This window comes from Pipistrellus kuhlii, unplaced genomic scaffold (genome assembly GCF_014108245.1).
Source record: "Pipistrellus kuhlii isolate mPipKuh1 unplaced genomic scaffold, mPipKuh1.p scaffold_m20_p_3, whole genome shotgun sequence".
Lineage (NCBI taxonomy): Eukaryota > Metazoa > Chordata > Mammalia > Chiroptera > Vespertilionidae > Pipistrellus > Pipistrellus kuhlii.
The window spans coordinates 36,475,963-36,764,320 of NW_023425529.1; the positions used below are offsets into that span (position 1 = coordinate 36,475,963).

The 288,358-nt window shown below is 38.6% G+C and overlaps 4 protein-coding genes, 2 long non-coding RNA genes and 2 pseudogenes across 29 annotated transcripts in view; 3 read left to right on the forward strand and 5 right to left on the reverse strand.

Annotated features, from left to right (window-relative positions):
- Positions 1–36,305: 36,305 nt before the first annotated feature.
- Positions 36,306–36,872, forward strand: LOC123653072 (annotated as a pseudogene).
- Positions 36,873–41,776: 4,904 nt separating this feature from the next.
- GXYLT1 (glucoside xylosyltransferase 1) lies at positions 41,777–75,593 on the reverse strand. 4 transcript variants are annotated; one of them, XM_036459103.2, is made up of 8 exons: positions 75,244–75,590; positions 66,964–67,056; positions 57,691–57,862; positions 56,030–56,155; positions 53,734–53,985; positions 47,909–48,032; positions 47,434–47,606; positions 41,777–42,772 (listed from the first exon to the last, which is right to left on the reverse strand). In XM_036459103.2, the coding sequence occupies exons 1-8, from the start codon at positions 75,468–75,470 to the stop codon at positions 42,611–42,613; spliced, it is 1,329 nt and encodes a 442-aa protein (XP_036314996.1). In that variant the 5' UTR covers positions 75,471–75,590; the 3' UTR covers positions 41,777–42,610. The 4 variants fall into 4 exon arrangements, with proteins under 4 accessions (XP_036314996.1, XP_036314999.1, XP_036314998.1 ...); XM_036459106.2 differs by lacking the exon at positions 75,244–75,590 and adding an exon at positions 68,378–68,739; XM_036459105.2 differs by lacking the exon at positions 56,030–56,155 and having other exon boundaries at positions 75,244–75,593.
- Positions 75,594–78,697: 3,104 nt separating this feature from the next.
- Positions 78,698–80,611, reverse strand: LOC123653177. 2 transcript variants are annotated; one of them, XR_006742824.1, is made up of 2 exons: positions 80,094–80,611; positions 78,698–79,995 (listed from the first exon to the last, which is right to left on the reverse strand). It is a non-coding gene; the product is annotated as an uncharacterized LOC123653177 (long non-coding RNA). The 2 variants fall into 2 exon arrangements; XR_006742825.1 differs by having other exon boundaries at positions 80,089–80,611.
- A 4,259-nt stretch (positions 80,612–84,870) lies between these two features.
- On the reverse strand, positions 84,871–154,115 carry YAF2 (YY1 associated factor 2). 5 transcript variants are annotated; one of them, XM_036459109.2, is made up of 5 exons: positions 153,816–154,080; positions 153,275–153,400; positions 134,502–134,573; positions 87,450–87,602; positions 84,871–86,681 (listed from the first exon to the last, which is right to left on the reverse strand). In XM_036459109.2, exons 1-5 carry the CDS (start codon positions 153,839–153,841, stop codon positions 86,444–86,446), a joined length of 615 nt encoding a protein of 204 aa, XP_036315002.1. In that variant the 5' UTR covers positions 153,842–154,080; the 3' UTR covers positions 84,871–86,443. The 5 variants fall into 5 exon arrangements, 3 of the variants coding, with proteins under 3 accessions (XP_036315002.1, XP_036315004.1, XP_036315003.1); XM_036459111.2 differs by having other exon boundaries at positions 134,502–134,634; positions 153,816–153,957; XM_036459110.2 differs by lacking the exon at positions 134,502–134,573 and having other exon boundaries at positions 153,816–154,046.
- Positions 154,116–186,122: 32,007 nt separating this feature from the next.
- ZCRB1 (zinc finger CCHC-type and RNA binding motif containing 1) lies at positions 186,123–197,799 on the reverse strand. Of its 7 annotated transcripts, XM_045587926.1 has the most exons (9): positions 196,896–197,011; positions 196,496–196,671; positions 196,284–196,369; positions 194,191–194,219; positions 191,698–191,809; positions 190,811–190,918; positions 187,271–187,383; positions 187,095–187,170; positions 186,123–186,300 (listed from the first exon to the last, which is right to left on the reverse strand). In XM_045587926.1, exons 3-9 carry the CDS (start codon positions 196,365–196,367, stop codon positions 186,169–186,171), a joined length of 654 nt encoding a protein of 217 aa, XP_045443882.1. In that variant the 5' UTR covers positions 196,368–196,369; positions 196,496–196,671; positions 196,896–197,011; the 3' UTR covers positions 186,123–186,168. The 7 variants fall into 7 exon arrangements, with proteins under 7 accessions (XP_045443882.1, XP_036311012.1, XP_036311013.1 ...); XM_036455119.2 differs by lacking the exons at positions 196,496–196,671; positions 196,896–197,011 and adding an exon at positions 197,656–197,793; XM_036455120.2 differs by lacking the exons at positions 196,496–196,671; positions 196,896–197,011 and adding an exon at positions 197,059–197,077.
- Positions 192,204–194,180, reverse strand: LOC123653178. The gene is made up of 2 exons (XR_006742826.1): positions 192,804–194,180; positions 192,204–192,431 (listed from the first exon to the last, which is right to left on the reverse strand). It is a non-coding gene; the product is annotated as an uncharacterized LOC123653178 (long non-coding RNA).
- A 30-nt stretch (positions 197,800–197,829) lies between the features above and the next one.
- Positions 197,830–288,358, forward strand: part of PPHLN1 (periphilin 1) — a 99,221-nt gene continuing 8,692 nt past the window's right edge. Inside the window, exons 1-11 of one of the 10 annotated variants that reach the window (XM_045587923.1) lie at positions 197,830–197,963; positions 198,643–198,917; positions 205,828–205,919; positions 212,305–212,406; positions 216,850–217,014; positions 219,265–219,326; positions 236,995–237,206; positions 248,273–248,329; positions 250,798–250,877; positions 257,409–257,528; positions 258,790–258,930. In XM_045587923.1, the coding sequence (XP_045443879.1) occupies positions 198,878–198,917; positions 205,828–205,919; positions 212,305–212,406; positions 216,850–217,014; positions 219,265–219,326; positions 236,995–237,206; positions 248,273–248,329; positions 250,798–250,877; positions 257,409–257,528; positions 258,790–258,930 (1,071 nt within the window). In that variant the 5' untranslated portion in view covers positions 197,830–197,963; positions 198,643–198,877. The remainder of the gene's footprint in view (positions 197,964–198,642; positions 198,918–205,827; positions 205,920–212,304; positions 212,407–216,849; positions 217,015–219,264; positions 219,327–236,994; positions 237,207–248,272; positions 248,330–250,797; positions 250,878–257,408; positions 257,529–258,789; positions 258,931–288,358) is intronic. The other 9 variants (XM_036455111.2, XM_045587922.1, XM_036455114.2 and 6 more) reach the window with 9 other exon arrangements.
- LOC118728531 lies at positions 204,212–205,053 on the forward strand (annotated as a pseudogene).

Below are 288,358 nucleotides of genomic sequence, written 5' to 3' on the forward strand. Positions count from 1 at the left end.
TGAGATGCTGAACCAGTCAATCACCTCAGCGATTCAGCTTGACAGCCAGTCAATGCAGTGAGAAAATCAATTTGATCAGTTCATTGAACTGAACCGATGCCTGTGGACACATGCAAATCCAAGGCTCTCCGCAACCTCCCATCGCCAGGGCAGCAGCTGCTTCTCTGGCCACGTGGGTAAGGCTCTCACCTAGCCAAAATTGCCACACCGGGGAGCCCAGCTCTGCCAGGTGTTTGTAACTTCCCATGGCATCTGGCACCGAACTAAGAGACACTTGCTGGGCAACACCAAGTCTGTCTCCTGGCCAGCACCAGCCCAGGGCCCGGTGGAGCAGACTCGATGAGCTCCATGATGACCCTGCGCGTTCCTTTTAGAATTCAGGTCTTGGCATGGACCCTGCTGTCCGAGTGCTCTCCGACCGCTTCACAGCCTGGCCGTCAGAGCAGCGTCTCTCCAGCCTGTCTTCCAAGAGCGCATTTACCAAGTCCTCGTGGTGGAGCCAAGGACCTCCAGAGCCAGTCCTAAGATTCCAGAATTCCTATGGTGATTAAGTAGCTTGACTTCTTGAACCAGCTGAAATGGAAAATTCAGGTCTTAATAGCCTGTGCAATGAATGGCAGATCGCAGGGTTATTAAATATGGAATAACTGAATTAGCCGGGACCGGTTTGGCTCAATGGATAGGGCTTCGGCTTGGGGACTGAAGGGTCCCGGGTTCGATTCCGGTCAAGGGCATGTACCTTGGTTGCGGGCAGATCCCCAGTAGCGGGTGTGCAAGAGGCAGCTGATCAATGACTCTCTCTCATCGATGTTTCTAAATCTCTATCTCTCTCCCTTCCTCTCTGTACAAAATCAATAAAAAAATATATAAAAAATAAATATGGAATAACTGAATTAATTAATTAGTTAATTAATTAATTAAAAGCAATTACTCTCAAACTTTAATTGGCATTTTTTTAAATCACCTGAAATCTTGTTTAAAATATGGATTCTTGCATTCTATTCTCCCCCAATAAAATATTCTTTTTTTTAAATATATTTTATTGATTTTTCACAGAGAGGAAGAGAGAGGAAGAGAGAGTTAGAAATATCGATGAGAGAGAATCATCGATCAGCTGCCTCTTGCACACCCCCTACTGGGGATGTGCCCGCAACCAAGGTACATGCCCTCAACCGGAATCAAACCCAGGACCTTTCAGTCCACAGACCGACGCTCTACCATTGAGCCAAACCGGTCCCAGCAAAATATTCTTATTTTATAGGTTGTGGGTAGGATGCAGGCATCTCAGTTTTAACAAGTACCTTAAGTAACATGCTTCAGTTCAAAGTATCAATTGTCTCCCACACATCTGACTCATCCCTTACTTTAAAACACAAAACTATGGTCCTAGCCAGTTTGGCTCAGTGGATTGCATATTGGCCCATGGGCTTGATTTTGGTCGAGGGCATATTTCTTGGTTGCACGCTCAATTCCCAGGGGATGTATCTCTCTCACATCAGTGTTTCTCTCTATGTCTCTCCCATCCCTTCCACTCTCTTTAAAACTCAATTGAAAAATATCCTTGGGTGAGGATTACCAAAAAAAAGGGGGGGAGGGGGAACCACAAAACTACGTAAATGTTTGCTGCAAGAAAAATGTTGTAATTTGGCCCTTTTCTGCAGCTAGTGATACAGTGATACAGTAAATGATGCATCATTTACTGTATGTGAGCCTGGGAGAATGGTCAAGCATTTAAGTCATATTCCCAACTCTTCGTTTCAGAGGAAATAAGTTGGGGAAACATCCTTAGTAAAATGTATGAAAATATTTTCACGGGGAATGCCTGAAAATCTTAAGCAATATTTCTTCTCACGTGGCTTTTTTTGAGTTACCTTAGACTCAGTGAATTTCCAGGAACCCAGCAGCAGAAAACATACACACACACACACACACACACACACACACACACACACACACACAAAAAAAAAAAAAAAAAAAAAAAAAAAAAAAAAAAAACAAACAGGTCCTGAGCCTTAGTTTCCACCTTTAAGGAGACGCGAGAGGAGTCACGAAGAAGCCTGATGCTGTCAGGCTAAAGAAGGAAGTGCAGGAAAGCCAGCTTCTTGGGAGGCTGTGTAGAAGCTGAACAATACAGGGAGGGTGAGGACGTTAAACTGTCACGTCTCTGAAAGTTTCTAGCTGCTCTTTGCAAGGGAACATGCGCCCTGTTCTGTGCTCCTATTCTCACGTGGGTAAGCCTACATGACTTCACTTTATTTTTATTTATTTTAATATATTTTATTGATTTTTTTACAGAGAGGAAGAGAAGGATAGAGAGTTAGAAACATCGATGAGAGAGAATCATCGATTAGCTGCCTCCCGCACACCCCCTTCTGAGGATGTGCCTGCAACCAATGTACATGCCCCTGATCGGAATCGAACCTGGGACCTCTCAGTCCGCAGACTGATGCTCTGTGACTTCACTTTGTCCAGCAGTGTGAACTGAACAGCTCACTGTCCATAGGGGCAGTAAGCTCCTTGGCATGGGGCCTATGGTTGCCGGTGTCATGGTAAAGAGCTTGTTTTAGAGCCAGACCCCAAATCCAAATCCCGATCTACCACTTACTGACTGTGTGAGCCTGGCAACTTATCCCCGAAGCCTCAGCTTCCTCATCTGAAAAATGGACCCAATAATAACTTCCCCGGTGGAATGGGTGTGAGTGAGATGAGCTGTGAAAACGCTTAGCAAACTTGCACTGCAAGCATACCCGATAAATGTTAGTTTATATAAGTTCTGGTTCATTTTGGGTCCCCAGTACAGCCTGTGATAGATGGAATGGAAATGCCTCTGATACTCAGCCTACCACAGCCAGCCTCTCTCTCCAGCTGGGCCCCCGAGGGAGGCAAAGTCAAGGCCAGACAAATGCTCGCTGCTGATGACTCGAAGTACTCGCCATAAGCTCTATGTGAAACGCTAACCCTCCTGCCCTTGGGCCAAAAATTCCGAGACTTCCATGGCCCCGTCCTCTGGGTCTACCCTTTGATCTTAGATCCTGAGGGTTTCCAGTCCTTGGGAAAATATACAGAAAAGGGATGTCAATGAAGAGAGCTCCTAGACTCAGGCGTTCCCCAAACCACACCCAGAGGGAGAGTGACCCCCTGCCTTGGCTTGCCTGGGGCAGTCCTGGAGTGATTATTAACAAGACATCCCTGCCAGTCCAGGTGTGGTTATCCAGCCCCTGGCAATGCAGAGCCAGGGTCCCTCCAAGTCCCTTGCAGGTGTTGGAAGCAGATGGAGCCTGTTGGATGACAACAGCCTCAGGGACTAACAGGGAAGAGAAGCAATCAGGAGGAAGAAACCTACAAAGAGAGAAACTGCGAGCCTCCCTCCCTCCCCAAAGCCCTGCTCTGGGGCCTTGCAGCCCAGCTGTGTCCCTGGGAACCCCTTTGCTTGGACCTCCCTCAAAGCTTCTCTTCCCCAGGGGATGTCTATATAGTGCTCCAGGGAAATTTTAAACAGGCCTAAGCCCTAACCGGTTTGGCTCAGTGAATAGAGTGTTGACCTTTGGACTGAATGGTCCCAGGTTCCATTCCGGTCAAGGGCATGTACCTTGGTTGCAGACACATCTCTAGTAGGGGGTGTGCAGAAGGCAGCTGATCAATGTTTCTCTCTCATCGATGTTTCTAATTCTCTATTCCTCTCTGAAAAAAAAATCAATTATATATATATATATATATATATATATATATATATATATATATATTTTTTTTTTTTTTTTTTTTTTTTAATAAGCCTTTAAACCCTGCTCCTCACAGGGTCCCCAATCAGTACAAGAAGCTCAAAAGGTGAACTTTTACTTTAGAAAGAAACCCTTATATGGACTTAAAAGCTAACATGCTTTTGTTGGTCATAACATTCATTGGGTAAGCGACAAAAGATGGTCTAACAAGTGGTCTGTTAGCCAGCACAGGGTATTAAAGATACAAGTCCCCAAAAAAATCACTATCAACCATAATAACCGATTCCTGACAAGCAATTTACATTCACAGTGTGCTTCCAGACACAGCTCCATGAGATCGGCATTGTGACCCCCAGGATTACAAGTGAGGGGCAGGACCCTGGGGAAAGCTGACTGACTTGCCGAGATCTCAGAGCACAGAAGTGGCAGCGCTGGAGCCGGGAGCCCAGGCTTGTGGTTCTCGCCAATCCAGCCAGTCACATCACAGTCATACCAAACCTGAAGTCAGTTACACAGGAAAAAGAGAGAAGAGAAAGACACAGAGAGGGAAAAGTCCAGGAGGAACCATGGAAGTAGTGCGGGCACATCTCCGCCCCATCCTCTTCACAAACCGCACGCCACGGAAGGAGGAAGGACTGGAAACAGCGCCACGTGATTCACTCAGCTGGACTCTGTTCTCAGATGCTTTCACAGGAGGGCATCTCACGTTATTCTAAGATATAAAGGCTTATGTTTTCTCAACAATATATATACAGAGAAGAGTAAATTGTAGACTAAATAAATAGCCCTGGCCGGTTTGCTCAGTGGATAGAGCATCAGCCCTCAGACTGAAGAGTCCCAATTTGATTCCGGTCAGGGGCACTTACCTCTGTTGCAAGTTCTCTGGCCCTGGTCCAGACACATGCAAGAGGCAGCCAATCAAAGTGTCTCTCTCTCTCTTTCTCTCCCACACCCTTCCACTCTCTTTAAAAATCAATGGAGGAGAGAACCAAGATGGCCGCATAGGTAAATGCCTGTACTTGCTAACTCCCACAACAACATCAAAATTACAACTAAAATACAGAACAACTATCATCCAGAACCGTGGAAGTACTACAGCTAGAGAGGTAAAGAAGAAAGTGCATTAAAACTGGTAGGAGAGGTAGAGGCACGGAACAGGCTGGTACTACTTTTTTTTTTTTTTAATATATATTTTATTGCTTTTTTACAGAGAGGAAAGGAGCGGAATAGAGAGTTATAAACACTGATGAGGGAGAAACATCGATCAGCTGTCTCCTGTACACTCCCTACTGGGGATGTGCCAGCAACCAAGGTACATGCCCTTGACCGGAATCGAACCTGGGACCTTTCAGTCTGCAGGCCAATGCTCTATCCACTGAGGCAAACTGGTTAGGGCTGGTGCTGCTTTTTTAATTGGGAGGGAGATCACCTTTGCGGATTCCACCTGGAGGAGCAAGGAGTCCCAGCCCCACACCAGATGCCCCGCCCAGGGTCCCAGAGATTGGGAAAGAAGTCCCTAAGGGCAGTAAGAACTACGGGCTGTAAAAACAAGTGCAGATTGGGGCTGAGTGACACACAGGATGCTAGAGACCCGGCTGCTCCTCTTAAAAGGCCAGCATCACAGACTGAATTTACAAGCTCCCTCTTGCTCTGAGCTCTAGTGCCAGGCGAGGCTCTGGGAGACCCAGAGAGATTACAGGGAGAAACTGGACTGTCTGACATCAGGGCCGAAGCATGGAGGCAGCTTTCTTCCAGATGGAGGTGCTCCCAGTGCAGGGCTGACTGGCAGCCATTTCTGTTTGCTCCACCCTGGAGATTCCCTGAAGCCCCACCCTACCCAATTTACAACCTCGTCCAAGCTGTGCAACAGCTTTTGCCTATGAACAGCCTGGTTTTTCTCAGCCTAAAACCTGTCAAACAAGTTGTAGCTGGGTCAGGGAGCCCTAAAGCTATCAGTAAAAGGCTCAAGGCCAGCACCAGTATCCAACTGCCTTGCTTCACAGCTCGACCTCATCTGGGCACTTCCAAACCCATACAAAGAGGAGGAATCTGCAGATCTCTCTGTAGCTCCTGCTGGGTGGCCCCAGGCAGTGGCTGACTTTGCACCTCCTTGGAGATCCAAGAGCCATTGTACCCAGTGGTCAGTGTGAGACCATACCACATTATAACTCTTCACATCCATAAAGGACACACTCAAGGGGCAGACTCAGTGGGCACCAAAGCCCCACTGAAGCAAGTCCTGCCCCATAAGGGTGTCTCCTGCACAGCAATTCTCCCACTGTAATCACAGCTGGTCCCCACAGCCAATTGGCCTGGAGGTCAATTCCTCCCAGTGATACCAACAGCAATCAAGGCTTAACTACAACAACACTGTGCACATTGCCCACAAAGGGGTGCACCAAGAGTGTCCACCTCAGGTGTCTGGGGAGGCTGAACCACTGGGCCCTATAGGACCTCTACTACACAAGGCCACTCTATCAACTTAAGGAGACATAGCAGCTACCCAATACATAGAAACAAATACAGGGTAGCAGCCAAAATGCAGAGACAAAGAAACATGTCACAAATGAAAAAAATGAAAGAAAGCAAACAACTGGTATAGAGTTTAAAACCACAGTTATAAGGTTACTCAAGAATCTTCTAGAAACCTCCAAGGAACTTAGTGAGACTTTCAAGGATCTTAGTGAGAATGCAAAAAAAAAGTGTGGGGGGAAGGGGAACACTCAGAAATTAAGTATACACTGACTGAAATAAAGAATAATATACAGAGGTTCAACAGTAGACTAGAGGATCCCAAGAATCAAGTCAATGATGTGAGATATGAGGAAGCAAGAAACACCCAACCAGAAGAGCAAAAAGAAAACAGAATCCAAAAATATGAAGATAGTGTAAGGAGCCTCTGGGACAACTTCAAGCATACCAACATCCAAATTATGGGGGTGCCAGAAGAAGAGAGAGAGCAAGATATTGAAAACATATTTGAAGAAATAACGACAGAAAACTTCCCCTGGTGAAAGAAATAGACTTACAAGTCCAGGAAGTGCAGAGAACCCCAAACAAGAGGAATCCAAAGAGGACCACACCAAGACACATCATAATTAAAATGCCAAGAGCAAAAGACAAAGAGAATAATAAAAGCAGCAAGAGAAAAACAGTTACCTACAAGGGAGTACCATATGACTGTCAGCTGATTTCTCAACAGAAACTATGCAGGCCAGAAGGGTGTGGCAAGAAATATTCAAAATTATGAACAGCAAGAATCTACAACCAAGAATACTCTACCCAGCAAAGCTATCATTTAGAATTGGAGGTTGGATAAAGAGCTTCACGGACAATAAAAAAAAAGCTAAAGTTCATCACCACCAAACTAGCATTATATGAAATGCTGAAGGTATTCTTTAAGAAGAGGAAGAAGAAGAAAAGATAAAAATAAAAAAATTATGAACAACAAAGTGACAACAAATACATATCTATCAATAAGAATCTAAAACTGAAATGAATAAAAAAATTTGATGAACAGAATAAACTGGTGAATGGAATAGAATCAGAGGTATGGAGCAGACTGATGATTTGCAGAAGAAAGAGGTAGTAGGGGGTGCAGGAAGAGATTTGACAAAGATCTTATATGCGCGTATGCAATACCTATGGACACAGATGATACAGTGACAAGGGCCTGGGGTGGGGTGGGAACTAGTGGAGGGGAGCTATGGGTGGGGAGGGGGGGAAAGGACATCTGTAATAATCTCAACAATAAAAATTTTAAAAAACAATGGAAAAATATCCTCGGGTGAGGATAAATAAATAAAACATAATCTACAAAACAAGCTGATTTTTAAATAACTAAATAAATACATAAAGGTTTCTGTTTTTTATAATACAACCATTAAACACACATGAATGCAACTCGTTCATCAGCTGTTCAACCCAAAGGAACATACTATGTCAGAGGAAAACCCTAATGAGCAACAATGTCACAATGTCAGCTCCTACACACACATTCACACACACACACACACACACACACACACACACATGGCACCATCTTTAGCGCCATGGCTCCTCCACTGTCCAGCAGGCACAATGGAGAAAATGCTTTGACAGACCTCGCCTCACCCACTCCTGTCAACATCCCTGAGAAAGGGGGCAATAGGAGAGATGTGGTTGTCCCCATCCTGTAGGTGGGACAGGATAGTACATTGTGTTGTTTTCTCTGTGTCTATGCCATATGGGAACAGAAGTGGACTCATGAAGATCAGGCCCCTGAGGGGGTGGCTTTCAGGGCTGGGCAAGGTTCTTGGGCCCAACCTTGATCCAGAAACCACAGAGCTGCCGGCCTGCAAGGCACAAGGCTTGGACAGTGCAGCTGCCAGCTGGGACCTTGCTGGACTGAGGCTGGACTGTCCTTCCTGTGGAGCAGAGCACCACGGAAACTCCTGGGCTCTGTACAAGGGAGATGGGAGGAGCCCCAGTAATAACTATAAACAAATTTTTTGCTCACCCTGAGAACGTGTTTAGTTTCCTTTTTTTTTTTAAGAGCAATTTAAAGTTCACACCAGAATTACAGGGAAGGTATGGAGATTTCCCATATACTTCCTCCCCCTACAGATGAATACCCTCTCCCTACAGATGAACACCCTTCACCAGAGTGGTACATTTGTTATAGTTGATAAACTGATACTGATTACCCAAAGTCCATAGTCCACATTACAGCTCATTCTTGGTATTATACCTTTTACAGGTTTGGACAAATGTATAATGACCTATATTCACCATGATAGTATTATACAGAGTATTTTTACCACCTTAAAGGTCTTCGGTGCTCTGCCTATTCATCTATGCCTCCACCACCCCCACAACACCCAACCCTGGCAACCACTGATCTCTTTACTGCCTCCATAGTTTCATCTTTTCCACAACGTCATGTAGTTGAAATCATATACTATTCAGCCTTTTCAGATGGGCTCCGTTCACTTAGTAATGCACATTTAAGTTTTTTCCCCATCTTTTCATGGCTTGTACTCATTTCTTTCAGCACTGAGTAACATGGAATTATCTGGGTGTAACCACAGTGTACTTATCCATTCACCTCCTGAAGGACAACTTGTTTTGTGTTGACTTGCTTTAAATGAAGAAAGATGACATTTCTTGTGGATCTTATTTTGTGATTGTAAATGTCTTCTCACCATGTGAATGAGAAAGAAACTAGATGCCAAACATCCAGAAAAACATGTTTTTGAGGTAGAAGAGCAGCCCTCGTTTGTAATGAGACACTTGGTTTATTAGGCAACCTGTTGGCTAACCTATGGTTCTCTCCTTGTTTCCTACACAGACCTCCGCTGTTTAAAGGGACTTTGGGGAGTTCCTGTCCTTTACTGACTCACTTGATTGGTAACCTCAACACCAGTTACCATCCTCAGGAATTCTTGCCAAGACACACAGTAGAAGGGGTTCCTGAGGCCCACAGTTATTCATCAGCTTTCCGTGCCTGGAGGGCCGGGCCTTTCGTGAGGATGTAGAAAGTAGCTGGCCAAAACAGGTTTGGCTCAGTGGTAGAGCATCGGCTTGCGAACTGAAAGGTCCCAGGCTCGATTCTGGTCAAGGGCATGTACCTTGGTTGCAGGTACATCCCCAGTAGAAAGAAAGAAAGAAAGAAAGAAAGAAAGAAAGAAAGAAAGAAAGAAAGAAAGAAAGAAAGAAAGAAAGAAAGAAAGAAAGAAAGAAAGAAAGAAAGAAAGAAAGAAGGAGGGAGGGAGGGGAGGGAGGGAGGGAGGGAGGGAGGAGAGGGAGGAAGAGGAGGGAGGAGGGAGGGAGGGAGGGAGGAAGGAAGGAAGGAAGGAAGGAAGGAAGGAAGGAATGAAGGAGAAGGAGTATGGAGGGAGGAGGGAGGGAGGGAGGGAAGGAAGGAAGGAAGGAAGGAAGGAAGGAAGGAAGGAAGGAAGGAAGGAAGGAAGAAGGGAGGGAGGGAGGGAGGGAGGGAGGGAGGGAGGGAGGAGAGGAGGGAGGGGAGAGAAGGAAGGAAGGAAGAAAGGAAGGAAGGAAGGAAGGAAGGAGGAGGGAAGGAAGGAAGGAAGCTGGGTTTAATGGGTCCTTGTCCTAGAAGAGTCTGTGACTATAATCTCACTTGATAGAGTCATCTAGCTTCAGATGCCTCCTCCACGTCTTGTTCTGCTCCCTCTCTAAATGTTGGTGTTCCCTTGCTTTTTAGCGTTTCAAGATTTCTTTTTCAGTTTTTCTTGTTTTCCAGCTCAGAGATACAGTTATAGGTTTCTCTTACATTTATGTATGTCTTCAGAGCCCAAGGAAAACTTCCTTCCCATGGCATCCCAGTTTGCCATTCTCAAGGTAGTCTCTGTAAAAAGTTCATTCATTCATTCATTTGACATTGTTGAACCATTATGAATTGTCAGGCACTGGGATGAAACAAACACGAGTGAGCCAAAATGCCGGTTCCCCACAACCTTACAGTCTAGGAAGACAACAAACTGCAGCACCATGGGGCTCGCACCCGGCATAGGTGTGTGCCAAAGGGAACAGGAGCCAAGAGTCCGGAGCCCCTCACTCAGTGGGAAAGCCAGGAAGGCTTCGCATGTATGGCCAGCGGTGATGAATGTGACCAGCCAAGCCCCATCCATGATCAGCATGTCAGTCACACAAATCAACCTTGGCACTTGTGATCTGCACCTGTTTTAAAAGGCAATCGAGCATAAAGTAAAGTGGGCTGTTCAACTAACTCATGAGACCTGGCTCAGAGTTCTCACTCACCTCTGTGTGAGTGTGAGCATTTCTACGCATCTCGTTCTCACCACATGAATTAACCGTTTGGGTAAAAGTTCCAGTGGTTGGCAAACTCATTAGTCAACAGAGCCAAATATCAAGAGTACAACGATTGAAATTTCTTTTGAGAGCCACATTTTTTAGACTTAAACTTCTTCTAACGCCATTTCTTCAAAATAGACTCACCCAGGCCGTGGTATTTTGTGGAAGAGCCACACTCCAGGGGCCAAAGAGCCGCAGGTGGCTCTTGAGCCGCAGTTTGCCGACCACGGGGTTAAACAATATCTAGCTGAAGATTACATGGCTATTATACTGAACTGTCATCATTTCCGCACCAAAAGCATTTTGTTACATTGGTTAAGGAAATGCAGCTAACTGTATCTGTTTTGCCAATGTTGACAAATGCAAATTTAACTAAAGCAGCAGACCCCTGAAGAACACAGACAAACCAAAAACCTAGAGAGAGGTGAGGTGACTGGTGAGCCTTGGATGCGATGAGCTAAGGCATTGTTTCCCAAACTTCTCTCATGATGAGAATTACCTGATGGAGTTGTTAAAATACCGATTCCTGAATCCCAACTAAGAAGTACTAAACTAGAATTTTTGGGAACATATAGGTAAAATTGTATATTTAGTGCTCTGTCATGAGAGAAGCTTGGGAAACACTGAGCTAAGTGATGCCGAGACACAGCACAATGAAACTGCGGTTGTTCAGCTTGAGTGGCCAGAACGTCGTTCTGACTATTCCTGGTTCACCTGCTGAATCACAAACTTTTCAACCTTACATGTCGCATCTCTGCCTCGCAGTCCACTCCCAATCACCAGGGGACCCTTAATAATTACAAATTGGCCGTGAGGAAGAAGACACCTGTCCTTTGGTATTTGTTCGGCTGCTGAAAACAAGCAGGTCCCTCCTGGCAAGTGGCCCCTTCCTTCCTTTAGCATCATGGATAATGGTGAATCCAGCGCCCAGAGTCCCTGCCTAGGTCAAGGGTAACAAAAACTATGTCCCCATGGGTATGAAGTGAGGTAAATTGTGATGCTAAATGCATGGCTTCAGTCGCTCACCCAATTCTGAATCTATTGTTTACAACCTTGAGCTCAGCTCTGCCAAAGTTGGGTTCCCGTCCAAGCAGCCCAGGCAGACAAAAGGGGAAGCGCAGCGCCACCTGCTGTCCGTCCGCGGGAAACTGCGGAGAGATTCCTTCCAGGGGGACTGCGAGCATTTTGTATATCAATTTTCTCTACATGAAATGTAGTTGTCGTATGTTTCATTATCTTCTATTGTTTTGGGGTTTTTTTCGGATATTGTGCAGAAGGACCTCAAAAATGAAATTTTAAGTTTAAAACCTAGTTTAGAATATTTAAATGTGCTTTAAAGAACCACAGCATGCATATATATGTGTGTGTATATATATATATATATATATATATATATATAAATCATCTGACCTTTCTTTTGCATTCATTTTAAGTACCATAAAATTAGTGCCATACACACAGGGAACGATTGGTGATGGGAAATGTATTAAACAATGTTATTTTTAAAAAAAAATAAAGGCCAAAACTTGCATCGAGTTCACTGATCTTTACTTAAGTAAACTTGGTATATGACTATTTTAATAAAGCCTACTTTCAGAGCTGACAGTGGTACCCTGGAACTCCTTCAGCTATGAATAAACAAGTCCTTCCCCTGCCAGCATGGCTCAGTGGTTGAGTGTCAACCTATGAACCAGGAGGTCACAACTGGATTCTCAGTCAGGGCAAATGCTTGGGTTGTGCGCTCGATCCCCACTGGGAGGCAGGCAGGAGGTAGCTGATCAATGATTCTGTCTCCTCATTGATGTTTCTATCTCTCCCTTCCTCTCTGAAATCAATAGAAATACATTTTTTTTTAAAAGAAGCCCTGGTTAGGACTACATATTGGCTTTCCAGCTTGGATGTTTTGGGGCTTTGTTTTATGACCAGAAAAAAATAATATGTGGTGAGCAAGAAGTTAAGGATAGCCACAAATGTCTCCGAACCCTTACCTGCCACACAGCCATCCCTAAGACTCTGCATTGCTCCCATGGCAGCAACCTAGAGAGAAGCCCAGAGACAGCTTTCTCTGGACCCTTCTCCCAACATCTATTTTTATTAATTAAGCTTCTCTTCCTATAACTTGAGGTAGGAGTGACAGCAAGAGAGAAATGGTGCTTGTTTGTTTTTGTTTTTTATTACAAATACTAGCAGCCTGGTGTATGAAAAATCATGCACTGTAGGGGGTGTCCCTCAGCCTGACCTGCCCCCTCTCACAGTTTGGGAGCCCTCAGGGACAGGAGGCAATCCAGCCATCAGGGGAAGGCCATGCCCCATCACATCTCTGCCTCAGCCTGCCCCAGTTACCTGAGCCTTGGGCACCCCTGAGAGGCTGGGAAGCCACCATCCAAGGCTCGCCTATGCCTCCAGCCAGCCCTGGGCTTCTGGGGGACTAAGGGGACTGGGGGACTCTGGAGGCAGGCTTGCAGCAATGCTGGGCCTGCCTGAGTGTGGGCCGGGTTTTGCTACATACCTGCTGCCCTGGTGGTGGAAAGGGACCTGGGCACTGCCATCTTGTGGCTGTGGACACCGCTATCTTTGAGGGCATGGCAGTCAATTAGCATATTCTCTTCTTATTGGCTGTAGGCACTGCCATCTTTGAGGGCATGGCAATTAATTAGCATATCTCCCCTTATTGGCTGTGGGTGCCACCATCTTTTGGGACAGCATGAGGGTCAATTAGCATATTCTCTCTTTATTAGATAGGATTCCCAAAAATATTGAGCAAGACCAAGATGCTAGAAATAGAATTCAAGAAACAAATTATAGATTGAGCTATAAGAAACTGTTGCTACTTGACTATTTTTACCTAAAATAAAGCAATTCTGCATGCTACCTAGGAAATACTTAGGAAACTCAAGAAAAGGAATACCGTCATGGATATAACATCCTGTGGAAGTGCAGATTTTAACTGCACTTGTTTATGAATTGTTTATGACTATGTCCATGTGTATGTGGCCTGAGGTTGGACAAATGCTGCAGCTTGCTATGCGAGTTACAACGTATCACCACCACTTAGCAGAATGCGCACATTCAAACTCGTTTCCAATAGGGACAATCCAATTGGGCATTAAGACTTAGTTTCTCATCCTTGTTTAGTAATTAAGTCTCTGTCAAACTTTTCTATGTTATAATATAAATAAGAACTACATGTAAAATTAGCATCTTCATACATCCACTAAAGACATGCTCTGTTGCCAAAGCCTATTTTTAAGGCAGCTGCTTAAAAGTAAGAAAGCACCTCCTCAAAGAAATAACAAGAAGTGGAGCGCCGAGGCCAGCTCATGGGAGTCTGCATAATTCACCGTGCAGCTCCACTATGATGTCATTTTACAAACCTGAATTGCAAGCCCAGGAAGCAGAAGGACAAAAGGAAGAGTGAAAAAGATCAGAAAGTGGCATTGTGATACTTAGTGCTTGTGTCACAATTTATTGTTTTTAAGTACTGAAATATGTATCAATATTTCTGGATAATACTGTTCTTCTAATACTTGAAAGAATGTGAATTCTAGATCATTTATGAATTCAAAGGTCCATGACTCAGTGGTTCAATGTATACACAATACAAAATTATGGTGGTATAAATAACTTCTTTTTCCCTCGAGGCAAAGCAACACCCATAAAGGTTGCAATAAGCAACCAGATGTGCTATTGCAAAGTTCCCACAGAAAGGATGAGGCCTATAGCAATTCAAAGACTTATGAAAGCACCGGTACTGAAACTGACAAAGGTCCCTCCATCTCACTCTCCACATGATGAAACTAAGAAAGACAAAGGCAACTCCAACATGCTTGCTTCAAAACAAAATATTGCAGCTTCCCAGGATAAAAAGATTGTCACGCTGAAAGAGTTCACAAATTCTCAAAATGTACTCCTCAAAGAGATGGGGTTATTTGAAGATAAAGGAGTCAAAAGTAAAATTCTAGCTTATAGTTTGGCCCTTCACTTCTGGACCTATCTAGAATCAGAAATAACATTGTCAGCAGCTGGATATATTTGTACAAAAATATACTTGCAATTGGATGATGATGCCATTGACTTCATTTCGTTTAGGTTGCTGCTCCTTAAGAGAACTGCAAATGACGTCAGATATTTGACTTTACATTTGTGAGCAATTTTCTTCATTTCATAAAAAGGCCATTGTGATAAGAAATTATTTTATATATTTCATCTCTTAATGACTTATACTTTTATAATAAATGTTTATTTATCTTCAGAGATTTACGTTTTACTTGAGGCTTTCTAGGTTTATACTTTCTACTTTTGAAATGTGTGAAGTTTGTAGTCCCTCTCAAACTTTTTTTCAGGAATTCTGAAAGTTTGTTTTAAATAAATTATAGATAATATGTGTATTTTGGTGTTTATATCACTTAAAATGAAAATAAATAATGAGGTGCCAGAAATATCATTTTTTTCTGGTCTGTCATAATACCCAGCAATGCTCAAACAAAGATGGCATGTTGAGGAGGATGGAAGAAAGAACTAGCACTCAAGAGTGCTATATGTCAGGTTTAAACAGAACCTACCGAGGCCATAAATAGTGGATGGAACCCCCTCACCAATATGTAATTAAAAATTAAAACTAAGCCATAAGTCTAACAGAATCCTAATTTTCCCCAGGATGAATAATAAATGGTTTTTATTAAATATTTCATTTTCCCAGCCCCCTACCCCCAAAATGTAATGTGTTGGTTCCCTACACATAAGATGGTCCATCTATCTGAAGGAGCCCCGTCCTCTCCTGTTCTGATCCTGACTCTGCTCCTATCCCTCAGTGGCTTCACCTTTTTAAAAACAAAATTCAACCAAGTAAATGTGAAGATCTAATTGGCCTTATGAAGAGATTCCTGAATGAGGTAGCATCCCATCATGCAATTAGAAGGGTTTGTATAAAATAGAAGGTTTCGCCCTAGTCAGTTTGTCTCAGTGGACAGAGCATAGGCTTGTGGGCTAAAGGATCTCGGGTTTGATTCACGTTAAAGGCACCTCCGTACCTTGGTTGCAGGCTCCTCCTCAGCCTGGGGCCTTGGTCAGGGCCCATGTAGGAGGCAACCAATTGATGTTTCACATCGATGTTTCTCTCTGCCTTTCTCTCTGACTTCCACTCTTCCTAAAAATCAATGAGAAAATATCCTCAGGTGAGGATTAGAAAAAACAAAACTTTGTAATTTTTAATTTTATTTAATTTGAAAATGTAAGGTGTCTACAGGAAGAAGCGTGGGACAAAGGAGCGATTAGCAAAAGAGGAAAGGATTCTTTGTAGGCCAGGGCATTTCTCTTCAGGATAGAGGGGGCGAAGAAGGGTTTTACATGCAGATTGACCCTCCTTTGGGGCTGGGTGGGGGCGCATTTTGAGGGTCCACATGACAGATATCTCACTGGTGCTAGCCCAGGAAAGTCCACACTGGTAGACTAAGATAACATTTCTGATGAAGGTTATAACTGCAGTTGGGTCAGGTATTCGGTCTAGGTCTGGTATCATGGGCTTTAGCGCAGGCAACACCCTTTTGGGCCTATGTTTTTCTCTTTAACATTCATCAACACAGTAAAGACGATATCCATATGTAAAACTTTAGAAAATAAAATAAATAAATAACAAATTTTAGAGAAGACATCTAGGGTATGACTGAGCACACCTTCATATCTAAGACATACCCAACCTCCTTCCAAGTCTATAAGTCTCTGTCTATGACTGAAAAAGTAATCGGAAATGCAAAGAGATACTGTTAAGACTTTAATGTCATTATGGTGATGTGAGAAAGAGAAACCCACTTTTTGCATTTTGTTGGAACAACAGAGGGAAGATTTCATAGTCAGATGTGCTTTAATTTTTGCTAACGAAAATTACAATATTGATAAGAGGAACTTAAACTTTTCTGTGAGATCAAGGGGTTTAGTTCATGATCAAACTCGGGGCATATGGTATCAATGGAATAATGTCCACTGTGCCAGACACAAGGAAAATGAGTGCATTCTCCAGGGGAGAGAGACCGCCCCCTCTCCCAGAATTTATTGTGTGTGTAGCCTTCAGGTTTCCTTAATTAATGCTCTTCCTTGACCCGTTTCGGAATCTCTGGGAGCAACATGAAAGAGGAATGTACAAAAAGGCCTTCTGGGGCCTCACTACCTTCTTAATTAGTCCAAGAAGTTGTCTAAGATTTTTGAAATGACCCCAAAAATATCCAAGCAGGATATGTCACTCTGGATTTGGTCAGAAAACAGGGTCACTACCAGTATTAAGAAATAAGGAGTTTAGCATAGGAATTCCAAGTCTCCAGCTGAAAAAAGAAGGAAAACAGTCACTGATACCCTTACTCTAAGACATGGAGGAGCGGGGGTGGAGGAGCGGTCTCTCAGGGAAGCCCCAACACTTGGCACCTGCCATCACACCTGCCCAGGGGAGCTCTGGGGAGACCTGCAAAGCTGCTATGTGTGGCCGCCGGAACTTCCTGTGAAGCATGGCTTTTGCTTCCACTTCCACCCCCCAAATCTCAAAGTCTCTCTCTATTGTCCAATTCTAACTCAGAACCATCCCTTGAGTCACCTTTTACCTAGTTTCTCCTTCTCGGTCTCTTTTAATGGTTCTTCTTCATCTCTCGGAGATCAGTCCCCAGGACGTCCTTTCTTACGTCATCCAGTCTCATGACTCTCAACAGCATCTCTGTTCTGATGCTGGACCCAGACATATATCTCCAGCTCAGACCCTGCCCCAAGCTCTGGAATCGTGTCCTCAAGTGCCCTCTTGATTTCTCTGCCCAAATGTCTCATAGCACAAACCAAACCCTTGATTTCCCCTAAGAAAAAATGTCTCCTTCAGTCTTCCCCATTGCAATAAATAGCAAGTCTGTGTGGGGGTTTTTTTTAGTTGCTTAAATCAAGTCATCTTGATTTTTCTCTTTCATCCTAAATCTAATTCATTGCCAGATCCTAGCAGCTCTGTGTTTAAAATATTTTCATCTATAAGTACATGTACCATATCTTACTACCTTTCATTACCTCCAACTCTACTCTGTGTAAGCTTCCATCTGGATTTCTGAAATGGTTTCTCTGCCCAACACACCCCAAGTTTATTTCCAATACCATTAGGCAGAGGAGTCAGCTGAAACGTAAGTTAGATCACACCACTCCACTCTCAGGATTCAGAAAGCACAGCATTAAATTCCACTCCCCACCCAAACCACAAAAATGTGTTCCTTTCTTTAAAGCTACTGCAGGGCTAACTCTTAGTATAAGGGCCAACCAACACACTCGGGATCCTGACTTTGAAACCAAGGCAGTCCTTTCTCAATTCTCCAAGATGGAGCACATGTTGTTACAGAAACATAATTCATGATGTGAATTAGCTTTTGATAGTCATTCAGCCAGTTCCACCAACACAGAAAGCTCAAGGCCACTCAGACACGTTTCCCTCAACCGCTGAAATGAGAGTCCGTTCCAAGCCGTAAACAGTAATTGTCTCTGAAAGCCAAAGCCAAATGGGCCAGAAAGGAGGAGCAGTTTGTACATCCTGAGTTTGGACCCACCAGAGCCAATTACTCTAACAGGGGTGATCTTGGTGTCTTTATTTGAACGATTGAGATGGCCTGCTCACGGCAAGGTAAATGAATTGATGTGCTCTGACTGTGTAATTGAAGAAAAGCCTGTTGGATCACACATTCACCCACTGATTACTTTAGGATTCCTCTGAGAAGGTGCTTACATCATTTCCTTTGTATGGGTTTTTCAGGAGGGACATATGTCTCCTATCCAGTGTTCTCGAGACCACAAATGTCCCCCATTGATTTTCTCCGTCCACAGGGTGTTGATTTTCAGCCCATAGTGTGTAAGGTAAAAGGAAACAATAACTGTATATAGAAAATATTGATCTGCAACCATTGATTGAAGGCCCCATGTTGTCAAAAGATTAGTTACCTTTAAAAGAAGTCCTAAAGGTGACTTTCAACCACTTTTTATTGACTGACACAGACCAGACAGACCCTTCTATTCAAAGCCATAGACTCTTCTCCAGAAGCCATAATGAATAAACCATTTTATTCCCTTGCTTGTGATCTAAATAATACTGTCTACGTATTTTCCAAGTACATACAGACATATGGGTGTGCTGTTACCAAATGTCAGACAGATACATGGACAGATAGAGCTTCTCTTTTATAGTAATCAAAGGTACGAATGCTGGTCTGTACCATCTTTTCTTATCACAACAAAATAGCTTAGAGATAATTCCCTATGAGCACATTACTTTAAAAAGTCGCTTGATATTCTATGGTTGGGGATACTATAATTCATCTAAGCTACCTGTTAGCCATGATCATTTCATTAACTAGTGTTTTGTTACAATAGGCAGTGCTGCAACAACAAAAATCCTCTAAAATAGACAATGCACAATAGTCCCTGCATTAACCAGGATGCATCATGATTAATCACCGCTTTCCACCATCTCAGTCCACAAGTGGCTCCGTAGCTCTTAGCCAGAACCAGGATTCAGCTGCTCCCTCCCCACTGAAAAGAGGCTTTAGAATGTAGGTGAATAAAATGAAATATTTGATGAGTGTTATGACTATCTCTTCCACACTTCAATCACATAAATAGAAATAATTTCCTTACCACAGATGAATTCAGAGTTTGCCAATTATTTATGGAAAGCTTCTTAACTCTCAAGTGGTTATATTTCATTCAACAAATATTGATATCGTTCCTACTTCATGCTGAGTGCAGGAACATGGTAGGCATTCGATACATGTTTGCTAAATAAACAAAGGAATGAACCCTAATTATACTAGTAATGGCTGCCATTTCTCCCAGAGCAATCCAACAACTAGAAATGGGTAGAAAGAGCAAATCAAGAACAGACTTCTGTCTTCCCTCCTAGTCACTTGGCTTGAGCCCAAATTATTTAACTTCCGGTTTGAGTCCAAACCTTGACCAGCCGGAGAACCAGGAATCTTAGTGAGCTGTAAACTACAAGTAAATTATGATCATTGCCCAATTCAGAATTCATAGTTTCGAGCTCAGTCTACAAGCCTCGGATGGCACTTAAACATTTCAGCCTACAGCTCGCATTTGCATTTTGTGCACACATTATGCAGGGGTAAAAGAAGAGAATGCGAGGCAGCCTAATCCAATGGCTAATTAGCAGCACCTGCACCGAGGCACTCTTAGAATCTTGCTGGTAGGTTACCGGTTGCATTAAAGGATAAGTGATTATGCCTGTCAAATGATGACAGGACCCGCTTCGTTTTTTCAGTGCCTGTATAAATTAAATGCCGTATTTTTAAATATCCCACATTTTAAAATGACATTGCTAGTTTTGATTTCCAGTTAACAGGTTTCAAACATCAGTGACAGAATTATAATTCAATTCCTATAAAATTAGAAAGTTGTATTTACATGCATAAGCATATCCATTTAATCATCGGCATCAGAATACCTTCTCTACTTGGTCTGATGTTCACCATTTTATTCCTATGCCTAGCAGAACACCCAGGATGGGTAGATACTCAATATATATTTGCTGAAATAATTCAATTCCAGCCTCAATGTGGATGACTCCCAAATCTCTCTAGCTCCAGGCTGCTGCTCACTAAATATCTCTCAACATGTCACCATGCTAACGACAGCACACGCTCTACTACAATAAACATTTACATTATTTCCTAAATGTACAGTCATTCAAATCAAGGTTAAAAATGCAGTGTTCCTCGCCCACAAATGAGAAAAATCTTTCTTCCTCTAGTCCTGGGGGCAGTGTCGTGGTGGGAAATGGGCGTTAGACCAGCAGACCTGGCCTGGGAACACAGAGAGAGAGTCTTGTGGAAATCCAGGAATCCCCTAAAATTCACACAAAATTAGCGTGGTGCGGATTTTCTCTCTCCCTCTGGGAAGGAGCAGGAAGGCTGCAGGATGACGTGTGTGTGTGTGTGTGTGTGTGTGTGTGTGTGTGTGTGAATGTGTGTGTGTGTGTGTGTGTGTGTGAATGTGTGTGTGTGTGTGTGTGTAGCATTGATGGCAACCCCAGGTGCAGCAGAACCTCTTTGTGTATCAATGTGGTGACAGTGGTGGTGGTTCCAGATCCACATGAATGGTGTCCGTGTAGGATCGGTGGTAGGTCTATAAGACTTAGTGTGTCACCTGGCCTGCATGGCTCGGTGGTTGAGCATTGACCTATGAACCAGGAGGTCAGGGTTCAATTCCCAGTCAGGGAACATGTCCGGGTTTTGGGCTCGATCCCCAGTGTGAGTGTGCAATAAGAAGTCATTGATGATTCTCTCTCATCATTGATGTTTATATCTTTCTCCCTCTCCCTTTCTGAAATCAATAAAAATATATATATTTTTAAAAGTGTGCAGTCAGGGCAGGCCACATAATTTGTAGGGCCAGGTCAAAATGAAAATGTGGATCCCTCATTCAAAACTTATCTAGATGAAGGGTGTGTGTGGTGATTTATTAGGGAGACATGCAAGCTTCCAGATCCAACTACCGAAGAACAGGGTGGAGCATGTGAAAAGGACAATCAGATGTTAGCTGATTACAGGATCAATATGACTCAAATGAGGGAGGGGGGAACCCATATGGATCAATATGACTCAAATGAGGGAGGGGGGAACCCATCAATATGACTCAAATGAGGGAGGGGTAATTGGAGGGAAAAGGACATATGTGTAACACTGTAATCAATAAAGACATTTAAAAAAAAGAAGGTACCCACCCACCCCCCCCAAAAAAAAACAACTTACCTAGAATTTCAAAATACTGACAGTGGGCACTAAAGCAAGTGTGGGCCCTTCTGAGCCCGGGCCCCATGCATCTGCCCAGGTCCCAGGCCCTCGGAGCAGGCGCTGGGCAGTGGCACTGTGGTGACGATGGCGGCCGCTATGAGTCCACGTTTGTTATGTCAGCAGGTATCAGCACTGCTGCTGCAGGACCAGGTTTGTGGGGTTATGTGGTGGCGGCAGAGGTTTCAACAGCACTGAGTCCCAGAAACAGCAGTGCTCAAGTCCTCACAAGACACTTCCACAGGGTGGGCCTGGCTTTTTCCATGGCTGACTAATGTCATTCCTGGTCTCACAGCAGTCCCAGGGGCTCAATGGGCTACCAAGATCTTAAGAACATGAAGACTCCCCTCCTATTCCAAAGCCAGATTTGCTTCTGTAGCTTATAACAAAGCACTCCAGCTGATTTGTGGCTTATGTGCATTTGCTGGGAAGGGAGCTATGGCTTTTACCAGTCTCTCTCAGGGGCTCTCCGCCTTAGACACAAGCCTGATTGAGTCTCAATCCCAACTCTGTTCCGTGTCTCATGTCGTACTTTCTTCTGCTATAAAGCAGGATTAATATAATCTACTTGGCAGTATTGTCATAAGGAATAAGCAATAATTTCAATAAAAAGGAAAAGGAAGTGTCACGGAACAATACGTGCAATGACTCCCCTTGAGATAAAGTGCGGACTGTTCTAAGAATTATATTCCTGGCAGTGTTCATGGAGCAGAGTGTGTGAGGTGGAAGCAACGAGAGGTGAGAATGGAGGTGACATAAAGTGGTTGAGAGGGTCACTAGTGACACTATATTATGTGAGAACCCATAAAGATCCTGGTAAGCCAAATGATAGGCTACATTCAAGAGATTTAATAGGGAGACATGCAAGCTTCCAGATCCAACTACCGAAGAACAGGGTGGAGCATGTGAAAAGGTCAATCGGATGTTAGCTGATTACAGGATCAATATGACTCAAATGAGGGAGGGGGGAACCCATAACACAAGCTTCTTCAAAATTCAAGTCCTCCAAGGAAGACGTCAGAATCGGACTTCGGGGTTCAGTGCTTGCCATAAACATTGTGTCATTGTATTCACCCTTCAAACTTCCAAAGCGCTTTAGACATGGAAGAAGGATCAGAAGTGTCCTGGGAGGCCCCAGAGGACAGGCCGGGCCCGGGGAAGCGGGAGGAGAGCACACGTTCACTCAGGAGAAGAAAGAGCCTCCGTGTGTCAAAACTGACACAGACTCGCTCACACGTGTGGTGGGGAGTTATTGTGTCCAAACACGTGCAAGCAGAGGCTTGTCTGTCTGCTCATTTGGATGAATGTCTCCAAAGACGGTCATCCCGCTCTGACGAGGTGAGAAGATAGAAAATGATAAGCAATGCCTGCCTGCCGTCTAGGCACTCCCAACCATATCATGCCCTGCATTCAGAGGTATATGCAAATGAACAACCATATTCAAATTATACTTTCACTTGCAACCGTTCTATTTTTGAGAGATTATTTCCCCTAAATATTAGCTTTTACACCTCCTTGTGTATAAAAAGAAATCTATATCACCAAAGTATCTTGTATTCCATTGTGACCTACAACATAACATAAGCAAAGCCGCACTCTGATCGGGAAGATTAAAAAGCTGTTCTCCAGGCGGGCCGCCCTGAGAACCCCTCCAGTAATCCAGGCTCCGCGCTCTCTGGGAAACGGACTCGGATTTTGGCCCCAGCTGTATAATACAGAACCCTGTAGGCAACATTTTTAAATTTACCATTAAAAGTCTAAGAATGTTTTCCAGACCCTACAGAAAGCTGCTCTTTGAGACGAGGGGAGTCACTTTCTTCATAGCACAAAACTGGAAAAGGCCTGGTAGGTCAAAGTCTTTATACTCAGAGAACACGCCTATTAATTTATTTCCACTTCTGTCTGAGAATGAACCACGGCAGTGGTGACCTACAATTGCTTACAGACAGATTTATCCTGAAAAGATGCAAAATGGCCTTTCTACTCAGCATGCAGCATCTGCTCCTCCACTGGGAGACCTTCATTTTGGATGCGTATTTTCTGCAGGTCATGGATATTCTTAGCAACATTCACTTGACTTTGATCACCAATTTGACAATTTAGCCTCTATTGCAGACAGTAGTCTCCAGTTTAGAAATACAGTCTTAAGTAGAAAACTAGGAGATTAGTCAAAGCCAGGCAATTTTTATCTATTTTAGAATCTTTAGAGGCTGTTAAGAATAGAAAATAGTATGCCAACCTTCTCTTTTGTATCAGGGAACTAGAGAAGTAAGGGAGGGAAGAAATAAAGCACAACAATATTTAGTATTTCTCATGAACGGAGTGAGAACCAAAAATATAGTTTTCAAAACAAATGATATCTGCACTTCAGAAATTAGACAAAGTATCATCTATAGGGTTTAGAAGTTTTAGTCTGTCATGCTGACTCTATGAAATGTCTTTAATTCTATATAATATAAATCACCAAACTCTATTGAGATTAAATATAATTTGAAATTAATGATGCAAAGAATTATTTCGGTTATCATTTAATCAAACTACTTTCGTAATTCAGCTATTCCCCTTGGCTTCTTAAAAACTAATGAAATACTAGTAGCTTTCCAAATGATGGGGGGGGATGGACTTTTGGATCTGCTCTTTACCACATGACCATAACCTGGAACAAGTCACTTCACCTCCCTGGGCCCAAGTCCTCATCTGAAAATAGGCAAAATAACACCTGCAGCATAGATTACATTCATCTAGATGGCAAATACTTCTCAAGTGCTCACAAGGATCTAGTCCCCTAGATACTAGAAGTTCAATGAAAAACCAGGTAGGGTTCCTATCCTTATGAACTTACATTTTAGCAGAATAGGAAAATAAGACAGCACACAAATAATTACATGTCATGATGACCACATCTAATATTCTGACTCTGATCACCAGCTCTGCACCCAATTCCAACATGGGGGAGGGGGTTTCTCCACACCACCAAGCAATTCTCCAGTCCCAGCTGGGTGTCCGACAGCTCAGCTCCCTTCTGAAAGATCTACCCTGAGATGGCATCCGATCCCACAGGTTAAGGATTCAGTCCTGCAAGACCGCCCCTCCCTCTTCAGACACCAATCAAAACTCCAGGCTGTCATTTGTGCTGTCAGCAGCTATGGATTGGAGGTTACAATGACCCCCTTCATGGGTTCAATTGATTTGCTAGAGCGTCTCACAGAACTTAGAGAAATGTTTTACTTACTACATGATTGGTTAATTATAACAGATGTAACTCAGGAGCAGCCAGCTGGAAGAGATGAATGGGGCAAGGCTTGGGGAAAGGGCACAGACCTGCCATGTCCTGTCTAGGTGTGCCACTCTTTCCAAACCTCCACCCGTTCACCAACACAGACACTCTTTGAACCACATCCTTTTGGGTTTTTATGGAGACTTTATATCAAAGGCATAATTAATTAAATCTTTGAAGATCCCCAAGCGATTCAACCTTCAGCCTCTTTCTCCTCCCCAGATGTCAAGGGGGTGGGAATGGAAGTTCCAACCCTCTAACCCCTGATTGGTTCTCCTGGCAGCCAGCCTCATCCTTAGGCGGGGTCCAAATGTCACCTCATTAACATCACAAAAGACACTTTTTTGACACTCTCAACGCTTAGGAAATTCCAAGGGCTTTAGAAGCTCAAACAAGATATACATATACACATTTATTTATTAAATCTATATTTCTTACCAGGGGCCCAGTGCATGAATTCATGCACCTTGAAAGGAACTGTAGGCCTTGAGGCTGCAGTGGGCACAGGGGCAGGTCTCAGTCCATCCTCCATACCCCCGCCCAGACCCTCCTGCCCACTGCCCCACTCCCCTGTCTGCCAGCAGCCCTGCTCCAGCTGCTGCCACTCCCATACACTGATGGCACTAGCCCTGCTCGCACCTGCTGATGGCACCGAGTGTTTGGGACCAGTGCCAGGTGCCAGCAGGGGGCATGAGTGGCAGATCTGGTGCCAGCTGTGGGCGTGAGCTGGGTTGGTGCCAGCAGCAGGTGCAACTGCCAGGCAGGACTGCAGCGCTTGGAAGCAAAGAATTTTCAGGAACTACCAGAGGCTCTCCCCAATGACAGCGACCAGTGCCCTGCCTTGGTCTGGCATCCCTGCTCACCTACTCCACCATCTCACTACGGCCAACGCCCTCCCACCATGTTCCACGCTCTGCAACCTGCTGCCAATGCACCCTCCCTCATGTTCCACATGCACCCTCTGGTGGTCAGCGCATGTCATAGTGACAAGTTGTTTGGTTGTTCGGTTATTCAGTCTATTTGCATAATAGCCTTTTATTATATAGATTATAAACCACAATATCACACCACTATATAGGATACATACAGGGTAAATACAGAGACTAACAGGGTCCTATTTATAGAGGGTGATTAGTGTTACAGTAAAGATAACAACCAAGTAGGATCACAGATATAAAGCACTTGGCACATAAAAGACCTTCCATAAACAGTAGGTTTTATTATTACATTGCTTCAGAGAAAAGGCAGGGAGAAAACTCTGGGACACAAGTAGGTAGGATTTGAAATTTAAAGGAATAGTAGGCCAGATCATTATAAAAATTCTTTCATAAGATATCCAGAAAAACTGAGTGAAATATTAATAGCCAGCCTTTGTAATGCATAGCTGAATTCATTAAAAATTAAATCAATAAATAAAAGCCCAGCTGCCAAAACCGGTTTGGCTCAGTGGTAGAGCGTCGGTCTGCGGACTGAAGGGTCCCGGGTTCGATTCCGGTCAGGGGCATGTACATTGGCTGCAGGCACATCCTCGGGTAGGGGATGTGCAGGAGGTGGCTGGTCGATGTTTCTCTCTCATCGACATTTCTGGCTCTCTATCTCCCTCCCTTCCTCTCTGTAAAAAAATCAATAAAATATATTAAAATAATAATAATAAAATAGCCTAGCTGATGTTGGCTGAGCGGTGAACATCAACCCAGGAACCAAGAGGTCACTGGTTCAATTCCCAGTCAGGGCACATGCCTGAGTTACAGGCTGGATCACCAGTAGGGAGTGTCAAGAGGCAGCTGATTGATGATGTTTCTTTCTCATTCAATGTTCCTATTTCTCTATCCCTCTTCTTTCCTCTCTCAAAAAATCAATAAAACATGTATAAAAAAATAAATAAATATATGTATGTATGTATGTATGTATGTGTGTATGTAAAGGAAATTTCCAAGGGTCAAGACTAAAAAACAAGTGATAACCCATCATTTTAGACTGACACCAAAAAACAGTTGGCCTCAAAGTATTTCCACTTTCCAATATCTAAAGGCTTGGGTTTTAATGGTTGCCTGGGGACAGGAAATAAGGCTTTGAACTTGCAAAAGGTAGGGATTTGGAATTGAAGTTCCACATGAATTGCTCACCCTCAGAGAAAAGAAGTCTAGAAAAGGGCTGCCCACCAGCAAAGAGGGAACACACGAAGATCTGTCTGCCTTGGCACAGAGCCAGGGTGTTTGAAATAAAAATCTCCCCCCTTCCCCACTAGATTCATAAGAACAGGCCTACCCTTATGCACTTGGGATTCAAATTCAGTCTCTGACTTTGGAAACATCAAAACAATAAATTAACATATAAATTTCAGGCAAACGTGCTCTCATAATCCAAAATTACAAAACAAACCACCATGAGCAAAAAGTCAGCAGAAAGAAGAAATTAGGCTCTCAGTGACTTCAGCTATTGGAAATATCATTTAGAGAATAGAAAAATGAGAATAATTAAAATAAGAAAATGACCCATAAGTAAAATTTGAGAAGAGATTACACTGATGATGGGGTAGAACACATACACAAAAGTTAATTGGAAATAAAAATTAAACTAAAAAATTGGGGAGCAGGTGACTATAAAGATGTACAAAATTGTCTGGAGGATTCCTGAAACTGAGACAGATATTCCAAATTATAACAAAATAAAATTTATACATCAAAAATTTTAGAAAGTTTCAAGACTAAAAATAAACTGCTGGAATAATCTCTTCCTTGGTGAAAGGAATAACATATATGAAAATAATTCTCTACTTTATAAATCATATTGGATAGAAGTGGCATACATTTTTATGCTTAACTAGAGGCCTGGTGCATGACATTCATGAACTGTTGCTGGAGGCGGAGGGGGGGGTTGGAGAGGGGCATCCCTCAGCCCAGTCTGCACTCTTTCACAGGAGCCCTCGGGGTATATCCGATTGCCACAGAGGTGGGAGAGGCTCCCAGCACTGCCACTGCACTCGCCAGCTGTGAGCCCAGCTTCTGGCTGAGTGGCACTCCCCCTGTGGAAGCACACTGACCACCAGGGGGCAGCTCCTGCATTGAGTGTCTGCCCTCCTGTAGTCAGTACACATCATAGCAACCAGTCATTCTGCCGTTTGGTCGATTTGTATATTTAGCCTTTTATTATATAAGATAATTATTGGATGACAGAAAGCCCAGTGTATAGTACAGGCCAAACAAACACAATCAAGATTTTTAGAAAGAGCTTCTTTTCATCGGCATAGAAGCAGATAGAGCAGAAATTACGGGGATTTCTTAATGCCTGTTCCAGTATGACACTCCTGAGGCATATTTGTAACTTTCAGATTGCTCCTTCTGTGGCCAGATGAAAGACAGAGTAACAGGACACCAATTGCATGTTCCAGGTTCAATGAGGATGACCGCAGAATAATAAAATGAGGGATAAGTCATATGTTTTGGAATTGGCAGATGCTCTGACAATAATGCTGATGCATCCAGGGAGGCATCAAGGTCTTTCAGGATGATTTTTCCTTAGGTCAGCACTGCCTAATTACCAATAATTGAATTATGGGCACTGCTTGTGAGGCTCTCATCATTTGTCTTGTTGAAAATAACTCCAAAACCCACCCACACTTGCATTAACTCAGCAGGAGTTATTGAAAGAGAAGTAAAATGGCTCAGCGGGCTAATCAGAAGGGCTGGGCAAGTGTACCTGACAGTAATGTAATCCATTACATACCCAGCTCTGTTGTGTAATATGTTATTCATATGTCAGTTGATCCTTTTGCCTTGTTTTCTTCACAGTGGAGCTGGAAAACGTGTGCAGCTCAGACCTACATAGCATTCTGCTCATCTCAGAAACCCAGAGTGAACACCAGTGTCCCAGCTCAGCCGGTGTGTCGCAGAGGTTGAGGGTTGAGTGGTTGAGGAGGTCATGGATTGATTCCCGGTCAGGGACATGCCCAGGTTGCAGGCTCCATATCCAGTGTAGAGTGTGCAGGAGGTAGCTGACCAACAATTCTCTCTCATCATTTGATGTTTCTATCTCTCCCCCTCTCCCTTCCTCTCTGAAATCAATAAAAATATAGTTTAAAAAAGAAAAAGTATATGTTTACATGATAACATTGAGTAGGAGCCACCGTAGGAATGAATGGGACTCAGCCTGGTTGGCATCAATATGATGACCTTCTCTTCACGATATGCACGCAAAAGGACCCAAATTATTCCCTGAGACAATGAACACATGTCTGAAAATATTATTATTTTTAAATGAGACAGAATAGGGATAAATTTTCAGACTTTTGACCACCTTCACATTTCTTCATAGATTCTTTTCTCATCCTGGAAAAATGGATATATAAATCTTAATTCTGCAAAGGGAGAGACTGACATAACAGGCCTCAAAGTGATTTCCACTTTCCATTATCTAAAGGCTGGGGTTTTAATGGCTGCCTGGTTCAGTTGGTTGGGTATCATCCAGTTGCCAAGATGGTTGCCAGTTCGATTCTCAGTCAAAGGCACATGTCCCAGTTTCTAGCTATATCCCGAATTGGGGGTGTGCAAGAGGCAGCTGATCAATGTTGCACTCTCACATTGCTCTCTCTCTTTCTTTCTCTCTCTAAAAAGTCAATGAAAATTAAAAAGGAACTTACAATAAAAATTTTATACTTAATGTTTTCTAAAACTATCTATCTATATATAAAAGGCTAATATGCTAAGTGTCCCTCTCCCCTTCCAACCGGTTGCTATGACTTGCACTGACCACCAGGGGGCAGACGTTCAATGCAGGAGCTGCTGAGCTGCAGTGACTTGGCAGCGGCAGTTCTCAGGTGACACACCCCAAAACTAGAGAGGAGGGAGCCCGATTCCTTGTGAGGCCAGGCGATTCCACCTTTGGCTGTGGGTATGGTGTTGCTGGGCACTGCTGGCCCCAAATCTGGTTTACTGCACACTTGCATTTGCGTTCCGTAGCCTGTGTGACAGCAGCTTTGCAGAGTGCCCTCTTGCACTCCACAAACCCTAGGTAATAATATTGGAGAGCTGATTTCGGCCCAATCCCTGCAGGCCAGGCTGAGGGACCCCACCTGTCAGAGGGACCTGCTCACTCCACCAATGCCCTTCGAGCCACGGCACCACCCCAGGTGCAGCAGGAGGTTGGCTTCAGGGCATGCCCAGCCTGCCTCCCCCAGTCCCACCCCACCAGCCACCTTCTACTTAATTTCCTTTCCATGTGCACAAATCCGTGCACCAGGCCACTAGTTCCAAATAAAGATCAAAGATATTTGTGACTATATACAAATCTATTTGGTTAGTCTTGGGTGGGAAAGTGGTTACCAGGACTTTTTTGTGTGTGTTTTTGTTTTGTTTTGATTTTTTTTTTTTTAATAAATTTTTATTGATTTCAGAGTGGGAGAAAGATAGAAATGCCCAGAACCAATTCCAGCATGTAATAATTACAAGAGTTAAGTCATAAGGTTGGTGGGATTTGGGAGGCTCAACAAAGGTGAGCCACATAAGTAATTTACCTGTCGAAAATGGCTAAATGGCACTTCCCCCATTTTATTGCCTCCTGTTGGCCAAACACCTGAACAGCTGTAGGCTATTTCCAAAACTGACAATCTCTGTAAACTCTGTATTTCCACCTTGCCTTGGGAAAAATTGTGTTTAATAAAAGCACAGGGTCCTGAGACAAGAAGAGTCTTCTAGCTCCTTCAGTTGAAGCTCCTCTGACCCCCAATGCCTTTCAAAACTACCTTTGTCCATGGACTCTTTGATCATCTACATGCAGCCCCTTTCCCCAAAATGCTGAAACTTTTGTAAGGCTGGGAAAAGAACCCCAGCATAAAAACATCAATAATGAAAGAGAATCATCAATAGGCTGCCTCCTGCATGCCCCACAATAGGATCAAACCCTCAATGCAGGCATGTGTCCTTAACTGGAATTGAACCTGGAATCCTTCTGTCCTCAAGCTAGTGCTCTATCTACTGAGCCAAACCAGCTGGGCGCCAGGGCTTTTTTTGCTTTGCAGGAGAGGTTGTGTTCTTCTGTAGACAAATGGGCACATGTTTTCAATAATCTATATAAATTTCAGAAATTAATTTTACAGATGATATTTTGGTATAAGAACGTTGGTAAATGATCGGCAGACTTGACCATTCTTTAAAAATAAACATTTTGTTAAATTTTCTGTGTAGTGTAGCATATTAATAAAGAACTGTGGATGTCCCAGTGGGGGTTGTGCAAGAGGCAGCTGATCGCTGTCTCTCTCTCATCGATGTTTCTAACTCTCTAACTCTCTCTCTCCTCCTCTCTGTAAAAAATCAATAAAATATATATTTTTTTAAAAAATCTTACTACTTTAAAAAAAGAAAAAAGAAGAAGAACTGTGGATGTAGTGCTAGCAAAAAGAAAAGTGAGATTAAGTTGGCCTCCTGGAGTCTTGGGTAGTAAAACGTACATTACAGCACCCACCTCAAATTGCTCACTTCAAATAATTTGAAAAGATATTAATAGGGGAAAAAATACCTAGAGAAATTTCCTTTAGAAAGAAAATTAAGTGATTCATTCAGTAGTTAACTGTTTTCTCCAAAAAGACAATATAGTAATAGGAAAAGGGAGAATAACAGCAACAACAAAGGCAAAAGGATGCAAACTGTGCCTGTTGCTTTGAGGTTAAGCATAGGAGTACTAAGTCTGCTTCTCCACTTGTTAAGTCGCTTTGCCTCAGACAAATAACATACTGTCTTCCTTTTCCACCTGTTTAAAGTGGAGATGGTACTATCTAACTCCTAGAACTATCAATAGATTTCATGAGATGATAAATAAATATAAAGCAAAAACATCATACTTAAAGTTCCATATTAGGAAAGGCTTAGCTCCTTGAATAAACTCATGTGTGGGGTAGGGCAAGGAGCTTCCTAGCACATATTGCTTAAAACTGCCAGAATTTAGCTAAATTTTTCTCCTACATATAATTAAAAGTCACTGAATATGTACAGGAAGTAAAATGAGAAGCAACAGATAGAAAAGATAACTTAAACTCCTTACGTTAAAACAACAAATTGCTAAATTAAACATAGTGAATTGAACTAGCATGTACCTTTGCTTCCTCCACAACAACATAAAACAAGAGACATAAACCCACAAGGACAAAGGGCAAAGAAAACAGGAAAGGAGAATGAAAGCAGCAACAAACAAAAAAACTGAAAACAAATGAACTCTGAATCAAAGAATCCTGGACCAATATCAGGAATTGAGTACAAAATGCAAAGTTGGAGAACTTGTAGACCCCACAAGTTCAAATTAGCTGAAGCTGTGAGACCTCACCACCACCCCACCCACCACCACCTCCACCTTCAAGTCTTTGTTTCTTACGCAATGGTGGAAGCCTGGAGGTTAACTGGCTACAGAGTTTGAACAAAAAGGCTCTAAGACTCTGAATTTGGTTCATCAGGTTCTACTGATGGTGAGAGGCACATACCGTATTTTCCGGTGTATAGGACGACCCCCTAATTTTACAGTTAAAACATAGGTTTAGGCCTATATTCGCTGTATAAGACTACCCCCCACTTCCAAGGCAACACCAGTTCTTTTTTTAATTAAATTTTTAATAAATGACATTTTTCGAGCATATTGTAATATGCCATACATTGATACGATAAATGGAAGGTCTCTTCACAAATGGCAATGCCATGAACCTGACTGAGAAACAAGAAATCCAAAAGAGAACATTAACAATGATGGCATCATCTGGAAAGAAAATTACATGAAGAACTTGCAGAAAACGCTTGTTTGTGACTGACTGAGATGATAAGAGGTTTTTCTAGGCAGAGGAGCATTGTGAGCGGGATCGAGTTGGAAAATTGGTTTATGGGCATATCCAGACGTTTTTCGGGATATACTTGGCGTATAAGACGACCCCCAATTTTCGGTTGACTTTTTTTCGTTTCAAAAGTCGTCTTATACGCCGGAAAATACGGTAACCAAAAAAGCCAGGGAAGGATGAATTAAGTCAAAGGCAATAGTCCCCTTCCCCCACTTACCAGGTAAATCAGGCTCTCACTACATAAATGAGAGTTCCTTTCTGAGAAGCCCAATCAGGCCAAGAAAAAGGATCTATCTTGACTGAATCAGGAGTTCATAGGAAAGCAACACAGATTACCCTACAGTAAAGCCCACCAGCTGATAAATCCTAACCACCCACAGAGCTTCTCCTCAACTCCCAGGGCCTCATATTAAGAACGATAAAGATTTTCAAGGGACACCAGACATTAGGAAGTTTCCACTTGACATGAAAGACCAAAACAAAGACTAAAAAGAAACTTTGTGACTGAGATCATGCAAAAACCATTCGTTTTCTTGAGGTGATAAAACAGTGCATCTTTGAGGGGGAAAAAAACAAAAAACAAAAAAACAAGATGCTATTAGAAGGAGCATTCAGAGAGCAAACAACTGTTTTTCAGATACTAAAAATATGAAGACAAATGAAAAACAAAATAGAAGTGTGGAAGATGAGTTAAACATAAAAAATAGGAGGAAAAAGGACCAGATTTTTAGAGAACTAATCTAGGCCATACAATGGCTGAAAAATGGGTATTTCAAAAAGAAAGACAAAAGGCACAGAGAAAATACTCAACACAATTTTCTTCAAGAAATGAAGTACCAATGGTCCAAATCAAAATATGTGAGTCCCCAGCACACTGGACAGGAAAAGGCTCACAGGGAAGTGCATCACCATGAATTTCCAGGACTCCACCCCTTCCCCAGCAGGATGAAACAAAAAGAACCCCAGGAAGAAAAGAGATCAGTTTCAAGAAAGAAAATCAGGCCACACCCAAGAGCTCAAGAATGTGATGGTTAAGTACACAGTTACTCTGCCAAGGGGTCTCCGAGATTAAACATTTTTGCCCGGTGTACCTGCAAGGGTGCTTCTGGATGAGATTAGCACTTCCACTGGACTCCATAGACTGCCCTCCCCAAGGGCATCATCCAAGCCACTGAGATCCTGAATAGAACAAAAGGTGGAGGAAGGAGGAATTTGCCTTTTTATCCCTGCCTTACTGCTTGAGCTGGAATATCTCATCTTACCTTCTGCATATGGACTGGGATGTTTTTTTTGCCCCAAGCTTTATGGAAGTATGACTATATGTATTCTATGTGTACAACATGATGTTTTGATACATAAAGACAGTGTGAAATGGTTACCACAATTGAGCTAACATATCCATTATCTCACAGTTACCATTTCGTGTGTGTAGTACACTCTTAGCAAATTTCAAGTATACAGTATCTCTAACCATAGTCATCATGCTGGACATTAGACCTGTAGAATTTACTTTTTTAAATCTTTACTTTTGACTGGAGAGAGAAACATTGACTTGTTGTTCCGCTTATTTATGCATATATTGGTTGGTTCTTGTATATGCCCTGACTGGGTAAGGAATCTTCAACCTTGGTGTTTTGGAACACTGCTCTAACCAACCCATCCAGGGGGAATTTACTCTACTTATAACTAGAATTTTGAAATCTCTAACCAACATCTCCCCGTTTCCTCTAGCCTCTGGTAAAAACCATTCTATTCTATGCTTTTGTAAGTTAAACTTTTTAGATTCCACATATAAGTAAGATCATGTAGTATTTGTCTTTCAGTGATTTTTCCATCTTGTCACAAATGGCAGGATTTCCTTCTTTTTACAAGACTCAATAATATTCCATTTTATATATATCTACTAGAGGCCCGATGCATGAAATTCATGCAAGAATAGGCCTTCCTTCCCCCAGCTGCCGGTACTGGCTTCTCTCTGGCACCCAGGACCCGTGCTTCCCTCACAGCCCTGGCTTCATCAGGAAGGTCATCTGGACTAAATAGCATATTATGCTTTTTTTTATTATAGATTATATATATGGCAGCTCCTTTATCCATTCATCCATCCACAGACACTTATGCTGTTTCCGTGTCTTTGCTATTGTGAATAATGATGCAAAGAACATGGGAATGCCAGTATTGCTTTGAGATACTGATTTCATTTTAGATTGGGATTTACACCATCATTCTCACTGGTTCTCAGGCCTTTGGACTTGGAGTGACTTACAGCACCAGTTTCCTGGGTCTCCAGTTTGTGGCCAATTGATCGTGGGACTATTCAGCCTCCATAATTGCATAAACCAATTCCTTATTTTATATAGATATAAATATACCCCCCCAAGAGAAACCTAATACAAACAATATAGGAAATTTAAAAACAATAGACCAATGTTTTGCAAATTTGAAAAACAACTTGCTCAGAGTTCTATAAACAGCCAAATTATTCAATAGGGCAAACACAAACTAAAACATTTTCAGATGTGCAAAGTGTCTCAATGATTGCTTTCCCTTAATATGTATTCTTTTCTTCTTCAGCAGCAGTAGTTGACATGACAAATTTTATCTGGGCCCATATGAAGAACATGTGAAAATATCCCAACCTCCATTGCAGCTAGAGTCCATGGCTAGGTGTTGAGCCCAAGGAATGTAATCTGTGATACTCCCCAAAAATTGTATGAAAGCTGGAGATAGGCTCTTTTCCTCCTGTTTCTTCTTCCCTGCAATCTGAAAGTAGACATGCTAAATGGAAGCAGAAATACTCTTGTACCACTGGAAGAAGCCCTTTACTGGGAAATGACAAAGGAGCGAGCAAGAGAGAGATTGAGTCCCTGAGCACAGTGGAAACTCCAAATTAGACTTGACAACCATATTGATGCGATAGAGAAATGAGCTTCTATCATTAAGTCACCATTATTTTGGATTTCTGTCACTTGTAGTCAATTCTCATCCTAGGTAATCTTACCTAATACACAAGTTTATGAAGGTTTTATTTGCAGGTTACTAAATTCTATAAATATGGATATAAAACATGGTACTTATTTATTGGATTATTCAAATCCTCTGAATACATGATTGTTTTTGGTCTTGATGTACAAATTCAGAAAGAAGTTTATTAAAGATTGAGAAAACAATATCCTACTTCTGGGAGATTTTGCTACATGCAAACTATGTTTGATATATAAGAATTATGTCTTTTGGTAGATTATTGTACAAAATTGTTTAAATTATTACCATATTTTCCACGTATAAGACGCCCTTATGTATAAGATGCTCCCCAGTTTTCCATCCCAAAATTAAGAAATCACTATTTTAAACATTTTGCTGGTTTTCCTCTTAAGGCCTTCTTTTTAGCATCTTAAGGAGTTGTTCTTCCTCTTTTCCCCACTGTCTGATCATACACTCAGTGGAGGAGGTCCAAACTGCCTCTCTGAAGCTCTATTTCCATGCTCTTTTGCATAGCTGATTATATTCAGTTTGAATTTTGCAGAGTAAGACAATCACTTACCGGTATTTATCTTTTTATTTTTTACATCTTTATGGGCTCAGAACACTTAGGTTCCTGTTGCATGTGCGCACTTTCCACCTACAACTCCAATCATGCATCAACACATGTCAGTAACAATAAGGTTTGTGATTGGAGGACACCTGTTTGACAAGGTATGGGCAGCTACGCACTCATAAGGCTCCCTCCTCGGCTAAGTATAAAACGCCCCTTGGATTTTCAGTCTAACGGTTTTAGGGGGGAAAAATAGCATCTTATACATGGAAATACAGTACCACAGGCTCTGCTTCTCTGTCCTCTTGCCTACCCAGCACCTCCTCCCAGCGCAGATATGGCCTCAGGTGCCACCACTACTGCTATGAAGATTAGAATCATTGGTCAAACAGGCTTGATCCAGAAATCTTAGGATGAACCAAGAAATATGTGGATACTCATTTGGCAAGCCTTCTGATGCCTTAATTTTGGGGAAGACAGACATTGCTGATTGCGTCCTCCCTGCAAGGCATGGGAGGCAGCATACCATCATGCCTTCAGAAGTTAACTCTCAGGCGAGCATCCAGGCCCTGAAGGAGGGTTGTACTCCTGTCAGAGAGACCACAGCTCTCGGTTCCTTGAGGGCAGATTCAGCTGGGTGATGTTGTCATTACTGACCAGTTCATCAACAGGCCCACCCTGAGGCCTCAGACTTCCATGATGGGATTCACTCCTGTGCCAGAGGAGTGTGCCATATCCCAGTGGCTGAGACATTCTGCCTCCAAACCACAGAGGTCCTTATAGTTAGTAACTACTAAGAAGCTAGGATTCTGGTACCACTTAAAAGGGACAGTGCTTAATTGAAGGACTTTGTTTTAGTTCACCGACAGAAAGCTTCCTGTTTTGTACCAGGGGTGGGGGATGAGGTGGTGAGAGGGTGAAGAGGATAAAAAGTGGGGGGAGGGGTGGTATTAACATGACCACAGTTCCAGAGGTGGTTCTCAGTAAGGAGGCTGGACTTTGCTATGCAAGTGTTTGTGGCCATGGCAACAGACTGGGATTGCTGGAAGGAGCACAGGTAGTTTCAGTGGGCCAGGTTTTAAAGACCCTGAAAGAAAATGCCAATAAAGCCAAAAGTTTGCTCGTAGTTATCAAGCATCCTAACCCGAAACATCCCAGAGCTGCTTATGATTTCTAGAATAACTCAGACACATCATTTGGAAAAATGAAACATTTATTGAGATGTGTGTTTTTTTAGTAACAGCAACACAGTTTCTTAAGAAAAAGATGAGTTGAACTCACCCAAAACAAACCAAAGCAACTTTCCATTATTCTCAGGTAATAGTGGCATCTATAATCTTATATTCCCCTTTCAATAAATGTCAAGATACATAAAATACTTGGAGGAAGACATCCATATTATTCTAAAATCACAATGTTTTAGGGTAAAAAGCAGTTTAAGGGTAGTAATCTCTGCATATCACAGTACACCAGATGCCTTCTGCAGCTTTACAAACATTCTACCCAAATTATTAAAACATTTATGCAAAATGCTTGTAAAAAAAATGGAAACATCTGCAACAGTTCCCAGTGTCTGATTTCGGGAACAGGTGCAAACCATCTCCTTCATAGATCTTCTGTTATAGCACCCATCAAAAACCATTGGTCCAGCTCTCAAAAAACGAATACGAAGCATGTGTGTTCTGCTCAATTTTGAATAAATGATGTATTCTACAGCTATCCTACAAGACCTGAATTATTTTAGCACAACATTCCAATATTCCCTGAAGAGATTTTATACAAAAGTTAAAAATAGCTATTTTCCATCATAGTCAAAGTCAATTTACTTTTTACGCAACATACACGGTTACACTGTGTTCAATTTTTACACGCAGTTGCTATGGTGTTGTGTGTGTGTGAATATGCTCACGTATTCAGACTATGCATATACTAAGCATAATCAATGGCTCCAAATCAGTTAAGTTTCAGTTCAAAATGTCTGACCACAGATTCTCCAAATACCACTCACAGAATTAGTGGTGAGAGAATCTTTCATTTTTCTTCATATATTTTCAATGGCTCTCTGTTTTAAAACTGAGTCTACAGATAATTCTAAAGAAATAAATCCCATTAGACACTTGGAATTGTTGATAGATGAGGTGACAATACATATTTTCCATTTAAAAATAAGTGTGACATTGATTTATAATCAACTTTAAATTGCCTAGTCCAATATGCTATTTCATGTTCTCCTCATGGTTCTATTGCTAGAGAGTTGATTTAACATCATATTCCTTTTCAGTTTTATAAAAGAACATTCTTGTACCACCTTTTAGAGTTGTCTTAAGTTTATGTAACTTTATAACTTAGTTTTTAAAAAAATCTAGTTTCATGTTCAATGAATTAATAAACAACAAACATCAGAACAGTTCGGCCAGAATTTAATAGGCAAATAAGGGTTGCTTTGGCAGTGTATAAAAAGGTAACTGTTACATACAAATAATTCTTTAATCTACTTTTATCAAATATTAAAAGGCGGTTGTTTTAAGACACTTAAAATTACATTTAATAAATGGATAACTCACCCCACACCTGACATATTGCTCCCCTACTTTTCTTCTTAATTTACTCTAAGGAACCAAAAAAGCTATTTTAAAAAAACAGATCCACAGTCATTCTAAACACCTCAAAGAGGTCCTGACTACTACTAAAGACACTCAGCACCATCGTCTTACTTACTAGTACAATATAAACTACTGAAAAGTACTCTCTCTTAAGGTTTTTGCCTTTAATATATTTCTGCTCTCTCCTGTTCTCTTGAATCCATTCATACCGGCTCCACTGAAAATACGCAATTGAGGAATCAATAGATGTGACTGTTTAAGCTGCCACTCAAGGGAGGGCAATGATTCCCAAGCCTGGCTTCCTATCAACAACATCTTGGAAAAACGATGCAGTAAGTTCCTGGCCCCTTCACACCTAACGAAACCATCCCTCCACCCTAGCCTCTCCCAGGACTCTGTGTTGTGGTCTTGCATGATCCGACATTCAGAATGACTAAAGGAAAATGTTAAGGGAAGATGCTTGTCATTGTGTTTCCAAAGGCCCTACCTCAAAAACTGGGATCCAGAAAATAATAATGAAAATAATGTTCAATCATTAGCTCTAAATAAGTGAGTAGAGTGACTGGGAAATGAACTCCAGCATCAACAAATCTAACAAGGGAGCCGTGCTGCCTCCTCCATGAAGCCAGCACCTCCTGACCCTGAGGGCCCGCACTGCACAGGAGGAAGGCGAGCGGCAGGGGCACAGGGTGGGGGCTACAACTCCGCCTGTTTCCACACCACTTCTCTCCATCGCTCCATCTCGATTCTCCATCGCTCCATCCATACTCATTCCCTCTCTTCTTACTCTGCCTTTTGCCATTCTCACTCTCATTCCCATCCTTCCTCCCTTTTCTCACTTCCTCTCTTTTCCTTCTTTTTTGATCATTCACTTATATCATTCTTTTCTCTGCTTTCTCTTCTTAAAAACTCTTCCTTACCTAATATAAGCAAATTATTACTGGAGATACAATGATGTCAGAAACCATTCAGTTGAAGGGGATGACTGGGCAAAGCAGAACTTTCACAGGAACGCTGATTGATGTACATGACAGACGCCATGCAGAACGTTTTCAAACCCATTCTCTCTCGAGTCGCAAAACTTCCTAACTCATGACTGCTGGATCTCATGAGTTTGGAAGGGCGTATCGATTACTTGCAAACCCAAGGTCAGAAAGATTAAACAATAAACTTGGAATCCCTAAACCAGGAAGAGGACACAGACTTAGTTCACAGTATCATTTTCTTCCCATTACACCACTAACATCTAATTGGAGGCAGGATGAGAGAGCAACAGTAAGCAGTAATATTACTTCAGGCTCTAACGCATCCAAAGGCAACTGGGTTACCTAATACATTCTGAACTATTCTTCACGTGGGGATTACCGTATATGTTTTTTTTTAAATATATTTTTATTGATTTCAGATAGGGAGAGGGAAACATCGATGAGAGAGAATCACTGATCAGCTGCCTCACGCACGCCCCCTACTGGGGATCGAGCCCACAAACCAGGCAAGTTCCCCTGACTGGAATCGAACCTGGGACCCTTCAGTCTGCAGGCCAACACTATCCACTGAGCCAAACCAGCCAGGACTGTATTTTCTTAAAATGTAAATTACAATATATATTTCTAAAAGTCTTCCATATTCTTTTAAGATAACTAGTTCATACACATGAAGTGTGACTATATTTTAGTCAATTCACTTTGGTAATACTGTAGCCCAGAGATAGTTCTGAGGTCAGAATTATTCTAACATATAGACTCAAAAAATATACAATGTAATTTATATAAACTGCATAGGTATACTATTTTATAAAAAGAAATGTAATATTCTCTAAGTTGTTCTATAATTTAACCTCATTAATGCTGAGAGCTGCATTTCTTGAGAATCCTCAAGGAAAAAGTTACCTTACCTAAAGATAAACTCAGAAAACTCATTTTAATATTTTTATGGACTTCCTGTGATATTCTAAGTTTTAGGTAAAATAGTCCATAAGTAGAAAGTTTTCACCATAAACCAATTTATGGTAAAATGCCCAATCAGGCCAGATCTGGATAAAACAGATGAAGAATCTTCCAACTGATGGACAATGTGTAATGTGTGGCAGTGTAAATAAGCCACATGTGTGAGACCAGGGTATACAGCCCAGCTGGATTAAACGACCATACTCTACACGGTCCCAATCATATCAGAGCCCATGGGGCTGAGATTCTCTGTTCACTGAGGAAATTAAACCTAAGGAACTTACTTAGATACAAATTCATCTGCTGTCAATAACCCCAAGTACTTCGTCTAATATTTCAGAATCACGATTATAATCCACCAACTGTGCTAAGGATTATGATATCCTAATTTCAATTTTCAAGTTGGCAAAATGATTTCCAGTGGTTCCCAAACTAGCTGACATCAAAATCACCTGAGATGTTTATTAAAAATAGAATCATAATGTGACTCATTTCTGCACCCTGATTCTCACACTGGAGACAAGCAGGGGAATCTGCTTAAGGACTGGAGATGCATTTAATATGGAGAAAGTATAATGTCACTGTAGTTTCTGAACTGTTCATGGTGGTGAAATCACATGCTGTCTGGAATTTTCTTTAAGATACTTTAGAAAAAAAAGAAAAAAGGATAGATGATGCAAATATGGCAAGATATTGAGAAGTGCTTGATCTGGACAAATAGCACCACCATATTTTTCTCTCCGCTGTGTAATTTTTAAATTTCTTCATTTAAAAAAAAAAAGTCTGCAGACCTCAATCCTAGACACAGTGGGCCAGAAGCCCCAGAATCCATTCTCAACAAGCTCTCCCCAAGAGTCTAATGCAGCCAGACAGGCAATGGTCTTATTTGGGGACCATTAACAACAACCTTCTATATACCCTCCAAACTTAGAGGTCAAGGACACTGAGAAGTATTTTTTTTTTTTTTGTATTTTCAACATAAAAAAAAAATAACTGTCTTAAAGTGATGTTCAAAAAGGGAGGCTATTCACATTGACCCAAACTACTTTCCTGTAGTCAGAGGTAACAATTTTCTTAATCCCAATCATCCAAGATAGTTGTTTAAATTAAGGCTCTATATATTTGCTTCTTCAAAAATATCTTGCAAAGCTATTGAGGTAGAAGAAAAAAAGTTAAATGACCACCTTCTCCTGCTCTGTTGTAACTAAAATTACTGTTCACAGAAGTACAGAGCTTATGCATTTTGGTCCATCACATAGTTTACTATTTAGGTTTTCATTTTATTATCATTTCTTTTTCTGCTTCCAGAATGCCCAGTAAAGCTGAAATTCTTCATTTAAAATGACAAAAAAAAGTGTTTTTTCCAAAACATTTAACGATCTTAGATCTGAGTTTGGCAAGACAGATTAAAAATAAACACACGAAAATACTATATTTCACAAGCATACACAGACTAAAACACAATTATCACTGTTTTCCCTCTTTCTTATACAGTGCCATTTTAAACATGCAGTTTACTTGTAATCTAAAAATAATTTTAAATGTGATTGTCAAAAAAAAAAAAGATTTTAAAACAGAGATGAAATCTATGAAGGCACACATGGATTGTCAATGGTTATATCACATTTCTTTAGAAACAGAATCTTTTCTGCTCCTGTAAACGTTTTTCTCACACATTTAAAGTGAGGTTAGTGCTGGCAAAATTATTGCTATACTCACAGTTTGCAACCCACTGTGTATGAGGTACATTTTCTCCATTCATATACCCCGTCCCTTCCACTATTCTTTCTCACTTGAGCTTAAGAGTCAACCAAAGTCTAGAGGCTACAAACAATTTAGTATTTTCATCAATACTGGAATGACAGCAAATCACATTATAAAACGTCAGAGATGAAAAATGTCTTCTTATTGGAGTCCCAAGACTTTAATTTATTCTTCATTAAATGAATATATTGCTCATTTAACTTCCCCAGGAAAAAGAAATTATTCTGAAGATGAATAATTCTTTCCTGAACACTTCATCCAAGACTATTTCTTCACGTTTCCTCTATATTTTGTTTGTTTAATTCATTTGACTTAGTAGTCTCCAAGAGTCACCTTTCCTTGGGTGGTCGATCATAGCGGTCTTGGATGCTTTTGGTTAGCCGTTTGATAAATATTTTGTAAATTTTCCCGCAGTATGTATGCACTGTCTTTTGCAATTCCAGTTCTAAAGGTTTTAACAAGGAATGGATGTAGTCATCTTCAAAAGAACACTAGAGGAAGAAAATAAAAAGACAAATATAAATATGTAATTAATTTTAAATAACTTCTTCAATCAATTTAATATTGACAACCTCCCTTTAAAGTCTCATTAAAAACGCCCTGGCCAGTGTGGCTCAGTTGGTTGAGAAAGGTCGCCGGTTCCATACCTGATCGGGGCACATGCCCAGGTTGCCAGCTCAGTCTGCGGTTGGTGTGTGTACGGGAGACAACCATCGACGTTTCTCTCTCACATAAATGCTTCTCTCTCCCCCGCTCTTCCCTCACTCTCTAAATTCAATAAAAACATATTTTAAAACAAACTAAGTCTCACAAAAGCATTTTCTCAACCAATATTTTCAGTGAAATAAACAGAACTATGGTCTCACATTCTGGAGGAGAAGAAAGTGATGGTAATCGCTGGGGCACCAGGGAGAGCTTTCCACAGAACAATGGAGGCAGGGCAAGCGAAGGCAGAGTTCTCACATGTTCAGGGACAGAGACGACCCAGGGATTCTACTAATGTGAGATGACAGCCACAAGCTCGGGGAGAAACGGATAAAAGCCCCAAATCCCTCCGATGCAAACATAGCCTTAAGTCACTGCATTCTTCCATTCACGTAACAGTGAAGTGCCCATAGAGTAGTGCAGTACACAACTGGCATCTGGTGTTCCCACGTGTGCCTACCCTGACTGCAGCCTCTTCCCACACCGCAGGCTGTGCCTCGCTCATCTCCACCTTCCCTTTTCTGCCTGGTCCTCATCCTCACAGCTCAGTTCAAGTGTCAGCTCCTCTGAGAAACCTCTCCTGACAGTTAATCACTCCCTCCCTCGTCACTGGCACACCACTCAGTACACAGACTTTCAGGAAGGTTGTGCTCTGTATATAAGACTGCAGACTGAAAGGCAGCAAAAAGCGAGACTATGATGACCACAAGTAAATAATTCAAGGCATTTTCAAAGAGCAAGACATGTTTTTAAAATATGGCAAAATGGCAGTTCAATCCAGCAAATGCTGGGTACAACCATGGCTCTGGCTAAGAAGGTTGTGTAGGAGTAAGCACTCAACTCTCTTGCTGAGATAGTTATGCAAATATAAGCAGAGTGTGAGAAGTAAATCAAACTTAACACAGAAATACCAAGAAATATAATAATTCAGGATGATATACATTAAGCAGAAAATACCTTACAGAGCAATAAAATACTTTGTTCCCATTTTGAATTGCAATTTTTAACCTTAATATTTTTATTCACTCAAGAACTAATATTTAAGAAATATATATGGATTGTAAAAATTGATTTGCTGGCAGATATAGCCATGCATTTACAATTTAAAAATGATACACATTCTTTATAATTCATATTGTTCACTGTATTCGATAGCTATGACTAAGTGTCTGTCTAAAACTTGCATAAATACCTTTGTCTGAATGCAATTCTTTTAAAAATTACACTTCTCACTGAATTATAGATAAGGGAAGATAAAAACACTAGCCAAAAGTACCATAAAGGGTGATTAACTTCATTAAGTTGAAAAACATAAAATTATTAATTCAGTATTTGAAATAATCTTAAAAGATTTATTTTTAAAAAATCAAGTGTAGTTAATCAGCTTAAAAACCAACTCAACATTTTAAAGGTATGTATTTATAAAAGATAAAAGATCAAATAAATTAGAAAGATTTAATTCTTTAATAATGCATTTTTAATGCTCAAAGGAAACAAAGAAATCACATTTTTATAAGTATGCATTTCTTTTCTATTCTGCAAAGTCTCAGATCCTCCAAAAGTCCTTTTGTTCATTTTTATCACCTTTTGACAATCCATGAAAAAACATCATTAAAATATGATATTGATTTCTGAATACTGCGTTAAATGAACATCAACACTAAATTTTATAATCCTCCAATGAGTGTAGCTCAGTGGATTACAGTTGTTTTTTTTCTGATTCCTACTGATGAGGCTGTACTAGACCAGAGGTTTCAGTCACCAGCAATTAATAAGAATTGGAATCCAGCGCCCACATGTAAGCCGAACTAGTTACTCCCATGATTCATTTATGTCTTGTCTTCATATCCATATAAGATTAGGCACAGTCTAGCCTGACAGCAGAACTACATGAGATAAGTGGTCACATATACTTCTCCCTAAGTACCAGTGAATTAGCTGCGTGCATAGTGAGTGATACAACTCATTAAACAAAACCATAAATTCAACCTTCATTTGGATTTGCCCCAAGACTTGGTCCCCAACATATTCAGACCTGGTTCCATGCATCACCCTAGACATATGAAGTATAATCACCTTCCCTTGTAAAACCACCTTAATTACACAAAAGGGGACTACAAGAACAAGAAAAAAGAGGGGGAAAATATTAATGGGGCAGGGATAGGAGAGGGGGAGTATAATTTCCATCCAAAACTCAATAAAAACAAATGCTTAAACCAAAAAAACCCATTTACAAAAGCAACAAAAAAGATAAAATACTTAAGCATAAACTCAAGACAAATTTAAAATCTATACAGAAAACTACTAAACAATGCTGAGACACAAAGAGAAAGACAGCCCTTGTTAAGATGTCTCAACACCATCAAAATCTCAGCAGCCCCTAATATCTGAAGATTTTTATGTAGTTAAAAGTGTTGGTATTTGTGGGAAAGTAAATATACAAGATCTAGGAACACACTGAAGACAGACTATGAAGATAATAAAATACAGCACAAAGTGAAATACTGTGGCATTGGTGCACAAATGAACAGATCAATGGAACAAAATAGAAATGAAAATGCAACTTTAGTATATGATAAAATCAGTACCTCAAACCTTTGCATTAAAGACGGACTTTTAGCTCTGGTCAGTGTGACTCAGTGACTCAGTGGCTCTCTGGTTCAATTCCTGGTCAAGGGCATGTACCTGGGTTGCAGGTTCCCCACCAGGATTGGGGCACACTTGGGGGTCAACCAATTGATGTGGCTCTCTAACACTGATGTTTCTCTCCTCTACCCCTCTACCCTCCTTCCACTTTCTTTAAAATCAATGGAAAAAATTTTCTTTCAGTGAAGACTAACAAACAAACAAAAAAGATAGACTTTTAAATAAATGGCGTTTGGACAAGACTGCCATTTGGAAAAAGATCAAATGCAATCCATTGTTCACCTAATTCAAAAGACTAAATTCCAAACTAAGCAAAGGACTAAATTTAATAAGTAAAATACATAGATAAATATTTCTATAACCTAATTGTAGTAAGGAAAAGGCTATCTTATTTTGACTTTTTACAAAGAGGTTGTTAAACATGATTAAACAAAATTAAAACAAACTGAACAGCAAAAAATGCCATAAAAGAAGTGGGAGAAAATATTTACAACAGAAATCACTGATTAAGTACTAATATCCCTAATATACAAAGAACTTACTATTGTCAGGGAGATGCTAAATACAGACTTTGCAAACATGCAAAAAATGATTGAATTAATTATATAATTTTTTTAAATATATTTTATTGATTTTTCACAGAGAGGAAGAGAGAGGGAGAGAGAGTTAGAAACATCGATGAGAGAGAATCATCGATCAGCTGCATCCTGCACACACCCTACTGGGGATGTGCCCACAACCAAGGTACATGCCCTTGACCGGAATCTAACCTGGGACCTTTCAGTCCGCAGGCCGATGCTCTATCCACTGAGCCAAACCGGTTTTGGCCAATTAATTATATACTTTAAATGGATGAACATTGTGGTATATAAAATGTGTATCAATAAAGTTACTTTAGCCCTAACTGATTTGGCCAGTTTCTAACTCTCTATCCCTCTCCCTTCCTCTCTGTAAAAAAATCAATAAAATATACTTTTTAAAAAATAACAGTTCTTCTTGACTGTTTAAAAAAATAAAAATAAAAAGACTGGTTTGAGCAAAAACCAACAATCACTACTATTAATAACTATTACTATTTATGTTAAAGACAGAGTAAAACTTTATGGACATTTTGGACATTTTGATGAGTAGGGTATTTACATGATTTTACAGAGTCTCCCCAAAAACTGCTTTCAAGAGGACAAATACCTATACAGTGCATAAACTGAACAACATTTTGATTGATTGGTTAAAATCAATGTCACAAATAAGAGGCAAGCAGACAGAGGTGACTGAATGTGACACCCTGAAAAGAACACAACTCCACTTAAATAGTATTCTGACCAGGAGGGCATACTCTGAATCTAAACACAAAGAAACATCAGGCAAGCCAATATGAAGAACATTCGAATAATGTAAGGAATTAAGGGGCTCTATTCCTCCCAAAATACCAATGCCATAATAGACAAAAAAAGATTGAAAACCTGTTCTAGATCAAAGAAGAGTAAAGCTCATGGATGATAGATAAAAGTATTGTATCAATATTTTATTTCCTGAGTTTGACATCTGTCCTGTCTGTTGGTAATAAGAAAATATCCTTGTTCTAAGTGAAAACACACGTAAGTTTTTAGGGACAAAAGCACATTATTCAGAAAACAAACAATGTATGTATAAAGAGAACCAATGATAAAGCAAATGGGGTAAAATATTAACAGCATATCCATCTTCTTCAGTAAAGGATATAGAAATTTTTTGTATTGTTATTACAAGTTCTCCATAAGCTTGCAAGTATTTCCACATAAAAACATTTTAAAATGCTTACATTTCTCAGTGCTTCATAAATAGCTCTAAATGCTGGCTGCTTATCATCATGGTAAACACCTCTGTTTCCATGAAGAATAAAGATTCCTTCTTCCTCTGCTTCTTGGCAATTGCTTCCATATATACAATGATCTGGTCGATAATTCCATTGACACGGAAAAACAAAAAGACTTTCTACGTGAAGAAAGACAAAACAATTAAGTAAATAGCCCTAATCCCAAAGAATTAACATTTTGCAAAAATTTTAGTTTAAAACTACAGTCCTTACAAAATAAAATTTAAAATAGTAAAAAATACATTTGGCTTTTAGATCTCGGACTAAATCAATATTCAAGAAAAGTTTTACTCTGTCTTTAACATAAATAGTAATAGTTATTAATATAAAGCCAAAATCAAATAAGTACATTTAATTTTGACTAAATAACTCCTGTATTTTTTTTTACAAATGCAAAGGATTAAAGAAATTAAATGATTACCTGGGTTATGAAAAAATATGATATTCAACAGATCTTGATCACCCCACGTGATATTCAGTTTGTATTTCTTGAGCAATGGCATCAGTATGTCTCCCCATCGCATCCGCACAGTTGTCATATCATTCTATTGGTAAACACAGTAAAAAGGTCCTTAAGCTTCCAGGCTCAAAAGGGTGGCATGATGACAGTTCCTCATTCTCCCCTTAGCAATCATTACAGATCAGGAACTTCTTTTGTTACAAAACCCAGTGATGCCAATGTAAGCCTTCATGTGAGTAAGGCTGCCCAGCTGGAGTGGAAAAGATAACAAAGAAGCTATCTGAAGCTGCATGTAGAATTGAGAATAATAAAGCTGGGAAGGAGATGGAAAGAGAAAGCAGGCAATGGTCTGACTGAAACCTCATCTGAAAATGCAGACCACTTTAGTACCTATGCCATATGTCTAGACAAAGTACCTCTGTCTATGTCTATGTCTATATCATAGAGTTGTTGAGGATTAACCTGTTACCATATAATTAAAAAATACCTGGAATAGTACCTGACACATGGCACACACAAGCAGTTAGCTATTACTGTTGTTGCCATGATCACTATTATTCTTAGACTGATTGCTAATCTTTTGTAACTGGCATTTCAGAGAGCATTCAAAATTGATATAAAAAATAGATACTGAATTTCATCAGTTGCCTTTCAGCCTCATAGCTCATTATTTTAAAACACTAGAAGCCTGGTGTATGAAATTCGTGAACGGGGGGAAGAAGTGAGGGGGGTTGTTTGCCTCAGCCCAGCTTGCATCCTCTCCAATCTGGGATCTGGCCTAAACGGAAAGTCAGACATCCCTCTCACAATCCAGGACTGCTGGCTCCCAACCGCTCACCTGCTTGCCTGCCTGATTGCCCTAACCTCTTCTGCCTGCCAGCTTGATCACCACCTAACTGCTCCCCTGCTGGCCCAATTGCCCCTAAGTGCCCTTCCCTGCAGGCCTGGTCGCCCCCAACTGCCCTCTCCTGCAGGCCTGGGTTCCCCCTGCAACTGTCCTCCCCTGCAGGCCTGGTCACCCACAACTGTCCTCCCCTGTGTCCATATGGGGTTGGCCATCTTGTGTGCTGGAGTGATGGTCAATTTGCATACTACTCTTTTATTAAATAAGATGAAGTCAAATACCTGAGGAAGCAACAAAATTGAAAGAGGGCTCTGGACCACAGAATCTGGAATGTGAAGGGATGGAGTTGAATAGTAAGCTTCTTATACTTCTGTGACTCTCTTAAACTCTCCAGACTTAACCCAGTATTTCTCTAAGTGCAGTTTGCATCATGCCAATCAATGAATTTTTATGACCTCTATAAGACTAAGTACAAATATTAAAAGTGAGGTTTAGAAACTTTTATAGAATTTAACAGAATTATATCTATTTAATCTTATATTTTAGTTAATTTATTTATATAATTTTTTAAAACATGTTTTTATTGATTTCAGAAAGAGATAGAAGGAGATAGAAACATCAATGATGAGAGAATCATAAGCTGCCTCCTGCACGCCTCCTACTGGGAATTCAGCCTGCAACACAGGCATATGACCTGACTGGGAATTGAACCATGACCTCCTGGTTCTTGCGTCAACACTCAACCACTGAGCAACACCAGCCAGGCTTATTTACATCATTTTAGAAAACTATTGGCTCATGGCAGATTGCAAGTTGAAAAAAAAATTTGATCCTTCTCCAAAGTTTGAAAAACATTTTGTAGGCTATTCTAGGATATATAAACTTAGTGGAGGTATAAACAATATATCCTTGAAGAAAGCGAAAGAAAAAGCTAGAATTCCTGGGGGAAAAAGCCAAAACATTTAAACTAAATGTGATTTGCTCAAATTGTTTAGCTTTGTGTGAAATTTGTCAGAATGTAGTAATCACAGTAATAAAGGAATCTAAAGTCCCTCCCAAAATAATCTGGAAAATGACCAAAACTAATTTTACTTAAGGAAATAAGAAAATATTTTATTGAAAAAATTACTGTGAAATAAGTCACTGAGCAGGTTAACACAATATTCTTAGGATTTGAAAAGAAAAATATAAACTGCACGAGGATAAAGACCAGTAACACCTTCAATAGGCAGGGACTGGTGGGCCCATTGTACCAGGCCATGTTCAACTCTTCACTGCGTTCAATCTATTCAAATGCAGATAGATAGATTTAAACACACACACACACACACACACACACACACACACACACACACACACATCTATTCAAAGAAAAAGCAATGAAAGATATACTACAAGGCCCAGTGGAGTCTTGGAGGGTAGAGTGAAGATCAAAGAGGGGAAAAACCTTTAAGACTTAAAAATCCCACTAGGAAAATACTGGATAAGAAACAACACTAATATTATTTGCTGATGACATAACTAAAATATTCAAGACAACCAATGAAAAACAATGAGAAATCAAGTCAACAGAATTAGAAAAATGGCCTAAGGATATGGACAAATAGCCATTACAAAGGAGGAAAAAGAAATGACTAAAAATTATAATAAGATTTTTATCCACACTAGTAGCAGTGTCAAAAAAACACAAAGGAAAAGATATGAGTTATTTTTCAGCCATATAATTTCAAGTTCATACTAGTACATACAAATAATAAAACCCTATCAACCGTCTCTATAATACTACACTCACATTAAAAATAAATGTGACTGACTGCATGTACTGAGAAAAAGCAATTATATCTTTACTAAAAAAAGCAAAGTGAAGATATAGAATAGGACCCTATATGTAAGTGTTAATATAAACGTGTATCAGTTTCAAATGCCGTTTTTTAAAAAAGTCTAAAGTTTGTCATTTTGGCAAAGAAATGAAATTGGGGCCCTGGCCAGTTTGGCTCAGTTGATACAGCATCGGCCTGCAGACTGAAAGGTCCCAGGTTTGATTCCAACCAGGAGCATGTACCTTGGTTGCGAGTACATGCCCAGCAAGAAGTGTGCAGGAGGCTGCTGATGGAGGTTTCTCTCTCATTGATGTTTTTAACTCTATCTCTCTCCCTTCCTCTCTATAAAAAAATCAATAAAATTAAATTTAAAAAAAAGACAGAAAACTGGGGAAAGCGGTGTGCAAAGGGGAAACTTGTTTTTTGACTCTGCATACTATGAATCGTTTCAATTTTTATAAACATGATTGAGCCCAGCCAGCATGGCTCAGTGGCTAAGCATCAACCCATGAACCAGGAGGTCATGGTTAGATTCCCAGGTCAGGGCACATGCCTGGGTTGCTGGCTTGATCCCCAGTAGGGCACGTGCAGAAAACAACCAATTGATCACTCTCATTGATGTTTCTATCTCTATTCCTCTTCCTCCTCTTTAAAATCAATAAAAGATATATTTTAAAAAATTTAGTTTTGTAATTTAAAAAAAAGTTGGCAAAAAGGTTTACAGTTGTATGTAAAACAAGTTTATTCTTGTATTATTATTTACCAATTATCATAGTATTTTCCATACAAACAACTATAGACCTACTTTTACCAACCTCATAGTTTTAATTTATTAAATTTAGCAAATCTACTACCAAAATACACATTATATTAAAATCAATTATTTTCCCTTTTAGAATTATGTATGCTTTTGAAAATACATAGGTTCATTACCATTAAAAGTCTACCTTATAATATAAAACTGACAGGTGGCTATTCATATTATATTTCAGCAATGCTAGAAACTGAAACTCATCAAATTAGTTACTCCACTAATCTCTGAAAAGTTCTATCCCTTTTGGTAATATGTTCATTGATATTCTGTTCTCATAAGGTATAGTGTGTGTGTGTGTGTGTGTGTGTGTGTGTGTGTGTGTGTGTGTGTGTATTACAATAAAAATCCTCTTTATTAGTGCAATGGGGTCCACCAGTCCCTGTCACATACATCTTTCAAATATGTAGAAACCACCAGCATGTCTACCTCACATTAAGTGTTCTCTTTTCATGCAGGTAAGAATTATGGGATAGCACTCACAGATCTGTATGAAACAGTTTGTAAGGTTATTACAAATAATTAAGTGCTCTAAAATTTAAGATCTGTGCCAGGAAAAATCAAGATAATGTTTGCTACAGATATATAGCCTAGAAAGCAAACCAGAAAACAAAGTAAGATTATAAAAAAGGAATTAAAAACTCAATGAATTTTGTAGAAGCATCCAGCAACCATAAATGTAATAATATTTGAAAACAAAGCAAATTTGTATTGTTCTCACTGAGCAAGAGTAGGGTTATTTGGAACATAGAGACAGTAGGTATGAAGCAAACTGTGCCTACTAAATTAATGTACAATGACTCTCATATTTTTCTTCATTAAATAGTCATTAATACACAAAAGAAAGCTAAAGTTTGAAAATTTAGCAATTACTTAAACTTCCATATCTACATCCCCAGCTGGTTTAGAACATGCCATAGACAAAAATAAAAGGGGAATGGGAGAAACTGTTAAAGTATTTAAGAATGACATTTAAATAAGTAAAAAATAATCATAGATTTGAACTATATAGCTGTATTTTGAAATTTTTAAAAAACTGAATAATGGTGTTACACTAAATTATCACTAAGGTTCTTTGCAACACTAAGTTTCTCATAATTCTGTGAATTTCAAATGAAGGGTTACTGAGAAGTCACATTATTCCTTAGCAGATAATCTTACAGCACCATCTTCTGGTATAATATTACTATGCATAGAAAAGTAAGAAAACTCATAGTTTGAAATCTTATTTAGAAAAATTTATGGTATGTATAATTTTAAAATTCAAGATATATTAACAAATTGGGTAACTAAAGAAAGATGTTCACTTTTAAGCAAGAACAAAGATCACACCAGCCTCATTCGTTCATTAAATTGTGAGAGACAAAGGTAAAATGAAATCAAGATTTCAGAAAGGTTCAGAAAATGAAAAAGATTTACTAAAAAAAAAAAGAACACCACCACCTAGATTTACTAGTACTAGATTTACAAAATGATGGATATAACTGTCTGTCCTAAGACTGAAATGTCAGGATGTGGCAGCAGAGTGGCTACAAGCATCACTGCTGCCTATACCCAGAATAAGAGGGAGGTTTAAATCAGACACGTAGAAAGGAGAATTAAATGATGATGTAAATTTTCTATTCCACCAGAAGCCATAAGAAAAAGATCTGACAAATATACATATAAAACACCCATATACTCATATCAGGTATGACTTAATATCTCTTATGTTCATTTCTGTCCTAACTAGATGTAAAGTAAGTCTATAAACAGTAAGTCTATATGGGTGTTACAGAGGTCATGGTTTTTAGCTGACATTTAAGTGCTTACTTTGTGGCAAACTCTGTACACTTACTATGTGTTAGCCACTGTTCTAATTTCATCCTCACAAAAGCCTATGATATAGGTAATGTGTTACCTTGCCATCCTCATTTCACAGATGAAGAAACTAAACCCCATAGATGAGAAAACTTACCCAAGATTCTAGTGTTTGAATCAAGCCAGCATGCACCAGAGTCTTAAGCTCTTAACTGCAACTCTGTGTTCCCCCAAGATGTCTCACACTTTAAATTCAAGTATTCTATGGTTGCACAACTATAGAACGACTGCTGCTAAAAAGGTGATGTTTGCGTTAGTTCACTTCACTGTAATGTCATCGTTTGAACAATGCTCTAATAAACAGAATACTAAGAACACGCATTTCTTCAAATATTTTAGATAAATGGAAATATTCTGAATAGTTTAATATAGTTTTCAACAAAGCAAAATTAAATCGGAAACCAAATACTTCAGCGGGAAAATAACCAACTACCTATTATCAGGGATTTACCTTGAAATACTTCCTCCTTATTCTAGTCATGTTCATCAACATAACTCCAGAGTTCACTCCAGTTTTTCCATAGTATGGATGTCTGGCAAAGCGATTATACCATCCTATTCGAGGCTCTTCATGTTCTGGTGCCATTGCAGCAATTTGTGTGGAATTAAATTTCTTGAGTAAAGACCAAATGTCATCAACGGGCCGTAAAAAAAGGATATCAGTGTCGACATACAATAGTGAGTCAACTTCTTTCAGGATTAACTATAAGGAGAGATATTTGAATCGTTAACTATAATTCTATTTATTTTAGTATAAAATATAAAAGATTTAATTATCAAAGAAGAACTTAAGAGATAAGCTAATTTACATTAACTTTTACAGCAATTTTTCCTCGATCAGTCATTCTTTGCAACAGCGTGTTAAAGATACTATGCTAATCTTTATATTAACTTTTAAAAAAGAAACAGTATCAAAACAAATAAGAAAACTAACAATAAGAATAAAATAAAAAGGATATGCTCAGAGATTAGGGAGAAATCTTAAAGAACATAAACTTAAGTGAATTTCTATCTCAAATCTTAATTTCTTGAGATAAATACAGAAATAAACAAATATAAATAAAGATATGGCCCTAGCTAGTTTTTCTGTGGTTAGAGCATCCACCTGTGGACTGAAGGGTCCTAGATTCTATTCTGGCCAAGGGCACATGCCTCGGTTGTGGGCGTGTAGGAGGCAGCCAATCAATGGTCCTCTCTCATCATTGATGTTTCTAAGATCCCCAGTAGGGGGCGTGTAGGAGGCAGCCAATCAATGGTCCTCTCTCATCATTGATGTTTCTATCTCTCTCTCTTTCTCCCTTCCTCTCTGAAATCAATAAAAATATATATATATATTTTTAAAATATATAAATTTGTTCCCTTGGCCTGCAACACTAATGGCTGGCACCTTTACATCACTTTGGTTTCAACTAGCAAACGGTAGAGCCAAAATTGAAACCCAGACCACTTAGCTTAAGTTCATGCTCTTATTTCTGTGCTTATTGTCCGCTAACAAATCAAAGAAAATGTGCACATACTTAGTAAGAGTAAAAACAAGATTTGTATTGCAAGACAGATCAGCTATGCTGCTACTTCTTGAGAAATGTTAAATCTCCAACATATCTTCTACAGGGATTTTCAAAGGCAATTTTTGTTTTTTATTTCTGCCTTACCCATGAATTTTAGAATCTTTCTCCTACAAATTTAAATTTATTGCCTATCTAGTGTATCAGTAAGACTCAATAATTATGTTAAGCTAAACCTTTTTAGTTAAGAATATAATGAAATAAGAGCTTGATCTTCATTCTGCTCCTTTTCAAAGATGCTACCTCCTCCTAGAGCTAAAATTAAGCAATTACCTTAATGAGCAGCTAGGAGGTTGAAAACACACAATTCCCGCCACCAGCTGGTTTAGTATCAGGCTGAAAAATATCTGATGGTTGACTGGAGTGCCTGAATAAAGCCCCCAATTAAAAGAGTATATGTACATGAGTCTGTAGGTCTGTCTGCCTCTCTGCTGTGGAGTCAAAAATGAGGGCAACTGTTTTTATATCAACATTCTGTTCTGTACCACGATACAATGTGTGTTTCCAGATTACTGGATTATTGCAGACTAGGAAGACTGCATAAAACTCCAAATTCAGACATAAGATTAAATAATAACCACATTAAGTATTTTTTGTGGAAGAAGTTGACAGAGCCTACATTAGTTCTTTTCATCCATTAAAGGAAGACAAACTCAGTAAAAGAAGAGAAAAATAAAGCATCAATTTATTAAAATCTGAATATTTTAGATTTAAAAATTTATCATCAGGGTTTATCGCCAGACAACATTACCAAAAAACAGCCCCCTGAATAAATGGTTCTCATCTCCCTGTGAGTTCACAAGCCTTAAATTGTGTTTGTGTTAAAATATTAGTTAGAAAAGGTAAACTGATTTGGTGTAAGACAGAAGGTGACACTACCATTGCATTTCTACTGGCAACAGATGACCTCGATTTCTTCTTAGAGATTTAACAGTTTAGAGCACTGAATAAATTAAAATGCAAGAAATAGTGTTTCAATAGAAATTATTTACTGGTATAGTTTTCATTTTAACAGGTTTCTATGGAAATGTTTTTTATTTCTTGTTTTTGTTCAAAGGAAAAGTCATAGTGTTTGTGTGTGTGTGTGTGTGTGTGTAATGATTTAAACGCCAACTCTTCATTAATTCATGGTCATAAAGGCAAGAGTCAAAATGCAAGCAAAACACTGGGGAAAAAACTTACTGGCAAGAACAATCTTTGGGAAGCACATGGTTTAAACAACTTTTTCCACTCCATTGCATTCTCACTCGGAAAACTTATTGGGTATAATGAGTAATTAAATGTTTGTAAAAATGACCAGCGGTCGAGCTGAAAAATATAAAAATAAGAACTCAGTTTAATTATTTTTTCACTTTCAATTTTTTCTGTAAGATTATATACCAACAGATTATTTTTTAAAAACTAAAAACTAAGATATTACACATTTTATGTTGGACACAGTTAAGACAAAGAGTCTTCTTTCTCACCATTTTTTTTTCATTCAGAATTTTAAATAATAATAATATGCTAGAGAGAATCCACCACAAAGATCTGAGACACAATAAAAGTTATAAGGAAATCAATCACAAAATCAGAAAGTTGAAAGAGCCTTATAAATTGCTGATCTCCTTCAACTTCACCTGATATATAAATCTTCTCAATCTCTAAACAAATTAAACTGAGAAAAATGAAGCACTAATTTTATTGCATCATTTTCTATTATATCATACTACAGGCCTGGGGAACGAAATTCATGCATGGGAGGGGGTGTCTCTCAGCCTAGCCTGCATCCTCTCCAATCTGGGACCCCTTCGGGGGATATCCGGGCCTAAACTGGCAGCTGGACATCCACCTCGCAATCTGGGACCACTGGCTCCCAACTGCTCACCTGCCTGCTGACCTGATCCCCTAATTGCTCTCCCCTGCAGGCCTGATCCCCCTCACTGCTCTCCCCTGCCAGCCTGATCACCCCTAACCGCCTCTGCCTCGGCCCTGCCACCATGGCTTTGTCTGGAAGATCATCCAGAATATGCCTGGTCTAATTAGCATATTACCCTTTTATTAATATAGATAACATATTTACAAAGTCAGACCAATATTAAATTAATTAGAAAGTATCTATTTATGTGCCTTCAATATGCAGATATTCCTGATAATAAAATGTTCTGATAAATACATATCCAATGCCAACTTCTAAAAAAAAAAAATTACAAAAGGCAAAACAGACCTAAAAATCTAAAATGAACACGTTTACTCTTTAGCATCCTGAATGCATTGCAAGACACTGTATTGTTTTAAATTCTGCAGGTTTATTACCTATCACTGTTACTTCAACAAAATGATTGACTCAAATTTCCTACACTCACAGTTTATAAGGAGGGGGCACTAAGTAGTTTATGTAACAAGCTAAAAATGTTTTCTTTTTGAATGACTGTTTACAAGTAATTTTTTTTTAAATCCTCACCCAAGGATATCTTTGATTTTAGAGAGATGAAGGAAGAGAGGCAGAAACACCAATCGGTTGCCCCCTTTACATGCCCCAACCAGGCGTTAAACCCGCAATGTAGGGGCGTGTCATCTCAACGTGAGAAATGGTTGCTGCTTTAAAGCAGGGGTGGGGAACATTCAGCCCTTGTGCCATACAAGTCCCAGGAAATCATTGGATCTGGCCCTGCCAAGGCATTAGGGGTGAGTTAATTAAATGTTTGACCAAATATAGCAGGCTAATTTTAAAGCTGATAATTTACACGGCCCACGAATGATGTTATAAATATCCAATGGGCCTTGGCAGAAAAAAAAAGGCTCCCACCAAGCAGTACACCATTAAATATTTAGCTCTATAGACTTAAGTCTCAGATACTTACTATGCCTTTGAAACTATCATGTAGTTGATCTTCAGCAAAAATATGGAACTGAAGAGGTTTGATGCTGAAAATGATCGCTGACTTCAACATGGTTATGGTTTCTTCCAGTCGTTCACCACAGGCAACTACAGCCAGGTGCATCCTCTCGACGGGCTGTACTTTCAGACCATACCTAATTGAAAAGAAAACCACTGTTTCAAACACTTTTAGTACAAAGTTAACATATTAACAAAACGGTATTTTGACCATGTTCAAAAACTGAAGTACAAAACTTCTATTTAAAAGGCAAAGAAACATCAAATTACAAAACAGTACAATGTTGTACAATCATACAATTCTATACCCTCAGCCAGCCTTTCTTGGCCAACATTCCTCACTAGGAACCATAAAATATTAAAACACACACACAACTACTTACTTTCTCAAGTCTCCCAAGAGTGGCTCATAATTAAAACCATTCTATATGCACACAAGAGAAGTTAATTCATTATTCACACTGAATGCATTAGCGCATTAGGGCTTAATTCTCTCAAGGAAACTCCCCAATTGAAAAGGAGAGCATCAATTTTTAAAGCTTTTTTATTTAAAAAAAAAAAAAATCACACACATAAAAGTAGAGAGAATACACAGAAGTTCCCCATGTGCCCATCTCTCAGCTGCAACAATTACCATCCAACATTATTATTTCATCTAAAATCCCTGCCCATGCCCCTGTCACTAACCAATGAATCATTTTGAAGCAAAGATAGAAATTCACTCATAAATATTTCAATTATTATATCCAATCTTCACCCATGTGACAACAAGAAGTTTTCTTCACCTAACTTTTGTCACTGACATACCTTCAGTCCTCTTTACCAAGTAATCAGAGAGTAGTAAAAATTTCTGAGGTGGTCTAAAACATACAAGTCAAACTCTAGGATTGCATCTTGGAAGGAAAGACCCATTATTTAGGCGACTCTGCTAGCAGTTCTAAATCTGTAAACCACTGCTGTACAGCCTAAAACCATCAGAAAACACAGATATTTACATTACAATTCATAACAGTAGCAAAATTACAGTTATGAAGTAGCAACGAAAATAATTTATGGTTGGGGTCACCACAACATGAGGAACTGTACTAAAGGGTTGTGGCATTAGAAAGGTTTCTAAGAACCACTGCTATAGATGGAAATGCTTTTTTTAAGAGAAAAAAATAACTTCCCCAGGTAAGTTACAAGGTTAAATGTCATTTAAATGGTGTTAAATGGAGAAGTTACATATAAAATGGTATTCTTGCAAGAATTTTCACTATTCCAGAAGCAGTGGTGATATCCATCAAAGTATTAAGATCATCATTAAATTAAAACAATATTATTGTAGGTACAGACTTTGCTTTTAACATTTAGATTGATCTGCCAGGAATGGATTTTATGAATGGTTTGAGGAGGGGACAGTCACATAATTTCGCACATGGCTATTCCACTGTGCAAGCATCAGCTGTTAGTTACCAGTTTATCCATTCCCCACCCACCTGGCCTGCCGTGCCACTTCTTTCACATACTGGAGTTAGCACACTCTTAAATCTTTTTAAAGCTTTGCTCTTTCCCATGGACAGCAACAGAAAGCAGCAAATGCTCCCCCCTCCCCCCCACGCCTTGTCTGCATTCTCTATCTGCCCCCACTTTTCTGTTGAGGCCCTCAGTTTTCAGTATTAAAACCCTAGCAGAGGGAAGACTAGGGATCTACGCTTTCTGTACCTATAATAAGGGGGTGGGTGGGAACCTCGTTCATCTCAAAACACAATGATCCAATAAAAGACAAAGCAGAGAAGACATACAACAACCTCACAGAGCTCTAATTATCTAATCTTTCCAGCAAATGCCTCCAGACCCCACTTCTCCATGGTATAAAGGGCCTCATTAAAGCACAAGACTTGAGAATCTATAATGGGCTCTGATTGTTTAATTGGCCCTAACTAGATCCTGCCCCAAGGCTAAAAACCAAGAAATTTTTAAAGAAAGCCATAATACTCAGGCATTGCACAGAATTCTCTACATACAAAGACAAAAAGTATAACAAACCTTTTTAAGAAAAACAAGTTAAAATGTTCAAGAAAAAAATAATCCCCTAAAATCAGTCCCAGGGACTCCTCCTCCCAGGCCTTTTATTTAGCAAGGCTTACTTTAGTCACACTGCCAGCACTCCTTCCACCAATTTCTATGGAAGGAGTACCATCAAATTGCATTTGCTTCTCTGTTGAGTCCTTTTTTAGTGAAAGCATTATATACAGTACATACTGAACACCTAAACTGTGACAAGACAAAACATACTTTAACATGTCTCTGTCCACCACCATGTCCCTAAACCCCAAGGACAGGAAATAATTGCAAGTGGAAAAAATCTAATGTAAGCTTCTACTCTATAGGAAGGGGAAACTAAAACTATTTAGAAGTAACAGGACAAGAGCCATTCAAGTAATTTTGGTGACAACTAAATGGCATAATCTTATCAAGCTCTGTGAAAGTGTGCTATATTTTAATCAGTGTAACTAAGAAAAAAAGGCCTATGGATTAAAGAAATGTTATCCAAAAGGACATTTTTAAGTCAAACCTATTTTCCACAGATATGTGATTAGAAGAAAGTCTTCACATAATTAAAAGATAACACTTCAGGGCTCCCATGGCTAAATTTGGCATAAGCTGAGCATGAACAGGAATTATGAGAGTGATGCATGATAACACATTAGATTTAAAAAATGAATCCATGAGTCTACAATGACACCAAATAAAGGGATAAGGGGAGGTGGAACTTTTAAAGAAGAATGCCAACCAATAAATGTAGAAAGAATAACAGAATTATTAAAATCACTAGTTTGCAATCACCATTATAATAGACTAGACTCAGCAGAGGCTCAGTGCACAGATTCATGCATGGGTGAGGTCTCTTAGCCTGGCCTGTGCACTCTTGCAATCTGGGACCCTGAGGGATGCAGCAGTGCTAAAGCAGCAGGCAGCTGGGGAGGAACCCCAGCTGGGTGGGCACAGCTCTGCTGCTGCTCATCCTGGCCCCACTGCTCCTACTCCACCACTGCCACAGCTACACTCACCAGCTGTGAGCCCAGCTTTTGTCTGAGCAGAACCCCCGCTGTGGGAGCTCACTGACCACCAGGGGGCAGCTCCTACATTGAGCGTCTGCCCCCTGGTGGTCAGTGCACATCACAGCAATAGGTCGACCAGTCATTCTGGTCAAAGAAAGCTGGCAAAACGTAATGTTAATTAATATTAGATAAATAGCTAGGTGAAGGGTAGGTAGTGTGCTGGCTATACCACTCTTATAACCTTTGTAGATTTGAAACTAATGGAAGTAAAATGCTGAGAGGGGGAAATAAAAAAAAAATACTATTTAAAAAATATTTTACATGAGGAATTCTAATACAAACATTGTTAACAGATTTCTAAGCCTTAGAATTAGATTTATTTAACTGCTATAAAAGGATCACAATACAGTTGACCCTTGAACAATGTGGGAGTTAGGGGCACTGACCTCAATACAATAAAAAATCTGCCTATACTTTTAATTCCCCCCAAATTTAACTACTAATAGCCCAAACAGTCTATTAACATATATTTTGTATGTATTACATACTGAATTCTTGCAATAAACTAAAGAAAATCATAAGAGAATATACAATATAGTATGCATTTACTGAAAAAAATCTGCATAAAAGTGGACCTGCACAGTTCAACCCCATGTTGTTCAAGGGTCAAATGTAAATTTTCTTTGATTTTTATTTAAATAGCATAAAAAGCTTCCAGTGTGTTCTTCTAGGCTTTTATTAAACTATGTTCTCACTATAAAGAAAAATAATATGTAATATTATACTAGGAATTAGAACTATGATTAAATATATAAAGTGAATATAAACAATTACCCAAATGAAAAAATTACTGTCATGAACCAACCATTCAAGACCTGCAGTTAACACAATGGAAAACTATCTTCAAAAACTCTAATGATAATTTCCTTAATATATAACTTGAAAAATGTTTTTTCTCTTACTATAAAAAAAAAAAAAAAAAAAAAAAAAAAAAAAAAAGCTGGCTGGTTTGGCTCAGTGGATAGAACATCGCCCTACAGACTGAAGTGCCCCCAGGTTCAGTTCCAGTCAAGGGCATGTACCTTGGCTGCGGGCACATCCCCAGTAGGGGGTGTGCAGGAGGCAGCTGATCGATATTTCTCTCTCATCGATGTTTCTAATCTCAATCCCTCTCTCTTCCTCTCTGTAAAAAATCAATGAAATATATTTTTAAAAAGTTATGCCAAGCCGGGACCGGTTTGGCTCAGTGGATGGAGCGTCGGCCTGCGGACTGAGGGGTCCCGGGTTCGATTCCGGGCAAGGGCATGTGCCTTGGTTGCGGGCACATCCCCAGTTAGGGGGTGTGCAGGAGGGTAGCTGATCGATGATTCTCTCTCATCGATGTTTCTAGCTCTCTATCTCTCTCTTCCTCTCTGTGAAAAATCAATAAAATATATATAATAAAAAAAAAGTTATGCCAAATTATCAAACTAGACAAAGCTCCATTAAAGAGTTGTATATAAATCACTTTTGAAACAAAATACAATACTTAAAAAAAAAACTCTTCCGGACATTATACAAGCATAAAAAAGGAAATCTAAAAATTCTACATTAAAAGCCCTGGCTGGTATGGCTCAATTGGTTAGGCATTACCCTGTGCTGCAAAAGATTGCTGGCTCGATCCCTGGTTGAGGGCACATGCTCAGATTGTGGAGCATGCAGGAGGCAGCCAATCAATGTTATGCTTCTATATTGATGTTCCTCTTTCTCCCTCTCTAAAAAAAAATAAAATCAATAAACTATTCTTTAAAAAAAAAATTTTAATTATATATTAAATATAACTATTAATTACTAAAACCTAATTTTAAACAACCTATAAAAAAGTTAAAACATAAAAAATAAAATTACCTGTAAAAACATTTTTCTTAAAATGAACATGTGACCACTCAAGAGAAGACAGATAACATTAAATTTACCTATAACCATAGGCTCCATGAACTGAAAATTGATTCACCACCATAAAAAAAAAGATTAAGTATTTTAAAAACTCAACTCTTAGAAAAATTAGTATATTAAAACAATATTTATAATACTACTAAATTAAGAGATTGCATAATAAAAAGATAACTAAAAATAAAAAATGCAACAAATTAGGAAGGTATTTGTAATCCATGGCAAAAGCAGAACACATAATTCTTTGAATTCATAAAATAAGCAATAAAAACTCAATAGGTAAAATATCAATACAGAAAAAAAGTTAAATATGGAAATATACTCAACAAATAATCAACAAAATATAAATCAGTAATAAGCCATCATTTACCCTAGTATGTGATAAAATTATAACTCCCAGTAATGCTTAAGGTTATGGTAACACCAATACATTCACACAATCCTGATGCAGGCTTACATCTATATAATTTTTAGAACATAATATAAAGCTTAATTTTTTGTAATGAATATGTGAACTCCTTTCATACTCCAGACATTGGGGATAAGTAGGAAAGCCACAATTCTTACCTCACACAAATTTACAACCTTTGGTGAAAAGACAGAATTTTTAAAGATTTAATCAGAAATAATGGTAACTGCTTAAAATAGAAAAAAATTGAGACTGCTCAAGAAGCTTACTACATAAACATGTAGGCTAGTCTGAAAATGCTGGGGGAAATAATTATTTACTGGTTGCCAAGCACCAGTAAAAAAAAGATATCAGTAAACTATTTTTGAAAAAAAATTAAAATTCTTCATTAAATGTAAGTATTAATTGCTAAAACATAACTTACATGATGAATACGATGTACTATCTATCTGTAAAGTCAACAGTCTACAAATAGATTCAGAACCACAACCGATGAAATAGGTAAAGTAACACAGAAGACTCAGAGAAGGCAGGAGCAGTGGGCAGGAAAGGGAGATCACTCTCGCTGGATAAGAAGCGATGAGCATGACAGATAAGGCAACAGGAAGGAAGAGGCCATCAAGAGCAACTGTGAAAGGAAAAGGTACTAGACTGACATGTGAAAGTCAGTTGTAAAATGAGATTCAGTAGCTGGATAAGAAGCGATGAGCATGGTAGATAAGGCAACAGGAAGGAGGAGGCCATCAGGAGCATCTGTGAAAGGAAAAGGTAGAAGAGTCACTGTGGACTGACAGATGAAAGTCAGTGGTACACCAAGATACAATCTACAGATGAGGGAAAGTGGGAGGGCTAGACCACATGTTCAGGTCGGAACAAGAGTGTCTGAGGCATCTGAATTGGCAAGATAAAATAGCCCACACACAACATACAGTCGTGGAGCTCAGTAAAGAGATCTGGACTAGAGACACCAGTTCTAAGGAACTCTGATGTTTAGGAGTCAGGAATAGAGAAAGGAGTCCAGATCAAAGAGCTGAGGACACTGGTCTCCAGAGCCAGAGACTGATAGAGTTGAAAGAAAGAAAGAGGAAGTGGTCACCAGTGTCAATCGGACAAGAAAAGTGAGATAAGGCCCAGAAGAACAGTAGAAGCAGGGTGACTTCAATGAGAGTCAATGAGAGGCAGGCACCACTCACAGTGCACTGAGGTGTGAAGGTTGGTTGGTTTTCAGAAGTAAGCCAGTAGACACTCTTAAGAAGTTTGCTGGTAACGGGAAAGAGAATAAATAAGAGACAATTTTCGTTTTTATGCTATTCTATGTTCATTGTATGATAAATTGGGAGAAAATGATCCTCCCAGATAAACTTTGATCAAAATAAAATTATATCAAGAACTAGATGCCCGATGCATGAAAATTCATGCAAGAGTAGGCCTTCCATCCCCCAGCTGCCAGCACCAGCTTCCCTCCGGCACCCAGAACCCGGGCTTCCCTCCTCGGGCCGCCGGCAGGCACACAGGACCTGGACTGGCTTCCCTCCGGCCCAGGCTTCATCAGGAAGGACATCTGAAATGATGTCCGGGAGACAATCAGTCTAATTAACATATTCACCATTTACTATTATAAATTAGTATAGATTCAAAGCAGGGACAGGCCTGGGAAGAAGAAAATGGTGCCACCTAGGTGCCCACTGGTGCCAGGCAAAATATGAGACCTAAGGGTACAGTAAAAGAGAATTTCAAAGCAGCTTTACCTCTTTGAAGTAAGGAGGTGGGGCAGACAGGCAACCTAGTAGAGTCAGGGAAAAGGAGGGTATTATTTAAAACAAATACTGAAATGGAGGGGGGGGAAGGATGTGGCTATCATATGGCATTTTGGCTTGGCTATGTGTCTGAAGAGAATGAGTTAAGTGTGAGGGATCCTAAGTTCTAAGAAAGAAACAAAACGGTTACAGATATATACTATGGATTCAGTATTACAAGTAGAGAGTATAACAAGGAAGTGTAACTTTCAAAACCCCAAATTCAGGAGAGTAACAAGCTCAAAGGTTTACATTATATATTCATTCACATGTAATTACTCCAGGGACTGTAGACGCCAAAGCAAAAGGAATAATAAACAGAGGCTCCGGGATTGACCAGGTCCACTTCCCTGGGCTGCTCTTGCAGCGGAGGAGGAGGATTATCCCTCATGCCTTATGATTATAACTACAAAAGAGTCTGGGTTATATAGATCAGAGTATACGGAAGTTTTCAAACTTACCAAGCTTCTAGAGTGAGGACATTTATGACACAAGGCTGAAAACAGCAAGGTGACGCTTGTCAAGGCTCTATTCATTAGCACACTTTTATAAAAATAAAAAATATGAAGCCCCAATTCTCCAAAATTATGATCAAGCTGAGGGGGAAGATTAACTTTCAAAAGGTTAAGATCATTTTTAAAAGTTTGAATAATCAGATTTGACCATCTATATTAGAATTTCGATCTTTCCCTAGCAGTGAGATATAATTAAAATTATCTGATTTCAACGATTTCTTCCCAGAAGTTCATGAAACACATAATGTATTGGGTATATAAGAATTATAAAATACATACTATTACATATTAAAATGTGTAAAATTCTTTCCACTTAGTCTACTTCACCTCCTGCCCTTGAGCCTGTTCATCACGCAGTAGCTCCCTCCAGGAAGCCTTCCCCGATGCCTTAGGATAGGGGTGTCGAACTCAATCAGAGAAGGGGCCAAAATCTAAAATCCAGCCTAAATCGCGGGCCGAATGGTTTACTGAACAGTCATAAACTGTCATTGTGATGGAAACGCAGCAGAGTGCAGTGATGACAGCGCGGTGCGGGCCACATTGCAAGGCCTGGCGGGACGGATTTGGCCCGCGGGCCTTGTGTTTGACACATGTACCTTAGGATGATCCCACCGGATGGATGACTCACCTGTTCCTCCCACCATCATAGCTATAATAAATGCATCACCCTCTGCAATCTCAGCTTTACTAGCTCCAGTCAGAATGTAAGCGGCAGAAGGATGAAGCCACATTAACTAGACTCACAGTCTGGTTCTCAGCACGCAGCACTGTGCCTGGCAAGCTGAATGAGTAGAATGTAAATGACTCACAAGACACAGTAAAAGTGGGTGACTCTCAAACGTTACCTTTGGGAAGAGCATTTCAGGCTGCCGCCTCTTTCTCTCCTGTCACTATCTCAGGAAGACAGGCTGATGTCTACTCAATACTTGTTTCTTTCATTGAAAGTGAGGGCAGGAAAGGGACCCGAGAGGTCAGCCAATCCAGTGCCTTCCTTATCCAGAGAAGTGAACAAGGCCAAACTATTCAGGAATTTAAAAGAACAATAAACAATACCCTATCATTTGCTCCTTCATTAAACCCTGATCTTTATCCTCCCACTCCCCAATATTCAATCTCTGCTAATAACCACAATAATTCTTGCCGAGGTATCCCAATCCACATAAAAAATGTTTAGTATACTAACTTTAAATTAAATATGTATATGTCTCTGTAAATATCAGTGGAAGTCTATCTTAAATCACCTATTTATCACTTCATCACTCATTACCTAAAATCAGATCACAAATTCTACTAAGAACAATGGTTTATCATAATAACATCTAAAAAGATTAGAGCATTTTATATGCATTATGTACTTCATTCCTTTCCATAGCAGTAACTACAAAGTAGGGGGAAGAAACAGAAAGTAAATCGTTTACTTGTATGATGATATATTACAGGGGAAAAAACATTTTTACATTCTATTTATTATTTAAAAAAATGCATCTATTATCTAATCTTACCTACACTGACTGATCTGCCAATTAAATATTAAGTGCCTACCTAAAAGCCGCTTCCCAAAAGCAGTTCATTCCACAAACATCAGAGGGCAGCATCCAATAGGGATTCCAGTAACACAGAGAGAAATCTTTACACCTAACAGAGTAAGACAGAAATAGAGTCCTAAGTGAGTATTTCAGTTTAAAACTAATAAGGAATTTACCCCAAAACATAACTTACTGTTCTATTTTACAGCAATAAAACCGCAAATCCAATTTTGCAAATTCAATATTGCTACAATAATTTGAGGATTTTTGAAAATTGATTTCTCCATTACTTGTGGTACCATTATTTTAAATATCTAGAACTTTAAAACCTTAGGGTGGAATATACAACAGAAACCAGTTTCCTAGTCAGGAACTCTCCTAACATATTAAATTCTGCTCCTTAGAAACACAGAAAATACACGAGTACATCTAAAATGTTCCTTCCGCCCTGGCTTATGTGGCTCAGTGGTTGGAGCTTCAGACCATGGACCAAAGGGTCTCGGGTTCTATTCCCAGTTATGTACCTTGGTTAAAGAGGAGTGGGAGGCAATAAAGCATTGTGTCTCTCTCACATCTATGTTTTTCTCTCCCTTCCCCACCTCTCTCTAAAATAATTAATGGAAAGAATATCCTCTGGTGAGGATTAATTAAGAAAATAAAATTAAAATTTCCTTTATGGACTGTACATATTCCCCTTAGAATAAAATCCATTTAGCCAAACAAAATATTTGCTTATCCTGAAGCAAATTTAAAATGCCACAGATGCTGATGAAAAGGCAAGAGGAACTTTAAATTAATCCTCAATCAAAGCTTCTTGTATAGTGTTTCAAACCGAAAAAATATGAAATCATGGCTCAGTTTCATTATCTACATTATGTCAGTTTCTGCTATATTATACACGCTCAAATGGTGGCTCACATGTGTTCTTTTTCCTTCAATTATAGGTTGGAGCAAAAAACAAAACAATGCTTCATGTTACAAAATGCGTGTTTTTCATGGTTATTCCTTTTCAGAACAGTCTAGTTTGAAATCACTACAGTGGAGGCCTGGGTATTAAATTAGCCGACTATGAACTCAGGGAGAGGTACTAAACCAGGCCACCTCATATCCCATCACCCTGAAGCTTTGTTTTCATCCACAGATTCAGTTATAAGGTACTCTTTTACAAGGAAAGGTTTATGGAATTTCAGATTCACAAAGATCTCTGATCATACCTCTCACAAGTGCCAAGGCCTCACACCAGACCTATTAAATCAATCTCCAAGAACAGGGTCAGGCACTGGTGGTTTTTAAAATGCTGCCTAGGAAATTCTGTACACTAGTGCATAAAACTACAAAGTCTAAATTTTAAAATCAGTGGGAAAAAGTTACATTGAATCTGATTTTCCTTTAAAGGGACACACCCTTTTCAAACACAGCATGTGATGTACTTTAATTTAGGTGGCTGAAAAATCAGGAAAAACAGAACTGTGTGCAGACCAGTAAAACATACGAGTTGATCTGGAAACATATTTGTCCAGACATGGTTATGAGTTTTTTAAGACTTGCATTTCATACTAGACACAGGCTCAGCAGTGGTGGTAAGAGTTCTTTTCAGATGCAAGTGTTTTCCCATCCCTTTAAGCCTCACAACAAACCTGTTCAAACAGGTATCTCCATCCTTCAGATTCAGACATCAACACCGCTTTCTTTCAACAAATTTATTGATAATCAATCCTAAAGTGCACCTTTGTTCCAGGAAGGAAATAACTAATTTGGTTATTCCATCTCTCCATGTCAAACCTTACAACAGTAGAAAATAAATAAACTCTCAAAGAAAATTACTCTCTAATTAAATTTTTCTATAAAATTTATTGCTTAAAATTACATAATAATACCATTTTTTGCTTCAACTTACAATCCTCAATCCCTCAACCCTAAGCAACCACAAATCTATTTTCTGTCTCCATAGATTTTGCCTGTTATGGCATTTCACAAAAATGGAATCATATAATATGTGACCTTCTGAGTCTGATTTCAGTCACTAGCATAATATTTTCAAGGTTCATCCAGTGTAGCATTTATCATACACTTCATTACTTTTTATAGCCAAACTATATTGCATTTTATGCATTCGTATACACATTTTGTTTATTCATCATGTGACAGGCATTTCAGTTATTTCCTAATTTTTTACTATTATATATAATGCTGCTGTTATGACTATTCATGCAGTTTTTCTGTGAGCATATGTTTGCAATTCTCTTAAGTGTACACCTCAAAGTGGAATTGCCAGATCATGTAATCACTGTCAAGTGATTAATGCAGATGAAGCTCCACGTAAAAAAGTTAAGTTTTAGGAAAGTTTCTTGACTATAACTTAACCTCAGAAAACACAGTTTACAAAAGTATGTTTTTCTGCCTTTCTTTAATGGGAATGTAAAACGTAAGTACTAGTGAGTACACATGCTTTTTTGTTAATCATAAAACACTGAGATGCTGCTAGCAAAAGGTGGCATAATGTAAAGTGTCTTACCTCCCAAATTTACATTCTCTTATGAAAAATTGATTTTAAAACTTAAGATACAGAGTAGAAACTCATTACATATAGTAACTGTTACTATAAGCAATAAATTAAGAAAAGAAACTAATCTGGAGACAGATAGCACTTGTAGTTTCAGAAAAAAAATAAAACTTAACAATACTGGAAAAGTAAAAGTAGTTATCCAAGTTCTGGTTATTAATTGCTTTTTCTTTTATTCCTTAAAGCTATTAGAAATGGATACTAGATATACAATATTCGAAAGGTAGTAATTCTATTAAATACTTTTGATGGAGCAAAACTGTAAGCTAAGCTAAGTGGGTATGTCTTCAGTAAATGGTGATATATAAAAAAAAGTCAGACAAGTCCATAAATGCAATGTTTTCACTGTGGGTCAAATTGAAATAAAATAAAATTTTTCTGCGGCTCATCCTCAACTTTCTATGGCTTAAAGTATCTAGCTCTAGATGGCTTGTCCATAAGCAAACTGATCAGGGGTAGCACAAAGGATCTTTGTGGTGATAAAACAGTTCTGAGTCCTGATTGTGTCGTGTTATATGAATTAACATCTGTAATAAAATTACACAAAACCTCACATACAAATGAGTGTATATAAAACTGGTGATACTTAAAAACTGAAATATGGGTTATTGGACGTCAAATTCTGGGGTTACATTATTACATTATATTGATACAAATATATTCCAGATACAGCAGTATGTAAGGTTCCATGCCCGTAAGGTTTTACTATTGAGGGAAAGTGAGTGCACATGGGGTATCTCAGCCATTTCCTGTGGACCCACACATCCAAAGTTTAAAAAAATAAAGCTGGCCAAAAATGAAATTCCCCAAAATTTCCGTACTTGAAAAATGTTACAAAAATTGAGACATTTCATGCTGAAGATTAAAGTGAGCATTTAACACAATGCTCACAATATCAGTTCTCAAATTTAAAGTTTTCTTTAAAAGCTTAAATTTGATTATAGGAAGTCTTTTATACTTTTTAATTAAACTGCAAAAAAGCTATTTTTCTTATCAAAATGTCTTTGAGGCTTTAGTGAAAACCATGCACAACTTGCAGAATCAGGGATAAGCCCAGGCATATCCCACATGAGAAGTGGGAGCCTGAATGAGGTGCCACAAGCCAACAGTGCACCTGCACGGTGCGGATCAGCCGTGGGAAAGGAGCCCCTGCCCATGGGACTGACACAGCACCATTCTTTACAGATCAGAGCTGGGTCACTCACCTTCAACTAAAACTTGCCTCCAGACAACTTCATTTCATTTTTAGCTTCTTTTTCCTTAAATCTCTAATTTCATGAATATACAGGATGTGGAAAAGAATTGCTTACATATAAATGGCACTAAACTATATATATATATATATATATATATATATATATATATATATATATATATATATATATGTAAAAGCCTAAGCAATTGTTTGACCATTCGACCAGTAGCTATGATGTGCACTGACCACCTGTGGGGACTGGGCTGAAACTGGCAGTCTGACATCCCCCGAAGGGTCCCAGATTGCAAGAGGGTTCAGGCCAGGCTGAGGGACCCCACGGGTGCACGAATCCATGCACTGGGCCTCTAATATTAGATAACCATTTCTGAAATAAATTAGCATCACATTGTTCACCCCCCACCCACACACGAAAAAATGCTGGATTAAAAACTTAAATATAAAGAAGTTTGGGAGGGGATGGACCCTCTTGTTAGAAATGACAAAGTAAAAACAATAAAGAAGAAAAACTGTCTATCTGAATACATAAGAGTTTTAAGCTCCACATGGTATATAAACTGAAGAGAGAAAAAAAAATTTTAACATGGTGGGGGAGTATTTTCAACAGGTATGGCTGATAATAATCTTAATGTTTTAAAATAGGATTTCTAAATCAACAGTACACATTTCTCATTAGCCTAACCACTTTCCCCTGCAAAAGCACAAGACAATATTTTAATTAATTAATTATTAGCCAGGTTTGTGCTAAACACTTTACACCTACGTGAAATATGATCTTCAGTGCATTAAAATTACAAGGTGCAGAGAATTTCTTTTATATAAGTTGTCTCTATATTAACAAAGTGGAGAATTATAGTCAATATTACTGTAATAAGTATGTATGGTGCCAGGAGGGTAACACTTACCAAGGCACCACTCTGTAAATTATATGTCTATGCTGTACACCTGAAATCAGTATTAAAAAAATATTGAGCCAAAACCAGTTTGGCTCAGTGGATAGAGCATTGGCTTGCAGACTGAAAGATCCCAGGTTTGATTCCGGTCAAGGGCATGTACCCTGGTTGCGGGCACATCCCCAGTAGGGTGTGTGCAGGAAGCAGCTGATCGATGTTTCTCTCTCATCCATGTTTCTAACTGTCTATCCCTCTCCCTTCCTCTCTGTAAAAAATAAATAAAAAAATAATGAAAATAAAAAAATATTGAATGTCAACTATAATTGAAAAAAAAACCCTCTTTTTAGCAGAGATTAAGGTGACTTTAGTAATTCAACCTTCTTCACTGGTCACTTCCCCAACTCCTCTCTTCTTGAAAAATAACTTTTACCTCTAACCGATGAGGAAATGTATTCAAGGTTAGAACAGCCTGTAAATGACATAGCTGAAATATGTGTCTCCAAAACCCTTACACCTGACACTTTAAATTCTCCATGAAACTTACGAGTGTTCCCAGGACCAGCAGAAATAACAAGCGGATGGCCTATCCAGATCTGAAAAGCAGTCGCACAAAGAGCATAGACAGTCCAGAAATGGTATCACTGAAATGCTTAAGTGTTTGTTGATTCCCTATGGCCAAAATGCTGTATAGTCACAACAGGATGAGATCTTGAAAGTCACTGTCAAGATTCATCAGTGAAATGTGAGAACTTAATCACCCTGAATAGCTAAAGTCACAACATGGCACATAACTCCTTCACAGAACTACTGAGGCCTGGCTATAGCAACTGCTTTCGGTTGAATAATTTAATACAGTTTGTCCAATACTGAACAGCTTAAGCGTTCTCTAGGAGGAAGAACCACGGCCCATCCACCATTCTTCCCCTCCTTTGAGGCAGCCACCACTCCTCTCCAACACCAATCATGGGATTCTCTCCGCCACAGGGCTGTGCAAGCAACAGAGCCAGCCGATCAGAGGTCCCCATTCCAGGCATCGCTGACTGGTCCACGGTGGACATGCAAATGGGAGGTGACAGGTGGTAGCGGTGGGGATGGGGCCAGCAAGCAGGCAGCACCAAGCTGGCCAAAGTGGGTGCCAGTGCAGGGCCTCCCAATCACCCTGCTGGTGACCCCACAGATCGGCCCTGATCGCCAGCCAAGCCTAGGGACCCTACCCATGCGTGAATTTCATGCACTGGGCCTCAGTTATCTACTTATTGCAGGTGAGAGAAGGGAAGCAGAGAGGCGGTCAAGATTTCACAGCAAAGAGAGCCAGAATGAGAACACAGGTTTCTCTTACTCTAAGACCTTTGCATTGTCTAAATACCAAGAATGCATTAATCAATAATAGATTTCACTAAAAAACTGCTCCTATCATTTTTGTTTTCACTCTGAGCACTTGGAAAGACCTAAGTATTTTGTTGTCATGGGATTCCATGAAACCAATATTTTCTGTAGGAGCTGACCCATGGACCCTGCTGGGTATCTACCTAGATCTCGTGTATTAAATGAAAGAAATGATGGTCTTCATCTTTCAAGGAAGAGAGCGTCAAAAAAGGTAAGAAGACAATGATAATCGAGTCCCACAGAAAAAGGGATGATTCTGTTTGCCTCATAGCCCCATTCTCCACTGATGAAATACTACAGACTGGGTGCTTATCACAGCAGCTTCATAGAAAGAGCACTTGGAGAGCAATTAAAGGATATATAATTTTTAATCCTGGTCCGATCCAATGACCGATGCCCTATGAACCTTGGTCAAATGATGTAAACACAGGAAGGGAGGTGACAGATGCCTACTCCATATCCTACAGTAGTCAGAGGAGTTGCCTGAAGTCTATGAGAAACCTAAAAAGATGTTTTAAGTGATAATACCTAAAATGAAGAATCCTGATGTCTTAGGAATTCTCCTGACCCTACTCAAAGCACAGGGTAAAAACATGACAGCACGGCTTCCCCAGGTGGTCCCTCTGCCCAAACTCCTTATGCATGAATGTGTGGTGGAATGTCTTTCATCAGTTTCACAAGGACTTTAGTTCTTTTTAGTTACACCTTCAGCTTTAACTTAGACGTCTGCCCCAATTAATTGAGAAGTTCTGCTGCTCAGGGGACCTGGCCTGTCCCGCTTTTTGGTTGCCTCTACTCTGGCACATCAAAATTAAGATTTCAGTGATGGTTCTACAAAACGAAAATTCATTAAAATGGAGATGAATTTTCCTAAACGGCAAATAAAGACACTGTTAAAAATTAGCTGGTTAAAGCAAATACAACTTATAAACATCTGCCGCAAAATAAAGTATTGTGAGACAAAGCACTAAAAATCAATGTCACTATCAAAATGAAATGCTAACACCTTCGTATTACTTCATTCAATGGTGTGATTAAAATGTTGCTTCTACAGAATTCTAGCCAATACAAAAATAATTTCGTTTCCACCCGTTTACAATGCTTCACAGTAGTATAAACCTCTGCTTCTCACGCTTATTTTTTCATGACCTCATGCTGGTCTTCAAGTCACTGCCTCTCCGCAGACAGCTAACTTGAGTTGACAAACCTGGCTCTGGAAGTAGTTCTGCTTTTAGGAATAGAGAGTGCTGATGTCCTAGGAATCCGCCTGCCTGTAATCCAATCAGAGGGCAAAAACCTGACCGCGTCCAGGCTCCTCCACCCAAACGTCCCTTTCCTCTGGGGGATGGTCATCAACTCTGAATGCGGGAGGGCGCCCCCTCCTCCTCCCAATCCCATACTTTCGATATCGAGGCGGCCTGTGCCTCTCCCGAAGGGAGGGCTGCGGTGGGAGGGGAGGCTCGGTCGGTGGTCCCCAGAGAGGTAGGTGCCCGCAAACACACAGAGCCGGTCCTGGACGTGGAAACCTCGGGTTCGGCTGAGCATTGCTAATGCGCTGCATTCTTTTCTCCGTTCACATCGCAAGGCGACTCCAGCTGCGGCCGTGATTGGTGTGCACCCGCCCAAACCCAAACCGTCCTGCTGCTTATTTAAAAACCGATTTTTAAAGGAGGCCTCCATCCCTCCCCAAGGTAAGGGCCGCTCGCCTTTTTAAACTTGCTCTAAGTTTCACAACAGACGGTTTCCTAAGGAAAAACCCAATCAAAGCCTAAGGGCTCGGCCCAGATTTCACCGGCCGATTCGTAAGGACAAATGTAAACGTGAACACACACAAATTACAGACTCCCCATTCAGGAGGGGGTAAAACACACTCACACACACACACACACACACTGGAACTAGGGCGCCAGCCTGTTGAAGATCTCAACCTGAACTCCATGGAAACAAGAGGGAATTCCGACCCGTGGGGAGGCACCTCTTCTTTTCAAAGAAGGCTTTTTAAAAACACAAACCAATGCCCATTGAAAGTTGGAAATTAATTTCTTCGGCATTAAAGGGTCGGAAGGCACACACCACAGTGCTGCGGGGCGCTCTCAGGCTGCAGCGGCGCGGGCGCCCCGAGGAGGAGGGAAGGGGGAACCGGGGGCCGGAGGCGGCCCGCGCCCAGCGCCCGCTCGCCCCCCGCCCGCCTCGGCCTCCGGCCCCCGCCCCCCGGGACACGACCCGGGACACGCCCCGTACCTGTGCGGCCCGCCGGGGGGCGCCGCCGGGGCCGCGCTGCCCGCCCCTCTCGCGGCGCCCGGTCCTCCGCCCGCGAGCCAGGAAGCCGCCCGGGCCTGCGGCTTCCCGCCGCCGCCGCCGCCGCCCGCGCCGTCCTCCGGGGCCAGGGCGAGCTGGCTGAAGGCGTAGAGCAGCGAGCAGAAGCCGCAGGCCAGGCACAGCCCCGCGAGGCGCAGGTAGCGCCGCATCGCGCCGGCCTCGCCTCCCCGCCGCCGCCGCCGCGCCCGCCGCGAATCGGAGCGGAGGGAGCGGCACCGCGCAGCCGCGGGCGCAACAAGTTCCTCCGCCGCCGCGGCCGCCGCCGCCGCCGCCGCCCTCCGCCGCCGCCCCGGCCGCGCAGCCTCCGCGCGCTCCTCCCCGAGGGCGGGCCGGCCGCACGCGCCTGCGCACTGGGCGCGGGAGGGCAGGGCGCGCCGGCCCCGCTCCCGGAGGCGCGGGCCCGCGGGGCGCGGGGAGACGCCCCTCCGAGTGCCCGGCTCTGGGCTGCACAGGAGACGGTGGCGGGATGCACGGGCGCTGGAGACCGCTGACCCCATCCAATTCTCTACTCGGCAGCTCGCGATGCGGACAGCCTAAGTTCTAGGACCCTGTTTTTTTCGTCTCTAGATCTAGAGAATATCCTTCTCCCCGGGAGGTTGTAAAGACCAAGTTGCTCAATGCACATAAAACGCCCTTCCCTTAGAAGGCACATGACTAAGCCGCCTTCCAGCTCCCTCGTCCTCAGCAGGGACTTCCCCGGACTCTGAGTTTGGGTAAGACTGTCTATTGGAGCCATTTCACCCGGGTCCCTCGTTATCTTTAATACTGTCGGGAAGGCTTATTTTCCCTCCCAAGTGTTGGGCAGCAAGAAGGGCACCAGGTGTTAGACCAGTGGGGTCAGACCGGACCTGGGTTCAGCAACCTCAATGCTTGAGCCTTGCTAAGAAAGAATTCAGAGCCAAGACTCAAACTGGAAGAGAACATGAATTTGTAAAGTCATAGAGATGGAGGTGATTGGTGGAAGAAATGGGTTTAGGAAACAAGTTATGGGGCCCTTGGAGCTCAGAAGTGAAGAAAGTAATGGTAAGCAGTGTGTGTGGGGGGGAAGAAGGATGATTCTCCTAAGGGTTTTAAGGGTGGACGTTAAAGGGGAGGTCCCAAGGGAAGATCTCCAGAGAATATGCATCTGCTTTCCAGGTGTGCTCTTTCAGGGTCCTGGTCTCCACTGGTTGGTTGGTTGGTGCCAGTGCAGGGGGACAGTGCATTTGGTCCTGAGGTCAGCCTGACCTTGCTTGTCTGACTTGGCTGCTTATCTGGGCCTGGAGCTGGAATACACCTGAGGCCTAGATGTTATCCCTAGAGAGGAGAGGTCATGGGATCCAAACAGCAAGACCAGCAAGATGCTAGGGAGGCAAGGTCACCCTGGGTATGAGGTCCTCCACCACAATTGTCCTTTACTAGGCGCCCAGGCCCCTCTGCCCTGGTGGCCTGTACCTGGCCCATCATCCTTGCTCTGCTCCTGTCTGTCTGTCTGTCTACTCACAGGAGCCGGGAAAGCTGAGATCCCTCCTTTCACATCTTTTTGACCTTCCTCACAACTCACTCACACATCCAAAACAATTTCCTATTCTCCCTACAGAGCTCTCTCTTCAGCTATGCGTTTCTTCTTCCTCTTCCTCAGCCATATTCCTACTCCATTTGCTCACTGGACATACAAAGAGCACCACTATGTGCAAAGTGCTCCGTGTGTACCTTGGAGTATAGGGACGCCGTGTTGGGAGTGTAGGGTGGAACAGTGGATACTTGTAAGTACAATACAGACATTCGGATGTAAGCTGGTAAAGGTGTGGACACACACACACAAAGGAACAATCAGTTCCACTATGGGTGTGGTCAAGAGAAACTTCATAGCAAAATTGGCCCTAGGGTATGGGGAGGATTAGGGATAGGGTGTGTGTGTGGGGGGGGGGGAGTATTGGGAGGGTTGTACTAAGGGAATTCCAGGCTGGGAGAATCAGTGAAACAGGCTCTTGTGTTTAGTGAACTGCGAGAAGTTTGATACCACAGCTAAGTGAATGCAAGAGGTGATATGATCAGCGATAAGACCGTAGAAGTTGAAGGGGCTAGTTACTTGAGTGCCTTGTTTAGTATGCCAAAGAGTTTGAACTTACTCTGGCAGATAATGGTGAGCCACTGAAGGTTTTTGGGTTTTTTTTGTTTTGTTTTTTAAATTAGGAAGTAACATGATCGCATTTGCCTTTTAGGGAGCAGATTCTGGCTGGGACCGGGACTGAGACTGGAGCCCGAAAGCAGCTCCAGTACCGAAAAGTGAAGGAAAGGAAGCTTTACACACACACGCACACGCACACACACACAATTTCAGAGAGAAAAATCGTGCTATTAAATTGTTCAATTGCATTTGGAGCTCTGGAGAGTTTGGCGATGAGAAACTAGGTGAGGAAGTGCTATGTAACTTAACAACAGTTCTCCATTTGAAATTCCAAGAAAGTGCTGGCTCTGTGACCAGGGGAAGTCACTAAACATTTAAAAAAATAAATAAATATCTTATTGATTTCAGAAGGGAAGGGAGAATGAGAGGAAGATTGAAAAATCCATGATGAGAGAATCATGGATAGGTGGCCTCCCACACGCCCCCTACTGGGGATTGAGACGGCAACCTGGGCATGTGCCCTGACCTCCTGGTTCATAGGTCGATGCTTAGCCACTGAGCCACGCCGGCCGGCCGGCAGTCACTAAACACTAAGCCAGTTTCTTCCCCTATAAAAATAAAGGGTCTTGCCTTACCTGACAAAAATGAAAAACTAGCATTCTATCAAGATGTGTAAATAGAATGAAAACATACACTTATTCATTCAATAAACATTTATTGAATATATTCTACATGCCAGACAAGGGATTAAAGTGTACTGCCCTCAAAGGGGAGACAGGCAGATAAAAATGAAGACAATATTAAGTTATTCCTTCCACTACACCTTACAATTCTTAGAGCAATAAACGCACGGAGATACAAAGGACGGTAAGCACTTATAAGAATGGAAAATAGATTTTGAGAGGAAAAAACTAAATAATACGACACCAAGAAACTAGAGTAAGAATTAGTACTCAAATCATGGATGTTTAATATAAAGAGATGCTAACTACAATTGTTCTCTATCTCAACAAAGAAATTAAATGTAGTAAAAATAAAAAATAATTTAATGACCCACAGATTATTAAAATACTGGAATGGCAGTTTTCATTTCTGCAACAATTTATGGGAAGAGCATATCCAGAAGAATAATCCATTTACTTGACATCAGGGTTCTGGACCATATCCTCTCCCCTTAGGCTCCTTTTAATCCTGTAATTAAAAAGGAAATTCTGTTGAAAAAGTATATAAGGTATTCCAAAAATAGAAATGATTTTTGTGTTACTCACATACTATCTTACGTGGTTGTCTTGGAGTATAAGGAGCTGTGTGCATGCCCTTCTGATCATTTTTAGGTTTCACATTACATTTCATATTCCTAAAATTAAGTTATTTTAGATATTTAGGATATTTTAATGTTATAATAGTTTACTATGGTTATGTACATATTCCTAAACCTATTTTTTCATGTTTAGACCATCCTCTTAATTTTCTAATAACAAGCTGGCTATATCCAAATTTTTAATCAATTTTTATCTTCCTTTCATCCTGTCAAAAAGGTAGATTTTGGCAGATAAAAAGAAATTTAAAAATAGCAATATCTGTTGTTTAAATTATGACCTGGAAAACTCTCATATCCAGGATAATCCAGATCTCAAGAATTATTATATTCAAAAGATTAATCTTGATTTTTCTTAAAGCTCTTAGTACATGTTGGATATTAATAGACATTCAATTCATGAGTGTTTTTAATTTTTTATGTCTTCTCTAAGTCTCTCAAGTAAACTTTAGGTTCTGCTCAGTATTTCTTTCTCACCTCTATTTACACTGAGTATTTGATTCTTAATTAAAAAAAAGAAAAAGAAAACATACTATTGAGGAAAAAGATAAATTCTATACCTTTTCAGAGGAAAGTTCAAGGACATTTTTATATAACTTCTACTTTATAAAGGTCTATGCATAACATAATTTAATCCTTATAACATTCATATGAAGGAGATATTTTATTCTTTTAAATAACAAGGAACCTGAAATTTAGAAAGGTTTGTTAACCACATCGCTAATAATGAAGATCCATAATTTGAATGAAAATCTTTGAGGATACAAAGACCATGTTTGTTTTTTCCATTATACCATGTTGTCTCACTATGAACAAATAAATGCTAACCTGAGTGATGCAAATTAAAAAGGAAACAGAAACACAATGTTATATGAAAACCTCTTAGACTGATCTTGGAGGTTACAGTAAAATAAAATCTTAAAACAGAGAAAGACAAGTCAGATTAGTTAGAGCACAAAGAATCAGGAACTCAGATTATAAGTAAAAATTATCCCCTCCAGTAGGCCTCTAATGAAATTTCTCCATTTTCCAGTCTACTTCCTAGAAACCTTGTTGGACTGAAATAAAAAAGTTGGAAAATAATATAGTTAGTTTAAGCAAAAAGAATTTCATTTTAAGTGTTCATTCAGACCAATAAATGTGGGAAAAGAGGAGGGTCAGGAAGAGAATGAAAGAGTACAAAACTAAGAAAAGCTCAGCTACAGGCCACAAAAAGTGGTAGTAGAAATCCAATGAATGGGGACACCTTTTGGATTCTTTCCAAAAATCCAGACTGTTTTAAAATGCCACGGGATGCGGGATGCGGGACAAATTGCTAAAAATCGGGACATATGGTCACCTTACCTTGGCTCCTAAATTATCCCAGAATTTACATAGCATTTCTATTATATCTACAAGGAAGAGTATGGAGGAGTTGGAGTGGGGAAGAGAGTAAAGACTATTTTATGGACCATTTCTGTATTTTTCCCTGGTTCAATCTTCACTCCCATTACTAGAGGCTCAGAGTACGAATTTGTGCACAGGTGGGGTCCAGCCAGTCCCATCACAATCAGGGTAGGGGAGACGATTGGGGTGGGGCCAGCGGAGTGGGAGGCGCCACAGGTGGTTGGCCTACCCCGCCCCTGGTCAAACTCCTGGTCGAGGGGACAATTTGGGTATTAGCCTTTTATTATATAGGACTACTTTAAAATAAATGCTGTCAGGGAAATTAAAAGCTAGATTTGCAGGGAAATTTACTCATGGAGAAAATCAGATTTAAAAAGCATATGCATCCCCTAGCCAGTTTGGCTCAGTAGATAGAGCATCGGCCTGGGGACTGAAGGGTCCCAAGTTCCATTCTGGTCTAGGGCATGTACCTTGGTTGTGGGTACATCTCCAGTAGGGGCTGTGCAGGAGGCAGCTGATCAATATTTATCTCTCATCAATGTTTCTAACTATCCCTCTCCCTTCCTCTCTGTAAAAAAAAAAAAAAAAAAAAAAAAAATGTATTTTTTAAAAAGCACATGCACAAATTCTCCTAACCCAGGTACCCAAAAATTGAAGGCTTAAAATAATTAAGAATTCTGATACCATCACACTTCAGTCCTACATTTAGTTTGTTTCTTTTTTACATTTCCATATTTTATTTTTAATAAAGTAAAAAAAAATATCTTTTGCTGTAAATATCCCTTAAATTATTTATTTTATCAGGCACTGGGAACAATAGGTTTGTTTTTTTTATTTACTCTTATTAAAGGTCAAAAACTACCCCTTAGGCCTAAGGCCAGGTCACTCTGCTCTTGAAGTCAGACTACTCTCCTTTTCTAAAACACATTTTCCCTGCCATTTTTTTTTGAAGTATTCTCCTCCCAACCTGGTTTTAAACAGTAGCCCAACTCTTCTCAATCTTGCTGACTCCAAAGTAAACACAGGCTCATTCATTGCTGTTATTATAAATTAAAAGAGGACGATGAAAAATAATACACAGTAAAAAGTCTAAGTGACTAAAACTTGATAAGCAGTTTTGTTTCTGATTCTCTTGCTAAAGGAAGTAATGGAAGTACAAAGATGGTATGGTAGTTTCCACCCCAACTTCGGACTTCTAGGTTAGTCAGCAGATCTAAACCAAGGTATAATCTCAAGACCTGTCAAACTCATCTATTGTTTCCACTCATCAGAAATTACAGCTGAGAGGCACCACTTTACTGGCTCCTTGGCCCAAGAAGTTCCCATTGGGCTTATCCTCACACCTTGAAATAAAGCCTTTTTTTTAGTTTTAAAAAAGTGTCACTATTTAACCTTATTACCGAAGAAATTTGAGGAACTTTAGAATGACACAAGGAAAAACATGAGATAAAAATCGGAATCTAGAAGACGGAAGAATATCAAATCAGAATATAGACATGCAGGCAATTGAGCCCAACGTAATTTTTGAAAGCAAGCTTCATTTTAATCTGAGATTTCTCACAACTAAAATAAACACCGAGGACATTTAATGATTAGTATTGTCCATAAGAAAAAGGAAAATTGATTTATCAGGAGAAGTAAATATTTTCCTGAAAGGTCTGAATACAATCTACCATTTGGAGATTGGTATTGAATGACGGAATGTTCCCTCAATAATCTTCATAAGGCAATAGCAAACCTCCTTCAGCTGTTTATTGATTTTTTTAAAAGTATGGGGAAGTGATAATCTCACATTATATGGCCTAAAGTTTTAAACTTTTGGAAATTCGAGCTGGAATAATGAAATGGTGCTGGCTAAAACTACTTGTTGACACCCAACAATATCGGCTACAACTATGAGATGAGATCCAGTGTGGGCTTGCAGTGAAGATGTATTTTCTAGAAGCAAAGTCGTGACAAATATACCCAGCTTAATGCTACTTCTATATCTTACATATAGTTATCGTTGCAGTGATGGCATTCTAATAATGTACAGATCTCTCCTCTAAGATTTCCTAGCCAGTGCCTAGTACACAAAACATACCCAATAAATGGTCAGAGTTAAGTAACATTGATGTAAAGAAAGCCTAGATCAGGAAAATACTACAAGTATTACAATGGAAGAACAGCTGTACAACTCCTACTGACACTGGGGCAGGGACCACCATCAGAGAAGATTCAGAACATGGAATGTCCCGTGGCACTGAAAGCTTTCAAAGCTATCTTTTTTTTCCTCCTTCACTGAAGTACCTGCATTATCACAGCATTTCATATGATCCAGGGCTGGCCTATTCCCATAAAGGCAGGAATATCGGCACTGGCTAAGTAGAATGCCATATTAGAAACATAATGCTTAAGTTACCTGGGCTAGTGGGGATGTACATTCAGGGAAGTATTCATATAATTCAAGGTGAAACTTCGCTATGGCAGCTTTTTAAAATTAACTGGCTTTGAAGAAAACCATTCTAAAGTTATCACATACTTATGCCCTAGTAAAAAGTCTAAACACAACTGAAACTTTAATTACTGAGTCGTCATGATTTATCATGGAATGTTTTTCAAGCATTTTCAGAGACATGTTCTAAGCTCCATTTGTTCTCTTTCCCCTCTTCACTTCCCCCATTCCTAGTGATTTTCCTCTATCATCCAGATAGCACCCCAATGCCCCATTTTCTAATTTCTGCTACTATTTGTGCTTCATTTTCCCCTTCTTCCCTCATTTCCCCCCATTCATATTCTCTCTTGCCTTTGATATTAGCAAGGCTTATTTTTTCATTCAAGAACAATTGAGGGAATTCTTTTTCTTCTGCTTTAACAAAAAAAACAAAACAAAAAAAAAAAGTCACATCCTATATTCTGCAATTTCGTTGTCTCTTGATTCTGCTCAGCTATATTTGACACATAACTTTTTTACATATCAATTTTCTACATTTGTTGTTCCGGGGTGCGGGGGGGGGGGGGGGGGGGGGGGGGGGGGAGGCTGCAACGCTAATAGGTCAAAGTATTATTTTATGATTATCCTTATTCTTACCCAAACTTTTCTTTTTTCACTTAATTTTCAAAGTACAGTACAGAAATTATCAATTTCACTGTTTCTACATCAGGTCTTAAAAGACTGGAAAAAATTAAGTTGCAGACCAAAAAAAAAAAGGGGGGGGGGGGCCTTAGTAGAAACTAGAACTTCTCCAGGTGTCGGCAACCTGCGGCTCCGGAGCCGCATGCGGCTCTTTTTGTTAAGTGAAAAAAAATCCTTTTTTTGCACGATCCGGTATACAGCATTAAGGTAAGAAACAATATATGCAGTGTTATATTTGTTTTAAATGTCGCAATGGTTTTGCGCCTCCCAGGTTTTTTTTTTCCCTTCGAAAACAGGTCCAAGTGGCTCTTTATGTCTTAAAGGTTGCCGACCCCTGTATCTAGACCATTTAGCATTAATGCATATAATATGCAGAAACAACATTCTTTTTAGGCAATAAGGATTTTTACCTAAAAGAAAGGTAATAAATATGCAATCAACTTAGAAAAGCTGAAGTTTTTCTTCCAATCTCAATGTTTTCACTTTGTCTGCTATCATCCCTAATTTTAGGAAAGCATTTAATAAATATAAAACCTTTATTAAGTCAACTATTTCTAATACAAAAGGCTTTAAGAGTATGTATTCTTGTATGCCTCAAATTATATCTTCACTCTTACTTATATCAAAATAAGGTAATAAACTCTGAAAAACATCCAAATTCTCTTTTTGTATGGAATATGGTTAAAGAACCCATTGCTACAATCACAGGGTAAATTGATGAAACAAAGCTAAAAATGTACCTTTAGCCCAGGCTCTGAATCTTTTTGCATATTTTAATACCAGGTTTTAAGGTGGGATTTGGGTCTGCTTCCTCATTTGAAAGTGTTTGAGGTAGGGTGAAATGAAGGTAGGTGAAGATAATTATGATGAATGGAAGGAAAACAAAATTTTAAACTTGGTTCGTTTCTGCTGACTCATAGTGCCCACTATCAGATTAATTATGGAAAGACAGGTGGTCTAGGATCAGAGCAAACATCTGATGCGGAAAATTTAGTATAAACTATAAAACACAATTCCTTTCTGTCATACAAGAGGGTATGGGAATGATTTCTGTTAAGCATCCAGTATGTGTCAGTAATGGTTAAGAACTTTCTATGGATTGACATTTAATTGTCCCAACAACCCTATGAGTTAGATATGATTATCATCACCCTGTTTAACAGATGGGAAGTAACCTTGAGTAATTTACTCAAGCTCACTTAGGTTCTACAACAGGGATTCTAATGCCAGACACCAGTTACACTTTAATTTCCATGTTACATTATCTCCCCACCAATACAGAAAGATGACTATGCCATCCCCTTTCAGGTAAAACACCACCTTCTGTCAGATTTGTCTCTTTTACAGTTCATTGAAAATACATTCTAAAAGGATTTGAGCATCATCAGAAGACCCAGTACTCTATAGTTTTGACTTAAATTCTAGACTATTTTCCCTATTAATATTATTTGTAATTTTTGCTACGTCTAAAAATAAGCATATTTTTAAAAACATCTGAAATATGATTTAAGACAGAAAAAACTTCATGTTTTTTAAAAGAACATAACCAGTTAGTTGCGGTTCCACTGAAAGTATCTGATAAAAACAAATTTTAATGTTTCATTTAACAACACTAAAGAATGAGGTATATAAATGTTTTAATCACAGACTTTTACTGTATGCAATTAACTGTATTTCACAACTAGCATCTTACAAAAAAGACAGTACCATTGTGCCTGTAAAAAGTACTGCAATTAAACAGAAAATTACATTATCACATGAAACCACCATATATCACAACTGTCAGGGTCTACAGTTTTTTGTTTTTGTTTTTCTTAAAATGCTATCATGATGTCTTTATATGATATCTTGTGTAACAAGTTATGTTAAATTCATTGATATTGCAGAAGTCTCCTACAGTTGGCTATATATTAAGCAAATGGCTAAGAAAAAGCAGGAGACCTAAGGAGAATTTAAGAAGTACTGTGTGGTTTCTAGGTTTGATTTTTAAATATAACATAAAACACTTTATTAGTTGTAAACAAAAATGCAAAATCTGTAGTCATAAAAATATTTTATTCATAACTTTACATAATAGTAAGTGGAGCTGTAAATATTTTTTTATATCTTGGGATATTGATAAATGCATAAACTGGCAGTTGTGTCTGAAAATAGGGCACTATGATTTTCTTAGGAAATGTTACATTTAATAAGAGGCCAATTAAACTGATTTAAGACTATTTTTTTCCCCCAGTTCTGTGCAACAGTTGCCATTTCTGTATTTCTTAGATTCATACTTCTATAACCCTGGATAAAGTTTGGGGTGAGGAAACAGTGATAGAACTATTAAGTTAAAGCTTTTCCAAAACTGCAGCTTTTAAAATATGGAAATATGGCAGGTTTCTTTTCTCTTCTGCTTTTGTCAAATGCTTATAATTATTTGAATTTTAATATTTTATATAATACAGAAAATACCAGTGTTCAATGACAATAGCACTAAACTTCAATTATAAAGCTAAATAATCAATGTTTTATTGTTTACTAGTCTGAGAGTAAACATTACAACAAATGAATGTTTTGAAAACAAAAACAAAAAAAAGGAGGTAAAACCAGAAACATAATTCAGGAAAAATAATTTAGTAAAATGTGTCAAAAATATTGGCAACAGTTCATACAAATTCTTTATTTAATAACAGTTTTTCTATTTAACCACACCAAGTACCAGCAGGTGTATTAAGAGGATAGCCATTAAGAAAATCCTGTTGCAGCAATAGTTGATTAAGTTGATCTTTGACTTGTATACATATAACTATTTGTTTCACAATTCTCAAATAATAGTACATATTTAGGCAGCTTGCACTATGTTATAAAATTTAACTTCGTTACATGCCAATAGTAGAGAATTCAAGAATTATGTGTTAGAATTCACTAAACTAAAAGTGAAAATAGACTTACCAATAACACTGCATAATGAATAATTCAACCACATTTTCATGGCACCTTTAACTGTGGAGACCAAAATGTTAAAGTCTGGAAATGTTTGGTAGGCATAGATTGCAATCAAATCTAACAAATTCTAACAAATTTCTATTTTATGTAAAATGCAAATTATGAATTGTGTATGAATATGTCTGTCATGAAAATGTGGTACTTCTTGGCATAATCTGTGTATTTGCATGATATGACAGAACTAAGAAATTGGAGAAAATAAACTTTAATGGGATTCTCCATTCAACGATGAGGCTTCTCCTCTGGGTGAAGATGACCTGGACATTCCCCTCTCTGTGTTATCAGGGCTAGAGCCACTCTGATTGTGCTGATCTGCTGAAGCAGCACTAGATGCAGGTGGTGACTTCGTTTTCTCCTTAAAGTCTGTAATAATGACTGTCAGATCTCCAACGGTAACTTCCAAATGCTGAGCACTACTCCGATCCACGTTTTTCAATCGTGGCCTAAACACACAAAAGATGATATAATTTTAAACTATCTTTTCTGTCTACTAACTTTCTGTGCACATAATGAATAAATTAGGTAAGAACAACAAAATAAAAACATCTTTGTTTAAAACTCTACATCCATGTGTATCTATTCTAGCAACAAAAAATACCATTAAATGTTTCAAGTCCTTAACATTACTCAAACCACTCACTCATGAATCTTATTCGTGACAAAAAACTGTGTAACAGGCTCTTAATTGTGCTTTTATAGCTTTATCCTAATTTTGCAAATAGATTATCAATTTTTTAAAAAACAAATGTTTTAGAAGGGCAATGATATAGTTACATCACAGAGGAAGCTGGAACAACTAAGGTTACATTATACGCTGGGTTGTTACTCCACTGATGTGCCTAGTTAAAGGCATCAAGATTATCTATTCTGTCTAAACCTATGACCATTTTGACTGATTAAAGCCCATGTAAATATCTGTGAATACTGTGAATAGTACTCCTGGCTTTATGAGTGAAAAAGAAATAACTTAAACACAAATGCCTTTTAATCTAGTGAAAAACACACATACATTCTCACATTTAAGCTTATATTTATGGCCTCTGTGTTTAATTTCTAGTATACCTTACAAACTAAAAAAACAAAACAAAACAGAAATAAAAACAAAACAAAAAAAAACACCAAAACTTTACAATAAAAGAGATGAAATATTTTACTTCTACTTTGTATATATCATATTAAAAGAGATAAAATGGTTAATTTTATTATTTTACCTGGTTTTCTTATGACTGTTCTTTTTGCTAGTTGTTTCCTTTTCACTTTTTTCTTTTTCTACTTTATCTTTTTTCTCTTTCTTTGACTGTGTAGGGGGCACAAACTGCTGAGTAACCTGCTGCGCAACCAACTGGGAGACAGGTCGAGGTTTCCTGTGTGCATGTTAAAAAGAAAGTTTTTTAAAATTATTATAACTTAAGAATACATATTCTTCATGAGAAAATAGCTCAAATCATGAGGATATATATTATGATTTTCAAGGATAAAAATTCCTCAAATGCAAGGTAATTCAGATGTGCAATTTAACAATTTAATAACACTGTCTTTCCAATCCAACAAAAGTCCTATATAATAAAAGCCTAATGTGCTAAGTGTCTGGTTGTCTGTTCAACCAATCAAAGCATAATCCTATCTAATAAAAGAGTAATATGCAGATTGATCATCACTCCAACACACAAGATGGCTGCCCTCATGTGGTCAAAGAACCTGTCCCCATGTGGACACAAAATAGCCACCACAAGATGGAGGGCAGTTGGGAGGGGCCAGGCCTGCAAGGGAGAGCAGTTGGGGGGGACCAGGCCTGCAGGGGAGGGCAGTTAGGGGCAACAGACTGGTAGGGGAGCAGTTAGACATCAATTGGGTTGGCAGGGGAGTGGTTAGGGGGTGGTCAGGCTGGCAGGCAGAAGTGATTAGGGGCAATCAGGAAGGCAGGCAGGCAAGCAGTTGGGAGCCAGCAGTCCTGGATTGTCAGAGGGATGTCCAATTGGCCTGTGGGATTGGGTGTCAGACATCCCTTGAGGGATCCCAGATTGGAGAGGGTGCAGGCTGGGCTGAGAGACACCACCCCCCAATGCATGAATTTCCTGCACCGGGCCTCTAGTATGGTAATAATATGCTAAGGCCACACAACCGCTAGCTATGAGGTGCACTGACCACCAGGTGGCAGACCCTCTGGTAGGTTAGCTTGCTGCTGGGGTCCAGCCAATTGGAACTGAGCAAGATGGACCAGACATGCCCTGGAGCTCTCCCTGGCTGGCCAACCTCCCACGTCCCTCCCAGCTCCAATGGTGCACCATGGGGTCCCTCGCCCTGGTCTAGTGCCCTCTCGAAATCCGGGACTCCTCAGGGGATGTTAGAGAGCCAGTTTCAGCCCAATCCTACAGGCCAGGCCCAGGAACTCCACTAGTGCACAAACTCATGCACTGGGCTTCTAGTAGAAATATAACAGCTAAAAGTTATAGTCCAAGATATATGGTCAAACCATTAGAATATAACTTACATAAATCAATATGAAATCATTAAAACTATGTATCAGCCGAAACCGGTTTGGCTCAGTGGTAGAGCATCGGCCTGCGGACTGAAAGGTCCCAGGTTCGGTTCCGGTAAAGGGCATGTACATTGGTTGCGGGCACATCCCCGGTAGGAGGTGTGCAAGAGGCAGCCAGTCAATGTTTCTCTTATCGATGTTTCTAGCTCTCTATCCCTCTCTCCTCCTCTCTGAAAAAAAATCAATAAAATATATATATTTTTTAAAAAACTATGCATCAAACTGAATGCTCATAGAGAAGCATAGATAAAAATACACATAAATTTTAAAAATTAAACTTGAAAGTTTACATTGAAATAATGTTTAAATTTATCCTTCCTCCCTCAGAGAAGAAAATATCTAACCATCTATGACTATGACTATTTGTTTTTTCCTTTAAAAATCTTTCATTTATTAATTTAAAAAAATATTTGAGTGTTGAAATTTCTCAGTCACTATTGCTCAATTCCTTGGGGTGCCTTAAGTACCTAGCCACAAGCTCACAATCCTTTTTTGACCTGTGAGATCTGCCCAGTCTTTTGATACACGCCTCCTCACTCACTTGTTCATTAAAAAAAAAATACTTATTGAGAACTACTGTAATAACTGCACAGAGATATCTGAAATGTTGTCTGGCTTTAATCTTTGGTGCCAGTACAAGCTGTCACTCTACAGGCACAGATCAAGGATCCCTCCAGCTTTATGGTAGAACTTTGGTAACTAAAGTCAAGATTTAAAGTAAGTAGTCTCCATGTCCGCAGCCATTTTTGTTGGGATTTATCCTCTATAATTGAAACTGTAGCCTTGAGCAGAGGCTTGGGCCAACAAGGGCAGGCAGAAAGCTTGGCTTCCTCCATTGCTGGGGGCAACCCAAGCCGCCTACTCTGTCGCCGCAGTCATCTTGGTTGGGTTAATTTGCATACTCGTTCCTGATTGGCTGGTAGGTGTGGCTTTGTGGGCATATCTGAGATCAATTTGCATATTCCTCTTTTATTATAGATAGGATGAGCCCATTAGTGTGAGAATAAAAGCATATTAGTACAGGTTTTGTTTCATTAAACCAGGAGGTAGAATTAAATAAATTCTTTCTCTTTTAAAAACACCTTTATTGACTGATTTTAGAGAATAAGGAAGGGAGGGGGAGAGAGGAAGCTATAAAGGGAGAGAGGGAGGGGAAACATCGATTTATTATTCCACTTATTCAGGCACCCATTGGTTGATTCTTATATGTTCCCTGAATGGGGATTGAACTTCCAACCTTGGAATATCGAGATGATGCTTTAACCAACTGAGCTATCTGGTCAGGGCACTAATTTATCTTCTAAATGAGTTATGAATCTAGAATTATTCTAAGTATTAAATTCTCAGTGGTAAGCACAAAATAATAAACGTATACTCTCCTACAAGGCAAAACCAACCCAGAAAGAACCATTATTTAAACTGCTCAGGTAAGAGACTAGAATCAGGAAACAAGCTATAGGCCTACCACGTCAAACTAGAAATGAAGTAATATCCTATTTCCCCGAAAATAAGACAGTGTCTTATATTATTTTTTTCTCCCAAAGTTGCGCTAGGTCTTACTTTCAGGGGATGTCTTATCTTTCCATACGCTAGGTCTTATTTTCGGGGAAACACAGTAGTAATAAGGATCTATTCTATGGCATAGTCAGGGGAATGGAATTGAAACAGTGAATCTGTTGACATTTCATAAGGATAATACAACCAGATAAGTGCTGAATAAGAGGGATAAAGAACAAAACCCTCTTCCCAATAGGAGTAAAACTGAAAGAAACAGGGAATTAGAAAGCATAGAGCTATGGACAGAATGTTTGTGACCTTTCTCCCAAAATTCACATGTTGAAATCCAATCCCCCAAGGTGATAGTATTATGCTGGTAGGGGGAGCCTTTGGGAGATTATTAAGTCATGCAGGTAGAGCCCTCATGAATGGGATTAATGCTCTTATAAAAGAGGCCACAGAGAGAGAGAGATCCTTTGTCCCTTCTACCATGTGAGGACACAGTGAGAAATTGGCTGTCAAAAAGAAGTGTCCTCATTAGATACTGAATCTGCCAGTGGCATGATCTTGAACTTCCCAGTCTCAAGAACTGTGAAAAATAAATGTTTGTTGTTTATGTCCCACACAGTCTATGGTATTATTGTTGGAGCAGCTCAAACGGACTAAGACCCATAGTTGCAGGAAGCCAAGAGCAGGACTATTCTAAACAAGAGGAAGCGATGACCTTGGTGTTGGACATATTGGCTTTTTATTTTTATTTTTTAATATATTTTATTGATTTTTTACAGAGAGGGAGAGGGACAGAGAGTTAGAAACATCGATGAGAGAGAATCATCAATCAGCTGCCTCTTGCACACTCCCCACTGGGGATGTGCCCGCAACCAAGGTACATGCCCTTGACCAGAATCGAACCTGGGACCTTTCAGTCCCCAGGCCGATGCTCTATCCACTGAGCCAAACCGGTCTCAGCCATATTGGCTTTTTAGATTTTATAAAATATAAGCAAAGCTGTCCTTAGGCCAAGTGGAAACGTGAGACTAGTTGTCTGATAACCATGTAATTTCTGTTCCTAGTGTTGTTTGTTATTGATTTTATTTTTTAATCAACAAATTTTCTATAGTGGTTCTCTTTTTCTTTAAGAAAAAGGTTTATTTCTGTTCTTCAGTAGTTGTATTTCTTACTCTCTCTTTTTTATCCTAGACTTTACTAAATACACTGAGTGGCCAGATTATTATGATCTCTGAAGGCATAATAATCTGACCACTCAGAGTGTGTGTGTATACATATACATATACATACTAAATATATACACATACATATACATACTATATATACATACATACACACACTACACACACACACACACACACACACATACATATACATATATTAGATGCCCCTTACAGGAAGATTCCTGCAATAGTGCTTCCTGCTGCAGTCGATACCCTGCCTACTTTCCTCCCTTTCCCCCACCTTGCCTGCTTTCCCCTCCCTTCTCCCTGCCCACCTGCTTCTCTCCCTTTTCCCCGGCCCTCCTGCTTTCCTCCCTTCTTTCTGCCCTGCTTACTTGCTTCTCCACAGTACCTGGCTTCTTTCTATGTGTCTTCAGTTTTCCCTCTGGCCTGGATATGCAAATTAACTGCCATTTTGGTTGGGTTAATTTGCATGCTCACCCTAATTAGTTGGTGGGCAGGGCTTGTGGGCATAGCTAAAGTGCAGTCAATTTGCATGTTTCTCTTTTATTAGGTAGGATATATATGATATATATATGTATACATATCTTTGTGTGTATACATGTATACATATGTATGTGTGTATATATGTATGTATAAGTGTGTATGTGTGTGTGTGTGAGTGTGTGTATATATTGAGGCCCAGTGCATGAATTTATGCCTGGGTGGGGGCTGGCCAGCCTGGCCAGACAGAGAGGACATGGGCAGTTGGCCAGCCTGCCTGCTGGTCAAACACCTGATCAAGGTGACAATTTGCATATTAGCCTTTTATTATTATAGGATATACACTGAGTGGCCAGATTATTATGCATTCAGAGATCATGATAATCTGGCCACTCAATGTATATACTATTTTATTCTTCTATTATTATTTTAATGGTGGTTGTTTTTCACTTAAAGATTATACCTTTGCTCTTCTGTTCTAGGATTATTTGCTCTGTTTCAAATTTGGGAGAAAAGCATAATATATAAATATACATATATGCATATAGCCTATTGAAATAAAGTGTTTTTGCTTATCTATAGGGGCTAAATGAGCTCTAAAGATTCTTCACCGAAGCCAGAGGGAGCATAGCTTATGATGACCTTCTTTTCCTATCATAAAGTGATTCATCCTCACCGTCCCCTGTTAAAAAGAAAGTCCTCCTATCTCCAAGGAGCTTAATGAGAAAAATAAGGATAGTATGGAATTTTAGAGGTAGAAGAAAGTTTACTCAGGAAATAAGGGGCAAGATATATCATTTATAAGATATGCTTTTTTGTGTTCAGAGTTTTATTATTCGGGGTTTTAACAATACATCTCTAATACCAAAGGTTCTGTGATAAGAACAAAAAGGTCATCTAATTAGTAAAGTAAGTGTTTTTCAACCATATTCCAAATGCACTCTATTATCTTCTTACATATGTCATGATTAGGCTATAACTTGTGAAATTTTGTATTCAAAAATTTTGTTGTCCCTATGTATCTATTTATCCATTGTAAATGCCCAAATAGACAGTGTTTGGCAAGAGTGATAATTTACTGTTAACATTAAAAAAGGAAACATTTCAACAATCATTTAAAGCACATGTGTCAAACACAAGGCCCGCGGGCCAAATCCATCCCGCCAGGCCTTGCAATGTGGCCCGCACCGCGCTCTCATCACTGCACTCCGCTGCGTTTCCATCACAATGACAGTTTATGACTGTTCAGTAAACCATTCGGCCCGAGATTTAGGCTGGATTTTAGATTTTGGCCCCTTCTCTGATTGAGTTCGACACCCCTAATTTAAAGGATACCTACTATTCATCAAAACAAAATATTTTAGAAGCTGTTAAACCTTCCATGTGACTAGGAGGCTTAATATATACCATTTCTAACTATGTGCCTGCCCTTCACCTCCACCACCCTCCAATACAATATGTGCTAAATATAAGAAAAATGCTTTAAGCTTAATCAATCTCATTACTAATTAGCTTAGTCAAACTGAACATACAAAAAGAAAAAAAAAGAAAAAAAAGACATAAGATAATTACTGGTTCTTTTCTAAAAGAGGCAGTATTACTCAGAGCTCGAAAAGAAGCCATCTGATTCATGACACTAAAATACATTGTAATTTGAAGCAATATAATAAATCTCAATGAGTAAAATGGCTGAACTAAACACCAAATCTGGGTTTGCTGACAAAGTCCAAAAATCTAACCAAGGAAGACTGTGTAAGCACCCACCCCACTGACAAATTTATTACACCCTTAATACTTGTCAAGGACTAGGTGGGGTGCTGAAGGTTCACTATATCACATGTGTCAAACACAAGGCCCGCGGGCCAAATCCATCCCGCCAGGCCTTGCAATGTGGCCCGCACCGCGCTCTCATCACTGCACTCCGCTGCGTTTCCATCACAATGACAGTTTATGACTGTTCAGTAAACCATTCGGCCCGCGATTTAGGCTGGATTTTAGATTTTGGCCCCTTCTCTGATTGAGTTCGATACCCCTACACTATATAATAAGACACACTTAGTCTGTGCCCTCATAGTTTACTTAGCAGATGAGAAAGACACTACACAAAAGGAAATAGCAGTAAATTTTGTCAAAAGCACTATGAAGAAAATGATGTCCTGTGATAGAGCAAAAAGTTAGGGGACTTATTATAGACAGGGTAGGAAGAACTTTATTTAGTTCATGTCTAAGTCATCAGTACATTAGAAAAAATAGCCATTACCATGGACCGCTTTTTAAAATATATCATTTTATTAATAATTTACAGATGAAATAAACAATGAATATTTAAAATTTTAGTAACATAGTAAGCTCAAATTTTTATTGTCTAATAATGTGATTTTAAAGGTATATAGACCTAAAAAACAAAAAGTTTTTATAATGTAGATAACTTATCAGTTATTATGTCTAACCCTAGGAACCCTATCTTGTAAACACTGGTTTCCTAAATTCATATACATCGTTGATGGATTTTGGCTTATCTTTTCTTAAAAAACAAACCAATTTTTAAAACAAATATTTTTATTGATTTTAGAGAGAAAGGGACAGGAATAGAGAAATAGAAACATCATCGATGAGAGAGAATCATTGATTGGCTGCCTCCTGCACACCCCCTATTGGGGATCAAACCCACAACCCAGGCATGTGCCCTTGACTGGAATCAAACCCAGGACCCTTCAGTCCGTGTAGACTGGTACTCTATCCACTAAGCCAAATCAGCTATGGCGATTTTGGCTATTTTTTATATCCACTTCCTATCCTTGCATTGTCAAAACATTTTACTTTGAAAACTTTGGTAGCTCATCATTTTTTGAAAAGAGGATAGCAATTTTCTTTGCTCCAAAATTATCTTTTCATTTTTAGACCAGTATACATATATATCCTCCTGTATTCATCCACTTATGAATCATATAAAGTAAATTTTGGTGTCAAATGTCATAGAAGATAAAAGAATACCATCACATGTCAATGCAAAACAAGATGGTTGAGGTTCACTGTTGCAAAACGCTATATGATAAAATCCTTCCTGTGTGAGAAACCATATTTCTTTTGTCTTTAAACATGTATTGTTAATGTAATGACTCCTAAGGATATTATCATTTGAAGACCTAGTCAGAGAGCTCTAGCACCATGCAGTCTGCAAAGGATTAACAAACATAGAGGGATGAGGGAAAGAAACCAAGACGGCATCATAGGTAACCGCCTAACTGCAGCCTCACACAATAATTTCAAAAAATACAACTAAAATTTAAAGTGGACATTATCCAGAACTACAGTAAGTTGACTGACTGGAAATTCTACAACTAGAAGGAAAGAGAAAACCAGAAGGAAAATCAGAGGAGCTGTAAAAGCCTAAGGTACGGAGACACGTTGCGTGAGCAGGAAGGACGGAGCAGGAGAGGAGGGACAGCCGAGTGCCTGGCTGATGTTTCCTAGCGGGAAGGAGATAAAAGCTCCAGACTGCGCTGAACCCCAGTTCCGACAGCACTGAACCCCAGTTCTGAGCGAGACCCTTGGGCCCCAGGCTCATACAGAGGGAATCTGGGATGTAAGGCAGAAGCTCAGGGGAGCGGCGAAAGGCAGAGCCCTGGAGTCGCGCACATTTCGCACAGAGGACAGTTGATTTAGCTGCTGGATTGCCCTAGCAGGAAGGAGACATAACTCTGGACTGCTCTTAACCCCACTTCCAACTGCACTGAACCCCAGTTGCGGGCTTGTTGGGGGAGAGACTAGACTGTCTGGTAGCGGGCAAAACTCTAGGGCACCTTTCTCTCAGAGGTGCTTGCAGCCAGTACCAAAGGACAATGAGGAACACAGATTCAGGAACCTCATAGGGCAGGCCTAACCAGAAGCCAAGGCTGAAGGCTCCACCCTGAAACTCCACCCTATCCAAGCTGGGCACAGAGGCTCTTGCAGTTTTCCAAGTCTAGTCGAATAAGGCTGTCTCTTGGCATAGATACAGCTGATCCTCCCACCCTACCAACTCAGGGAAACAGCAAAAATGCCGGGACAAGGAAACAGATCACAAACGAAAGAAATGGAGGACAAAAAGCAACTGGATATAGAGTTCAAAACCACGCTTATAAGGTTTTTCAGGAATCTCCTAGAAAAGGCCGATAAAATAAACAAGACCTATGAAGATATGAAAAGGGATCAACTAGAAATAATAGAGGATCAACTAGAAATAAAAAATACACTCTCTGAAATAAAAAATATTATACAGAGTCCTAAAAACAGAATGGAAGATTTCAAGAATCAAATCAAAGATTTGGAACACAAAGAGCCAGAGGACACTCCTCCCCAGAAGCAAGAAGACAAGAGAATCCAGAAAGTTGAAGATAGAGTAAGAAACCTCTGGGACAACTTCAAGCGAACCAACATCAGAATTATGGGGGTCCCAGAAGATGACAGAGAGCAAGATACCGAAAACATATTGAAAGAAATAGTGACAGAAAACTTCCCCCACCTAGTGAAAGAAATAGACTTACAAGTTCAGGAAGCGCACAGAACCCCAAACAAAAGGAATCCAAAGAAGACCACATCAAGACAAATCATAATTAAAATTCCAAGAGCAAAAGACAAAGAGAGAATATTAAAAGCAGCAAGAGAAAAGCAGGTAGTTACCTATAAAGGAGCACCTATATGATTGTCAGCTGATTTCTCAACAGAAACCATGCAGGGCAGATGGGAATGGCAAGAAATATTCAAGGTGATGAATAGCAAGAACCTACAGCCAAAAATACTCTACCCAGCAAAGCTATCACTCAGAATCAAAGGCCAGATAAAGAGCTTCACAAATAAAATAAATAAAAAAAGCTAAAGGAGTTCATCACCGCCAAACCAGAATTATATGAATTGCTGAAGGGGATTCTTTAGGAAGAGGAAAAAAATAAAGATAAAAATTATGAACAACAAATATGTAACTATCAACAAATAATCTAAAAACCAAGGGAATTAAAAAACCTGATGAACAATATTAACTGTTGAATATAATAGAATCAGAGGTATGGAAGGGGAGTGGACTAATGATTCTCAGGGAAAAGAGGAGTGGAGGTGCAGGAAGAGACTGAACATAAACTGTGCACCTATGGATGAGGACAGTGGGGGGTGGGGAAAGGGTAGAGGGTGGGGTGGGAACCTGGTGGAGGGGGAAAAAATGAGGAACTTTTGTAATAATACGAACAATAAATATTAAAAAAAAAAAAAAAAAAAAAAAAAAACATAGAGGGATAAAAATGACTCCATGCCAAGTCCCTGGATTTCTCCTCCCCAGGCCCTCAGAAGAGCATTCTCTAGTTTGGCCTGATCAATGACTCTTCCCCTCCCAGGCTTTTTGAGGTAGATCTTACTTGACAGATCAATTTTTGAGATGTTATGATAGAGACTCAGAAGGGAAAACAATTGAAAGAAATTGCCAGAAGAGGTTTTATTTATTTGTGGGGATTAGAGAGGTTTTGAGGAATAGCTTGGGAATAAAACTGTTATATGAGGGCAGAGGTAGAAAAGGGAAAATAAATGACTAAAAATGTTTCTAGGGCTATTTTTTTCACAGTGTTTCAGAAATACAAATAAAGGATTTGCTACCTTATTTTAAAATTTTAAAAATATAATAAATAAATTAGCTTTTTTGTGATCTTCCTTCTGTGGATAATATTTTGTGCAAAAACCAAATCTATATAATGTATTAATTTTTCAAATGATTAAAATATTTTAAAAAGAAATGTGCATCTAATATTTGTGGAGGCCTTAAAGTACCTCTGCAGAACTGTGGTCTTCCACACTGCTCTGTAATGCTACTGATCCTTTCATGGCTGTGTCCTGTCTCCCCACCAACTGGACTACATAATACCTACAGGGGAAGAGATCACATCTTACCTATTGTTGTAGCCCCAGCATCTAGTACAGTAGATCTTACATGTATTACATGCTCAATAAACATGTCTTGATATTAACAATTATTATAAATACAATTTAAATATAATGTATAAAAATCATTGTTAATCAACTGGTGAACAGTGATTTGAATAGGTGCCAACTTCCAAGGACTCATTTTATTTTTTTAATTTATCTTTTTAAAAAATTATCTTGATTGTTGAAAGTGTTACAGATGTTCCTTCCCCCCCTTCCCCCCCCCCCACCCCATGACCTCCCTGCACCTTGCACCCATCCCCTTTCCATGACTTCACTACACTATTGTCTATGTCCATGGGTTATGTATGTATGTATATAAGTTCTTTGGTTAATTTACTCTCACCCTTCCCCCTTGAAAAAATTTCTGATGCCATCTTGCTTTTGAGTCATTTACTTCTTCTCCATAAATACATAATGAAGAGTTTAATGTATGTCTCCCTGATATAAAATTTTTTATTATTAAATGAAAGGATTAAAAGTCCTTTATAAGTGACTTTTTTCCCCACCTCTAAATAATGGAATCATCTACCAGCACTATTTGACTTACCAGAAAAATTCAAATATTACCTATTGTAAGGATATTTAAATGTTTTTGTTATTGTTTCACAGAATCACCATGCAAATAAAATTTTATAAGGACTCTCAACAGATAAAACTGCAAAAACTAACTTATACATCTATGAAGTAGATGTATACTCCTTAGCCCCCATGTGCTCAGTGTTCATGCTCAAATCCCCCAGTTATCCCTGACATGTGGCTATGATGTCTACCATGGGAAAACCACTGATCCAATGTATTCACACCATGCCAATTAAATTTATACCTAAGGTTCAACGTATTCTTTCTTCTTGTCACTTGCCTAAGAGGATTATATAATGTATGGAACAATATCCCTCACCATTTCAAGAATCTATGCAGACTATTTTGAAGAGTCTGCAAGGTTTCCATATATTTATTTTTCAACATCATACACTTCTGCAGAAGCTCATAACACAATTTTCCCTAAAATCCCGGAAGATAGCAACAGGAGAGACTTGATTCCTTGGCAACTACTACGATAGTCCTTGGTTAAGTACAGACAAAATAGATGACTACAACTGCTATAAAAATTAGGTTAGAGTGTTCAGCAATTAAGTCTCTGAAAAATCCCTCAAATTGTTAAGCAACATCACAGTTCACTTAACTTCAAAGACCACTGACACGCTCTAGAACAGGGGTGAGGAACCTTTTTTCTGCCAAGGACCATTTGAATATTTACAACATCATTTGAGGGCCATACAAATTTATCAACTTAAAAATTAGCCTACTATATTTGGTCAAATATTTCATTAACTCACCCCTACTGCCTTGGCAGGACCAGACAAAATGATTTTGCAGGCCAGACATTCCCCACTTCTGCTCTAGAGCTACATTCAGGTAGGTCATCTTCAACTTTTCCTTCATCTTAGCCAAATAAACATCAATTCCTTTCAATTTTTCTTCCACATTATTTATCAGTCCCATGAATACCACTATAGCCTAAACCATGGTCGGCAAACTGCAGCTCTTTGGTTCCTTGAGTGTGGCTCTTCCACAAAATACCACGGCCTGGACGAGTCTATTTTGAAGAAGTGGCATTAGAAGAAGTTTAAGTTTAAAAAATTTGGCTCTCACACAAGCGCCTCCCACACAAGCGCCAACCAGGGCCAAGGATAGAATCCACAGCAGAGGTATGTGCCCTTGGCCAGAACAGAACTCAGACCCTTCAGTCTGTGGGCTAAGGTTTACCCACTGAGCCAGAGCAGATAGGGCATAAGTTTGTTTCGTTTTTGTTTTTAATCTGATGTGAAATAATACTTCTTTTGAGACTGACTTCTAAATATGTTTAATCAATATTATTTGATAATAAGTTGTTTTATTTACTTAATTTTTTAAATATATTTTTATTGATCTTTCACAGAGAGGAAGAGAGAGGGATAGAGAGTTAGAAACATGGATGAGAGAATCATGGATCAGCTGCCTCCTGCACACCCTACACCGGGGATGTGCCCACAACCAAGGTACATGCCCTTGACCGGAATCGAACCTGGGACCTTTCAGTCCCCAAGGGGACGCTTTATCCGCTGAGCCAAACCGGTTTTGGCTCACTTAATATTTTCAAAATTTTTATTTTGACTCTAGATGTAACTGGTTTGGGTACGTGATATGTTATATTTAACTTTATTTTTTTCTGTAAAATTTTTGTCCCATCGCTTTAATTAAATAATGTTTACTTCATTACTTATGGTATGTTGTTTATTATTGCAAACATTTATAGATTCTATTTCTAGAGTATGAATTATCTCACTTGCAAGAATACTCTAATTTCAATCCTCATTATTTTAACTATAACATATTTTACTACCTGGGGGGAAGTCTCTGTTATCTATATTTTCAAACATTTTGTGAACTATTATTACCCATATTTTTTCCAGATAAATTTCAAATTTTTCTCAGATATCAGTTTACATATAAAATAAATATATATTCAATATTGCGTTTTTATCTTTTATAATGATTGTATTTCAGTCAACATTTATTTTTGTCTTTAAATGTGAGGGGTTTTAACATACATTTTGACTTAATTCATTATTTAAAAGGGAAAATTATAATTTGTAAATTATTCATTCTTGTGTTAATAAATATCACACACTTTAAAAAAAATAAAAAATAAAAAATAAAAAATAAGAAAAAATTTGGCTCTCAAAAGAAATTTCAGTCATTGTACTGTTGATATTTTTGTTCTGTTGACTAGTGAGTTTGCTGGCCACTGGCCTAACCTAACAGCAGCTCCCTACACTACCTACTTGGCTCCTCCCCTCTCCCTTCATATCCAAGATTATTCTTTCCTGCATATTTATTTATTATCACTATGTTCAAATCACTGTTCCAAGCATGGGGATAGAGCACTGAAGAAAGCTTACTTTTATTACATAGCATATTATCATGGAATGACCTTGATTCCTATTTCACAGAGAAAATAGAAGCTACTGGATTAAAATTTCCACAAGTTCCCATCTGTGCCCACACACTCTAATTTCCCTAACCATATTCCTATTTAAGAATATGCCTCCACCACGCCAATGCAAAGGCTCCGTGGCTGGGTGTCGACCCATGAACCAGGAGATCATGGTTCGATTCCCAGTTTGGGCACATGCCTGGGTTGCAGGCTCAATTCCTAGTGGGCGGCATGCAGGAGACAGCTGATCAATGATTCTCTCTCATCACTGATGTTTCTACTCTCTGTCCTCCCTTCTTCTCTGAAATCAATAAATATATATATTTTTTAAAATGCCTCCACCTGCCCACTGGATCACTTCTCTAGGACACCACTCCTGCTACTGATCCCCTTTCTCCTCTGCTCCAACAATTTTTATTTTCTTCTCTAATAGGTTATTCCTATTAGATACAAATATATTATAATAGTTCTTATCTTAAACAAAGAAAGAAAATACCCTTTTCTAAGTCCAAATGCTTTCTAGCCTCTGCCCCATTTCTCTCTTCTGTTTTCCACCTCAATCAGTTTTTGTCTCTACTATTTACCAAAATAAATTCTTTCAAGGTCAGCAATAATCACTTCACCATATTCATTGATCAACTGTAGCTCTCACCTTACTGAGTCTTTTTAAGTATTTAACTGAGTTTTTCACTCCTTCTCTTCCAGCAAAACTTTTTCACAAACCTTTAGGACACCACGTTCTTCTGATTATTCTCCTGCCTCACAGACTACTCTTTCATAGTCTCATTTACTGATTCCTCCTCCTCTTTCTCAATTTCTAAATTGTGCAGGGCTCCAGGAGTCAGTCTTTGGGTATCTCTTCTACCTACACTAACCCTATAGGATGGTATTACTTAAAGTGCGGGCCACCAACCCAACCAAGGGAATCTGCATTGGGCGCTTCCTGGAAATGCAAATTCTCAACCTTATCCCAGAACTATGGGTATTTTTATGCACACAAAGCTTGAGAAATGCTGGTCTAGGTGATCTAATTCAGTCCTTGGTGTAAATACCATCTGTACAATGATTTGCAGCCCTGACTCCAATTAGAATTAACTTGCAATGCTTTTTTAAAATAACTATGCCTAAGGGGATAAAAGTTAAATTTTGTAAGTTGAATAAGACTTGTAAAAATGAACAAACATTTAAGAAAAAGTTTTAAAAAAAACTTCACCTAATGATATGTTTTCACAGATATTTGAGAGAAAGAGAGAGAGAGAGAGAGAGAGAGAGAGAGAGAGAAACAGCGATATGAGAGAGAAACATCAATCAGCCAACTCCTAAACTTGCCCCAACAGGGGCCTGGACCTGCAACTGAGGTATGTGTCCTGACCAGGAATCAGACCCACAACCTTTTGGTGTTCAGGATGATGCTCCAACCAACCGAGCTACCCAGCTAGGGCAGAAAAAAGAACAGATTTTAAAACTGAAACTAATAAATAGAAGATTTTTTTAATAATTTCAACTAATAAATTAACATTCATTTTAATAAAGAATTTTCTCAAAGAAATGCACACACACACACACACACACACAATTTCTCATGTTGAAACTGAATGAACAAATGTGATCCACATTACCCAGCTACTCCACACCAAGCTATTTATCTAGAGGGAAAGAAGTGTCCATACAAAGACTTTTACACAAATGTTCATAGCAGCTTTATGTATAATGGCCAAAACCTGAAAATACCCAAATGTCCATCAACAGTTGAATAAAGAAACTGTAGGATTGCTGGGTTATATGGTAACTCTTCTTAAATTTTTAAGGAACCTCCATTACTGTTTCCAGTTTACATTCCCACCAGCAGTCTATGAGGTTTTTCTCCAATATCTCTCCAACACTTATTACTTACTAGAGTCCAGGTTCATGAAATTTGTGCATGCGGGGGCGGGGAGGGCTCCCCTCACCCCAACCTTCACCCTCTCGCAGCCTGGGACACCCATCTAAGCTGGCAGTTGGACATGCCTCTTGCAGTCCGGGGCCTCTTGCTCCTTACCACCTGCCTGCTTGCTGCTCCTTAGCACTGCCACGGAGATGGGAGAGGCTCCTGCCACCACCACTGGAGCACACTAACCACAAGGGGGCAGCTCCTACATTGAACGTCTGCCCCCTGGTGATCAGTGCACATCATAGCAACTGGTCATTGTGGTCATTCCACTGTAATGGTCACTTAGGCTTTTAGTATATAAACTAGAGGCCCGCTGCATGAAATTTGTGCACGGGAGGGGGGGTCCCTCAGCCCAACCTGCACCCTCTCCAATCCGGAAGCCCTCAGGGGATGTCCTACTGACGTCTGGCCTCCCTCTGCAGGCTGATCAGGGGAAGGCACTGTCCCCATCATCCCGCTGCTGCTGCCATTGCCAGTCACCGCAGCCACCAAAGTGTTTTCATCAACAGACACCTCTTCCTTCACCACCAAAAAATGACAACTTTCTTTAGGCATTTTCAAGATGTCTCTTTCATAGGATGTGACATTTCCTTCATTTCTTCCTTCCTTCCTCACCTGAGAATATTTTTCCGTTGATTTTTAGAGAGCGTGGGAGAGGGAAAGACAGAAACATCAATGTGAGAGGGGCACTTCGATTGGCTGCCTCCTGCATGAGCCCTGACCTGAGCTCCAACCAGGGAGGAGCCTGCAACCTAGGTACATGCCCTTGACCAGAATTGAACCCAGACCCCTGTGGTTGGCAGGCCAAGGTTCTATCCACTGGGCCAAACTGGCTAGGGCAGGATATGACATTTCTTAGTCCCTCTAGCAGCAGACCTTAGTTTTTCCTCCAGGTGTGAGGTGGAAAAACCCTAGATCACCTTCTTGGATTCTTATTACCCCAGTCATCAAGAACACTGCGAGTGGCGTACCAGGAGCTTAGCCAATTAGCAGTCAGGAAAGATGTTTCCTGTGCTGCTCATGCGCAGAGGCGGGACTGCCAGTGCACTGCTGCTGGCAGGCCCTGCTGTCTGCAGGCCTGCTGGCTCACTTGCTCACCACAGCACCTGGCAGCCAGGCCCGGCTGTCTGTCTGTGGTCCCGGGCCCTGGAAGCGGACCATGGTATCCGGCATCCAGGCCCTTCTGTCTGATCCTACTTCACCCCACCCACCGGGCCACCAGCCTTGCTGTGACAGGAGCCTGTGGGCCATGGGGGCAGGACACAGAGGTGCTCCATGCACTTCCTGGTGACCAGTTGTCTATCTGGTCGTGACAGACCTATGCTGTTATTAGTATAGATTGTTACTTGATGATAACAGCCATTCTAACAGGTATGTGGTGGCATCTTATTGTGGATTTGAACTGCATTTCCCTCAGAGCTAGTTACCAGCGGGAAAAGGGAGTGGCGCTGGAGGTAGAAAAAGATAAAGGGATTCAAATATATGTTGATAGAAGACTTGACTTGGGGTAATAAATACATAACACAATATACAGATGAGATATTAAAGAACTGTACACTTGAAACATATAATATTTTATTAACCAATCTCATCCCAATAAATTTAACTAAAAATTTTAAAAAAGAAATTGTGGTAAAATTCTTACAATGGAATACTACTCAGCAACAGAGTGAACTGAAGCACTGATACATGCAACAACATAAATGAATATCAAAACAATTATGCTTAAAGAAATCATACAAAGGAGTACATATTATATTATTCCACTTATAAAATTCTAGAAAATGCAAACTAATTTATACAGAAAGCAAATTAGTAGTTGTCTAGTGCCAGAGGACGGAAGGGAGGTACACACAGGAGGAAAACCCAGAAAAGGATACAAACACACTTCTGATTATGACAAATATGTTCACTATATTAATTGTGGAAATGTTTTTTCATAGGTATATTCACATGATGAAACTTATCAAATTGTATACTTTAATTATGTGCAGTATAGATGTCAATTACACCTTAATAAAAGCTATTTTAAAAAATGTTTAACCGAACCACTAATCAGATTAAAATGAGAGAGATCTTTTCATCTTCTGATAAGGCCACCAATATTATGGCATTATAATAATATGAGGCACCAATATTATGGATCTCACCCTTATGACCTCATTTAACCTGAATTAGCTCCTAAAAACCCAATTCCAGATTCAGTCACACTGGGGCTTAGGGCTTCAATATATAAACTTGGGGCAAAGGGGTACAATTCAGTCCATAGTATCCAAGCTCACTGCCTTTACTCCTGCCTGAGGTGTCCCCTGCTATCTTCTCTGCACAGTCACTCCCTCACTACTTCCAATTGTCAAATGCCAAGTCACGGAAGTCTTTTCTAACCTGATAAAACAGCACTCTCTTCAACTCCACTTCCCACTGTGGTCATTACTATGCCCCCATTATGCTTTATTTTCTTCAAAGCACTTGCTTCTTCTTACCATAGTATATGTTATGAATTTATTGCCTGTTTTCACCTCCCAGAAAAGAATATAAGCTCCCTTCATCCCCTGTAGTGTAAACAGGGACTTTTTCCTGTTTTCTTTTGTTCACTGCTGTTTGCCCAGTCTGTGCTCGTGACATAAAAAATACCTGTTTTTAGTGGATGGGTGAATGTTAAACCCTCCTACAAAAAATATCCTGGGACCTGAAGTGATCCTATGACAGTTTTCCAACCCGGCTGACATAACCACCACAGGGAAATTAGTGTTTAACAATTATATACTACGTGGGTCCCACCCAGACCAACAGAATAAAAGTCTCCAGGAGTAAAACCCGGTATTTTTCAAAGCTCCGCAGTTTCCCCTCTCTTGCAGCCACCCACCTACAGAGTAAGGTCAGAGTGTCAGCTACACTGTCAGTTCTCTCCAAATCAGATCCCAGGGTCTGGATATGTCAAGGGCAGCAAATTCCTGCATTTCACTAATGTGCTTTCCTATCTGCCTCTGCCCCATCTTATCCAAATAGCCTAACTACTTACTCTGGTCTATATTCACCTCTTCCCTCTCTGAAACCCTACTGCACATGTGGACTGTGCCATATAATCATAGTAAACTAGTGACCCAGTGCACATAGGAAGGAAATCAATTAGAAGGTGGCCGGTGGGGTAGGACTGGGCCGGACATGCCCTGGAGCCAACCTCCCGCGGTCCCTCCCTGGACGGCTATACCTGGGGTGGCACAATGGCTCAAAGGGCAATGGCAGAGTGAACAGGGTCCCTCTGGCAGGTGGGGTCCCTCGGCCTGGCCTTCAGAGATTGGGCCAAAACCGTCTCTCTGACATCCCCCAAGGAGTCCTGGAGTGCAAGAGGGCATTCTACAAAGTTGCTTTCATACAGGGTGTGGAACACAAACTCAAGTGTGCAATAAACCAGATTCTAGGCCAATAGTGCCACAGCAATAATATAACCCACAGCCAAAAGTGGAATTGCGCAGCAATGCAGGGAACTGGGTTTCCTTCTCTCTAGTTTTGGGGGGTGTCACTGCAGCTCAGCAGCTCCTGTGTTGAGCATCTGCCCCCTTGTGGTCAGTGCCAAGGTGGGAAGCATATTAGCCTTTTATATAGATACATAACTATATTATGAAGTATAGCTTATACCTGTTTTTAAATTATTTCCCTTCCTCCCTCCCTGCTCCTCCCCCTCCCTTCTTTTTATTCTCCCATAATTGGTATTTATTATACATTCCAGACACTGTATAAATATATGCTGAATGAAGAAAGCTTATTCATAAAATTATTTCTTTATTCAATTTGTACTAAATCAGAGAAAGGGTACATACTCAAATCCTTCCATTAGGAACCACTTAAAACAACAGTTCCTAAGCTGATACACATTGGACTCTCTTGATAAAAATTTACAAAACAAACAAACAAACAAACATATATATATATATATATATATATATATATATATATATATATATATATGCTTGTCTGAGCCCCACTTTCATAGTGGTTTTCATTTATTTAGCCAAGACAGAGCCCAGACATCCTTTTTTGGTTTGGTCTTTCTGTTTTCAAGGTGATTCCAATATGTGGGGAAAGCTAAAAACCAATGACTGAAATGTATCAACTATTTTTTTGTCATTTATCATGTTTTATTAATTACTATATTCATTTGCCATTACACCTTAGACCACAGTAAACACCCTTGACCACATTAAAAATATTTTAGCGGGTTAAATTTCCAGAAGTGGAACTAAAGGTTAAGAGGCAGGCAGATATCAATTAAAAAAAAATTATTGTTTAAAGTATTACAAATAGTAGTACGTAAGTCTCTCTTCCCCCCCCCCTGACCTCCCCCCACCTCCCCTATCTTCCCAGCACTTGCCCTTGTCCCCTCGCCCCCAATGTCTTCTGTCTGTTGGTTGTGCTTATATGCATGCATACAAGTCCTTCGGTTGATCTCTTACCGCCCCCCCCCCAACCCTCTCCTACCTTCCCACTGTAGTTTGAAATGCATCAATTTTAGATGCTAGATCTTTCTAAATATAGAGTGGTGGTAGTAAAAGATGTCATTTGATTTAGAATCTGCAAAAAACAGCACCCATGTTTCCCAAGCCTTTCTTTTATGATATGAATAAACTAATAGAGTACTAATTGATCAACATGTGTCTACTTTTAGCTAAAACCATTCTTATCCAGAGACTAAAGGTCCAGTGCACAAAATTCATTTACAGGTAGGGTCTCTAGGCTTGGCCAGCGATCAGGGCCAGATTCCCTGCCTCCCCACCTCCTTCCCTCGCCACCCTACCACCATGTGGTTCCCCCATGTCCCCATCTCCTCCTTCCCTTGCTCTTTCAGCACCCCACCACCACGACTTGCTGCTGGTCGCCTGCCATGGTCTGTGCTGCCCCCTGGTGGTCAGCGCATGTCAGAGAGTGATTAAACTTAAGGTCTCCTGATCCAACTCCCAAGGGAACACTTTGCATATTAGCCTGTCAACCAAATTCACGATCAACATGACAGATCAAAACACGCATGAGATTGGCACCAGCAAGAGCTTTATATGTATCATGCATGTGCAAGTCAACGTTTATTTTTAAATTGCCAGTGCGTGTCATATGTACCAGCCGGTAGGTCAGATGGTCAGACGGATAGATGGTATGTCACTTAGTCTTTTATATATACAGACTAGAGGCTCGATGCACGAAATTCATGCAACAGTAGGCCTTCCTTCCCTTGGCTGCTGGCACTGGCTTCCCTCTGCGACCCCGGGACCGCTTGTAAACTATGTTTATAGACCAGTAAGTATAGGCATACCCCAGAGATACTGCAGATTTGATCCCAGACCACCATAATAAAGTCAATCTTTTTGCTAGTGGAGGATCTTGCCTTCATAAAATACAATTAATAGAAAAAAAATAAAATTGGGTATGCCTGTATACTAGGTACTGGTTAATAATGGTGGATTTTGTAATCAAAGAATACAATAATTTCAAGATAATCATCAAAAGTGCTTTGTTTAAAGTAATGTCCATTGCTAGCTACACATTTCTTCCATCTTGAGGCAAACCAGTCAGAGACCCAATTTTCCATTTCTTCGTACACTTTGAAGTGCTGCTCAGAAAGTGCATGTGCCATCGACCGGAACAAGTGGTAATCTGAAGGACCAAGATCTGATGAATACAGCGGGTGGGTTAATACTTTCCAGGCAAGATCTTTTAATGTGTCTTTAACTGGTTTTGAAGTGTGATGGTACATTATCATGAAGCAAAATTACTTTGCAGTGTCTTCTGGAACATTCTGGTCATTTCATGATCAAAGGGTAGTTCAAATTGATTATTTGTTGTTGGCAGCGATCAGTATTAATGTTTCACCCATTTTTAGAAGCTCATAATACACCACACCTTTCTGATCCCACTAAGTGCAGAGCATTGTCTTCTTTCCAGAGCAATTTGGCCTTGCAGTCAATGTTGATGGTTGACCTGGATCAACCCATGATTTTGTGCATTTGGAATTCTCAAAATAAATCCACTTTTCATCACCAGTCACAATTTGATGCAAAAAAATACTTTCTTTTGTGCTGTTGAAACAACATTTTACTGATGACTTTTCGGTTTTCCATTTTTGTGTTTCATTCAGTTGATGTGGCACCCATTTTTCTTCCTTTAAAATCTTTCCCATTGCTTGTAAATGATCAGAAATGGTTTGTTGAGTATTGTTTAATCTTTCTGCAAGTTGTTTTTGAGTTTGACACGCATCTTCATCCAATAATGCTTATAATTGTTGGTCTTCAAATTTTTTCATTTGACCTGGACATTCTTTGTCTTTTACATTGAAATCATCACTTTTAAAGCATTTAAACCAACATTCACAAGTATCTTGAGATGAAGCATGTTCACCATAGCTTCCCCAAGTATATAACTTTCAGCAGCACTTTTCTTCAAAATAAAAGATTGAATTAAAACTTTCTGCAAATGCTCTTTTTGGGGGGTACAAAATTCAACATTTTTTAAGTGTAAAAATATCTATGATGTTAACACCTTCAGCAAATCTGACATAGGAAATTTTGAAGCTTTCTGTCAATGTAATAAAATAGCATACATATCAAATCATATATTTATATTTCAACATATGTATAACTCCATATACTGAGGGGGGGAAAACCCTCATTATTAACTGGCACACCTAGTAAGCTATTTTGCTTAAGTTTCTCTCTCTCTCTCTTTATTTTATTGATTTTTTTTTTTTTTTTTTACAGAGAGGAGGGGAGAAGGATAGAGAGTTAGAAACATCAATGAAAGAGAAACATCAATCAGCTGCCTCCTGCACAATCCCTAGTGGTTATGTGCCTGCAACCAAGGTACAGGCCCTTAACCAGAATCAAACCTGGGACCCTTGAGTCTGCAGGCAGACACTCTATTCAGTGAGCCAAACCGGTTAGGGCAAGTTTCTCTCTTCATTCTTTTTTTTTTTTTTTTTTTTTTTTTAAATATATTTTTATTGACTTTTTTACAGAGAGGAAGGGAGAGGAAGAGAGAGTTAGAAACATCGATGAGAGAGAAACTGATCAGCTGCCATCTGCACACCCCTTACTGGGGATGTGCCTGCCACCAAGGTACATACCCTTGACAGAAATCAAACCTGGGACCCTTGAGTCCACAGGCCAACGCTCTAGCCACCGGGCCAAACCAGTTAGGGCTCCTTTTTTTTTTAATCCTCACCGGAATATATTTTCCCCATTGATCTTTAGAGACAAAATGGAAGGGAGGGAGGAAGGGGGAAAGAGGGGGGAAGGGAGGGGAGAGGAGGGGAAGGAAGGAAGGAAGGAAGGAAGGAAGGAAGGAAGGAAGGAAGGAAGGAAGGAAGGAAGGAGAGAGAGAGAGAGAGAGAGAGAGAGAGAGAGAGAGAGAGAGAGAGAGAGAGAGAGAGAAGAGGGGAGAGACACAGACTGGTTGCTTCTCACATGTGCCCGACCACGGCCAGGGATTGAACCTGCAAACCTGTAACTGAGTTACATGTCCTTGACTGGCAATCAAACCCCAGATCCTTCGGTCCACGGGCCAACAATATAATCACTGAGCAAAACCTGCCAGGGCTCTCTCCTTCATTTTTTATTCATTTATTGTAGGAGACAGTCTTCTAAGATGGTCCCCAATAATACCTGCCTCCTGGTATTCATGTCCCTTCTAATATCCTCCTTATGAGTTGGCTAAACCTAGAAAGACCTTAAACAAGTAGCAAAAATGATTGATGCCACTTTCAAAGTTAGGTTACTAAAAGACTCTATAGCTTCCATCTTGATCACTCTCTCTTGCCTTGCTATGAGCTCCCCTATAGAGTGTCCTATGTGACAAAGAACAGGTCAGTGAGGAACTAAAGTCCTCTTTCCAACAGCCAGTAGGGAACCAAGTAACCACTTGAGTGAGAGAGCCTGGAATAATTCCTCCCCCGGTAACACCTTGAGACAAGTGCAGCTCATGACAGACCCAGCTAAGCTGTGCCCAGATTCCTGACCCACAGAAACTGTAAGGTAATTAATATTTCCTCTTTTAAGCAGTTAAGTTTTGAGGTTATTTTTTTACGCAGCAATACATAGTAGTACACTTATTGACACCTATTATATTCTAGGAATTGAGATGCCATTCTTTGCTACAGAAAATCTAGTACCCATACTATAATACTTGAGACACCTTTCTCTGATCCACTGAATCTTTATATATTCCACAGAAGGTACAACAGTGACTATAACAAATCCACCAGATTATAGCACCTTCAATGCCATCCTTTGCTTGAGGTCACTGATGTAAATACTTGATTTGTCCTTCAGTTAGCAATGCAGCTGTTCTATTTGGTGTTTCTTTTCACTCCTTTGTAGCATTCACCTTTATTCTGTGCTGTCAGTTATTCCTGTAGGCAGTTTACTTTGTATTGTGTATCCTTACTCCTTGCCCTATTGCTTTTCCTCTGCTTCTTGGCCTAATGTGGATAAGACAAGGGTTTTCATTGTCATCACCGTGCACTAATATTGCTCCTTTCATTTTTCCTCTCCTGTACCTTTGACCAGCCCGATCTATTTCTTGTGAAATATTCAGATCTGTGTACCACTAGTGGGCCATGTCAGTCCATCTAGTGCTCCATAGGCAAGTCTGGTATAATAAATTTAAAAGGTAAGATCAGCCCTGGCCAGGTGTCTCAGTTGGCTGGAGTGTCATCCCATGTACTGAAAGGTTGCAAGTTCAATCCCTGGTCAAGACACAACTGATCAATGTTTCTCTCTCACATTGATGTTTCTCTCTCTCTTTCTCCATCCCTCCTTCTCTCTCTAAAAATCAATAAAAAAAATATCAAGTGAGGATTTAAAAATAAATAAATAAAAGGTAAGATCAAATGATTTTTCACAGAAATCTTAGTTATTTTGTAATGTACAATCCAAACTCATAAGAATTGTGCTCGCTTCGGCAGCACATATACCAAACTCATAAGAATTGTTTTAACTCATAAAAATAAACAATTCCACAAATGCCAGAATTCAGAGTAATGATGTAAAACCCAACAGGACTTCAACAGAATATAGAATGTCAATCAATATGACTGGCCCTATTGCACACATAAATCTGCAAGTATTGATGTGTACACACAAGTACCTGGAAAAGAAAAGTGAAATGAGAAGTATATTGATAAATAACTGAAAACTGTTTTTTAGCGAGTCACCATCCTTCTGCCTCTAATGACCACAGTATAATTCTTTGTCAAACAATGGCATGAAGAATCAAAGCTTTTGAATAATTTTCAAAATATAGTACTTTTCTGGAAAATCAAGTAAATTTTTACAAAACAAAGGGCAAAATATGGTCTTCAGTGTAAAACTAATGTATTCTGTCACCAAAAAAAGAGAGAAATCTAAAACTACAATGGTATCATTCACAACTGTACCCAAAATAGCAAAAATATTATAAACAGAATGTTTTAAAAAATGTATAAAATTGATGACATATGGTTGAAGAGGAAGTAGAAGGTACAAAACCTTTTTAATATATGATATAGTTGGGCATAGTATACTATTAGCATGCAATGTAGAAGAGTTAATACTGTTACATGTGCATACTAGTAGATATTTTTGCTTTACAGCTGAAACAAACCACAAATGTGAAAAAAATATCAATTAGTTTTTATTATATCATTTTTGGCCTGGTGCCCAGATTTGTGCACAATGAAAGAAATTAATTACAAGAAATATTTTAATATTGCTATTCACCCTTTCTCTTATAATAGAAGTGTCAACCAAATTCACAATGAACAGTGATAGATCAAAACACACAAATGCAACTTGCACCAGCAAGAGCTTTATATGTATCATGCATGCACGAGTCAACTTAGCCTTTTATATTCTATATGACAAAAGGCTAATATGCAAATAGGCCAAAAGGCAGAACAAACCAACACCCAAACAACCAGTCACTATAATATGCGCTGACCACCAGGGGGCATGTGTGGAACATGGCAGGTGTTAGCAGCAGGTGGCAGAGCATGGAACATGGTGACTGTTGGCCAAGGCAGGATGGTGGAGCAGGTGAGCGGGAGCATCAGACCAAGGTTGGGCACCAGTCGCTGCCATCAGGGCAAGCCTCTGGTGGTTACTAAAAATTCTTAGCTCCCGTGTGCCAAGGTCCCACCCTGTGCTCACACCTGCTGCTGGCACTGGCTCCACTCGCGCCCAGCACCAGCCCTGCTTACACCTGCAGTCTGTACTGCAGCTCTCACCCACTGCCTGCGCCAGCCCTGCTCACACCTACAACTGGTGCTAGAGCCACTGCTCACAACCACTGCCAGCACCTGGGTGCCAGTCCCAATTGCTTAGTGCCATCAGCAGGTGCAAGTGGCAGCTGCCAGCACCAATCAACCTTGAGGGCTTCTCCACCTCCCCCTGCTACTGAGGGGCGATCAGGGCAGCAGCCGCTGACAGCACTGGCCCCGCTCGCACTCGCTGCCGGAGCTGGCCCTAATTGCTCTGCGCTGTCAGCCTGTATGAGCGGGGCCAGAGCCATCAGCACATGGAGTGATGGCAGCAGCGGGAGCGGGGCTGCTGGCAGAGGAGACCAGGGGCCACAGCAGGTGGCGCTGAGCAAGGGTGCAGAGGATGGGCCAAGACCTGCCCGTGCCCACCGCAGCCTTACGGCTCACAGCTCCTTTTTTTTTTTTTTAAGAAGTAGTGATCAATTTATTTATTTATTTATTTATTTTTTAGTATATTTTATTGATTTTTTACAGAGAGGAAGGGAGAGAGATAGAGAGTTAGAAACATCTATGAGAGTCATCGATCAGCTGCCTCTTGCACACCCCCTACTGGGGATATGCCAGCAACCAAGGTACATGCCCTTGACCGTAATCGAACCCGGGACCCTTCAGTCCCCAAGCTGACACTCTATCCATTGAGCCAAACCGGTTTCGGCACAGCTCCTTTTTTAGGTGCACAAATTTATGCACTGGGCCTTTGTATATAGAATAAACTTCCTTAGTTAGACCTGCTTTCTGATTTAGCTAAACTTTTTCCAGCCCAGTGAAGCACCCCAACTTCTCTTTCAGGTAATTGTCAGTAACACATCAGTAAATATCAACACAAAGCAGATTATTATTGTATATCATGCAGGAGGAACAAAGGGTAAAATATTTAACTGGAGCAGTGTTTGAGTATATTCTGCAGAGTGAGAAAACTTGAAGTCATTTTCAAGGTCCACCACTTCTTTTCAGTTGGGTCAGGTTTCTAAACTTTCTAAATTTCCGTTTTTGGCTAATGAAAAGAAAACAGGATTCTACCGAAAATCCTATCTACCTACACTAGGACTTCTGTGACGATCAAATGAGATGAGGCACGGGAAAATGCTTCACAAATATTTGCTTAAACTGTAAAATGTTTACACCTGGCTATTAAGCAAGTCCTATTCCTGTGCTGAAGAAACTCCAAGGGTGATAACTGATACGAAGAGGAAGACAGGCGTTGCTACGTGACACCATTACCCCGCACCCACAGCCACTGTTGCTGGAATGGCCTAAGCTGCATTTTGTGCTATGGAGTCTTGGAAGCATCAGCTGCGATTTGGTGGGGTGTTGCTCCAGGGTGGTGGCGGGGCCTGTGTCCTAGTTGGAGGAAGCTGAGTGTTGCTTTGTGGGCACCAGGTTTGCGCTGCCCTTTCTCTGTAAATGGCCAGTGTGCGTCACAGCAGCTCCTGTGTTGAGCATCTGGCCCCTGGTGGTCAGTGTGCATCATAGCAATTGGTTGGCCAGGCAGAGGGACACTTAGCAAATTAGCTTTATATATATATATATGATTATAGACAACCTATTTGAGAGAGAATCACTGATTGGCTGCCTCCTGCATGCCCCCCACTGGGGATTGAGCCTACAGCCTGGGCATGTGCCCTAACTTGGAATCAAACCACAACTTCCTGGTTCATAGGTCGACGCTCAGCAACTGAATCATGCCGGCCAGGCAAGAAATGGGATTTTAAGTAAGTATCAGAGTAGGATTAGACTCAAGGCAATCTTACTTCACCTCCTAGCATTATTAAATATTATGCCATCGAATCTCAGTATTTCAGTATCTTTGGAACTCAGAGGATATACATTCTATAAGCATACCACTAATATTTGGTAAATTGAAAAATACTATCACACCTAAAGCAATAAAAAATAAAATAGCATTTTAAAAAGTAAGTTATTGTTTATAATAAGTCACATCTGTGAAAGAGATGTTGTTTACCAGCTTTGCCAAAAATCCATGTAAAAAGACAGTGCTATGCAATGTGGGAAAAGGAACACAGAAGAGAGAAAGAAGGAGAGAAATGGGGATAGAGCTAATCAAAGTGAATAGAATAAATCAATGCAAAATATTCAAAAATATTTCAGGCTGTCATTATTTCTAGGTTCCTAAGATCATATTAATTTTCTTGTTTGTCCTTATCTATATTTTCACAGTTTTAACAATAGTTTACTTTTCAAAATTATACTTTTTAGTTTTAAAAACTCTCTAAATATTCACATGTATAATTTTATTATGCAGTAATTAATTGAAAACAACTATTAAGATAACTATTCACTTCAAACCTACATGCAATCACTGTGCTAACTGCAACAGAGAACTAAGCAATAAAGACAGCAAGGTTCCTAACATCATGGAGCCTCAATTTAGTAGAAGAAACAGACATGAAAAATCCAGTATGGCCTAGAACACAGTATATGCCCAATAAATATTTGTTGAATAAATGAGAAGAAGGGATACTGAAAAAAAAAAAAAAAAAAAAAAGGCACACCTACAAATGGGAGTCAAGAGTGGAAAAAAATGAGCTGGTATTTAAACAGAGCCTCAAGTAACATGTAGAATTTCAATGAATAAAGTTGAAAAGAAGGGTAATTAAGGCATAGGGAGCACAATGAATAGTCACAATGTCAGGAAGAAATAGGGCATTTCCAAAGCATTTTCAGAAAACAAATAATTAGAAAGTAACCCAGTACAGCTAGAATACTGAGATTATATAAAGAGACAAAACTGGAAAGACAAATTGGAGCCCAGCTATGGAGAATTCTGGTTGCTTTATGGTCTGAATTTTGGATTTCATTCTAAAGGAATAAGGAGTTATCTATCACAAGTTCAATCCATACGCTATTCTCTCTACTTTTATATCGGGTTTAGTAATAATTAATGTCGTTTTTAAACATTCGTTTAAAATCTTGCTTGGCGTTGACTTGTATTGACATAACCTTCAAACACGTGGTATCTACAGAACGTGTGAAGTGCAATTAACAAGTTTTGCTTGAAAAAAAGTTTTGCTTGTGTTTGGTTTGGTTTTTGTTGCAAAACTAGGGCTAAGAAGATGGCGGATGAAGAGCATATTCGGCACTGCATGCTTTACGAGTTCCAATTAGGAAGAAAAGCAAGTGAGGCTACAAAAAACATCTGTAGTGCTCTTGGTCAAGATGCAGTTAGCGCCAGAAAATGCCAGCGTTGGTTTGAGAAATTTCGCGAGGGAAATTTTTCGTTAGATGACAAGAGTGGTCGAGGCCGTGTGTCCAATTTTGATCAAGAAGCTCTTCAAGCTCTTTTGGTGCAAAATCCTCAAATTACCCAACAAGAGCTTGCGACAACTTTAAATTGTTCACAAAAAACAATTTCCAATCAATTGCGTGCACTTGGCAAAGTCCAAAAGTTTGGAAAATGGGTTCCTTATGAGTTGACCGACAACAACCGTAGTCAAAGAGTCACAATTTGCAGTTCGCTCCTCTCTCGTCAAAACCGTTTGCCGTTTTTAGAGCAAATTGTTACCGGAGATGAAAAATGGGTGCCGTACTATGTTAATTTGAAAAGGTGGCCTCAATGGTTGGACAAAAATGAGGCTCCGCAGCCCACGCCAAAACCTGACTTGCATGCGAAAAAAGTGATGTTGTGTGTTTGGTGGAATTTTAAAGGAATTCTTCATTATGAACTTTTACCATCTAACCAAACCATTACAAGTGCAGTGTATAGTGCCCAATTGGAAAGGTTAGCCCAAGCTTTAAGAGAAAAAGAACCCGCGCTGATTAATCGGAAGGGCGTAATTCTTCACCATGATAACGCACGACCGCATACTGCAAGAATCACTGCTGAAAAACTGCGCCAGTTGGAATGGGAAGTTCTCCCTCAACCTGCATATTCTCCTGATATTGCCCCTTCCGATTACCATTTGTTTCGTTCTTTGCAAAACTTTCTTCTTGGAAAAAAATTTAATAATGAAGAATGCCTCAAAAATGCATTGACCGAATTTTTTGCATCAAAATCACAAGAATTTTACAACAGAGGGATTAAAATGCTTCCTGAGCGTTGGGCACAAGTAGTAGAAAACAACGGCAACTATATTGTTGATTAAATTTTGTTGTATTGTTTAAATAAATTCGATTTAAAAAAGTATTAGAAAACGACATTAATTATTACTAGACCTAATATTTTATGTTTGAAATGTTATATTATAAAAAGTTTAAAAATTGAAATCTTTTTGAATCCTCACTGCTGACAATGCAAGAATATCAGGGTCAGACTTTAAGCAAAGGACACTATTAAGAAATTATTACAATAGTTGAAAAAGAGGTGACAAGGTTCCAAAATAGGGCATTAGGGGTTAGATGAGCTATGTGAGCGAGTAGGAGAAAAACAATGCAGAAGTCTAACTGGATTTAGGGCTGCTGAGACAGAGAAAAGGAGGAAATGTAAAGGTTTAAAGCTCAGTGCCTGAGACCATAATGATGCCACAATAACAGAAACATACTTAAAGCTTGCTGTTTAACCTTGTACATGCATATGTGTGTGTGCACATACACACATGCACACATATGCATAGAGATAATATCTATATGTGTAATCTAATATTTAAATGTTATTATATATTACAAAACATATATAAATATATAATGTATTTGCAGCAGATATAAAATCATTCAAAATTTTATATTCCTGATTGTTTGTTAGATTGATATTAATATTAGATGGAACCATGGCCAGTTGCTCAGTAGTTAGAGCATCAGTTTGCACACTAGAGGGTCTCAGGTTTGATTCCCGATTAAGGGCATGGATCTGAGTTTCAGGTTCCATCCCTGACCTTAGTCAGGGTGGGTTTGGGAAGCAACCAATCAATGTGTCTCTCACATCAGTGTTTCTCTCCCCCCCCCCCCTCTCTCTCTCTCTCTTCCCCCTCCCCCCACCCTCTACCCTCTTCACTCACTAGTGAACTCTCAGCTTCTCTTTTCAAAAACTGTAAGGAACTACTTTAGGATCCTTTATCCCTAATGATCCTATGAAATTTAAGTCAAATTTACCTTCCAGATCAACTAAGGAAGCAGTTGTTATTTCCTCCTCCATCCCATAGTTCCCCATCTGCTCCTGCTAGCCAAAACTTACTTTAACAGAGAGCTAAAACACAAATGTATGGCTAAACTGACAAATTTACAAATACATATTAGTAATAAATCAACCAGTTAGCAGGCATAAATAACTACTTCAGATCTTTGCTTTTTGATCAAAGGGAACTAAAAAGAAGAACAGAAATATATTAGGCTCTCTAAATAAGATACATAAAAAGAAACTTTGAGAAGACAAACTTTATAATCGTACACAGGGTTACACTAGTTAACATGTATTAGGTACTAATAAATGGAAGCTATGAGCAGAAATTTTTGTTAGCAAGCCCAGAATACAATTTACTAAAAACACTACCATTGAGCTTCTACAGACCAACAATGGCTACAAATCAACTCAGCTTTTTTGGAATAACATTATCTTCTTATAAAAGAGCTTTCTTAACACAGAATTTTTCTAAGTTATCACAGTTATCAATTAAACTTAGAATTCACTAGAAAGTAGTTCAGTGCAAATGAAAGATACTATCACATTAAAAGTCAAGGTTAAATGTAGTCAAATTGTGCATTTTATTTTATGTTAATTTACTTCAGTCAAAACATTAAACATAAAGACTTTAATTATGAGTAACTGAGAATGAAATATTTCTTTTCAATCTTTATTGTTGAAAGTATATGTCCCATTTTTGAGGATGAAGTATTTAGATAAAAGCAATTTCCTAGCTGAGTAAGGAGTATGTTTTTAAAACGTATACGTTTAATTTTCTTCCTAAAATACATTACATGATTCACTGCCTTAATAAGTAGTATAACATAAAAATTGTTAACTTTTTAAAGGTTATGTATGCCAAGGATCATGCCAAGCTCTTTATATTCACTAACTTATTTAATTTCAAATTGCTTTTTACATGATGAGGAAATCAAGGATCACCCAGCTGGCATGGCACAGTTGTTGAGCTTCAACTTATGAACCAAGAGATCACCAGTTCAATTCCTGGTCAGGGCACATGCCTGGGTTATAGGCTCCATCCCCAGTAGGGAGCATGCAGGAGGCAGTCTATCAGTGATTCTCTCTCATCATTGATGTTTCTCTCTCTCCCTTTCCCTTCCTCTCTGAAATCAATAAAAATATATAATGTTTTTTAAAAGAAAGAAACCAAGGCTCAAAATGTTTAAGAAGCCTACCATGATCACATTCCAAGTTATACTCAACTCCAGGTCTGCCTGAATTTAAAGTGTACACTTAATTTTTTCCCAGGTTTATTATAGCACAATTGACAAATAAAAATGGCACATAATTAAGGTGTACAAGTAATGTTTTTATATACGTATACATTGTAAAATGATTACCACAATCAAGCTAATTAACAAATCCATAAACTCTTATCTTTTTTGTATAAACTCATCCATTCAGTAAATTTTTAAATTTCTTTATTGATTAAGGTATCTCATATTTGTCTTCAACCCCCCATTCCAATCCCCCACCCCACCCCACTCATGCCACCACCACCCTATTGTCCTCAACTACTGGTTAGGCTCATATGTATGCACATAAGTCCTTTGGTTGATCTCTCCCTTTTATCCCCACCCTCCCTTTGAGGTCCAACAGTCTGACCCATGGCTCCTTATCTCTGTGTCTGTTCTTGTTCATCAGTCTATGTTGTTCACCATTTCCCCTAGATGAGTGAGATCATGTCCTACTGGAAATATACTTATAAGAATCAAAAATGAGACAAGCAATAATCGTTATGCTGAAAGGCATATGAATCAATCCATAGAGAGTTTCATTGCTGACATGTACACATAAGGAACTGTTTGACACTGAAATTCGGTCTCAGTAAATATTTATTAAATATATATTACTACCAGGTGACATGCTAAGCATGGGAATATAGCGAAGAAGAAAGAAAAATATCTAGTTTCACAAAGTCTATAATTTGTGAAATAAATTAAAACTAAGCTTCCTTTATGTTTCTGATTATATATTACTACAATATTATAAATCAGTAACACTAAAACATTTTTTGATGTAATATAGTCATTCATTCACTCAACAGACATATACTAAGTACAACCTATGTACCATATCTTATTCTACAGGTATATAGAAGTATTGCCTCATGGAGCACACATGGATTCTAGAAAAGATAGGCAATCAAACATATCCTATATAATAAAGAGGAAATATGCACATTGACCCTCACATCCTTGCATAAGATGGTCACCCCCATGTGGTCAACGATGGCCACCACAAGACTGCCAGCACGGAAGGGCAGTTGGGGGTGACCAGGCCAGCAGGGGAGGGCAGTTGGGAGTGACTAAGCTTGCAGGGGAGTGCAACTGGGAGTTACCAGGCCAACGGGAGGGCAGTTAGGGGCAATCAGACCGGCAGGGGAGCAGTTAGGCATCGATCAGGCTGGCAGGGGAGTGGTTAGGAGGCAATCAGGCAGGCAGGCAGGCAAGTGGTTGGGAGCCAGCAGTCCCGGATTAGGCCTGTGGGATCAAGCCTAAACCAGCAGTCAGATATCCCTCGAGGGATCCCAGATTGGAAAGGGTGCAGGCTGGGCTGAGGGACAGCCTCTCACCCCCCCTCCGAGAGGGCCCCCCCCCCCATGCACGAATTTCATGTACTGGGCCTCTTACATCTGTATGAAGCAGGGTCTGGGAAGAGAGAATTACACAGAAGAGCTATTTTTCTACAGAGAAATCAAGGAAGCTCTTCTGATGAGGTTATATTTAGAGCCCTAAATGAAGTGAAGGAATAAGCCATGCAGGTATCTAGATGTAAAAGGTTCCAGGACCAACTGCAAAGGCCCTGGGGCAAAAAGATGGCATGTTCAAGGACAGTAAGGTGACCAAAATGTCTGACTGCAATGAGTGAAAGAGAAAAGGCAATGAAGAGGAAACCAAGAGCCAGATCATGTAAGGTCTTGCTTTCATACAATGGGGAAAATTTTGGAATTCTACTATGCTAAGCAGAATGAGAAACTCAATAGAATGGGAAAGTTCTGAGCAAGAGAATAAGATCTAACTAAAATTAAAATTAAAATTACCTGGCTGCCCTACTACAATAGAATGGTATAGCTCCAGAACCCTGCCAAGACCAAATACTCGTGCAAATGTGGAGCAACACAAGTTCTTATTCATTTCTGGTGAGAATGCAAAATGGTGATGGATGAATAAACTGTGATACATCCAGACAATTATTATTCAGCACTTAAAAAAAAAAAAAAAAAAGAGCTATCAAGCCATCAAAAGGGATGGAAGATTCTAAAATGCCTAAGTAAAAAAAGCCAATCTGAAAAAGCTACATTCTAATTATATCCAGATTACATTCTGAACAAGGCAAAACTATAGATAATAAAAAGATCAATGGTACCAAGGGCTGGGTTGGAAGGAAGGATTAATAGGCACAGCACTAAAGCTTTTTAGGGTAGTAAAACTATCTTTTATGATACTATAATTGTGGATACATATCATTATATTAATATATTTGTCCAAACCCACAGAATGTATATCACCAAGAGTGAAACCTAATGTAAATTATGGACTTTGGGGGATAATGATATGTCAATATAGGTGAATCAATTATAACAAATGTACCACTTGGGTGGGGAAGCTATGCAAGTGTGGGGGCAGGAGTTATATGGGAATTTGTGATCTACAAGACAAAACTTTGAGACATGAAGATATATAATTAAATTCTGGTTCTACTACTGAATAGCTTCTGTTCCTATGTACACCACTTAACCATTCTAGATTCTGCTTTCTTGGTAAAAGAATTATTATAATAATAGTCATTCTACAAAAGGGTTTGTGAAGATCAGGAAAAAAAAAAAGAGCTTCAGAAATTTAAAAAAAAAAAATGGCCTGGCTGCTATTTAGAAACCAGATGGTATAGGAACAGAAACCAATTAGGAACTTACTATAATAGGCAGGCAGGAGATGATGGTGGCTTATATTGATATTAAGATAGCAACAATAGAGGGTAGAAAAGGTGGTATAACCCTAAACATATCTGGAAGTACATCATGCAGGATTTATAGATGAACAGAAAGTAGAGTGTGAGAGGGAAAAGACAGAGTGTGTCATCAAGAGAAGAAGAGAAATTAGGGGACAGAAATATAAGTTCAATTTCACATATGTCAAATATGAGATACCTAGTAAACAAACGAATGGAGTTGCCTAAATAATTGCCTAACAACTCACATGTAAAGAAATAAAAGATGTTCATGCCATGCTTATTGAAAACACTCATTGTTTTTTAGCCACATCATAAACATAAATACAGTGAATATCAAGATCGCATACACTCTAATATTAGTTAAAATAGTATATCAACAGGTAACTATAACGGACATGGTTTCACTATTCCTTTGTTTACACTTTAGTGGAGAAAAAGGAAATATACTCAAGCAATTAAAATATATTAAAAAGTTATTATGGTAGAAGTCTGAAATTGAGAATGAAGTTTAGGTAGAGATAAAAGCTTCTAGCTAGATGTCTTAGTTTTCAATAAATGAGGGAGAATATACAGAAAAGTAGTAGAAGTTTTGACTTATGGACGAATATAATCAACAGATTAATTATTTTAGCTAGCAATATACCATAAGTAAAGCATAGGTTACTGGCAAATAATACCTTATGAATGAAATTGTGACATTAGATGTAACTTCAATTAAAAGTAAAATATATAAAATTATGGCAGGTGCTAAAATGGCCGTATCTAAAAAATATTACCAGAACTTAAAGGAATAATAGCTAAGTAGATATTGAAATAAGAACCCCACCACCAAAAATAAATAAATCTCAGAATAGCCCCCAAGTTAAAGTCTAAAGGATAAACAGAGCTGGAAGAGTAACAGAACATTCCATACAATAGAGCCACATAAGCAAAGACTCAGAATTATGAATTATTATAAGAGATTATAGAAAGTAGTCAGCCATTTATGAAATATTAACTATACACCTATTTTGTGACAGGCCCTGGGAATCAAAGATGAAAAAGACACCCTTTAAAAGTCTACTGAATAGTTCTGGCAAGAGTGGCTCAGTGGTTGAGTATCGACCTATGAACCAGAAGGTCATGGTTTGATCCCAGTCAGGGCACATGCCCAGGGTTTGGGGCTTGCTCCCTAGTAGGGAGAATGCAGGAGACAGCTGATTGATGATTCTCTCTCATCACTGATGTTTCTCTCTCTCCCTCCCCTTTCTCTCTGAAATTAAAAAAAAAAAAGTCTATTAAATAGGATGGAGAGGAGACTGTCAGAAGTTGTTTGTATTAAGTGTTAAGACTGGTTTAAATTCAGGAAATTATAAAAATACTGGTAGGAAGATCCTGTGGAAGTTGGGAAGGCTTTCTGATGGATGTGACATCTATTATAAATTAAGACATTAAAAGGAATTAACCAAACTTTTGTTGGGATGAGGTAGCAGTGGGGACAGAGAATGGGGAGGAAAGGCAAACTATCATCCACAGATTGGGGGGTGTGTGTGTGTGTCTGTGTGTGCGGCACGAGCAAGCAAAGATCAGAAACAATAGAACACACAATACCAGTAGGTGAATGGTAGATATGGCTGGGATATAACTTTACTGCGGTGAATGGCAAGAGCTAAGGCTGGAGAAAAAAAGAGGAACCAAACCACAAAAAATGTCTAAGCCATTTTAAAGAATATAGCCCTTACCTAAAGATGTCCTCTTGGCCATATTAAAAGGTTTATATCAAAGAAAAGTTTAGAGTAATGAGGGGCCAGATTATCTACAACAGGGCTTGCAAGCTTAATTATCTACAGACCAGGTAATTAATAAAAATAGGTAGAGGACCAGGTACTTACTAGACAAATCCAGGAGACAACAGAAAATGATAAGAACTATGGAGAGTAAAAGTCCATTCTAAATGGGGCAAGTTGTTGCAATGAACAATATGACTAAGTGTTGCTAAACCTTCCAATTAATAAAAAGAAGCTGGAAATTGAAATTAAAAAAAAAAATAACCTGCATTTTAAAAAATGGTAATTCGAATTGTTTGAAACATGATGCAGATCAACAGTAAGGAGACCAAACAAAACAAGACTAAGAATCAAACAAGCAGTCATCAGTTTCCACCTCCACAACAGCACTAAGGAGCAGCAAGCCTGGCTTCTGGCTCACAGATCCCCAGGGGGATCAGGCCTAAGCTAGCAGGTGGACATCCCCCAAGGAGTCCCAGACTGCGGAGGGCACAGGCCAAACTAAGAAATCCTGCCCCCCCAGTGCAGGACTTTCATGTACCAGGCCTCTAGTGTGTGTGTGTGTGTGTGTGTACGTACCGTTTCCCCGAAAATAAGACAGTGTCTTATATTAATTTTTGCTCCCAAAGATGTGCTAGGTCTTATTTTCAGGGGATGCCTTATTTTCCATGAAGAAGAATACGGTTCACATTTATTGTTAAATGAAAATAAAGGAAATTTATTACCTGTATACGGTACGGTAGTACGGTGGTTGTCAATACAAACCAGACAAACAGTGAATTCTACAGTATCAAGAATTTACTCATTTATTCAGTGACAATCATGTCATCATCTTCTGGAACATCATCATAACAATCCAATTCCTGAATTTCCTGTTGAATTTCTTGTGACTCCATTTCTTTCAGAATCAGTGGACCAAATCTCTCATGTTTAGCCTAGGGGGGGCCTTATTTTCGGGGGGATGCCTTATATTTCACTCAGAAGGAAACCTGTAAGTCTTATTTTCAGAGAAACACGGTACGTATGTATGTATGTATGTGTGTGTGTGTGTGTGTGTGTGTGTGTGTGTGTGTGTGTATATATATATATATATATATATATATAGTGCAAAGTGTCCTCTCAGGAGTTCAATGGGAGATCGGGAGTTTGATTGCTTGCCATGATATGCGCTGACCTCCAGGGAGCAGTGTGGAATGAAGGAAGGCACCAGTTGGCAGCCAGAAGGCCCCAATGGGCCCTGACTGCTGGCCAGACCTAGGGACTCTACCTGTGCATGCATTTTATACACTGGGCCTCTAGTTTTGTATCTTATTTATCCCCAACTCCTATCCCTGATAGACATGTAGACTCTTTTTCCAAATAAATCTCCCTATGAAAATCTTGCTGGGAAAATGTACAAGTTTCCCAAGACTAATATCTTGAACAATAATTGCTGGATACTAGGGTAAGCACATTTTTAACTTTGTAACACTTACTCCATCTTGAGCTCTGCAATCTAATAGTGAAAATTTATGGCTCATAAATTTTTAACTGCAATTCCTGCAAATGAGACTAAGCATCTTCTCAGTTCATTAGCCATTCCAATTTCCAGTTTCCTCTACTATGAGTTTCTTTAATAACCATTGTTCGTTTTATTTATATTTGCATCATCTGTCTTATTCTTTTGATCTTTATAATTATGGACACAAATCCACTGGATATTACAGACACTGCACATATCTCCCAGTTGTGCTACATATCTTTTTGTTTGGTTTATGATGTCGTTTATTAAACCTCAGTTTTTCTTTTTGAGGTACTCAAATTCTTTATCCTTGATGGTTCAATCTTTTCTTGACTTGTTAAAGAAGGCCTTGCATATTTTTCTATATGTTCCTGTTTTAAATTTTTTTTCCTGTTCAGTGCTTAAATTAACTTTATTTCTGTATATGGTTTGAGATCTAGTCCCTTCCTTCATATGAAAAACCAATTCACTGGTTCACGCTCTTTCCCTCCTGATAGAAAATGCCATTTCTAGCAATTATCAACTTTAAATACATATGGATCCATTTCTTAACTGTTTATTAAACTGTCTTTTCCTGTATTAAGACTATACTATAATACTTTAAATACCATGTTTTTATTTAACTTGTTTACTAAGATATAATTTACAGAGGGTATACAAATGCTGTATACATCTTGATTTTTAAATGTCTATCCAAACCAATATATTAGCACTTCTCCAGAATGTTCCCTCATACTCTTTGGCAATCAGTACCATATTTTTAAGAAAACTATTATTCCTATCTCTATCACCATTTATTAATTCAATCTGCTTTTGAGCTTCCTGTAAAAGAAATTATTCAATAGGTAATCTTTTGTTTCTCTTTTTCTTTGCTCAGCATTAAATTTGGGAAATTCATCCCATTTTGTATGCAGCAATTCAATCTTTATCACAGCTATGTAGTATTTCATTCTAAATACAATATATTTAAAAATCAGTTTTGATATCCACAGGAGAAGTCCTTATTCTTTTTCTTCTTTCAGAACTCTCAGCAATTCTTGTGTCTGTATCTTTGTATATGAAGATCATTTTCCACACACAAAAAATTCTATGGGGATTTTTGTCTGAAACTACATATAAATCACAGAGATGTAATTTTAAAGCAATATTTATACTTCTCCCCCATAACTATAGTATATCCTACCTTTTATTCATGTCTAACTTTATGTCCTTCAATAAAACTTGGGGTACTTTATAGAATTTGCTGTAACAGAAGTAATTTTTTATTTTCTGATTGGCTATTGCCAAATGGAATGTTGATCTTGTATCCAGTAACATTTAAGTCCCTTATTAAAGTCAGTTGACTTTTAGCTGAAACCGGTTTGGCTCAGTGGATAGAGCGTCAGTCTGCAGACTGAAAGGTCCCAGGTTCGATTCTGGTCAAGGGCATATACATTGGTTGCGGGCACATCCCCAGTGGGGGATGTGCAGGAGGCAGATGGTCAATGTTCCTCTCTCATCGATGTTTCTAGCTCTCTATCCCTATCCTTTCCTCTCTGTAAAAAATCAATAAAATATATTAAAAATTAAAATAAAAATAAAGTCAGTTAAATATTTTTCTAGTCATTTGTTCATCCCCTTTTTCTTCCTCTAATCCTTTTGAATTTTTTTCTTAACTTACCAGTACAGGTTTATGTGTCTTATTCTCAACTTTCATGAGAATATTTGTAAAGTTTCACCATTAAGCATGATGCTTGCTGTTTGAAAGACACTCTTTACTGGAAGAAAAAAGTTCAGTTATCTTCATGGTTTAAGGGTTACTTTAAAAAGTCAATAATATTGATTTTTATCATATATTTTCTCTAGACCTTTCAAGATTTTTTTCCCTAAGTCTTATAATAAGGGTTACTTTAAAAAGTCAATAATATTGATTTTTATCATATATTTTCTCTAGACCTTTCAAGATTTTTTCCCTAAGTCTTATAAATTACATTGATGGTTTATAAACATTGAACTATCCTTATATTCTTATAATTATAATTTTTATGTCTCTATTCATAAATTAGATTAAATATAAACTTTCCCTTGTATATTCTTTCCAATTTAGGTTTCAGGGCTAAAAGTCTAATAAATGATCAAGGTAGCATTCCACTTTTTTTCTTCTATTATCTGGGTCAGTTTGTATAAAATTGGTATTGCCCTGGCCAGTGTGACTCAATTGGTTGAGAGAGATCCCAGGCAACAAGAGGTCTCGAGTTTCAGTTCCCAATAAGGGCACACGCCCAGGTTTTAGGTTCAATCGCCAATTAGAGGGCTGGCAGGAAGCAGCCAATCGATGTTTTTCACATTGATGTTTCTCTCCCTCTCCCTTCCTCTCGCTGTAAAACCAATAAAAATAAATAAAAGTGGGATTATCTGTTCCACAAAAGTGTACTTTAAATAATAATAAACTCATATGAAAACTATTCCTTCTGGCACAAATTGTATAGTTACAGAATAGTCAGGGGACATACAATACAGCATAGGGAATATAGTCCATAATACTGTAATAATACCTAATGTATCAGATGGATACAAGATTTATAAGGATAATCAGTTAGCAAGTTAAATAATGTCTAATTACTGGGCTGTACACCTGAAGCTAATATAATATTGTATGTCAGCTGTAATTTAAAGTTAAAAATTAAAGTTAAAAAACCCTATTCCTTCTGAAATCACTTCACATTTCTGAGAATGGCTATAGTCAGACTCATAATGAAAATGTTGGTGAGGATGTGAAAAAAATTGGGGCCGTCATACAAGGCTGGTAGGAAAGCAATCCAGCAGCTCCTCATAAAGTTAAACATCAAGTCACCATATAACCTAGCAATTCCACTTCCACATATATACTCAAGAGAAATGAAAACATATGTCCACATAAAAACTTGTACACACTGCTGATAATAGGAAAAGTGGAGGAAATAATACAAATATCCATCAATTGATGACTGGATAAACAAAATGTGGTATACCTGTACAATGAAATATTACTTGGCCATAGAAAGGAATGAAGTGTATTGGTATATGATACAACATAGTTAGACCTTAAAAATAAGTGAAAGACGTGAACCACAAAAGGCCATCTATTAAAGATTCCATTTATATGAAATGTCCAGACAAGACAAATCTACTCTCAGAATAGAGCAGATTAGTGGTTGCCTAACACTGATTTGTGGAGAATTGGGATTGAGTGCTAATAGGTACAGAGTTTCTTTCTGGGGTGATGAAAATATTCTAAAATTGACTATGGTAATGATTGCACAACTGTAAAATACTAGGAACTATTGAATTGTACATTTTAAATAGGTAAATGGTATGGTTTGTAAATTATAGCTTAATAAACTTGCTATTTTAAAATATTCCTCTTGCAGAAATTTATTACAGTTTCAATTTCTTAAATGGTTTTTATTTTCCTTGGATTTTCTTTTTCTTGTACAATTTTAGAATTATTTCTTCCCCTAGAAAACAGACCATTTCATCTGTTTTAAAAAATTTATATACATATACATTAAGTGATTTCCTGTGATCTTTAAAATTACAATTGTAGTTGTAATTATATTTTTATATGCAGTTGCCTTGTAATTATATTTTTAAATATTATTTATAATTACATTCCACTTCTAAATTTTATTACTTGTCATCTTTTTCCTGTTGAGTATTTTCAGAACTTAATCAACTGAAAAGAAACAGTTTTAATTTGAATAAACATCACTATTATTTTTATTATTGACTGGAGACCCAGTGCACGGATTCGTGCATTCGTGGGGCCCCTCGGACTGGCCTGTGGGGATCAGGCCGAAACCAGCTCTCCAACATTCCTCAGAGGGTCCCAGATCATAAGAGGGCCCAGGCCAGGCCGAGGGACCCCCACCGGTGCACAATCAGGGCTGGGGAGGGACTGTAGGAGGGCTCCAAGGCATGTCCTGCCCATATCACTCAGCCCCAATCAGCAAGCTAACCTACCAGTCAGAGCATCTGCCCCCTGGAGGTCAGTGCACGTCATAGCAACTGGTCAAACAACAGTCAGATACTTAGCATATTAGATTTTTATTACATAGGATTATAGTCTATCTTATCTAATTCTATATTTTCATTTCCTCTCCCTTCTTTTTTTGGCTTTACTTTCTCCTTTTTGTTGTTGAATATCTGATACAATTATTTTCTTTCAATCTAATACATGCATTTAAGGGCATAAATTTACACTTAAAGCCCCACTTTTCTTGCATTCCTCAAGTTTTGGTACAATGTTTTGTTGTAATTAAGTTCTAATTATTTCATAATTTCCACTCTTTAATTCTTGAAAAGTTCTGAGTCATTTTTTCTTCAAAGTTGCTTCTCTACCATGGTATCCTTTTTTCTGCTAATATACTTTTAGGTGAAATGTTCTTTGAAAAGTTCTCCATTGTACAACTCTTCTTTAATGTAAAAAATTTTTTTTCTTAAAAGTTCTCTTGATTGGCATTTTATCTACCAAAAGTTATCCCACTGTGTCTACCTGCATCAAAGCATAGAAAGAACAAGTTCCATTATTCCCATTTTAGAATTAGAGGAACTGAATCACAGTAAAGTTCTTTAACAAAAAAAAAAAAAAATATATATATATATATATATATATATATATATATATATATATATATTGATTTCAGAGAGGAAGGGAAAGGGAGAAAGAGTTAGAAACATCAATGATGAGAAAGAATCACTGATTGGCTGCCTCCTGCACACCCTGCACTGGGGATAGAGCATATTCACCAATTGGCTGGTGGGCGTGGCTTGTGGGCATAGCAAAGGTACAGTCAATTTGCATGTTTTTCTTTTATTAGGAAGGACTAGAAGCCCGATGCATGAATTTGTGCACAGGTGGGGTCAAGATGGCCCACGCCGATGGGGGCCAACTGGGCCAGGCCAGCAAGTAGTAGGGAACTCGAGAGGGGGGCAGTTGGGGCCAGGGCCAGCCTGCACCCTCTCCAATCCGGGACCCTCAAGGGATGCCCGTTTAGGCCTGATCCTGGTGTAGTCGAACATCCCTTTCACAATCTAGGACTGCTGGCTTCCAACCGCTAGCCTACCTGCCTGCATGATTGCCCATAACCGCTTCTGCCTGGCAGCCTGAACACCCCTAACCACTCCCCTGCCAGCTTGATCGATACCTAACTGCTCCCCTACCGGCCCAATCGCCCCTAACTCTCCTCCCATGTCGGCCTGGTCACCTCTAATTGCCCTCTTCAGCCAACCTGGATGCCCCTAATTGTCCTCTCCTATAGGCCTGGTCACCCCCAACTTCCCTCCCCTGTGGGCCCGGTAACCCCTAACTGTCCTCCCTTGTCAGCCTGGGTGCCCCTAACTGCCTTCCCCTGCAGGCCTGGTCCCCCCCAACTGTCCTCCCCTGCAGGCCTGGTCCCCCCCAACTGTCCTCCCCTGCAGGCCTGATCACCCCCAACTACCTTCCCCTGCAGGCCTGGTCCCCCACAACTGTCCTCCCCTGCAGGCCTGATCACCCCCAACTGCCTTCCCCTGCAGGCCTGGTCCCCCCCAACTGTCTTCCCTGCATGCCTGATCACCCCCAACTGCATTCCCCTGCAGGCCTGGTCCCCCCCCCCAACTGTCCTCCCCTTCAGGCCTGGTCACTCCCAACTGCCCTCCTCTGCTGGCCTGGTCACTCCTAATTGCCCTCCCCTGCAGGCCTGATTGCCCCCAACTGCCCTCTCTTGCAGGCCTGATACCTCCCAACTACCTTCCGCTGCGGTCATCTTGTGGTGGCCATCTTGTGTCCACATGGGGGTGGCCATCTTTGACCACGTGGGGGCAGCCATCTTGTGTGTTGGAATGATGGTCAATTTCCATATACCTCTTTTATTAGATAGGACTAGAGGCCCAGTGCACAAAATTCTTGCAAAGGTAGGGTCTTTCAGCCTGGCTGAAAATCAGGGACAATCTGTGGGGCAACTGGCAGGGCGATCAGGTGGCCCCTGCTGGCACCTGCCTTGGCCAGCCTGGTGCCATCTGCTTGCTGGCCCCACCAACCACCGGTCACCTACCTCTGTGGGAGGTGACCAGCAGGGCAATCGGGGGGGAAGGGGGGAAATACCACTGGCACCCACCTTGGATAGCCTGGGGCTTGTGGGTTGGGGGCAGCTCCTGTGTTGAGCATCTGCCCTGGTGGTCAGTGGGTGTCATAGCGAGTGGTCATTCTGCCATTCAGATGATTTGTATATTTGGCTTTTATTATATAAGAAGATACCTACACACACCACACCCAAATACCCAAATTTTATTTTCTGAGCACATTCCTAAACCTATTGTGATACTTCAATTATAAATATTTCAGTATAGACCTCTAATGATGAATAAGGGCATTCTAAATATAACTATCATACCATTATCAAACCAAAGAAACCATGCAATTAAATAGTGTCTTACATGGATGTGCGTAAGCAGACTCAAAACAAGCAATGAAGTCATCTGACTTTTGTTCTTTATCTTTGCTTGTCTAATGGACCTGAAATGGTTCTCTAGTGAATTATTTAGAAGTGACACTCAATCTGTCAAGGAACATTTCCTTCCTCAATGACCTTGAAAACAGATTTCACTTACTTCATCATCAAAATTAAGCAACAACCTTCTAAAATTTTTAAGTCAACCCTCAAAAAATCAAGTACACTGAATTTCCAGTTTGTTTTCTAACACTTCACAAAGTCTTAAAGTAAAGCCAATCAATTTAACTTTCAAAACTATACATTCCTTGTAATGTTCCATAGGAGAACTTTATATTGTACTAAACAATAATTTCACTATACTGGTGTTTTTTTTAAATATATTTTATTGATTTTTCAGAGAGGAAGAGAGAGGGATAGAGAGTTAGAAACATCGATGAGAGAGAATCATCGATCAGCTGCCTCTCGCACACCCGCTACTGGGGATGCGCCCGAAACCAAGGTACATGCCCTTGACCGGAATCGAACCCAGAACCTTTCAGTCCCCAGGCCAACGCTCTATCCACTGAGCCAAACGGTCCCAGCTATACTAGTTTTATAGGGGGAAAAAAACTATTGTTCTTAAGAAAAACAAACAGCATTGATAAGCCAAGTAAACCTGTCTATAAATGAAAAAAAACAAAACATGTTAAGTATAGTTGTGAAATTAGATTTTTTTTAAAACACATGATTTTTTCAGTGGATATAATTTAATCTCAGTCACTGATGTTAGGGACTAAATAAGATAAAGAACAGCCAAAACCGGTTTGACTCAGTGGATAGAGGGTCGGCCTGTGGACTGAAGAGTCCCGGGTTCCACTTCGGTCAAGGGCATGTACCTTGGTTGCGGGCTCATCCCCAGTGTGGGGTGTGCAGGAGGCAGCTGATCAATGTTTCTCTCTCATCGATGTTTCTAACTCTCTATCCCACTCTTCCTCTCTGTAAAACAATATAAAATAAATAAAGAAAGAAAGAACAATAAAATCCTATCCTTGATGCCCTGGCCTTGGCCAGGGCACTCAGAAAAGACAACCAATGGATATTCTCTCCCACACTGTATTTGTGTGTGTGTGTGTCTTTTTCTCCCCTTTCCTCTCTCTTTAAAAATTAATGAGCATATCCTTGGGGAAGACTTAAAGAAAAGACCATGCAAGTCAGTTTAAGAGGTTTATTTCTAAAGAAACAGCAATATAACCTGAAGCTAATATTTAAAAGCTAAACTGTATCATACAAATAAGAATTATACCTATAATCACCGAAGTGTTTAAGATCAATCTATAATTAAATAGCTAATAAGAAGAGTGTTTACTATATACTACTAGGCACTGTCCTAAATATATTCCACGAATTCAATCCTCAGAGCAATCTCATGTTTTTACTCACTCACACAAAAGTGACAGAGAGGTACTAGCATAAAATATGACCTCGGCCTTAAAGTAGAGAATAGTAGAATGAAAGAATATTTATGACCTCGGCCTTGAAGTAGAGAATAGTAGAATGAAAGAAGGCCATTTCAAGAAAATGGAAAAGCAGAAACCAAAATATAAATACGACAAGTGTCCAGATAAGACCAAACAAAAGTTCCAAATTGCAGAAATTAGACTGGATAAATAGAATAGGATTGGATTATGAGAGGCCTTACATACCTAGCAAATTATGACAATTTTACAAAATAGCAAGAGCAAGCAAGCACCACTACAGGTTCTTATGTGCTAAAAGTGCCCTTTTAGAAATGAAAGCCTGGTAATGACTGAGAGAGAAATGAGAAACTCACAATTTCTAACATTTACATGCCAGCTCAATAAATTATCTTGTGCCTGAGAAACCAGAGAGCACACACTGAACCAACTGCACCACCCTTCTTATCAATAAGTCCATAAACAATAAACAAGAAAATGGTAAAAAATAATTGCAGAATGCCCTGAATTATTTTCCCAATATACCTTCAGTGAAGTTAAAAGGTACAACTAAACTATATCAGTAGGAAGTACTAATCAAATTATATGACTATTTTTGCTGTTCAGTACTAAGTCAAAACAATTTTGCCAAAGCATAAATTTTACAGTGTTTAGTGTTTATTCAATAAAAGCTACGTCACAAACAAATGAATTAACATAATATTTCAACACAAAGAGTCTTTGTATTGCTTTAGAACTATTATACTATTTACTGAGGTAGTAAACTAATTTTTATAAACAGCCATTATGTAAATGATACACTTTGAAATTAATGTCACATTTATCCATACACTACTTAAGAACTAGGTGTTTATTATCCATACAATAAATTCTATAATCTACATCAAGCTTACAAAAAGACTCTATGGCAAACAACTTCCTTTCTTTGTAATTAAATGAGCTTCTAAAGAGAAGAAATGTGAGAAAAACATCTCAAGCTTGAAAAAACTAGCTTACTTACCAGTAACTTGAGTTATCCTATTGGGTCTTTTCCCTCACAGATCCACCTCTCTTGCCCTTCTGTCCAGCATGAGTCTTCCTGATGGACAGCCACTGGAACTGAGGGGGCATGCAGTACAGATGTATATGTAAGAAAGTTGGGGGGAGGGGATTTGGAAGATGCTAGAGACATGCTTCAGTGCACTTGCTTACCTTCCTGAAATTGGAAATTTCAACGGTTCCTTGGTCCTCGAGGCATTCACAATAACTTCATAGAATGTGGATCTGTGGAGATTACCCAATAGGAGAACTCCAGTTACTGGTAAGTGGTCCAGCTTTTTCTTCTCTATCAGAGTAAGAAAATTATTTCATTTTATTTGAGATTATTAATACATACAGAACTACAGAGAAAGGGTTATACATTCACCAGATAACTACATATACATGCACCAAAGCAAATACAGAAACTATCTGCTAACTACAATGTCAACAATAACTTCTGACATTAGAAACACAAGCCGCCAAAAAAAAAATATTTGAATGGTTTCATTTGTAAAGTTCCACTATAATGGCAGTTATGTTTTAATATACAAATATATCAGTTACCACACTATTCCATTTCACTGAAACAATACCATCATTTTTAATATTAGTACAAGGATAATTAGTTGATCAAAATCTGTCATTCCCTAACTAGCCATTTCATTAACATTCACTGAATTTTGGTTTTGAGGCCACTACAGTGGATTAACAATACATAGGCTTCAAATAAAAAGCATCAACACAATTCCCATTCAGCACTCAATAAGTCTTTAATCATTTGACACCTACAACAAATCAACCACACACACATATAAAAGTATGTCAGGCCATGGACAAATAACAACACTGATTTTAATTTAGTTGTACAGAGTAATAAGGTAATATTTTTTATTAACTGTTATTCTTAAAATAATTGCCTAAAAATGGACGTCATTGAAAAAATCTGTTTCTAACAAAAGGAAAAAAGATCTATTAAACAGAACTTTATCTTTAAGCTCACATTAATAATCCTATTACCTTAACTGAATACATATTGATCAGGTACCTGTTAATTTTAATGTGATACAGCAGTGATGACTTTGTAAACACCAATTCTTGTTGAAGATACAAAGAGATGTTTCAATAATACACCTCCCTTTTACGATTATGTTAATAAATAACTATCCCTGGGGGAGATAAAAGATCAACCGAAGGACTTGTATACATGCATATAAGTACAACCAATGGACACAAAACTCTGGGGAGGGAGGGTATGTATGGGGGGACGGTCAATGTTAAAATATGTACACAGATAATAATTTAATAATAAATAAATATCCCCCCTACCCTCAAGAAATTTTGGTTTCATGGTTCTTCATTCTATGAAAACAAATTAAAGATAATATATCTTTTTTCCTTTGTTTTAATCATAAACAGGATAAAATTGTATGTAAAATAGTTATTCAACAAAAAATTAAAATGTAATTTTAATAAATATCTTACATTCCTATCTTGTTATAAAATATTATATTTCATAAAGGCTAACAGCAAATCCTTGGTGGGGGCCAGAGATTCTTCATTTCCTTTTTGTCTTTTTAATCTTTATTATTGAGATTACAGATATCCCTTTTTCCTCCCCTAGTTCCCCACCACCCAGCTCCCACCCCACCCCAGGCCCTCAACACTCTATTGTCTGTGTCTATAGGTACTGCACACAAGCATATAAGATCTTTGTCTAATCTTTTCCTGCACTCTCCCACACCCCCTTCCCTCTGAGAATAGTCAGTCTGTTCCATTTCCATGCCCCTAATTCCATTCCACTCACCAGTTTATTCTTTTCATCAGATTGCTGTTCAAATTTTAGATTCACTTGTAGCTATATATTTGTTGTCACTTTGTTATTATTTATCTTTACCTTTTTCTTTTTCTTCCTCTTCTTAAAGAATACCCTTCAGCATTTCATATAATACTGGCCTGGTGGTGATGAACTCCTTTAGCTTATTCTTATCTGTGAAGCTCTTTATCAATTCTAAATGACAGATTTGCTGGGTAGAGTATTCTTGGTTGTAGGTTCTTGCTACTCATTGCTTTGAATATTTTTGGCCACTCCGTTCTGGCCTACACAATTTCTATTAAAAATCATCTGACAGTCATATGTGTACTTCCTTATAGATAACTATTTTTTTTCTTGCTGCTTTTAAGATTCTCTCTTTGTCTTTTGCTCTTGGCATTTTAATTAGGATGTGTCTTGGTGTGGTCCTCTTTGGATTCCTCTTGTTTGGGGTTCTCTGCGCTTCCTGGACTTGTAAGTCTATTTCTTTCACCAGATAGGGGAAGTTTTCTGTCATTATTTCTTCAAATAGGTTTTCAGTATCTTGCTCTCTCTTCTCTGGCACCCCCATTATTTAGATGTTGGTATGCTTGAAATTGTCCCAGAGGCTCCTTACACTATCTTCATATTTTTGGATTCTTTTTTCTTTTTGCTCTTCTGGTTGGGTGTTTCTTGCTCCTCATATCTCACATCACTGACTTGATTCTTGGGATCCTATAATCTATTGTTGAATCCCTGTATATTATTCTTTATTTCAGTCAGTGTATACTTAATTTCTGACTGGTCCTTTTCCCTTTCTTTTTTGGGGGGGAGCATTCTCACTAAGATCCTTGAAGGTCTCACTAAGTTCCTCAGAGAATTTGAGAAGATTCTTGAGTAACTTTATAATTGGTGGTTTTGAACTCTATATTCAGTAGTTTGTTTTCTTCCATTCATTTCATTTGTTACATGTTTGTCTCCACATTTTGGCTGCTTCCCTGTGTTTGTTTCTATGTACTGGGTAGCTGCTAAGTCTCCTTGAGTTGACAGAGTGGCCTTGTGTAGTAGAGGTCCTAGGCTCAGCCTCCCCAGTCACCTGAGGTGGACACTCTTGGTGCACCCCTTAGTGGGCTGTGTTCAGTCTTGTTGTATTATAGATGAACTTTGATTGATGTTGGTATCATTGGGGAGAATTGACATCCAGGCCAATCGGCTGTAGGGACCAGCTGTGACTTCAGGGGGAGAGCTGCTATGCAGGAGACACCCCTATGTGGCAGGACTTGCTTCAGTGGGGCTTTGGTGCCCACTGAGTCTGTCCTTTGAGTGTGTCACTTTTGGATGTGAAAAGTTGTAATCTGCTATAGTCTCACACTTACCATTGGGTACACTGGCTCTTGGATCTCCGAGGTGCAAAGTCAGCCACTACTTGGGGCCACTCAGCAGGAACTTCAGAGAGATCAACAGATTCCTCCTCTTTGTATGGGGTTTGAAAGTGCCCAAATAAGGCCCAGTAGTGAAGCAAGGCAGGCTGATGCTGGTGCCAGCCTTAGGCTTTTTATTAATAGCTTTGGGGCTCCCTGACCCAGCTGCAGCTTGACAGGTTTTAGGCTAAGAAATGACAGGCTATCATATGCAAAAGCTGCTGCAAACAGCTTGGTTGGGGTTGTAAACTGGGTAAGGCAGGGTCTCAGGGCATCTCCAGGGTGGAACAAACAAATATCTGCCAGTCAGCCCTATACCAGAGAGGTCCCAGCACAGGAACAATGACTACTGAGAGTACCTCCATCTGGAAGAAAGCCACCCCCTCGTTCCTGCCCTGAAGCCAGACAGTCCAGTTTCTCCCCGTATTTGTCTGGGTCCCTCAGAGCTCGCACTAGAACTCAAAGCAAGTGGGAGCTTGTAAATTCAGTTTGCAGTGCTGGCCTTTTAATAGGAGTAGCTTGGTTTCTAGCAGTCTGTGTGTCACTCACCTCCAATCCAGACTGATTTTTACAGGCCATAGTTCTTTACTGCCCATAAAGACTTCTTTCCCCAGCTGAGACCCTGGGCTGGGTGTATGGTGTGGGACTGGGACTCGCTGCTCCTCCAGGCAGCCTCCAAAGAGATGATCTCCCTCCCAATTAAAAAAGCAGCACACTCAGGTGCCAGACCAGCCCGTCCCATGCCTCCACACCTCCTACCAGTCTCAGTGTTCTTTCTTCTTTATCTCTCTAGTTGTAGTACTTCCACTTACCAGCTTTCCTGCGGTTCTGGATGACAGTTGTTCTGTATTATAGCTGTAATTTTTATGTGATTGTGGGAGGCAGCAAATGCAGGCATTTACCTATGCCACCATCTTGGTTCTCTCTTCTTTTTTTTATGTTTTATTCATTTTAGAGGGAGAGGAAGGGAGGAGAGATAGAAACATTGATCACACCTCCTACTGGAGAAAAAGTCCTCAACCTGTACATATGCCCTGAACTGGAATCTAACTGGTAACCTCTTAGGACTTGGGATGATGCTCAATCAACGGAATCACAGTGGCCAGGGCAAAAATCTTCATTTCTAAAGGACACCAGGTGATACCAATACCACTGTTCTTTGGACCAACTTCAATAGCAAGGGTCTACAGAACAATATGTCCCAACATGTTCTGGTCAAGTAAGGTTGAGAACACTCAAATAAAACAAGTTGTTCTTCTAAGAAACTTTTATTCAATTCTATGAAGATTACATACAATATTTTCAAACTTTGACTTCTTATTTTCAAAGAGCATTCCCTAGGATTAGTGTCTGTGAAACATACTGGAGCACAGAGGGTCAGGCAAGTTGAAAGCAGTCATGGAAAGTCAGAGAAGGCCACCAATTTGGAATTCTCCTCCTTTCCCCATTCTTCCAAATAGATACCTCAACTTGCACTTTTAAATGCTAATATCTATGTGTAAAAAGACAGAAAAAAAACACATTAAACACAACAAAATAGAGCTTTCTTTGGCTGGAGATATTATAACTAGGGGCCCAGTGCACGGCTTCATGCACCTTGAAAGGAACTGTGGGCTGTGTGGCTGCAGTGAGCACAGGGGTAGATCTCGGCCCATCTTGCATGCTCCTGCCCAGCTCCTCACACCATGGCCCCTGAGTCCCACCTGCCACTCCCACATGCTGATGGTGCAGGCCCGACTCGCACTGCTGACAGCACAGAGAAATTGGGGCCCGCGCCCGAGAAGTGGGATTGGCAACGTCAGCAAGTTCAAGTGGCAGCTGCTTCCCCGATCGCCCCTCAGAAGCAAAGGGGAGGTGGAGAAGCCCTCAGGGGTGATTGGCGGGCAGCAGCCACTCACACCAATAGCGACCAGTTGTTCGGTTGCTCATTTGTTCCACAGTTCGGTCTATTTGCATATTAGCCTTTTATTATACAGGATGGTGGGCATTCTTATTTTCCTCCTTATACTTCTTCATTCTTTTAGTATCTTCAGTGAGCATGTAATACTTTTGTCATCAGAGAGTTGTTATCTTAAGAAAAAAAAGCTACCCACCATACTCACTTTTATTTATATTCACATTTGAATGGATGAATTACTTTATTCAGATTACTTTATTGAGCAGAAAAGATTTTCTGGGAAAGCTACTAGAGAAGAAAATAAAGGAATCAGAACATTTTTTAAAATTTTTTTTAATTAAGTTTAGATAAAGAGGAAGGGAAAGGAGAGATAGAAACATTGATTCAAAAGAAACATTGATTGGCTGCCTCCTGCATGCCTCCTACTGGGTATCAAGCCCCCAACATTTGCCCTGATCAGGAAAGGAATCATGTTCATGGGTTGATGCTCAATGACTGAGTCACACCAGCAAGGCAGGAATCAGAACAATTTAGAATGTAGGCTAGAAATGAACATTGGTGAGGAGATTTGGGGCTTTAGAGAAACAAAAGATAAATAGCAAAAAGGGATGGGAAAAGACAAAAAAAGACCAAAACAACTTTGCCTACTCTGCAGATGCACCTAGAACAGTAAAAACTACAATATTTATCATACATGCACACTCATATATACACATATAATCAAATTTGTTATTAATTATATTACTAGTGATCCTTATTTTTTATATCACACATAAAAGGGGAAATAATATTTACTGGAATTGTTCTCCTAAGAAATATTATGATATCAAAGAAGATAAGATACACAGCACAATAAATGCTACTATAAGACATCAAAATGAAGTTTAATATTTGTACTTCAACTACACTAAGCCTATCAACAATAAAATGGTCAGATAATTGTGAATAAAATGTTAGCTGACAATAAAAATGAATGAAAACATACATATTTGTTAACACAGAAAATAACTGATAGTACTTTGTTCTTCATTAATTATAATGCTAGCCCAAATTTTAATATAAGTTCTTATTATATTAGTTATAAGTAATAGGTTTAGTGTTACAAGTTATCAAGTTGTACAACACTAGATCTAGATATAATAAAATTTATAATAAATCCTTATGAAATTAACTTGCCAGCAAATTTAAATGCTATCATGGCTAGGTAATAAAAAGAACTGGAAAGGCAAATACTTGAATGTGACACTAACTAGTTACTGACCTCAAACAAATCACAATCTTTCCAGCCTTGTTTCTTACCTGTCAAAAGAATGCTAAGCTAGAGCCATGAGTTCCAACAAATAGAAAAGACCAAACCCAGTAGATTGCTACATGTTGCCGGGCAGTTCTCTAAGTACCACAATAAGATCCTCCAAAATGAGCTGAAAATCCTAACCAAAGAAGGTTTGCAAACAATAGTGGCCTCAACCCACTTCAAAAGTTTTAATGCAAACATCTCTATCTAAAACCTCTCAGGATCTTTCCTCTGAAGACTATCTTATCCCTTTACCATTAAGGTTTCAAGGAATAAAAACTAGCCTGTCTCAAGAAATGACTAAACATTATGAAAGCTCTTGAAAAGTTCCCTCCAGCTCTGAAATTCTCTCAATCTCTCTCCATACTCCCCTCAAAGAACTTATATAGATACATACGAGAGGCCCAGTGCACGAAATTAGTACATGGGGTGTGTGTGTGTGTGTGTGTGTGTGTTTGTGTGTCTGTGTGTGTCCCTTGGCCCAGCATGCATCCTCTCCAATCTGGATCCCTCGAGGGATGTTCGACTGCCCATTTGGCCCAATCCAGGTGCAGTTGGACATCCCTTTCACAATCCAGGACTCCTGGCTCCCAACAGCTCACCTGCCTGCCTGCCTGATTGCCTCTAACCACTTCTGCCTGTCAGCCTGATCATCTCTAACTGCTTCTGCCTACCAGCCTGATCAACCCCTAACCATTCTCCTGGCAACCTGATCGATGCCTAAATGCTCCCCTGCAGTGAGGAGATTTTGGGCCTACAGTGAGCCTGATTGCCTCTAACTGCCCTCCCCTGCTGGCCTGGTCATTTCCAACTGCCCTTCCCTGCTGGCCTCATAGCCTACAACTGCCCTCCCCTGCTGGCCTGATAGCCCACAACTGCCCTCCCCTATTGGCCATCTTGTGGTGTCCATCTTGTGTCCACATGGGGGCAGCCATCTTTGACCACAATGGGACAGCCATCTTGTGTTGGAGTGACGGTCAATTTGCATATTACTCTTTTATTAGATAGGATATGCATAAACAATGGACACAAACAATAGTGTGATGAAGGACTGAGGGAGGCAAGGGTTAGGAGGATGGAGGTAAAGGGGGAGTAAATATTATATTGAAGGACATCTGTAATACTGGCAACAATTAAATTAAATTAAATGGGGGGATAGAGACTTTTAACAAACATGAAAGTCAATAAACAAAGACATTGTAGGTATTCAATATTTATTAAATGAATAATTTACAAAGTCATTATGACATTTTTATGCACTTGTAATACCAGTAAAAATTACAACCTATAAAAGATGAATATTTAAGGTCAATATGTCTTTCAAAACAGAACAAAAACTAAATTAAATCCTTGAGTAAAACTTAATACTCCAGAGAATGCTAATCTTTCTACCAAAGTATGCTGGCCCTGTATCTAATATTGAAGGAAAGAGGAATAAGCAAAGAAACCTTTTATCTGAACAGGATTGTTTTATAAACCTGCTTATCAGAGATGAAAAAGTGAAAAGATCAATCAGTCAAAACATCGTAATTCTCAATCTGGGTTCTATAACTAAACTGTGATGAGATGACCATCCACCTTTCCTCCACATAGGGTGGTTTGATGAGCAAATGGAAGGATATATAGGAAAGAATTCTGAATACAGTACAGCACTACATGAATAAAATGTAAAGATATTGCTTTTACTGAATTCCTACCCCCACCCCCAGAAATCACCAATAGTACATAAAAATTAATTTGGCAATAATAAATTATATTCTTTAGCATTTTTTATTGATTTTTTTTTTTTTTTAAGAAAGAAGGGAGAGAGAAAAACAATAATGTGATAGACAAACATCAATTGGTTGCCTCCTATATGTGCCCCAAAAACTAAACCCAAAACCTGGGGATGTGCCCTGACTGGGAATCGAACCCACGACCTTTTGGTGCCAGGGACAAAGCTCCAACCAACTGAGCCACACTAGCCAGGGCCATATATTATATGCTTACAAATACATACTTAAGAATAATGGCTACCATTGAGTGAGCATTTACTATGTAAAAGCCACTGTGTAGAGAGCTTTACACAAAGTAATTTGTTAAAACTTCTCAGCAATGCTTTTTAAAGAAAAACAAAAAAACCTGAGAAGCATTGCCAATATAACCAATAACATAGCTGAAGAAAAACAGATTAAATTTAATAATTTAGTCCTATTATGAAATTATTTTATTCTCAAAGAAGGTGGTTCAGGGATGAGTAAATAGTAAATATATTTAAATTTAACAGTCTATAACATCCTATGTAAATTTGTCATCGGCAAATAATCATTTTAGTCTTCTGAAATCCTCAATTATGTAACTATTATTTTAAAAACAGTAATCTCTTTTAAAAACATACACATCTACACATACACACACACACACACGTACAAAGAGAAAGAAAAGGTTTTACCTAGCAGCTTCATTTGGCTAAAATTTCTTGAGACCGATAACCCATCAAATTAGAAATTGGCCATGATGTTAAAGCATATTTTAGCTTAAGTGCTTATTAATAACTAGAGGCCTGATGCACGAAGATTTGTGGAAGAATTGGCCTTCCTTCCTCTGGCTACAGGCATCTCCTTCACTCTGGCCAGAGACGCCTTTTCACCTTCCCATGCTGCCCAGAGACCCAGAACAGCAGGAGCAGTGTGGAATGACATAAGCATCCTGCTCCCTGCCTCTCAGTGCCTGCATATGCAAATTAGCCCACCATCTTTATTTGGGTTGATTTGCATACTCATTCCTGATTGGCTGATGGGCATCACAAGGGTATGGTCAATTTGCATCTTTCTCTTTTATTAGTGTAGATGGCAACAGCAACAACTGATTTCAAACTTAATTTGAGCACAGGACTTCTCCAAAAACTAGGACTATGTTGGAAAATTAAATTCCTTCTGTTTACTCCCTAGAGATACCTTCTTTGATAGAATTCAAATTCTCAGAGAGCTGGAACTAGATCTCTCAGCCACAATTCTATAGTTCAGGCATAATTCCCGGCATAAGGTAGTGTCTAATAACCATTTACAGAATTATGGAATTTTTTTACTTCTATTTATTTCTGATAGTTCACACATGTATACAGGAAGTCCTCTCCAAATTAGGACTTATACAACCTGTATCAAAATTCCAACTTTTTCAAAGCTTATTTAAAATAAATAAAATTTTCTTTTTAATACCTATGTTCCTATTTTACCAAACCTTTATTGAATGCATTACTTCCCAGGCATTTTGTCAAACATTTTCAAAAAATATCATGAAAAACTCATATTTACTTAGAAACTGTATAGTATGCTAAATGATATAATAAAGGTAAACATAAGAAAATAATTTTGAGGGATTATTTGAATCCTAGAAAGAGAATATAGCATTAACCAAAGAGCTATATCCTCCCATCTCTAACTACCTTGTCCTCTGAGAAAAAATACTCAACTTCCTAAGAAAGTATGAATCAGTGCTGTATTTATGAGAAAATGCTAAAGCTAGATGGAGTACAGAATGAGAGATATGCACAAAAGCTAAACAAAAGGAGGCAAATTTGGGATGTTCCCAGGAAAATATCAGAGGAAATAAACACATGAGCTGGATTTCCCCCCACCTCTTTTTTTCTTTTTAAATATATTATTTATTTATTTATTTGTTTGTTTGTTTATTTATTTATTTATTTCAGAGAGGAAGGGAAAGAGATAGAAACATCAATGATGAGAATCATTGATCAATTGCCTCCTGCACACCCCCTCCCTACTGGGAATCAAGCCTGCAACCTGAGTATGTGCCCTTGACCAGAATTGAACCCAGGACCCTTAAAGTCAGGCTGACACTCTATTCACTGAGCCAAACCGGCTAGGGCATGAACTGGGTCTTGAAGTAGAGTTAATTAGGTAGGCAAAATGATAATGAAATTCTAGAAAGTTATCAGTCACTAATCCTGTTAGTCTGACTCTGAACAACTAGATGCAGTAAAAAGTACAAGATGAAGGAAAATTCCATTATTTTTTTAATGTCTATCTAATTTCTATATCTATTAGGTGCCTGCTAATTTGTATAATTTATATTTAAAAGCAGCAAGTTCACAGATAAATGAAGGTTAGTTCAATTTTAATAACTAAATTTAATTTGTTCCATTAATTTAAAACTCAGTACAAAGAAATGCACTATATAAATTCTAAATTGTTTTTCAATTAATCTCAAATACCACAAATCTCTATTTAGTTTTAGTATATTTTATTTTTTGATAGATCCTCAATGTCAACCATCTTAATTTTAAAAATCATTCAACAGAGATCTTATAATTTAGTTTAGAAATAAAATATGTTTTATAATATGCTGTATTCTTTCATGACTTCAGTAGTAAATTTCTCATTTGTAACTGTATTATATAAACTTCAATAGTCTGGATAGCAAGACCTAAAAGTAGTGCTGAGACAATAAAAACAAAAAACATAAAAAGTTCCAAAGTTATTTCTTAAAAATGCTAAGGAATTCATGTATAATATCATCTTTGAAATAATACTAAAACATGAAACTAATATATCAATTTTAAAAAACGATAAAGATAGCCCTGGCCAGGATTGCTCAGTGATTAGATTGTCGGCCCTCACACTGGAGGGTCTCAGGTTTGATTCCTGGTCAAGGGCAAGTACCTGGGTTGCAGGTTTGATCTCCATCCATGTCTCTCTCTCACACTGACATATCTCCTCTGCACTCTACCCTTTTACTCTTCCTCCCCTCTCCCTTTCACTCTGCAAATCAATGGGAAAAAATCCTCAGGTGAGGATTAACAAACAAACAAAATGATAAAACTAAATATGTTCAAAAACTGAGAAGAAAATTATATTTCCTTCTTCCACATGTATGTTTTTTAAAATATAAATGACAAATAAAAAAGAAAATTTAAAAAATAAAGCAAAATATGTGACAAGAACAAATAAAATACAGTAATAGAAATGATTCTACATTCTTTAAGTGTATTCTACTTTAATCTTCAAAATAACCACATATTGTATTATAACATTGTGCTATAAAAATACTACAGCCATGTTTAAGAATGAGGAAAGTAAATCTAAATCTCAGTTACTGGTCTAACTGTAAAAATTGTGTTTTTAATAATTTAACACCGCTTCAAAATATAGAGTAAGCTGTAAAAAAGTAATAATGCTAAAACTAATATATACCAATAAATTGCTAACAAAACAACTGATATTTTTGCTGCTGTTAATCCTCACCTTGCGAGCACTTTACCAGTGATTTTCAGAGACCGGAAGGGAAGGGAAGAGAAGCACTGACATGAGAGACATATCCATGGGCCACCTCCTGCAAGAGCTCAAACTGGGAGGCGGATGGAAGATGGGCCAGGATTCGAACCTGTAACCCAGGTATGTGCTCTTGAGCTGAAATTGAACCAGAGAGCCTTCGGTCTGTGGGCTGACACTCTAACCACTGAACTACACTGGCCAGGGTAGTCTGATAATACGTTTAAAAATACAGACTTAGAAGTTATTGGAAAAGCAATGCTGGATATCAAGTTGAATCATCAAATTTAAAAAAACAACAACACATTAATTGAAAAAATTTAAATGCCTACAATGTTCCAGGTATTTTACTAGTTTCTGGGGCTACCAAAGTGAGTAAGATAGTCCCCTTCCCGCCTGGTAGAACAGATAAAACTCTAAACAATAATACTACAATATGGTGATTCTCTAGGAATAATTATTATATATAGATTTAGAAAGATAAGACTGAATCAGTGATAGCTGGGAGAACCATCTGATCAAAATATTTCAGTACTGATGCAGCATAGGATTGTTTGTGATACACAGCAGAAAAGGAAGCTAGGAAAATAGTTTAGGAATAGATTATTGCCTGAAACATCAATCTCAGGAACTTAACCCTTGATTAGAAGTGACTAGAGAGTCTGTCTCTCTTTTTTAATATAGGAACTAACATATTTATATAGTTACACAAAAATACTGAAGATAACATAGCAGCATTCTAGAGAAGAGATAAATTTGTCCAATCTCAAGAGAGATGATATGGGATTCTAAATTTTACCTACATAAACTGGAAAAAGGACAGATTTGGGAGAAAATCCAGAGAAAGACTGAACATAAGGGATGATGGCTTACAATAAAATATGAGTCAATAATAGTTTCTAGCTCAGGTTCCAGAAAGTCTGTGCCACTTACAAAGAGAAGCCAAGACTGGGTAGGCAGAAATTGATTTCAGAGACATACAAGGAAAACTAGGAAAAAAGTAGCATTACAGATGGCAAGGAAGGAGAATTCCAATTTTTTAAAAAACGGTTACCAATACCAACTACTACAAAGATGACATAGAAAGAACTTGAAATTAAGCCACTAAGTTTAACAACTAGGTCACATAGAGATCTTACTGTACAAAGGATAAAAGAAAAGAATGCTGCTGAAATAAATCAGTTGCATGTAGAAATCCAAGTTAGTAAAACTCTACACCAAACAGGTCAGAAACGTTTTGGTCTCAGGATCACTACTCTCAAAAGTTAAAAGAGCTTTGTCTTATCTGTCAAGAAATAAACAGAAAAAACTTAAATACACACTAGTGCATTTTAAAAAGTATCAAAAAGTACATCACATGTTGATATAAATAACATTTTTTATATTTTCCAAAACAATAATTTTGCATGAGGAGTGGCACTTGCATATTTTTTCAAACCTCTACTATCTAGCTTAACTGAAGTCATCTGGATTGTCATATCTACTTCTGCATTCAATATGCTGCACTACCCTGTTTTGGTTCACGAACATGAAATCTGGACTCCCACAAATATGTAGTAGAAATAAGGGAGAAGTATTTTAATAGTCTTTTCAAATAATAATGAATATTCTTCTTTGATGATATATAAAAAAAATCACACAAGTAGTTGTTTCTCAAAGATTAGCTGAATGTGAAATCTGAAACCACATCAAGGAAGTTTTCATAGTGTACCCTTAAAAAACACTGGCTTAATTAGAACCTTGAATGGATTATATCCATGCATGGTTTTGTAAAATCATACCCTGGTTATTGGAAAATGTTGAGTTATGAAGATCATCCAAATACTGACAAATTTCATGACAAACTATCATAAATTACATTAATTGATATTACCACATGATCTCATCTTTAAAGTAGTCTAAGTTCTTAATATCACTGTAGTGGTTACAAGTTTTCAAAAACTCTAATTTTCTCCTGAAAGCTCAATTTTATCATTGGCAACAAATACTGTTTTTCTTAAAGTGACGGACACACTGTGTTCGTTTTTTAGAAAATATCTGCTAAATATCCAAGTCTGAAGAACTATTCCTTTACTAGGAATTCTTTCAAGAAAAAATGATGTTCTAGCCGAAACCAGTTTGGCTCAGTGGATAGAGCGTCGGCCTTCGGACTGAAAAGTCCCGGGTTCGATTCTGGTCAAGGGCATGTACCTTGGTTGCGGGCACATCCCCAGTGGGGGTGGTGCAAGAGGCAGCTGATCGATGTCTCTCTCATCGATGTTTCTGACTCTCTATCCCTCTCCCTTCCTCTCTGTAAAAAATCAATAAAATATATATATATGTATATTTTTAAATGATGTTCTACAAAAAAAGGAGCTAGTTTTGCTTGCACCTCAACACAATTGTTTTCCCTTGAACCAACCACTGTACTTTGCTATAAAGCAAAATGTGCTTTTATATTTATCATTACTTACTGGTTCATGAAAATAGAATATTAAAAAAGACATGAGATTTCATAAAATTAGTAACTTTTACTGCTTCATCAAAGATATTCTTAAGTGAGACTGACGTTATTTTTACTGCATGTGCAAGGTGGTGAAGATTATTGTGAAGTTAACAGTTTGGTGCCATTACTTTGATTCATGCTGAGGGGCATGACCCACCATTGGTTTGACCCACCATTGCCTCTGCACCACCACTGCAATATCAACACAGTGAATAACATCTTAGTATGATTTTGAAAATAGAAAGCTTCATATGCCTCCTAAAAGGGAATTCCAGGGTTCCTCAAATCACACTTTAAAAGCCACTACATAGACTATCCAAACACCATCATTTTCAAAATGCTCTGTAAACACTGAGGCCATATAACTACCCTACCAGAGACGTAGGGAGGAAACCCAACCCCTCCTAGAACAACAGCATGGTAGCTGGAAAGGCAGGCTCAGGAATTCTGCATTATCTGAAAAGCGGCTGACTTAGATGGTCCTCAGTTTTTTTCTCCCATTCCCACACCCAAAGTCTAGGAGAGTCTATGCCAAACTTCAAATTACCAGACAGGAAGCAAGTATGGAAAGACAACGATACTGAAATGATTTTTATCAGATGATAACTGGTTTCTTTAAGGTTTTTTTCAAAATGTGAACTTTATACAGTTTAATCCCATTCTATAGAAGCTGAAATAATTCATTCTTTAAACCAACAGTCAGATCTTAACCACAACACTGTGTTCAGTTAGAAACATTTTTTTTCTTTACACGAGAAAATTTCACCTCTTCAGCATAAAAGATTTAATAATACTACCTCATGTACAGATTTTGTACAAAGTGTTTCTGATTTGATAAAAATCATAAAATTTTATAAAAGAAGCAAGAAACATCTATTTTGTTCACCATTGTATGTCCAGTACCTAGCTCTGCCCTTATATAAAATAAGATGTTCAATAAACATTGCTGGGTACTGAAGTGGCTGAAATGAGAAAAAACACTAGTCATCAGACTCTTAGTACAACACGTAGTGCTCTTTCTATTATGTAAAATCTTTTTCATCATTCTCTAAAATAACATCTGAGGGAACCTAAAGGAGTTATTACAATTTACCTTCAGAAGATCATTTTCTGTTCCAATTGAAATTACACTAGAAAGCCTCCTATGTATTAGGTGTTTTATAGGTTCTCGTTTAGATCACATTTCATCTTTTTTTAAATATATTTTTATTCATTTCAGAAAGGAAGGGAGTGAGAGAGATAGAAGCATCAATGATGAGAGAAAATCATTGATCGGCTGCCTCCTGCACACCCCAATTGGGGATGAGCCCGAAACCCAGGTACATGCCCTTGACCGGAATCAAACCTGGGACCGACTCTTCAGTCCACAGGCCAACGCTCTATCCACTGAGCCAAATCGGCTGGGGTGTCATCATTTTTAAATATTTGCTATCTGAAATTAAACAGTAATTTCCATTCCTATATGAAGAAGTGACAATTAAGATACTAATCTAAATCATCATGTGCATGGTGGTGAAGTATATCTGCGAGGATATACTTTACATTAAACTATCCTCACCCAGACACTATACTCAATGTTTCATTTTCTGAGGTGATTCAGAGTGGCTCTTAATAAAGTTTCTTGGGTTTATATTTGAGACATATTGTGTTATAAGAAGCTGAGATAGATATAAATATGAAGGAGCCCTAACTGGTTTGGCTCAGTGGATAGAGCATTGGCCTGTGGGCTGAAGAGTCCCGGGTTCAATTACCATCAAGGGCGCATGCCCAGGTTGCAGGTTTAATTCCCAATTGGGGGACTGCAGGAGGCAGTGAATCAATGATTCCCTCTCATCATTGATGTTTCTATCTCTCATTCCTTCTCCTTTATGAAGTCAATATAAATATTTTAAAAATAAAAATAAACATTAAAAATTTTTTTTTGATAATAATTTGTCACCATAACTTTTTCTTTTTAAAATTTTCCTGTCATTTTGACATTTATCATTTTCGCTCACAGAAGTACAATGTAGAAAACCTCGAGTACTTGAACTTATAGTTATTTAGCCCCTGGATTAAAAAAGGATTAATAAAATTTAAACTAATAAGGCCAGGAAGTACAAACTAAAATTCAATCATAGAAATGGTTTAAATTTAAAGAATGTAATTTATCAACTTAGGATTGAAGCTACTTCAATCAAATCGCATTTCATTTAAAATACTGCTATGATCATAACAGCATTCCATTCCATACAAACTGTTATTCTGGAGAAAAACGTGACCTACTAAGGATATAGCCAAAGGAAATGGTCTTCTGTAATATAAAGGATTTGAACTAGACTTTTTTTTAACTAAGTATTCTTTAAAGAAAATAAAATTGTCAGTGAAGACTTTCTAGGGGAACATGGCCACATCTTCTCCGAAGGTTTAGGAAAAAAAAGATGTTTCAAGGGTCTGGGAAGGCTTACACTTGGCCTCCCATTTATGGACCCAGACAGAATCAGTTCAAAGGTCAGTCTGACGGAAGGAATTCAAGCCCAGTCTGTCATCTTGCAAACTAGACATTAGCAATCTGCATCCTTCTGTTCCACGGCTCTCTAGTCCCTGCTTTGGTAATCACCAATCTTATCCTTGAAATTACCTTAACTGCTAATTAACATGTCAGTTGTAGAGAATTATTTCTTCCAACTACTAAAAACTTTTGCTTCTCCAGAGTGTTCTGCAGTCCTTTAACCCTGTTTCCTGACATGACCAAAGAGGGCAATATTTTGTGGTGCAATCAATATCTGCCCCATTAACAACGCCTGCTCCATTGTTCCATCTAAACATGGATTCCACTCTGATTTTCTGAAGTGACAGTATGAAGAAAATAACCAAGAAATTAGAGCTCTTTGAGCTCTTAATTTATAGCCAAAATCAAAAGAGAAGAGAGAATTCAGAGAGGGGAAGAAGAAGCTGAGAGGGTTGTAGTGTAGAACACTTACTTTTAGGAACAGAGTGTCCCTTAGACTTCTGGTGAGTTGCCCAGAGCCTCTTCAGTTTCAATCCAAATGAGAATGCTTCTCTGAGTCCTCCTCAAGTAATCCACTAAAAATTGGATCTACAAGAGCTCAGATGTACTGATGAAAATTGTCAGGGGCCCCCACGGGGGACTCAAGCCTCTTTTAAACTAGGCCCACTTCTCTGTCCTGGGCCAACTCCCCTGTGCACCATATTCCTTCTTTTTCCAGGTGCCAGGTATTCAGCCTGTTTCTTCTCTTCTGAGCTGCCACCACCTACTCTATTTCTCAGGGTTCCTCTAACCCCAAGACTGGCTGTGGAGTAGGACACCAGCTTCCCCCCTTCCTTGCTGTCCCTGCAAATAAACATACAGTCTCTTCTAGTTTCAGTAATTTTCTACCAGCTACAAGAAAATAGAGGGAACAACAAAAAGCAATAATTTCATACCAGAGATTAAGATTATAATGATCATTATAATCTCCACTTTAAAATTCCTGCCTTCAAAAACCAAATTTTCTGAAAATGTTTGAAAATTTGCTTTTTAAAGAATATTGTGGAAAATTTCATCCAATGAAGATGGGAATATGCAAAAAGCATACTATGATTTACAAAAAAAAACTTAAGTCCAAAGCAGCTAGCTTCATTCACTGAATAAATCTTAAAATGTTAAATTATTGCCATTTCTAAATTTACATTTTAAACTTTTAATAAAATATTCTAAATGGTGTTTAAAAATCTGAATCTCTCATTTTTAGAAATCTAATTTCTACTGAATATATAAACCTAAAGTCGATTTTTGTGTTAATGTTTTTTACAACAGTATATCACATTAGTACACTTATATTCTTGTGGCAATTTAGTTTGTTACAGATTCTGTGATATCAAAATACATGTTAACTAAATATCAAGCTATAAATCACAGAATTACAATAAATTAACTTAAAAGCTACCTTCCGATAAAGGTGAAGGAACTCTGCAACTAAGTGCTGGCGTATCAAGACTGTCACTGACTTTGAATTTCCTGGATGATTTTCTTTACTCAGTAAATCAACTTAAATGTTTTTGTAAAAGACTCAGTTATTTGCAAGCTTACAATAAAATAAAGACTGAAAATAGACAAGAGATCAATGCATCTCATTTGTATAGTCTAACTGATTGCCATTTGCTCAAACTAAAGATATTCAGATTACTTTCGGTTAAAAAAAAATGTGTCCGTGACTGGGCTCCTCTCCAACTCCCTATTTATAAAATACTAAAGAACTGGAATACACACATGAAGCAAAACCTTGATCTGACCCTTCCAGACGTCTGTATGAAAAAGGAAGTTAAACCTACTGCATATCCTATAATCAAAAAAATACTTTACTTGAAGAACGATCGCACATGACATCTTTTGCTCCTAAAGAGGTCATCTTCATGATTTTCCTTCGGTTCGTACACACTAACGCAACCATGCAGCCAACACACTGTTACATCCGGAATGTGTGCGGGGTGGGGCGTGGAGGGTGGGAGGGGGGAGGGCAGTGCACCCAGTGACACGAATTGAATCCAAGTCGCTCCGGCCTCCCTTCAATAATGCATGCCCTCCTGGCAGCGAAAGACGTTACAGCCTCTTCCATTACCCCCGCACCGCAAACCAGGGCTGGGGTCGCGATCAATCTGACCCCATTCCTACCGCGCCCGCCCCCTCCTCTGGCAGCCTCTCGCCCGGGCTGCGGGTGTCACGGAGGGAGTGGGGGGTGGAGGTGCCGCAGCCGCAGGGGCGTCCTCCCCGGCGGCGCGCGGGGGGCCCCCGGCCGCGGGACTCACCGGGTGGAGGTGCCCTTCCGCACATCGCACATCATGCACTTGAAGGCCTCGGCGCTGTTCCGGAAGGTGCAGACGCTGCAGTCCCAGTAGCCCTCGTCCGAGGACGGCTTCGGCTGCCGCTTCGGCCTGCACGACACAACCCGGACACGGCGCCCGCGGGGTCAGCAGCAGGCCGCGCCCGGCGCCCGCCCGCCCCGCCCCCTGCCCCAGATCCGCGACCCCGGCCCCGCGGGCCCCGCCGCTCCGCCCGGAGGGGGAGGGGAGCCGGGGAGGAGGAGGGCGCGAGCGCGGTGCGGTCGCCGCTAACCCTGCCGCCGCGCCGCCCTGACACCCCGGGCCGCCGCTCGGGCCGCCGCCGCCATCGCGGCTCCATTGTGGGGCCGGGGCCGGCGCCGGAGCAGCGGCGTCGCCCGCCGATCTCGCCCCACTGGCTGCCCGGGCGGCGAGCGAGGCGGCCCCCGCCCGCAGCCCGGCGCGAGGGCCCCGCCGCCGCCGCCGCCGCCGCCCGCCCTGTCCGGGCCCGAGGGCCGGGCGCCGTTACCTGGTGGGGCTCTTCTTGTCTCCCATGGCTTGGCTAACCGATGCTCGCCGAGAGTCGCCGCCGCGGCCGCTCTGTTTGTCAATACGGAGGAGAATAAGCCGGGCGGAAGCGGGCGGGGAGGAGGAGGGGCGGGGAGGGCCGCAGCGCCGCGCTCCGAGCCGCCGCCGGATCCCACGCAGCCCCCAGCTGTCGGGGAAACTCCTGCCCGCGCCACGTGACGCGCGCCCGCCAACCAGCGGCCGCGCCCGCGGCTTCAAACGCGGCCAGCGCGGCCCAGCGCCGCGGCGAGTTCGCGGGCGGCGGCGGGCGGCGTGGGGGTGACGCTGCGGCCTGGGCGCCGCCGCCCCGCCCGCGCCCCGCGCCCCGCGCCCGCTCCCGCGGCCTCCGCCAGGCATCCCGGGCGCGCTGGGGCCGCCGCGCGCTCCGGGCCCCTCTCCGCCCCGCGGGCTGGCGGGGGATGCTCGGTCCTCCCGCTGGGGCGTAGCTGGGGCCGGAGTCTGGAGGTCAGCCCCAGGTTGGGGGTCGGGAGCGGGGAGGGGGTGTCTGCGGGAGAACCGCTTTCCCAGGCTCGGCCGCCCTGGGCTTCTCCGACCCAGCCCGAAGGATGCCCGGAGGGGGCGGGAGGGCGGGAGCCAGCCTGCAGCGCTTTGCTGGGGCCTTAGAACACTGTCGTGGTTTGCCAAGCGGGGGATTTCGCGCTTAACTCGGAGGAAATGAAACCGAGGTTCGCCAGAGGTTAGACGACTTCCTCTGCATTGCATAATTAGAAGATAACCGCCGGGAATCTAACCCTGGTTTTAATTACAAATGCGCTACTTGGGCTTCCCAGGCCTCTTACAGTAGCTTTAAAAAAAAAAATTTAAAGTGCTCGTTAGTCCTTTAAAAATAATAATAATAACGGTTTGGCTCAGTGGATAGAGCTTGGACCTGAGGGGCTGAAGGGTCCCGGGTTCGATTCTAGTCAAGGGCACATGCCTGGGTTGTGGGCTCTGATCGTGCAGGAGGGAGGCTATGGATGATTCTCTCTCATCATTGGTGTTTCTGTCTCTCCTTCCTTCCTCTCTGAAATCAATAAAAATATATTTTTAAAAAATAAATAAAAGTAACGGCTTTCCATGTGCCTGCACATGATCTCTTGACTAAAAACAGAAGACCTTCCTCCCAGGTCTCATTAATTTTATCTCAACCTACTGGATGCCCTCTTCTTGTTCTTTAATACTATATAACAGCCATCTAACTCGTCCCTGAACATCCAGCCCTTATTCCCCAATCTATTTAATAATCCACAACTAGATAAGTAATAAAATGCTAGTAATGGGCTGCTACTCTCATCAGGGTTTTTCCTGAGGCTACTTAGTCTGGCTGTAAGGACCCCCACACCTTCTTTCCTCCCACCCCACGCACGCCCCATCAGAAAGGCTGCCTCGTGGAAAAGACTGCAGAGGAAATAATCTTCCCAAACCCTTCCTTCACAAACATAGCTTGCTTCTGCATAAAGTATTTCCCTCTTCTCTTTGACCATACTGTTTCTACATCTTTCTAGATTCACAGCAAGTCTAAATTATTGTAAAATAATGGTCTTTCACCTAAATGAGCTTTAGTGTACTACAAAGGAAATGGAAGTCCCGGTCTCGGCCTACTTTCCCTGCTGAGACCTTGGAAAATTATGTGGTTAATTTCTGTAATTCTTAGCTTTTACATCTGCAAAATGGCTTCTCTATTTATGGGGTTGTGTGGTTAATAATAAAATAACCTTTTTTTTTTTAGCACTATACACCAGGTACTTTGTAACTCTCTTTACACAAATGCACATTTTAAAGAACTCCAAGTACTATGCAAATGTTCTCATCAACTAGGCTATCCCTTCATTTGAAAGACAAGGAACTTAGAGCCCTGGTTAAGTGGTTTTTCTTTCATGAACAGGCCAGGATTAGAGCTCAGATTTCCTATTAGAGGTTGTTCACCAGCCCTGCTTTCTGATTAATCATATCAATCCCATTTATGGCAATCTCTGAACTCACTGCGCCATCCGTAATTCTTGCAAGTGTCACTTTCTTGAGACTCAGACCTTGATTCAGAAGCACAGAAACCCTGAGGAGGAGGATTGGCCAGAGCAAACAAGATCTAAGGCCTTGTCTTCAATCTCTCAGCAATGCAATGGTTAAGCTTAGGCTAGCGACTTCTTTTTTTCCATCTATAAAGGAGTTAAAACTGTGTCTCAATTAAAGTCCCTTGAAGCCTATGACATTGTGATTTTTTTTTTTTTAATTTCTCAACTGGCTGGATCTTCCAGGAAACCGACAAGAATTGTGGTCTATGTATGGGAGGGAGGGAGGGGGGCAAAAAAAACAAAAAAACAAAAAGAACAAAAAAAAAAAGAATTGTGGTCTACTTGTGAAAGTGATGGCAACAGTTATAAAACCAATCATACTTTTTAAAGCTTGATTTTTGGGGTCGTGGTTTAGTTTAGTTGCTTGGTGCTTTTGCAAAATGGAGATACTTTGTTGGTTATAAAATCTATATGTCACCATTGTATTCGTTTCTAGGGTGCCAAAACAAAATACCCACAGTCTGAGTGACCTAACATCAGAAATTCATTTTACTATTTTGGAGGCTAGATTATCCACAGGCCTGGTTTCTTCTGAGGCCTCTCTCCTAATGGTTTATAGATGGCTGCCTTCTCTCTGTGCCTTTAGGAAGTCTTCCCTCTGTGTAAATGTGCCCTAATAGCTTCTTTTAAAGACACCAGTCATTTTGGATTAGGTCCTATCCTAATTACCTCATTTTGCTTTAATTACCTCTTTGAAGACTGTCTCCAAATACAGTCACATTTTGAGGTACTGGTATCAGCCCATAACACCAGGACAAAAATTTCAGCAAAGATTTTTTTTTAAATATATTTTATTGATTTTGTACAGAGAGGAAAGGAGAGAGATAGAGAGCCAGAAACATCGATGCCTCTTGCACACCCCCTACTGGGGATATGCCCGCAACCAAGGTACATGCCCTTGACCAGAATCAAACCCAGGTCCGCTCAGTCCCCAAGCCGACGCTCTATCCATTGAGCCAAACCGGTCTCAGCATCAGCAAAGATTTTTTTTTTTAATTAACATATCCAGTACATTCTTGGGACATTACTAGTACAGGTTCACAATCCTCATCTCAAACCCTTAAGCCTGGATACAGTTTTAAAGTAAGATTTTTTTAATTTTTATTATTTTTTATTTTAATTTTTTAAATTAAATTATTATCTTTGTACATATACCATTGCCCCCCCATACAAGCCCTCCCTCCCCAGAGTTTTGTGTCCATTGGTTGTACTTATATGCATGTATATAAGTCCTTCGGTTGATCTTTTATATTTGGGGATTTTCAAAAGGCATATGTTGCGAATGTAATTACCCAACTCTCTTAGTGGGTACTGAAGCATTATCCCATAATCAAATGCATTAATATTTATGCAAAACATAAATATTTATACACGTTGAAAAATAAAAGTTGATAAATCACTTTCCATCAATCCTACTCAGGTTTTACTCCTAAACGCTTACAAGTCAGGTAAAATATGAAGGTGCTTTCAATTTTCAGTGCTTTTTAGATTACAGGATTATTATGGAAAAGGGATGTTTACCTGTAAGAATTTGAGGGCAAATTAAGAATGAAAATATTAAGATTAAAAACATCCATATTCTCTGACACAGCAGTTCCATTTTGGGGAATATGTCCTAAATGCATAAAAAGCTTTTGCTCATCCAGCCAGTGTGGCTCCATGGTTGAGCAATGACCTATGAACCAGGAGATCAAGAATAGATTCTGGTCAGGGCACATGCTGGGGTTCAGGCTTGATCCCAGTAGGGGGAGTGCGGGAGGCAGCCTTTCAATGATTCTCTCATCATTAATGTATGTTTCTCTTTCTCCATCTCCTTCCTCTCTGAAATAAATAAATAAATAAATAAATAAATAAATAAATAAATAAATTTAAAGCTTTTGCACCCGAGCCAGTTTTGCTCAGTAGATAGGGTGTTGGCTTGCAGACTGAAGTGTCCTGGGTTTGACTCCAGTCAAGGACATATACCTCTGTTGCAGACTCTATCACTGTGGCAGCCAATGGATGTATCTCTCTGTCTCTCCCCCTGCATTCCTCTCTCTCTCTCTCTCTCTCTCTCTCTCTCTCTCTCTCTCTCTCTCTCTCTCTCTCTCTAAAAAAAAAAAAAAAAAATCAAAGGAAAAATATCCCAGGGTGAGGATTAACAACAATCAAAAATAAACTTTTTCACAAAGACAGTCATTGCAGTTATTTTAATAAATATTGAAAATAACCTAAAGTCCATCAGAAGAGGAATAGTTAAATAATTAACAAAAAAATGGGATTTTTAATCAGTCTCTAAAAATGATGTTGAGAACCTCAATACACATTTTTTCAAGGAACACATGCAGATGGCCACAAGTACATGAAAAGATGCTCAACATCATTATTTATAAGGGAAATGCAAATTAAAACCACAGTGAGATATCACATCACACCTGTTAGGATGGCTTTTACAAAAAGATAGGAAGTAGCAGGTGTTGCTCAAGATGTGAAGAAAAAGGAACCTTTGTACACTGTTGGTGGGAATGTAAATTGGTGCATCACTAAAACACTATGGAGGTTTCTCAAAAAATTAAAAATAGAACTATAATGCCATCCAGCAATTCCACTTTGGGTGTTTATCCAAAGAAAATGAAAACCCTAACTCAAAGAATATACACCCCCATGTTCATTGCAGCATTATTTATAGTAGCCGAGATATGAAAACAAATTAAGTGTTCATTGATGAATGAATGAAGAAATTATTTAAATATATATAATGGAATATTACTCAACCATACAAAGGAATAAAGTCTCACCAGTTGGAACAACATGGATGAACCTTTAGGGCATTATGTTAAATGAAATAATTCAGACAAAGAAAGACAAATACCATATGATCTCACTTATCTGTAAAAACTAAAACAAAAACAGAACAAGCTTATGGATACAGAGAATAGATTGGTGGTTGCCAGAGGTGGGGGTGGGGCAGAAAAATAGGTAAAGGGTGCAAACTTCCAGTTATAAATGTCATGGGATGTAATGTACAGCATGGTGATAATAATAATACTGTATTGCATATTTGAAAATTGCTGATAGTAGATCTTAAAGGTTCTCATTCACAAGAAAAGAATTCTGTATGTATGGTGATAGATGTTAACTAGACATAGTGTGGTGATAATTTTGCAGATATACAAGTATCAAATCATTATGTTAAACACCTAAAACTAACAATGTTATGTCAATTGTACTTCAATTAAAAATAAAATAAAATGGCACTGGCTCAAAACTAAGTAAATGTAGGGTAAGCACTGTTTGTTGCACTGCATATTATCAATATTTTTATTGATTTCAGAGAGGAAGGAAGAGGGAGAGAGAGATGGACACATCAATGATGGGAGAGAATTATTGATCAGCTGCCTCCTGCATACCCCCTACTGGGGATCAAGCCGGCAACCCGGGCATGTGCTCTGACCAGGAATGAAACCCTGGACCCATCAGTCCACAGACTAATGTTTTATCCACTGAGCCAAACCAGCGAGGGCTGCATATTATCTTTACTTAGTATATTCTCTTTTGCTTTCTTACCCAAATTAAAACACACACACACACACACACACACACACACACACACTATGTTGATGTTAGAAGAAGAGGCAATACTTAAGTTGTAATGTTAAGTGACAGATGCAGAAGATAAAATTGGATATACAATAATGACTAAATGAATAAAAAGCATAAAAAAGGTCAGAAGGAAACACATAAAAAAAATTAAGGTGGCTTGTAAGTCTCAATTTCATTTCAATACAGTATGACCTGTTACTACACTGTCAGCTCCTGACCTTTTGTTCCCTCTATTTTACAGTTCTCTCTTTTCCTATATCCTACTGCTTCCTAACAGTTCTGTATGTCATTACATGGTCTGGCCTTTACTGTTAGGACCCACCCATTTCCTCTTTACTCCAAACCAATCCAGTGCTAGCTTCAGGACAGCTTCCCATTTCTACGTGTTGTCTTATCCACCTTCCCCAAATCCAGAAAGGAGTGTGATGGGGACACTAGATGCATTAATAAGAGATGAATTTGGCCCAGCTGGCTTGGCTCAGTGGTTGAGTGTCAACCTATGAACAGTTTGATTCCTGATGAGGGCATATGCCCAGGTTGCTGGCCATCCCCAGTGTGGGACATGCAGGAGGCAGCCAATCAATGATTCTCTCTCATCATCATCATCTCTCTCTCTTTACCTCTCTGAAATCAATAAAAATAAATTTTTTAAAAGAGGTGACCTTGAAAAGGGGCGTTGCGAGGTGTTTTAAGGCTGGAACCCAGCTCTGCAGAAGAGCCACTGACCCACCAATGCTGGTGTCTCTGACAGGGTCATGTGAGGCTGGTACTGAAAATGCCGGGAAACTGCAAAGTGGATTCAGCTCCTCCCAAAGAAAGGAACTGCTGCTGCTGGAGTGATGCTCAGATGAGCAGGAGGTGGACTGGAAGACAAGGAAAGGGCAGCAAGAAGCTGATGGGGTGTGGGGGAAGCAAGTCCCTTCTTTCTCTTCCCTTTCAGTCTCCTCCTGGCATCCCCTGTTGGCAGAGCCAGCTGTAGCCAGCTAATGAAGCTGAAATGTGGGCCCAGAGTACAGCTCCAGCATCACACAGCGATTATAGAACAGAGGATGGGTTTGGGGCTGACAGTGATCCAATAACTTCCACAGTGACTCCTTGACACTCAGCATCCACACGAGGGTGGCTGGAAACGATGGCTGGTGGGCACCAGGAGACTGCCATATTGTCTACCTGATTACTAAAAGCCTCCTCTACAGATGACGGCTCTGATGAGTATCTGCATGGAACAAAAATGGCTCTGCACTGTGTGCCCATTCTGAGAGGCCCATCGCATATTCTTTCCACAGACCTTTTTGTATCAGTGTTCCCATCTTGTCCTTCCTGAGTTCCTGACCATCCAGCCCAAATGTTAGCAAGTGCCTATGAATCCCTGCAGATCCGTACTTTGGATATGTTTCAGTCCAGACAAGGTGGACTGTCAAATGTGTTGCTCCAAACTATACTCTTTAGGAGAATTTCCCTCCGGTAATGGCCTCCAGGGCCACCTCTGATCGGGACTGTAATGATGCAATTGTCTGTCTCTCCTCAGTGCCAGGATATCATGCAATAAACTCCACAGTTGTAAAGATTTCATCCCCAATCATATATTAAGAAAACTTTATAAACTTCAGTACAAAATAAAAATACGGTAGCTAGCCGAGACCGATTTGGCTCAATGGATAGAGTATCGGCTTGGGGACTGAAGGGTCCCGGATTTGATTCCGGTCAAGGCCATGTACCTTGGTTGCGGGCATATCCCCCGTAGGAGGTGTGCAAGAGGCAGCTGATTGATGACTCTCTCTCATCGATGTTTCTAACTCTCTGTCTCTCTCCCTCTCTGTACAAAATCAGTAAAATATATTTTTTTAAAAAAATACGGTAGCTACACTTAGAAACCCTTGAAAAGTCAAATGTATTTGAATCATTTTTTATATTAATGCTTGACCCAGGAAAATCGACTGTAACATATCTGAAAAAAAATTGTAAGTACCCAAAATCTTTCTGCCAAGAGCACAAACACAGCTGCAGTGCCATATTTCTCAGCAGTGAAAATAATGTTTCCCTGAGACATAATCTTGGAAACAGATGTTTAAGGAGGAATTTCAATCTGTTGTCATATGTATCTTCATAGGAAAATGATTGAACTAGAATCAGTTTTTGCAGTAATATAAATATAACTCCAGCAATTTCTACGAGGATTTCTTGCAGCAAACACATTGCCATTTAAATAATATATTTCATTAGTACATTACATTCTAGAAGCAAACACATCTTATTTCAGTAATACACAAGACAGATTTTTCAGTAAGATACGAAACAGTTATATATTACTCAACATTTCTCAGGTTAAGTATATTTCTAAATTTTAATATGAATAAATTATGGCAACAAGCAAAACAAGACTGTTTGCTTAACCATTGGTTAAGGGCATTATCTGAGGCCAAATTGCCCGGATTAAAATTCAGGCTCTGCCATTTATTAGCCATGGTACCTTGAACACATTATTTAACCTGTGCCTCAGCTTTCACATCCATGAAACGAGGCTATTAATAGCATGTACTTATGGGGTTGTTATGAGGTTAAGAGCCCTTGGAAACAATGCTTAACACTTATAGGTAATGTCGAAGAACTAGCTGTGTTTCGGAGGTAGCTCAACAGAATGCTTAGAGCCAGACTGATGGTTTCTAATCTTAGCTCTACAGCTTACTCCCTGCATAACTTCAGAAAAGTTTTTTAATTTTTTTTGGACCTCAGTTTCCTTATCTGTAAAGTGATAATGATAACAATGCCTCATGGAATTATTGCGGAATGATATACATAAAGTACTATAACTGGAATACTATAGGCTCTATATAAACATTTGCTTTTATCAGCAGTTCCTTCTTACTCTGAACACCAGTGAGACTGGAAACCCCTAGAGCTTAGTGGGTTTGCAGGTGGCCCATCATCCTGGAACCCACTGAGTCCTCCCAACCAGCCCAAAACTCCAGGATTCCTTCTGCCCAGAGTTTTTGCCTTCCAGACAAATAGAAGTTTACATATAATTATACTTATTTCTATTCTAGGTTTGTTTTTTTTTTAAATATATTTTTATTGATTTCAGAAAGGAAGGGGGAGAGAGAGAGAGATCAATAATGAGAGAGAATCACTGATTGGCTGCCTCCTGCACACCCCCTACTGGGGATTGAGCCCAAAACCCAGGCACGTGTCCTTGGCCAGAATCGAATGGGGGATGCTACAGTCCACAGGCAGATGTTCTATCCACTGAGCCAAACCAGCCAGGGCTATTCTAGGTTTTTTTTTAAAAAAAATAATGAGAGAGGTATAGAACCAGCTGGAAGTTGTAATGTATTTGAATTGGCTTGGTTCTACTCTGGAACTACTTTTTAATCTATATTTTTGTATCTAAATATTTATCAAAGTATTTATCACTTAGCTTCTTGGGTCCTCAATATTCTCACTTGTTAAATGAAAGGATTGTACTAAAAACATCTCAGATATAAAATTAGAAACCTCTAGCTTTCTATCCATGTGACAAGATGATGTTTGGTTTGGTGTGGTCTGAGAGAGAGGTGGAGTCTTGCTACTTGAATCAGATCTGTAGCTCAAATACCACTCACTGTTGGTGGCAGCTGCTTAAACTGCAGGTTTCTAGAAATCCTACAATTTCTTGTTATTATGAGGAATAAAGGACCAAAATAAATTGGAATGTTTATAATTATATGTATTTTTATGACTCAATTGCTATAAAACTCCTGAACTAACTTGAAATAACAGAATTTTATAGGTTTGGAAGTTTCTAAAAATCCTTACAAATACAAGCATAAATTTTAAGTTTAAATGAGGAAATGTATTTATGTAAAAGTTCCCCACACAGCTAATACATTTTATAAATGCAAGATGTGATCATTTAAAAAAATCAATCTGGTCTTAACTTATTTAACAGATGAGCTTTATAATAATGGAGATGGAAACTTCTGGTTACTTAGCAAGTATATACTAGTAGAAGTCATTGATCCTAAACTGACATCAAAGTATTTCTACGGGATAAGATGTCCAAGTTGGATTTCATGTATGTGAAGTCAGGCCAGTTGTTAGGAGGATAAGCGGCTTTACTTTGATGGTTTTGAGTTTCCACATTTGCTTCCAGCTACTCTGCCAGAAGCACACATGCTGCCCAAACCGGATAAATATCTCTGATGTTTTCAATAGCAAGATATTTTTTCCACTAACATTTTACTTTTATCAGATAGTGGAATGACTTAGCTGTTGACAAAATTTGTTTGTCTATTATTATGGCTCTTAGTATATCCTGTACTGGTATATCTTAGTATGTCCTCTTAGTATATCCTATAAAATTAACCATTTTATAGCATTCTTTAACATACAACTTGGGTCTATCTTCAAAGTAATATAATGATTCATTTACCAATGCATATTTGAAAGACAATTTCTGGTGCAAAATAGTGCAAAAATACATTATCATAGCTGGCATCGTGTTTATAACATTAGCTCATCTTTCACATACTCTGCAGCATCCTTCTTGGTAATGTATATATATACTAGAGGCCCAGTGGATGAAAATAGTGCATGGGTACGGTCCCTAGGCCTGGCCAGCAATCAGGGCTGATTGGGGCCATCCAGCTGCTGGCCAGGGCCTCCCTTCCCTGGCTGCCAGCTGCCGGCTGGGGCCTCCTTTCATTCTGTGCCACCCCGTGGTGGTCACCACACATCATAGAGAGTGATTGGTCTCCAGCCGAAGAGAATCATTGATTGGCTGTCTCCTGCACACCCCTACTTGGGTTAGAGCCCAGGCATGTGCTCTTGACTGGAATTGAACCTGGGACTCTTCAGTCTGCAGGCTGACACTCTATCCACAGAGCCAAATTAGCTAGGCCTCTTGGTACTTTAAAAAAATATATGTTTGTTTGTTTTTTATCATATAGTCATTGTTTCACTAAGCACCTCAACAGCTCTCCAGGATTATTATTGACTAGACTTTCATATTATATATGTGATTATTTTTTAATTTTATATTCTAATTTAATACAGTAAAAATCTACTCTTCTATGAGATGTAACCACCTCAGTAGTCAAGATGTAGAACAGTTGCATCATCCAAAAAAGTTCCCCCATGTAGTCCCTTTGCAGTTAACCCTTCCCCCAACCTCTGACTCCTGGCAACTACTGATCTGTTCTTCACCCTACAGTTGCTTTTTCCAAAATGCCATATGAGGGGAACATACAGATGGATGTGTGTAGCCTTAGTTTAGAGTGTGGCTTCTTTCACTTAGAACAATGCATTTGGAGATTCATCAATGTTGTTGCTTGTATCAATAGTTTGTTCCTTTCTATTGCTGAGTGCAATCCTATATAACAGAGATGTAATATGCAAATGATCCTTACGCTGTGGAGTGTAATGAACGACTGTGTAACGATTAGATCACGGATCAGCAGGAGAGTGGGACAGCCAGCTACAAGCGAGTGGCAGAGAGCTACAGGAGGGGGTGGGGCAGAGGGAGCTACAGGAGGGCAGCAGCGAGCAACTGGCTACAAGTGGGTGACAGAGAGCTACAGGAGGAGGCACAGCAGCAAGCTATGAGGGGTGGAGGGAGGAGGTGGGGAAGCTACAGGAGGGGGCAGGGAGGGTGGAGAGCTACTGGAGGGTGGCAGCAAGCTACTGGTGAGCTATTGGCACACAGATTCGTGCGCAGGGCTACTATAATAGTTTCATTATAAACATATATTACATTAGATAAGGACATCAGAGTTGTTTTCAAATTTTGGTGATAAAGAAATAACACTGCTATAAACATTTGTATGCAGGGTTTTGTGTGAATTTGCTTTTTATTTCTCTTGCATAAATACTTAGGACAAGAATTATTAAGTCACATGGTATTTTATATTTAAATTTTTATGAAACTGCCAAACTTCTTCCTAATGTTGCTATACCATTTTACATTCCTACCAGCTATGTATGAAAGTTCTATATTCATACAGCACTTAATATTCTCAGCCTTTTTTTATTATTATTATTATTATTGCCATTCATGTGAGTATGTATCAGCATCTCATTGTGGTTTCAATTTGCATTTTCTTATGACAAACAATGTGAGCATTTCTTTCATGGTCTTATTAGCCATTCGTATAATTTTCTTTTGTGAAATATTTGTTCAAAACTTCACACATTTAAAATTTTTGGATGTTTTCTTCTTATTAAAAATTTAAAAATTATAGTAAAATATACATATTTAACTTTTTAACCATTTGTAAATATAGTAGTATCCTATATAATAAAAGGGTAATATGCAAATCAACCAAACAACAGAACGACCAGTCGCTATGATGCACACTGCTGCAGCCAACCGCCCATCCTCCCCCAACCCCACACAGACTTTCCCAGCAGCAGCCTCACCCCCATTGCCTCTCCACCCCACCCCCGCTCAGGCATTGAGCATCTGCCTCTCCCAGGTGGCTCCAGCGGGTGAACTGCCCCCACATCTACAGCGCCCTGGACCAGATGGCTGCAAGAGTAACCTGGCCAAGTTCACCTAGGCAAGCGCTTCACTCTCATCATGACTGACCTGGCGGCCAGGGGCCTGGACATCCCGCTTCTGGACAACGTCAACTTCAGCTTCCCCGCCAAGGGCAAGCTCTTCTTGCAGGGCTTGTGTCATGTGGCCCGGGCTATAGGAAGTGGCACAGCCTATTGGTTGGTGGCAGGAGGGCCTGGCTGGCCCAGCCCTGAGCTGCTCAGCGCGGCAGAGGAGCAGCCCGGGAAAGAGGAGGGAGAGAGTATGGGGGGCATCTTCACAGAGGTCCTGGGCCCAAACTGCAGCCGGGAGCCAAGAGGTGGAAGGGACCAGAATTCCTATGTCCCCTTTCGAAACAAGGGCTTCCAGTGAAAGGGCCCGAGAGGTGTTTTTCTCACATCCATGTTTCTCTGTCTCTTGCCTTCCCTTCTACTCTAAAAATCAATGAAAAAATGTCCTCGGTGAGGATTGACAAAACAACAACAAAACCACACAAAATATGCATACATATACACATATACATAAATACATGAATATTGAAGGGCTGAGGGTCCCACAGGCACACGAATTTCATGCATCGGGCCTATAGTTAAATATCGATACGGTAACTTTTCATCATTCCCAACAAAAGCCCTGTACCCATCCAACACTAATATTGCCCTCATCTTTATTCCTCGGTAACCTATATTCTAATTTCTGTCTCTATTAACTTTTCTATTCTATGTACCTCAAATAAGTGGAATTATGCAATATTTGTCCTTCTATATCTGACTTATTTCCCTAACCATAACGTTTCAAAGTTCATCCATGTTGTATCATATATCAAAATTTCATTCCTTTTTATGGCTGAACAATATGCCAGTGTATCTAATTATTGAATTTAAAGAGGTGTCTGTATTCTGTTTACAGATATATTATTTGCAAATATTTTCTTCTAGTCTGTTGCTTGCCATTTCATTTTCTTTGGGGCTTTTAAAAGAGGAAAATATTGGTGGGGGGGGGGGAATTGGCAAGATATGTATACATATAATACCTTATAAAAAAATGGAAACAATAAAAATAATAAAAAAAGAAAAAAGGAGGTAAATATTTTATTTTGGTGAAATCATTGTATCAATTTTTCCATTTAAGAATTTTTTTCCATTTTATGATTTTGATTTCATATCTAAGAACTCTTTACCTAACCCAATAGCACAAAGATTTCTCCTGTGAATTCTTCTAATATTTTAAAGCTTTACATTATGTCTATGATTACTTTTGAGCAAATCTATAATAATAAAAAGGTAATATGCTAATTAGACCAGATGTCATTCCGGACATCCTTCCTGACAAAGCTGGGGCCAGAGGGAAGCCAGCCTGGATCCTGGGTGCCTGCAGGTAGCCCGAAGGAAGCCAGCCCAGGTTCCGGATGTCAGAGGGAAGCTGGTGCCAGTAGCTGGGGAAAGGAAAGTCTACTCTTGTACAAATTTTCATGCATTTGGGTCTCTTTTTTATTTTATTTTTATTTTCTATTGATTTTTTACAGAGAGGAAGGGAGAGAGATAGAGAGTTAGAAACATCGATGAGAGTGAAATATAGATCAGCTGCCTCCTGCACACTCCCCACTAGGTATGTGTCTGCAACCAAGGTACATGCCTTTGACCGGAATCAAACCCGGGACCCTTCAGTCTGCAGTCCACTGAGCCAAACTGGTTAGGGTATGGGCCTCTGGTTTTAATATAAAGTATCAGATATAAATCCAGTTTATATTTTGCATGTGGATCAAATTATTCAAGCACAGTTTGTTGAAAAGTCTAACCTTTCTCCATTGAATTGCCTTTGCTCCATTGTCAGAAATTAATTGACTGTATTTTTGAGAGTTTAATTCTGGGTTTATCATATTCCATAGACCTAAGTAGCTATCCTTTGGCTAAAACCACAGTCTTGATTACTGAATGTTTATAGTAAGTCTTGAAGTCAGATAGTGTGAGTCTTCCAACTTCTTTTTCAAAGTTGTTCTGGCTATCCTACTTCATTAGCTTCACATATAAATTCTAGAGCCAGCTTGTAGATATTTCCAAGAAATTCTGCTGAGATTTTGATTGGGATTGGGATTGGAGAGCATCTATAGATCAATTTAATGAGAATGGACATTTCAACATTTGTGATTATTTTGGGATACAACTATCTGATTCTAAATTTCTGTAACAAATCCCTCACATCTACTAAATAGAAGTACTTACCTTGGCTAATCTAACACAGATATTTAAAATGAAGTTTTTCTGTAACAATTGAGTTGTTTCCAGGTGGTTGTATATTGTAATAGACTACCCTCTATTAAGTTTTAGTGACACAAGGCTATGGTCATTTTTTTATTGTTTTAATTGCATTTTTATTACTAACACTAGAGGCCTGATGCACAAAATTCATGTGAGGGGGTCAGGCCTTGCATCCCCAGCTTTGTCCAGAAGGTCATTCGGCTGTCCTGTCTAATTAGTATATTATGCTTTTATGATTATTGATGATGAAGCCTTTTCTTTGGTTTTGTAACTATTTATATCTTTATACGAGCTAAAGCCTATTGGTGTTCAATTGATTGATTATAGTAAAATATACATAACACAAAATGTACCATTTTAACCATTTTTATATGCATCAAGTACATAAACATTGTTGTGCAACCATTACCACCATCCATATCCAAAACTTTTTTCATCTTCCCAAACTGAAACTCTGATCCCATTAAATAATAACTCCCGTTTCCCCTATCTCACAGTCTTTGGCAACCACCATTCTACTTTCTATCTCCATGAATCTGATTATTCTAGGTGCTTTGTGCAAGTGAAATCACACATATGTTTCACTTAACATATGTTTAAGTTTCATCCATGTTGTAGTATGTTTCAGAATTTCCTCCCCTTTTAAGGCTGATAATATTCCATTTTGTGTGTGTGTGTGTGTGTGTGTGTGTGTATGTGTATCATTTTTTTGTTATTCATTTATCCATCAATGTATACTTGGATTGTTTTTTCCTTTTGGCTATTTATGATCTGTCTATGAACAAGAATGTACAATTATCTGTTGAGTTTCTGCCGTCAATTATTTTTGGTATATCCTCAGAAGTGGAATTGCTGGATCATGACAATTCTGTTTAATTTATTGAGAAACCACCACATTATTGAGCCAAAGTCTTAAAAGAGTGATTTACATATTTAACATAGCCTTTCTATGTTACTAGAGGGTGCAAGCTGAGCTGGGGTGTCCCTCAGCCCAGCCTGAACCCTCTCCAATCTGGGACCCCTCAGGGAATGTCCAACTGCCATTTTAGGCCCAATCCCTGCAGTCTGACATCCCTCTCACAATCCAGGACTGCTGGCTTCCAACCACTTGCCTGCCTGCCAGCCTGATTGATGCCTAACTGCTCCCCTGTCAACCCAATCGCCCCTAACTGCCCTCCCCTGCAGACCTGGTCCCCCTCAACTGTCCTCCCCTGCTGACCTGATCACCCACAATTATGCCCCCCCCCCACTGGCCATCTTTGACCACATGGGGGTGGCCGTCTTGTGCAAGGGCATGAGGGTCAATTTGCATATTACCTCTTTATTATATAGGATTGCCAGGTTTGTGAGGAATCTTTAGAAAAGGAAATGGACTTTAGATATCAATGGACAAATAGTGTGACTAGTCGGGACATTCAGGAAGAACTTACTGAGAGGACATATACAATACTACAATAAAGAATTTCTAACATCTCCTTATACTTACACTACTTATATAGCCATGATATGTTTATAGCATCATTATTTGCTTTCTAAAATTCTAATGTCAGACTATATTCAGAATGTGAACTTACAACTTTTAAATTTTATATATTTGCAAAAAGAAAACCTGACATTTCAAATTCCTTAGCTCTGGAAACAGCTTTTCTACTAGGCTTTTAAAAATTTAATAGTTTCTATAATAAGACAGTTTTTGGCTTCATAAGAATTTACTGTGATACTGTTTTTTAAATTCCAAATAAGTAAAGAATACAAAAACTACAAAGAACTAAATGTGCACTTATTAAGCCATGTTTATTTATTATTATTTATCTCGCATTGTAATAGATCCTAAGAATTTTAAAACAAGGCACTCACTCATTTAGAATCTTTGGCTGACTTAAGAAACAAAAAACATATAAGCTCAGTGGCATGGCTCAATGGTTGAATATTAACCTATGAACCAGGAGGTCATGGTTGGATTCTAGGTCAGGAAACATGCCCAGGTTGTGGACTCGATCCCCAGTGGGGGGTATGTAGGAGGCAGCTGATCAATGATTCTCTCTTATCATTGCTGTTTCTATCTCTCTCTCTCCCTCTCCCTTCCTTTCTGAAATAAATAAAAATATATTTAAAAGCACACACTCATACACAAAACCACAGGTAAATGAATAAAAAAGATAATCATGTCTTAGATGCAACAATATTTCTCACGATATATGGAGTGGCGCCAAGTGCCTACTCACTCTTGTTTGGGGAGAAACAGCTTTAGGGATACAGGTACCACTTGCAAACTGGACAAAGTTTAAAGTTTCCTAAAGTGGAATCTGTAGCCTTCAAGTCACATAGGGCCCCAAACTACATAGGGAGATGACATTCCTAGAACTGACATGTCTTCCTGTCTCCTTCCCTCTCTGTCACTCTCGGCGAGAGAACACTTTAGGGACAATGTCACTCTCCTCTTACCTCCGGCTCTCTCTTCAGGAGTTCCCAGCACATACCATGCACTGTTCTATTTAGAATGCCAGCAAAGGCTAAAGATTCTTGACAGAGGCATAGACATTAGCTTCATCAGATCTGATACCATTTGAGGTTTTAGCTTGGGGCCATTTTGAACCTCCAAGCCAATTAATCCGAAAAGGCTTCTACTCTCTGTCATCCTCAATCACTCTCACAATTGCAAATCACAGTCTCCCTCCTCCACCAGCACTTATACTCTATCCAGTCTTTTAAAGCATTGCTGTCATTCTCCTGCTTTGTGCTTATTCCCCAATAAATCACTCTCCTCTGGTGGTTGCCCACCCACCCTAGTTCTTTTTATTATGCCTGTTGGAGTGCTCCCCCCACCAACCAACCAACCAACCAAACAACAAACTGAGTTTTCTTTAAACTTTAAAGTTTAAAGCGTTTTCCTGTTTGAATTGACTGCTAGATAGTTTAGGGCCAATTTTGTGAATAAACTCCACTTCCATCTATGTTTTATAATCTTATTCTTATTGCTCTTTTGGTTTATTTCTAGTGCTTTTTAAAAACTTTGCTATGGTATTGATGTTTTTGTGAAACCTCTTTGGGTAACTTCCAGAATCATATGAGATTATAATAAACTAGAGGCCCAGTGCATGAAATTTGTGCATGGGAAGGGGGTGTCCCCTCAAACCAGCCTGCACCCTTTCCAATCCGGGACCTCCTGGGGATGGGGCCTAAACTGGCAGTCAGACATCCCTCTTACAATCCAGGACCATTGGCTCCTAACTGCTCACCTGCTTGCCTGCCTGATTGCCCCTAACTGCCCACCCCCTTGCTGGCCTACTTGCCCCAACTGCCCCCCCCCCACCAGCCTGGTCGCCCCTAACTGCCTCCACCCAGCTGGCCTGGTCACCACTTGCTGTTCCCACTGCGAACCTGGTTACCTCACACAGCCTACTGCTCAATCTTTTGGGTATCCCTCACTAACCCCACTGCCGGCCTGGTTGCCCCATGCAGTCTGTTTGGTCGTCCATTGGGTTGCAATGGTTGCTTAGGCTTTTATTATTATAGATGCTCTTATTACCTATGCAAAATCTATTACCTCTTCTTCACTAACACCAATTTTACTTGGAACATCAATGTGCCTTACACCAAACAATTTTGATTTTTCAGGCTCCATTGATGCCAGGAGTGGTCATTTGACATAGTTTTAGCTAATAAGATATAAATGGAAGTCTACTTGAGAGTTTTCAGAAAAAACTATTGTTTTACTATGAAAAGGGTCAGGATCACCTATGCTCCTCTTCATCTATTCATGTTTGGTATTCACATTTTAAATGTAGATGCTGCATAAATTCCTGTACTTTATCTTCTTCTTGCTCTATGTGCAGTATTCTCATCTTCACCTACAGTTTTTATCATCACATATACATAGCTGTATTAGTTAGGGTTCTCCAGAGAACCAACAGAGATATATTTACAGAGATTTATTATGGGGAATGGCTCACATGATTATGGAAGCTGAGATATGCTATGATCTACCACCTGGAATTTGAGAACCAGAAAAGCCAGCCTGACACCAAAGGCCTGAGAACATGGGGGCCACTGGTGTTAAGTCTTGGAGTCGAAAAGCCTGCAAACCAGAAGCTTACAATTTCTGAGGGCAGGAGGGGATGTGTGTTCCAGGCTTAAGGAGAGAGAGAGAGAGAGAGAGTGAGTGAGTTTGCCTTTCCTGTGCCTTCTGTTCTATTTAGGCCCTTGAAGATTAAAGGATGCCCACCCACATTAGTGAGGGCAAATCTTCTTTACTCAGTCTAATGATTCAAATGCTCATCTCTTCCAGAAGCATCTTCACAGACACTCTCAGAAATAATGTTTTACCAGCAATCTGGACATCCCTTAGCCTAGTCAAGTTGACACATAAAATTAAGCCTCACAATGATAATGCCAAATAATTTTCTTTGGAATTTCCAAGCAGTATTTCTGGCTATCCCCAAAGCACCTCAAACATGAACTCATCCTTTCCCCCAAGTATATTTTCCCTCTTGCTTTTCATATCCTAATTACCAACATCAAAATCTACCCCACTGTCCACATGGGAGAATCTTGACTTTCTGTCACCTTCCACATCCACATTCCACATCTAAGTCTTATAGCTTTCATTCCTTTAATATATATATATATATATATATATATATATATATATATATATATATTTGCATTTCAGTCATTCCTCTGCCTGACTTAGAATCTTTGAGTCTCTATATAATTTCTTCTCCACATTGTGAACCCCATGAAGACAGGGAACATAAGTTGTTGACTTCTGTGACCCCAGCTAATCCAGGTAGTGGGGTTCTTGCTAAGTATTTCTTGTCTGGCTGATTATATGTAAATCTGAGATTAAGCATTTAAAGGTCTTCAATGACTTCTAATTACTTATATAAACGCCTTAGTATAATATAACAGATATTCCATCATTCCTATGTGTAGATTTGTTTGTCATATATAATAGATATACTCAGATGCCTAACATTTAAAAAAAATATTTTTATATATATTTTATTGATTTTTTTACAGAGAGGAAGAGAGAGGGAGAGACAGTTAGAAACATCAATGAGAGAGAATCATTGATCAGCTGCCTCTTGCACACCCCCACTGGGGATGTGCCCACAACCAAGGTACATGCCCTTGACTGGAATCAAACCTGGGACCTTTCAGTCTGCAGGCCGACGCTCTATCCACTGAACCAAATCGGTTTCAGCAGATGCCTAACATTTTTAAGTTCTTCAATCTTTACATTTTTTTCTATCACTTCTTTCATTTTACAGCTGTCCACTATCAAGACACCTGCTTTGTCTTCTTGTCTAATCTTGTTAAGCTCCTATGCAGCTATAGGCCAGGGAAAATAGGGACGGAGTAAAAATTCAAAGGGCTGCCTTCTGGGTAGAGTTTACGGGCATTAGTGTAAAAACATTATAATTTCTCATTTGGTTTATCATAAGCTTCCCCCACCCTTATTTCCTAAGATGAGAGGTTGCTGGATAAATGTCTTTTAGACAAGTGAGATATAGTTATATACAGCAATTAAAAAATAAAAAATATATGTCAGCTTTGCATATATTGTCTACATAAGGGAACTAGACTATTTGCAAATTAATAATCCAGTACTTGCCTTAGCTGGTTTGGCTCAATGGACAGAGAGTTGGCCTGTGGACTGAAGGGTCCCAGGTTCAATTCCAGTCAAGGGCACATGCCTGGATTGTGGGCTCGATCCCTAATAGGGGGCATGCAGGAAGCAGCCAATCAATGATTCTCTCTTATAATTGTTTCTATTTTTCTCTTTTCCTTCCTCTCTCTGAAATCAATAAAAACAATATATATATATATAAAATAATCCAGTACTTAAATCTGAACCAATTATAAGGGCCTCCTATCTTACTAAATCCTTTTTTTTTACACTTCACCCCTAGTTCTTTCTTATCCTACTTTACTATAATTGCAATCTCAAGTATAGATGGTAGGTGTAGGGGAATGCAAAGAACCATGAGAGAGAAGTCTAGAGACATCTTAAAGTTTTTAATTCCCTATGCCATAATTTTTAGTAAAAAGATCATGTGAAATTACCTGGGCATATGGATACCTTATCTCTCCTGCTCCATTTAAGGTAATTTAAGTAGGACTATTATTTAAATAATTACATTACTGATTTTTTTAAAAGGGACTTGTTCATAAGATATTTGACTGTTTTCCTAAACAAAAGCAAAAACTAAATCCACCGGACACACTATCTGCAAGTGTGCTCATTATCACTGCCAAAATAGGGCAAACATTTAGTCATTAAAAAACACATTAAGTGACAGCACTCGTAAAAGGTATCCATTAGACCGTGCATAGGTGAAGATAAATACACATGAGAAAAGCAACTAAGAAAATATATGCAATCCATTAGAAATTCTCAGAATAAGCTGTGAGAGTCTGGCATGGAGGAATGCAATAGAAGCTTCCATTTGAACCGAGGTTTATTTATCCTGCTTATCTGAAGTTAGAGCCAATAATCCCAATGATCCAAAGAATGAGGATAAATGTTTTTCCCCATTTAGAAAGAGCCAACTGGCAGGACCTTTGCCAAAGGGTCAATTCTTGGTCTTAGTAACATGATCCGAGTAGGGTTCTGCTGATTTAATGCTGGTGTGCCTTGAGTTGTGTCTCATTAGCAGAGATAGATTTACACCCATCCTCCCGCTTTCTGGCTCAGTGCCATTTACAACCACCTGAATGCACTTAAGAGACAGAAGGAAACAAAACCAAGCTACCTGACCCAGGGCAGTCTGACCTTAGCATCTGTCAAATGCCAGGCTGAGAGCCTGAGCCTTCAAAGCCTTCAAAGCTCATGGAGGAACTTCTACAAGGCTTTATGTTCCCAAACAAGGGCTGCCACAGCACATCTTTGCTGGATTCCACAAAGGTGTGTGTGTGTGTGTGTGTGTGTGTCCCTTGATTTCATTCTTTCAGCCCAAGCAGATCTAAATCTTAAGTAAAATTTAGGTCCCTGCTTTTTTCTATTTATGCCCACTAGTTTTTACTGTGCTATTTGGTCAACTTGATTTCATCCTTGGCCAATCTCTGATCCTACATTTGCTTTATTTTATTATGACTCATTGACCTTCCTCTGTATCTAGTTTCAACTTCTGGCTGCCTTTTATTTTTTCACCTCTTCCTTAATAATCTGTAGAGACTTAAGATTTGTCGTGCAACTCAAGATACGGGGAACTATATTAGAATAGTGTAACTAGCTTATCAGATCCTATGATTTCCCATCCTCTAAAATAACTTTATTTGTAGGCTGTTAGTTGAAGTTGGCTGACATTCTTGAATTATGATCTATAAGTAAAAATTTTGTGATGGGGAAAGCTAGAAAATAATATTTATTTTCTCAGTTTCCATCCTTTACATTTATATCCAGAATCTGAGTGTCCATGGGAGAAAGTACTTCATTTACAAAGTAAATAATAATCTAAAAAATAATTTGGAGTTATTATTCCACAAAAGTGAACACAGAATGATAACTCCATTCATTGATAAAAATGTAAATAAGAAAAACATCACTATTTTTTCCTCAAGCAATTAATGGCATTATATGTGAACTAAGTGATACCTATAATTTTCAGATTGAGTCTCAGCAGAGAACTAATTGTTCATAGCAGCACTAAGGAAGCTTGTACTCCTACAAGATGCCTTTTCATATATTTTAACTCCTTTATTTCTAACACTCAGAATATAGTGCTATTCAACTTTTATTGAATTATTTTATTGCAGAGGCAATATGTTTGGTGTAGGGATTAAATCATTTGGAACACAGCCTAGCACTAAGTACAGTTGTTTGTTAGTATAGCTTATTAACATTATAATAATGGATTAGTATCAACATGGTGCTGGATGAAATTTAGCTAGCAAAATTTGAATTTGATCCTGGGCCTTTTCCTCCTTCTCTTTGTGTTGGTATTGAGGGAGCTAGATGCACAACAGGAGCTTATCAATACAAAAGAATACTTGATTGTTAGCTAGATCTTTGGCTCCATGTGTTAACATAAAACGCCAGAAGCTGGACCAGAAAAAGGCTAAAATTCCACTTCTTTAGGCTAGTGGCCACAGAAACCAATAGCCAAAGCAAACCAGTTGGCAATTATTTTCTCTCCTTCCCCCTATTCACACATTCAAGTCTTGAAATTTGCCATTGCAGTGGTTTGAAAATGGCACATGGCAGAGCTAGAGAACAAAGGTCAAATCACGAGAGAAAAATAATTCCCTGAGCATTTGAGCTATCCGCCCCAGACCTTCTTGTGCCAGGACGAGATACTGAGCTTGATTTTGTCACCTGGGGAAAAAGAGACAGAGCAGAAAAAAAAAGGGGGGTAGGGGGTGGTTTAGGCTTCTGCCAAATCCCAAGCCTGTCTGCCATAACCTCATAGGCACAGAATGGAGTAGGGAAAGAGCTGGTTTGGGTTTGACGGTGTAGCACTAGCCCTGAGCTCTTAATGCTATCCCAGTCTTGGTAGGACATTTGATAAATGGTCACACATCAAGTCACTAGTCACGACTACTAAATGTTCCTTAAACCAAACCAAACTATAAAAACTTCCCTTGGGACCAAAACCAGTTTGGCTCAGTGGATAGAGCGTCGGCCTGCAGACTGGAAGGTCCCAGGTTCGATTCCGGTCAAGGGCATGTATCTTGGTTGCGGGCACATCCCCAGTAGGGGATGTGCAAGAGGCAGCTGATCAATGTTTCTCTCTCATCGATGTTTCTAACTCTCTCTCCCTCTCTCTTCCTCTCTGTAAAAAATCAATAAAATATATTAAAAAAACAAACAAACAAACAAACAAACAAAAAACTTCCCTTGTGTTCCTGACTGAATGACTTGGTTGGTTGGCGTGTCGTCCCAATACAACATAAGGATTACTGGTTCAATTCCTGGTCAGGGCACATACCTAGTTTGTGGTTGGGTCCCTAGTCAGGGCACATATGGGAAACAACAAATTGATGTTTCTCTTTCACATCAATGGTTCTTTCTCTTCTCCTTGTGGACTGAGTCAGAGCTCAAAAGACTAGAACAAAGAGTACAACCTTTGCCTGTGGTCAACATGTGTCTTCCAGGATTGTAAAGACAATTGACAAGGATGTATGTAATATATGTGGCACATAGTAGGTTCTCAAATGTAGCTTTATTTTTCATTTTGCTACTATTACTATTAAAGAAAATCTATGCTAGATACTAAAACACATAACTGAATGACAAAAGCAAAAATTATGTAGTATTTGATATAATAATTGCATCTCCCAGAACTGTAGCAAAAAGTGGTTGACTACTTAGGACTTAGCACCATAAGAGTGGTTTTGTTTTCAGTCTTCTCTGTAATTGGTGGCTACATGTGATCAAATGCCGTACTTGGGCATACATTTAAGAAACTTAAAATGAGTACAGAATCTAACAGCTATGTTTTATCCAGATTTACGTCCCATTTAGTGTCTGGCTGGGATGTTAGCCAAAAGAGATTTGCTATCCTTTCATGAGATAAAATTATGACATGAATCATCATCTCTGTAGTCTATTCAAGCAAAGATTTTTTTCCAAAGGATTTTTAAAAGACAAACACAGTTCATAATTTGATGTACATGTGTTTCTGCAATTTGATTCTTGTATTTCAAACGGTATGGTGGAGAGGGTATGCATTACCTATAGCTACCTGTGTGGGTGTATCAGAGGAGAACTAAGTGAAGGAATGCAAAAGCATGTGTGTTTTTTTTTTTTTTCCCTACTTAAAAGGAGGCAGAAGACTCTACTAGTATATAAAAAGAGGCTTGACATTTTCCAGGCTAAACTATTATTTATAGTACATAGAACACAAAATATAGATGTCTTTGTGAGCAAGGAATTTAAAAACCAATTATCATGGGCTTTTGACAGTTTAAGACAAATGCAGAAACAGCTCATACTGAGATCATGATCCAGATCGGGCAGGCAGGTGGAGCAGTTAGGGGTGATCAGCCATAAAACATTCAGGTCCAACCTTAGAATTCTGACCTTAGAATTAGCTATGGAGAGTAAAACATGGATTTTAAAAGACCAGTCCAGTAAAATTATATCAGGGTAACTATTTTTTCATTTACACTGGAATTTTTGGTTGATAAAATTCACAGTATGCCAAGTTAATCTTTAATCTTCTTTTAAAATATATTTTTATTGATTTCAGAGAGTGAGAAAGAGATAGAAACATCAATGATGAGAGAGAATCATCATTGATTGGCTACCTCCTGCATACACCCCCACTGGGGATAAAGCCTGCAACCTGGACATATGCCCTTGGCCAGAATTGAACCTGGGACCCTTCAATCCACAAACCAATGCGCTATCCACTGAGCAAAACCAGCTAAGACAACATTATTATAACATCTACGTATTAGAATCTGGCATTCTTTTGATGTTCATTCTATTCATTTTCTTGATAATCATTTAAAAATATATTAGAAAAAGAGCAAAAAGATAAAGTGCAAGCTAACTCCTATAATTTAAGTAAGGTATGTTATTTAGACAGACTCTGCATGAACTTAAAGATCATCTAATATTACAGCCATAAAACATGTAGGTTATTTAGCATCTCTGTGACTGGGTTTCTTCATCTGTAATATGGACATTCTTGAGTTCTTCAGAGGATTAAATTGGAAAATACATTTAAAATGTTTGAAATTCTACTTGGCACATATTAAGCATTCAACATAGGATATATGTTATCAGTAGTAGTGGTTTATATGTTAAATTGTGGCTTAACATCTATACTAATAAAAGGGTAACATGCTAATTAGATTGGACATCTTCAAGACATCCTTCTACAATAGATATCAGCTGGACAAAGCCATTGTGGCCGGGACTGAGGCAGAGGCATTTAGGCGATCAGACTGGCAGGGGAGCAGTTAGGGGGTGATCAGGATGGCATTTAGGGGCAAGTGGGCCAGCAGGCAGAGGTGGTTAGGGGTGATTGGGCAGGCAGGCAGAGGCAGTTGGGGTGATTGGGTCGGCATGCAGAATGGTTAAGGGCAATTGGGCAGGCAGGTGGAGCAGTTAGGGGTGATCAGGCAGGCAGGGGAGCAGTTAGGGGCATCAGGCAGGCTGGCAGAGAGGTTGGGGTGATCAGTTGGGCAGGCAGGCAGGCAAGCAGTTAGGAGCCAGCAGTCCCAGAATGCAAGGGATCCTGGATTGGAGAGGGTGCAGGCCAGGCTGAGGGAAACCCCCTACCCCTCATGCATGAATTTTGTTCACCAGGCCTCTAGTGTAGTTCTATGAGAATAAATAAAGGGCATACTGTTTTAGAATCCACTCACCTAAAATTTGGAGAAGACATTTTATCTTTTCTAATCAATAAAAATAAAATTTCTAAAAAATACCCAATGAAAAATTAATACTTAGTGAGCATTCAGTAATACATCACATAATTACTATCAAGCATAAAAAACAAAATAAACTTAAAACATTATGCATACTTCATAAAGTAGTGCTTATTATTGTCATATTTTATTTAAAAATTTCCCCCCAATTCAGAGATTTCCTAGAAAACTTTCCATTCTAGATTATTAGCATGTTGAACCCCATTATAACAACTTGTTCAAAATGCCTTACTAATTTCTTACTTTGTTAAGTTATGGTCAAATAATATTTCTCCAAAAAAAAAACCAAACAAACTTAAGCTAAAAAAAGGCATTAGTTTTCCTCACAAACAACAGGATTTTTAAAAAATATATATATTTGTGTTTAGAAAGGCAGTATAATAGGCATAATTATTTTTCCAAATGTATTTAAGTTCTGAATCACTCGCCATTAGTGCTATGGAATAACTTCATAAAACTTGGTCCTTAAAAAAAAATAAAACTACTCTTTTCAATCTTCTGCACATTTTATGGATATTTTTTCTCTCATAAATTCCAATTATTTTAATATACATTCAATCCAATTTCCAAATGGATACTTTCAAGTCCAGAGAAAGAAGAATAAAAGAGCGTCAGAAAAAGGGTTAATGACAAAATGGAGTTTCTAAAACTGGAGATTAATAAAAAGGGTGGGAGAAGGATTACAGGGAAAAGAGAGGAGTAAGAGAAGCACTGAGTCTAATCCAGTGCTGAGCTTAATCTGTTTCCATGTCGAGGACAGACTTTGGAATTGTCTTTGGGCTACAGTAATCAGAAGACTTAAATGGGTTTGATATTCAAGAGAACTAATTTGCATGGATGTCAGCAAACAAGCTGGTGCCTTCTCTCTGCTGGGAGCTCAGCTAGAACTTCTCACGAGTGTCTGCACATTCTCCATGTGGCTTGATTTTCACAGCATGACATCTGGTCTCACAAGGGGAGCTCCTTGAGTGCTGGCCCTCAGAACAAGTGTTTCAAAAGGCTCAGGTGGAAGCCTCAGAACTTCTTATGGCCTCGCATTGGAAATGCCAAAATATCACCTCCAATATGTATTATTGACCAAGCAAGTCACTGAAAGTCAGCTCAGATTCAGAGAGGAATTGGACTCCATCTCAGAATAAGATGTGTAGCAAAGAATTTGTAACCATCCTCAATCAACAGCAAATTTGAAGGAAACATTTCTAAAAATAAAAATCATTCTGAAAATTAAGAACTCAGTGCTAGCGTTTCCCAGGATTTTGGACAAAGTTGGAGAAATAGTGTTGGGCCTTGTCAGAGCCTCAGCAGGGGTAAGGCCTGTTAGCTACCAGGAGCCACGGGGGTTGTGGAGGAAGATGCTGACCGTCATGTGTCTCTGGTGGCAGAAGCCTTTGTCTGGCAGATCCCAGCTATAGACCTTTGGCCTGAAAATGCTACATTACATCAGCAACTGAAAGGGGAGCAAATTTTGCTTTCTGACAATGCTGCCTCTCTAGCTGTGCAGGCCTTTTTGTGCTTATTGACTGTGTGACTTGTGGTATATTACTCCACTTCTCTGTGCCTCAATTTTGTCATCTATATAAGAATGAAAATAATGCCTATTTAAAAGGGATTGTTAGTTTATATTTTTCTCTAGTGGCCTGGTGCAAGGATTCATGCACATTGAAAGAAAATTAATTAGAAAAAATATTTTAATATCGCTATTCGCCCTCTATAATAGATGTGTCAACCAAATTCATGATCGACAATGACAGATCGATTGTCATTGTGCGATTGGTGCCAGTGAGGCTTTATATGTATCGCGCATGTGTGAGTCAATTTAGCCTTTTATATATAGCAAGTGAATAAACTTGCTTAATTAGACTTGCTTTCTGATTTAGCTAAATTTTATCCAGCACAGTGAAGCACCCCAACTTCTCTTTCAGGTAATTGTCAGCAAAACAGCAGTAAATATTAACACGAAGCAGATTATTATTGTAAATCACACAGGGAGAACAAAGGGTAAAATATTTAACTGCAGCAGTGTTTGACTATATTCTGTGCAGTAGAAAACCTTAAGTCATTTTTAAGGTCCACCATTTCTTACTTGTTTTCAGTCGGGTCAAGTTTCTAAATTTTTAAAATCTTTGTTTTCTGGCTAATGAAAATTGGATTCTACTGAGTCTTCTATCTACCTATACCTGGACCTCTGTGAGGATCAAATGAGATGAAAATGCTTCACAGACATTTGGTTGAAGTGTAAAATATTTGCACCTGGCAATAAAGCAAGTCGTATTCCTGGGCTGAAGAATTCCAAGGAGGCTAGTTGCTAGGGAGAGGAAGCCAGCCATTGCCACGTGATGTCATTACCCAGAGCCCACAGCAACCGTTTCCAGGCTGGGCTGGGCAGGGGGCCACATTCATGCCATGGGGGTCTTGACAGCATTTGCTGTGATTTGGTGGAGTGTTGGGGCCTGTGTCTCACATGGGGGAAGCAGAGTGTTGCTTTGTTGGCACTAGGTCTGAAGTGCTGTTTCTTTGTAAATAGCCAGTGTGTGTCATGGCAGCTCCTGCATTGACTGTCTGGCCTCTGGTGGTCAGTGCACATCATAGTGACCTGTCGGATGGCCAGAGGGACATTTAGCATAATAGTCTTTTATATATATATACACTAGAAGCCCGGTGCACAAAATTTGTGCATGTGTACGTGTGTGTGTGTGTGTGTGTGTGTGTGTGTGTGTGTGTATGTGTGTGTTCCCTCAGCCTGGCCTGCACCCTCTCCAATCCAGGAACACTTGGGGGATGTCCAACTGCCTGATGTCCTCCAAGGATTGAGCCTAAACCGGCAGTTGGATACCCCTTTCACAATCTGAGACTGCTGGCTCCTAACAGCTCACCTGCCTGCTAACAGCTCAACTGCCTGCCTGATGGCCCCTAACTGCTCTCCTACCTGCCCAATCGCCCTTAACTGCCTCTGCCTGCGAACTTGGTCACTCCTAACTGCTCTGCTCCGCTGGCCTGGTCACCCCTAACTTTGCTCCCCTGCCAGCCTGGTTGCCCCCAATCGCCTCTAACTTAGCCCCCACCACTGTGGCTTTGTCTGGAAGGATGTCTGGTCTTATTAGCATATTACCCTTTTATTAAGTATAGATATATTTATGGCAGTGTCTGATGCACAGGGCTAAATATGTAATAATACAAATTCTTTCTGATAATTTGTTAAATGCCTGTTTTTGGATTTAACTCATTTTGAGTATACTCATCAAGTCCTGACCAAACTATAACATCTCCTTTATAAATTGTTTCGTGTTTTGCATAGAGCCATGAATCTGAAAAGATGTGATGAGAAATGCAACTCTCTGGGAAAGGAATTTGCTTAAGACCGCATTGTATAAAAGCTGTTATATTTCTGGTCAGCTTACTCTAGATTACCAGATCTTAACTAAAATTACTAATTGATTCTATGTATACCTATTGATTTTATCTATACCTAAGGATTCTTAAAATTTGGATCTGATAAAAGCAATTTTAAAAGTATTGATAATTGAGCCCTAGCTGGTTTGACTCAGTGGATAGAGTGACAGCCTGTGGACTGAAGGGTCCAGGTTTGATTCTAGTCAAGGGCACATGCCTGGGTTGCAGGCTCGATCACCAGTGTGGGGTGTGCACAGGCAGCTGATCACTGATTCTCTCTCATCATTAATGTTTCTCTCTCTCCCTCTCTGAAATCAATAATACACACACACACATTTTTAAAACTAATTGGCAGTGGTCTGGCTGGCATGCCTCAGAGGTTGAGCATCAAGCAATGAACGAGGTCATGGTTCTATTCTCAGTCAGGGCACATGCCTTGGTTTTGGGCTCGATTCCCATTAGGTGTGCAGGAGGCAGCTGATCAATGATTCTTTCATCATTGATGTTTTTCTCTCTTCTTTCCTTTCTGAAATCAATAAAAAAATATATTTTAAAAAAGTAATTGATAGTGCCTAAACCCATTCTGTGGATTAAGGATTGCCTCTGACTATAATTATTTGTATTGTTACTTTAGTAACAGTGCTTATTGAACTGCTTTCCAAAAAGGTTTTAACCATTTTTCCATATTTCTGCAAATAGTCTGTGAAATTGCTTATTATGGGAAATGGCTTCTTTTTGTTTGGCAGTGCATCTATATTTTCTCTGTGCCTCCTGCTCAGCTGCCTTGGTATTCTGCCTTTGACAATGATGAAAGGAGAGCTGAAGATTTTTTTGACAGCATAAATTTCCAACCTGGAAATAGATGAAACATTGTAAAGGAACACTCTTATTCTATGTGGGGCATTTTAACCCATTCACTCGTTTCTGAAGCTGAATGGCTGTTAATGAGATTCCTTGGCCCTTCCTGTCACCTATCACTCTGCTATATATGATTTGAGTCTAAATGACTTATTTTTGGTATATTATATGCAAAACTTTAAGTACTTCAAGACTTCTCTAGATATGGTAGCCAAGGTTTTACTATTCATACATCTTAATGCCTACATATTTCATTATCACTGTTGTGTTCCACATATATGCACATGTACTTCACTGCAATTTAGATTCTTTGCTGGCAAGCGGTTAACACTTTCATTGCCTGTGTAGTTTTCAAAGTGCAAATATTTTTATTTTATTTTATTTATTTATTTCTTAAAAGATATGGGGATTGCCATTTAAAAAAATTTATATTTTATTAATTTTTTACAGAGAGGAAGAAAGAGGAAGAAAGAGGAACAGAGTTAGAAACATCGATGGGAGAGAAACATCAATCAGCTGCCTCTTGCACACCCCCTACTGGGGATGTGCCGGTAACCAAGGTACATGCCCCTGACTGGAATAGAACCTGGGACTTTTCAGTCCACAGGCCGAAGCTCTATTCACTGAGCCAAACTGATTTTGGCAAAGTGCAAATATTTTTATTGCTTTTAGTAATTTAAGAAAACTAATAAGTGGCTGTTCTTTTTAAGAGCATTCAAACACTATAGAAATATAAAAAAGTAGAAAATTAAAGGCTCCATAATTCCATTCCCATATAACTATCTGCAGAAAGTTTGGGCAGATTTAGTCATAAATAAAAAGATATATAATACATAAAAAATGAGACAATAGCCGAAACCTATTTGGCTCAGTGGAGAGAGCGTCGGCCTGCAGACTGAAAGGTCCCAGGTTCGATTCCGGTCAAGGGCATGTACCTTGGTTGCGGGCACATCCCCAGTGGGAGGTATGCAAGAGGCGGCTGATGGATGTTTCTCTCTCACTGATGTTTCTGCCTCTCTATCCCTCTCCCTTCCTCTCTGTAAAAAATCAATAAAATATATTAAAAAAAACACACACAATAATTAACTCTGCAAAAATGTAACTGCATACTTGTTAGCTCAGAAGTGAACAGTATTTACAGCGTGTCATAAAATAAAAATGGACTTAACCAACAATTTTAACATAACCATACTGAGAAATGGAGGAAGGCAGTGGAGAATACAGAAGATAAAAAAAAGTCCTCTATCCTTTTATGAATTATGTGAAAAGATATATGCATCTTATTTAGGAAAAATATATGTACATATGAAAAGAAACACCTTAAGTTAGCTGCTTTTGGGAAATGGAACTTGGGTCCCAAAGGCAAGGTAAATTAACACTGTTTGGTGGATAAGCATTTTAGAGCTACTTTATATTTTAGGGGAAATTACAATGTATCCAGATTAGGATCAAGCTATAATAAGGTGACAAACACCCGTATTAAAAAAAAATTCTCTTGAAAAAAATTTAAATATTTAATAACAATAAATCATTCAACTTTTTCCAATCTTTATGAAGGTTTTTTCCTTGCTGGTGAAATTTATTTTAAAAGTCCTCATATAAACTAATCAAGACTAATAACTATTTTTAATGAACCCTCAGACAAATCTTTTTAATATATACCTTATTTCTTGGGATGACAATAGCATTATTATATATTGTTCTTTTTTCGAATATATTATTTTCAATATTAATGATTAACAAATCTTTATTATTAATATTTTGCTTAGGCAAGACAGAAGCATGATACTTTAAAATTTCTTTTCAATATCTATTTTATAGTAATTTAAAAAATATTTATTGATTTTAGAGAAAGAGAAACAGAGATAGAAATATCAATGATGAGGGAGAATTGATTGGCTGCCTCTTGCAAGCCTCACACTGGGGACTGAGCCCATATTCTGGGCATGTGTCCTGACCTCCTTGATTCCTAGGTCAATGCTCAACCAGAGCCATGCCAGCCAGGCTATTGTTCCACTTTTTTATGCATATATTGTGGGTTCAGCCCTGATTGGGGCCTGAACCCACAACTTTGGTGTATTGGGATGATGCTCTAACCAACCCAGCTGTCTGACCAGGGTAAACTATTTTATAGTAAAAAATTATTTGGCATTAAGTATTTGTATGGTCAAATTCTAAAAAACAATCTTTAGTCCCAATTGAACTTGGTACTCTAAGATTAAAAACATTTTTTTTAATATTTACATAATAAATATAATTTTAATCGCTAAGTTCTTCTTCATCACTGAAATATGCGCTTTTCTTTATCCTTGGGCGTCTTGAATCATCAGAGGTTGAGGGACCCTCTGAACTGGGTTTCCACTTTCTTTGTTCTTCTTCAATTCTGGCTTGCTGTAAGAAAACAAACAAAATCAGGAACCTATTTAATATTATTTATGGTACATTAATTTAAAACAATGCAAAAACACACCACATGTGCCAACACTTTCCACCCTCGCAGTCCATGAAAACAATTCTACTCCATCAGGATGCTCTTCCCTCAGTCTCAATATATTTTAGTTTTACCATGTTACTCAAAATTATTTTAGTCAATTTCTACTAATTAACAGGCACAGTAAATGAAGCCTATTTTCCATTCCTGCTGAAGGTGGGAATTATAAAATATGAAATTAGTTACTAAAAGGAAAAGCAAGTTGACATATACAGTTACTACCTGTCAACTACATTCAAACAAAATATCTGGTTATATAAAAGTAAGGATTATGTATCCTTGAAAAAAATGTTTCATATATTTGTATTAGGGTCTTTAGTGGTCAAAAATATGTTTTTGGTTTTGTTTTGAAGCGAAGTTTCTTTCAAAGATATCTTTTCAATCTTTAATAAAATCTCTTCTGTTGGGCTAAACTCACTTTAATAAAATAGTTCTGCTCAATTTTATAATAAAAACAAATTATATGATATTAAAAGTGTTATAGAGCCCTTAAAATCTAGGAGCCAATAGGAATTTTTCCACCATACTGGTTCTAAAGACCTAAGAAAAGTAGCCAGTCTCCTGAAGTTTAGAAGGAGAAAGGAAAAGACAGATTGCCAGAATGAGGAGATGATTAATAAAGGAAGCAAGGAATATAAAACTATTAACCCAAGGCTGCTACGGCATGGTGCCTTTAAAAAGAACTACTTAGTACCTGGAAAGCTATGGCCTGACTGAGGCTGTCAAGAGCAGGATCTTCTCCTTCATCTTCACTTTCTTGTACTTCTTCACTAAATTAAAAAAAAAAAAAAATCAGAATGCATTTATAATAGTAAAAAGACTGAAGTAACACTATAATGTATTTATGGTAGTAAGAGTGGATATACATACATTTCTTCTTCTGGTTCAGGAATTTTCTTTTTTTTCTTTTTCTCTTTCTTCTTTGGAGGTTCACGTTCTCCAAGCATATTTTTAGGACAGGCATAACTTAAGTGTCCACTTTCCTTTCGTTTCCCATGAAGAAGGAAAGGAAAATTATTTTATTTGTTTTGTTATTAATAGAAACTTGCCTGGTACCCAAAGAATAAAAGGTGGTGGAACTTAAAAAAATTAAAAAAATATATAGTCACACTGGGAACATACATGAAGAAATTAATAAAACCCATTAATATTTAGAAGGAAATTTTAACTCCTAATAAGCTATTTTAACAATAAGAAAGTATTTTAGAAGTCCACAAAGAGCTAAGAGGAAAATAAGTGTTTTTTCCTCCAAACATTTTAAATGCAAGCTAAAAACCTCAAAATTTAAATGGACTATCTACCTTGATGTTAACATTTTAAGTTATTATTTGACAAAATTGGGACAAAACTCCTAACTTCCAAGATATTGCTTAAAATTCTGTTTTAAAATCAAATTTAGTTTCCTCACTTTTCCTATTAATTAATTTCCTTTTTTTTCTATATTTAGACTATCCCTGCACTGTCCAATTATGGCAACCACTAACCATAATTCTTTATTGGTTAGTGAGAACCTGTTTAAAATGATATGCATTATAAGGGTAAACTATATACAAGATTTTGAAGACAATAAGAAAAAAAAATGTAAAATATCTTAATTTTAAAACATTAATTACAATAGTTCAAATGATAATATTTTACATTTTAGATGTAGTATATTGGATAAAGTAAAAGATTTAAATTTTATTACTTTTTCAATGTGGCTACTAGAAATTTTAAAATTAAATTTGTGGTTTGCATTGTATTCATATTTGACAGTGTTAGATTGACCATCTATCCTATCTAATAAGAGTAATATGGTAATTGACCATCACTCCACAAAAACCACAGCCAATCAGGAGGGAATATGCAAATTAGCGGGACAAAGATGGCAGTGGCCACTGAGCCAGCTGGAGAGGGCAGGCAGCTTGGGTTGCCCCGGGCAATGGAGGAAGCCAAGCTTCCCACCTGCAAAGGAGGGGTCTGTGGGCGGTGGCTATGAAGCAGGCTGGAGTTGAATTTCCAGGCGGCCACTGAGGGAGTGGCTTGCAAATGGCCATCAACTCTCACCCAGGCTGGCCACGCCTCCCTCAGTGGGGACCCTCACCCCATAGGGGTGTGGCTGCAAACTGCCCCCATCCTCACCCATGCCACCCCGCCCTCCAAGGGAACCCTCACCCTGATCCAGGACACCCTTCAGGGCAAACCAGCCAGCCCCCACCTGTGCACCAGGCCTCTATCAGTATAATAAAAGGGTAATAAGCTAATTAGACTGGCAGAACTTCAAGGAGACCTTCTGGACGTTCCTCTGGACAAAGCCATGGTGGCAGGGCCAAGGGAGAGGCAGTTAGAAGCCAAGAAAGAAGGGCAGTTGTGGGTGATTGGAGGGGGGATATGCACATTGAGGATGATCAGGCTGGCGGCAGGGGGGGGGGGGGCGGGCGGGTGGGGGTTGGGGGGCAGTTTGGGGCGAGCAGGCTGGCAGGCAGAGTGTTTAGGGGCAATCAGGCAGGCAGGCAGGTGAGCGGTTAGGAGCCAGCAGTCCTGGATTATGAGAGGGATGTCCGACTGCTGGGATTGGGCCTAAACTGGCAGTCGGACATCCTCTGAGGGATCCCAGATTGGAGAGGGTGCAGGCCAGGCTAAGGGGACCTCCCCCCCCCCCCCCCCCCCCATTCACAAATTCATGCACCGGGCTATTAGTATATACATAAAAGCCTAAGTGATTGGTAAGACAAAACAACCAGAATAACTGGAATGACCAATCGACCAGTTGCTATGATGCACACTGATCACCAGGGGGCAGACACTAAATTGGCAAAATATTGGGTCGGCACCTAAGTAATTGCGGGTTTCACACATATATGGCTTCAGTTGAATTTTTAGGTTTGCAGACGTAGTACAAATGTAAAACACATTTTGTTATTTGATAGTTGGCTATTCAGCTGTTAATCAGTAAAAAAAGTTTTTTGATCTGTTTTGTAGTTTTCGTTTGGCGTTCGTTGAAAAATGGAAAATCAAAAGGAACATTTTCGTCATATTTTGTTTTTTTATTTCCGCAAAGGGAAAAACGCATCGCAAGCTCATAAAAAGTTATGTGCTGTTTATGGTGACGAAGCCTTAAAAGAACGGCAGTGTCAAAATTGGTTTGCCAAATTTCGTTCTGGTGATTTTTCACTCAAAGATGAAAAACGCTCTGGTCGTCCAGTTGAAGTTGATGACGCCCTAATCAAAGCAATAATCAATTCGGACTGTCACAGTACAACACGTGAGATTGCAGAGAAGCTTCATGTATCACATACATGCATTGAAAATCACTTAAAACAACTTGGCTATGTTCAAAAACTCGATACATGGGTTCCTCACGAACTGAAAGAATCACAGTTAACGCAACGCATTAGCAGCTGCGATTTGCTAAAGAAACGTAATGAAAATGATCCATTTTTAAAACGACTGATAACTGGCGATGAAAAATGGGTTGTTTACAACAATATCAAGCGGAAAAGATCGTGGAGCAGGCCAGGTGAACCAACTCAAACAACATCAAAAGCTGATATTCATCAAAAGAAGGTTTTGTTATCAGTTTGGTGGGATTACAAAGGAATTGTCTACTTTGAACTCTTACCACCCAACCGAACGATCAATTCTGATGTCTACATTGAACAACTAACGAAATTAAACAATGCAGTTGAAGAAAAGCGGCCCGAATTGACAAATCGAAAAGGTGTTGTATTCCATCATGACAATGCAAGGCCACACACATCTTTGGTCACTCGGCAAAAATTAATGGAGCTTGGTTGGGATGTTTTGCCACATCCACCATATAGACCTGACCTTGCACCATCTGATTACTTTTTGTTTCGATCTTTACAAAACTCCTTGAATGGTAAAAATTTCAATAATGATGATGTCGTCAAATCGTACCTGATTCAGTTTTTTGCTAATAAAAACCAGAAGTTTTTTGAACATGGGATTATGATGCTGCCTGAAAGATGGCAAAAGGTCATTGATCAAAATGGGCAATACATTACAGAATAAAGTTATTTAGTTCCATGAAAAAAAATTTAAAAAATCCGCAATTACTTAGTTGCCGATCCAATATTATAGAAACAGGCAATATCCTATTAACACACATATTTATGGGTCACTAAAATCTTTCAAGACACTAATATAAGTAATTAGTCAATACCTTTTAACCTAACAGTTTTCAAAGACTGGAGAAATTGTCACTTTGTATCACTCAGGTTATCTTTACATACATATCTTTACAAACTCAATTTCAATTGAGTTTGCTTAGATGAGTAGAGTGCCAAATTAAAACAACTTTCATAAACTGGTTTTAGCCACCCAGAAGTTTAGAAGAGCACAAATAAAACACTGGTGTGAAAGTACTGTAAACTATAGAAAATTACATTAAGTTTTAGATATACTCACCCCACATTCATAACACTTAGATTTATCAAAGTAGTTTCGTCTTCGGATGAACTCAGCTGCTCTTCCATTGTCAATAGCAATGCTTGCTTTTATCACTCTACCAAATAACTAAATCAGAGAAAAGGTAAATGCAGAAGATATAGTCACTGATCCCATTTCCTCAAACCTTCAATTTAAAAAAATATATATATTTTATTGATTAAAAAAAATATATTTTATTGATTTTTCACATAGAGGAAGAGGGATAGAGAGTTAGAAACATCGATGAGAGAGAATCATCAATCATCTGCCTCTTGCACACCCCCTACTGGGGATGTGCCCGCAACCAAGGTACATGCCCTTGGAATCAAACCCGGGAAACGTCCCGCAGGCCAGGGCTCTATCACTGAGCCAAACCGGTCCCGACTATTTTATTGATTTCTTACAGAGAGGAAGGGAGAGAGATAGGGAGCTAGAAACATCGATGAGAGAGAAACATCGACCAGCTGCCTCTTGCACACCCCCTACCGGAAATGTGCCTGCAACCAAAGTACATGCCCCTGACCGGAATCGAACCTGGGACCTTTCAGTCCACAGACTGACACTCTACCACTGAGCCAAACCGGTTTTGGCTCAAACCTTCAATTTTATCTTTTAGATTATTTTAGCAATTGCCTACTTAGATGTGACAAATTCTGTTCTGTAGAATGGACTCTAACATCCTTATTCTACCAATGTTTTGGGAACCCAGTACAGTTTTGGCATCTTTTTTTTTTTCTACAAGTTTAATAACCTCAGAACCTACTGATGCCTGTAAGACTTGATCACCCACTACATTCCCATATTTTTGGCCTGGATGAGCACAAACCCTTTTGGGTTAAAAACCTTATTGGGAATGAAAGGCTTACCTGTTTGTTGTTTATTGCCCTGGTACAATTTTGTGCAGAGTCTTTATCCAGAAACAAAATAAATGCAACACCTTTACTCTTCCTGGTATCTTTATCTTTCATTATAGTAACCCTTAAAAGCATAAACAAATAATTAAAAATAACGAGGTAGCAATAAATAAAACAGATATTAATAACCTGGAAGGAAGTATTATTCAAAAAGGTTTAATAAAACATTTACAGAGTAAGAGAAATAAATACATTTGACAAATAGCTTATCTGTGCAAAGTTATGGGGTATCAAGAATGGAAATAAGAAAGTATAATAATTTAATACTAGTGAACACATGTATGATTAAAAGTGTCTGATAAATCAAACTGTAATCAGAGGCTTAAGGATGAAGCAGAGATTACAGAGACAATGGAATTCTGAAGACTCAGCATAATTCCTCTTCTCTACTAAGTCTTGTAGAAAAAAACAATGTATTCTCTTAACACAAAAAGCAAAATTACTTATTTTTTTCTAGGTTTTAGACTCTAACTACATACTTAAAATTCTTTTAAAGACTCTCCAGCTCTGTGGTTCTTAGCCATAACACCCAAAGTACCTACGTGATAAGAGTCTGCTCTTTCTCCTGATCCCTTTCACATTCTTAATCCTTTTTGTCATTAAATATAGTTTAAAAGACAATGTTTAACAGGGTTCTTTGGAGAAATGACCGATTCCAAGGCTGGAATAGGGTATAAGGTGAACTACTTTGTACTGAGTGGTTAGAGGGTTAAGCCTCGGACTGGCCTGTTGGCAAAGCCACAAACAAGTCTGAGCTTAGAGGATAATTAAGCTTGACCTTATGACAATGCCTAGATCCTCCCTGGGTAGCTAATGGGCTGTGGGAGGAGCAGCAAGTGCTGCCAAAACAAGTGAAACTCACAAGAACACTGTAACTATGGTGACCACTACCTTTGGCTATAAAATAAAGGCTCAGCTTGCCATCTGGATCTATCTCTCTGTGGCCTTACCTGGGCACAGAAGATCCACCTAGACCCAGCTTATTCTTTGTCGGTCTTCAATCCTTTATCACCACACCTCAGGCTCACTGAACCCTTGGCTGTGCTGGCCCGGCACACTGTTTTCTTTAACTAGAAATACTTTCTCCATCTTTCTGCTAGCCTCTACAGAAATCTAGTTATGTAAAAACCATGCCTCATCTCATCTATAATAAAAGGGTAACATGCTAATTAGACTGGACGTCTTCCGGACAGCCTTCCTGACAAAGCTGGGGTGGAGGGAAGCTGGCCTGGGTCCTGCATGCCTGCTGGTGGCTGGAGGAGGCAAGCAGCCCGGGTCCCAGGTGCCTGCAGGCGGCCCGAGGGAAGCCACCCTGGGTCTCAGGTGCTTGCTGGCAGCCAGAGGGAAGCCGGAGCCCGCAGCTGGGAGAAGTAAGGCTTATTCTTTCATGAATTTTCATGCATTGGGCTCCTACGGTAGTATAATAAAAACTCCTTTAATGTTGTTTCTATTAAGCCTAGTTCAATATGTTAAAACAAAAAGATAGATGCAAATGGGAAATTAGTTTCTCAAAAAAGTATATCTATTTGTTTATTCATGTTGTCATTCAGTTACTCAATTAGCTGTAAGTCCAGGCACTAAACATTGATAATGTAAAGGCAGTAAAACAATGTCATTCCCTCATTTATAATTCTTTAGTGGATTCCTGTTATTTTTAGGATGAAAACCAAGTATCTTGTAATATGGCCAAAAAGCAAGATTAGGAACCTGCTTCTATCTCTGGACTTACATTTCTCCCTCTTGTTCACTCAACTCTGGTCATATTGGCTTTCTCTGTTTCATGATGTCACTTTATTTTCTCTTGCCACAGGGCCTTTGCACAAGAGGTTTCCTCTACTGAAAATGTTTCTTCCATTTGCCTTGCCTACTTAACTCTTACTTTTAGTTTTCAACTCAACGGATCCAGACAGGTAACTCTACCCTCCCTAGACTAAATCAGGTCTTCCCTGTCCTGGGTGCTTATAACTGTGTCTTTTAACTTCATAGCATTCTCTTAGATATATATTTGTATGGAAATTCATTTGGAGATTCTGACAGACAGGGACAAAAACAAGAAAAGGTAATGGTAGAGTTAAGGGAGTAGGCTCTGGAATCAAACTGTTGGATTTAAATAGTCTCCACCATAAACTAGCAATATCATTTTAGGTTTACTGTGTGCTTCAGTTTGTCATTTATAGTAACATCAAGATAATAACAGTGTTTACCTTAAAAGGCAGTTGCCAGAATTTAATTGACTTTCAAAAAATTGTTTATACATGTTTACATACATAGAAAAGTGACATATATGTATGTAAAAATGTTAACAACAGTATTCTTATTTACTTTGTTATATCAAAAATTTGTTTTATAAAATATAGTTAATTGACTACATAATTAAAAAATAATGGAGAACTAAATTAAGATAAACTTTTAAATGAACTTTCAAAATTTTATGTGAATACTTACTTTACAACTTTGCCATACTTGGAAAATATCTGAAATAAAATACCACATAGGAATTTACAATTTAATTTAAAAATCACACAAAAACATTAAATTTTCAGGTTGTATACACTTGCCACATTCTTTGTTATAGTTTATGAAAAATTTTAGCCTTTAGTCTGTAAGATAATAATATTTTTAATTTTGTTATTGGAGTCCAGGTATCTGTCTCAATTTCTAAATTTCTGACAAACAAGTACATACAGAGGAAAAAACCCACTCTTCAGGTGTGGTAGTCTGACGGCACACACATTATACAGTTGCCGTGTTACTGTGGTATATCCATAGCAACTATCAGCTCCACCACAGCTCCAGAGAAACCTTGTATTTCAATTGACAATGTTGCACAATATCATGATTCCCAGCCTGCTCCCACCCAATCAAGCAATGATTATTTCAAAGACAGATCCTTAGATTGCTTATAAAACAAAACATAAAACAAGCTCCTGTAATGAAAATTCCATTCCCCAAATCTTTCTGCTCTTCCCCCTCCCCCACTTAATGTGTTAGTGAAACTATAGTTGGCCCTTTCTTCTCTTTTACATCTATTGTATATCTTCACCCTAAGCAATCTCACAATTTCACTTATTGCTTCAGTCAATACTTATATGGTAACTAGAGGCCTGGTGCAGGAAGTTCATGCACGGGTAGGGTCCTTAGGCCTGTCTGGCCATCAGGACTGATTGGGGCCTCCGGTTGTCAGCCAGGGCCTTTCTTTGTTCCACGCTTCCCCCTGGAGGTCAGCACTTGTCAAAGAGAGTGATCAAACCCCAGATCGATCTCCCAAGGGGACACTTTGCATATTAGCCTTTTATATACACCGAGTGGCCAGATTATTATGATCTTCGAATGCATAATAATCTGGCCACTCTAATATATATATTAGAGGCCCAGTGCATGAATTCGTGTATGGGTGGGATCTGGCCAGCTTGGCCAGGGGGAGGGGACATGGTTGGTTGGCTGGCAGGACTGCTGGTCAAACTCCTGGTTGAGGGACATTCTGCATATTAGCCTTTTATTATATAGGATTATATATACAATATTCAGAGATCATAATAATGTGGCCATTCAGTCTATATAGATAGTTCCTATTATGTATCGCTTATTAGAAAAGTGTTTTTGAATAGATTAATATATGCAATCAATGATAAATTTTGAGTCCTATTTGTAACTTGGGTAATGATGGAATGTGATATAACTGGATTGCTGTGTAGCCACATTGCATTCTGAAGGCCAATAGAGACAGCTTTCCATCTAACACTTTCAAAAGGCTTCTCTTTCCACTCCGAGTCTTTTCCATTATCTTGTGTAGGCCCTAAAAGGCATCCCTGCCTGGGCTTACCTTTGACAGCTCCTCCTCTTCTCTTCGCCTGATTTACTCTGTGCCTGAAAAGCTCATGCACTAGACAGCTGCCTTTACTTCCTTCAGGTCTTTTCTGAAAAGTCACCTTCTCAATAAGAGTTTAGACCGCTCAGGTAAAATTTCACCTCCATTCCAAACCTAACATTTAATAACCCCCCTTTCCTGCTTTTTTTCTCTCCTTAGCACCTAGCATCTTAGCATTAGCTTTGTATTTAACAAATAACATCATTCGACTTTTTTATATTTTACATTGTCTACCTTTTTATTGTGAGTACCAAGAGGGAGTTTTCATGTTTTTGTTTGTTGATGTGTTCCTAGGATCTCTAAGAGCATGCAGCATATACTAAGTATTCAATAAGGACAGAAATGTCTCTACTTTGTAACAAGGAAGGAAGCTAAAGTTTTTCTCCTCTGTTCTTTGGGTTTAAAACTCTCTTAAGTAATTAATCAAGCAATACATACTATCTGTGCAGCATCTTTCTACTTAATATCTACCTCAGGTAGCACAGAGAAAGAGGGCCCACTTGGAAGAAAGGATTCATGCTATTCCTTCGTTTTTCTCAACCACCCATCTGCAGCACAAGCACTGCAATGTATTTATTAAGAATTTTAGCAAGGATAACTGTTTGCTTTAGCTACAATTGTTTCTCAAATTGATAGTTCAGAAGATAATAGTCCTTTTAATAAAACTTACCCGGTATAAGTCATTGTTGGTCAGGGAAAAGGGCAAGTTGGATACATACACTGTACTTTTACTTGGGGCCAATCCACCACTCATTTCTAAGAAAGAAAACAAATAGATACATAAGCAATCTAAGCCAGGATGTTCTTCATTCCAAGTAAAAACCCAATACAAGCAAATTAAATCACTGATTTAATTATGCCAGATTCATACATCTTCCTTACTTTTTAGTAATAGTTAATGACTCCCAGTTGGGTGAATTAAGGAATTCCTTTTCTCCAGACACCACTTACTAGTAAAAGAGTTTTCTGGTCCTATTTCAAGTGGATTCTTCACACTAAGCCTTTTAGTGCTGGCCTACAGTGTGAATGAAGTACGTTTTAAACAGATAAGAGAAAAACTCTGGCCCTATCTGGTTTGGCTCAGTGGATGGAGTATGAGCATTTGGACTGAAGGGTCCCAGGTTGATTCTGGTCAAGGGCACCTGCCTGAACTGCGGGATCAAGCCCCAGAGGGGGCTGTGGAGGCAGCCAATCAACGATTCTCTCTCATCGTTGATGTTTCTATCTCTCCCTCCTCTTTTCTCTCTGAAATAAAAAAATATCTCTAAAAAAAGAGAAAAACTCTGACATTACTAATTTTCCCCAAAGCTAAGAGCAAAAAGTGCTTTCAAATATGTATGATACTTCGCATACACACAGCAGAAAGAGCCTGGGAACTCAGAAAGAACTTAAGCCATTGATTTCCACTAGTACTTTGGTTGGGTACCTTTCTGGCTATCTTTAATTATTTTTCTCTGGAATGGCATTAATAAGGTGACCAGAAGTCCCGATTTTTAATAATGTGTCCCGCGGCGTTTTAAAAAAGTCCCGATTTTTGGAAAGAATCGGGACTTTTTTAAAATGCTGCAGGTCGCGGGACACGTTGTTAAAAATCGGGACTGTCCCGCCAAAAGCGGGACGCCTGGTTACCTTACATTAAGAGGAAATTTAAGCCCCACATTTTGATGCATATAAAAAAAAAGTCCAGCTAACTTCCTGAAAGTTCTATCCGGCCCAACCACGGTCAGGTTTTCGAATTAAGAATCGTGTGCGGTGTATCTTTAAGGAGGGGGCTCCGAACGCTCACAAAGGGCACAAGTCGGATTCGAAGGCGAGCCAACTGGCGCAGATGCCGGGGAAGATGCTCCGGGGAACGCACTGAGGCCGCTTCAGACACTCAGCCGCGATGGATCTTTTTTGAAAAAACGTTTCCCATCTGAAACGCTTTAGCCGTCCCGGCGAGCCCTGCGCAGGCAGCTAGTTAGCTAACGGCCGGTCCCTGTGGGCTGCGGGGTCAGGGAGGGGCTGGCCGGAGGACAGGCCGCCGCGGACGAGGCGTTTACCTTCCCGTGGGGCGGGCCCGGCCGGTCGGCAGAGCGCGAGCCCTCGGCTCCGGGGGCGGGGGCTTATCCCCGACGACTCCCGGCCCCTCGCAGCGGCCTCGGCATCGCGGGAACTGGGAAGGATCTGGCGCCGCGGACGAGAAGGCGGCTCAGGTGAAGGCAGAGCCTCTTCCCGGCTCACCGGAGGCCCGGGCGCAGGCCCGGAGGCGGGCGCTCGGCTGACGTCATGCGCGCGCCGGAAGTGCCTCGCCGAGAACGGCGACGAGCGGACTACCACATCCACCGATCCTCCCGGCGGCCCCGAGTTGGTGAGGGTGTTTTCTTTCCCTTTGTGCGAGGGGGCCGCGGCCGGAGGGGGGGCCGGGGCCGGGGCCGGGGCCGGAGACCTCGCGGGAGTGGCGGCGGGCAGGCGGGCGGGCGTTTTCCGTGGCGGGACTCGGGAGGCTCCCGCTGCATTGGGATCGGGGAGCACTTCTGCCTCTGCGGTTGAGGGGGGAAACAGACAGACACAGTGGAGTTTGGAAAAAAAAAAAAAAAAAAAAAAAGCAAGAAGTCTGAGATACAGTTCGCGTCTCTTTAGCGCCTTAATATGCCAAAGGGGACTGAATGAGGTAACTTCCGTGACGCCAGAAATGCTAGGAAGTCGGTAAATTTTACTGAATGTGTTCGGCGTATCTAGTTTGCTGTTAGGCACTTTTGAGAGCTACAAAAAAAGTGCAAAACAGGCATTTTTTTTTTCCCCTCTTTCCTCTGGCGGATATCTTAATCTAGTTGGGGGGACTTGGATTTGGGAATGACTCCTCTTGAGTACTGGTGTGGACACATGTTGAACTTCTTGGCACCTTTTTTTCTTCCTGTAAATCTATAATGGGCACACGATTGCTTTTTTTTTTTTTTTTTCTAAGAGGATGTATGCAGGCCCATCATTCCTACAGAAAAAATCAGAAAATAATACAAGGTAGTTTATACTAAACTTCTACCCACCAGCACACACAGACCAGGCCTCTAACCACTCCATGGGAGCCTGCGTGGCCGCAGCCTGGAACCCAGAGCCTCTCCTGGAGCCGGCACAAGCCAGACTGAAGCCGATGTCTTACAAAGAGACCGAAGTGCAATCCAGCCAGGACGCAGCTGAATTTTGAGAGGCCTGAATGCCTCCGCGTCCACCAGGGGACCGCTGGGACTAATTCTCTTGCCAAACTTGTGGCCAGCCAAAACTGCCATGCTCCACATCCCCGTTATCCTTGGTTACCGCCCGAGATGTAAGCCCCTTTGGTCTTCTATGCTACTGCACCCTCATTCCCGTGCTGCTTTGTGCCTCCCCTCCCTTGGTTTAGACTATCCCTGCTTCTCTCTCCTTTTCTTCCTACATTTCATCTCTCAACACAGCTGTGCCCTCTGAAGCCTCTCTTCCCTGCTTAACGAACTCTTACATATTCCGTCACTATGGAAATTCTACTTCATCTCTTGACTTGAACTAACACTTGGCTTTTCCCTCCGGCCCTTTCAATTAAACTTTTCTTTGACACCTGCTTTTGAGGTTGGGTGATGGCTGTAGCCATATTGAACTGATTTAACTTTCTCGGATACTTTGTCTCCCCTCAGGGTCTTGGCAAAGGCTCTTTTCTCTTTCTCTCTCTCTCTGGCATTTTGTTTTCCCTGATCTCTTCTTTGATAATTTTTGTGACTGCTAAAGATCAGTTTAGCTGTCACTTTCTCTGAGGGGTGTCCCCTGATTTCTCATAGACAGAGTTAGATACCATAGCCATGTATTATGTGCCTTTTACTTCCCTTATCACAGCACTTATCTCATGGATCCTAATTGCTTGTCTCTCTGCCTTTTCCACTAAGGTAGGTTGTGGGGGAGAGACTGTATTTTTGTAACTCTAGTGCTTGACAGATGGTCAGGTATTTCTGGAATGATTGCAGTGCTACAGGTACAGTCGCATAAATCAGGCAGTGGACTGTCATTTCCAGACTTCACATCTAAGAGCCATTCAAAAAGGGTTCATCTGTTGCTCAGGTACAGCTCATTGTGACTGTGTGAACCCAGGGTTGCCATAGCACCCATTTTTTTCAAGGAAAGTTGGAAATACAGTTGTTTTTTAAAGTGATATCTCCCATTTTTAAGTTTTGTCAGTGGGATAAAATTTTATTTAAAACACCACAACACAAAACTTGTGCCTATTAGTCACGTGTGGCCTGTCAGTCAACAGTTTGGATTATATTTTAATATATTGATTTTTGTACAGAGAGGAAGGGAGAGAGATAGAGAGTTAGAAACATCGATGAGAGAGAGTCATCGATCAGCTGCCTCTTGCACACCCCCTCCTGGGGATATGCCCGCAACCAAGGTACATGCCCTTGACCGGAATCGAACCCGGGACCCTTCAGGCCTACTCCCCTGAGGACATCCTCTGAGGCTCCCAGATTGCGAGAGGGCACAGGTTAGGCTAAGGGACCACAGGTATATGCATGTTGGGGGCAACCAGACTGGCAGGGGAAGGCTTTTAGGGGCAACCAGGCAGGCAGGCAGGCAGGCAGGCAGGCAGAGGAGCAGTTAGGGCCATTAAGCAGGCAGGCAGGGGAGTGGTTAGGAGCCAGTGGTCCTGGATTGTGAGAGGAATGTCCAACTGCCTAAACTGATAGTCAGACAACCCCTGAGGGGTCCTAGATTGGAGAGGGTGCAGGCAGGGTTGAGGGACACCCCTGCCCCTGTGCATGAATTTTATGCACTGGGCCTCTAGTTAGATATAAGCAAACATTTGTCTAACTTATGTAATTTTAGTTATTTGATAACTGCAATGGACAATCAAGACTCCTGTTATAAGTCTTTAAATACAGAATGGTGTGGGTCTTATAAAAGACGTGTCCTTAAAGCATTGAAAAGTTGAGTAACTTGTGAAACTAGTAGAGAATGCAGTACTTTCATAGTTCTAAGTCACATGATTCGTTTTGAAGCAGTCAGTGGTTTCCTTTTCTCTATGCACCCCCCACCCCAGCCTCTTTTTTTTTTTTTTAAATATACTTTATTGATTTTTTACAGAGAGGAAGAGAGAGGGATAGAGAGTTAGAAACATCAATGAGAGAGAATCATCGATCAGCTGCCTCTTGAATACCCCCTACTGGGGATATGCCCGCAGCCAAGGTACATGCCCTTGACTGGAATTGAACCCGGGACCCTTCAGTCCACAGGCCGATGCTCTATCCACTGAGCCAAACCGGTTTTGGCTTTTCTTTTTTTAAATATACCCCTACCCCCCCCCCCCCCCCCCCCCCACCTCTTAATCCTGGGGTTCATTCTAGGGCTTCTATTGGCAACAGGCAGTTTAGAAAGTTGGGTATTTATTTGGATTTACAGTCATTGGCAAAGCTCCCTCTTGAAGGTGGCTGGAGGAGCGGCTTCCTGGAGCCTGCTAACCTCTGTCTTAATCCATCTTGTTTACACCCTAATAATCTTCTGGAATCACATTTTGCCCCAACCTTATTTCCAGGTTTATAAGCCTTCAGTGAACTCTAATTTTCTAGTATATTGAGCCATTTAATGCCCTTGAATTTGTTTTCTTTGTCTTTTCCTGTTTTGCTGTGAAGCAGTGTAATATGATGGATAGGGTGTGGACTTTAAAATCATACAAGCCTAAGTCTGATTCCATGCTTCATTTGGCTTTTGAACTTGAGCTTTTCAGAGCCTCCCTGTTTTATCTGGAATGGGAGGAATAATAATTCAGAGAAGGAAATGAAAACTTATTGAATGCCTATGCAGGGCTATTTTCTACTCCTTTGCAATATGCTTTTTCTGTTTTTGTTAGTTGCAACTTTCTTATATACATGTTATTTCCCTAATTCCTTTACCTTTTCTTAGCTTCTGTTATTTTCTGCATTTATCTTTCTCTGAACACTGGACAATGACTAATTATAGTAGGTACTTTGCTATATTTTGATCATTTTAATTGGCATCAATGGCATTTTTTTCCCCATGAACTTTAAGTGTCAAGATTAATTTAGTTGCCTGGAATTTTAAACATTTTCAATTGAAATAGTATTATGTAGTTTTTAGTTCAAGACAGCTCTTAAAAACTTCTTGATTCAATTTAGTATATGAGGAATATATTTACCTTCTTTTAGATCAGAACATCTAATCCTGAGATAAGATTTTTAAAAAGTGTCAGGGTCCCACCTAGGCCAGTTATATATGGATTTCAGAGAATAGGGCCTATACACTGGTATTTCTTTAAAGCTCTTTAGATGGCTCTAATATGTAGCTAGAGTTGAGAATCCCTGCTTTGGGTGCTAGACCTAAAGAATTCTCATCAATACCTTTTACTTGAAAATGAAATGGCACTGGTGTCATGATAAGTGTGAAAGGAACCATAATCTAATAGTGCTCATTGGAAGTTTTATGGATAATTAAAGATATAAAGTAATAATAATGTTTTCCAGAATGGCTCATGTGGTAGTCATCAATATTATCTTTATTTATTTGGCTAGTATTTAATCAATACCTCTTCTGAGTAAAAGGTATGCACAGTCATTCACTTTGCAGTGATATTAGGGAGAGAGAAGAGGAAGAAAAGTATATTGAAAATAATTTGATATAACAGTGTTCTAGTAAGAGGCCCAAAAAAGGAACAACTTTATTCTTTGTAAAGAGTGTAAGAAACAATAAAATGAATGGGACACAGCAAAAGCAGTCCTAAGAGGGAAATTTATAGCATTATAGGCCTATCTTAAGAAACAAAAAAAGAAAATCTCAAATAAACCAACTTTACATTTAAAAGAACTAGAAAAAGAACAACAAACAAAGCCCAAAGTGAGTAGGAGAAAGACTATAAAGATCAGAGCAGAAATAAACAAAATAGAGCATAAAACAGAAACAAAAAAAAACAAAACAAAACAATACAAAAGATTGATGAAACCAAGAGCTGGTTCTTTGAAAAGACAAGACTGACAAACCTTAACCAGACTCATCAAGAAAAAAAGAGAGGGGACCCAATTAAATAAAAACAGAAATGAAAGAGAAGTAACACCACCAAAGAAATACAAGGATTATAAGAAAATATGTCAACAAATTGAACAATATGGATAAAATGGATTGATTCCGAGAAACATGCAATCTTCCAAAACTCAATCAGGAAGAAGCAGAAAATATGAATAGAAAGATTATAACTAATGAAATGGAAACTGTAATCAGAACATTTCCAACAAGCAAAAATCCTGGCTTCCCAGGTGAATTTTACTAAATATTTAAGAAGAGCTAACATCTGTCCTTAAGCTATTAGAAAAAAATTCAAGAGGAGAGAAGACTCCCAAGCTCATTTTATGAGGCCAGCATTTTCTTAATTCCAAACCAGATAAAGACACTACAAAGAAAGAAAACTTTAGGCCAATATCACTGATGAACATAGATGCTAAAATCTCAACAAGTATTAGCAATATATTAAAAAGATTATATATCTTGATGAAGTGGGATTTATTCTGGTGTTGCAAGGTTGGTATAATATCTGCAAATCAACTACCATGATGCACCACATAAAATCAAGGAGAAAAACCACATGATCATATTAGTAGATCCAGAAAAAGATTTGATGAAATCTGGCACCCTTTTATGATAAAATCTCTCAGCAAAGTGGGAATAAAGGGAACATACCTCAACGTAATAAAGGCCATATATGACAAACCTGTAGCCAATGTGATTTTCAATGGACAAAAGCTATACAAGTGTTTCCCTCAAGATCAATAACAAGACAGATGTCTATTTCACCACTCTTATTCAACATCATACTGTAAGTCCTAGCCACAGCAGACAAGAGATAAAATGCATCCAAATTGGAAAAGAAGAAGTAAACTCATTATTTGCAGATGACATGATATTGTATATAGAGAACCCTAAAGATTCCACCAAAAACTTGCTAGAACTGATAAATTCAGTAAAGTAGCAGGATACAAATATATGCAGAAGTTAGATGCATTTTTATACACCAATAATAAACAATTGGAAAATCTTCACTTACAGTTGCATAAAAAATAACCTGGAAATAAATTTAACCAAGGATGCAAAAGACCTGTACTCAAAAATTATAAACACTAGTGGCCCAGTGCACAGATTTGTGTACATTGAAAGAAGAAAGATTTGTGTGATAATTACTGCAAAAAAATGACATGTCAAGATAGTATGTATAATGCTAGAAAACTTGGCATGGGTAGGGTCCCTAGGCCTGGCTGGCAATCAGGACTGATCAGGGTGTTTCAGCAGGGCAAACTTCTTGCATGCATTGCTTCAAGACCAGCGCCTTCTGGCTGCTGGCTGGCAGGGGCCTGCCTTCATTCTTTGCCACCCCGTGGTGGTCAGCGCATATCATAGCCATCAATCGAACTGGTCAAACTCCCGAGGAATCATTTTGCATATTAGCCTTTTATATGTATAAATCGATAGTATTATGAAATTAAAATGTGTGCAATTGGTGCCAGTGAGAGCTTTATATGTATTGTGCATGCGTTAGTCAATGTTTATTTATTTATTTATTTATTTACTTATTTATTTATTTATTTTTCAATGTTTATTTTTAAATCACCAGTGCGCGTCATATGTACCAGATGGTTGGTTGGATGTATGCTCGGTCACTTAGCCTTTTATATATATAGATTGAAGAAAAAAACTGAAGACACAATTAGGTGGAAGCATCTGCTGTGTTCATGGATAGGGAGAATTAACATCATTAAAATGTCCATACTAGCTCTTTCCAGCCTGTGCCAAGCCATGGGCATCTCTTGGGACAATTGGTATAAGCCCTATAAGATGGTGTAAGAGAAAGCCCTACCAAAAGAAGCAAAAATATGAGCTGAGACACCCTGCTGCCAACACAAAGATTGAACACCACCACATACACATAGTCTGCATGTGGGGAGGCTACAAGAAGTACTGAGCCTTGAGTTGATATGTGCGCAATTTCTGGGGCTCCAGGTGTTGCACATACAAAACAAGGATTATTGATGTTTACAATGTATCCAGCAATGAACTGATCTGCTCCAGGAGTTTAGTAAAGAATTGCACTGTGTTCATTGACAGGACAATGTACCCACTATGCACTGCCCCTGGGCCACAAAAAGGGGGCTAACCTGACTCCGGAGGAGGAAGAGATTTTAAACAAAAATCAAAGAAAATTCATAAGACCCTAGCAAATGAGAAAGAATGTCAAAATCAGCAGTCTTTTCAAAAAGTTTCAGCAGGGCAAACTTCTTGCATGCATTGCTTTAAGACCAGGCCAGTGTGGCTACACAGATAATTATTTGCTTGAGGGCAAGGAGTTGGTTGGAGTTTTATTTGGGAGCAATCAAGGCCTGGAAAGGCAAATAAGTCCTTTTCCCTCCTATCTTAGCTCATGTAATAAAGGTGTTCATTAAAAAATAAAATTCCATACTACCTAAAGCAATCTATAGATTCAATGCAATTCATACCAATGGCATGTTTCACAAAACTAGATGAGATATTCAAAAACTTTATGTGGAACCACAAAAGACCCCAGATTGCCACAGCAATCTTAAAGATGAGCAAAGATGGAGGAATCACACCACCTGATATCAAACTATACTACAAAGCCATAGTAATCAAGAACAGACATATAAGTCAATGGAATGGAATAGAGAGCCCAGAAATAACTCCACACCTCTATGGTCTTTTTTTTTTCTTTTTCTTTTTTTTAATATATTTTATTGATTTTTTTATAGAGAGGAAGAGAGAGGGATAGAGAGTTAGAAACATCGATGAGAAAGAATCATCGATCAGCTGCCTCTTGCACACCCCCTACTGGGGATATGCTCGCAACTAAGGTACATGACCTTGACCGGAATCGAACCGGGACCTTTCAGTCCGAAGACCGACGCTCTATCCATTGAGCCAAACCGGTTTTGGCGTATGGTCTTTTTTTTTAAACTCATCCAAGAATGGATGGGGGGAGGGGGGAGCTTTCTATTTTCTTTATTTTCTTTCAAAGAAAACTTCAAAATTGTTTGGAAGAAGAATTGCCTTAATCATTCTTTTTTTCTTTTCCCCCCCCCTTAAGTATCTCTGGAAAATACTTGTGTTGGAAAGTAGTCATTTATTCCTTCATCTTCTCTATTATTGCCTAATAACAAAAAAATTTATAATCCTTTGGTTTCTTTTTTATCCTATAGTGGCTCACAGAAGAGATGAAATGTGGTCTGAGGGACGACATGACTATGAAAGGCTTCCAAGAGAACGAGCACCTCCTCGAAATCACTCTAGTGTAAGTTCCTTCTACATGTAGAATAATTCAAAACTTAGAGTCTAAGTAATTTTTGTACACCAAATCTAGGCCTCTTAACAAAATATTCAAGGGCCAAAAATTTACCATTCTAGGTTGAAATAAAATAGATTAAGCTTATCTTTTAAAAGTTAAAAGTGTTAAAATAAAAGTCAACATTTTATTTATTTAGAAAATCCCTATTTTATATTTCCTGCTTATATTTCTAAAATGGAGGGTTTATATTTGTGAAAATAATTTTAGATTTGGTAAAGGTCAGTCCATCACTTCTCAAAGTATTTAAACACCTGTTCCTGTTATTGGCTGACACCTATTTTTCTACGTTCCTAAAAATGTTTGCAAATTAGATATATGAAATTTTACAGTAGGAGCAGATCAGGAGCAGGTAGGCAGGCAGCTTCTAGTATGCTGTCTTACTGCTTGTCTCTTTGTGGTTCTGGGAGTTGGAATTTTGAATCAGGTCTTTTCTCAAGGAGCTTTGCTTTTTTGCTTATTCCTATTTTCCCAGCACTATATCCAGGACATGGCACATAGTAAGGAGTCCAGTGTTTATTGAATAAATACATGCACTCTGAAAACTCCTATATAGAAACTCATGGGAGGGTTTGAGGAAGGTCAAGAAGCTGTCAATCTTAAACTTTTGCACACACCCATTGTAAGCACCAGGAGATTGGGCTTGTGGGCTTGATAGTATATGGATATATTTGTTTATATATTGTTTATTACTTATATGTTACAAGTAAATCCTACAACCCACTTAGATGGGTGGTGTTACCTTCAAGGTTGTCATTTGGCCTAGGTTACAGCTTAGGTTGGGGTTGATCTAAAATGATTTAAGATGGAAAAAATGAAGAGACTTACCATATATCTTTCAGAATGAGCAGACTTAATCATTACCATACTAGTAGCCCTGCGTACCAGTCTGTGAACCAGTAGGTCACTACCGCCTTCCTTAGCTCCCCCCCGGCCCTCCTCATGGCTTGCTGCCTTGCCCCCTCCTGTAGTTTTCTGCCTCCAGCTTGCTTGCTGCCCTGCCCCTAGCTATAGCTCTCTGCTGCCTGCTTATAGCCAGTAGCTTGCTGCCATCCTATAGCTCTCCACCTGCTGTCCCCGGCCTCCTGTAGGTCCCCTCACCCCTTTTCCTTTTTCCCCCCTCATAGCTTGCTGCCCTGCCCCCTCCTGTAGGTCTCCGCCTCCCGCTTATAGTTCACTGCCCCACCCTCCTGCAGATCTGGGATCCGGTCATTACGTGGGCAGTTGTTACGCTTCATGGCATAACAGATAATTAGCATATTCCTCTCTTATTATATAGGATGCGATTTCTTTTCAGGTTAATGTATAGACTTTATGTTTCTAATTTTTAATTTTTTTCAACTTGATAAAAATATTTTATAATTTACCTAGAACAACAAATAAGTAATATTGATAAACATAATGTAGGACAAATGCAAGAATGGGAAAAATGATGATTTAAAATTTTATTTTTATTTTTTTAGAACTCCCGTCTGTACAGGGATATATCCCATTAGGAATTTATTTTTCAAAGACAATTAAGAGAATTTTTGGTGAGATTATGCCACCAACTGGATATATAGTTGTGTTTGTTTCACTTTGCTTTCAATTTTTGGGAATTGCCCTTTCTCTTTTTTATTTTTTTTAATTGAACACATTTAGATGGCCCCAAATTATAAAATAAGGTACAGAGAAGGGATAACTTATCCTATATAATAAAGAGGTAATATGCATATTGACCATCACTACAACACACAAGATGGCCACCCCCATGTGGTCAAAGATGTCGCCCCCATGTGGACACAAGATGGCCAGCAGGGGAGGGCAGTTGTGGGCAATCAGGCCAGTAGGGGAGGACAGTTAGGGGCAACCAGGTTGGCAGGGTAGGGCCGTTAGGGTGACCAGGCCAGCAGGGGAGGGCAGTTAGGGATGACCAGGCTGGCAAGGGAGGGAAGTTAGGGATGACCAGGCTGGCAAGGGAGGGGAGTTAGGGGTGACTAGGCCAGCAGGGTAGGGCAGTTAGGGGCGACCAAGCTGGCCAGGGAGGTTAGTTAGGTATGACCAGGCCAGCAGGGGAGGACAGTTAGGGGCAATCGGGCCTGCAGGGAAGCAGTTAGGCATCGATCAGGCTGGCAGGACTGTGGCTAGGGGGTGATCAGGCTGGCAGGCAGAAACAGTTAGGAGCAATTAGGCAGGCAGGCAGGCAGGCAGGCAGGTAGGCAGGCAGGCAGGCAGGCAGGCAGGCAGGTAGGCAGGTGAGTGGTTGGGAGCTAGCAGTCCTGGATTGGGAGAGGGATGTCTAACTGCCTGGTCAGTCTTCGAGCAGTGGAACATCCCTCGAGGGGTCTCAGCTTGATGAGGGTGCAGGCTGGGCTGAGGGACACTCCCCCTCTGTGCATGAATATTGTGCACCAGGCCTCTAGTTTTATATATTTTAAAAAATAATTTTATTGATATCAAAGAGGAAGGGAGAGGCAAAGATAGAAACATCAGTGATAAGAGAGAAACATTGATTGGCTGCCTTCTGCATGCCCCCTATTGGGGATCAAGCTCACAACCCAGGCATGTGCCCTTGACTGGAATCGAATCCAGGACCTTTCAGTTCATAGGTTGATGCTCTGTTCACTGAGCCAAACTGGCCAGGGTGGGGATAGCTTATTTTAATAGGTAATTTACTGTAATTTTATATTTAACTGGTGCCTGCTTACTACAAATGAGAGATTTTATATATGAACTTCCTAATCTTCAAAACAGTACTTAGTGATGAATGGTACATTTATAGAACCTCGTAGAATGTTTTAGATACCACAAAATGTAAGCAGGATTTATTTACAGGGATATAATTTCAGACAATGGGAACCACTCATGCTGAAATTATGGAAGAAATTATGATCTAAAACCTTAAGCGTACCATTCTTCATTATGTATGCATGCTATAATACATTATAGAACATATTGCAATAAAAGTTGGCTTAAAGAGTTATTAAGACTGGAGGCTTTTGCTAGGCAGGGGAGCTGGGAAAGAGTTTTAAAATGGGATTACTCAATTATATCAGTGTCATGAAGACCAATAAAAAGGGCCTTTCAGTTCTTCAGTTAGGGTAATATGTGAGAATGGATTTGAGAAAGTTCCTATCTAATAACCATTATTGTTCTCTGAAATAAGAGATAGCAATATCATCTATTCAAAGTTGAGGAGGTAGAGGCACACTTTAGTCCAGCACTGAAGTTTTGGAGTAAACATTACAAATATCTTCTGAGTAGGGGTGTTTAATAAGATTTGCTGAGGACTTCTGTGCACCATAAGTTTTATATCTAAGAAATCCAGTTTAGTAGTGAGGAAAGCAAGTTGTATTGAAGTTTGCAAGTTGAGTGGTAGATGCAGGGAGATAAGGATATTGAAGGCTCTAGCCCAGAGAATTACGGAGGTAATATATTATATGATATGGACTAAGGGGAGTCCATGTAATATGGGCTGTTTAAGAAAGGGAGCCAGGCAGTGAGAGGGAAGGTAGATGGAAAGAAGTGAGGGGTTGAGGAACAAGAAAGGCTTAGTGAGCTTGAAGACCTGGGTGTGGCAGAAAGATAGGCAATTGGTAATTTAGAGTGCACTAGTAGAGTTTTCAAGACAATAGTTCTGGGTGATTAACGTTCAATGTATAGTGGTGAGGAACAGAAGGTGGGTGAAGGTAATTGGTGTTGAGATCAAGAAAACTTTAAGGCTAGATTTCTGGATCAGGGATTTAGATTAGAGGCACTAAATCCTTGCTATACATTAAAATCACCTAGGGAGCTCTTAAATACCTATGTATGGGCCCGGTACCAGATAATCCTATATAAAAAAAGGGTAATATGTAAATCGACTGAATGACGGAACGACTGGTTGCTGTGCCCTGTACTGGCCACCAGATGCTGGAGCTGCCCCCTGGTGGTCAGTGTGCTCCTTCAGGGGAGCGCTGCTCAGCCATAAATTGGGCTAACTGCAGCGCTTAGGCCTAATCCCCTCAGGGGATGACCCTAAGCTGTCAGTCATACTTCCGGACTGCAAAGGGCGCAGGTGGGGCCACGGAATCCCCCAAACCCACCCCGCTCCAGAGTGTACGTATGTTGTGCACTGGGCCTTCAGTTAAGTCATAATTATCTGCAGGTGGGATCTGGACATCAGTGTTTAAATTTCATCAGGTCCCTGGCGTCGCGGGACCCCTACCCCTCTCTTTCGAAAACGGTGATTTTTTCCCAATAAAATATTTTATGACAAAAAAAAAAATTCATCAGGTGATTCTTATAAGAAGAGTTAAAAATATAGATTGTAGATGAACACTGATGTCACTTATGATGTCAGGAGTTGAAATAAAGATCACAGGTTGATGGAAGTCCCCAATTAATGAGGATATTGTAGTAAAATCTGAACAAATAAAAACATTTTTTAATCCACTTTTGTATGTATATATGTGAAATAGAGCCTCTTTTCCTTTGTAAAATAATTTCAACAGCAGTAAGCAGAGATGTTTTATTTTTTACTTTTTAAAAAAATCTTTATTGTTGAAAGTATTACATAGGTCCTCCTTTTCCCTCATTAATCTCTTCTAGCCCACTCCCGCCCTCCCTCTGCCCAGATCCTCACCACCCCATTGTCTGTGTCCATGGGTTATGAACATATACAAATGAGTTCATATACCCTTATGCATAACCACTCTCCCCCGCCTCCCTCTGAGGTTCAACGGTCTGTTCATGCTTCTATGACTCTGGGTCTGTTTCTGGTCATCCATTTATTTGGTTCATTAGGTTTCACATATGAGTGAAATCATGAGATAAGTTTTATACCACAGTTGCCCTTGATGTCAGAGTAGCTGAACTCAACTCTAACTGCCCAATGGGAAATCTTAACGTTCTCTAGCTACGTTTTCTCCTAGAGGGGGAAGAGCTTAGATTGCTTTTCTCCTTTTGAGAGCACAGAACATGCCCAGACCTTATACAGGTCTCCTTTTTTCCTTTTAATTCCATTAGATTGGTCTCCCCATCCCCCCAATCAACCTCTCCTATTTTATAAATCCTTCTGTATTCCCATATTCTCCCTTCTCAAGACTCAAGATAAATTTTTTTTTTTTTTTTTTTTCCGGTGAACTGGGCTTATTTTGGTTAGTAACATAAAGCCTTTCCTTTCCCTCAATAAGTTATGCACTCCTGTGGTGGCTCTTGGAAATTATGCCTTCTATGTGACACCTACATTTTAGTTAAATAGAACATAGGTTCTTAACCTTTTTTGTTCCACAGATCCCTTTAGGAGCACGGTGAAATATATGGACCCCTTCTCAGAACCACTTATTTGAAGATACTAAACTATTATAAAAACCAAATTTGTGATGTAGTATATTTACTTCGTTGGTAGGCCCTTAAATCGTTAAATATCAAGAGCTAGTAGGAGTTTTATTGCAATATTTTCAGAGTAGTGATGAGTGTAAATGATATTTTGAGATATTTGCAATAACAATAATTTGATATATAAATATCAGATTTCTGTTAGTGATGACGCCTCAGATACTGCTATTTGTTGCCTATTTTTAGGTGAAAAAATTTTATAGTCCCATCTGCTTTCCTGATCTCAACTGAATCCTTGGGTTAAGCTGATAAGTGACACTAAAACTAGAAATGTATCTCAGTCAAGTTATAATTTCTGACTAGATTTAATAAAAATATAGCTTAAAAGTTTTAAAATGGTGTCTTACAATGCAGGTTATCTAGTAATATTTCCTTAAAAACTATATTGTTATATCATATTGACATATGTAAGAATGTTCACAAGCAGCATTATTAATAATAATTCCAAAATGGCAATAATCTGAATGTCTAGCAGTAGAATGGATAAATTAATTTACAACCGTACAGCAATGAGATTGAATGGAATTTTGCCAAATGCAACAATGTGTGAATCTCACAAACATAATACTGAAAGAAAGAAGCCATACTCAAGAGTATATCCTGTGTATTTTCTTTTATATAATGTTTCAAAACTGGCAAAACTAATCAGGAAAGTGGTTTACATTTGGGAAGACAAAGGTAATGACAGAAAGAGCATGGGAAGGCTTTTGCCTTGCTAGGAATGTTCAATTTCTTGGCCTGAGTAGTAATTGCACAATGTGATTAACTGAAGAGAATTTATCCAGGAGTGCATATATGATTTGTATACTTTTTTGCACAGTGTGCTATGTCATAATGCAATAAAAATTTCACTTAAAGTTTTGAAAAAGCATATTATTATTTTCTAGATATAAAGCTGTAGTTAATTCTTTTATTTATTTATTTTTAAGAAAGACTTTTTAAAAATATATATGTTTTGTTGATTTTTTTTTTACAGAGAGGAAGGGACAGGGATAGAGAATTGGAAACATCGATGAGAGAGAAACATCAATCAGCTGCCTCCTGCACACCTCCTACTGGGGATGAGCCCACAACCAAGGTACATGCCCTTTACTGGGACCTTTCAGTCTATAGGCCAACGCTCTGTCCACTGAGCCAAACTGGTATGGCTGTAGTTAATTCTTTTAAAAGTGAGAAACCACTATCTTTAGTGCCTGGGATGGAGAAAGATAATACTCTTAATTTTTATATTTGGGTTCTATTTTCTATTAGAAAAGCAATTTTACTGCATTTTCTTCTTCTCTCTTTGCCTCATTCATTCCCAATTTGACATATCAGAAATGTATTTGAGGAACTATTGGATATGATATATATGTAGTATGACTTGAAGGGGAGACTTGAAAGGGTACCTATGACACTATTATTTTATCATTAATAAAAGCAGGTCTTTTGTGGCCTTCTAGCTTTGTTAAACCTGGAAAGGCAATTAGACACATGTTTTGGTGCCCATATTAAATTACACTAAATTTGATTATTGGAAACTTATCTTCAGTGTATAACTTTATAGCTTTTAAAAATTATTTGTGTATCAAATTACTTTTATAAGGGGAGGATAGCAGAGAAAGAGAGAAAGATTGATGTGAGAAACATTTGTCAGCTGCCTTCTGCACGCACGCATGAACCCTTACTGGGGATTGAACCAACAACCCAAGTATGTGCCCTGACCAGGAATTGAACCCTCTACCAAGCGGTGCACAGGATGATACTAAACCTACTGAGCCCATCCTACCGAGCTTACCTTTTTTTGTTGTCACTATTTTCAGAGAGATATAATCAGTTCTTGGCTACATTCATAACAATGTATCCTGATTTTCTGGGACAGTTGCAGTTAAATATATTTGATACATTATCCCCAGAGGCATTGAAATGACCCAGAATATTTCATTGAAAATTCAGCAAGTGAGCCCGCCTAGTGGCTCAGTTGGTTGAGCATTGTCCCCTGTACTGAGAGGTTGCAGATTCCATTCCTGGTCAGGGTACATGCCTGGATTGCAGGTTTGATCTCAGGTTAGGAAGTGCAGGAAGGCAACCCATTTGTATCTCTCTCTTTTTCTTTCTCCCTCTCCCCTCCCTTCCCTGTCCCACCTCTTCTTCTCTGTATGTCCTTTAAAAAAAGAAAACTCAGCAAGCTAATTAAACCAGTAAGTGTTACAGTAAAAATACTTGTCACAAACCAGGATGAATCAGAGTGAGGAAACCTCATACTTAGAAAATAAAAGTTTACCAGCCTGTTAAATATGGTTTGTTAAGTACTTTTCTAGTAAAAAGCATGTGATGCCAAAAGTGATACAAAATTGGGATAGCAATTATCAAAATTCAGGTTAATCTTGTATTGTCTGTGCCTGCACTGCTTTCCTCCTCAGATTATTTTGAAATAAATCCAAGATACCATATTTTAAATGCAAATAAACATTTCAGTGTGTATCTCTAAAAGAGAAGAATGCTAAAGGGGGAGAGAGTGTTTATATATTAAATTTTAAAAATACATATATTTTATTGATATTTTACAGAGAGGAAGAGAGAGGCATAGAGAGAAACATCGATGAGAGAGAATCATCGATCGGCTGCCTCTTGCACGCCCCCTACTGGGGATGTGCCCGCAACCAATGTACATGCCCTTGACCGGAATCGAACCTGGGTCCTTTCAGTCCGCAGATCGATGCTCTACCACTGAGCCAAACCTGTTTTGGCTATATATTAAAATTTTTATTTTAAAATTTTTGTGTTAAAATGTGTGCAAAACATATTTTATTGACATTGGAGAATAATTTCAAAGTAATAGTAATCCTCATAATTAGTATCCAGCCTAATAATTTAATTGAGTTCATTGTTAGTTAATTGAAAATGATCCCTTTTATCATCAAAAACGTTTTAAGTTTTACTTTGTAAGTTCTAGTTTTTATTTCTGGTTGTTTGTAATGGTACCATTGTTTTCTAAGATATTTCTAAAATGGAGGTACCAAACATACCAGTCCTGAAGCCTTGTGTATTTTTGTTAGCATTTAGAGAGGAAAATTACATGTTTATAGCTTATTGTAAGATTTGTACAGGAATTTCAAACAGTGATGGTATTTTCATTCAGGTCTGGCATTGCAGGTAATGAAAACTACTGTTTAAACTTTAATAATATAAGCTTTTGAAAGAGAAATTCTGAAATTTTGCCACTCATCATGGATTTCATTAGAAAGAAAAAGAAATCCATGAATGTTATATCTGGATAAGGCATGAACTATCTCTGAAAATATTTTTGCTTTGTCACAGACTTATATAGTCATCTTCATTTCCTTAAATCTTTTCATATAGCTAGGGAGTTTTCTTTAAGATTAGATGCCTACTGAGCAGAGATGCTATAGTGTACTTATATTTGAACACTTTCTCAAAACATAAGAAATAGTTTGATTTTTATTGCGAGATACAAGAGCTGTCATTAGTGTGTTTTTTTAAAATTATTTTTTAAAAACATTTTGTTAAATATATAACTAAATGTGATTCTAGTTTTACTTCTTTGAAATTTTTACCACACACATTTTAAAATGCTGAAATAATTTTCTAGTAACTGGGGGAGTTGAACAAAGGAACTGGCTGCCTAGGAAGAAGTTCTCTCCATTTAGAGAAATGTCTAGGTATATGCACCCCACCATCCTCCAAATAAACATGCACAAACAAATAAGGATATTGTGGAATGGAATTTTATGGTTTCTTAGAACTGGAGAAATCAGTAATTCTATTTCTATAACAAAGTTTGAACTGACATTTTTGAATAATAGATTTTGAATTAGAAAATGTTATAAATTGTAATGTTACTAATTTTGGCTTAATGACATTTTTGGAGGCTTAGCATTTGCTTAGATTTAATTGAAAGCTTAGTGAAAGATAGTGTTTAGAAGTAAGTCAATAAATTCATCTATGTACTATGTTTTTAAAAAATATTTTTATTGATTTCATAGAGGAAGGGAGAGGTAGAGAGAGCTAGAAATATCAATTATGAGAGAGAATTATTGATCGCTGCCTCCTGCACACCCCCTAGTAGGGATTGCGCCTGCAACCAGGCATGTGCCCTTGATTAAATCGAATCCAGGACCCTTCAGTCCACAGGCTGACGCTCTATCCACTGAGCCAAACCAGCTAGGGCTGTGTGCTATGTCTGATGAAAACATATAAAATGTCTCTTATATTTTATTATCTAAAATACTAAAGAAGGAAACCACCTTGGGGAAAAAATTAGGTAGATATTTTAGTCAAGTAGGTAGGAACTATTTTTTTTTTTTTCAAGAACATTAACAAGTTTCCTAGCCTTTGGAAAGTTTGAATAGGATGTAATAACTTACTAACTTAATAGTTTTAGTTATCAATGCTAAGAAGTAATTTAAGGAATAGACAATTTAAAAAATTTAGTGCTTCACAGAGACTTACATAAGTAGTAATCAAACATTCTTAGAGCACTTAGTTTATGCTACTGTGCTAAATGCTTTACAACCTGTTTCTTATTTAGCCCTCACACCAACCTCATGAGGTAGGTATTAGTATTTAGCTAATTTTACAAATAATGGAATTGAGGTTTAGTATGGTAAAGTATCCAGCTTTGAATGCTGGGCTTTATGTTTTGTTTTTTTATTTTGTTAAATTAACTCATTAATTGATCATCTCTTTCATATTGTGATAGTTTACCAGTTTCTTCCACCTCTATCTCACCTGATATTGATAGAAAGTTAGCATGAGTGCTCAAGAGCAGATTAATTAACAGATATGTGCTCTGTATCTCTAGTTTTTACTGTTGATCATCATTTCTGTTTTGTTTCTTCACACCAGCTACTAATCTAAAACCAGTGTTGTTCTCCCTCTGCCCAATTTCCTAACCTCCACAAATAATCCATTCAATTGCTAAAACTTTAAAACATTAACAACGTATTACTTTGAAAAGTCATTCAAATTTTACATTGGGTTTTATTTGATATCCAAACCTCTTATTTGTCCAGAGCTGTGAAGAGACAGCAAATGTTTCCTCTTGATCATCCTACTTCAGTGTTACCTCCCTATTTGCTGTTGCTAATGTGTAAAAAAATCTTGCATTTCTTATGAACAGTATACTTTAACAATAGATCAAAGATGTATGCTATCTTAAATGGTTTTATTTCTAAAATTCCTAGAGAAATAGAGATTAGATTTATTGTAACACTCTTACTTTCTGTGGTTATTTATTATTAAAATAATATTTTTCTTTTACTTGTGGTTGGTTTTCTGCATTGCTGCATGTTATTTTATTAAACACCTTGTTTTCTTCATTGAACAATTTCATTTCCTTTAATCCATGTGAAGACTGTACTGTTAGTTATATTCATGTTATTTCATTAAAGCATTTTTTTTTTGTTTATACATTTACTTTATTTGATTAGGGATAAGATCTCCTATGCTTTTAAAAAACCTTTCCAAAACCAAATAGAGAAATTAGTGATTGTTATATATTTCTTTTTGTCTGTTTTAGGATGGCTGCCCTAGAGTAGTTAATCTTGTGACAAAGAAACCACCACTGCTAGACAGACCCGTTGAAGGAAGCTACAATAGATATTACAGTCATGTTGATTACCGAGACTATGACGAGGGCCGCAGTTATTCTCATGATCGAAGAAGTGGTCCGCCTCACAGAGGAGTATGTAAATTTCCCCCATGTGCTAATCGTTACTTTTTTAAATAAGTTTAAAAGGCATGTAATTTTTAAAATTTATGTGACTTGCCATGAAAGCAGTTGAATAAGTACTTCCTACTTGATGCTCTGTTGAATTGCCTGCTGGAGCTGTCAAATGGGAACTGGTAGTGAAGAATCTTGGGGTGCTGGACAAAGTAGGTAAGCACTCTGGAGAGCTATATCTGAATTGCATTAATTCCAACTAGCCCACATCATCAGGGATTTGCAGAAATAGTTAAAGGTAATCTGTTCCCTTGGTACTCAGTATGTGATGACCAAGTGGTTACCATCTCTTACAAATGTGCCCACTTATAATTACTTAGCTTATTTTTAGCATGATGAAATGCTATGGGTGAGGTTGGGTTAAGGTTGAGTCTCTGTTTAATTTTTGTTATAGTTATTATTAAAATCTACTTACTAACTCAGATTAGAAAGCATTCAAAACATCACTTTTTCCATAGTAAGCACTTTTAAAACATTGGCTGGTACCATTAGTATTATGACTACTGTTAATTGTTTTTTTTTGTGATCATCTTTAATAATGTAAAACTATGTATTTAATGTTGCAGTAACTTCTCATTGAACTTGATGGAAAATATTCCTTGATGCAATCCTTTAATGTAGCTTGCATGTTTCCTCTACTAGACCATTTTCCTACATTGTTTATTTTCCCCCCTTCCCTATTGTATAATATTGTAGCTGACAGTACCTATTCAAGCTTTTCTTATGATAAAAATTGACCTCACATTTGCTGTTGGAATTAGTTTCCATACTTTACACTTGAAGAAATGGAGGTAGGTGACTTATCTAGGGTGGGTATATGTGTGGGAGTCCAGTTCTCTCACTGCCATGTCATGGTTGCTCTGACAATTCTGTAGTGGTAATGAGACTATTCAGTGTTTTCTTACATTTGTTTTGAAAGTTTGGAGCGTTAGGGTTTCCTTCTCATAGAATTTTTATTTTGTTTAACATGTCATGTTGATTCCTTTAGGAAGAGGGATTCCATTTTGAAAAGTAAATATGCATTATCCTATCCTAGAAATACTGGATTTTGCTATCAGAGCTGTTATTCCAGGTAGCCTCAGGAAGAAACAATTTGGTCTTTGCATAAAGTTGTGAACCCTCTTGTGAAAAGCCTGTGGCCATTTGCTACTGTAGAGAGGGAATTTTGGATTCAATGGACCAATTTGTATTTGAATCCTCACGAACATGATTTTTTTCTAAAACCTTCTAGCGTAATAGTGTCTCAACAATAATTTTTCTATTATTCTTACAGTGTTTATACTGTATACAACATTTCCTCTTTAGATTTTCTTTAAACAAACAAGCCCACTTGAGATTCTTAGGACTTTAATGACAGATTCTTTTCTAGACTTCAGTTATAGAATGCAAACTACTTACTTGATGATCCAATATTTAATTATAGCTGTTGAGTTTTTTCTTTTGTTTATACTTAATGTTGTGAATGAAAATGTGAATAGACTTTATTTATATAAGAGCAGAGTCTGTGGTGGAAATGAAAATAGTATTTATTTAGCTGAATCATTGTTTCCGATTGTAAGTACTAATTCAAATGTATTGTTCTGTGTATAATTTTAAGTTAATTGGATGTGGATTATTATGTGTGTTTTTTTATGAACCTTTTCAAATGTGTCTATCTTAGAGGGCAAAATGTATTTGCTTTCTTTGATTAATTTTAAACTTAGTGCCACATTTTGTTCTAACTTAGCTTATCATCAAGGGTGGTTTCTTGTTTCCAAATTTAATAGGAGGTAAGATGAGGAATGGAAACCTGAATGAGAAAAGTGGGAAAGTACTAAATTCTTTATTGAGCCTGAAAATTGATGAGAGAACTTGACATACGAATAAAATGAAAGGCCGAGAAACAGCTGCTTAATTAAATTTAAATTGAGCATTTGTTCTTGAACAGCCCTTAGCTGTTGTTATGTTGGTATATATGTCCTTGGCAGTAAGACTGTTAGGGCCTACCAGAGAAATATTTAAGCATTTTTATAGAGATAAATGGTACCACAAATCTCAGTTTATTACTAGTTTAGTTGTTGAAATGGATGATTTGTATATTTTTCATTTTATGCTTTTTAGCCTCAGAAATTTAGAAAGGTCATATTATTTTGGTCTTAGTATTTCTATTAGATATAGTCTACATGACCAAAATAACACAAATAGATATGTAAGTAACTTTTTATTTTACAGGATGAATCTAACTATAAGTGGACAAGAGATGATCATTCTGGAAGTCGTCAGCCTGAATACAGGTAAAAAGATGAAATTAATAACATAACTACTTTGATACTTGACTCATGAGATATCTAACCTCAAGGGGGCTTCTGCTCAAGATGGCAGAGTAGATAAATGAGGTACTTGTATCCTTCCACAGCCACATCAAAATTACAAGTAAACTACAGACAAGCATCATTCAGAATCGCCTGAAATCTATCTAGTTGAACAAAAGACCTATAACTATAGACAAAAAGAAGAAGCCAAATTGAGACTGGTATTAGGAACAGAGACACAGAATTGGCTGGTTCCATGCCACATGTGGTGGTTAAAAATCGAAAGCGATATCTGGGCTTCAGAGGCTCCCACTAAGGAGCGAGGGGTTCTGTCCCACACCAGGCTTCACCCGCCAGAGTTCCAGTGCCTAGAAAATAAGGCCCTATAACTTCTAGCTGTGAAAACCATTGGGGATTGTTGTTGAGTGAGGCATAGAGCTGCTGGAGTCCCAGGCATTTTTCTTAAGGCCTGTGCTTGGATTCTCTTGCTATGAGTGAGCTCTAGTGCTAGGGCACCAGCAATAAAGTTGCCAGGGACATATGAGGAGGAATTAAATTTCGTGGCTTCAGAATGAGGGCTGGAGGGGCAGCTTTCCTCTCAGACAGACGTGCTGGCAGAGGCCATTGTTCCTTTGCTGAGCCCTCCCTCTCCCTATAGGTTGGCAGGTGGGTGAGATATCCGAGTCTCCATAAATTTGGCTACCACTGTTCACCCTGTACTGGTGATTCCCTGATATCCTGTCCCACACCAAGTCATTTCCAGAACTTAGTGAGAACTTCCAACAATTTTGGGCCCATCCAAGTTGTTTTCAGTGGCTTTTCCATACAAATGGTCTGTCAAGGCTAATGTTATAGACTTTCCTAAAATCTTTCAAAGATTCACATACCTCAAACAAGCAACATTTGGCCTTTATGTGCACACTCTCTCTTACTAAGTGGTCCCAGGACCAGCATAAGCAGCAGCTGGCCTTGGTTCCTGGGTACCCCCAAGTCTAGCACAAGCAGCAGTCATTTGCAGACTGCTCTGTTATTCATAGTGGGTGGCCCTAGGCAGGGCACACGTGGCGGCTGATCTTGACCTGCACTTTCCCGGAGGCCCCAGAACCAGTGCACCCCCAGATAGCTTCAGGCCACACCAGAGCACCACTTTATGTCATGATGACATAAAGGATGAACTCATTGGACACCAGAGCCCCATTGAAGTGGATTTTGCTCTGTGGAGTTGGGCCTAGCACAGCAGCTCCTCTTCTCTAGTTATAGCCAGTCCTCACAGCCAATTGGCCTGGGGATAAAACCCTCCCATTGATGTGCCACAACAATCAAGGCTCAACTACAACAGGAAGATACACACAGCCCAAACAGGGGTGGTGGGTGTGGAAGGGAAGTACACCTGGAGCGCCAAGTTTGGGTTACTTGGGAGGCTGTGCCTATAGGACATCTACTACTCACTCTACCAAGACTGGGACACCTAGCAACTCTACCTAATACATAGAAACAAATACAGGGAGGCAGCCAAAATGAGACAAAGAAACGTCCCAAATGAAAGAACAGAACAAAACTCCAGAAAAAAATACTAAACAAAATGGAATCGAGTAATCTACTGGATTCAGAGTTCAAAACACTGGTTATAAGGATTTACAATGAACTTAGGGGAAAAAATAGAAGAACTTAGAACTTCCAACAAAGAGATAGGAAACATAAAAATGGAGATGGGAAATATTAAAAAAGAACCAGTCAGAAATGAAGAATATAGTAACTGAAGTGAAGAACACATTATAGAGAATCAACAGTGGAGTAGACGAAGCAGAAGATAAAGAGATTTGGAAAGAAGGAAGCAGGAAACACCCAGTCAGAACAGCAAAAAGAAGAAAGAATAATGAAAAAAAAAGTATAGTATAAGCAACCTCTGGGACAACTTCAAGCATACCAACATTTGTGTCATTTGGGTGCTGGAGGAAAAGAGCGAGAGCAAGGAATTGAAAATGTATTTGAAAAAATGATGTTGGAAAATGTCCCTAACCTGCTGAAGGAAAGAGACACATGTCCAGGAAGTACACAGAGTCTCAAATAAAAACAAGATGAATCCAAAGAGGCAAATATTAAGACACATCATAATTAAAATGCTAAAGGTTAAAGACAAAGAGAGAATCTTAGAAGCAGCAAGAGGAAAGTATTATGTAACCTGCAAGGGAGCTCCCATAAGACTGTTAGCTGATTTCTCAGTTGAAGCTTATCAGGACAGAAGGATTGGCATGAAATATTTAAAGTGATGAAAAGCAAAGGACCTACAACCAAGATTACTTCGCTCAGCAAAACTCTTATTTAGAATTGAAGGTCAGATAAAGATCTTCCCAGACAAAAAAAAGGAAAAAGCTAAAGGAATTCATTACCAGTATTATAAGAAACAGTAAACAATCTTGTAAGAAGGAAGAAGAAAAAGATAAAAAAATATAAAGGCCTTGGCTAGGTGGTTTGGTTAGTTGGAGCATCGTCCTGCACACCAAAAGGTTGTGGGTTTGATTTCTGATTAGGGCACATACTTAGGTTGTGGGTTTGATCCTCAGTTGGGGTGTATATGGGAGGCAACCTATTAGTGTTTCTTTCACATCAATGTTTCTCCCTCTCAAAATCAATAAAATATATCCTTAGGTAAGTATAAAGTAAATTATATGAATAATGGTATTAAATACATACCTATCAACAATTACTTTAAATCCAAATAAATGTATTAAATGTTCCAATCAAAACACATATGGTGGCTGAATGGTTAAAAAGAAAAAGATCCTTACATAAAGCTATCTGTAAGGGACTTGCTTCAGATGGAAAGACACACACAGACTGAAAGTAAAGAAAGGGAAAAAGTTATTTCATGAAAATGGAAATAAACAAAAAACTGTGGTAGCACCCATCTGGTGTTTCTTAGTGGTTAGAGCACATGTGTCAAACACAAGGCCCACGGGCCAAATCCGTCCCGCCAGGCCTTGCAATGTGGCCCGCACCGCGCTGTCATCACTGCACTCCGCTGCGTTTCCATCACAATGACAGTTTATGACTATTCAGTAAACCATTCGGCCTGCGATTTAGGCTGGATTTTAGATTTTGGCCCCTTCTCTGATTGAGTTCGACACCCCTAGGTTAGAGCATCATCCCAGGCACTGAGGGTTGTGGGTTCATTTCCAGGTTAGGGCACATTCTCAGGTTGCAGATTTGGTCCCCAGTTGGGGTGTGTGCGTTAGGTAACCAGTCAATGTTTCTCCACACATCCTAGTCATATAGGTGAACTATATTTCCCAGACTTCCTTCCATCTAGATGTGGCCATAGGATTAATTTACCTCCAGTAAAATGTAAACAGGAGTTCTGCTTCCGTATGTGTGCTACCACGCACATTTACCTTTTCCCATGTTGCCGGGTGGGTTCTGGAATGGAATGACAGCAGACCTGTGGCCTTGAAAGCCATGGGTAAATGTTGAAATAGAGTGGTCAGCCTGGGTTTCTGGATGATTGCATGGAGTGGAGTCTCTCCCCCTGGCATGCCTGCCCTAGACTGTTGGATGGTAGCTAAACTTCTTTTGTGTAGTGACTGAACCCTGCACTTGTGGGTATTTTTGTTATAGCAATTTAAGTTTATCTTATCTCTGTAACAATACTCGATGTTTCATGTGTTAGAGGTAAGATCTCTATGCTAGCTGGGGGATCTCTTAGTCCATATCTCATGCCTAGAATACTTTTAAGTGTAAAGATGTGGTTTTGTGGAAAGGGCTCTGGACTTGGTCATCAAACTTCTAATCACAACTCTGCTGCAAGACATTTGTTTTTGTGGGTAGTGTAGAATAAAAGGTAATGTGGGAACTCCCTTCACTTAAGTCACAGCATCCTGGTTCTAAAATTTCCACATTTAAAAGAAGATACATGAGGGTTATATTTATTCTTAACTTTTTACTAATAGCTGCTTTTTTCAAATGATTCCCACAATCTTAATTCCTTTTTGAAGTTCATGTTGACTAGAAAAATGAAGTAGTCAGTATTTTGTGTGGAATATTTGTGTTGGATGTGGGAAGGAAAGAAAAATGAAGTTCCAGATAAGAAGTGAAATGCTGTCTTTCTTCCCTTTCTTCTCTCCTCTTACATCCCTGCCTCCTCCTTTACTCTTAACTGGTAAACGTACACCTGCTTAAACTTAGGGGTCCATCACAGTTTGTCTGGTTTGACTGATGTGATGGCATGGAATTACCTTGAGGGGATGCATATTAATAGGTGAGAATTCTGAGCTTTATAAATTGGCTTTTGCAACCAACATTCAAGGTAAATATAGTGCAGATAGTTTCAAGACTACATTCTGAGGAATGGTGCATTATAGGGCACTAGTTCTTCCCATATTCTGTTCTCCGGGTAACTTTGCCTCCTGCGTGTGTCCAGCATTATGGCTGAAATATTTGTGATACAGCTGAAGAGCCTGTCCCAACTCATTTTTTTTTTTTTACAATAAAAAATATTAGTTTAGTTAAATATGGCTTTAAAAAAATCATATAGTCAGCATTCCTCTTTTTGATTTGCCTGATAATTAATTGTATTGAACCCATTATATCATACATTTATCCTCATTTTCAACATAGCTAAAAACATAGTTTGGAGACTTTATATGTAGGTTTTCTTGTGTAAATGGAATTTTGCAGTAGTCTCAGTGCAAAGTTTCTACCCTCTGATTTTTGAAATGGCATTAAAAATGTGCCCCAGTTTCTACTATCTTATTGCTATTTAGCATGTTTTAGGGTAATTGTTATAATAAACAAAATTCTTTCTTTAAAATCAGGATGATACTTGCATAAAGAAAGTTATACCAGTTGATGTTGATGTTGATGTAATTTTATAAATAATCATGAGTGTTAGGACTAACATTTTTTTTTTTTTAAATCCTCATCCTGGGATTGTTTTTCACTGTTTCTAGGGAGAGGGAAGGAAGGAGAGAGAAACATTGATGTGAGAGAGAAATATCACATCCATTAGTTGTCTCCTGTATACACCCAAATAGGGATTGAATCCACAACCTGGGTATGTCCCTGACTGGGAATTGAACCCATGACCCTTTAGTACATAGGATGATGCTCTAACCTACTTTACCACACTGGCCAAGGAAGGACTAACACATTTTAGAATATATGTATATATTTTTATAAGTATTAGAGAAGAAGGGAAGGGAGGGAGGAGAGAGAAAGAGGGAGGGAGGGAGGGAGAGAGAGGGAGGAGAGAGAGAAAGACAGACAGACATCAGTGATAAGAGAGAATCATTGATTGGCTGCCTCCTGCATGCCCTATATTTGGGGATTGAGCCTGCAATCTGGGCATATGTCCTTGGCCAAGATCGAACCCAGAGGCTGATGCTCTATGCACTGAGCAAAACAAGCTAGGGCGGGACTAACACATTTTAAAAATAAAAATAGTATACATAAAGTGATACTTCTATCAATTGATAATTTCCCTTTTAATTTTTCTGGGAAAACTAATAATCTACAGAGGTTTCATGTTTTGCATTTTAAATACTCATTGACAGTTTATGTGGCTTTGTTTTAGTTTGTACAGTTTTTCTGGAAACCGTTCTATAGTTAAGAATGTCAAGCTTAAATTTATTTTACTTCTGTGATTTTAGTTGTTTTTTGTTAAAATGGGATTTAATATCTGAAATAAATTTAAGGAATCTTAATGATCAAGAAACCTTAGAGTATTTCAAATGAAGGGTTAGAGTCAATAGCAATCCAAAGATACCTTCAGGAATTTAGGGCATATGAAGCCAGGCTAGTCTATTTCCAGTTTACCCTGCTCTTTTGTGGCCCTTTGAGGTTTCAACTCTCCTTCCCTGGTAAGGTCTGGACTTTAGTTTTATATTATAATCCTTTGAAGCTATCAAAATTATTTCTCAACTTTTCATCCTTTCAGCTGCTGCTCCTGAGATTGGCAGGTACATATAGGGAAAAGCAGCCCCTAAAAGAAAAGCCCTGCTCTCTGGGCTTTCTGCTCCTCTTATTGATTCCATAGTCTTTTACTGAATTTTTAGCTCTGATGACTGAGCAGTTTGCTAAAAAAAAATTTGTCTGGTTTTTCTACATTTTTTTTTTTTTTTATTAGCAGTCAACTTAGTTCTTAATTTTTGGATGTAGAAGTATTCCTTTTTTCTTGTTTTTTAAATATTTTATTGATATTAGAGAGGAAGAGGGAGAGGGAGAGGAGAAGGGAGGGAGGGAGGGAGGGAGGAAAGGGAGGGAGGGGGAGAAAGGGAGGGAGGGGGGGGAGAGAGAGAGAGAGAGAGAGAGAGAAAGAAACATCAGTGATAGAGAGAGAGAGAGAGAGAGAGAGAGAGAGAGAGAGAGAAAGAAAGAAAGAAACATCAGTGATAAGAGTCATTGATTAACTGCCTTCTTCATGCTCCTAGCGTGGATCCAGTCCACAACTTGGGCGTGTGCCCTGACCGGGAATGGAACTGTGATCTTCTGGTTCATACATAGGCTGATGCTCAACCACTGAGCCATGCTGGCCAGGATAGAAGTATTTCTTAAATGTAGCAGTGGTGTTTTGTTGAAGTATTAGGTCTAGTAATAATTAATGTCGTTTTCTAATACTTTTTAAAATCGAATTTATTTAAACAATACAACAAAATTTAATCAACAATATAGTTGCCGTTGTTTTCTACTACTTGTGTCCAACGCCCAGGAAGCATTTTAATCCCTCTGTTGTAAAATTCTTGTGATTTTGATGCAAAAAATTCGGTCAATGCATTTTTGAGGCATTCTTCATTATTAAATTTTTTTCCAAGAAGAAAGTTTTGCAAAGAACGAAACAAATGGTAATCGGAAGGGGCAATATCAGGAGAATATGCAGGTTGAGGGAGAACTTCCCATTCCAACTGGCGCAGTTTTTCAGCAGTGATTCTTACAGTATGCGGTCGTGCGTTATCGTGGTGAAGAATTACGCCCTTCCGATTAATCAGCGCGGGTTCTTTTTCTCTTAGAGCTTGGGCTAACCTTTCCAATTGGGCACTATACACTGCACTTGTAATGGTTTGGTTAGATGGTAAAAGTTCATAATGAAGAATTCCTTTAAAATTCCACCAAACACACAACATCACTTTTTTCGCATGCAAGTCAGGTTTTGGCGTGGGCTGCGGAGCCTCATTTTTGTCCAACCATTGAGGCCGCCTTTTCAGATTAACATACAGCACCCATTCTTCATCTCCGGTAACAATTTGCTCTAAAAACAGCAAACGGTTTTGACGAGAGAGGAGCGAACTGCAAATTGTGACTCTTTGATTACGGTTGTTGTCGGTCAACTCATGAGGAACCCATTTTCCAAACTTTTGGACTTTGCCAAGTGCACGCAATTGATTGGAAATTGTTTTTTGTGAACAATTTAAAGTTGTCGCAAGCTCTTGTTGGGTAATTTGAGGATTTTGCACCAAAAGAGCTTGAAGAGCTTCTTGATCAAAACTGGACACACGGCCTCGACCACTCTTGTCATCTAACAAAAAATTTCCCTCGCGAAATTTCTCAAACCAACGCTGGCATTTTCTGGCGCTAACTGCATCTTGACCAAGAGCACTACAGATGTTTTTGCAGCCTCACTTGCTTTTCTTCCTAATTGGAACTCGTAAAGCATGCAGTGCCGAATATGCTCTTCATCCGCCATCTTCTTAGCCCTAGTTTTGCAACAAAAACCAAACCAAACACAAACTTTTTCAAGCAAAACTTGTTAATTGCACTTAACACGTTCTGTAGATACCACGTGTTTGAAGGTTATGTCAATACAAGTCAATGCCAAGCAAGATTTTAAACGAATGTTAAAAAACGACATTAATTATTACTAGACCCGATAGTAGAAATTGTGGTGAGCCTTGAGGTATTGGTATCTTTAGCTTGAACTTTATGAAATATAAGTATTTTTATTTATTTATTTTAAACCTAGTAATTATCAACAATCATTTGTTGATTGATTGATTGATTGGTTGATTTCAGAGAGGAAGGGAGAGGGGGAGAGAGAGAAATGCCAATGATGAGAGAGAATCATTGATTGGCTACTTCCTGCATTCCCCCTGGGCATTTGTCCTGACTGGGAATCGAACCCAGAACCCTTCAGTCCACAGGCCAATGTTATGTCCACTGAGCCAAACCAGCTAGGGCTAAGTATTTTTAAATGAAATATAAAAAATTTAATAGCCGAAACCGGTTTGGCTCAGTCGTAGAGCGTCGGTCTGCGGACTGAAAGGTCCCGGGTTCGATTCCGGTCAGGGGCATGTACCTTGGTTGCGGGCACTTCCCCAGTAGGGGGTGTGCAAGAGGCAGCTGGTCTATGTTTCTCTATCATCGACGTTTCTAGCTCTCTATCTCTCTCCCTTCCTCTCTGTAAAAAATCAATAAAATATATTAAAAAAAATTTAATAGAAAAATATCTTGCCGAAACTACTTTGGCTCAGCGGTAGAGCGTCGGTCTGTGGACTGAGAGGTCCTGGGTTCGATTCCCGTCAAGGGCATGTACTTTGGTTGCGGGCACATCCCCGGTGGGCGGTGTGCAGGAGGCAGCTGGTCAATGTTTCTCTCTCATTGACGTTTCTAGCTCTCTATCTCTCTCCCTTCCTCTTTGAAAAAATCAATAAAATATATTTTAAAAAAATTAGAAAATGTCTTAAATGGTAGTATAGAATTAAAACCATTAGTGAGTTGCACAGAAGAACAAAGGAAGACTTAAAATTTTTCTACTAATAACCATTTTGTGTTTATTTGTTCTTTAGTCATTTGATAGTGTTTAGTTGCATAGATACAGTAGCAGACTCCAAAGATTTAAGAAAAAGTATGGGAGAAAAACAATATTTTTATTATAAAGGGTTATTTTTTAATGTTTTATTTATAAAAAGCTGTGAATCTGTTCACTGACTTTTCCTAGAGAGTAGGCAAAAAGAATCATCATACTTGGAAGTGATGTTGAAGGTTAAGAGTTGCTCTGTTAATCTGCTTCCCCACCTCTCCCGTCTCCCCCGAAAAAATCAAGTCAAAGAGCAGGATTCTCAACAGCAGCTGATTTGCTACAATACATATTTGTTCTTCAAAGAAGGCGCTAGTAAGTGAATTCTTCTCAAAGTTTTGGGTCTCTGCAGTAAGAGAACAAAGAAGAATTGTCTCCCCAAAATACAGTCTTCATTCTTCTTTCATTAAAATCATGTTTCTTTCAAAAAAAAGAGTTGCTGTGTTAAGATAGCATTTTTCTGAATAATGGAAAAATAAATAGTAAAAATTAGGAAGTTGGATGATTTCTTGGAAGATTTGCCTTTGCAGACAGATTATCCTGAATTGTAGGAACCTGATCAGGTTGCACTGATTTCTTAGTGATCCTCTGGGAAGCTGACCTGACACCAGATGATAGTAGTTGAAATTGACAAGGCTGATTTCTTTTGGGCTTATCATGAATCCTATGCTATTTGTATGCTCAAAAGAAATCATTAAAAGGTACTAAAGATTTTCTGACAGTAGTTGGTCTCACAGTTTGTGTTTTCGTAAAGTAAATATTAGTCAAAATTATTTCCTCAAAGATTAAAAATTCTGTTCATTTCTTTAAAAAATCCTTTCAGGTCATGTTAAATAAGGAACGATATTTTTTCTGTATCACATTTTTAGAAGAAATAGGTACTCTTCTTTTTAATAAGCATACATAAATTACACATCAAGGAGTAGAGCTTCATGAATTACCATAAGTATAACCATAATTTTGTTAAGAAATAGAATATTACTTGTATCCAGAAGCTTCTTTATACCCCTGCTCAATTACTTTCCTCCTCCTCCCTATAGGTGATCATTATTCTCACAAAGCAATATTAATAGTCAATGGGAAAAATTACATTTGTGACTTTTACAATTTTTTGTCAAAACAAACATGTCAGTTAGAAATGATAAATCTAAATACTCATTAGAAACAATGAGAGTTAAAGAGTTTTATTTTTTTGTACAAAGCTTATTAGAGTGGTGCCATCTCACTGTATAACATCTTTTTTATGCCTTGGTGAATTGTCATACTGCATTCTAAGGTTGGATCAGTTTCCAACATTTATCTTTGCCTTTAAATTGTGAAATATCTCTGAGAGTTCCTTTAAGTGAAGAATTTTGTTTGTCTCTCTTCCTTTGGCACATTTCATTCTTTTGGTCACAGTCTTTTTTTTTTTGTTAATCCTCGCCTGAGAATATTTTTCCATTGACTTTTATTAGTTTTTATCATTATTATTATTATTATTTTTATTTTTAATATTTTTTTATTGATTTTTTACAGAGATGAAGGGAGAGAGATAGAGAGCTAGAAACGTCGATGAGAGAGAAACACCGACCAGCCGCCTTCTGCCCCCCCCTCCCCTCCCCACCGGGGATGTGCCCGCAACCAACATACTTGCCCCTGACCGGAATCGAACCTGGGACCCTTCAGTCCGCAGACCGACGCTCTACCACTGAGCCAAACCGGCTTCGGCTATCATTATTATTTTTAAAAATATATTTATTTTATAGTAACTTGTTTCCTCTACATACCATTTTTAAAATAGATTTTTATTGATTTCAGAGAGGACAGGAGAGAGAGAAACTTCAGTGATGTGAGAGAATCATTGATTGGCTGCCTCCTTCATGTCCCCCCCGCTGGGGATTGAGCCCACAATGTGGGCATGTGCCCTTGATCAGAATTGAACCTGTGACCCTTCAGTCCATAGGCCGATGCTCTATCCATTGAGCCAAACTGGCTAGGACTCCATTGATTTTTAGTGAAAGTGGAAATGAGGTAGGAGAGACAAAGAGAAAGAAACATTGATGTGAGAGAGAGAGACATAAATTGGTTGCCTCCCACAGGTGCCCTGTAACTGAGGTACATGCCCTTAACTGGAATTGAATCCAGGACCCTTCAATCCTCAGGCTCTATCCACTGAACCAAACTGGCTAGGGCTCACTTTCGTCTTTTATGTCAATAAGTTTGCCTTCAGTAGTTGCCTCAGGTTACAGTACCTTGAAGGTAAATACTGTCAACATTCTCATAGTCAGCTATTTTTTCTATAACTCCTTTTATGTTCAGTTTGAATTGTACTCTTATCGTTATCACTTTTGTATTTCTTGGCTGCACCTTTGTATCCCATTAGTTGTGCAGTCAAAATGTCATATCTTCAGACTACTGATTGCCACATATCCCCATTTATACCACCCTGTCCTCCTCTTTGTACTCACTGATAAATTTCCAGGATCCCATTCCTTCTTCCTTGATGATTATAATTTCTGGCTCACCGTCTTCCCCTCCATTCTTTTCTATTCTGATTTGATGATAACCTTTAACACTAGGTTGGGATTGGTTTTATGTTTTTCAGTTCTTATCTTTAGCTATCTGCAGGCATGGTCAGATCCTAGCCTCTTTCATGGGCTCTTAGTTTCTGCTTTTGACTTAGTGCAGTGGTCGGCAAACTGCGGCTCGCGAGCCACATACAGCTCTTTGGCCCCTTGAGTTTTTAGCAAAGGCCAGCTTAGGAGTACCCTAATTAAGTTAATAACAGTGTACCTACCTATATAATTTAAGTTTAAAAAATTTGGCTCTCAAAGAAATTTCAATCATTGTACTGTTGATATTTGGCTCTGTTGACTAATGAGTTTGCTGACCACTGACTTAGCAATATCCTTATATACAGTGCTTACATGTTAGTGAGATTCTCTATTTGGAGAACCTTATCAATTTTCTGTGCATAAAAATCACCTGGACGGTCTTGTTAAAGCCCAGAATCCTGGTCTCACAGAAATTCTGATTCAGTAGTTGGGATTCAATGCCCCTTAATGGGCATTTCTATCTCCTTCAGGTAATGCTGATGCAAGCCTGGAGATTGCATTTTGAGGAACACTGCTCTACTTAGTACTTTCCCTCAAAGGGTAAAGATCAAAACTTTCTACTCTGCCTCAAGCTTCTTTGTTTCACATTCTTACTTTGTTTACCTCCTATTGATGACTTCTAGAATTACTTTACTGAGATAAAGCCCTCTGAGATGAGATTTCTCATATTTTTCTTTTGGAAATAAGAATTTTCCTCTTTATCCTTTTCATTTTCTTCTCTTCTTTCCTTCAGTGCCATTCTCTTCTGTTTGTCTCATTTTCTCCTGTTGATTTTTGGCTTCTTATCAGTAACATTCTTGTCTCTTAAATTATGAGTTTTTCCTTCTACAGAAAATTAACCCTTTTTCTCCATTTCCAGATGTGATCAAATAAGTTCCTTCCCTCAAAATATTGTCGCACTTCTCTCTCTTCTTCCCTCTGTCAAATTTTATTGACAGAAAAGTAATGGCTTAAAAAAAAAATCTTAATTTTTTCTAATGTGCTTTGATTTCCAAAGCTTCACTGGACAACTCACTCGTTGGACAAATGACTCCTAGGTCTTAAATGCAGAGGTCTCTTTCAGCTTCTGCAGTATTTGATAATATTCTCTTTTCCCTTTTAATAATTTCCTTCCTATGCTTTTTAGTCACTGTCTTTAAATATTTTTCACTGTCCTGACTACTCTGTTCTTGTTTGCATAATATCCTTTAATTCTGCTCTGCTTTTACTTGAAGCTTGGAATACATTTTCCACCACCTAAATTTGTGCTGTTCAAAATGGGGACCACTAACTGAATGTGCCTATTGAGCACTTGAAATATGGCAGTTCACACAGATGTTCTGTAAGTATAAAATACACAAATTTTCAAGTTTTATAATGAAAAAGAGAATATAGCCTGGACAGTGTAGCTCAGTTGGTTGGAGCATTGACCCATACACCAAAAGGGCACAAATTTGACTCTGGATTTCCCGTGAGGGCACGTGCGGGTTTGATCCCAGGTTGGGGTACATACAAGAGGTATCCTATTGCTGTTTCCCTCACATCAGTGTTTCTCTTCCTTTGTCTCTCCTTCTCCCCATCTCTCTCAAATCAGTAAAACATATTTCTGGGTAAGGATTAAAAAAATAAGAGAATATTAAATATCTCACCAAAATTTTAATATTTATTACATGTTGATAATGTTTTGAATAAGTTGGGTTAAGTAAAAAATACTATAATTTCACCTATGGTTCTTTACTTTTCAAATGTGGTTAGTATATTTCAGGCTTGAAACAATGTTGATCTAAATTTCATCTTTATTTATTTATTTATTTTACTATAAATGTGTATTGAACTGAAATGAACTGAAATGCTATCAAGGTTGCAGTAAATCTCGAGTCCAAGTGGTGCTTTCGGATCTTTCCGGGTCTCTGAAGTTCCACTTAAAACCTCAGAACACTGGGCAAGTTTGCTAATCACTTAAAAGTCTCAGAGGAGTATCTAAACTCCCATTAAAGCAAAAATATCATCAATGTCATCTGTGTCCTTATTGCTTCTTGATGTATTTTGTTTAGTTATTTGCATCATTGTCCATGAATTCCTTTCATTTTCATTGCTTCCTGTAAGGTTTTCATGATTTTGTTTCTCCTTTGTTTGTATGACAGGATTTGAAGCTCTGCTACTCAAGAGATGCTTACTGTTAGCATAGAGATTAGTTTTATAAACTGCTCGGTGTGAGTCTCCGTTTACTGATATCTGTAGAACTCTGAGTCCCTTGAGTTGGCTGCAACTTTCTCTGTGGTTTTCTCTGTCTCAGTAAATACTTATTCTGTGATCTTCTTAGTCTCCAATGATGCTTTGAAGTTTTAAAAACTTACAGGTTTTCCATATAATATACATTTTTCTTCTGAATTACAGTACTAGCCCTCTGGAACATTTAGGTCCCATTTTCCCTGTCTAATACTAAGCTTCAGAGTCAGGGTAGCTCTTAGTTCTTTTCATATATTGGAATGTAGGTATAGATGTAAAAAATATATGTACACACACATGAATAAATGATGGCTAATATTGCCACTTTATCAAAGAGGATACTTATGTTAGAGGATACCAATTGTGATGTGTTTGTGTGTGTGTGTGCGTGTGTGTGTGTGTGTGTGTGTGTGTGTGTGTTCTTGCGCTTAAATTTTCACCCAAGGTTATTTTTCCATTGATTTTTAGAGCTAGTAGCAGGGATGGGGTGAGGCAGAAAGAGGAACATCAATGTTGGTTGCCTCCAGCATGTTCCCTGAGCCTGCAACCGAAGTGCTTTACCCTTCAGTCCTCGGGTTGACACACTGTCCACTGAGCCAAACCAGATGGGCCCAATTGTGATGTTTTTGCTTAATGCTATTGGCAATAGGAGAAGTTGATGTGAAGGGGGGGAGACATTACTTTGCTCTGAGATATTAAAATCTGACATGTATTTTTCCCAAGTGTATCCAGGCCACAGATAGTTCTGAACTGTTTATTCCATTGTGATTTTACTGCCATCTGGTGTCAGGACCAGGAAACTGTAACTCAGAGTTTCTTTCCTTTTCTCTCAATATGGGCCTGCTCTTCTGTATTCTCAAAAGTTAACAGTGAGAGCTCATTTTATTTCAGTCTGTGAGACCTTTCTTCTCCCCTTGGAGCACTCTTCCCTGGGCTCTCTTGATAACTCACCCATTTCCTTCAGGTTTCTGTGACCATCTTTCATTTTCAGACTGCCCAGTTCTCTCGCAGGTGGTAGTTTTCTAGCCCCAAATTCTGGACCTTCTATTCTTTTTATCCTTTGTTTTCATCCATACACAAGGCTTAAATACTACTTTTCTACGGACAAATTGATTGTTATAACCAAAATCTCTTCGGGTCTTTGCATCAGTATCTCTAGTTGCCTACCAAGAGGTTATTTGAGGTTTCGAATTATCATGTTTGAATCTAAGATGTGGATTCCCCCATGCCATCCCTACTTCTCATAGTTTTCTTTTCTCATTTCAATAACCCATCAACGCCAGAATTCTGGGGATCAGCTTAACATTTCCTGCCACACTTATTACATTTATCATGTGCCATTGAATCTTCCAAGGTGTCTTCTTGTACATGTTAAGTTTGTGACTCCTTTTTTGCTCTGCTCTACCTAAGCTATCATTCTGTCTAGCCTGGACTGAGTAGGTTACCAGTTAGTTTCTCTGCATCCACTCTTTATTGTATTTACATGTTTTATTTTTATTTTTTAATATTAGCCTTTCTTAACTAACCCGGGAGTCCTGTGGTGGGATAGACTACATGCATTTGGCTCACCATTAGGTTCCCAGCACCTGGTGCAGTTCCTAAAACCTGTGTGATACCTGTACAGCCACTCTGGCTCTCACCAATGTTAATGTGACTCCTGTAGTTTAGTGATTAAACTTGAATATATTAGAATTTCTTTATTTTAGTATTTTGTTCAAGTTCATTAATAATGAGTTTTTAATTTTTTTTTGCTCAGAGAAACTTAAGTGTATCTATAAAGGCAATATATTTTGGATATTAATCAGGTAATGACAACAACCTACTTACATATCGGGGAGTGCCAGTCAATATGCTGAAATTAGTTTTAGCATTGGAAATTTCATGCCATTGCTTTGTCTTTTAGCATTCTTCTGAATTTAAATTTCTTTAATTTTTAAAAAATATATTTTTATTGATTTCAGAGAGGAAGGGAGAGGGAGAGAGAGAGACAGAAACATCAATAATGAGAATCAGTGATCAGCTGCCTGTTGCACGTCCCCCACTAGGGATCGAGCCCTTCCCCAGAATCGAACCTGGGACCCTTCAGTCTACAGGCTGACCCTCTATGCACTGAGCCAAATCAGCTAGGGCTAAAGTTTTTAATTTTAATATGAAGGTACATTTGCTAAATCTTCAATTAAAACCTGTCTGATTCCATGTGTTCTTTTAAATAGAAGCTCAAGACTTAATAGTTTAATAATTTTGATTTGTTTTATTTTTATTATTTTTTAATTGATTTCAGAGAGGAAGAGAGAGAAAAAAACATCAATGATGAGAGAGAGTCTTTGATCAGCTGCCTCTTGCATGACCCACATTGGGGATGGAGCCCACAACCTGGGCATATTCCCTGACCTGGAATCAAACTGTGACCTCCTAGTTCATAGGTTGGTGCTCAACCTCTGAGGCACGTTGGCCAAGCTGCTTAGTGTTTTAAAGATAGTTTTGATTTTATAAAGTTTTGCTAGTTAGGCTTGTTTCCTACATTGAGTTAATGATATTACTTAATAAAGAAGTTTAATCCTATCTAATAAAAGAGTAATATGCAAATTGACTGTACCTCCACTAGACCCACAAACCATGCCCACCAGCCAATCAGGAGTATGAAAATTAACTGAACCAAGATGATTGCGGCCATGGAACGAGCAGGAGGCTTGGGTTTCCCCGGCAATGGTGGAAGCCAAGCTTCCTGCACACCAGCTGGCCCCCACTCATGCACCAGGCCTCTATCTTATCTAAAAAGAGAGTAATATGCAGATTGACCATCACTCCAATACACAAGAGGGCTGGCCACCACAAGATGTCCAGGAGTGGAGGGCAGTTGGGAGGGATAAGGCCATTAGGGGAGGGCAGTTGTGAGTGATCAGACCAGGGGGAGAGGGCAGTTGGGAGGGACCAGGCCTGCGTGGGAGGGCAGTTAGGGGTGACCAGGCCAGCAGGGGAGAGCGATTGGGGGGCGACCAGGCCTGCAGGAGAGGGAAGTTGGGGGTGACCAGGCCTGTAGGGGAGGGCAGTTAGGGGTGACAAGGCCTGCAGGGAAGGGCAGTTAGGGGTGACCAGGCCTGCAAGGGAGGGCAGTTAGAGGCAATCAGGCTGGCAGGGTAGCGATTAGGGGGTGATCAGGCTGTTAGGCAGAAGTGGTTAGGGACAATCAGGAAGGCAGACAGGCAAATGGTTGGGAGCCAGCAGTCCTGGATTGTGAGAGGGATGTCCGACTACCTGTTTAGGCCTGATCCTACTGGGATCAGGCCTAAACAGGCAGTTGGATATCCCTCGAGGAGTCCCAGATTGGAGAGGGTGCAGGCTGGGCTGAGGGACCTCTAGTTTGTAAAAATAAAAGTTATTATAAAAAGTTGGTTTTTAGAGATAAGAATATGGATTTAGAAAACAATGATTTAATAAGCATATATCAGGGTTTCTCAGCCTTATCATTATTAATGTTTTTGGTGAAATAGTTTATTGTTGTGTATATGGGAGCTATAATGGGCATTGTAGGGTTTAGCAATATCCTTGATCTCTACCCACCAGTGGTAGCCCTTCCTCTCTAATTGTGATAACAGACATGATTGTAAGTATAGCCAAATTGTCCTGTGGGGGCAAAATTTCACCATTTGAAAATCAGTATATACTGTACTTGGAAGGCGATAATAAGCCATGAAGTATCTCATTTGGGAAGTCTTTGACCTCCTTTAGGTGTCTGAGAATATGGTAGCTGGATGGTCTATTGTTAATGGCAAAAAGAAATAGAAGCTATATGACTGTATTGTTTTCACATTTTGAAATTACTGTGCTTGCTTAGAATAAAGTAACTTTTACACTTACCACCTGGTTCTATCCCAAACTGAAAAAATGATGCATTCTAAAACATATTTCAGTGATAAAGTTTCATTTTGTGGGCTGACTTAAGAAGTTAGGTGGTGGTAGAAAAGGGAACCAAGATTACTTGAAGAGTAGCTGATATTCAGAGCTTTTGCCATTTGTGGATATGTGGGGTAAAGGATATAATTAACCTCTTTTCTTTTCAAAGGGACATGAGAGATGGCTTTAGAAGAAAAAGTTTCCACACTTCCCATTATATGAGAGACCGGTCTCCTCATAAAAGAGAAACTCCGTTTTTAAGAGAATCACCTGTTGGCAGAAAGGATTCTCCACACAGCAGATCTGGCTCCAGTGTCAGTAGTAGAAGCTACTCTCCAGAAAGAAGCAAAACTTACTCTTTCCATCAGTCTCAACATAGAAGTATGTGTTTTAAAAACTTTTCCTTTTTCTTTTACACTGATGAGAAAGTACTAACACAGATTGCCTTAGAGGTGCTGTAGAAGCTATCTATCTATCTATCTATCTATATATATATTTTAAACATTTTCTTTTTTAAATTTCACTTACAGAAAAATTGAAAGAATAGTTTAATGAACACCATACAAACACATACACAGGCACTCATTTTCTGAACCATTTCAAGTTACTTTTATTTCTTCAGCATTATAAGCATGTTGGAAGGTCATACATTCCTGATTTTCTGCAGTTTTGTGCTGTTCCAACCTCTTTAATCTTTTGTCACTAGCTAATATTTCTATATATCTGACAGCACATTTTTCATGAAAAATACCATTGGTTTTCTCTAAATATAAAGTATAGCCTTCTAGAATTTAGAGTTAAATCTACCTTTTGCAACATTCAATTTGTTTTCTTTAAATTTGGACAAGCATGACATTCTGTGCAATAATGTCATCCTGACTGAGTTGTGTAGTGTGTGTGGAAATAAATAAATGAAATCTTCCTGTATTATATTTCTAGACTCTATTACCTGCTCATTCACAAAAAATTGCATTCACAAAAACTTTCCTGTTGCCTTCTATATTCAAGGCACTGTGTTAGATAGAAAGCTGTCCCTGTCACCAAGGAACTAGAATATGTATATGTATTTTCTCCCAACTGATAACAACTTTATCAATTTGTAAATATATCATATGTAAAATATAATTGATACAAGAATCAGGATGTCATAAATAAGCTAACCTAACATGAGCAGGTCAAAATAAGAGAGATTCTCACTCTGGGGATGGGAGAATATGACATTTGGGCTTATCTTTCATTTCAGATTTCTGTAAGTGGAGAAGTATCTACTAGGTATAAGGAATTATAAGTAGAAAAATCAGAAAAGTATAGGATTTTTTTTTTTCCTTTTTAACTCCTTTTCTATTATGTGTTTTTTTCAAATAATAACATTTTTAGTTTGACAGTCTGTCTCCTGGGTGTTAAGATGGATGGAAAATCACTTCAGGTTATCAGAATGTCTCCATAGGAGCTGTTGTTGGATTCTTGTATTTAAGAAACATTTATCAATTGTTTACTATTTTCAGAGCTAGATAGAGTAGGGCTTCCAAAAATTTTTTTTAATTACATGTGTATGAATGGTCTGAGTGCTTAAAATGTTTTCAGAATAGTTCCAGGAAACAGTTTTGTTCTGGAGTTCAGTGTTCACAGTCTGATATTCTCTCCCTCACTCCCATCACCCTTTTCTCCATGAAGGAGAAAAGCTATCTGAAAGTTGCTCACCCGCACAGCCAGAAATATCCAGAATTAGCCAGATACCTTCTAGGAACATAGTTTTTGTATGTATATGACTTAAATTCAAATCTATTAATGATTTGATTAAGAGGAGGAAAGTATCATGGGAAACTGATTATGAAGCCTTTCAAACAAAACATGAATAAAATGGAGGCTTGAACTTCTTACTTGACAGCTTATAGTTATTTCTGATAGTTATTGGTGAGTTAGCTAATGCTCTAAACCACATGTGTCAAACACAAGGCCCGCGGGCCAAATCCGTCCCGCCAGGCCTTGCAATGTGGCCCGCATCGCGCTGTCATCACTGCACTCTGCTGCGTTTCCATCACAGTGACAGTTTATGACTGTTCAGTAAACCATTCGGCCCGCGATTTAGGCTGGATTTTAGATTTTGGCCCCTTCTCTGATTGAGTTCGACACCCCTACAAACCATTGAGCATGCTGGCCATGGCTGGGCTGAACTGTTAAATGTTTTTCTATGCTCCTTTCATGTAAATGGTTTTCAGAGTAGTAGCATAAGATCATCTGTCAAAAAGATAATGAAATCTTGTTTTGATCAGTAAATGGGAAAAGTAATGATTAATTTACATATTTATGATACCAACTTATGCTTTAAACCTAATTGTAACAAATATTGATAGCATCTTACCTTGCTTTTCTTAAAAAAAGGACTGAGAAAGTGTCCTTCAATGATCAGTCATTTAAACTGGGTTAATTAGCAATATTGTATTAATTTAGTTTTCTAATTAAATAATTTTGCCATAGATTTTATTTTTAATTTTTAAATTACTTTAAATTCTATTTTTTTCATATATCTTTATTGATTTCAGAGAGGAAGGGAGAGGGAGATAGAGAGAGAAACATCAATGATAAGAATCCTTGATCAGCTGAGACCGGTTTGGCTCAATGGATAGAGCGTCAGCTTGGGGACTAAAAGGTCCCAGGTTCGATTCCGGTCAAGGACATGTACCTTGGTTGCGGGCATATCCCCGGTGGGGGGTGTGCAGGAGGCAGCTGATCGATGACTCTCTCTCATCGATGTTTCTAGCTCTCTTTCTCTCTCCCTTCCTCTCTGTACAAAATCAATAAAAATAAAATAAAATAAAAAGAATCCTTGATCAGCTGCCTCCTGCACACCCTGTACTAGAGATTGAGCCTGCAACCTGGGCATGTGCCCTTGACCGGAATTGAACCTGGGACCATTCAGTCCACAGGCTGCTGCTCTATCCACTGAGCTAAACCAGCTAGGGTTTGCCATGGATATAAAATGTATAAATAACAGGTAAAAATAATTTTGCTAATTTTACCATTTTGCTAATTCTTTAACTTTTTTTTTTGCTTTTTATTCATACTTTTCAGAGTAATTTTAGTTATTTTAATAATCACTTATTAGTTTGGCCATAGTAACCATTTTTTTATTAAAAATTGCTTTTCAGTTACAGTTGAAATTCAATATTATATTAGTTTCAGGTGTTTAGCACTGTGGTTAGAAATTTATATTATATAACTTGTGAAGTAGACTGACTGATATAATTGTAGTACCTACCTCTGGCACATGGTAACCATTTAAGGACTAATTATTCATAATTCTTCTGTGCATTTAATGTCTGTTATGTGCTTAATTATAAGCCACAGAATGATTTTTACTCCTTTTTCATCTCAACTAGTTATTTCCCATTTTGAGCTTATACATGTGCACACGAACACACACGTGCACACATGCATTTAATTAAATTTATTTTACTTGGCTTTTTGGGTTAAACCTATGGAACTTTGTTCTGCTTTAGACTGATTATCCTCCTAAATCAAATTGTTTTTATGATGTGCTTCATGTATAAGACTTCTGCTTATAACTTAATTGGACTAATCTGTTCAGAGCTGTGCCTACCATATTATTTTTTGTTCCTACCATGCCACCAGTGTGGGTTGTCCTAGTTAACCTCATTTCCTTTTCCTTTGTTTATGAGACTGTTCTAGTTAAAATTGTTTTGAATATTTTTTTAAAATATGTTTTTATTGACTTTTTAGAGAGAGAGGAGAAGGAGAGAGGGATGGAGAGATAGAAACATCAATGAGAGAGAGACATCATGCTCCTGCAGCTTCCCCCACTGGGGATTGAGCCTGCAACCTGGACACGTGCCCTGACCACCGGAATCGAACCATGACCTCTTGGTTTATAGATTGATGCTCAACCACCAAGCCACACCAGTCGGGCTTGAATACTTTTACTTGAAGTTTATTTTTATTCTAATTAATCTGACCAAACATCTCCCCATTCGTCAGCTCTCTGGGATATTTACTTTCCCATTTGACTCCCCCTTTTCAAATGAATCCTATTCTTTTCCTAGCTTAACTTTTATCTTTTGTTTAGGATTATAGCATTGTAATACACCAGAGATCACTAAGTTTAGTCACTTATACCCAGTGAGTAAAGTACTTCCTGTGATGTTTAATGTATCACAATCTAGCCTTTCCATCTTTGTATAGCTCACTTTAATAAAAACAATTAAAATAATTTCTTTTAATGTGTACATAATGCTATTTATCTTAAACCTATAAAGATAATATTTTTTTAAAAATATTGTAACCATTTATGTATTTGAGGAGTCCCATCATAATCTTCTTGATTTTTGTTTTTCAGGTATAAATATATTTAGTTCTTTCATCTGTTCCTTTTATTTGGCATGCTTTTTGGACCTTTTGCTGTGCTGATTTTTTTTCTGTTCCTTTCAAGTTCTGATGCCAGAAGTAAACTTTTATTTTGTCAACTGCATTGCATTACTGATCCTTACTGAAACTGTAGCCAATTGAAACCTAAACCATTTTCCTATATTTTATTCTTAAACAAAATGCTCTTCAGCTGTACTTTTTCTGCTGCAGTTGTTTGTGTGTAGTTAATACATTAAAAAATCTAGTTATGTTAAATTTCATCTAATTAACTTTGGCTTATAATTTTCTTCCATAGAGGTTTAAAAATCTCATTTAGTGATCCTTCCTGATCTCCAGTAGGGGACATCCAGAACGCAGCCAATCAATGATTCTTTATCATCATTGATGTCTCCCTCTCTCTCTCTCTCTCTCTCTCTCTCTCTCTCTCTCTCTCCATTTTGCTCTGAAACCCAACAAAAATATATTAAAAAAACATCAGTGTGAGAGAGAAACATTGATCTGTTGTCTCCCTTGCAGGCCCCAACCTCCTTTATTAGCAGCAAATAAATAGCTTTGTTTTATCTGCAAATGAAGTATGCATTATGTGTTTTATATTAATCATTAATGATTTTGTCGAGTAGTGTAAGATAAGGCCTAATACAGAAACTTTAAAGACCTCTCTCTGTGGACTTCAACCATTTATCTGCATTATTTGCTGCTATTCAACCAGCTGTGATTCCTAATCTTGTCTTTCTTTCACTTGTGGATTTCATGGAAGACTACTTTATTGAAATTCAAGTTACAAAGCATTTCCTCTATCAAAACAATGGCATAGACTCATAGAGATTGCCTTGCTTTTTTTTTTTTTTTTTTTTTTTAAACATTAGGGGCTTTGTGGTTCCTCCAATGATTATGTCAGTTGATTATAAATTGCCTCTTTGTTAATTCATTCTAAACATTTGCTATAGATTATAATGTCAACTTTATCAGTGATGCTCATATATGAATTAGGCAATGTGACATTTAGGTTGAATTTTTAAAATATCATTACTCTGGAAGATTTGGAAATTTATTGTTTTTATTGATCTGTGTCTGTTTTTCTTTATTTTTTAATTTTTTTTATTTTTAAAAATATTTTTTATTGATTTTTTACGAGAGGAATGGAGAGATATAGAGAGCTAGAAACTTCGATGAGAGAGAAACACCGACCAGCTGCCTCTTGCACACCCCCTACCAGGGATGTGCCTGCAACCAACGTACATGCCCCTGACCGGAATCGAACCTGGGACCTTTCGGTCTGCAGATCAACGCTCTACCACTGAGCCAAACCAGTTTCGGCTGTTTTTCTTTCTTTTTAAATCTTTATTGCTGAAAGTATTACCTATGTCCCTTCTTTCCCCCCCCCCCCCAATTGATTGACCCCTTCTAGCTCCTACCCCTGGCCTCTACCACCCTATTGTCTGTGTCCATGGGTTATGCATATATGCATAGCAGTTCTTTGGTTGAACATATGTCTGTTTTTTAGTTCTGACTTTGGGCCCACCCTCCCCTTATTTTCTTTTTTAATCCTCACCCGATGATATGCTTATGGACTTCTTCAGAGAGCCAGAGAAAAACATCAGTGTGAGAGAGAAACATTGATCTGTTGTCTCCCTTGCAGGCCCCAACCAGGAATCAAACCAACAACCTTTTGTTGTATGGGTTGATGCTCCAATCAACTGAGCGTTGTTTTATTTTTTAATATATTTTTGTTGGATTTCAGAGCAAAAGGGAGAGAGAGAGAGAGAGAAAGAGAAAGAGAGAGAGAGACATCAATGATGATAAAGAATCATTGATTGGCTGCGTTCTGGATGTCCCCTACTGGAGATCAGGAATTTGACCTCCTGGTTCATAGGCTGACACTCACCCACTGAGCCATACTGGTTGGGCTTTCCTTATTTTCTTGATCAGCAACAGTTATTACAAATAGAAGGTATTTTCAAGAAAGACTGTTATTTAATCTGTGCTTAATCTATTTTGAAGCATATCTAAGATAACTGAAAATGTACAAGAATTAAAAATAATACTTTAACTTTGGGTGGTGGGCACACATGCAGTATACTGATCGTGTATCATAGAAATCTACACTTGAAACCGATACAGTCTTGTTGAACAATGTTACCCCAATAAATTTAATAAAAAGTAAAAGGAAAAAAAATACTATTTTGAGAAGAGAATATTTGGAAGATAGCCTTTGTTATTGATCATCAATGTAATTGGAAAAGAATGAATTTGGAAGTCCACATTACCGTTTGGATTATAGCTGAAATTTCAACAAAATTTAGAAGCTTACGTTTGCCTTTAGAAGGAAGGCTTTTTGGTGCAGGTTTAGATGGTAATAGGGATATAGAAATAAGCCTTTATCCTAAGATCTTGTATATTAGCGGAAGGAAGATTAAACCCATTCTCTTAGCAGCTGAATATAGTGTTTCTTGGTTTGAAAGTCACTATATTTATGATCAATATTCATACAGTCTTTCATTTAGCAAAAATATATTTCAAATAAATGGTTTGCCAAGCAAGAAAAAAATCCAGTCTTTGCCCTCTGAGTTTATGATCTAGTGATGGAGACAAACGAGGAATTTTATAGTCATTACATAGGAATAGACATTTTAGGTAAAATCTGAAGGGTGGATAGAAGTTGGTGGAAAGATGCAAATGGTGAAAGCTTATGAGCTATCTCATGTGGAGTACCTGAAATGTAACTTAGTCTCCTGGAAGATCATGGACTGTTAATTGATCCATGCTATTAGTGTGCAGTGGAAATAGATACTATATATTCTTTTTGTTAGAGACTCTGTTGCTTACTCACAAGAGAGCTTTCTGGGGAAATCCTAGAAGTATAGCTATAGTTTTTCAAGCATCTGAATGACTGTGGTTCTAAAAAGTAATTAGATAATGACATTTCCATATGTGTAGGCATTTATAGTAATCTTATTTTAGGACTTAGTGTGCTTGTCAATAGCAGACATTCGTAATGTACTGATGATATATTTGATTGATGTTTTAAAAAGTGAGCTCAAGTAGTTTTAGCTGATTATTAAAGGAGAATTTTATTTAGATGTGCACTTCCAAACTATTCATAGTTAACATACCTTTACTTCAGCTTGTTGCATTTTTAACCTTCTAAAGATGATTACTGTAGGGAAGCAAAAGTGATGCAAAGCTTTATCTACTCCTCAAGTTGTTATTTTTGTGGGGTTTCTCTTTTTTTGTTTTTTGAGTCTTTACCACAGAACATTTTCTTCTGTCCCCTATATTTTCTGTTTTGTATCCTTCTGAATAAATCATTAGATCTCAAGGAAATCCTGCTCTTCCTAACCAATAGCCCCACATTTGTATGTCATCATTCATGATGGAGAAAATATATTATTTCCTTATCTTCTGTGTCAGCATATCCTCATTTGTTCATATCTTAATTTCTATGCTATGACCTTTTTGTTTATTGAAAAGACCTTTTTTTATTGAATTTATTGGGGTGACACTGGTTAAAAAAATTATATAGGTTTCAGGTGCACAATTCCACATCATTTGTACTCTGTATTGTGTGTTCACCACCCCAGGTCAAGTCTCCTTTCATCACCCTTTATGCCCCAATACCCTCCTTAAACTCCCCCCACCCGTTTCTCCCTTGCAGTCACCACACTTTGTCGATGTCCATGAATGTTATTGAAAAGACTTTCATTCAGAAGCGTGTTTTGTCCCTATATGTCAGTCACTGTACCAAGAATTTAATAATATGCAAGTCAGAATTCATAATTTTATGATCTTTAATGATTTTTTTTTTCTAGTAGTGTCCTTCATTCTTTCATGGATTATAATAACAACACTGTATTAGATTGTATGAGTCTGGTTAGTTTTATCATAGCTTTCATCCAGATAACACATTAGAAAGAAAGCATATTTCTGAAAGATCATATCAAATTTATAGCTTTTATTTTTAAAGAGTCATCAAATATTGTTTTATTAATATTTAAATCAGCTATTATTTCAGAATCACCAAATAGTTAATTCTTTTAGAACTTTTAAATGTTTGTTAGAATAATAATCTGCTTCTTAGCTTTGATTTCATCTTCATGGAAAGAACTTTATACCTGGTCTATGGTACCAGTATTTGAAATTCCTCTTCATTTTCTTCCTTCCCATTTACTCTTTCACTCACCAAAATATTGGCTTGGATTTTGATTTCCTTACTGCCCTATGCAGAATTTTTCTTTCCTGGTTTCCTTCCTTTATCCTAATTTGGAACTTACTTTCTTTAGCAAGTCACAGCAAAGGCAGAAATGTGTTGAGCCTTTTTGTCCTGTTCTCAAGCAGGGAGTTAGTGGTGCTTACTCAGATCATGTGTGAGATGAATTTGAGGTAATAGCTAAAGAGTAGGGTATTTATAATGTTGATTGGAGCCACAAGAATAGCAGAGCATAAAGAACTGGGGTTAGGAACACTCACTTTGAGGAACAATAACCAACAAAGAAGAAAGAGAAAGGTGTAGTTAGGAAGTATAAACACCGAAGTACAAAGAAAGGCATGAAAACCAAATGGCAAAATATTAAAAAAAAAAACACAAAAAACTTGTTTAGAAATCATTAAGATACTATAGTAGAGGACAAGAAGAAAGACCCTTGGTTGTTTTGTTGTTTTTTTTAGTTGATCTTTACAGACAATGGAAGGGAGAAGGAGAGAAAGAGAAACATCAATGCGATAGTGACACATATGTTGGCAGCCTCATGCACATTCCCTATCTGTGATTGTGGTTGCAACCCAGGCATGTGCCTGACCAAGAATCAAACCTGGAATTTTTTGGTGTACAGTAGGGGTGTCGAACTCAATCAGAGAAGGGGCCAAAATCTAAAATCCAGCCTAAATTGCGGGCCGAATGGTTTACTGAACAGTCATAAACTGTCATTGTGATGGAAACGCAGCGGAGTGCAGTGATGACAGCGCGGTGCAGGCCACATTGCAAGGCCTGGCGGGACGGATTTGGCCCGAGGGCCTTGTGTTTGACACATGTGGTATACAGGATGACACCGGCCAGGACAAGACCCTTGGTTTTAATGTACATATATCCTTGGAATCTCTGGGATGAAGAGTTTAAGCACAGTGGGGTTGTTTCTGTCTTTTGTATTAAATATACTCTAAAATTTAAAAAATTGAAACGACTTGATTTAAATTTTTTTTTTTTTTTTTTTTTTTTTTTTTATCATTCTGCAATTTGAGCCAAGTTCAACCAGGTGGTTTTATTAGTCTGTTAGAATTTATTAAATAGTCCAAGGTTGTTTAGGGCAGCATGGCTAGAACTCTAATTAAATGTGGTAATTCCTGTAGTATCTCTGAAATTTGGGATCAAAATCAATAAACATAGCATGTATTAGTAAACTGACTCTTTGGAAAGGAAAACTACCTGATTTTTGATATTTGCCAATGTTCATGTAGTAAATGCTACCACTGTGGCTGATTTCAGGCTACCCATATGGAGTCATTAAATTTGCATTTTGGAAGAGATGCAGACATTCCACTCTCACTAGCTAAACATGAGCCAGCCTCAGACTCCAGATACTCCTGTAAAACATCCCTGTCCTAATTTCTTGATCTACAAAGAATTTGAGACAAGTTAACAAAATAAACACATAATAAAATAGGATTACAAAAGTGAAGGCTTTTATGTAAAAGGAAAAATAAATGAAAATAAAAATAAGAATAAAGTTATTAATCTATTAATAAATGCCTATAATAAGGCTCTCAGTAGTTGCTGTAGGTGAACTTAGGATTTGGCTAAAACAAAGAGGAAATGAGCTGTAACAGTGTTCACAGTGTACCTTGGGTAAAAACATATCAGCTGCTCAGGAGGAACAAACATTTCCTGATGATAGATCAGTGAACAATAAGAGGGACACTGCATCTTCAGCAACATTCTTCCAAAAGTAGGAGGGCACCATTGGTTTAATACAAGGTGCTGACAGTGTCAGAATGGTTCAGAAAAGGTGTTACTTTCTCCGAAAAAAGGTAAAATTGGCAATTTTGGGGATATAGTAGAAGAAGGAATTTATATGCTATTGCAGATACCTGGGAATCTCGGCTAGTATATTTTGCCTATTGAGAAAGCTGATTCTATCTGCATCAAGAGTTTGCAGGAAGCTAATAAAATATTTACATGCTTCTAAGTATGAGATAATTAGGGATCCACCAAAGACAGTAGGTGTGGATTTATATATAAAGAAAATTCATCACCCTTGCTGGTTTGGCTCAGTGCACAGAGCGTTGGCCTGTGGACTGAAGGGTCCTGGGTTTTATTCAGGTCAAGGGCATGTACCCCAGTTGCAGGCTCCTTCTTGGTCCATGCCCTGGTGGGGGCGCTTGCAGGACTCACATGAATATTTCCTGTCTTTCCCTCCCTCTGCCACTCTCTCTAAAAATCAATGGAAAAATATCCTTGGGGTGGGGAGAGCGGGGGTGGGGGGCGGAGAAATCCTCGGGTGAGGATAAAATATTAAAAAAAGAAAGAAAATTCATCTATGAGAAAGTTTGTATAAAAAGAAATAGCACGATCTAGTAATAGGCTTCCTGTTGAGAGCATTTCAAAATAACCAGTATGAAATCCTTCCTGTGTTCTTTTTTATTGCTAGTGATAATTCAGTTTTGATATTTTGGAGTTATTCTTTAATCAATCCTTTATTGACTCTATGGAGGAGATTAGATTAGGCTCTTAAAATGAAGAGTAAGATATGATCTCATCTTCAATTTTTGGTATCTTATTTTATGATCCTTTCCTCATTTCTTTCTGCCCATGCTATCCTCGGTTAGCCTCATCTTCATATTTCATGTTGTTGGTCTTGGACCCAGTCCACTTATGATCTTAGGCAGATTTTTTTCCTGTTACGTTACTCCTCTTCCATGGTGGCTGATCAGGCAGCTGTACTTGAAGGCAGGTTAGGAAAAAGGTTAGAAGTTCCTATTCTCATCACTACCACTTCTGGGTCCTTCTCTTGTTCCTCCTGGGCGCAGAGATGCTTACTGGTAGTAATTCCTCCCTGCCCACCTTTCCTTAGAATCCGTGCGTGCTGCTGCTTCCTACAAACGGCAGAATGAAGGAAAGCCAGAAAGAGGTGAGTTTTGAGCTAGATTTTTATTTGGGGCTGTGAAAGGGTGGGGGCTTGGAAATGATTGAGGTTATAGAAGGGAAAGTGTGTAACTGCTCCAGTAGTCTACTGTTGGAACCAGAGTTGAACAGTAGACTCAGATAATAGGGGATTCAAGGGTGAGGTGCCTGGGCCAGCCATTCCTGGTCAGCAATAGTTACCTCATAGAAGGTTGAGATCTATAGACTAGACAAGTCATTGACAGGTACAACAGTAGGTTCTGGGGGTTTCTTTTTACCTTTCCTCTGCCCTTTCTGCTACCTTCTATGTCATCCTTTTCTTTATCTTTTGCTTCTTGCCTGTCCGTCCTTTTCATGCACTTGGTATATAGTATATTGCCAAGCCACCTGCCCTACCCTTCATTGTTCTTTGCTTCTGCACACTGTCATTAGTTGATACCTGCTTAAGTTAGCTCTTCTGCAGCTACAATCAAAATAGATTGTAAGGCTATACTTAGGCACCATACTTGGCATAGCCAAAGTGATGATGTTTTGTTTGTAAAGGAAATGCTAGGTATAAGCTAGGTATAAATTAACAAGTACTTGTGAAAGTTTTTTCTGTGTTTGGCTGCTATGTGCCAGAATTGAACTTTTAAGTATGCCTTTAGTGTGCTGTGCTTATTGGTTCAGCTCATTTCCTTTGAAGAAATAGATTATTTGAATAGGATGGGGGGAGTTTATTGCAGTCTAAGAGTAAAAAAACAAATTATCTTTTCACCAAATTTTTGAGTGCCTACTTTTTTATTTAAAGGACTCAAGCTAGGTAGGTCCTGAGAATTCAGAAATAAATAAGCTATGCTACATTTACCTTTAGGTGCTTTTGATGTGGGGGTAGACTGACACTGTCACAGTATCCTGTGGAATTTACCATGTGCAATGGAAATACAGTAGGGAGTAACTTAGCCATGTTCTGAATTATTTGGGGATGTGGTGATGATTGGTATTTTATTTTTGATTTTTAAGGTCTACAAGAACTTGTAAACTTGCTTTTTAGTGATACCATAAGTTAAAAGATTCTAGGGTTATGTCTTTTTTAAGACTGTTGGAGCTTCAGAGTTGGAATACTGTGCCTAGAGCAGGAATTGGACATTTGTTGTGTCCTGTACATTTCTGGATATTTAGCAGCATCCCTAGCCTTTGTTTACTATGTATCAGAGGCAACTCTCCCACTTGTGAAATAAAAAGTATCTACACATTGCCAAATGTTCCTAGAGAGATGAGGGATTGTGTGTGTGTGTGTTGGGGGGGGGGGGGGGGGGAGGAGGGGGGGAGGGAGAGCTGAGAAAGCCTTTCTGGTCTGCAGGACATTAGGAAAAGATATTACTCACTGCTGTCTTAAGGGCCTCAGAAGCCTGAGTGTCTCCAGGCCCTTGCTTAGCGATCTCGGAGGAAGAGCCTAAGAGGATTTTTTTGACTGAAGCTGGCTTTGCCTCAGTTGTATAGTCGTTTTGTCTCTGCCTCTGCTCTTGACTGATTTTTTGGCCTTAATTCACTGTCCAGTCTTGACCAGCTTCTGTGTCACTGCAAACTTGGTGCCACTTTTTCCTCTTCTTCATAATTTCACCAGTTTTTCTAGAAGTTAAGAACAAGGGATTTATGTTATATTTGACACATATAGACAATGTAATGAAATGTTTTTCTGTCAGGAACAACTCATTGTAATTTTTAAGATTATATTTAACTAAACTCATTTTGTTGTTATTGTAGAATTGGCTAAATTAATATTATTTAAATCCATTATTTTTATAGAAACTTTAGCCAGAAAATAGATTTAAATAATATTAATTAGAGCACTGACATGGGTGTCTGAATTGACTAAAGATAAAGGTTAATGATTTTATCTCATTCATATTTATTATTAATCATTTACCATATATTTAGGTACTCATTTATATCAGGGGCTGGATTATCTCTCTAAATTATAGTTTTCTAGTTTTTAATTTTATTTTTTAGGCTGTCTAAGCATTTAAGGAATACCTGCTAAATTTCCTACATGCTTCCCTCTGTGAGATACTGCTTAATTAGCTAGTAGTCTTTGGTGGGATTTATATAATAACTAACTCCCTTGGGTTTTTATTGTGATGTATTAAAAGTTAATTTTAAGAACTTGGAGGAGGAAGCATTTATGATTTTGAATTTTTTTTTTTTTTGCCTTTCTTGAAGTCTTCTCAGTGGTTCTGTGTTTGCAAACTGGCATTGGTGTGGCCTATACAGATGGCCATATATGATGTCCACCGGTTTTAGGTTAATTGAAAATTTTGATGGTGCTCAGCCTCTTGGAAGGATCAGTAGATTTAAATATTAACTGGTTTAATAATGTAATGGAAGATTTCAGTACTAAAATAAGTGTATACTCCCTTTGTTTATTCAAATACAAAATCACACTAATCGAAAACTGATGAGCTAAAAAATTTCATTGTACATTTTCTTATGTAGATAAAGAGAGACCTGTTCAGTCTTTGAAAACATCAAGAGACACTTCACCCTCAAGTTCTTCAACAGTTCCTTCATCAAAGGTTTGTTATATCTACAAAATCAATTTGAAAAGGAATTATAAAATAAACAATAAGGACTGTCTAGTACAGATGCTTTTATTCTTTATTGTCATAATGGGGATAATTTGCATTTAAAAACTTGAATCATAAGTAACCACAACTTGCAAGTAGCTATCAGAGTGAATGAGCAGTTTTATCATAGAATTTTTTTTCACAAGTTATGCTAAAATTAGTCTTTGCTGCTGCCCTTGCTCATCTTGACCATAACCAGGTAGCAGTGAATATTCAGTTGCGACATGTTTGATGGGCATCGTGATGAAGTGGGATTTATTTCATAGATGCCAGGATGGTTCAACATCCATAAATCAATCTGTGTTATACCACATGAACAAAATGAAGGATAAATATTATACAACCATATCAGTAGATGCAGAAAAGTCATTTGACAGAGTTCATCTACTTATGATAAAAATTCTGAACAAACTGAGTATAGAGGAAATGTACATTGACATAATAAAGGTCATGTGTGACAAGCCCATAGCTAACATTGTACTCAGTGGTGCAAAGCTAAAAGCATTTTCTAACACCAGTAACAAGATAGAGTGCCGACCCTCACCATGTTGTTACAGAGTGTTGGAAGTCCTAGCCCGAGCAGTTATGCAAGAAAAAGAAATCAAAGGCTTTCAGTGGCAAAGGAAGAAGTAAAACTGTCTCTATTTACAGCTAGCATGACACTATAATATAGAAACTCTAAAGAATTCACACTAAAATTGTTAGAACTAATAAATTCAGTTAAGTTGCAGAATACAAAATGAATATTGGAATAATAAGTTGCATTTCTATACACCAAATGAGACTACAGGAAATGAAATTAAGATAATCCCATTTATAATAGCCTAAAAAAGAAATACTTTAGAAATAAATGTAACCAAACAGATAAATGATCTGTATACTGAAAACTATAAGACATGGATGAAAGAAATTGAAGAGGTAAAAAATAAATGGAAAGACATTTTGGGCTCATGAATTGGAAGAATTAATATTGTTAAAATGTCCATGCTATCCAAAGAATCTACAGATTCAATGCAATTGCTATCAAAATTCCAGTGTCATTTTTGACTGAAATAGAACAAACAATCCTAACATTTATGTGGAGCTAAAAAGGACCCCAAGTAGCTAAAGTGATCTTGAGAAAAAAGAATAAGGCTGGCGACATTACAGTTACTGACTTTAAAGTATATTACAAAACTAGAGGCCTGATACACGAAATTCGTGCATGGAGGGGGCGTGTCTCTCAGCCCAGCCTGCACCCTCTCCAATCTGGGACATCCCTCTCACAATCTGGGACTGCTGGCTCCTAACTGCCGGCCTGCCTGCCTGCCTGATTGCTCCAACTGCTTCTCCCTGCTAGCCTAATAACCCCCTAACTATTTCCCTGCTGGCCTGATTGATGCCTAACTGCTCCACTGCCAGCCTGATCGTCCCCAGCAGCCCACCCCTGCCAGCCATATTGTGACGACATGGGGGCGGCCATCTTGTGATGATGTGAGGACAAGACGCCACCTAGGCTTTTATTAGTATAGATTATAATAAAACAGTATGGTATTGGCATAAAAACTGACATATTGGTTAATGGGACAGAATGGAGACCTCAGAAATAAATCCATGCATATATGGCTAATTAACTTATAACAAGGAACCAAGACTACAATGGGGAGAGAACCGTCTCTTTTATAAAGTCTGTGGGAAAATTGGGTAGCCACTTACAAAAGAACAGATTGTACCCCTGTTTTAAACTGTAAGTAAAAATCCACTTGAAGTGGATTAAAAACTTGAAACCTTAGAAGTCCTAGAAGAAAACTTAGGGGATAAGCTTGACATTGATCTTAGCAGTATTTTTAAAAAAGCAAGGGGAGGGGAAGCAAAAAATAAACTAATGGGACCATATCAAATTAAAGTTTCTGTACATAAAAGAAAACCCATAAACAAAATGATAAGGCACCTTACAAAATGGGAGAAAAAAATATTTTCAAATCAAATATCTGAGAAGAGATTAATACCCAAAATATATAAAGAACTTATGTAACTCAATAGGAAAAAAACAAAAATTCTATTAAAAAACATTCAGAGAAACTGAGTAGACATTTTCCAAAGAAGATATACAAATGACCAATAGGTACATGAAAAGGTTCTCAACATCACTAATCACTAAGGAATTGTAAATCAAAACTGCAGTGAGAGGTCATCTCAAACCTGTTAGAATGGCTGTCATTAAAAAAATAAGAGATGCTGGTAATTGTTGAGGAAGGAGTGTAGAAAAGGGAACCTTTGTACATATACTGTTGGAGGGAATGTAAAGTGGTGTAGCTATTATGGAAAACAGTATGGAGGCTCCTTAAAAATAAAAAAATAGAGCAACCATGTGATCTAGCTATTGCATGTCTGGGTATATACCCAAAGGAAATGAAATGGGATCTTGAAGGATTAACTGCACTTCCATGTTCATTGCAGCAGTATTTGCAATAGCTAAGACATGGAAGCAACCTTAGTGTCCCACAATGGATAAATGGATAAAGAAGTTGTGGTATATGCACACAGTGGGATAGTATTCAGTCATAAGAAAGAGACAACATAGATGGACCTTTAGGGCATTGTGCTAGGTGAAATAGAGAAAGAGTACTGTATGATCTCACTTACATGTGGAATCTAAAAATGCAGAATTTATAGAAACATTGATGAGAAAGGTGATTACCAGGGGAAGAGGGTGGTGAGTGGGGGGAAAAGAAGAGATGTTGATCACAGTTCTGGGGATCTAATGTACAGCATAGTGATTATAGTTAATAATAATATATCATATGCTTGAAAGTTGCTAAGAGATATTAAATGTTCTCACCACAAAAAAGAAATAGTAATTATGTGAGATGATGTAGGTGTTTGGTAACACTATGGCTGTAATTATCTTGCCATTTTAAAATGTAGTTATATATCTCCATTTTATAGAAAAGGCTCAGAAGTTAATTTTCTCAAGGACATAAAACATAACTACTATTCACTACATCATTCTTCCAGTCCGTACCTTTGCAGCATCCTAAAATGTGTTGAAACAATGATTTTTGGTTCTAATCGGCAAAACTTAAAAATTTTTAGTTTTTTTTTCTATCTGTTCTCTATAGTTAGAGATTCTCTTCACCAATCTCACACTCTTTTACTGTTGTTACATCTCTTCTTTCCTCACTTCTTTTTATTTTTCTGTCTTTGGTACATTTGGCTTTTCAGCAAGAATAGGTATCACAAGAGTAGATACAGTTTATGCTGCTATTAAGGTGAAACCGCTTCTCTGCCACAAAGGAAAAGAATGGTGTCTTTGTGACAACTTATATCTTTAGAGCTTTCCTAGAAATCAGGATTTTAGAATGCTGGGTTTTGAATAGGAAAGATTGATTAGATTTTCTTTTTCTGTCTTACCTTGTTAAGGCGCATTACTCATCCGGAAGACCAGCTTGTTTTTCTTGTCAGGTAGAAGTGAAAGAAGAGCAAATAGTACTTGCCTATCCAAGTCACTGTGAATATTTAAATTATTATACACAAAATATTAATTTACCTTGAACTATAATGCCATAAAAAAACAAGTTACAACATAAAATTTTGTGTCACATATTAAAATATATTTAGTGGGAAACGATAATGGATTTTAGATATTTTTGTCTGATAGTTTATGTAGATTGTTTGCATTTTTGTCTTAAGGTGGAATCAGAATTTCAGATTTTAGATCTAGAATCATTTTTAAAAATATATATTTTATTGATTTTTGTACAGAGAGGAAGGGGGAGAGAGAGAGAGAGAGCTAGAAACGTCGATGAGAGAGAAACATCGACCAGCTGCCTTCTGCACACCCTCCATCGGGGATGTGCCCGCAACCAATGTACATGCCCTTGTCTGGAATCGAACCCAGGACCTTTCAGTCCACAGACCGACGCCCTACCACTGAGCTAAACTGGCTTCAGCTAGATCTTGAATCATTTTGTGTATATGGAAAGTGCACCTTCCTTTGTCTTTTGCTCAGCGTTACATAGTAGCTCTGTCGAGCTGTTACCTAGATTTTTTGATTTGGTTGGAGGACTTTTTCTTTTCAATGTATGGCTGTCCTCATGTAGGAGGTCAAAGGCCTTTTTTTCAGAATTTGTTTTCTGCTTTTAGAAGAGTTTTTTAAATGGACAGATTTAATGACATGAATAGAGGATTGAGTTTAGTACTAGAGATAATTTAAAATGTTTGTTTCGTTTTTGCTCTATAAAACAGATACCCCAAAAAGTGAGGTGTAATTTTCTTCTTTGATATATTTGTGTGCTGTTCTTTTAATCTTTAAAAAACATTTACATTTTATTACTAAGTAATAGTAAAAGAATAACTTACACATTTTAACTTTATGAATAGGTAGGTCTTTGGACTTAGGTATTTAGGCTTCTTTAATTGCGGAATCCACCGAAACCAGTTTGGCTCAGTGGATAGAGCGTCGGCCTGCGGACTGAAGGGTCCTGGGTTCGATTCCAGTCAAGGGCATGTACCTTGGTTTTGGGCACATCCCCAGTAAGGGGTGTGCAAGAGGCGGCTGATCGATGATTCTCTCTCATCGATGTTTTTAACTCTCTATCCCTCTCTCTTCCTCTCTGTAAAAATATATTAAAAAAAAAATAACTGCGAAATCCCGCTATATAGATGCATTGTTATTATCTTCCAGTAAACATTACAGATGGCAAGCCAGTGGGTTGGTGAATTGAATAAGCTATGGAAGGAGGTCAAGGGCCTTGTTGTCCTGGAAGACCTAGTTTTAAGTTTCAGCTCAGGATTTACTAGTAACTGGGAAATGACTGTGTGTGTGTGTGTGTGTGTGTGTGTGTGTGTGTGTGTCTATTTTTTTCGTTTCGTTTTTGTTTTGATATTTAGTTTCTTGGTTTATAAGTTGGGGTAATAAAGTCTACCCTAGCTATCTTCATGGAATACCATTTAATTAAAATACTTTCTTTTTGGTTTACATATACAAGTACTTTACAAGAGGTAATGTACTAAAACAGGGATTACTGGCCCTGTGATCCAGAGGAGGTATATTTGGAATTAATGATGTGACTTTAGAGAAGAGGTGGGGTTAAAATTAGGGTTGAAGGGCCTAATTGATGAAAATGTCTGCTAATAAAATAGGATGGAATCAGTTACCATAAGGGCCTAAGGAAAGACTTGTTCTAATTTTTGCCTTACAATTTTTACATCTATTCTATAACATAGGTCTGTAAAAAGTATTAGAAGAATCATATGTAATCCAGAAGAAACATTTTATTTTCTTCATTTTTATATTGAGCACATAGAGTGATCAATCTTCAAATATATTTTAGTTATTATATCAGATTTATTAACAATGAATATGGAAAAGAAAGAAAAACTAGAGTCTTAAGCATTATGTTAGATGCTTTCAGGTCTAATACCTCTCTTGGTTATCAAAACTACTTTGTAAAATAGTGAATATTGTTAATTTAAAATTTTTAAAAAATTATAGTTAATATATAGTATTAGTTTGAGATGTACAACATAGAGATTAGATATTTATATAACATATAAAGGGATCACCCCAATAAGTCTAGTAAAACAGTGAATATTACTTATTCCTATTTCTTAAATGAGGAAATTAAAACACACAGTGTCATAAATTATGTATATAAAATCATTTATCTGGCAAATGAATTCAAACCCAGGTCTGTCTGTAACTTCATATCCCATTTCTTGTTTAGTGTTCTAAGTGGTTGAAGAAGGGAAGTAATTGTAGTATCAGAAAATGATATTTAAGCCTGGCCAATGTGGCTCAATTGGTTGATCATAATCCCATGAACCAAAAGTTCTCTGCTTCGATTTTTGGTCAGGGCACATGCCCAGGTTTTGGGCTTGATCCAATAGGGGGTGTGCAGCAGGCAGCTGATCAATGTTTCTCTTTCATCATTGATGTTTCTATTTCCCCCTTCCCTTTTCTTTCTCTCTAAAATAAATAAAAACAACAATAAAAAAAAGAACCTCTTTAAAAAATGAACTTTTAAGTTTACTGGTTTTGTGTAAAGAGTAGGCTTTATATAACTTACTACAAATTATAAAAATAGCATATCTGGACTTTTCTGTTGCACTAATTAGAAATTTACCCTGTTGAGATTTGGCATTATTTATTTCATTGAATATAATTACAGATGGAAAGTTGAAATCCATATGATGTATTAATATGCCCTAAATACAATTAGTATATTAGTTCATTATCAGTGTCTTTTGTACCTTAGATTAATTTCTGAAGTTTTATGTAAATGGAATTAAAAGGCTAGTCTGTATGTCCCAAATGAATTGCTATTTAAATTCAATGTTGAATATTTTTTGAAAAAGCAAATAAAGAATGTACTTGTTCTCTAGATGTTATTTGAAGGCTTCTATGATTTTAAGTTTAAGTGGGGTGTACTTCTTGATGTATTTGAAGTTTAAAAGCCCTCGAGAATTATAACAGAACTGTTCTTTTGTTTTTATTAGGTGTTAGACAAACCCAGTAAGCTAACTCAGAAGGAACTTGCTGAGGCTGCAAGCAAGTGGGCTGCTGAAAAACTAGAGAAGGCAGATGAAAGCAACTTACCTGAAATTTCTGAGTATGAGGTAAGGCATCATTTCTCCTTTATGTTTCCCATCTAAGAGTTTTAGTCTAGATTTTAAACTCTTCTTATATATTAAAATTTATCACAAACAGTAATAGTATGAATATGAATGACTGAATTCAACAATTATACTGTCAAAGTTCCACTAGTTAGAAGTTTAAGAATAATATAAATATGGAATAAAATGAAAATGCACTATCTATATACTTCGCTGTTAAAAGTATCTAAAAATCATGCTAAGCCACTATTGATGAAACAGTGAATTCAGAACAGAAATCTAATTAGACCTTGATATTTTATTTCTCTTCTCTCCTCTCTGAAATCAATGAAAAGATATTTAAAAAAAAAAAAAATCTGATGATCTACCTGTGTAGTTAAAATAAAAGTCTTTCCTTATTCATTTTTTTCCTCCATCGTTTTTAGAAAATATGAGTAATTGGTTGTAGTCTTTCTGCGGGGATAATTTGTTCACTAATGAATTGTTCTAAAATAGAAGTTATTGTTTTTGGGGATTCTTTTTATTTCAATAAATTTTTAGGCTATAGGAGCAAGGTAGTTTTAACTTCTGAAAATAGAGCTCTTTTTCATGTTTCTTTAAAAAAACAAACAAATGTATTTATAAGATTGAGGAAGACAGAGGGAGAAATAGAAACATTGATGAGAGAGAAACATCACATAAATTGGCTGCCTCCTTCATGTCCCCTGCTGGGGATCGAGCCAGCAACTGAGGCATGTGTCCTGAGTGGGAATCAAACCAGCGACTTCTTGGTGCATGGTTTGACACTCAATCACTGCAACACACTGGCCAGGCCCATTGGAATTTTTCTCTTCAATGTTGCTTAAATAGATTGCTTAAGGAATAGTTATATAGGACAGACCTCTAGCTGTGTCTTAAATCACATGAAATATAATTTTGGAATATAATTTTGGAATGTAAATATAATTTTGGAATTAAATTTGAAATATAATTCATGTGATTTAAGACACACCTCTAGCTGTGTCTTAAATCACATGAAATATAATTTTGGACTTAATTTTATTGATATAGTTATTTTATAAGTTTGTGTCTAGAATGGAGACTTTGTCATACTTAACATTTTTTAAGTTACCAATTATTTCCTTTCTTTAATTCTCCTGCTTATTATACATAATGAAATTGAAAGTGTTTTCTTAAAACAGGTTAAATTTAGCACATTCTCTTGATATAATCTGTAAGTTAGTGCCTATACAAGTCCTTTAACAAAGCAGTTTTTCTCTTAAAGGCAGGATCCACGGCACCATTGTTCATTGACCAGTCAGAAGAACCTGAGCCAAATGCAGCAGATGGCATAGAATTATTTGAAGACAGTCAGCTAAACAGCCGCTCCAAAGCAATAGCATCAAAAACCAAAGAGATTGAACAGGTGAGAATCCAAGGGCTTTATTAAGGTTCATAATCTTTTGTTCATGTCACTTTTCACATGGTATTTACAGTAAATAGTAATTGAATGAATAGATTTCATTTTGTTCTTTCCCACTTGTAACTCTGAAATAATTTTAAAAATTATAAAAATTGTTTGATTTGATTTCACAGTAATTTTGGTCAGTTTGGCCAGTTTGTTTATTTTTTTAAAATAAAAAGAAAGCTTTCTTTTAGAGAATATTAATGTTTTAGTTAGTATAGAGAAATTTAAAAAGTAATATAAGTAATAGGAATAGGCTAAAAGAAATATGAAATATACCAAATGTTGGTAAGTTTTGTTTGAATATTGGGATTAGACATTTCTTATGTTTTTCATTATATTTTTAAGAATTATTCAAATATTAAAGAAAAATGAATGATAGCTCTTTAAATCTAATTTTAATGATGTTATTCTTGGAAGTAGGATCTTGTTTTTAATAGATTAAATAGTTTGCTTAAGGCCTAGTTATAGGACAAAAACTCTAGTGTGAAATATAATTTTCTAATGGAAAACGCCTAGAGGCTTTGCCTTACCAAAGATTAAAAAAGTAGCAATCATTATCTTTTTAATCCTCCTTATATTGACACATAGCAAAGTTTTAAGTGTTTCATTTTGGAAATATCGCCTGCCTCATAGGGTATTATCACTTCGTAAGGATTAAATGAATAAACTGCTAACGGGCTTTATAAAATGTAACATATTGTACTGAGGTGTCTTTTAAAAATATATGTTTTTATTGATTTTAGAGAGAGGAAGGGGGAAAGAGAAAGAGAGGTTAGAGAAAAATATGATTGGTTGCCTCCTGCACATGCCCTGACTGGAGACCAAACCCACAACCTGGGTAAGTGCCCTGACTGTGAATTGAACCAGTGACTGATTGGTGCACAGGACGATGCTTAACCAACTGAGCAGGCTAGGGCACAAGGGTCTGTTTTTGCTGTTTCTCTTCAATGCCTTGAGTCAATGTCATTATATTGTTACTAGAGGCCCGGTGCGTGGATTTGTGCACCAGTTAATAGAGAAGTAAAACAGTTATTAGAAGTATTATAAAATAGAAAACTTAATGATATTACATTCTGGAATACTATAACTACTACGTTTTTGCTAGGGTGCTTTAAAAAAAAAATAAATATATATATATTATATATATATATATATATATATATATTTTGACAAGAAAACCAAAAGTCCCCCAAATGTTAGATAGCTATTAAGAAATGATATAGTTATTTTATAAATTTGTGTCTAAAATGAAGTGACTTTTGAAAATTTAAGTAGTTTTAAGGGGACTTTTCTCAATGTTTTCCATTTCTAGCTTTTGCATATTTTATTTTTAGGTATTAAATACCCAATGGATGGAATATTATAAAGGCTTTAGATGGTAGTTACACAGCTATCCAGAAGTTATTATTTACATTTTTCAGATGCGTAAGATATTTTGAAAAGCAGTATAATAGCCCCAAATAAATCAAGCTTAGAAAAGTGTAAAAATATAAATATTAGTATAATACTCAGCTGTTTTTTCTTTCTGTTATGTCAAGTGCAATGTGTTCAGATGTAAAGATAAATGACCACATATAGTGTTTTGAAGGTTTATAGAAATCAGGTACTTGAGTCCCAAGAAAGTCCTTAACTTGAGGTAGTATTATGATGTAAAATAAATCTGTAGGCCAAAATTTGGTATAACTTATAGTTCCTATAACTGTGATTTGATGTTTAAGGACATGCATATGGAGGTAGATTGTATCAGAATCGCATCTATGAGGTAGTAGATTCATATCCTTTGTCATGTTTTTGCCATCTCATCCCTGGGCATATAAAAAATTGGTAGGGTTGAAGGTGCAGGTGCTTTTTGAAGAAATGCCCAAGGTCATGATCAGTTATGGCAGAGAAGCAGTGGTCTGAAATCCTTGAGCCAGAAGACATCAAGTTGTATTTCTGAATATTGTGTTGCTAGAGATCATCTGAATCATCCCAGTTTTACTTGAATATCCTTTAGTGGGTATGATCCATTCTTTTGCCACAACACACTTAGCTTCCTTAGGCTTTGCATCATATGTTGTGTCCCCCCCCCCCCCCCCCCTTCATTCCATATTACCCCCTCTTTCCTATTTTGGGGCTGTCTTTTACATTTAATTATTGGGATATTTTCCTAGTTTTCTGGCTTCTGAACTTCAGCAAATTTCAGAATTTCTCCTATCAGTATAGTAATTCATAGAGAGACTTAACCCACAAAATTATGAATAATTTATATTCTGGTTCAGGTGTTTGGCATTAATCCTTTGACTGATGTCTCTCAAGTCTTAAAGTGCTTATTATTACTGAACTATCTGATTTGGAAGTGCATCTCACTACTTGATATTTTACCAGTGAAGAATTTTGTCCTTTAACCAACAGTTACTTTGAATGACATTTTCATTGTTACATACCCTTCTTCCATCTCCTGCACCCCCGGATAAAGCAATATTTACCTTAACTCTGTGGAACTTTCTCTTGTTTAAGATTTGTAAGGTCCTTCATACTTAGATAAACTTGTGCTTAGATATAAGACTATTTTCCCGGGGCCTGGTATCTAATGATGTTACAAGTCTCCTAGTAATTCCCCACTGGAATTTCAAGATCTGGATTAGATTTGCTATCTTCCTCTCCAGATCGAATCAGATAATCTGAGTAGATCTGGAATATGCAAACATAATATGCATGTTCATGTTCTGCCTGGCACTTCGTTTGAGTGTAGGGTAGCTAAAGTCCTAAAGTGACAAAAGTAGCAGAGTAGTAGCTAATTAATACAACAACTGCGAAGGACAGTTAGAGTGCAGCTGGAATTTATTAGGATGTTTTCTTGTGCAGACTATAGTCTTGAACAAAGAACTTTCCATCTATTCACCCTCAAGGCACAATATTTACACTACTATTCGCTCTCTTTGTTGTACACCTGTAGAGCTTCTTGGATTTCTACTATACCTACTCGGGTAGGTTATCAGAGATTCACATACTTTAATGTGCATTTCGGGATCTTGTTAAATACAGATTCTGACTCGGTAAATCTGGGATGGGACTTGAGATTCAAATTTCTAGCATTGTCCCAGATGATGCTGATTCTACTAGTCTGGAATATATTTGGAGTAACAAGGAATTAGAAGGAGGTGACTTTTTTCTTACATTTTTCTGTAGTTTATACTGGGTTAAATGGTTGAAAACTACCACCTTATTTTTATGTAAATTGGAGAAGTTCTAGTTTATCAATTTTTAAATAGGTATAATTGCTATATAATAAAATGCATAAATCTTTAAATATTCATTTGGATGAGTCTTGACAGTTGTAACACTGTGTATTACTCCAAACAAGTATTTATGAAAGTCTTTTCATGTATGAACATTTGATTATACTGACAGTAATAAGGATTTAGTTAGGAACTAAAATTATGGTCATATCTCAAAAGTATGTGTTCTAATTGGTTTATGTTAAATGTCTTCCACCCATTCCTTAAAGGCTGTATTTTAAGTAATAACACACACAAGCATAAAATTCAACAGATACAAGAGATTATACAGTGTAAAACAAATTTGCTTCTCACTCATAACTCTTAGCTGCCACTTCCCCTCTGCCTCCAGCATGTAGATATAGTCATATGTGATATGACTATATATGTGTGCTAATGTATATATACACAATTTATATATTACTAGAGGCCTGGTGCCCGAAATTCATGCATGGGGGCAGCAGGGGGTGGGGGTTATCCCTCAGCCCAGCCTGCACCCTCTCCAATCTGGGACCCCTCGAGGGATGTCGACTGCCTGATGGGATTGGGCCTAAACGGGCAGTTGGACATCCCTCTCACAGTCTAGGACTGCTGGCTCCCAATTGCTCGCCTGTCTGCCTTCCTGATTGCCCCTAACCACTTCTGCCTACCAGCCTTATCACCACCTAACCACTCCCATGCCAGCCTGATTGATGTCTAACTGCTCCCCTGCCAGCCTGTTTGCCCCCAACTTCCCTCCTCTGCCAACCTGCTCACCCCTAATTGCCCTCACCTAAAGGGTTGATGGCCTGCAACTGCCCTCTCTTGCAGGCCTGGAGCCTCCCAACTGCCCTCCCCTGCTGGCCATTTTGTGTTCACATAGGGGCAGGATCTTTGACCACGTGGGGGCAGCCATATTGTGTGTTGGAGTGATGGTCAATCTTTATATTATTCTTTTATTAGATAGGATAGAGGTCTGGTGCATGGGTGAGGGCCAGCTGGTTTGCCCTGAAGGGTATCCCGGATCAGGGTGGGGGTTCCCTTGGGGCATGGGGCATCCTGAACGAGGGGCCTGAGGTGGTTTGCAGGTCGGCCACACCCCCCAGCGACCCAGTGGAGGCCCTGGTATCTGGGATATATTTACTTTCTACAATTGAAACTTTGTAGCCTGGAGCAGAGCCAAGCTTCCTGCTCGCTCCTTGGTGGCAGCTGTTTCTGCTTGGATTTGTTTACCTTTTATAATTAAAACTTTGTAGCCTTGAGTGAGGCTTAGGCCAGCCAGGGCAGGCATAAAGCTTGGCTTCCTCCATTTCCAGAGAAACACCTCCTTCCTGCTCTCCCTGGCTGTAGGCATCTTGGTTAGGTTTATTTGCATACCTGCTCTGATTGGCTGGTGGGCTTGGCTGGTGGGTGTGGCTTGTGGGTGGAGTGATGGTTATTTTGCATATCACTCTTATTAGGTAGGATAAATTTTTGGAGAGTTTGTTCTAGGTCTGTGAAATATGCCGTTGGTATTTTAATGGGGAGTGCATAGAATCTATAGATTGCTTTGGGTAGTATGGACATTTTAATGATGTTGATTCTACCAGCCCATGAACATGGTATGTTCTTCCATCTGTTTATGTCTTCCTCTTGCCTCTTTTTTTCAATGTTCTGTAGTTCTCTGAGGACAGGTCTTTTACCTCCTTAGCTAAGTTTATTGCTAGCTATCCTGATTTTTTTGTTGCAGTCGTAAATGGGATTGTTTTTTAGCTTCTCTTTCTGTAAGTTCATTATTGGTGTATAAAAAAGCCATAGATTTTTGGATGTTAATTTTGTATCCTGCTGTATTGCCAATTTCATTAAGTCTAGTAATTTTTTGATGGAGTCTTTAGGGTTTTCTATGTGTAATATCATGTCATCTGTGAACAATTTCAGTTTTACTTTTTCAATTTGGATGCCTTTTTTACACATTCACCATATTTGTAACCATATGGGCTGTTCATTAGCTTTTTTTTCTTTTTTTCTCAAAATAAAAAAAATTGAATAATCTTTTAGGTTCCTTTCTAATCTAAATCTTACTAAAAATATATAGCTAAGAGTGCTTCATGTGTACCTAATTTCAGATTTGATTATAAATTGTTAAAAGTTTTAATTTTTTTTAACCTCTTCATAAGGACACTGGGATTTTATGGTAAAATGTTTTTTTAAAACTCAAATATACCATTGCTCTAATAAGTCTGTAATTAATTGATGTTTGTTAGCTAATGAGTTATACATAAAATGTTTTCTTCAGCAAATAAGATGTTATATTTGATCATTGTTCTTCCTGTGGGCCTTTTGCAGTGTATGGTTTCAGTCACCATCTAAACAGCCGATGGGCCCTAGCTGGTTTGGCTTAGTGGATAGAGGGTCAGCCTGCAGACTACAGGGTCCTGTGTTCAATTCTCGTCAAGGGCACATGCTTGGGCTGTGGGTTTGATCCCCAGTAGGGGGCGTGCAGGAGGCAACTGATCAATGATTCTCTGTCATCTTTGATGTTTCTCTCTGTCTCTCCTCTCTCTTCCTCTCTGAAATCAATACAAATATATTTAAATAAATAAATAAGCATCTGGCGGTTCCCAGCAACTCTCACTAGCTTTTGTTCTTTCTTTGTGAACATATAATAGGATATTTTGTTTTACTTTTAAACTAAGAAGGCTAGAAGAGTAATCAAATGTACCATTTTCCTGAAATGTTTAAACTAGAATTGGGACCATAGAAAACAATTAGCTTTTAATATAGGATGGATTAAAATGAAATTATTTTCAAAGTAGTGGTAACTCTATTGTTGTATATACATGATCTAAGCATTTCATACTAGCCTTACATAATAGAAACATTCTTTGTTTTTCTTTTTTTATCAGAGCAAGTACTGAACCTCTTAAAAGTGCAGCTCTCACCACTATCTTGTCTAGACATCAAGTCTACCCTACTTTATTTAACACTCCCATTATTACCAGCCACTTGTTCAGGCTTTACATATATAGATTTGGTAAAATATACTCACATAAGATTTACCTCTGAAAAAGTCTCATTCCCAAAACACATAGAAAATATATAATTTATTTTGGCCAAATTTCAAAGTCTTTAAATGTTATAATTTATCACACAGATTCTGGTCATGGTCCTACTACAGAAACTTGTTGTTGATAAAGTTTTCATTATCTAAGGGAGTTTCATCTGAGAACTATATCATAAAGTGATTTGTATCAAATTTGAAATGTCAAATCCAATCATCTCAGCCTTTAAATTGAAAGATAAATTGTTTTATATCTGATGAAAATTTACAAATATGAAAATTGGTGACTCTGTTAAGATACTATTTTTATATAAGATATAAAAATTGACAGTACAGATACCAACTCTAATCAGAACTATACTTAAAATGCTACAAGAAGAGGTGAGGCCATTTTGGACCTTATCCCCAGGGATGCCATTACTAAACAGAAAGGACACAACTCAAATGTTCCCATGGCATAAACTCAAGTGTGAGCTTTCTTCTTTCACCTCTCCTCTTCTTCCACTGTCAACCAGTGTCAGGTAAGGATTTTCTCTACTGGTTTCAAATTACTATCCTTTGCTTTTTAGTTCCCTTTTTGTAAGTTGACAGTGATCTCTGAGTACTTTGCATGTAAGTACTGGAGTGTGGCATAGTCAATGCTGGATGCTTCCAGTTGGTGTTTTAACCTCTCAGAGCCCTTTGCCTCATTTGTTAAATGGGATTAATTGCTCATTCTCCCTCAGAATAAACAATTTTATGTGAAAGCCCTTTGTATGTTGAAAAACACAAGGTGATTATGGTATTATATAAGCATTACTTTTGGAATATTGACTACTTTCAGATTCCAAAAGCATTACTTTTGGAATATTGACTAAAATATTCTTAGGAATATTTTATAGCAAGTTTCTTATATAGAGTTAACCATGAGAGCCATTTTCTCATCACGGTCAGAGTTGGGTTAGAGAAGAAGGAAAGGAGGGAGGGAGGAAGAAAGGGAGGAAGAAAAAAAATGATGGAGACATTGATTTGTTGTTCTACTTATTTATGCATTTGTTGGTTGTTTCTTGTATATGTCCTGACCAAGGATTGAACTCACAACCTTGGTGTATTGGGATGATGCTCTTACCAACTGAGCTCCCCACCTAGGAGTGCACCTTATAGCATTTTAACTCCATTGAACTTCCTCTTGATTGATCTATTACTGTTTATGTTTTACTTTCATGTATATTTTAGTATGTTTTTTTTATTTTTATTGATTTTTTTACAGAGAGGAAGAGAGAGGGATAGAGAGTTAGAAACATCAAGGAGAGAGAAACATCGATCAGCCGCCTCCTGCACACCCCCTACTGGGGATGTGCCCGCAACCAAGGCAATGCCCTTGACCGGAATTGAACCTGGGACCTTTCAGTCTGCAGGCCGACGCTCTATCCACTGAGCCAAACCGGTGTTGGTTAGTCTGTTTTTATTAGTTTCAGAGAGGAAGGGAGAAGGGAGAGAGAAACATCAATGATGAAATAAATCATTGATCGGTTGCCTCCTGCACACCCCCCTACTGGGGACCAAGTCCGCAATCTGGACATGTTCCCTGACCTGGAATCTCTTGGTTCAAAGGTCGACATTCAACCACTGAGCCAGCCACACCAGCTGGGCGTTTCATGTATGTTTTAAATCCCATAAGATACTAACAGTATTTTATGCAGTTAATATTTATTTGGGTTTATTTAAATATTTGCCCTTGCTATTCCTTTCTTTGCTTCTTCTGTCTCTATCTCCCATCAAGGTTCCTTATCTTATCCCTAAGAACAATGACTAACTAGATTCTACTGTAACCACACTATGGAATTTTTCATAGTTAATAGAAGGATTTATAGAGAATTGCCACAATGCTGCTGCATATTTTAGTAGTTATAACAAGTAATGTAGGAATTTTGGAATTAGAGGATTTGGCTTGAATCCCAGTTTATCACTTACTGTGGGTTTCTGAGAAACTCTATTTCCTGAGCTGTGCTTTTGCTCACTACTCTAATGGGGATGGTAATATTATGTACCTCATGATAATGTTAGAATTAAGTGAGAATGGATATTTAAGTTGCCTAGAACATTGTCAGTAATCAAAATGGCTGCTATTACTATTTTCTACTCTTTTTCATGGTAGATGAAAGGTAATTAACTGTGAGCTTACAAGGTTTTTGTGGGATAGCTTGGAATTCTGACTTAGAAAAATAAGGCCCAAACTCCTACCAAGTAACTTATAAATTACATTAAAAAGCAATCTGTTCCTTTGGTAATCCTTGTGTTTTGAATTATAGTGTTAGTGAATAGATTGAAATGATAATTAATGTGATTAAAATCACAAATGAAAAAAATGACTCCTCCTGTTCCTTTCATCTATTGATTTCCTTTTACTCGAAGTAAAACGTAAAAAGTAAAGTAAATATTAAATAGTTGAAATGTGTTATCAGGATGGTGATAATAATACTGCTATATTGTTATATCTCCATTCATCTGTGATGGTTATGATTGTATTGAGGCTGGTAGGACTTGATTTTTGTACATATATCTTTTAAAGATTAATTTGTTGGAGGAAAACTTTAAAAATATATACAAAAGCAAATAATAACTAAAGGGCTTTTGCCTTTTATTTATTATTTTATGCATACAATCCCCATGTTAGATTGATGAAAATATTTTATTTCAGGGTAAATTTGAAATAATCATATATATGGTATAGTGAATTCAAGTTACAAAGTTTTAAGTTTTTTTAATTTAACTTTTTATAATTACATGTCAGCAAATATAGTAGTCACTTTCTCCCCACTAAACCACTTCTTTATGTAAATTTTTTCCTGAATGTTTCCTTAAATATATACATTCCATTGTCTTTTGCTGTATATAGACTGTATTGAATTGTGGTGTTTATTTTAATCTTTAGGCTATTTCTAACTTTGAAGATTATTTATCTGTTTTCATTACCTTTACTGGCATATACACATGCACACGTACACATACATATACACACACACTTCTTTTGAGGGTCCTCAATAATAATTCTTGCCCAGGAACTTTGACAGTTTTATACTGCATTGATGTCTAATTATGGATTGCATTGTTCTGCCCTGAAGTTTTATTCTATTATTAGCATTCTTTATTGGCACTGTTTGAGGAGAGCTAAGAAGAAAAACCACTTGTGCTGTTTCAACAACTGTTACGCTACATATGTTTTTCATCCCTTTATAATTGTATATGTGGTCCAAATGTTACAGATCAAATGAGGTCTTAGTAATAATAAAGCTTTTTTAATCTAGAGATTTTAAATAGTACTCATTTATTCTGTTAAAATATTTAATCATAAGCTATTTTAGTAAAAATTCTTGGTACCAGTAGGATCAAGCTTGGAGAAATGCATGTGATTCTCTCAGTAGGGGATTTATTACATAAAAATATTTTTCCATTACATGATTTCTAATGTAGTATTATACATTCTTGATTGTGATTGTGAAAGAGATCAGGGCCGTATGTAAAGCAAAAGAATAAAATAAATCAATTGTGTTTTTAGTTGAAACCTGATGTTATGGGAGGATAGTTTGTTTGCAGCATGTATAACTTTCTAAGTTTTGTTTTATTTACTCTAAAATTTTATTTTTATACGTTCAAGTCACCAGTTACACAACCAGGTACTGTTTGCCATGAAAGCTGCACAGCCAAATGCTAGTAACATCTTTTCCCCCTTCCCGTAGCTAGCATATGTTCTCCTGCAGTACTACTTAACCTTTCAATAGGCTGACAGGAAGATGATCCAATTAATCATCTTTGAATCATCCTGAGTTCCTCACCTCCAGTAGGCTCCCAGTTAATGTTTAATAGTTCAATGAATGGAACTGGTTAGAGTGCCCGAAGCACCCTCAGTCCCATGTAGTTTGGCTCTGCCATTTTTGCTGGATTTCAGATTTACTAGAGTAAAGGAATTAAGAAGTAATGGAAGAAGCAGAACCATCTCATTCATTTGGTTGCAAAAATATAGCCAGATTTTTATCATTTTCATAATCTACAAGAGAGGATTTCTTTTTAAAAAAATATATTTTATTGATTTTTTACAGAGAGGAAGAGAGAGGGATAGAGAATTAGAAACATCAATGAGAGAGAATCATCCATCAGCTGCCTCTTGCACACCTCCTGCTGGGGATGTGCCAAAGGTACATGCCCTTGACCGGAATTGAACCCGAGACTTTTCAGTCTGCAGGCCGACACTCTATCCACTGAGCCAAACCGGTTTCGGCAAGAGAGGATTTCTCATAAATTTCTTACATATGACTAACATATATCTTGAGATTGATGTTAAAATAATTATTGGTATAAAAAATTGAACCCTTATAACAACCTATGAAAGGGCAAGGAAGAGGTTACTTTTAATTTAAAGTTTATTTAATTTTAATGTGCAGTTTCACTATAATGTGTCTGGAATATAAATTATATATTATAAAGTGTATCTGGATTGTTTAAAAATTTTCCTATTTAAGATAATTTAAGCTTCCTGAGATTTTGTAATTTTCATTAGAGTTAGGAAATTATAAAGTATGATTTCTTTGAATTTTGATTATTCCCTATTCTAATTTTATGTACTCATGTTGGACATGGGTAGTTTTTTTTGTTTTGTTTTGTTTTCATGTATCTTAAACTTTTTTTCTTTTATCTTTATTACCTTTTTAAATCTGAAATTATGGCCATAGCCAGTTTGGCTCAGTGGATAGAGCGTTGGCCTGCAGACTTGAAGAGTCTCAGGTTCGAATCTGGTCAAGGGTACATTCCCAGGTTGTGGGCTCAATCCCCAGTAGGGGGTGTGCAGGAGGCAGCCAATCAATGATTCTCTCTCATCATTGATGTTTCTATATCTTTCTCTTTCTTCCTCTCTGAAATCAATAAAAACATATTTTTAAAAAATCTAAAATTATGAATATTTGTTCAGGAAACGATATCTTATTTCAGTTGTCTCTAATTTGCTGTTTAACCTATTTATCGACTTCTTAATTTCAGTTGTATTTTCTATTTTTAGAAGTTGTTTGTAAAATTGAACAAATTGGTTTTCTTTTAAAAATGTCTAGAACTAGATTTATTGCTCATGTTTTCATTTTCTCAGTCCTTAAAACATCTTATTTTAAGTCTCAGAGCTTTAATCCAGCTTCTGTTTAAGTCTGTTTCTGCTGACTCTTGCTCACAGAAGCATGTTCCCTCATATAATTTGTATTTTGGAGTTGTAAACTTACATTTAGAACTTCAAATGCATATGAAGGTCGACCTGTGCTAATAAATTCTTAGAGGAAACTTCACCTCTTCCTTGGAGCCCAGATTAAGATAGAGAAGTTCACCTGTCATTTTCTTTTACTGACCGGTGATTTTGCTTGTTTTCTTTTTTTCCAGTTCATCCTTTCACAAAAATTTTAGCTTTCTGTAGAGGCCTTGTACCTTGACTGGGCCAGGGGTCATGCCTCCCATTCTCTACCAGCCTCTGAGTTCCAGGTTCTTTGGGGCAGCCATGGCCCACAATGTTAGCTTATCACACTGGTTTCTTGCTACTGCTTCTTTATTTATGACTGCTGACAATTCCTTTTACTTTAAGAGCTTAGTTATGCTTTTTAAAGAACATGTTTCTAAGTTTTTTCGAGACAGAATTTTCTGGAAAATAACAGTGTAAAGTTTTGCCCTGTCTTCATTTTATGTATTTTAAGAGCTAAATTGACCTGTTCATGTTTATACTAGAAATGTGATTACTATTTATTACTAGAGGCCCGATGCACAAATTCAGGGTGGGGTCCAGCCGGCCCATCCTGATGGGCCCATTTGACTGGGCCAGTGGGGGGGAGGGGAGAGAGGGGCCATGGGTGATTGGCTGGCCAGCCCCACCCCCGATCGGGGGCTGGGACGGTTGCGAAGGGGGTGGGGGTGGGCAGTGATTGGGGCCTGGATCAGGCTGTTTGGCTACTGCAATGTGCATCATAGCCACCAGTTATTCTGGTTATTCTGGTTGCTGGGCTTTTATTTATATATATATATATATATATAGATATTAGGCTTATTTGCCTTGAAACAGATTTTTAGAAATTAGTTTTAGCCCTGGGTGGTGTTGCTCAATGGTTGGAGTGTGGACTCCAGGCACTGAAGGACTGCAGGGTCTTGGGTTTGATTTCTGGTCAGGGGGCACGTACCTGGGTTGCCAGTTCATTCATTCATTCCTGGCCTGCTTGGGTGCATGCTGGAGGCAACCAGTCAATGTGCTCACATCAATCTTTCTCTTCTTTTCTCCCTTCTTCTTTCCTTTCCTCCCTCCTTACCTTTCTTCTACTCTCTCTAAAAATCAGTGGAAAAAATATCCTTGGGTGAGGATTAACAAAGCTCAATTGACTCGTTCAAGTTTTTTATTTTTTATTTTTTTTATTTTATTGATTTTTTACAGAGAGGAGGAGAGAGGGATAGAGAGCTAGAAACGTCGATGAGAGAGAGACATCAACCAGCTGCCTCTTGCACCCCCCCTACTGGGGATGTGCCCACAACCAATGTACTTGCCCTTGACCGGAATCAAACCTGGGACCTTTCAGTCCTCAGATCGACGCTCTACCACTGAGCCAAACCGGTTTTGGTGACTTGTTCAAGTTTATACTAGACCTGTGATATACATGTTTCAGTTAGGAGAACTAAAGAGATTTCAGTTTGGAAGTGACATTTGCTTGGATCCTTAAAATTTAGGTAGGAGTCTCCTAGGTAGAATAGGAGATAAAAGATTATAGATGGGGTGAATGACATGTACATAAGATTGCAAATAGGAATTAAAGGGAATAATCAATTACAAGTACTTTAGTTTGGGTAAAACCGTATCTTTAGGTAAAATCGTATCATTTTTAAATCTCTCTCCCATATCCTTATTCCTCAACCCTACTCTCCAGTTACGACTTTTATTACTATGACTTAATAGAGTAGATGTTGGTAAAATTGTAATTATTGTGGTGTAATAGAAGGATCTTGAATAGTTCTGATTTGGTAGTAAGACTTTGGAAGTATTGTGTTTTAACATTGTGTCCTGCAGGTCAATACTGTCATTAATCGACCAGAGTTAGTGCAGACCCCACAAGTTAAAGGGTATGGTCCCCAACAAGACTGCCTTTACTTCAGACATCTGCTGCACTTTGGGGGTCCCAGGGCCACCTTCATTCTGACCCACTGGCTACAAGTTTTGGGGTTTCCATGACTCCCAATAGGTCTGATAATATGTTTGAACAACAGGAAAGTGCTATACTTAAGATTATAGTTTTATTATAAAGGAAATACTCTGTTTCAATCCCAACAGGTATTAGGTCTAGTAATAATTAATGTCGTTTTCTAATACTTTTTAAAATTGAATTTATTTAAACAATACAACAAAATTTAATCAACAATATAGTTGCCGTTGTTTTCTACTACTTGTGCCCAACACTCAGGAAGCATTTTAATCCCTCTGTTGTAAAATTCTTGTGATTTTGATGCAAAAAATTCGGTCAATGCATTTTTGAGGCATTCTTCATTATTAAATTTTTTTCCAAGAAGAAAGTTTTGCAAAGAACGAAACAAATGGTAATCGGAAGGGGCAATATCAGGAGAATATGCAGGTTGAGGGAGAACTTCCCATTCCAACTGGCGCAGTTTTTCAGCAGAGATTCTTACAGTATGCGGTCGTGCGTTATCGTGGTGAAGAATTACGCCCTTCCGATTAATCAGCGCGGGTTCTTTTTCTCTTAAAGCTTGGGCTAACCTTTCCAATTGGGCACTATACACTGCACTTGTAATGGTTTGGTTAGATGGTAAAAGTTCATAATGAAGAATTCCTTTAAAATTCCACCAAACACACAACATCACTTTTTTCGCATGCAAGTCAGGTTTTGGCGTGGGCTGTGGAGCCTCATTTTTGTCCAACCATTGAGGCCGCCTTTTCAAATTAACTTACAGCACCCATTGTTCATCTTCAGTAACAATTTGCTCTAAAAACGGCAAACGGTTTTGACTAGAGAGGAGCGAACTGTAAATTGTGACTCTTTGATTAGGGTTGTTGTCGGTCAACTCATGAGGAACCCATTTTCCAAACTTTTGGACTTTGCCAAGTGCACGCAATTGATTGGAAATTGTTTTTTTGTGAACAATTTAAAGTTGTCGCAAGCTCTTGTTGGGTAATTTGAGGATTTTGCACCAAAAGAGCTTGAAGAGCTTCTTGATCAAAATTGGACACACGGCCTCGACCACTCTTGTCATCTAACGAAAAATTTCCCTCGCGAAATTTCTCAAACCAACGCTGGCATTTTCTGGCGCTAACTGCATCTTGACCAAGAGCACTACAGATGTTTTTTGCAGCCTCACTTGCTTTTCTTCCTAATTGGAACTCGTAAAGCATGCAGTGCCGAATATGCTCTTCATCCGCCATCTTCTTAGCCCTAGTTTTGCAACAAAAACCAAACCAAACACAAACTTTTTCAAGCAAAACTTGTTAATTGCACTTCACACGTTCTGTAGATACCACGTGTTTGAAGGTTATGTCAATACAAGTCAACGCCAAGCAAGATTTTAAACGAATGTTTGAAAACGACATTAATTATTACTAGACCCGATATATGGCAGTTCATTTCTGGCATTCACCACTCAAGTTAGTGCATGCAAATCTCACAAGTTAAAGGGTACAGTCCCTAAGTAGTACATGAGAAACGGAAAGGATGTGATTATAGATTATAATTTACAGAAAGTTGTCGGTAGAGAAAAGACAGTAGATAGCAAGTCTGGGATAGTTTCTGAGGATATGTGTATTAGAGCCAGATTGTTGAAAATTTAAATGCTAGATTAGAAGAGTGTGAATTAAGCTGACAGGCAGTATGGTTTCTGGATGAATTTCAAATACGGGAGAATTGGGATCAGATATTTTTTTGAAGATCAGTTTGGTTGTACAAAAATGTTTGGCTACGGTACACTGTAGGTGAAGGATGAGAGCCTGAAATAGGCTAGTGGAGTCAGAAATAGAGAACAAGTACATTCAAGTGTGTGGCAGGAGAAGAAATAAAACCTGAGGCCTATTTGGTTATTTTTGACCACTTGTGAAAGTTAAGGGTTATTTGACAGAGACTGAAGATAAAAACAGATGAAATAATAGATGAAGCAAGGAGTCTATCAGTAGCACAGATAGAGGGAATAACCTTCAAAATTTAGAGAAACCTTTTTCTGGCGCTAGGGCAAAGTAGAATAAAGTGGCAGCATTTTTGAGGTAGAGAAGAGATAAGTTAAGGAGAGAGGCAGTTTTGCTAAAAGTAAGGGGAAATGGGATAGGGAGGGGAGAGTGCTATCAGCGTGGAAAGGGCTTAGAATGCCCCATATGCTGTATGTTGATATGGAGTCAACAAGAGAGATTAAGGAGTTTATGGAGGATCAAATAATTGCAGTTTTGGACTTTTTCCAACCATTCACATCAGCATCCATTCAGTAAGAGTAGAAAAGGCAAACCAGATTGTTTATCCATAGTTGACCAAGGAAAAACACCTTAAATGTTACTAAATAAGCAAAAAATAAGGCACAGACGATGATGATTTTATCTGGGGGAAAATTAAAGACACAAACTTACTCTCTTTTGTCTTTCCTTCAGTTACATGCATGCCAGGAAGTTTGACCAGTTCTGTTGCCCAGGTTTTTGAGCAGCTACAAATTGTGCAGTTCAGAATTTAAAGAGGCAAATGATACAAATTAAACTTATATCCATAACTCAGCATTGCTATTGATCATGATGCATTTAAAAGGGGAGGCTCTATTTTTTTTTTAGTGTTTTTAAAATGTCTTTTTAAAAACTAAGGCAGGAAATGGCCAATATATTTAAGAATTTTCCACTTAAAAGGAACAAACAATAGTATTTTTAAACAAAGGTATGTTTCAGTGCTCTAGAATGCTTTGAATCTAGATCTTCCTAGCCAAATGGAATGTTGCTATGATTATTTCCTGACTTTTAAACCTTTTAAATATAATGGTTTCTTTACTCAAAACCCTCCAGTGGCTTCCCATTATATTTAGAATAAAAACCCAAAGTTTTTTTACTATTGTTATAGAGACCTGCTGGTCCTGTCTACCCTCCAAACCTCTCCCTCCAAATATCTTTCATAGTACCCTCGTAGTTCTCTGTGCTGCAGTCAAACCGGCCTCTCAGTAGAACATGCTTTCTCTCTTGGCCTGTTGATGCTGTTCTTTCTGCCTAAAATTCTCTCTCTGGTTTCTTCTCACCTCTCATACCCCTGCTTAAATGTTACCCTAAAACATTACCCTATCACCCTGACCAATCAAAGTAGTTCCTTCATTACTAAACCTACTTTATTTCCTTTGCAATACTTACTAAAATTATACATTTACTAGTGCACGAATTTCGTGCAGGGGTTTGGGGGTGGGGAACGGTCTCCTCAGCCCAGCCTGCACCCTCTTCCAATCTGGGACGCCTTGGGGGATATTTGACTGCTGGTAGTCAGACATCCCTCTCACAATCCAGGACCACTGGCTCCTAACTGCTCGCCTGCCTGCCTGATTGCCCCTAACTTCCTCCCTGCTGGCCTAGTCACTCCAACTACCCCCCCCCCCCCCCCCCAGCTGCCCTGGTCACCCCTAACTGCCCTACCCTGCCTACCTGGTAATCCCCAACTGCCCCCCCTTCCCCCGCCGGCCTAGTTGTCCCTAACTGCCCCCTTCCACCAGCCTGGTTGCCCCTTACTGCCATCCATGCCAGCCTGGTCACCCCTCACTGCCTCCATTTGCTGGTCTGGTTGCCCCATCTGCTTCCCCACCCCGCAGGCCTGGTCGCCCCACACAGCTTGCTGGTCTGTTGTGTTTTTTTGTTTTTTTGTATTTATTTTATTGATTTTTTATAGAGAGGAAGAGAGAGGGATAGAGAGTTAGAAACATCAATGAGAGAGAATCATTGATCAGCTGCCTCTTGCACCCCCCTACTGGGGATGTGCCTGCAACCAAGGTACATCCCCTTGACTGGAATCGAACCTGGGACCTTTCAGTCCGCAGGCCGACACTCTATCCACTGAGCCAAACCTGTTTTGGCTGGTCTGTTGTTTGGTTGCCCTTCACTAACCCCACCCCCCACCCCCACCCCCGCCAGCCTGATCGCCCCACGTAGCCTGCTGCTCAGTTGTTTGGTCACCCCTCACTAACCCCCCTGCTGGCTTGGTTGCCCATTCAGCTGCCTTTGGTCATCCATTCGGTTGCGATGGTCGCTTGGGCTTTTATATAGATAGATGTGCTTTCATACATTCGATTGTTTTTTATCTTTCTACACATAAAAAAAGAAAGCTTCCTGAGAATAGGGACTATATGTTTTCTTGTTTACCACGTATACAGAGCTGGCCCCCAAATATTTATTGACTAGTAGGCAGGCCCTCAAGTGTATAAGTGAATGGTTTCTGAGTATTAAGTACTTTATGTTTGTTCTATCACATAATCCTCACCAAAGCCCTCTGAGCTAAGGTTCTGTTACAATTCCTACATTGCAAATAAGGCAACTGGGGCTTACAGAGTTATGTAATGTGCCCAGGGTCACACAGTAGCCCATAACCATAAAATCCATGATGTCTTTTAAGCAAAGTAAAACTGGATGTTTAAAGTGCTTATAAGCCTACTTTTCTGTAAGAGTTATGTCTCTGGGAAACTTTTAAAAAGGGTTGAAAGCAAAAGTTTTTTTGCTTGTAGTTTTAAAGATTGAATTATATTTAAATGACATTTAATTGTTCAGTATAAATGAGAACTTGCTGCTTTTGTAGAAGCAAAGTAAGAAATTATATCTGTGGCCATTTTTTACATTTTCTCTCTCTTTTTTTTTACATACCTGTAGATATGAGTGGCTCATTCTTCAAGGTCATAAGAGGTTGAATTTTATTATGCAACGGACTTGAATTTATAGCTTTTACTGTGTAATTATATTCAGATATAATTGAAGGCTGAGAAAACATGGTGTAATCTGATTTTTATGTGGATAGTTTTGAGTGTGTTCAGTATGTGAGAAGAATGATTTTAGAGAATAAGGGAGAATGAGAGAGGGAGAGAGAAATATCGATATGAAAGAGAAACTCCAATTGGTTGCCTTCCATATGTGCCCGGACCGGGAATTGAACCCACAACTTTTCAGTACACAGGGCAACACTCCAACCAACTGAGCCACACCAGTCAGGGCCAGAATTTGACTTTTAAAGTTGTATTTTGGTTGTTCAAATTTAATGCGAATTTTGTCTCTAACACTGAAATAACTGGCATTAAATAGAATGCAAAATGCAGCTGCTACACAATTGAGCTACATCAGATAAATACTGGCTCTAATCACGGGATGAGATTTAGTGTTTGGGGAAAGTTTTTACAGCTTTCCTGTCACACTTACACAATGGCGACAGAGGCAGAACTGGAAAATTTTCTCTTGTTTTATATGTAATACGTTTACCTTTTTATTATTTCATCTTAGTATATAATTCTTTTGATTTCTTAAATAGTGACATCTTAAGTGGTACCATTTCTGGATGAGTTTTGTTTCAGGTTTAGGTTGGCTTGGTGTGTGTGTGGTTTATTGTTTTTGTTTTTTGCAAAAGATGATACATATTTTTTGATATTTTAATACTGTTTCTTTGTATAGTAGTCTTTAAAAAATTATTTTGTCCCTTGGGGTTCAGTTTTAGCAGTGAAAACTCTGAATGTACATTGAAGTAACGGGCTTCTAACTGAATTTTCTTTTCTTCCTACAGTATGATTGTCTTAGGGGTGGGGGAGAATTTTAGACCAAATCTTTTTGACTCTGGTTAGAAGATTGGATTCCCACAGAATAGTAGAGTATTATCGATCTGTACAGAAGGAATTGGGTATTTTAACTCAAGATATGGTTTGTATATTGGATCATGGATCATTTTACACAACCTTCAGAAAAAAAACATTTTGCAAACCATCAGCATGATTCTGTGAATAACTTTATACAAAAAAGTTTTGTCAAAAAAAAAAAAAGCTGAATCAAGGTCTTTACATTTTAAATACTTCAAAAGTTGAAGTGACTATATATTTAGAAATTAATAAAATTATACTTTTCAAGTTATTGTGTTTTAAGGCTTTTCACTATTTTGAAATGACTTTATTTTATAAACTTTCTTGCCTGTTTGATTTGAGAATATTACTTTATTTTACTTCACTTTCCTTGTAATGTTAAATCAAGTAAAAATATAATTATGACTTTTACTTGATAAAGGAACAATATTTATTGACAGTCCTGTGAACAAATTTACTTACTAATTTCAAAGAATTTGCATATGGGATCAATTGGATGGGATGGCTAAAATAATCTAATTAAAGTTTGAGCCAAGGCCAGAATATATGATTTTAAGCTTTTAAGTTAATCAGAGATAATTAAAGATCCATTTTGTTCCCAGCCTTATACTTACTTAATGGGAGATAGTTACAAAGGAAACAAAAGAAATTGTGTTTGCCCTCAGTATAATGAAAGAGGGAGACAGAAAGAAACATATATTTCTTAAGTATTTAAAGTAACCTAGAAAAAATGATCTGGAATAAGTTTGTGCAAGATATTTTGCACAAAAATTTGAAGCAATTAAAGTAGTAGAAAAGCACGTAAGGGAATACTGATGATCTATTCTATGAGAACAGGTAAAATACTAAAAAATGTATGGTGGATGGCATTTTGGTGGGTGATAAGATTTTAGTAGTTCAGATTTTGTTGAAGAATTTACTTGGGTCAGATGTTGGAAGCCAGAACAGCAGTGTTCTCTGAAAAAGCATTTCCATTTTTAGGATGATGGCATCTGTGAGTAGGGCAGTGTAGAATAAAACAACTAGTAGCGAAACAATTGGAAATAGAGTTGTATTGTTAGGTCTATACCAGCATTGTGTCTATAGGAACAACAATAAGGAGGTATACAACAGAGTCAGATTCCAGACTGTGCTACCTCTCCAAGCATGGAAGTACAGTAGGTCCTTGAGTTACGTCGGAGATTTTTTCCTGCGGTGTGATGCGATTTTCACCGTAAGTCGGAACCCACCTACATAAGCACCCATGTCACTCACATGGAGCACATACACAGCAGTAATGAAGTAAAAAAAAGAAAAAGAAAAAAAGAAAGATAACAGTTGCTGACCTTCACTTGTGGTAAATAAATAATAAAAAACATAAGCACATATGTACATATGTTAAAATGATGGAACTATATATATATATATATGAGTTGGCAACGTAACCACAAAAATACGTAACCCGAGGACTGCCTGTAGACCTTTTTAAAAGTAGAATAATTTAGCAATTAATATTTATAAGTGATTTCATGTTTGCCCAGGAAATAAGCCCTAACCATAAATATTATTTTTTGGACTTTTAAATACTGTAACACGAAGACACTGAACTATCAGAGGATGAAGCCACATTTTTATATTTGTGCTTTTTATTGACATAGGATACTGAAAAATATATATGAGGAGAGGAATGGTTTAATGCATTTTTCCAGGATGTGTTTATAAGAAAAAATTCTGTCTATGTTGTATCTACGGGAGCACATGGTAATTTTGCATGAAGTAAGGTTAAAGGGGAAGCCACAGTCTACTGTTTTTTTTGGCTCTTGTAGTAAGGTGGTCAGCCCTTTGACCTTTATTTTATCTGAACCATTTCAATGTCCAGTGCTGCTAATCCAAACAAAGATTTTTTTTCCTGCTTTTTTTCTGTTATTCTTACCTAAAATATACCAATCAGTCCAGTTTTAGTGATTTTGTTAACAAACATAGTAATTTAAAAGTATATACTTTTAAACCAATAAGTCAAATTTTAAAACACCATTTTAATGAATGTACAACATATTGAAAATACATATGGTAAGTTTCATTATACCTTCAGATATATCATTTTTTTGCCCTAATTTCAAATAAGTAGAAATACAGTATTTAGTAATATCAACTTACCCCAAATCACCTGCAAACATTACCAAAAAACTTAATTTGATTGGATTCCTGTCTCAAATTCCTGGCCATAGCTAAACTCTATCTTAAAATGGGCTTTTTGAGGACCAGATTTAGATCTGGAACTTCAGCATTATTTGAGACATCATTAATAGTTTTATTTGTGATGTTAAGTGGACATCACATTCATTTAGATTGTATATCAATTGCTCTATAAATTTTGCTTTTCAAAATATAGACTAGAGCCCAGCTGGCATGGCTCAGTGGTTGAGTGTTGACCTATGAACCAGGAGGTCACAGTACGATTTCTGATAAGGGCACATGCCTGGGTTGTGGGCTCAATCCCCCCATGTTGTGGGGCGGGGGCGGGCATTCAGGAGGGAGTCAGTCAATGATTCTCTCTCATCATTAATGTTTCAATCTCTCTCTCCCTAATTCTTGAAAATCAATGAAAAAAAAATTTTTTTATAAAGCATAGACTAGAAAAATATATGTAGGTAGGCCTTGAAAATATGTTTTCATTCATATATAAAATGGAATTTATGGATTTTCCCCAGTGTAAATAATGCCTTCAGAGATAAAAGTAAAATAATGTATTATTTTAAATATTAATTAATTTTAACCTACTCTTAATGTACGTGATACTGCAGTTCCTATTTTTAAAATAAAGTTGGGCTTTTTGTGTTAGTTATTAATAATACCTTTCTTCTGGGAAGAAAAAGCACATCTTAGAAGTATCCAGAGTGGTATTATATGTTATCTGTTAGAAAAGCCTAGCTCTGGTAGAAGTATGATTAAGTAGACTGATAATATTCTATTTCTTACATTTGAATATGATGAGCTGAAAGCAGATACATTGCTTTTTTTTTTCTTCTCAAAAGTAACAAAAGCTGTATTTTCAGTGGGAATTCGAAAGATTGGTAATTGTTTAGCTTTCACCATATAAAAGTATAGCCTCCCTGTAACTGTGTTGGATAAAGCCTGTGAAGCGTCTGTGATGGGGTTGCAATTTCATTGAAGAGAAAATAGATTCATACCATCACCTTGGCATTCCTGCCAGTGGGAAGCACTGCTGACAAGCAGATACACTGCAGCGCAGGTGTGATTGCACAGGTCTCTGCTGCTCCCAGGAGGCCAGACAAGATTCATATATTGGGCTGTTAAAAGTTCCTTTTGGTTTCCAGCTATAAACTTACTCAAACTACCTTTAGCAAGAAAAAGGGAAATATTGAAAGCTTATGAAAGACAGAAACCAGGTTTAGAGCCAGGAACTGGAAGGCCCTTAGGCAGTTTCCCTTCGTTAGTTCCCTTCTTCCTCCCCATGCCTCCCTACTCAACCGCCATCCACTTTTCCCCATATTGCTTGGCAATGTCAGCATCATACACCCAATTTATAATGTTGTAAACCCTGGGATTCTTCTTCCTCACCAAAAATCCTTTAAATTCGATCTTCTATAAATACATAGTTTGCAGTTGACATAAATATACCTGACAGAGAGGCTTCTCTCGAGATGTGGGGTGGAGATGGGAAGAGTGACAGCTAAGCAGAAATTGCAGAAGCTGCTCTATACTGGAGTTATAATTAATCATGCCCACCATTAGTGTTTCCTGCCCTTTCCCTGGCACCTTTGGGTTCAGTGACCTCTTAACAACCCCTATTGCCATCGCCTTTAGTAAAAAAGAGACTATAGCAAATATTTTAAGTCTCTCACAACTATTGCATTAACAAGAACTTCATGTTGAACTGAAAATTCACAATACCTTGAATACTGTAACAAAAATGAAAGGTTTTCTAAACTTCAGTACATACAAAATATTTAAACTGTCCAAAGTCACAGAAAACAGAGAAAAAGAAAAAGTAGCACAACAGCATATGTGTGCTGAAACCATAACTTAATTTGTCAGAATGAGACATAGAGAAATTTCATAGTGGGAAAATGATTTCCCCTAAAATCACCTATATAATTACAGAATTTTAATGACGAAAGGAATGGTATAATACAGTGAATGTACCTGGTTCACTGAATCACCTGGCAGAAAAAGCTGAAGATCTATCCTCTCCTGCAGAACACATCGAAAATGCCACATTTCAACCATAAAGTGCTCTTCAATCATCCCAGCATGTGCAGTTTATAAAACAGTAGTACTTTTTTGAGCATGGTAAAAAAGATGGTTGGTCTTACCTAGTTGTTTTTCATAAATTTTTCTCAGTGACATCCCTGAAGCTGTCTGGAAAAATAATCCAAGTTTCAGATTTCACTAGGGACATGACTTAAAGTATTAAACATGAAGGACAACGCACACATAATGTTTCATGATAGTTAGGAAGCAAGATCAGCTGATCTGCCTTCCAGGGCCCTCCAAGCCACTTGCTGTATATCCTTCTTTAAAACCAAACAGATTAATTTATCTTCGTTAAGGATTTAGTCTCAGGGCTTTACTTACGTTTTGAATTTATATAACTCTCTGAGTTATTGCAGCAGTATGGTGAGAGATAAATTAGAAACCTAGAATGGGAATGTTAATCATACTTCTTAAAACTTAACTCCCTTTACTCTCTCTGTGTCATTATTTTTATACAATGAAGATAACAATTTCAGAGTACTTGTGAGGATTCCTGGTACATAAAAGAATGTGAAAACCTACATGAAAGCTGAAACCGGTTTGGCTCAGTAGATAGAGCATTGGCCTACAGACTGAAAGGTCCCGGGTTTGATTCCGGTCCAGGGCATGTACCTTAGTTTCGGGCACATCTCCAGTTGGGGGTGTGCATGAAGCAGCTGATCGATGTTTCTCTCTCATCGATGTTTCTGACTCTATCTCTTCCTTCCTCTCTTAAAAAAAAAAAGAAAAAAAAGAAAAAAAAACCTACATGAAAATATTGTTAGTGACAATATTTCTTAAAAGTCCAATAATTTCAAAATGTTGTTTTATTTAAACAAACGATAACTCTTTAAAATTGTAACCCATCACCATTTCTAGCTATAAAGATCTTTGTCTAGGTAGGGTTCCTCTCCATTTTCCTTTAATTCTTCCTTCCTTTCTTTGGCCTTAGTCAATTTAAAACATGACCTTTTTTTTTTTGTACAGTCAGAACTTTGTAATTTTTTGATTTTTAATGTTAAATCATTTGAGGATTGGATTACCTCATGAGCAATTTAAAATGTATTACTTTCTAAACAGATTTATTTGGAACTAATTGTAAAATACATTTTTTTATAACTATAGCTTAAACTGTATATTATTTTCTTCTTTTACTTGTATATACCTTAGCTTCATTTCTTTCTCACCCAATATAATAATTTCTTTTATAACAATTAGCTATATGTAAAATAATCAGTTTAAATGTTACATATACCTTTAAAAATTGATATTTTTAGTCAATTGAGATACATTCTAAGTGACATATCTTTTAAGAAGCTGATTTGCCATTTTAACTTGTGATCTCTTTCATTGTGATGAATGTTTTAGACATTAACTTGGGAAAATTTCTAAATTAAGCCTTTCCCTCCCAGACTTTATTAAAGAATTTATATTGTTCTCAGACATGAAATTAAAAGCCATGTGAAAAATTTTGTCATTTTACAAAATATTTATTGTTAACCACTTTTCAGCAATTAGAATTTTTAAACCATTTTATAATGGACTAGAGGCCCAGCATGCGATGGAAATTGTGCAAGGAGGTGCCCTGTGGGGGGCTGGGACCCACGCCTGATTCATGCAGCACCTGCTGCCTTGGAAGTCAGGCTGGACTGGCGGTGTGGGCGGCCAGATCAGTGGACCCGCGCCTGACTTGCAGTGTCCCCCGGTCCCCTTGCCTGTGTCTGCTCTGGGGCCACCCGAGCAGCCACGGAGGCTCAGGCAGGCCCCCCTGCTTCTGTCTCCGTCTCCTCTCTGGGCCTCACCTGTTCTGGCAACCACCTCCTGTCTGGTCGTGACCCGTTTATGGAGTCCTGGCCTAATTTGCATATATATAATTGTCTTTAGTCTTTATTATGAACGTTTTTCTTTATATTTAGCCTTTTTGTATGTTTTCAATCTTAGAAGTTTTTGTTTTGTTTTGTTTTGTTATGTTTTTTCCAAACCAGTAATTGGCTTGAAACACAAAATTACCTTTCCTGGCCTACTGAATCAGATATGAAGGGGATATTGAATAATGAATATATTACTTTTATTGTAATCAACAATCTCCAGTGGTTTATTGTCTGATGAATAAGAAAAAAATATCTACATCGTAACATAAGTTATTTTAAGTCCAAGGAGGAATTAAACCATAAATCTATGTTACTTAAGTCTAACCTGTTTTTATCTCTATTTTTTTTTTTTTTTTTTTTTTTTTTTGCAAGCTTCTAAGTTGCCTGGAACATTCTCAGTGCCTTTTTTTTTTTAATGTATTTTATTGATTTTTTTTTACAGAGAGGAAGGGAGAGAGATAGAGAACTAGAAACGTCGATGAGAGAGAAACATTGACCAGCTGCCTCTTGCACACCCCCTACCGGGGATGTGCCCACAACCAACGTACATGCCCCTGACCGGAATCGAACCTGGGACCTTTCAGTCCGCAGACTCTACCACTAAGCCAAACCGGTTTCGGCCATTCTCAGTGCTTTTAATCCTCTTCCTTCGACCCACTATCTTTTTTTTGTTTTAATTATTAATAATTCCTTATTAGGAGTTTTTAATACTTTTTATTTCTCTCATGGCATTTACTGTATTCTACCTTGTCTTATGGCTATCTTAAATGTATCACTCTTTTCACTAGAACCTAATTTCTTTGAGCAGGATGTGCTACATTGCTGACGAAATCCAGTGCCTTGCACATGTGAGTTCTAGTTGTCTTTAATTCAAATGTATATCTGTGCTTACAGATTAATTAATATCTATAACTAGAGGCCGTTGCATGAATTCATGTACCAGTGGGGTCCCTCTGCCTGGCCTGGGGGATTGGGCTGGAACTGGCTCTCCGACATCCCCCGAGGGGTCCTGGATTGTGAGAGGGTGCAGGCCAGCCCATGGGACCCTACTGGTGCACACTTGGGGCCAGGGAGAGATTGGCCAGCCAGGGAAGGACTGCAGGAGGGCTCCAGGGCTTGTCTGGTTTGTCTGTCTCAGTCCTGATTGCCTGGACCCCAGGAGCAAGTTAACCTGCCATTCAGAGCTTCTGCTCCCTGGTGGTCAGTGCATGTCATAGTGAGCTGTTGAGTAGCCTTAGCATATCATTAGTATATTACACTTTGATTGGTTGAATGGATGACCAGATACTTAGCATATTAGTCTTTTATTATATAGGATAATATTTGTCATTCTCAATCCACATTGAGAAGACAAAGAGTAAATCATCCAAGATCTAAGCAAATCAGAACCATTTTCATTTGTAAACTGAGATGATCAGACACTTACACCCACCATTGCTCCTGATTTTACTTTATATCTCTCTCCTTAGAATTTTATTATGAAAAATTTTCAAACATTAGGAATTATAAAGTGCACATCCATATAGTCACCTAGATTCTTTAACATTTTCATTTTATTTGTTTTGTCATATATCTGTCCCTCTATTCATCCATTAATTCTGTCATATATCTGTTTCTCTGTCCATCCATTAATTCATCTTGTTTTTGATGTGTATTAAAGTTTATTGCAAATTTCATTACACTTTGTTCCTAATTCAGCATGTATGTCAGTAACTAGAGATCAATTTTTGTGGCTTTCTTCTTTTTTTAAAGAAATAAAATATTATAGATAAGAACCCTTTCAGATCCTTCCTGGCTTCCTCTCTTCTCAGAGCTGTCATTCTTATGCATGTTTTGTATTTTTATATGTATGTATCCCTAAATTAAATAAACTTTAAAAAGCATACATAAATGGTATCTCTTATTTCCTTTGCAACTTTTTTCACTTGGTATTAATTTAAGATATGTCTAGTTCCTATATTTAATCGGACCTGCTTTTGGCATCATTGAAGGATTCTTAAACTCTTTGAAATTACTTTTATTTTTGTTTATTTAGGGCACATGTGTCAAACACAAGGCCCGCGGGCCAAATCCGTCCCGCCAGGCCTTGCAATGTGGCCCACACCGCGCTGTCATCACTGCACTCCACTGCGTTTCCATCACAATGACAGTTTATGACTGTTCAGTAAACCATTTGGCCCGCGATTTAGGCTGGATTTTAGATTTTGGCCCCTTCTCTGATTGAGTTCGACACCCCTAATTTAGGGTATTGTGATTGAAAGAACAAGTAAGCTGGAAAGGGTAAAATTAAAATCTTTTATATGTTAATCTTAGAATCCTGTAAATTTATGTTTATCTGTGTTTATGGAGGAGAATTCTATCAACATTGATTTCTATGCTTTTTTTTTTTTTTTTTTTAGCATTTATCCACTTATTAGCTTTGCAATTACTTTTTTATGTGGCTGTAATAATTGCACCCACATATTCAGTGTAGGCATTTGAGATCTAATCCATGTGCTCATAATGTATTTCTTAGCAACTACTGGTGGCCTTTTTAGCATCTGTGCTCTAAGAGCCAGTGGGGCGGCAGCTTTGAAGCGGTCATTTCAAAAATATATTTTCTATTGATATAGCACAAAGAGCAACATAGTTATAATAGCTTTGATGCTTTCTACATTACTCAGACTCAAAATTAAAGGGTCTAAATTTGTCTTCCCTATTTAACATCAATATGCTGTCACTTTTTACCCAACCGCATCAACACACGAGACATTATGAATGTTTTCTTGTATATTAAGTCTCTAATGGAGTTACTTATTTTAACTTACATTTTTACTTGCATTTCATCAAAATATTGTAGAACATTTCAAAGATACTATTTCACAATGGTTCTTTAAAAGTATCAATAGTAAGCTTTTTTTCCCCACTTTAATGACAAAATAGGTGCAAATATATACATTTAACTTACCAGGTTAACACATCACTACATGTTCATCTTTTTTTTCACTCCATAGCTTTTTTTAACAACAGACTTTTCTGTGATGATAGAAATGTTTTAAACTTGCACTGTCCAATATGAAAGCTACTAGTATTTGACATAGAGCTAGTGTGACTAAGGAAGTGAATTCTAATTTTAATTTAATTAATCAAAATTAAAATTACTTATGGCTAGTGGTTATATTAGACAGCACAGCTCTATTATCTCCATCATCCCAATTAGCTTCTCTTAACCAGTTATTCATATCCAAATTCAATCAATATACTGTATTTTGTTTGACAATTTCTTTGGTCTTTCTCTGGCATTTGATTGACTTTATCCATATTTTACAAACTTTCCTTGGCACCTGTGCATTCATTCTTCTGGTTTTTAGTCTTGTGGCTAATTGTCTCTTCTGTGGCTAATATTTATGATTTTAGATGTCTACTCTGGACTGCCTTTTGGTCTTATATTACCATTCTCTTACAGCTGACTTTAGCTATTCATTCAACATTTACTGAGTATCTACTGTGTGCAAATATTGGGACTAGAAAGAAATTACCCCTTTCTTTAAGGAACTCCTATGGTCTCAACTGGCCTCAATGTAAAATAACTCTATTTCCCCAATCCCTCTCTCCCTCCCTCCTATCCTCTCTCTTCTGTTTTCTTCTTCTGAAGTATAGACTCACTACTCAAATTCCTTTTGATGGGTACTTCAATTACATATTAGTTACTTATCTCCCATTCCCAGTACTCTTCCCCTTGAAATGAATTAAAAAGCTTACATTCTCATTCTTTACATTATCATATCCATATTGCTTCTTAATTACTTGTATAGTCTCTAATCTCATCTTTAATCATGTCATATGACATTCATAGTCCCCACTCTTAGGAGTCTGTAGTATTAATTCCTAACCATTCTCTCTTCCTGATACATCGAAGGGACTTGCTTCCTCTTTGTAGATCTTTTCCCATTTGCTTATTGCTAATTTGTAGGTTAAGATCTAAACTCCTTGAAAGGAAGCTCTTTATAATCTACTTTGAATGAGAACATAACCTATGCTTTAGCTATGTCAAACCAGTTGAATTCCCCATAATGCCATTTCCTTTCCTTCTTCATGTTTCCCTAAAATGAACTTTTCATGTTTAAAGAGTTCTTGAAATGATCATATTGATTTTTAAATATGTATATTTTTAATGTTAGCAGAAAATGAAGGAC

Excerpts from the sequence above, each read along its gene's own strand:
- ZCRB1 (XM_036455119.2), bottom strand. The coding sequence starts at position 196,367 with ATGAGTGGTGGATTGGCCCCAAGTAAAAGTACAGTGTATGTATCCAAC. Across the intron at positions 194,220-196,283 it reads CCAACAATGACTTATACCGG|ATATTTTCCAAGTATGGCAA; the intron begins GTAAGTTTTATT and ends ATTTTATTTCAG. Across the intron at positions 190,919-191,697 it reads GGGCAATAAACAACAAACAG|TTATTTGGTAGAGTGATAAA; the intron begins GTAAGCCTTTCA and ends TCTCTGATTTAG.
- YAF2 (XM_036459109.2), bottom strand. The coding sequence starts at position 153,841 with ATGGGAGACAAGAAGAGCCCCACCAG. Across the intron at positions 153,401-153,815 it reads GACAAGAAGAGCCCCACCAG|GCCGAAGCGGCAGCCGAAGC; the intron begins GTAACGGCGCCC and ends TGTGTCGTGCAG. Across the intron at positions 134,574-153,274 it reads CGGAAGGGCACCTCCACCCG|ATCCACATTCTATGAAGTTA; the intron begins GTGAGTCCCGCG and ends TAATCTCCACAG.
- GXYLT1 (XM_036459103.2), bottom strand. The coding sequence starts at position 75,470 with ATGCGGCGCTACCTGCGCCTCGCGGGGCTGTGCCTGGCCTGCGGCTTC. Across the intron at positions 67,057-75,243 it reads CCCCCCGGCGGGCCGCACAG|GTGTAAAGATTTCTCTCTGT; the intron begins GTACGGGGCGTG and ends TTACTCTGTTAG. Across the intron at positions 48,033-53,733 it reads TAAGGAGGAAGTATTTCAAG|AATGATATGACAACTGTGCG; the intron begins GTAAATCCCTGA and ends GTTTACCAATAG.